General features: G+C 47.0%; 8 protein-coding genes and 1 long non-coding RNA gene across 14 annotated transcripts in view; 4 read left to right on the plus strand and 5 right to left on the minus strand.

Moving 5' to 3' along the window:
- Positions 1 to 1,882: 1,882 nt before the first annotated feature.
- Positions 1,883 to 7,214, plus strand: LOC309337364. Its single transcript, XR_014154211.1, has 4 exons — positions 1,883 to 2,016; positions 2,747 to 2,878; positions 5,081 to 5,398; positions 7,089 to 7,214. It is a non-coding gene; the product is annotated as an uncharacterized lncRNA (long non-coding RNA).
- Positions 7,215 to 9,783: 2,569 nt separating this feature from the next.
- LOC309337157 (uncharacterized protein) lies at positions 9,784 to 20,734 on the minus strand (the record flags this gene model as incomplete). The annotated part of the gene is made up of 6 exons (XM_081853881.1): positions 20,614 to 20,734; positions 17,190 to 17,579; positions 14,290 to 14,379; positions 14,042 to 14,107; positions 11,366 to 11,490; positions 9,784 to 9,963 (listed from the first exon to the last, which is right to left on the minus strand). The coding sequence occupies exons 1-6, from the start codon at positions 20,645 to 20,647 to the stop codon at positions 9,784 to 9,786; spliced, it is 885 nt and encodes a 294-aa protein (XP_081710007.1). The 5' UTR covers positions 20,648 to 20,734.
- Positions 20,735 to 24,160: 3,426 nt separating this feature from the next.
- Positions 24,161 to 34,692, minus strand: LOC309336820 (zinc-binding protein A33-like). The gene is made up of 7 exons (XM_081853192.1): positions 34,560 to 34,692; positions 32,767 to 33,413; positions 31,042 to 31,137; positions 27,816 to 28,049; positions 26,750 to 26,772; positions 25,618 to 25,973; positions 24,161 to 24,698 (listed from the first exon to the last, which is right to left on the minus strand). The coding sequence occupies exons 2-7, from the start codon at positions 33,190 to 33,192 to the stop codon at positions 24,175 to 24,177; spliced, it is 1,659 nt and encodes a 552-aa protein (XP_081709318.1). The 5' UTR covers positions 33,193 to 33,413; positions 34,560 to 34,692; the 3' UTR covers positions 24,161 to 24,174.
- A 2,952-nt stretch (positions 34,693 to 37,644) lies between these two features.
- On the plus strand, positions 37,645 to 53,026 carry LOC309336728 (uncharacterized protein). Of its 2 annotated transcripts, none has more exons than XM_081852970.1 (6): positions 37,645 to 37,792; positions 40,945 to 41,425; positions 45,700 to 45,795; positions 46,260 to 46,493; positions 49,255 to 49,277; positions 49,565 to 53,026. In XM_081852970.1, exons 2-6 carry the CDS (start codon positions 40,997 to 40,999, stop codon positions 50,673 to 50,675), a joined length of 1,893 nt encoding a protein of 630 aa, XP_081709096.1. In that variant the 5' UTR covers positions 37,645 to 37,792; positions 40,945 to 40,996; the 3' UTR covers positions 50,676 to 53,026. The 2 variants fall into 2 exon arrangements, with proteins under 2 accessions (XP_081709096.1, XP_081709097.1); XM_081852971.1 differs by having other exon boundaries at positions 37,645 to 37,788.
- A 3,753-nt stretch (positions 53,027 to 56,779) lies between these two features.
- DDR1 (discoidin domain receptor tyrosine kinase 1) lies at positions 56,780 to 154,995 on the minus strand. Of its 2 annotated transcripts, XM_081852475.1 has the most exons (18): positions 154,732 to 154,995; positions 87,882 to 88,007; positions 84,300 to 84,402; positions 82,785 to 83,013; positions 79,870 to 80,017; positions 79,336 to 79,438; positions 76,819 to 77,005; positions 75,268 to 75,514; positions 74,921 to 75,073; positions 74,613 to 74,776; positions 72,988 to 73,186; positions 68,298 to 68,408; positions 67,580 to 67,818; positions 66,758 to 66,885; positions 65,233 to 65,433; positions 64,004 to 64,238; positions 61,187 to 61,336; positions 56,780 to 60,325 (listed from the first exon to the last, which is right to left on the minus strand). In XM_081852475.1, the coding sequence occupies exons 2-18, from the start codon at positions 87,958 to 87,960 to the stop codon at positions 60,185 to 60,187; spliced, it is 2,817 nt and encodes a 938-aa protein (XP_081708601.1). In that variant the 5' UTR covers positions 87,961 to 88,007; positions 154,732 to 154,995; the 3' UTR covers positions 56,780 to 60,184. The 2 variants fall into 2 exon arrangements, with proteins under 2 accessions (XP_081708601.1, XP_081708602.1); XM_081852476.1 differs by lacking the exons at positions 68,298 to 68,408; positions 154,732 to 154,995.
- A 21,431-nt stretch (positions 154,996 to 176,426) lies between these two features.
- LOC309336951 (nuclear factor 7, brain-like) lies at positions 176,427 to 188,104 on the plus strand. Its single transcript, XM_081853481.1, has 7 exons — positions 176,427 to 176,804; positions 177,150 to 178,074; positions 179,381 to 179,476; positions 181,071 to 181,304; positions 184,991 to 185,013; positions 185,102 to 185,241; positions 186,935 to 188,104. Exons 2-7 carry the CDS (start codon positions 177,661 to 177,663, stop codon positions 187,459 to 187,461), a joined length of 1,434 nt encoding a protein of 477 aa, XP_081709607.1. The 5' UTR covers positions 176,427 to 176,804; positions 177,150 to 177,660; the 3' UTR covers positions 187,462 to 188,104.
- Positions 188,105 to 189,448: 1,344 nt separating this feature from the next.
- MDC1 (mediator of DNA damage checkpoint 1) lies at positions 189,449 to 212,855 on the minus strand. 2 transcript variants are annotated; one of them, XM_081852317.1, is made up of 15 exons: positions 212,653 to 212,855; positions 212,182 to 212,321; positions 209,182 to 209,655; positions 207,593 to 207,686; positions 204,128 to 205,608; positions 203,060 to 203,155; positions 200,343 to 200,429; positions 197,982 to 198,449; positions 196,155 to 196,222; positions 195,508 to 196,059; positions 194,915 to 195,049; positions 193,844 to 194,026; positions 192,926 to 193,054; positions 190,592 to 190,702; positions 189,449 to 189,808 (listed from the first exon to the last, which is right to left on the minus strand). In XM_081852317.1, the coding sequence occupies exons 1-15, from the start codon at positions 212,697 to 212,699 to the stop codon at positions 189,554 to 189,556; spliced, it is 4,320 nt and encodes a 1,439-aa protein (XP_081708443.1). In that variant the 5' UTR covers positions 212,700 to 212,855; the 3' UTR covers positions 189,449 to 189,553. The 2 variants fall into 2 exon arrangements, with proteins under 2 accessions (XP_081708443.1, XP_081708444.1); XM_081852318.1 differs by having other exon boundaries at positions 212,583 to 212,854.
- A 12,220-nt stretch (positions 212,856 to 225,075) lies between these two features.
- TUBB (tubulin beta class I) lies at positions 225,076 to 244,704 on the plus strand. 2 transcript variants are annotated; one of them, XR_014154088.1, is made up of 5 exons: positions 225,076 to 225,320; positions 238,336 to 238,444; positions 239,740 to 239,850; positions 241,635 to 243,627; positions 244,059 to 244,704. XR_014154088.1 is itself a non-coding variant. In XM_081853574.1 (4 exons), the coding sequence occupies exons 1-4, from the start codon at positions 225,264 to 225,266 to the stop codon at positions 242,690 to 242,692; spliced, it is 1,335 nt and encodes a 444-aa protein (XP_081709700.1). In that variant the 5' UTR covers positions 225,076 to 225,263; the 3' UTR covers positions 242,693 to 244,704. The 2 variants fall into 2 exon arrangements, 1 of the variants encoding a protein (XP_081709700.1); XM_081853574.1 differs by having other exon boundaries at positions 241,635 to 244,704.
- An 8,491-nt stretch (positions 244,705 to 253,195) lies between these two features.
- Positions 253,196 to 256,065, minus strand: part of FLOT1 (flotillin 1) — a 26,060-nt gene continuing 23,190 nt past the window's right edge. Inside the window, exons 12-13 of one of the 2 annotated variants that reach the window (XM_081853611.1) lie at positions 255,655 to 255,819; positions 253,196 to 255,051 (exon numbers count right to left, since the gene is read on the minus strand). In XM_081853611.1, the coding sequence (XP_081709737.1) occupies positions 255,016 to 255,051; positions 255,655 to 255,819 (201 nt within the window). In that variant the 3' untranslated portion in view covers positions 253,196 to 255,015. The remainder of the gene's footprint in view (positions 255,052 to 255,654; positions 255,820 to 256,065) is intronic. The other variant, XM_081853610.1, reaches the window with a different exon arrangement.

Here is a 256,065-nt window from a genome sequence, read left to right on the forward strand (position 1 = left end):
TTCAGGATCTGTCCTTCCAGTGAGCACTCAGGGCTGATCTCCTTAAGAATGGAGAGGTTTGATCTTCTTGCAGTCCATGGGACTCTCAAGAGACTCCTCCAGCACCATAATTCAAAAGCATCAATTATTTGGCAGTCAGCCTTCTTTATGGTCCAGCTCTCACTTCCATATATCACTACTGGGAAGTAGATAGATAGATAGATAGATAGATAATACCCCGCCCATCTGGCTGGGTGTCCCCAGCCACTCTGTGCGGCTCCCAACAGAATATTAAAAACACTATAAAACATCAAACATTTAAAACGTCCCTAAACAGGGCCGCCTTCAGATGTCTTTGAAAAGTCAGAAAGTTGTTTATTTCCTTGACATCTGATGGGAGGGTATTCCACAGGGCGGGCGCCACTACCAAGAAGGCCCTCTGCCTGCTTCCTTGTAACCTCACTTCTTGCAGGGAGGGAACCACCAGAAGGCCCTCAAAGCTGGATGATGGCGATAGAGATGCTCCTTCAGGCATACTGGGCCAAGGCCGTTTAGGGCTTTTAAGGTCAGCACCAACACTTTGAATTGTGCTCGGAAACGTACTGGGAGCCAATGTAGGTCTTTCAGGACTGGTGTTTAAAGGGAAGTTTTCCTTCTGCACATATGCTTTCCCTCTGCACATAACTGTTGCATTATGGGGAAGCATTGCTTCTTTTCTCTTGCATTCTGGGAACTCTCGCTTATAATCTTTTCTCTGTTTCTGCACACACTGTACGAACCTGTTCCAAACACCAAGACATTCTCTCATCGCTCAGTTTACTTTAAGTTCATGATGACTTGTACTCCATGCATAGCTGACCACATCTATAGCTATGTTAATCTTTAGTTATTATTAATTAGGAGGTTTCATGCCTGTCTAGTCCCAACCTCGTTTCCCAGCCTTTAATCTACCGGTGATTAATGTTCACATGTAATTCCCACCCCTCACATGTAATTCCCGCCTTGTATGTATGTTAACCAATCAGCATTAAGTTTCTTTGTGTTTGTATCAACCAATCAGCCACAAGCACACCTGTGGCAATGTTTGTAATATTCAATAAAAGAGAGTTCCCGGGACTTTCCCGGCAGACGCCTCTCGTGACACCCACTGCTCGTCTCCCGTGATTTTCATTCCTACAGGTGTTATATGGTCTTGGTGGCCGTTCCCAGTCACCAGTCTAGCTGCCACATTCTGGATTAGTTGTAGTTTCCAAACCACCTTCAAAGGTAGCTTATTGATGGTCAGGCCATGATGGAGGTCAATGAACATGGCCAAGGCCATAGACTAGTTTCTACCAACTCTCATTCACCCCTCTTGTGTTCTTCATCCAGGCAAGGAAGTGTTCCAGCCATGCAAATCCACTCTAGGAAGTTGCGAGGGAGCCCTTTGGCAAGGGATCTGGAGCCAACCCATTATCATAGACTCATAGATTTGTAGGGATCCCAACGGTCATCTAGCCCAACCCCTGCAATGCAGGACTCTCAGCTAAAGCATCAGTGGCAGGTGGCCATTGATTTCATCTCACTGGGGAAGAAATGATCAAATTGAAAAATTAAGGTGAGATAGTAATTAATACTCTGGCAGGAAGACATGTCTTCACGTGCTTTAGAAGAATCCTGTAGCTGTGATAGCAAGTGTCCTGGGAGACAGGGTTTTTCAATGATGCTTGCTTTGTTGTGGTGACTTTTGTGGTTTCCTGTATCTGTGATAGCGCAAATTGCTGAAGTGGTGGTTTTCAGTAGCAGGTATGCTGTGTCACGCAAGCCTTGCTGCGCCGTCTTAGAGATTTGCAGGCAACAGCTCTTGCATGTTTTCATCTGTTGAGCAATGTAGTTGGTTTTCCTGTGGGCTATTTTTGTGCATGAATAAAACGCAGCGCTGGCCCTCTGAGTCTACAGTTTGAGAGCTGGTTCTTCTCTCGCAGGATCTCAGAGAAGTGGGAAGGTTTTGTCGGAGAGTCTCAGAAGTTTCGTGTGTGCCTATATTTCAGAAGGCAGGTGAGGAGATAACTGGCGGGAGGGAAAGGATTTGTAGATCTTTTGCTTTGCTGATTCAAATTATAATGGGAAATTGAATTATTCAGTAAGCATATGTTACTAAAAATGTCCTGGGCAGAGCTTAGAATCAAGTCATATTCTGCCAAATTTCTTGACAAGGTGCGGGGAGCGAAAACAGGTTGGTGGTGGTACCTTTATTTTGCTGGGTTTCCAGTTTCTATCTCTGTTACTTCTCCATGTACTGGAGAAGATTTTGAGCATCTTGCTGGATCGCCCTAAGCAAAACTGAAGCTTCTGTACTTGCTAGGAAAGAAATGAAAGATAACTGGTTCTCAATTCTATTTTGGCAGTAAGAAACAAAAGAGAACATTTTCTTTCAATTATTAACAGCTATGCCTTTTTTTTTAAAAAAAAAAGGAATTTCCCAGAAAGCGAGTATTATGGGGGTGCTTCTTAAAAGATATCTTTGTAAGACACCAATTTTGCTGGCATTAATACATTCCAAACCACTGGCAATTCTCTGTCATCTATTTAAGTACCACCCAGATCTAGCCAGGATGGAAGTATAGAGACTCACTCTCTCTCTCTCTCTCTCTCTCTCTCTCTCTCTCATTCTCTCTCTCTCTCTCTCTCTCTCTCTCACACACACACACACACACACACACCACAAGCCGCTCTTGGTTCTCAATGTGTATTACAATAATCTTGTTTATGGTCTGAATTGTTCCAGATATTCTGATGGCTCCTGCATCACTGAAAAATCATGCCATGCTGCTCAGCAGGAGATATTCCTGTGGCTTTTCACTCACCTTGCTTGCTGCCCATTTCCTCTACTCAAATGCCTGTGGATATGAGCCAATGAGTGAGTATGAATATGAAATTAGAGTTTCAGAAACCAACAACAAAAGTCCTTTCCTAAAAACATAAGGTAAAGGTACCCCTGCCCGTACGGGCCAGTCGTGTCCGACTCTAGGGTTGTGTGCCCATCTCACTTAAGAGGCCGGGGGCCAGCGCTGTCTGGAGACACTTCCAGGTCACATGGCCAGCGTGATGAAGCTGCTCTGGCGAGCCAGCACCAGCGCAGCATATGGAAACGCCGTTTACCTTCCCGCTACAAAGCGGTACCTATTTATCTACTTGCACTTAAGGGTGCTTTTGAACTGCTAGGTGGGCAGGAACTGGGACCGAAAGACGGGAGCTCACCCCGCCGCGGGGATTCAAACCGCCGACCATATGATTGGCAAGTCCTAGGCGCTGAGGTTTTACCCACAGCGCCACCCGCGTCCCTTCCTAAAAACATAGGGAGCTGCTTTTTACAATGTCAGACTAGCGTTTTCTCAGGTTCTCTTGCAACAGAAATCAACCCCAAAGAAGCTGGTTGTTTCACTCTCCCTTTGCATGTGGGTTTTTGCAAACTGCCCTATGATCCTTGGATGAAGGGTGGTATAGAAATTTAAATAATAATAATAATTGCCTTCGGTCTTGCAACAGAGATGGACAAATCTGTCATTTTTGGTTTCTCGGTTTCTCATCATTCCAATCTTCAGTTCTCTCGTTCCAGATCAGTGTGCAATTTTGTTAAGTCCTCATGAAAATTCATCAGGTTTTGTGTTTGTATGCAAGTATACACATTTCCCCTGATATACAGATTTTTGCAAGACCATTTAGCCAAAGAGTGCATTTTTGTAAACTATATTGGTGAATATGTGCAGCTTTATTCCAGCTATACTCTTTTGTACACACTGCTTGGCTAGAGAGCTGCCTTGCAAATTTTAGAGAAGTGAGGTTTTTGAAGGAAGGCTGTGTTTCCATTCTCATATCGTTTTGGGAAATGTGAATGAGGTTGATTCGCCTTTCAGTGTCAACTGAGTCAAATTTATTGTCCATCTCTGTCTAGCAATACTCTGAATTCTAACTGAAAGTAGTTCTCCAGGTTGTCAGGTGGCAGTGGAGCAGAGAGTCTCTCCCATCTCTTCCTACCTGTTTCTTTTGAGATCTCAGAGATGGAACCTGTGTGTCTTCTGCATTTAACACAGATGATCTACAACTAAGCTTCTTGAGAATTCTAGAAATAAGCATGACGACTCTTGGTGCAATCATGTCCCAGGGACAGCTGTGTTGCCACATCTAGGCTTTGGACCACCTTGCACACAACAAGGAGATTTATTTGGCTACCCTCTAAGGCTGCGCTGAATTTTTCTCCCACTTTGTGTTCTCCGGAGTGTGCTTTCGGCGCTCATGCTTGCAGGAAAGCCGTGCCAATGGGCTTGTGTTTTTGAGGAAGTATAGAGCAGAAAGGCAGCAGGCCACAAAGAGATGCTTCTACAGTGGAAGGGAACAGTCACACAAGCATAACCTGCAGCCACCTTGTAAGGAAAGCAGCTCTGCTAAAATGGAAGTATACAGTGGTACCTCGTGTTACAGATGCTTCAGGTTACAGACTCTGCTAACCCAAAAATAGTACCTCAGGTTAAGAACTTTGCTTCAGCATGAGAACAGAAATTGTGTGGCGGCGGCAGTGGGAGGCCCCATTAGCTAAAGTGGTATCTCAGGTTAAGAACAGTTTCCGGTTAACAACGGACCTCCAGAACGAACTAACCAGAGGTACCACTGTAAAAGGATTTTTTGAAATGGGAAAAGCCTTCTAAATCAGGCCCAAGGGCCATCCTGTTCTGTTAGTGGGCAACCAGTTGCCTCGCAGAATGTGAGTGCAATAGCATTCTGCTCACTTGCAGTTACCAAAATCTGAATTTTAATACTGTTCTCAGGATTTGGGGCAGGGCAGGGCTGGGGGGAGGCAGTGCTTGTTAGCACATTTCAAAGTGTTGGCACTGACCGTTAAAGCCCTAAATGGCCTCGGCCCAGTATACCTGAAGGAGGATCTCCACCCCCATCGTTCAGCCCAGACACTGAGGCTTTCTAGCCCTCATTGCAAGAAGCAAAGCTACAGGGAACCAGGCAGAGGGAAAATACCTGGGTACACTAGCTCAAACTGGAAGGAATATATGATACTGCTGGAGATAGTATTTGAAACTAAACTTCTTTCTGGTTCCATCCCTGACAGGTGGTGAGAATTGCCTTAATCGTACTTCAAAATCTGTGCAAAAAGGGGAGACAATAACAGTGAAATTTGCTAATGATTCAGTACCTCCAGAACCTTATTTCGACACCTGCATTTGGAACAACACAGCTTCCAAGTGGGACATTCTGTGCCAGTTTAGTGACGGAGTCTGCAAGCCATACCATACTTACTTCAAAGAGAATGTTTCCGTGACAACGGGAACTTTCCATATATACAACGTAAGCAAAGATGCTGGCAGGATCTATAAGCTTCTCACCATTTCTGGAAAATGTGTGGCCTGGATCAATGTCACCGTGTCAGGTAAGTTTTTACGTGCCGCACCTTTGCTATAAGAGGAGTCTGTGTAGACTCTGCGGTGCTATAATTGTTTAAAAACAGTTGGAAGTCAAAAGCACTTGCTCATTTGTTGTAGATCCACAATCATTATATGGGGCAGGTGGGGCTGGATTAACCATTAAGCAAAATAAACAACGCTTAGGGGGAAAAGGAAAGGGGGCACCACATAAATTTTCCATTGCCAGATTTGCCATGGACCATATGGTACAGATGAACCAGGTTTGACCAAAAAAAGGCTCCCACAATAAATGAAAAAGGAGACGAAGACGAAGAAAAAAAATAGAGATTAATGTTTTACATTTTTATGGTTTATTGTTATTTATATTTTGAATTAGATATCTACTATAGGGGCACCAAAAACTTTTAAGTACAGTGGTACCTCGGGTTACATACGCTTCAGGTTACAGACGCTTCAGGTTACAGACTCCGCTAACCCAGAAATAGTACCTCGGGTTAAGAACTTTGCTTCAGGATGAGAACAGAAATCGTGCTCTGGCGGCGCGGCGGCAGCAGGAGGCCCCATTAGCTAAAGTGGTGCTTCAGGTTAAGAACAGTTTCAGGTTAAGAACGGACCTCCGAAACGAATTAAGTACTTAACCCGAGGTACACTGGCCTTGATGTCTGATGGGAGCTGGAGTCCGACAACGTCTTGAGGGCACTGTGCAGGCTACAATGGGTGTAGCCAAGGGGGGCAGGGATCTAGGGGGCCCTAGATCAAGTAAAACAATAGAAATACTTAACTGACCAATCACATCGGTTCTGCCCTGCTCCCCCTAACCAAGACCTACCCCCTCTAACAAAAATCCTGGCTATGGCTATGCTGGCTACCCCTGATCTAAGGCATGCCCCAAACAGCCCATTGTTTCTAAGATGGAGCTCTAAACCTGGATGTTTGCACGTTTGTTTTCAACTTTCCAGCATTGCAACTGTTTGGACCCAGACACTCACTGTTTAATTTCATCACTTCCTTTCTCTAGAGAGAAAGGGCAAGGGCTGCGTTCAGCTGGCTCTGCTTTTACCCACAAAAGAGGGAATTTGGGGCACGGAAATGTAAAAAAAGGAAACAAAAGCTGCCTAGAAGTGAGGTGGAAAGGAGAAATATGCCAGTGAAATATTGTGGATTTCATGCTCTTTATTCAGCTCATAGTGGTGAGGAGGAATGAAAGTCCCCCCAAAGTATCTGCTTTATATACATTATTTACACAATGGGCGGCACGTGATTGGCTAATTCCGGGATTCTCCTGTAGGCGAATCAGGTTGTGGATTCACTTCCACCTGGAGCTGGATTGGGTGGCTCCTGCGGACCAATCATACTGCTGCATTGTTCTAGGACCAATCAGACTGCTGCATTCTGAATCCTATTGTTCTAGAACCAATCAGACTGCTGCATTTTGGATCCTATTGTTCTAGGACCAATCAGACTGCTGCATTTTGGATCCTATTCAACTCAGTACATAACAGCTAGGGAAAGCAAAAGCGAAGGGGAAACACATAGGCAAACCTTGGTGCTTCTCCAGCCTTCTGATAAACACCTCCTTATTTATGGATGCTGCTTTTGGTTAATATGGAGCCACACCCGGATAATGAGTTCACTATTAATATATGTAGGAGAAATAACCTACTGAACCCCACTTTTCTTTTTCTTTCCCTGCAGGTGGTGTGTCCTGGACATACTCCCACATTGTAATTACAGTGTTAGCAGTCATATTATTACTATTATTTTAAATGTTGTTGAATTTTTCTCGTCTTATCTTACTTTATAATAAAATTGCAAAATGTCGACACTCTGTTTTCATTGGGGGCTTTTCGTAGATATAGAAAGAAAGATAGATAGATAGATAGATAGATAGATAGATAGATAGATAGAGATAGATAGAGATATAGATAGAGATATAGATATAGATATAGATATAGATTTTGCAATGCCAGACATCATCATCATTTATTATTTCTACCCCACCCATCTGGCTGGGTTTCCCCAACCACTCTGGGAGGCTTCCAACCGAATATTAAAAATGCGATAAAAAAATCAAACATTAAAAACTTTCCTAAACAGGACTGCCTTCTGATGTCTTCTAAAAGTCAGGTAGTTGTTTATTTCCTTGACATCTGATGGGAGGGCGTTCCACAGAGCGGGTGCCACTACCAAGAAGGCCCTCTGCCTGGTCGATTTAGAGTAGCTTGTGCTAGTGCACATTTGGAGAAAAGGCTTTGCAAAAACTAAAAAGCCATCATGAGATGCAGAGCTCAAAGCTATGGGAGCATCTTGCTCCATTGCAAGCAACACTGCCACCGGCTGCTCCTGTGTTAGGAATTTTGGGTTGCCTATGAATGCATAAGAATATGGCTCTTTCCTTCAATGGTAGGTTTCCTTAGACATTTTCGATCTAACATATACAGTAACCACAGAAATGCATGCAGCTGAGAAAATAAGATCTTGTGGCCAACAAGGCATCAAAATTGAAGAAGTTGGGGTGTATGGGGTGTTAGAGGAGGGTTGATTCTTCTGGTGAGGGACACCTTGGGCTCCTTCTGAGGTGATTTGTCCACCTTTGATCCCACCCTGCACCCAGCTCTCTAAAAGAGAGGTGGGTGGTGCTGTGGTCTAAACCTCTGAGCCTCTTGGGCTTGCCGATCAGAAGTTCAGTGGTTTGAATCCCCGTGACAGGGTGAGCTCCTGTTGCTCTGTCCCAGCTCCTGCCAACCTAGCAGGTTGAAGCATGCCAGAGCAAGTAGATAAATAGGTACCGCAGCAGCGGGAAGGTAAACGGCATTTCCATGCGCTCTGGTTTCTGTCAAGGTGTTCCATTGCACCAGAAGCGGTTTAGTCATGCTGGTCACATGACCCGGAAAGCTGTCTGCGGACAAACACCAGCTCCCTTGGCGTAATGAGCGCCACAACCCCACAGTCCCCTTTTACTGGACTTTACCATCCAGGGGTCCTTTTTTGTTTTACTCAGCTCTCTCCTTCCAGCAACTCCTACAGCCAAGCTGGTGCCAAATGTCTTGCTCTGCTTTCCTTTGGACCATATCAGTGAGGTTAAGAGTGGGGGTCTTGTCGTCTTGGCAGCCCAGGACCTCCATACACGCTGCCCAGGCTTGCACAGCATGGAAGGTTTCTCTGGTGCTGCTAATGCAGCCATTTGACTTCACCCCTGGAGGCATGCTCCATTGTCTCTCAAGACAGACAGATGCCAGCAACACAGTTCTCAACAGTGTAGTAAACTGTGGCTGAAAAATCACATTGCTGGTTTACACCCAGCTCAAGCTAGCCACAGGCCTTGGTACAGAAGTACTGTGTAAGATTCCTGGTTGCAACAATACTGCACAGATCAAACTTTTCCCATCTGGCTGCTAAACAGCAGAGGCAACTGACAATCTAACATCTTTCTCTCTGCTTGACGGCTTTTCGGAACAGCTGGTGCATATCAGGGATGATGGGATTTCCAGTCCAACAACATCTGGAGGGCATCAAGTTGGGGAAGGCTGCTTTAACATTGCTGGCTGTTGGGCAAAACATCTCCTAAGGACATTTCCTGATGACGAGACTGTCAGAACTTGCGTTCGACCGAGCTACTCCTCTGGTAAAGTCCTCCGACGGTGATTCATGACCTGAGCCTTTGATGAGGCTCCAGGCATGTTCCCCCATTACGCAGAGTATCCAAGCAGCAGAAGGACGAGAAATATGAGCTACATTGCTAAGTGTTTTATTTCTAATTACGCAGAAAAGAATATACATCCTCTCTCTGTGAAAGCAGAGAGGCAACTGGTACAAAGAAACAGGAAACCAGTAATATCAACACCCGTCTCCCGTGAGACTTCCAACAGTCTGGAATGTAAACAGAGTCTTGTGACTCCAAGCACTGCACAGTGGCACAAACAGAAACCTAACAGAGACACCTGCAGGCTGATCCTATAAATATTTACCCAGAAATACAACAGCCCATTTTGTATTTGTACTTCTATTATTTTTATTGTATTGATTTGCTTGACTTCAATTACTCCTACATAAGCTCGCACTGGGTTACCGACTGCAGGGTCAAAAGTGCTCTCAGTGCCGCTGCATATTTGAGCCACGTGCAATTGTTGTTAATGCATAAGATTATTCTGACGTATTCTAGCCACGCTGCAATTGCTCGCAGTCCAGAAAAGGGGAGCTCCACAGTCACGGCACATCCTTTGTGTGCCTACTCAGAAGGAAGCCCCACTAAGTTCAGTAGCACGTGCTCACCTGAGTATAGGATCGCAGCCTTAGCCTCTCATATATAAACCCAACTATAATCACATAAGCGCTTCAGTAGATGAAAAGGCAACAGAAATCTCATTCTGTAAAGAAGGACTGAAGATGATCAGGGAACAATGGCATAATATGGCTCTCTCAGATTATCTGAACTTGGCATCTCCAGCAGCAGGGAGATGTTGCCTGGCGTGGAAGGAAAGGGGTACTCCATCCTCTCTCGATACAGTTTGGCTTCACTTCCATCCCTGGTTGCTGAGTGTCTCTCGCTGTAGGACGTGAAGGAAACATGCTGTGGAAAGAAAGAGAAGCTTCTGACTTGGCTGGCCACTAGATGGTTTGAAGGCACACTCTTGGAGCACTGCCTTGTGTTTGTGCATGTGTGGTTAGGTAGGCATATACAGCGGTACCTCAGGTTACATACGCTTCAGGTTACAGACTCCGCTAACCGAGAAATAGTGCTTCAGGTTAAGAACTTTGCTTTAGGATGAGAACAGAAATCGTGCTCTGGTGGCACGGCAGCAGCAGGAGGCCCCATTAGCTAAAGTGGTGCTTTAGGTTAAGAACAGTTTCAGGTTAAGTATGGACCTCCGGAACGAATTAAGTACTTAACCTGAGGTACCACTGTATTCACATTTATTTAATTCAAAGCTGTAAGTTTGACGGGAGGTTGGCAAGATAGCTCTGAAAGAATCCATTTGGAATTAGCAGTGCTCATAACCAGTTGCCTGTGTGGATCTGCTGTGTAGCTAATTAAGCACGGCCTGGAAGCCTAATAACGCCTGCTCATTGTACATTTTCATATACAATGGTACCTCGGGTTACAGACACTTCAGGTTACAGATGCTTCAGGGTACAGACTCTGCTAACCCAGAAATAATACCTCAGGTTAAGAACTTTACCTCAGGATGAGAACAGAAATCGTGTGGCGGCAGCGGGAGGCCCCATTAGCTAAAGTGGTACCTCAGGTTAAGAACAGTTTCAGGTTAAGAACGGACCTCCAGAACGCATTAAGTTCTTAACCCGAGGTACCACTGTATGTCTTTTGAACACTACAGACCCTGGATGCTTCCAGCATTTTCTGTCCCCTCAGAAACAGTTTCTAAAGATTGCCTTAAACTGCTCTCATTCCCGGCTTGATTTGTTTCGCAGGAGGGTCAGCCGTTCCCCCAATTGACGTGCCGGGCGTCCCTGGTTCCCCCTCGGCAGTGGCAGTCTCAGCAGCTCGTAGCCAGACTGGTAGCACAGTGGGCTCTGGCTGGCTTCAGGAGCTGCTGCTGCCGTGGCACCCACCATTTTGCCTCGCCGGAAGTCCCCATATGATGTGCCTTGTGCCGTTGAACCAATCATGCAACTTTCATTCCCTGCTAATAAATCTACAACACTTAAAATATAAATCTGGGGACATTAAATGAAATCCGGGGACACATTTTTTCCGGGGGCAGATTTGTAAATCCGGGGACTGTCCCTGGGAAAAAGGGACATCTGGTAACCATAGTTTAGTCCTGCTGGCCACATGACCCGGAAAGCTGTCTGTGGACTAAGGCCAGCTCCCTCAGCCTGAAAGCGAGATGAGCGCTGCAACCGTCCAGGGGTCCCTTACCTTTCTGTTACCTGTGGTCCCTTACAAATCTATGATTCTGTGAAACAGTATATGAATGCCTTGGGTAGAAACGCAGGGGAAAGACACTTACCTCTGCTATGATCAGGCCAAGGAGACAGACAATCAAGGCTGCTAAGCTCAAATGAATGATGTTGGAGACGGTAGAGTCGCTGTCACTTGCTGCCTTCGTGAAAGAGACAGAAGCGCCCACATTCACTGCAGGAGAGAGACAGACACCGTTCATCTCTAATGTTTTGCTTAGAGCTCAGATGCATTGGAATAGTAGTCAAAGGAAGTGTGGGGACATTTTGAGGTGCAAGTACTACTGCCATGGAAACAAAGATACCTGCCCAACAGTGCTTGGGGAAAGATCCTGGGAACCTTGCAATGATCCCTCCCAGAAGTGCTCTCTCCAAGAATCTGAGTGGAAACCCCTCACGTCGCAGCTAGATGGCAGCTGCCTGGTCCTGGTCTCCCTGCCACTGGCCTAGCCACTGTGATCCACGTGACAGTCACCTCCAGACTGGATTATTGTAACTCGCTCTATGTGGGGCCGCCCTTGAGACTGACCCAGAAACTCCAGCGGGTGCAGAATGCCATGGCGAGACGCCTTATGGGGTCCTCGCTGCGAGATCACATTCACCCAGTGCTATACCAGCTGCACTGGCTCCCAGTGGACTACAGGGTCAGGTTTAAGGTGCTGATTTTAACCTTTAGAGCCCTATACAGCCTAGGACCCTCGTACCTATGGGACCACCTGTCCTGGTATGTCCCACGGAGGACCTTACGGTCTTCAAACAAAAACATCTTGGAGGTCCTGGGCCACAGGGAGGTTAGGCTGGCCTCGACCAGAGCCAGGGCTTTTTCGGCCATGGCCCCGATCTGGTGGAACGCTCTGTCACAAGAGACCAGGGCCCTGTGGGACTTGACATCTTTCCGCAGATCCTGCAAGACAGAGCTGTTCCACCAGGCCTTTGGACCAGGCACAGTCTGACCCCCTCCTTTGGTAATCCTCACAGAACTCTAGCCCAATGGTTGCCATTAATTTGATTTTGAATTGATTTTAGAATGAATTGAGTTTAGAATGCTGTGTTACTTTTATTGTTGTTAGCCGCTCTGAGCCCGGCTTCGGCTAGGGAGGGCGGGATATAAATAAAATTTTATTATTATTAGAAGAGCAGGCAAGTGAGTTCTTATTTCGCCAAGCATGCCAGTGGGAAGGACAAGAGGAAAAGGATGTACAGTAATCCTGAGTTGCTTCCGCACAACACTCTCTCTGGAACAAGCATCGGTTATTTCCTCAGCTACGGCAGAGAGTCCAAGTGGCAGTGCTATTGCTGAGTTTTCTGCACTGCGCTCCCATCTTTTTAAAGACCTGCACTTTCAGGGTTCTAAATTGTGGGGAGAGGATTCCATGGGTACAAAGGAGGGTCTCCACTGTGGACCTTTGCCCTCCAAAAACCAGATTGAGCTGTAACTGTTGGCCAATCACTGTCGTGCTTTGAGAAGAGCCCAACAAAACTACAGTACAGAAACAAAGGGAATGCTTAAATGAATATTTACACAAGCAGGGCTCAAATACGAAAGTTTGGTTGTGCTTAGACTAACCTTGTGAAGAATATAGAGAACACAAAGATTTGATGGAGTATGAAAGAACTCAAGGAAAGGAAGTGACTGAAGAACAGATGTAAAGCTGAACTAGAAACTAAGGGATGTGTGGTGAGTGCGGTGGAAGTCTTTTAGAATATTTTAACCAGGATTTATATATTGTAATGTTTGAAGTATAAATTTGGGATTATTGGTTATGAAAAGAATTTTCTTTTTCTTTTTCTTTTTCTTTTTCCTTTCCTTTCCTTTTTTTCTTTTCTTTTATCTTTCGTCTCTTTTCTGGTCTGCATGTTGGAAAATACGTTGACAAATGTGTTTACAGTTGTTATATATTGATTTTTGTTTCTATTTCTTTTTTCTTTTTATTTTCTTGTAATATTTAATAAAAACTAATCAAAAATTATTAAATAAAAAAAGAGAAGAGCAGCAGCTTGCTGGTGGACACAAGAGCTAAACCAATTTTCACTGTGCAAAAGCAACTGCTTCTCAAACCAAGATGCACCATTAGCCACCTGTAGCCCTTACTCAGAGTAGACCCATTCAAACTAATGGGCTGAAGTTAGTTATGTTCCTTCATTCCAATGAGACCACTCCGAGTAGGATATGATGCACAGAGGATGTTTCCAGATGATCTGCTTATTGAGCCTTCATTCTGATTTATTTATGGGGAGGTGAGATAGGAAACATTGGATTAAGCAAGTGCTATGGACACGGGTGGTGCTGTGGGTTAAACCACGGAGCCTAGGACTTGCCAATCAAAAGGTCGGCGGTTCGAATCCCCATGACGGGGTGAGCTCCCGCTGCTCGGTCCCTGCTCCTGCCAACCTAGCAGTTCGAAAGCACGTCAAAGTGCAAGTAGATAAATAGGTACCGCTCCGGCGGAAAGGAAAACGGCGTTTCCGTGCACTGCTCTGGTTCGCCAGAAGCAGCTTAGTCATGTTGGCTACATGACCTGGAAGCTATACACTAGCTCCCTCGGCCAATAAAGCGAGATGAGCGCCACAACCCCAGAGTCGGTCACAAGTGGACCTAATGGTCAGGGGTCCCTTTACCTTTATGCACAGCACACTTTCCAGGGCGTTTCTCTCTCACTTTACTTATTACAAAATGTCTGGTTTTGGGGTGGAGGAGGACCAGCCCCCAGCTAAAGAGAACTTACACGGGGGAGATGCCAGAACTGGCCTGTCAGACGAACTCTCAGCCTGGTCGGTTGAAGCGTTCATCCCTGGGTGAGCAGAAAAGAAAGAAGGAAAAGTTGAAGAGACCCTCAGTCCAGTGTGCATCATGGACATGCAAGCTTTCTCTTAGGGAGGAAAATAAATGCCTGCACACTCCCTCTGCTAGCATCGCATTTGTTTCCTTCCTGATTTCCCTTTCCCCATGCATACTCCGTCCCCTAGAACTTACCTGTCGCTCCTGTACTTTTGCTGATACGCATTCCACTTCTCTCCTCTTCTAGAAATCGTACGCCCTTGTATTTGGTGTTGTTTGTTTCTGCTAAAATGACAAGAAAGGGGCTTTACATTTTTTTTATGCCCAAGGGCTTTTGCTTTCTCTGGGGAGGAGAGAAGCAAGCTTTGACTCAACTGTCCGCTATATAAACTCTCTTATCAAGGATGGGAAGCCTATGGGAGTTATTTTGGACTCACAGCTGTCCATGGAGATGCAGGTTAATTCTGTGTCCAGGGCAGCTGTTTATCAGCTCCATTTGGTACGCAGGCTGATACCCTACCTGCCCGCGGATTGTCTCTCCAAAGTGGTGCATGCTCTGGTTATCTCCCGCTTGGACTACTGCATTGCGCTCTACATGGGGCTACCTTTGAAGGTGACTCGGAAACTACAACTAATCCAGAATGCGGCAGCTAGACTGGTGACTGAGAGTGGCCGCCGAGACCATATAACACCGGTCCTGAAAGATCTTCATTGGCTCCCAGTGTGTTTCCAAGCACAATTCAAAGTGTTGGTGCTGACCTTTAAAGCCCTAAACGGCCTCGGTCGTGTATACCTGAAGGAGCGTCTCCACCCCCATCATCCAGCCCGGACACTGAGGTCCAGCTCCAAGGGCCTTCTGGCGGTTCCCTCGCTGCGAGAAGTGAGGTTACAGGGAACCAGGAAGAGGGCCTTCTCAGCAGTGGCGCCTGCTCTTTGGAACGCCCTCCCATCAGATGTGAAGGCAATAAACAACTATTTTACTTTTAAAAGACAACTGAAGGCGGCCCTGTTTAGGGAAGTTTTTAATGTCTGATGCTATATTGGTTTTAATATTCGGTTGGAAACCGCCCAGAGCGGCTGGGGAAACCCAGCCAGATGGGCAGGTATAAATAATAAATTATTATTATTATTATTATTATTATTATTATTATTATTATTAGGACCTCCAAAGGTTGAGTTGCTGAGCTGCAACTCCCATCATCCCAGATGACAGGCCATGCTGGCTGAAGCTGATGTGAGTTGGAGTCCAGCAATCTCTGGAGAGCCACAGGTTCCCCATCGCTCCCTTGTGTGGGGCTGAGGGTGGTTGATGGCAACGGAAAAAGGTGTGGGCAGAATTAGGCTTTGCTGGTCAGTGGTGACAGACAGGCACATCGTGTATCCATAGCAATTGACCAGAGAAGGAATGACCGCTGGGAGGAGCACAGTGAGAAGAAACACCATGGTGCTTCTGAAGCAGCACAACCGGACGCCTTTATCTATCCCAGCTCCACAAAACATGTCTCTCCCGCATTGGTCTCTTTAGACACAGGAGGAACTGCAACCTTCCAATAGTTTTACTTCACTCCAAAGGGGCACTCCTTCTTTATCTACTAAGATGGACAGATGCCAGCAACAAACAGCGGCAAGACCATTAATTTACATGCCCTGCTATCACAAATAGCTGGCATTTTCCAGTCAGATTGCACAGAAGCAGAAAGTTAAAAAAAATAACACCCTCCTCCTTTCATTCTGCTCAGCTCTGCCCCACCCTTGCCTGTTATTTGTTTTGCAAAATTCACCCCAAATCCCAAAGTGCAAGATGAGCGTCACATCTGCTTTGGCTCTCAAAAGGATCTACCATATTTTTCGCTCTATAGGACACACTTTTTCCCCTCCAAAAATTAAGGGGAAATGTGTGTGCGTCCTATGGAGCGAATGCAGGCTCCTTGGCTTCAGCGATAGCAACGCGAAGCCTCCGAAGCACAGAGAGAGCGCTCCCTCCGCACTCCGGAGGCTATGCGTTGCTTTCGCTGAAGCCTGGAGAGTGAGAGGGGTCGGTGCGCACTGACCCCTCTCGCTCTCCAGGCTTCGGGGATAGCCGCCTGAAGCCTCCGGAGCGCAGCAGGAACTCATGCTGCACTCCGAAGGCTTCTGGTTCCTTTTGCTGAAGCCGGGAGAGCAAGACTCTCCTGGCTTCAGCAGAGAGGGAGAGCTGCGCAGCGCCCCTTCAGCCAAGCGGGAGGAGAAATGGAAGGGGCTCCGTTTCTCCTGCCGCTTCGCTGAAGGGGCACTGAGCAGAGAGGGGGAGATTTTTTTTTTCTTGTTCTCCCCCTCTAAAACAAGGTGCGTCCTATAGAGCGAAAAATACGGTATATGGCACCTGTATGTTTTCCTCTCTAGGGAAAACAGCAGCCCTAGGGAGGGGTTGATTTTAATCAGGAAACTATTGTATTGTGGGGTGCGGTGTGTGCGGAAGAGTTAGAGTTAAGGTTAGACCACATAGTTTTGTGGTTCCGATTTGACACTGGAGGCCTTCTGGCTGCTTTTAACTTATTAAAAACCACAGATCTAAATCAAGTTATCTCCCGCATTACATCTATAATGGCTGTTATTTTAATAACAAGAAATGACAGACAACCAAACCACAATGTGAGAAAGTGAGAAGGTCGGGTGAAGCATTGTCCCTCGGTCTGCTCCAGGCATATTATAAAGACGTATCATTTTGCCCAGGATTTCCCTGGGCCTAGCTATTAATAAAAACATAATCATTAAATAATCTCTTATAAACAGAATAATAATATTATACAGTGGTACCTCAGGTTACATACGCTTCAGGTTACATATGCTTCAGGTTACAGACTCCGCTAACCCAGAAATAGTGCTTCAGGTTAAGAACTTTGCTTCAGGATAAGAACAGAAATCATGCTCAGGCAGCGCAGTGGCGGCAGGAGGCCCCATTAGCTAAAGTTGTGCTTCAGGTTAAGAACAGTTTCAGGTTAAGAACAGACCTCCGGAACTAATTAAATACTTAACCCGAGGTACCACTGTAATTAAATTGTTTATTAAAAACAATAGGGTCACACTAGGGTGCAGACCGAACCTAACCCTCTTACCCTTGGTCACTGTTAGGCTGATGTTAGCCGACAGCATCATGTCCAATGCTAGCAAGGTGATGCAGTAAATCCCAGAATCCTCAACTCTCGCATCCTTGAGTAACAGAGAAGCATCCTCAGAGGACAATTCTGCACGATGTCTGTATTTGTCTGTTTTCCTAATGCTGAATTTGCAATAGTCCCTCCAGGACCGGGTACCATTCCCTGCCGAGCAGTTATCCGCCATGAGAATCAGCACCACCTGATGGCCCGTGACAAAACGCCATCGCACCTGGAAGTAGCCCGGCACCGAAGTCGGAAAAGTCAACGAGGCAGGGAGCAAGGCTGTATTACCTTCCGAGATGGAAATCAGAGGTTCAGGCACCGTCAACAAAAGGGCTGCAGCAGGGCCTGGGCAGAAGGGAGAACAGGGAAGGGGGTTTAAGTGGGCAGAAGCGGGCACTGACTTCTTGGGCTAGGACAATACAAGGGGCTTTCCCCCAAGCTGTTGGGAAATATACTGTCAGCCAACGAGATTTCTCTAGCGGGAGGAAGAGCAACACTGGTGTAGTGAAAGTGATATGTGTTTTTGTGTTTGTGGATTTAGAGAAGTTTAACGTCAAGGCCAGTATACAATGTATAGCAGCATCAATGGAAGATAGATAGATACAGTGGTGCCTCGCAAGACGAAATTAATTCGTTCCGCAAGTCTCTTCGTCTTGCGAGTTTTTCGTCTTGCGATGCACGGTTTTCCATAGGAATGCATTGAAAATCAATTAATGCGTTCCTATGGAAACCACCTTCCCCCGACCTCTTCTGGCGGGCGGCATTTTAAAATCGCCCGGGACAGCGGAGGACTTCTCCGCTGTCCGGGCGATTTAAAAGCCCCTGGGAAGGCAAGCAGGGGGGACAAAGACTTTTGCCCCCCGCCTGCCTTCAGAAGAGGTCCAGGACAGGCTTCGCGGACCTCTCCGCAAGCAGCGGGAGCGCTCCTTGCGGAGAGTTGCCAGCGCGCCCAGGCTTCGCGGCCCCGCCGCCCGGCTTCGGGACATCGTTCCGATGCCAGGCGGCGGGGGGAGGCTTTCTCGCCCCGCCGCCCGGCATCGGGACGATGCCCCGAAGCCGGGCGGCGGGGGGAGGCTTTCCCGCCCCGAAGCCGGGCGGCGGGGGGAGGCTTTCCCGCCCCGAAGCCGGGCGGCGGGGGGAGGCGTTCCCGCCCCGCCGCTCGGCTTCGGGACATCGTTCTGATGCCGGGCGGCGGGGGGAGACTTTCCCGCCCCGCCGCCCGGCTTCAGGACATCGTTCCGATGCCGGGCGGCGGGGGGAGGCGTTCCCGCCTCGCCGCCCGGCATCGGGGCATCCTTGCATTCTATGTAGAAATGAAACTTTTTTAAAAAAATAAATGAATAAATAAACTCAGTGTTTCAGGTGAGTTAGGAAAAGGAACCATCTCCCTTCAATTTTTTAGGATAGCTTTTAGAAATTGTGTATGTGATGCAATTCCTGAGAGCTCAGGCACGCTGAGGTCTACATGCCAAAGGCATCGTAACTTGTGCATTTATACTACCTACTTCCCACCCACCCAAAGCGGGGTGCCAGTGAGAGTTGGCGTACTAGTTTGAAAAGGAATGAAGCTGCACGTTTTTGCATATTTCAAAAAGCACTGAGGTTTTTATTTTGCCAGGGTACTTTGCAAAATAAACATACACACACACACACAAACAAACAAACAAACAAACAAACACACAGAAAATCCCCTCTATGGATTATCTCCATGCAAGCAAAATTTCCTGCACAAAGTAACTGAGCTGCATGTTCTTTGGTGGTAGACTGTCGATTGTGAGTGAAATGCACTGGGCATGTGCTGCAATACCAGTTGCAGAGCTGGAATAACAAAGAACCAAAAAAAACACAACATCTGTATGGCCCGCCTTTCTGTCCAAGTTTTTCAAGGGCACCTGCATGTTGTATTTACAGGAGAAATTCAAGTGCACACCAGATTTTAGGCTAGCACAATCAAGGTGGATTAAAGGGCTCTGTCACCCTTGTGCAGCAAATTATTTTTTTCATTTATTTATTTTTAAATACCAGACTTTCTGCAGTTTGGAAAGTGAACCGGAAAATGCATGGAAAAGTAAGGGGTGAACAAATGGACAAAATAGGTGTAAACACTCAGCAATCAAACCAGAACAAATGCTCAATAAAGACCAGGCAGAATTTAACCTCTGTGCAATTTTAATTCTGCAATTTAACCTTTGTGCAAGCAAATCAGGATGGATGCTGAATAAGCAGATTGTCTGGAAGAGCTGTAAGTAGGGGTTGCGTATTGAAAAGCAATCCCCGCAAACTCCCTTATCAAGATTCCCATCGGACAACCGAGCTGAGATGTGCCTGTCAAGTACATCTCAAGTGCATAGCTGTCAACTTTTCCCATTTTTAAAAAAAATAATATTTATTAGCAGTTTAAAGATTACAAAAGAAAAGAAAAAGAATTATACAAGACAAGACAATACAATACAAAAACAAAAACAAAAACACCACACAACCCAAACCCTAAAACACTGAATCAACCAAACAAAACAAAAACAATTTAAAAACACATCCAATAATTTCAATATTATAACTTTCGTTCACTTGTTTCAGCGACCTCCTCACACCTCCCTCTTTGTATTCCACTTCTGTTAATTGTTTCAGCAATTCCTTTCCATCTTCCTCTGTTTTCTGTCCTATAATTAATCTTAACATATTCTAACCTTGTTTTTTCCCTTTAATACATTTACAATCTGTCTGTATCTAATTCCTTATAACATTTCTGCTAAAGCCATATAACTTCATTCCATCATTTTTCTAACATTCATTAATTTTACAATATTTCTGTAAATAATCTTTAAACTTTTTCCAGTCTTCTTCCACCGACTCTTCTCCCTGGTCTCGGATTCTACCAGTCATTTCCGCCAGTTCCATATAGTCCATCAACTTCATCTGCCATTCTTCCCGGGTGGGTAAATCTTGTGTCTTCCAATACTTCGCGATGAGTATTCTTGCTGCTGTTGTTGCATACATAAAGAAAGTTCTGTCGTTCTTTGGCACCAATTGGCCGACCATGCCCAGGAGAAACGCCTCTGGTTTCTTAAGGAAGTTATATTTGAATACCTTTTTCATTTCATTATAAATCATCTCCCAGAATGTCTTAATCCTTGGGCATGTCCACCAAAGGTGAAAGAATGTACCCCTTTTTCAAGGGAAATTCCCTTATTCCTAATAGGATTCCTCGCAAGAAAAGGGAAAAGTTGACAGCTATGCTCAAGTGTAATCCACCCCCTGAAGTAATCTGCATCCTGAGAAAGCTTTGCAATTTGAGTTTTGTTGAATTCACAACCTTCCCCTCCCCACACACCATTTGCCTAGAGTAGCAGCATCTCCTAAAAGAGACCCTTTTACTCACCTATCAGCATCCCAAACAGCCACAGCTTTGCCATTGCAACCAGGATTCCTGCATTTACAGCCCCACGGTCTTTTGCTAAGTCAACCTCAGTGACCCTCTCTTCCCCCTATGTAGTCTGTTCAGGGCAAGACTGATGGGAGCCATGAACTTCCTGCTAGCTCACTGGTGAACCCAGTCATGCTCTGCAGTTTCTGCTTAAATGTGAAATTTAAGGTCAAACTGCCATGAACGAACAAGTATGTAGCTTGTTATGTAAATAGAAACCACAGAGACAGAAGTGAAGCTGCTGAAGAAAACATATACAGTGGTACCTCGGGTTACATACGCTTCAGCTTACATACGCTTCAGCTTACAGACTCCGCTAACCCAGAAATATTACCTCGGGTTAAGAGCTTTGCTTCAGGATGAGAACAGAAATCATGCTTAGGCAGCGTGGAAGCAGCGGGAGGCCCCATTAGCTAAAGTGGTGCTTCAGGTTAAGAACAGTTTCAGGTTAAGAACAGACCTCCAGAACGAATTAAGTTCTTAACCTGAGGTACCACTGTAGTATTCTGCTAGAATGGGAAACAAAAGATGAAGAGGTCAAATCAGTTATGATTTAATGGGCACAAGATATAGGACACAATCTACAGTTTGAGGACTGGGGAAAGCTGTGGAAGGTAGATCTGGAATTTACTGACTGTTCTCTGCTGAAAGAAAACTATAGGAAAATGATGTATAGATGGTATATCACACCAGTACAAATGTATAAAAATGTATAAAACCGGGTCAAACATATGTTGGAAATGTAAATAAAAAGAAGGTACTTTCTATCATATGTGGTGGAGATGTAGAGAAGTTAAAAAATTTTGGGAAATGATATATAATTAATTGAAAAAAATGTTCAAAATGACGTTTGTATAAAAAAAACTCAGAAGCATTTTTTTTAGGGATTGTAGGATAAGACCTGCCAAGAAAAATTTAAAAAAACTTATTTATGTATGCTAAAACAACGGCAAGAGTCTTGTTAGCACAAGGATGGAAGAATGAGGAAATTCCAACGAAAGAACAGTGGCAAGAAAAACTGATGAGCTATGTGAAACTGGTCAAGTTGACATATAAACACCAAAAATTGGGAAATGCTTGCGAGTGCTTCAATTGGAGAACAGCCTTTACCAAAGGTGTCCTGGGCTTTGAAGACACTCAGACTCAGGACACAAGGGAGAAACGTGCTAAGAGGAAGGCACTCTTGGCAAACCCTCACCGTGATCAACTCCCGCCCGGAAACCTAGGTCCCCACTGTGGAAGGACGTGTGGATCCAGAATTGGCCTCCACAGTCACTTACGGACTCATTATTAAAACCGTGTTTATGGAAGACAATCTTACTCGGCTATGAGTGATCGCCAAAAGCAGCAGCAGCAGAAGACTCAAGACAGTGTGAGACAGTGGTTAGAGCAGAAGTTTGGTTAACTCTTCCCCCACCCCACCCCTGCTTTGGCCTGAGGGCCATGTTAGCTGTTGGCCAACCCTGCGAGGGCCACCTGGCAATGTTGGGCGTGGCCAAAACAGAAGTGGGCATGGCTTCTCTTGCAGACAGAGAGATCCCCATGCCCCATACAGAATACAGAACACATACAACACACATAGGCCTACCACCACTACCCACCACCCCACATCATGTCAATCACCCCCTCCCCAGTAGAGTGTTGGACTAGGAACGGGGAGGCAGCCCTGCCTCCTGAAGCTCAATGAGTGATGGAGGTTGGAGCTGAACAACATACCCTCTCCAAATATTTATCTGATGAAAACAGGGACATTCTATTCAATAACAATTGAAGCTTTCAGGAAGCCGATTGTAGTAAATTTGAGGAGAGAAATGCCTGGGATTTCCAGCTACATACTATTTCTCAAAAGTACATTTCTGGCATTTCTACAGATTGACAGGAGATTCAGGATTTCCTATTGGGCTATGCAGCAGGGAAAATGCCTATTGATCTGACAGAAGCACTGGCGGTAATTGAAACTGCTGAATGTGCATCCAAATAGAAAAATGTCCCAGGAAACCTAAGAGCATCAAATTAAAGAGACTATAGGAAGCGGCAATTCCCCAGAGTAGCTCATGTTTATGACTATTGCTAAAGGTAACAGCTAAGTGGAGAAATGCATGAATAAGGAATGCAGCTACCACACAGTTAAAACAGTTTATTCAAAGTGTGCACAATTTGGAGAGGGGGAGAGGAAGCCACACAAATTAATATTACTTTTCATAAGGGTGACTAATATTTTTTGGCATAAATGAATGTAGATCCAGGTGTCAGACACAGGGGTGAAGCCAAACCGCTGTGTTATCAGCCCCGAAGCAAGCTCCCTGGGGCGCAAGCCTAGGCAGTATCTATGTAGGTCCTGGGCTGCTCAGATGACAAACCTTCTCTCTCGCCTTCACTGATGTGGTCCAAAGGAAAGAAGAGCAAGTCCTTGCAGTTATATGTGAATTTTATTTATATTTATTGTTGTCGTTATTATTCAGCATTACCTGACATTTTCATGAGGTAAAATTAAAATTCCTTGGTTTTCCAAAAGCAGTTCGTATGCTTCTTCATCAAACTTACAAGGCTAAATGTTGTCCGATCACAAAAAAAAAATAGCAGATTTGAATTCCTCACAGCCAAAAATGTATTATTAAGACCGTTTGCAAAATAAATTTGCAGAAATTAAGCTTTGCCCCTTAAAATGACATGCCCTAAACTATGTAATGTTGATTCATATTGATACGTTTGAGGAGAAATTAGACGGTTTCGCCTCACAGCATGTGTTACCTTGCTCTTTCCGGCGCAGTCGCTTTATTGCCAAAAGTCTGACCTTCTGGGGTTTGTTTCTCCTTTCTTTCTTTCTTTTTTTTTAAAAAAATTAATGCTTTTTATTGGTGCTTCATTTAATACAAATAAACAAAATACAGTAAAATTCAACAATCATTTACCCACATTCTTTCCCCACAAACTGCTGAGCATTGACTTCCTTTCCTCCCTTCAACAGATTTTCCTATGTCAGTTACTTTTCCACAGTTTCTTATCATATCCAATCCTATCTACATCGTAAGATTTATTCCAGTCCTGCCAGAGTCTTCAGATTTCTACAGTTATTATTTATGTACTCCATAAATTTACTCCAATCTTTTTGGAATGTTGCTTCCTCCTGATTTCGGATTCTCCAGGTCACTTTTGCTAGTTCCGCATAATCAACCATCTCCTCTATTGCTGGTAATTCTGGAACTTTCCATTTTGGGGCTCACGAAGTTCTGGCGGCAGTCGTAGCATACATAAATAACCTTTGAAGCGGGGTTTGTTTCTCGAGGGCTCCGGATCAGCGGCCTGAGTTTGGTGGTTCTGCGATGGGATCCCACCCATCTCTGGAAGCAGTGGCGTAGCGTGGGGGGGTGCAGGGGGGGCCGGCCGCACCGGGCGCAACATCTGGGGGTTAGGGTTAGGGGGCGCAAATCCACGGGTTAGGGGGCACAAATTACTTGCCTTGCCCCGGGTGCTGACAACCCACGCTACGCCACTGTCTGGAAGCTGTCCAGCAACTCAGAGCTCCAGGTCCCACACAGATAGCGGGTGGCTGCCTTGGGTGCTGAGGAAAGGAAGCAGTTCCTCGTGGAAGGACACTTGGAAGGTGTAGAGGTGGTTCATGCTGCTGCTGTTGTAGAAAGAGAGCTGGCCCCCTTCAAAGTCCAGGTAGACCCCCACCTTATCCATTCTCCCGCAGACCGAGAGCAGGGTCCGCGGCTCACTCAGGGCTCGGTACTCTCCGGCCCGCAACTCAATGGCCCACACACCTTCCTTGGGCCGGAAGTTCAGGCGCTTCTTGCGTTTCACCGACTTCTTGGCCGCCCCGATCACCCAGCCCGCGCTGTCCCCGACACGTACCTCCCAGTAGTACCGGCCCGTGGTGAAGCCCTTCCGGCCCACCACACAAGGGCTCGAGGTGAAGCGCTCGGGTTTCCGTCGCCAGAAGCGTCGCCCCGGGCTGAACTTGACCCCGGTGGCTTCCTCCACAAGGACCAGGCTGGGGTGAGCGGAATTGCAGTCCAAAGTGATGCAGGCAGGGACTAGGGGAGAAAAGGACAAGAGTGTGGAATTATTTTAATGTTTTTATTATGCAGTGGTACCTTCAGGTTACAGACTCCGCTTCAGGTTACAGAGGCTTCAGGTTACAGACTCCGCTAACCCAGAAATAGTGCTTCAGGTTAAGAACTTTGCTTCAGGATGAGAACAGAAATCGTGCTCTGGTGGCGCGGCGACAGCAAGAGGCCCTATTAGCTAAAGTGGTGCTTCAGGTTAAGGACAGTTTCAGGTTAAGTACGGACCTCCGGAACGAATTAAGTACTTAACCTGAGGTACCACTGTATAATTATTATAATTATAATTACAATAGTGATAGTGAAGTAACAGTAATTTATTTATATCCCCACCCATCTGGCTGGGTTTCCCCAGCCACTCTGGGCAGCTCCCAACAGAATATTAAAAACATCAAACATTAAAAACGTCCCTAAACAGGGCTGCCTTCAGATGTCTTCTATAATTCAGATAGTTTTTTATTTTTTTGACATCTGATTGGTGGGCGTTCCACAGGGCGGGTGCCACTACCGAGAAGGCCCTCTGCCTGCCTGGTTCCCTGTAACCTCACATCTCACAGTGAGGGAACTGCCAGAAGGCCCTCAAAGCTGGACTTCAGTGTTTGGGCTGAAAGATGGGGATGGAGACGCTCCTTCAGACATACTGGGCCGAGGCTAATTGTTGTTGTTGTTGTTCTTTGCAGGTCCCCAAATCATACATCGGGGGGTTGCTCGCATGAACAATCGAACACGTGGATTACCAAAACCTATTCCTGTTCACCGTATCCTGACTAACGAGCCAGAACTTCAAGATAACAGGAAGGCAGAGCATAATATAGCTGCCTCTTTGGGATTTTCAAATAGACTTGACCTGAAAGCCCCATTTCCCAGAATGCAGCAGGGAAAACTTCACCTGGATGCACGGCACCCAAGAGCTCTTTCCAGGCGTAGAACTGCAGAGGGCCCTTGAACTCGCCCAGGTTCAAGTCCACAGGAACCACTCCATCTTCATCTTCTTCCTCTGCAGCCATCTCTCGCACTCGCTCTTCTTCCTCCTCTTCCTCCTCCTCCTCTTCCTCCTCCTCCTCCTCTTCTTCCTCCTCCTCCTCCTCTTCCTCATCCACATCTCCCTCATCTCTTGCCAGCCCCTCATCGGTCTCATTGTCACACTCATCTGTGTCTTCACTGCTGGCTCCCAAAGCATCTTCCGCCGCCTCAGCTTCTATTTCCTCTTCCTCATCAACCTGGGCTCCTTGCTCTGTGCGGACCCTGTGGGTGGTAATAATAATAATAATAATAATAATAAATAAATAAATAAATAAATAAATAAAAACAACTTTTGGAAGGCCACCAGTTCTCCAGCCTTGATCTCTATACTGGCAAAAGCTTTGTGTGATTTCTGTAGCGGGAGTTGTTTAAAGAAGGTACACTAGTAGCCCAGGCTTCTGCTTTTGTGGTCACTTCTCTATAAATCAGCACATGCACATTTTATGGAGATTTATGTCTCTGGACCCATGCCCCATATCTTTTAAGTCCAGTGTCGGATTTACGTATAAGCTAAACAAGCTATAGCTTAGGGCCCGCCTCTCTTAGGGGCCCCTAAAAAAATTAAAGGGGAAAAAACTGGATGTACATTTCCAAAATATAAGATTAAAAAAACAAATAAAATAAAACCTACATACAGCAACAGTGTTTTGTGTTGTGTAGGCTCCTATGATGTAAGTAATGGGCCCTGCCTGCTAGCCTGCTTCCCAAAATATCACTGGTTTGCTCATTTCTATATATAGGGTGCCTACATTCTGCATGTGCAAATGGCTTTAGATACCTATTAGGCCCATAAGTTACCATATAGCATATATTCAACACAAAAAACAGCGACAATTTGCTGTTGACAAAGGACAACTGGACATATAAAGGGCCTCATTACCTTCAGTAGCTTGGGGGGCCCTCATCAAATCTAAATCCAGCCCTGTTTAAGTCCCTGGTAATACCCCCCAACTCTGAAATTGCTTATTATAAACAAGAAAGGGCATAGCATGACTCACCTCTCCAGCAACTCTTTTGCCTCCTAAGTAGGGGGGAAATTAGAAAGGAGTGAGGTGAAAGAAACATCTGAAAAGGACCTTTTCCTAAGGTGGTCCCTTTTTTAACTGGCAGGGACCCCTGTGATTTTAATAATATATAAATATATTTTTTTATTTATACCCTGCCCTCCCTGGCCAGGGCCGGGCTCAGGGCAGCTAACACTAAATATAAATTACAATAAAACGTAATAGAAAAAAACAAAAATAGTTAATTAAAATACGGCTTAAAATAGAGCTTAAAATGCAGCCTCATTGTAGTAGTAGCCCATAAATCAAGACCATAAAGGGAGGAAACATCAGATATTCACCCGAGTGAAAATGTATATGCCAAATCCCATATAAGGGGTCAGAGTGAGTCTAAGCCGAAGGCCAGAAGGAACAGCTCCGTCTTGCAGGCCCTGCAGAAAGATGTCAAATCCCGCAGGGCCCTGGTCTCTTATGACAGAGCATTCCACCAAGTTGGGGCCAGTACTGAAAAGGCCTTGGCCCTAGTTGAGACCAATCTAACCTCCTTGAGGCTCAGGACCTCCAAAGTGTTGTTATTTATGGACCTTAAGGTCCTCCGCGGGGCATAACAGGAGAAGCGGTCCAGTAGGTATGAGGGTCCTAGGCCGCATAGGGCTTTAAAAGTCAAAACCAGCACCTTAAAGCTGACCCTGTACTCCACTGGGTGCCAGTGCAGCTGGTAAAGCACTGGATGAATGTGATCCCACAGAAAGGACCCCGTAAGGAGTTTCTGGGTCAGCTTCAAGGGCAGCCCCGCATAGAGCAAATTACAGTAATCAAGCCTGGAGGTGACCATCGCATGGATCACTGTGGCCAGATCAGGGCGAGAAAGGTAAAGGATCAACTGCTTAATATGGGCTGCTTATGGGCTACATCAACTATGTTTTTTAATAGAAAAACTCAGTACACACACCCTGTGGGATAACCAGCCTCATATAACCAACATGCTTACATCTAATTAAGGCATGAAGAGGTTAAGATCATAGAGTTAGCTGTCCTGCCAGGCTTAGTTTACTCTCACCTTGAGGAAACTGATTTGGTCCTTGCATTCCAGTCCCGCCTGCACCCGGCAGAGGGTCTCCGACCAAGAGGCCACCTTCCAGTTCAGTTCCTTCAGCTTGGTTTCCATCTGGGCCAAGTTCTTCTCTCGCTGATTCTCCAGGGCCTCCTTTAAACCCAGCTCTCTGTCGCTCAGCAGCTGGTGCATCTTCACAAATTCCCCAGAGACGTGGTCAGACAAGGACTCAGAGCAGGTCTGGAAAGGGGAGAGGTGTGTCACTCACACCCGAAGGCTTCTGCTCGAATGGGATTGGTGAATGGGATTCTGCTCTTTTCCAATAACAGAACCTACCAATCCTCTAGAGCAGTGGTTCTCAACCTGTGGGTCCCCAGATGTTGTTGGACTACAACTCCCATCATCCCTGAGCTCTTGCCTTGCTAGCTAGGGGTGATGGGAGTTGTAGTTCAACAACATCTGGGGACCCACAGATTGAGAAAGGCTGCTCTAGAACAACAGGGGTGGACAACAAGGCCTCTACCCAAAGGCCACGTTCCCTTCTGGGAAACTTCCAGAATATAGTAGGATAGTTTCCTCAGAGATCCCTCTTTATCCTAAGAATAAAGAAGCAGGATCAGCGTTCAAGAGCATATTCCAGCCAGGCAGAAAGACCTATGGGGCAAAGAAGGGCTAGTGTGGCCTGGGGAAGAGTCCTGAGGGTGTGGGTGAAGTCACATATGTCCCCCCAGGCCTGAGGTTCCCCATAGCCCTTCTCTAGAATCCTCTTCTCCCTTAGACCTTCAACCTATTAATCAGATCTGCATACCCCTCTCTGATAAATCATTCATCCCAGCAATCAATTGTTAGCCTCATAAATCCATAATAATTGTCCCGCCAGGTCAAGATGGAGGGGTCCATCCTGGTTTCCAAGACTGGCCCATTTTCCCAAGAAGGACATGAAAACAAGCAGCGTTTTTCCTGCTGGAAGCATAACCAATAATAATAATAATTTATAATAATAATAATTTATTATTTATACCCTGTCCATGTGGCAGGGCCTCCCAAGCCACTCTGGGTGGCTCCCAACAGAATAATAATAATAATGCGACAAAACATCAAACATTAAAAACTTCCCTAAACAGGGCTGCCTTCAGATGTCTTCTAAAAGTCAGGTGGTTGTTTATTTCCTTGACATCGGATGGGAGGGCGTTCCACAGGGCGGGCACCACTACCAAGAAGGCCCTCTGCCTTGTTCCCTATAACCTCACTTTTCACAGGGAGGGAACCACCAGAAGGCCCTCAAAGCTGGACGATGGGTGTGGAGACACTCCTTCAGGTATACCGGGCCGAGGCCATTTAGAGCTTTTAAGGTCAGCACCAACACTTTGAATTGTGCTCGGAAATGTACTGGGAGCCAATGTAGGTCTTTCAGGACCGGTGTTATATGGTCTCAGTGGCTGTTCCCAGTCACCAGTCTAGCTACTGCATTCTGGATTAGTTGTAGTTTCCGAGTCACCTTCAAAGGTAGCCTATTGATGTTCAGGGCTGGAGGCCATGATGGAGGTCAATGAACATGGATTCCCACTGGACTTGTAATGCATAGAACCACTTAGGATGTGGTGGTTGATCATCACAATGCGAGCGGTCCACAACCCTTGCTCCACATTCCTGTGAGCTGCAGCATGGGTGGCGCCCCAGAGCCTAAAGTGTTTCTAAGCATTGCAGGCCAAGCTGAAATCATCCTCACTTGTGTGTATTGTAACCTATAAAGAGAGAAGCAAAGAGTCTTCATTTAGCTGAATAGACTCAGCTGGCTCTCCTGTGTTGTGTTTCACAAAGAACACGTGACCAGACAGTTGTCTTCCTCAGAGCAGTCTTACTATTCTCTGAGTGTGGAGCCTTCAGTAGTCTGAAGGTCATTGATCAAATACTGAATGTTTAAATATCAGGTGTCGGTTAACAGACGGTCATCACTAGCAACTAGCAACTGGGGCTGGAGGAGACTCTTGAGAGTCCCATGGACTGCAAGAAGATCAAACCTATCCACTCTGAAGGAAATCAGCCCTGAGTGCTCACTGGAAGGACAGATCCTGAAGCTGAGGCTCCAATACTTTGGCCACCTCATGAGAAGAGAAGACTCCCTGGAAAAGACCCTGATGTTGGGAAAGATGGAGGGCACAAGGAGAAGGGGACGACAGAGGACGAGATGGTTGGACAGTGTTCTTGAAGCCACCAGCATGAGTTGGTCAAACTGCGGGAGGCAGTGGAAGACAGGAGTGCCTGGCGTGCTCTGGTCCAGGGGGTCACGAAGAGTCAGACACAACTAAATGACCAAACAACAACAATACCTATCTCTATCTATTTATCTATATCTATCTATCTATCATCTATCTATCTATCTATCTATCTATCTCTCTCTCTCTATCTATCTATCTATCTATCTATCTATCTATCATCTATCTATCTATCATCTCTATCTATCTATCATCTATCTATCTATCATCTATCTATATCTATCTATCTATCTATCTATCTATCTATCTATCTATCTATCTATCTACTATCTATATATCTATATCTATCTATCATCTATCCACCTATCTATCTTTCTATCTATAGCATCTCTATCATCTATAGTTGTTAGGCAATTCGTCACAGAGTTACAGAGCCCAGCACCTTTACTAAACTATAGTTCCCAAGATTCTTTGGGGAAAGCCATGACTGTTAAAGTGGTTTAGGAGTGCTCTAAATGTTTGGTTCGATGTGACCCCTTTGCAGTTGACATTATTAACCGGGGGTTAGCACCTTCTGACAGTTCATTGTGCCCTAATCTTCCCTGCCACCAGATTGATGAATTTGGGTTGACTGTTCTGTAAAGAGGATTTGATGGTCTAGTTGGCTGAAGTTGTGCAAACTTGCTTTGGCAGGCAGTTCCAACCTTGTTTGTTTCTTTTTCCCTCCAGGGAGTCAAGGACAACAGAGGACGAGATGGTGGGACAGTGTTCTTGAAGCTACCAATATGAGTCTGACCAAACTGTGGGAGGCAGTGGAAGACAGAAGTGCCTGGCGTGCTCTGGTCCATGGGGTCACAAAGAGGCGGACACGACTAAACGACTAAACAACAACAACATCACTAGCAACTACAAAGGCAGACCAGAAGATGACCAGGAAACGGATAGGTTCAATTTGGCATTGCGTAGCCTGGAAAGCCCAACTGCCCCATCATAAAACCCAACAATGCTGCCTGCACCTTCAATTCTATAATGTTCTCCTGTTGGCGACACTGGCTCATCTTCAACCGCCTGAGACCTTCCTCCAGAGGCTCTAGAGATGCCTTCAGCTGGTCCTGGAGCAAAAGAGAAAACCCCCAATGCCATTTAAGATAGCATAGCATTCTTTCAAAGGGGACAGGGCTGAGTGGAGGAAATGCCAAACAGACACATCACCCCTCTGAAGGTCTCCCCATATGAAGATGGTTTGTAAGCAAATAATGCTTAGGCTTAGAGAAGGACTAAAGAAGTGGAACCCTTATGCATATTCACATATTTGGGAGCACCACAGTTAGCAGCCCTGGTTTTCTGAAAAGTGAGCTTCAAAAAATACCTACCATCTAGAAATAAAGATGCAAAACGTTTCACTATGTGCAATAGCATTAGGAAAAACATGTTGGGAAGGCGGCTCAGGAAGGCTGGACAACCCTAAGTCCATTTCTCTAGGACCTCTTTTAAATTTCTAAAATGACAGGAGCATCGTGATAGATGGGTACAATTATTCTGTCCAAGTTGTTTCTTATAAATCATTTCAGGACTGTTGTTATCTTGGGGTTGGATTTAATCACATACCGGCAAATTCAGTTTGCACAATTATAGCACCTTGGAAGGTCTTGCACAACAAGCCCACCTCCACACAAAATTGGACTTTTTGCAGTAAGGAAAGTGACAGGGAAAGACAGTGGAAAGTGTGGGGTAACACTTGCTGTGAAGCAATATTGTCTAATCTCCCTACAAACCAACTGTATGAATGCCTATTATAATTCAGGGGAGAGGGGACATTCAACTATTTTGGTTCAAGGGTGACTAATAATATCTCATCTTCCGGATGTTGCTGGAACTCTTACTCCCATCATCCCTTAGAATTTGCCAGGCTGCCTGGGGGAACTGGAGTCCAGCATGGGAACTGGAGTCCAGCAATATCTGGAGGACTTACTATAGATTAAGGCTCCACAGTGTGACTGAATGCAGGGGCAGAGGAAGGGGGTGCGGTGGGGGCAGGCCACCCTGGGTGTCACTACTGAGGGGGGTGACAAAATGCCGGGCGGCACTCACTGTGGGGCCTGTAGTGATCCTGAGCCATGTGTCTGCCCCAAACAGTCCACCCGCTGCCTCCCTCTCTGTAAGGCGGCTGAGGGGGAGGAGGCAGGCAGACTCCTCTGAGGCCCCGCAGAGCATCCTGCCCCGGCTTGCCCCACCCCACGGGTGGCTGGCCCCACCCCTTGGCGCAGGGCATGCACACTGCCCCAGGCACCCAATCGGCTTGCTCCACCGCTGACTGAATGTCCATCCTAAATGCCAATTAATTTTTTAAAATGGCACCTCCAGGAAAAGTCCTCTCGTTGAAAGCCCTCTGACTTAGAAGCTCTGGAAACAGATTCCTAATACAGTGGACGCTTGGGTTGCAAACATGATCTGCGAGGGATGCACGTTCGCAACCCGCAGCGTCCGCAATCCGCAATGGCACATCTGCGCACGCACGGGTTGCGATTCGGCATGTCTGCGCATGCGCAATCCATGATTTAGCGCTTCTGTACATGCGCGACCGCCAAAACCCGGAAGTAACCCGTTCCGGTACTTCCGCAAGCCAAAAAAACACAACCTGAAGCATCTGTAACCCGAGGTATGACTGTACGTGCATGGAGGCTGTTGTTGTTGTGACTTAGCCTCCAGTACATTGCTGAATAACAAACGGCCTCTCTCACCTGATAAGCCTGAACTGCGTTTTTGATGGGCAGGAAGTCGTGCCCACGATGCTGAGGCAAGTCGCGGCAGATCACGCAGACGGGCCCCTCGTCCTGGCTGCAGAAGAGTTTGAGCGGCTCCTCGTGCTCCTCGCAGAAGTACCAGCCTCCGGTCCCGCCGACCTGGGGACCTTCGTCCAGTTTGAGAAGGCGGGCCTTCTCGGCCAGGCTGCAGAGGGCTCGGTTGATGGCCATGCGGCGCAAAGCAAATGGCCGCCGGCACTCGGGGCAGAGCCCGCGCCTCTGACCCTTGGGGATGCAGGGCTCCAAGCACGGGGCGCAGAAGCTGTGGCCGCACTCCAGCATGTGTGGGTCTCGGAAGATGGAGAGGCAGATGGGGCACAGCAGGTCCTCAGTGAAGCTGGATACCTCTTTCACGGACGCCATGTTGAAAAGAGAGAGGCCGCCACAGCTACCACTTCTCCTTGGTATGGCTGGGCCTGTACCTATTGGCTTGGTGGACTTTGGTGGATTTTTCTCTCCAATGAGCCAAAATGTTTGTTTTTTCCTCTCACAAGGGATCACAAAGCTTCTTTTACTTTCAGGCTTTCAGTTGAGCTTTTTTGCTTTGTGATGTTTCTTTGAACAGAACTATCAACGACCTTTTCCTGTTTATTAATGATGGTGGTGGCGGCGATAATTTAAAATAAAAGAAGATGTAGAAAACTGGGTTACAATGTGTAGCTTCCCTGTATACAGCCAGATATCCCCATCTGTTCATTTGGAGGGGAAAGCTGCCTTAAAGCACTTCAGGACTGTTGCTATCTTGGGGTTGGATTTAACCACATACCAGCAAATTCAGTTTGCACACTGGAAAATCTTGCCCAACAAGCCCACCTCCCCACAAAATTGGACTTTTTGCGGTAAGGAAAGTGACAGGGAAATGCACTGGAAAGTGTGGAATAGCACATGCTGTGAAGCAACATCGTCTAATCTCCCTACAAACCAACTGTATGAATGCCTATTAAATAGCCAACATCATCTAATCTCCCTGCAACCAAACCCAGGACGAATGCTCAATAAACAGATTGTCTGGAAATGTTTATAGTGAGCTAGAAACTTACACAAGATTTGACCTACAGAGTTGCTCTTCTATAGTACCCCAGACCATAATAATCTCACAAGACCTAAAAGTCACACAGCTCAAAAAATCCTGATTGACGCCCGCTCTTTAGTTCACCTGCTACTAAGGGTTTTAAAAACCTTTTTTATTTTAGTAGCGTATATTAGAACAAACAGCCAATGATTAACAAATCATAACACACTCTTTGCTGATTCAAGGAACACACTTTTCTTCAGAGCTTACTATAAATATATGAAGTTTTATGTTTGGTTTTTCAAAATTCAAGAGCTCTTCCATCACAAAACGTCATACCTGGCCAGTGGTTTTCCTCTGTGAGTGTCACCTTTCAGGCTTCAAGTTTATTTTCAAAGCTTATCCTTAGCAAGTTTAGTCAGAGAAGCCCGCAGAACTTGCTTCCCAATGTCTTCAGGGCTGCATAAACACCATACTTTTTTTTTAAAAAAAAACACCCCAAGAATCCTGGGAACTGTGGTTTAACACACACCCCGAGCTACAATTCCCAGCACCCTCAAAAGCTACCATTCCCAGGATCTTGGAGAGTGTGTGCTTTAAATGAATGATGTGTACGCAGCCTAGGACTACATCGAAGTCTTCTCAGGAGCTTTCAGACTCTCCTCTTCCCCTACAAAGCAGACTGCCTGGTTGCAAGGAGCACAAAACTCTCTCTTACCCTTTTAGCTGAAATGTCCTCCCCTGCTGTTTCCCAGTCTTCTCCCGGGGCTATTTGCTACTGGAATAGGATCAGGTTAGGACCTCTCCTCTTGAATTAGCCTCGGTTTTCCCTTATCCTCTGCATGGGCTTGCCTTTGTCCTCCTTAACCCCTTCCCCCCTCCCCTTGCGTCCAAGTGCAGGGATGGGGAAGGGAGACTTCAGATCCTGCATATTGCAGCAAGGCTCACTTCTACGGAGATGCGATGATGTTGACGCAGCAATTCTGGCCTCTGCAAAGCTGCCAGCGCTCCAGCAAAACTGAGTCAGCACTTTCCCCTTGGAGGAGGAGGAGGAACCATCCTGCAGCAGCGCCCTTTACACAGCGCACAGAGAATTGGAGGGTGGGGGATATTGGGAGATGTCCCAAGCATATGAAGATGGAGTGGGATGCGGGAATAGAGAGAGGGTCCTTTTAGATGACAAGTGACACAGGAATGGGAGCAAGGATAGTTTAAGGGTTTGGCAGCAGCAGTGTGCGGAGGACGTAACAGAGTTAATCCTCAGTCGGAGATGTGGCTGGTGCCTTTGGGGACAGCTGCAGAACATCTGCTTTGCAGATTCATTCTCCAGCATTTCCGGGTAGGGTTGGAAGAGCACCTGGTCTGAAAACCCTGGAAAGTCAGTGTAGATAACGCTGGATGAGATGGAACAATGGTCTGGCTCTTCGATCCACTGGGAACCTTCAGTCACTAAAATATCTTTGCCAACCTTCTTCCTGTCAATACAGTGGTACCTCGGGTTACATACGCTTCAGGTTACAGACTCCACTAACCCAGAAATAGTGCTTCAGGTTAAGAACTTTGCTTCAGGATAAGAACAGAAATTGTGCTCCAGTAGTCTGGCGGCAGCAGGAGGCCCCATTAGCTAAAGTGGTGCTTCAGGTTAAGAACAGTTTCAGGTTAAAAACGGACCTCCGGAACAAATTAAGTACTTAACCCGAGGTACCACTGTAGTCCCTTTCTGTCTCCAGTGTGCACACCGGCCTTCTGCAGAAGAAGCAGGGGGTCTCTCGGTGTTTATTGTGCTTAAAATGCACACAAAAAACAACACCCCAATATAAAACAGAACGTGTCTCAAGATTCTGAAAAGTATTGTTTTGCTGTCAGCGTTGCCCTACGTTGCAGCAATTCTAACAGGCAGCAACATTCCGTGACATCAGAGCAACTCACCCAATCACAGGGAGAGGGGGGTGTGGTCTTCCATGTCCACAGCAGGTAACACAGAGCTGTCACTTATGATGTAATAAAGTGGGGGCATCATATAGGTCAGAAATGGGGCTAGACTTAGACCCTAGAAGGTTGAGAAGACCACAACATGAAAACAGGACTCAATTAAAATTGGCAGTAGAGGGCAGTAACATGAAGGTGGGGACTTTGTGAGAATAATTTCTTCCTCATCCTGTGCATCAGCCAATAAGTCTCTTCCAGAGACTTTAAGAACGTCCTCATTACAGCTATCTGATCTCAACAATATTCTTGGGAAGAGTTTGCTGCAGTGTGTACTGCTTGTGTCAAACTGTAGGTGGTGCTATTGCTTTAGCCAACCCAAAATACTTTAGTGAATTGTTAGTCTTACTCAGAATACACCCAATGAAATTAATTGGCATCACCTTAGCTCGAATTCCCACTCAGCCTAGTCGTTAACAGTCGTCTACAGGTTTACCACACCTATCAGCCAATCACCCATTCCCACCACCCTTCTGAGTAATACCCCTCTCCACCCTCTCACTATATATAAGGGCCTGGTGACTTCTGTTTCAGTGTATCTGAAGAAGTGTGCGTGCACATGAAAGCTCATACCAATAACAAACTTAGTTGGTCTCTAAGGTGCTCCCTAGACAAACCTAGACAGCATCTTAAAAAGCAGAGACATCACCTTGCCAACAAAGGTCCGTATAGTAAAAGCTATGGTTTTCCCAGTAGTGATGTATGGAAGTGAGAGCTGGACCATAAAGAAGGCTGATCGCTGAAGAATTGATGCTTTTGAATTATGGTGCTGGAGGAGACTCTTGAGAGTCCCATGGACTGCAAGAAGATCAAACCAATTCATTCTGAAGGAAATCAGCCCTGAGTGCTCACTGGAAGGACAGATCGTGAAGCTGAGGCTCCAATACTTTGGCCACCTCATGAGAAGAGAAGACTCCCTGGAAAAGACCCTGATGTTGGGAAAGATGGAGGGCACAAGGAGAAGGGGACGGCAGAGGACGAGATGGTTGGACAGTGTTCTCGAAGCTACCAATACGAGCCTGACCAAACTGCGGGAGGCAGTGGAAGACAGAAGTGCCTGGCGTGCTCTGGTCCATGGGGTCACGAAGAGTTGGATACGACTAAACGCCTAAACAACAACCAAAGGTCTACTGGAAGGAATTTTTTATTATTTTGTTTTGACTATGGCAGACCAACACGGCTACCTACCTGTAACTTGAAATAAACAGTTGCATTTGTAAATTGGTGTCATATCACTGTAGATCCTGTAGGTAGAGCTGTGGCGCTGTATTAGTGCTTGAGCTGTCATTGTGCAGGATCAGGTAGCTTTCGATTTATACAGATATATCAAAAAACGTGTGGATACGTTTCCGAAAGTGTTTAAAAGACTTAAGGAGAGCTACATTCTTATAAAAGATGCAAGTTGGTAGAAAGTACAAGTACATAAAGGCATGCATTATTCAAGCATAATAAAGAAGGAAGTGATTGACCGTTATTGATATGAATACATATTTTCTTATAACAAAGTTAAGGTGCTTATTTGTTGCACTTGTCGCTTTTTACAACCGAGGTGTTTCAAAGCGACTATAATAACATGGGAGGGGGGGTGTTCCCTGCATTGAGCAACAGACATTGAATTCGTCACATAAAGAAGAGTGCAAATAAAATCTCCAGGGAGGTTCCTGTCCCCTGGAGCATAAAAAAAAACCTGGGTGTCTGCGTGTGTTGCAAGCCGGCTTCCCGCCTGCTTCCTCCGGTCCCAAGTCCTGCCCCAGCCAATAAGCACGAGGAAGAGGGTGGTGCCTGGAGGCCTCCAACCCCTCCCGGTCACACTTGAGCTGACTTGAGACGGGCAGCACCTCCTTCCAATCCCAGGAGGTGACAGCTTCCCACAGCTGCTTTGGAGGCCTGGCCATTTGGGGCAGCTGTGCAGTGAGAGAAACTTGGCCTGTCGGCCTAGGTGCTCCAGAACTCTCCTCCGAGTAGGTACGTGCTGCTGCTGCTGCTGCTGCTGGCTAGCCTAGACTTTGCTTTTCTTGCTCGCCTTTTGGCGCTGCAAAACGCCTCCCTGCCAGCCCTTGGGGCACCTTTTCCTTTCCCACCTCCTGGGACTTGGCTGGAGGCAGCTCGGCTTTCTTCGCCCCCAACAGCCAGCACATAGCTGTCAACGTTTCCCCCTTTTTTAAGGAATGGGATTCCTCGCAAGAAAAGGGAAAAGTTGACAGCTATGAGCCAGCAATGCCCGCTTTCTAATGCTTGGGTTTGAGAGTCAAATTCCTGCAGTCATGTGAGCCCAGTCTCATGATCCTGGTTCCCCTTCTTGTTTCCTATCTAATCGTCCCACCGGAAGGGGGAAAATATTTCCTGCAGCTTTCCTGTAGTTGTTTATAGCAAGGGTTGGGGGTCCCCTCTTCAGCCCCTGCCCCATTCACTTTTGGGCAGGGTTCGGGAGCAGAGGAGCCATTGCCAAAGAGTCGTGTGGAGGAACCGCCAGAAATGCTGCCTTTCCACTTGTTGCTTCTTTGCCTGTAGAGTTTGTTACCAGGAAATTGGAAGAAAGTGTGAGAGACCTTCCCCAGCCCCCACCTGAGCCGTGCCTCTCCATACTATGAGGCAAAGACAAAGAACCTGCGCTGCACATTGCCAAATGTAGCAAAGCACTGATAAATGAATTGATCAATAAAGATCAGGCCTACTGGCAGGGATGGAGGAAGGGGGTACGGGAGGTGAGGGCAACCCTGGGTGTCACCACTGAGGGGGTGACAAAATACCGGGTGGCACTCACCGGGGGCCTGCAGTGTGCCCGAGCCACACAGTGGCTTAGATGCGGGCAGGCTCCACGCTGCCCAAATGGTCCACACGCTGCCTCCCCCCCCCCCAGCTGTAGGGCGGCTGAGTAGGAGGAGGCAGGCAGTCTCCGGAGGCCCCACTGTGCGCCCTGATCCTATGGGTGGCTCACCCTGCCCCTGGGCGCACCGCCCCATGCGCCTGAGCGGCTTCCAAGCACAATTCAAAGTGTTGGTGCTGACCTTTAAAGCCCTAAATGGCCTCGGTCCAGTACATCTGTTCTGCCCGGACACTGAGGTCCAGCTCCGAGGGTCTTCTGGCGGTTCCCTCACTGCGAGAAGCCAAGTTACAGGGAACCAGGCAGAGGGCCTTCTTGGTAGTGGCACCTGCCCTGTGGAACGCCCTCCCACCAGATGTCAAAGAGAACAACAACTACCAGGCTTTTAGAAGACATCTGAAGGCAGTTTAGGGAAGCTTTTAATGTTTGATGTAGTATGGTATTTTAATATTTTGTTGGAAGCCGCTCAGAGTGGCTGGGGAAGCCCAGACAGATGAGTGGGGTATAAATAATAAATTATTATTATATTATTCCTCCGCCACTGGCCACTGGCCACTGTTTTCCTTGTGATTTGCTTGCTGAAGTCTCTTGCTTGTGACCCCCAACTGGCTCAATGGGAAAACTTTCGAAATTCATATAAAGCCACTCCAGTGACGGATTGTCATCATTCCAACGTTGTTCTACTCGGAAGGAAAATGGCTAGCAGGGGAGGAGCTTGGGACATGGGACGGGGGAGCCGTAATCCCTGAAGGGTCCCCATTGCCTGGGTGATAATCGCTGGCATCCTGGTCAGGGGCGGAGGAAGGGGGTGCGGTGGGGGTGGGCCGCCCCAGGTGTCACCACTGAGGGGGGTGACAAAATGCTGGGTGGCACTCACCATGGGGCTTCCAGTGCACCCAAGCCACCCTTTCACTCCCAGGAGGCTCACTCACTCCTGCAGGCTCCACGCTGCCCCAAATGGTCTGCCCGTTGCCTCCCGCTCAGCTGTAGGGTGGCTGTGGGAGGAGGCAGGCAGACTCCTCAGACGCCCCACCGAGGGACCCGCCCTGGCTTGCCCCGGCTTGTGTGCTTAACCTGGTTGGGAAAACAGGAAAATGTAAATACTTCGTTTCACCTAATGATTGGAAGGTGAAGGTCATACGAGGGACAGGACAAGCCTGGTGCTCAGGTTTCTGCCAGAAGAGCCCTCCTAATTTATGACATAGTTATGACAAATGTATGATGTTTTACTAAGGGGGTTATGGGTAATTTGGGACATTTTTTTAAAAGGGCGGTTCTATCCTTTGTTCGGGGCTTCTCTCTGCTTCTTATATGTGGTAATGCGAAGTCTTGTTGCAACAATAAAGATCAGGCCTACTGGCCGCTGTTTTCTTCAATCTCCTGGCTGAAGTCTTTTATTTGTGACCCCCGACCTGAACCTACAGGAGCCAAGGTTAGGCAATTGTGGGGTGCTCCAATAATAATAATAATAATAATAATTTATTTTTATACCCCACCCACCTGGCTAGGTTTCCCCAGCCACTCTGGGCAGCTTCCGACAGAACACCAAAATACAATAACCTATTAAACATTAAAAAGCTTCCCCTTCAGATGTCTTCTAAAAGTCTGGTAGTTGTTTTTCTCTTTGACATCTGGCGTTCCACAGGGCAGGTGCCACTACCAAGAAGGCCCTCTGCCTGGTTCCCTTTAACTTCTTCATCATCATCATCATCATCATGCTGCCTTACCATAGTTAAAACAATGCTCAAGTCGGCTTACAACATGACAATATTTACATAATTACCAACATAACAAAAGTCATAAACAATAAATAAAACGCATCAAAAGGTACACAACCAAATGGAAAAGAACTCCCACATAAATCATAAAATCTAAAACTAAAAATACAACTTTAATATCAATAATAATTTGAAATGACATAGATAAAAAATAAAAACAATATTAAAAAAGTAGCCCTCTCTGATGTCTTCTAAAAGTCTGGTAGTTGTTTTTCTCTTTGACATCTGGTGGGAGGGCGTTCCACAGGGTGGGCGCCACCACCGAGAAGGCCCTCTGCCTGCTCCCCTGTAACCTCACTTCTCTCAGTTAAGGAGCCGCCAGAAGGCCCTCGGTGCTGGACCTCCGTGTCCGGGCAGAACGATGGGGGTGGATATACTGGACCAAGTCCATTTAGGGCTTTAAAGGTCAGCACCAACACTTTCAATTGTGCTCAGAAACGTAGTGACTCCCTTTTACAAGTTCACCCTGTGATTTCCCCTCTACGTTCCTTAAACCTGCATGTCCTCTCCCGTAGGAAGCTGATCCTTTCCCGCAAGTAGCAACCGATCCCCGGAACAGCTGCTGCCATGACCTCGGTCCGCGAAGTCTCCAGCATTGCCGAAGACCTGCTGTGCCCTGTCTGCCTCTCCATCTTCCAGGACCCCCGCATGCTGGTCTGCGGGCACAACTTCTGCCTCTCCTGCTTGGAGAGCTGCGTTGTCCCCAAGGGGCAGCACCAGGGAATGTGCCCCGAGTGCCGGGACCCCTTCGACCTGAAAGATGCCGCCCGCAACAGGGTCCTGGCCAACTTGTCCGAGAAGGCCCGGCTCCTCCGGCTGGAGCAGGGGCCCCCATCGGGTGGGACCGGGAGCTCGTACTTTTGCGAGGAGCACGAAGAGCCTCTCAAGCTCTTCTGCAGCCAGGATGAGGCCCCTGTCTGCGTGATCTGCCGGGACCTGCCTCAGCACCAGGGCCATAGCTTTTTGCCTATCAAGAATGCTGTCACAGGTTTTCAGGTAGGAGTCTGAGGATGCTTGAGTTTCTGTGGGATGATAGGTGGCCGCAAATCTTAGGCTGTTGGGATCCACTTTGCACTGTCCTAGAACGCCCAGGTTTCACCAGCTGGAACCAGGTACAGTGGTACCTCGGGTTAAGTACTTAGTTCGTTCCAGAGGTCCGTTCTTAACCTGAAACTGTTCTTAACCTGAAGCACCACTTTAGCTAATGGGGCCTCCTGCTGCTGCCACGCCGCTGGAGCACGATTTCTGTTCTCATCCTGAAGCAAAGTTCTTAACCTGAAGCACTATTTCTGAGTTAACAGAGTCTGTAACCTGAAGCGTATGTAACCTGAAGCATATGTAACCCGAGGTACCACTGTACAAAAGAGGGCCTGTGTTGTCTTTCTTTTCTTTTCAAAAATTTATTTATTTGGTTTTTCAGATTAAAATTTTACAGCCACGTGTCCAACATACAATGTAAAAACAAGATTCCGAGGGATCCCTTGGACTGCTCCTCCTCCCCTTTGTGGGTCCTGTTGTTAACCATTTCCTCCTGCATCTTTTATAATAATCCAAATCTTCTATCTCCCCATTGTATCCAGAATTCACCATTAAACTACAAGTGATATTCCAATCCTACTAAGGATTTTAACTAGTTTACAGTGGTCTTTTAAGATAAGTTATAAAAATTTCCCCATTCCTTGTTAAAATTTTGGTCTTCCTGATTTCTGATTCTTCCGGTCATTTTAGCCATTTCAGCATAATCCATCAACTTGATCTGTCATTCTTCTCTGGTAGGGACTTTATCTTCTTTCCATCCATGCTTTCTTGGTGGGTGGGCAACCTGCTCATAGAATTACAGAACTAAGCTCCTCTGAGCACATGCTCAGCTTGGGGATTTGTTTTCCCTTGGGGAAGGGTCGTCGCTCAGTGGTTAGAGCAGTGTTTCTCAGCCTTGGGTCCCCAGCTGCTGTTGGACTACAACTCCCATCATCCCTGACCACTGGTCCTGCTAGCTAGGTATGATGGGAGTTGTAGTCCCACAACAACTGGGGAGCCAAGGTTGAGAAACCCTGGGTTAGAGCATCCGCTTTGCCCACAGAAGGTCCCATGTTCAATCCCCAGAATCTCTAGGTAGGACTGGGAGAAACTCCTGCCTGAAGCCCCCAAGAGCTTCTGTCAGTCAGTGCCAGCAGTGCTGAGCTAGCTGAACCAATGGCGTGACTCGGGATAAGGTAGCTTCCTAACCGAACCCGTGGTCCTGTCACACATGAAACCTGCTATTCTGCAAAAGCAGCTTGCTGGGATGGGATAGGAGTCACAATAGGTGAGCTGGGAGGGAGAGGGTCAAGGCAGCCTTGGATGTCAGTGCAGTGCGAATGCACCAGCGGAGTCACTCTGTGCTCCAGTTTGCACTGCGCCAACTTCTCCACTGCCTCGCCTGTCCGTCCTGGTAAGCAGCAGCGACCCACCTTCCAGGAAGCTAGTGTAGCAGCTGTGCCCCACTTCTGCCCTTCTCAGGTATACAGACTATTCATGCCTTGCCCCTACCTAGCCATGGGGCAAATTGTATTTCAGAAGTAAGTGTGCCTGGGTACACAAATGAACTATCCTGGGAGATTCTGGTCTTCTGCTCTTAAACGTATTCAGGCCCCTCCTCTAATTTTTGTTAGGGTTTCATTTTCTTTGCTGTTGCTTGTTTTTATGACATTTTTATTCTAATCGGCCATTAGCCGCTTAGAGAAGGCAAAATATATAACATCATATTAATCATCATCCTCATCATTTATTATTTATACCCCGCCCATCTGGCTGAGTTTCCCCCAGCCACTCTGGGCGGCTTCCAACAAAATATTAAAATACAGTAATGCATCAAACATTAAAAGCGTCCCTAAACAGGGCTGCCTTCAGATGTCTTCCAAAAATCTGGTAGTTGTTGTTCTCTTTGACATCTGGTGGGATGGCGTTCCACAGGGTGGGTGCCACTACCGAGAAGGCCCTCTGCCTGGTTCCCCATAACCTCGCAGTGAGGGAACCGCCAGAAGACCCTCAGCGCTGGACCTGTGTCCGGGCAGAACGATGGGGGTGTAGACGCTCCTTCAGATATACTGGACCGAGGCTGAGGCCGATCAAAGAGGTGGCATCAGACAAAGCCCTCTGTAGTTAGCAGGGATTTGGCCATACAATCGTACCTTGGATCCCGAACGCCTTGATACTCGGACGTTTTGGCTCCCGAATGCCTCAAACCCGGAAGTGAGTGTTCCAGTTTGCGAACATTCTTTGGAACCTGAACGTCCAACGGGGCTTCTGATTGGCTGCAGGAGCTTCCTCCAGCCAATCAGAAGCAGCACTTTGGTTTCCAAACGTTTTGGAAGTCGAACGGACTTCCAGAACATATTCCGTTCGACTGTATTAAATTGTTCTACCGGAGGCTTGTTCACACATTACGGGTGTTTATGTGAGAGAGTGTACACATGGCGATTTATACAGCTGCATTGCTGCGTACACAGACCTTGCACAGGTAACTGTCAGCAAGTGTACAGTTCAACTATTTGTGCACACAAATTGTGCACTGATTGACTGTAACATGTGAACATTCATACTGACTTGAGCATTCTAGACCCCACTGCTTCGTATTTTGCCCAGCATATGAGCACCAAACTAGGCAAGGGATTTCCCACAGCTGCCACCGCAGCTAATAGATGGAGATGGGCAATTTTAATTGGGGACGCAGGTCGGAAGGAAAAGGTCAAATCTCCCGTCCTCTTGTGCTGCAGTCCCAGTAAAATCTGTGAGGTCCTGTTCCTGCCACCACTTACTACTACTACTAATACTAATAATTTTTATTTATTTATACCCTGCCCTCCCCAGCCAGGACTGGGCTCAGGGGGACTAACAACCAATAATAAAAACAAGTTGATTGAAATACAATTTAAAAGATTAAGATACAACATTAAAACATTAGGGTGCAATCTCTTCATAGGAGGAGAAAGGAAAAAGAAAGAGGGGGAGGGAATCAAACTGATTCCAAGCCAAAGGCCAGGTGGAACAACTCTGTCTTACAGGCCCTGCGGAAAGAAATCAGATCCTGCAGGGCCCTGGTCTCATGAGACAGAGTGTTCCACCAGGCCGGAGCCAGAGTTGAAAAGGCCCTGGCTCTGGTTGAAGCCAATCTAACTTCCTTAGGGCCCTGGACCACTAGGGTGTTGCTATTTATGGACCTGAAGGTCCTCCATGGGGCATACCATATTACTTAATGAATATTCTGGTGCAATCCTGTAACTGGAACTGCCAGGGGTCAACCTTGTGACTCATCGTGCCTGCACAACCTGTGTTCTTATCGGAGAGCGACACACCCTCCCTCTGGGATAGCCGTAAGTTTTATCTCTCTGGCAGCAGAATAATGCAGGGTGGATAAACAAATAGAACCAAGGCTTCGAAGTCTGAGTGCAGTCGTCCACGTATGCAAACACGAATAGATATTGCGTGTTGGTTTGCTGTATCCCAGCCGGATTTTAAGCTGCAGATCTTTAGCGCAGCCAAGTTTATGGTGCGGCGCAACATTCAAGCCCCAAAGTGGCTTTTCCGAACCCCTCTCTATTTTTTAATTTTTTTAAAAAAAATTTAATTAGTTTTGCATTTAATAATATATGTTCACATCGATATTGTCCACTTTACATCTCTGGCTCATTTCATGAAGGCGAGTGAGTGCACTGGCAAAGGAGCAAAAGAAGGTGCCTTATAGAGAGTCAGATAATAAGTCCATCTAACTCAGTATTGGCAGTGGCTGCCAGGGTTTCATAGAACCGTAGTGTTGAAAGGGACCCAATGGTCATCTAGTCCAACCCCCTCTCTCCCCTTTCCCCGCTCAAAACAGCTCCCATGCATTACCTGTTGTTTAACCCTGAACGTGTGTATGGACTCTAAAGATAAATATTTTCTGAGATTCAATCTGTGGCATTCAATCTGTGATGGTTCATTCATGCATGCAGGTCATGATTTGGTGTAGACATCAATGAATGGAAAGGCAGGCGCCAACCAGTCTTGTGAAAGGCAGGGGGCGTGATTCAAGCATGTTTCTGCTAAAATAAATCCCACTGAATCCAAGGTGCCAAGTCGTAAGGTTGCTTAGGGTTACAACCTTTGAATACTTCCCAGAAAGAGCATGTTAGAACAGGGAGGTGGGAAGGGGAAGAGACCAGTAACCTTTTGCTTGGGTCTATTCATTTTTCTCTCCAGATCTTTTGCATGGTTGTTTGTGTATTCCCAATTTTATTTGTGCATTTTTTCAGGATAAACTGAAAGCATCTCTGGAACCCCTGGAGCATGGGGTGAAGTGGGCCATAAATAATCAGTCTCAACAGCAGGAGGCCATGGAAGAACTGGAGGTAAATTTTAAAAGGAGTATGAGAGAGGAAATCACAGAACGTTGTGTGAGAGAGGAAATCATAGAATGTTGTAGCTTGAAGAAACAGGCTCCTAGGCAGGAAGAAAGCAGACTACAGAAAAGTCTCAGGTGTGGTTTATATGTGATGCGATGGCTTAGTAAACCATGGCTTAGTGTTATGTGTGAACTCTGCCCAGCAACATAATTATGGCTTGTTTACTGCCGGCAAACCACAATCTGAAGCCATGGGTTCTTGGCTTATAAATCTTGGCTTTTTTAAAACTATGGCTTGGTGTTACATGTGAACCCAGCTAGCACTCTTAACTATGGTTTGTTTAACTCGGCACTGAGGTTAGGACCTTTTCTGTGCCACAAACTGGGCAACTAGTTCAGACAGCTTGTTGTCTGTGAACGAAAGGCCTGTCAGCCATAAACGTAACTTCAGCTCTCTGTGATTCACTGTAGAATCTCAATCAACACCTGTGTGGCTGCATCTTCATCGCGTTTGAGGAACTGCGTGAAATCCTCAACGAGAGAGAGCAGAACATGATGGAAACGGTTAGGCAGATGAAGGAGGAGAACCAGGCAGAAATGGAGAGAAGACTGGAATATCTGAAAGCGTTCAGCTCAGCTCACACAGAGACCATATCCGGGATCGAAGCTGCCTTGGCGGAAACCAACGAATTCGCCTTCTTGAAGGTGAGTCTTGGTGCTTCCCAGTCCCTTTTCTTTTTAAAGATTGAGTAACAGATGTGCAGTTGCCAGTGTCTTGCCCCTGTTCCAGATGTTTTCATTTAAGGAAACTGTTTGCGTTTAGGGCTGGGGTAGGAAACTGGACCCAGCTACCTCCCCCACCCACCGCCAGGCCATTTTGACAGGGGTGGTGGCTGCCTTTTGATATGGATTAGCTACCAAACCAGGTTCAGAGTTATCATGTCAATTCGCAAATCCCTAAAAACAACATGGGGCTAGTATACCTTAAGGACCACCTGGTTCCTTACGCTCCACTTTGATCACTGAGATCTTCTGATGGGGCACTTTTGGTGGTCCCCCACTCCCACCAGGTAGTGTGGTTGCTGACCTTGAGCCAGACATCATGGAGAGTGAAGTCAAATGCTAATAACAAGGCCAGTGGAAGTGATGGTATTTAAAATTTTAAAAGATGATACTGTTAAAGTGCTACACTCAATATGCCAGCAAGTTTGGAAAACTCAGCAGTGGCCAGAGGATTAGAGAATATCAATCTACATCCCAATTCCAAAGAAGGGCAGTGCCAAAGAATGCTCCAACTACCGCACAATTGCACTCATTGCACATGCTAGCAAGGTTATGCTTTGAATTCTATAAGGCAGGCTTAAGCAGTATGTGGACCGAGAACTCCCAGAAGTGGAAGCTGGATTTCGAAGGGGCAGAGGAACCAGAGACCAAATTGCAAACATGCGCTGGATTATGGAGAAAGCTAGAGAGTTCCAGAAAAACATCTACTTCTGTTTCATTGACTACGCAAAAGCATTTGACTGTGTCGACCACAGCAAACTATGGCAAGTTCTTAAAGAAATGGGAGTGCCTAATCACCTCATCTGTCTCCTGAGAAATCTCTATGTGGGACAAAAAGCTACAGTTAGAGCTGGATATGGAATAACTGATTGGTTCAAAATTGGGAAAGGAGTACGACAAGGCTGTATATTGTCTCCCTGCTTATGTAACTTATATGCAGAATTCATCATGCGAAAGGCTGGGCTGGATGAATCCCAAACCAGAATTAGGATGCCGGAAGAAATATCAACAACCTCAGATATGCAGATGAAACAACCTTGATGGCAGAAAGTGAGGAGGAATTAAAGAGGTGAAAGAGGAGAGCGCAAAATATGATCCTGAAGCTCAACATCAACAAAACTAAGATCATGGCCACTGGGCCCATCACCTCCTGGCAAATAGAAGGGGAAGAAATGGAGGCAGTGAGAGATTTTACTTTCTTGGGTTCCATGATCACTGCAGATGACGACAGCAGTCATGAAATTAAAAGATGCCTGCGTCTTGGGAGAAAAGCAATGACAAACCTAGACAGCATCTTAAAAAGCAGAGACATCACCTTGCTGACAAAGGTCCATATAGTTAAAGCTATGGTTTTCCCAGTAGTGATGTGAGAGCTGGACCATAAAGAAGGCTGATCGCTGAAGAATTGATGCTTTTGAATTAGGTGCTGGAGGAGACTCTTGAGAGTCCCATGGACTGCAAGAAGATCAAACCAATTCATTCTGAAGGATATCAGCCCTGAGTGCTCACTGGAAGGACAGATTGTGAAGCTGAGGCTCCAATACTTTGGCCACCTCATGAGAAGAGAAGACTCCCTGGAAAAGACCCTGATGTTGGGAAAGATGGAGGGCACAAGGAGAAGGGGACGACAGAGGATGAGAATGGTTGGACAGTGTTCTTGAAGCTACCAACATGAGTTGGTCAAACTGCGGGAGGCAGTGCAAGACAGGAGTGCCTGGCGTGCTCTGGTCCAGGGGGTCTTGGCCAGCCTTTACCCAGGACAGAAGCTTCTGTGTGGAACTCCTTGCCTATAGAAGTCCGTCAGGATCCATCCCTGCTCTCTTTGAGACGTCGTTTAAAAATGATACTGTTCAGAAGGCCCTTTGGAACCCCAAATTTTCCGCAACCAGTTTTCTATTGACATAGATGTGTTGTGTTTTAACTGCTATATTTTCTATGAAAGTGTGGTTTATAAATATTTAAGTCTATCTATCTATCTATCATCTCGAAGCTACAAACATGAGCCTGACCAAACTGCGGGAGGCAGTGGAAGACAGGAGTGCCTGGCGTGCTCTGGTCCATGGGGTCACGAAGAGTCGGACACGACTAAACGACCAAACAACAACAACACCTATCTCTATCTATTTATCTATATCTATCTATCATCTATCTATCATCTATCTATATCTATCTATCTATCTATCTATCTATCTATCTATCTATCTATCATCTATCATCTCTATCTATCTATCATCTATCTATCTATCTATCTATCTATCTATCTATCTATCTATCTATCATCTATCTATATATCTATATCTATCTATCATCTATCCACCTATCTATCTTTCTATCTATAGCATCTCTATCATCTATAGTTGTTAGGCAATTCGTCACAGAGTTACAGAGCCCAGCACCTTTACTAAACTATAGTTTCCAAGATTCTTTGGGGAAAGCCATGACTGTTAAAGTGGTTTAGGAGTGCTCTAAATGTTTGGTTCGATGTGACCCCTTTGCAGTTGACATTATTAACCGGGGGTTAGCACCTTCTGACAGTTCATTGTGCCCTAATCTTCCCTGCCACCAGATTGATGAATTTGGGTTGACTGTTCTGTAAAGAGGGTTTGATGGTCTAGTTGGCTGAAGCTGTGCAAACTTGCTTTGGCAGGCAGTTCCAACCTTGTTTGTTTCTTTTTCCCTCCAGGGAGTCAAGGAACTGACAGGAAGGTGAGTATCAGCATTGCTCTGTATATAGACATTGGCTCTGATCCTATTTCCTCCATATGTGAGGACTTGAAGGGTTATCAAACACTCACCTAGAAGTTTTTAATGTTTGATGTTTTGTTGTTTTTTTAATATTCTGTTGGGAGCTGCCCAGAGTGGCTGGGGAAACCCAGCCAGATGGGCGGGGTAGAAATAATAAATTATTATTATTATTATTATTATTATTATTATTATTATTATTATTATTATTACATGCAAATATATGGAACTGTGGTCTCTTCTCTCTGCAGAGTCCAGGAACGACTTAAAGAACAGGTTGACGAAACAGCCAAAGAAGCCTGCGAGGGTGGAGAAGGGGAAGAGGAAATTAAGGAGGAAGGCAACCAAAATGAGGATGCTGGTGAAAATCTGGGCGAAGGCAAGACCAGTGGAGATGTCATTGATGAAGAAGAAACTTACGAAGGAGCCGAAGCCCAGGGCACAGAAGGAGAAGATGAGGAGTGGGCCATTGTGCCTGTAGATCCAGCTCTTGTAGAGCTGGAAGAGTTGCTGGATTTTGATTCCTGGAAGGAGATGCTGAGAAGCATCAGTATCAGGGAGACCTTTGTCCCAGACTCGCCTTGCCACTCTCCAACTCCAGAGAAAGACATGCCCCAGCTGGAAGACAGCGATTCCTTACCCAAAGAAGCACCTTGGCGAAGCACTGGTTCCACTGAGGCTCCCATCGTAGCTGAAGCCCCGTGTCAACCACCACGCAGCTCATACTTTCGCGGCTTCCAACAGATGCCCTTTTTGGGTTCCTTTCCGCCCTTTCCTTTCGGAGGCCAGTTTGGGCCTGCACAGGGGTGGATGTCTCATCCCAGGCTGGGCCGCGGCACGTTTCAAGGCAGGAGAGGGCCACGTAGTCATCCTTTCGGCCCCCGAAGGGGCCAAGGCAGAGGATATTATCCGAACACACAGACATCCCAATCCAGCGAAGGCAAAGCTTTGCCTCAACATCGCTGGATGCCCCCTAGGAATGAGCCACCCAAGGCCAGAGAAGCTCAAGTCCCGGGGCAGGGAGGGCAGGGCAAGCCGGAAAAAGCAGGTGGGGGGTCCTCAGTGACAGAGCTGCCCAAACCAAGGGAGGCTCATGGTTCTGGGCGAATAGGAAGAGGAGGTTGGTCCAATAAGCAGAAGACCCAATCCAGTGCAGATCAAAGCGGAGGTGGATCTGTCAAGAACGAGGCTCGTGCCTCAGGGCACACAGGGTCAGGGCAAGGGCAAGGATCTGGAATGAGGCCCCCAACCCCCAACAAAGGGGGCGAAGCCTCGGGAAACAAGGGCTCTCAGAATAAGCATCACGGAGGGCGAGGGCGTGGCAGGGGCCGGGGTTCAGCCAAGGGCCCCCAGAACAAATAGCTGTTTCCATCAGAGGTGGCTGTCGTTGGACGCCGAAAGAAGGACGTATTAAGAGAAGTGACCTTGTTTGGGGATGTGGTTTCATTCATTGCCCTTATCTCTCAGCCTCGGTCCATACCTCGGAGAGGCCGGTTGCTGGAGTTCATGCGCAGGAGAGTGCTTTTGCAAAAGCCGCTGTGGGAAGGAGGACACGGGAATCGAGGGAGGCCTTCGCTCTGGTCCTGTGGCCTGCTCTGGTGTGTCCAAGCCGCATATGTTTAGCTGGTCGATGTAGGTAAAACGATTTAAAAGCCTTTGGACTTTAGAATGTGCCTCTGATTAATTGAGCAGTAGTTTTCATTTGTTTTGTTTTTATTGCAATTATGTGCATTTCAAGTACTTGATGACAACAAAAGGCTGGTGCTTCGCTCCTTTCCAGAAGATTCATTTTTCCCTACTCTCTCTATTCGTGGAAAGAAATGCTTTTCCTAAAAATAGGAATCTTTTTTCAGCTCAGGGTCCGCAGCGTCTTTTGGGTGCAGCCTTCTGGGGGCCAGAGGCAGAAAAGTGGGCAGAGCAATGGCTACAACTCCTCTCTCTCTCTCTCTCTCTCTCTCTCTCTCTCTCTCTCCAGCAGGCTACATTCCAGCCACACAAAACTCAGGTTTCCCCTGTCCCTGCACTCGCATTCCATCTCCCCACCCTCCCATCAGGCAAGCAAGATGTGTTATTGCAGTTCAAGGAGGCATTCAAAGCTGACAAAACCAGAATAGACGTGACGCAAGGCAGGAGTGTGTCCTGAGAAAAGTCATAGGTTCATATAATTGAAGAGTTTGAAGGGACCCAAGGGACATCTAGTCCACCCCCTGCAATGCAGGAATCTCAGCTAAAGCATCCATGACAGATGGCCATTCAACCTCTGCTTAAAAACCTCCAAGTAAAGGGAGTCCACAACATCCAGAGGAAGTCTGTTCCACTGCCAAACAGCTCTTAACTGTCAGAAAGCTCTGCTTGGTATTTAGTCGCCATCTCCTTTCTTGTAATCTGAAGCCATTGGTTCAAGTCTGACCTTCCAGAGCAGGAGAAAACAAGCTTGTTCCCTCTTCCAGGTGACAGCCCTTGAGATATTTGAAGATGGCTATAGATCTCCTCTCAGTCTCCTCTTTTCCAGACTAAACATACCCAGCTCCTTCAACCATCCCTCATCACAGGCCAGATTCATGTTTTGGATTGTAGCCCCAGTGTGAAGTCCAAAAACCCTCTGTAGCACCCTAGGTTTGCGAAAAGGCGGTTTGTATGTGACAAACTTGAGTTGGTAGAGGGTCTGGCTCATTGGGAATGCTGTGTGTTTCCCGTTTTCCTTTCTTTGAAGTGGTGATTATCAGCCTGAGTACCTAAGGCAGATTATACAGTAGAGTTAACATACTTCCACCCACAAAATACTATATTCTTGTATTGGGAGTGTTGTAAACAAAATCTGCCCTTTTTCCCTTATGGGGTATCCAAGAGCCCATACAGAGTCCTTACGTGGGTTCCCTATTGGTAGGAGAAAATAACAGAGGCCAACCAGAGAATATTGAGAAGCAAAGCAGCTAGTAAGCCTGATCTTTATTGATCTGTTGCAACAGGGTGCTCCCCTCACACGCAGGAAAGGAGGAGGACCCAGAATAAACGTGTGCCTGCCCTTATATAGACATTTTAAATTCCCTGCCCTGGAGCTCAGGACCACCCCTCCATACATCATACATACATCACAGAAGGGGTGTAACCCAAGACCACCCCCCACAAACATCATACCTGCATCACAAAAAGGTGGTCTACAACAGAAATTTGAATGTTGTTGTTTTTCCTGTCTGCCAGGTTATCTGATAATGCCTTATCTGATTGCCTTTCCTGGAAGTCTTGTCACCCTTTGAAATGGTGATTACTAAATTCCTGTAACAAGGAAGGTTTTTTTTTTTCATCTCCTCCCTCCTTGCAGAGAAACACTTGGTCAGCTTGGGAGTCAAAATGGTTTCAGGACTGTCTTCCTGTGCTGCTCCAGACATGTGTTTTATATATTTATGTACATGTTTGCTCGGTACATTTATGAACATTTATTCTATATCTAAGACCTTAAAATTCTTATAACAGGACTTACAAACTTTAGAACTCACTTGCAATACACTTGATGGGAAAAGTTTAGCTGTGCAGAATTGGTCCCCGATTCAGACTTCTTGTAACCAGCACAAAGCTGCCTTGAGTTGCAACTCCGTGCCTGAAATTATATAGCTAAATTCAAATGGGTGTTAATGGCTCTTGTCTTCTGTGTTGAAATGTATTTTCCCCCTCCATGACTTAAATAAATGCTTTCCTTCTCAAAACAATAATAATTCCTGAGACTGATAGCGAAAGGTTCAGACTACCAGTTCAGCTTGTTCATAAAAAAGCATGGAAGTATATAGTTCAGGGCTGTTGATTAAGCATTTATGCTTCTTTGCTGCACAAAGTTATTATAGTCTTTATTGAGCATTTCTTCTGATACATTTATGTGGAGGCTGTTCGACAATGAGCACTCATCCCGATTTGCTTGTGGAGCATTTTTAAGTCTTCCCAGTAATCTAATCATTCCATGCTTTTCAATGCCTCCCCTCCCATCACTCTCTTGATGGCAAAACAACAACAACTTTTTAAAGTGGATCTGTTGTGCTAGGGGCAAAAGAGCTCTTAAATACCCTTTAATTGGGCCAACTTCCTGGTATCCTTCCCACAAAACAATGACCATCTGGAGCAGGGGTCAGCAAACTTTGCATGCCTGGGTAGGCAAACTAAGGTCCGGGGGCCGGATCTGGCCCAATTGCCTTCTAAATCTGGCCCGCGGATGGTCCAGGAATCAGAGTGTTTTTACATGAGTAGAATGTGTCCTTTTATTTAAAATGCATCTCTGGGTTATTTGTGGGACCTGCCTGGTTTTTTTTACATGAGTAGAATGTGTCCTTTTATTTAAAATGCATCTCTGGGTTATTTGTGGGGCATAGGAATTCGTTCTTAGCATCCATGCCACATGGAACACTGCTGTAGCAATGCCTCAAAGGAGTCCTGATTGGAGGAGGTGTTGCTGCTCCCTTCTCTGGCAAAACAGCACCAGAAACCATTGGCAATTTAAAAAGCGATTTAAAAAGATTGGGGGGCAGGGTCATGATTGCAAGGGAGAGGGATTCATATCCCATCGGGCTCCTGGTACCACGGGGAATGTGCCAAGGCACATTTGGAATCCAGAGAGAGCTTTCTCCAGATTAAGAAATAGCAGTTTCCCAAGCCCAATAAGGCCGATTTGGAGAAACTGTTCATTCATCTTTTAAGAGGACCATCTTCAATCGAGCACATGCGCCATTGAAGCTTAAAATGATGGGGACGGGACGTTTTGGGGTCTAAATAAAAGGAAAGGAGGGCCTAACCTTCACCTCCCTCCTGTGAGAGTTAACTAGGTATCTTTTCTTACATAGATCAATAAAGTTGTAGACGACAGGATGCCGGTGTTTTGCACCTGTTTCGCCCTGGCAGTCCCAAGTAATGGGGCCCTTTAACTGGGGCTTGCAAGTAGCAAGGCTAAGCAAATCAGTCTCTTAAACTTAAGCCAAGAAAGAATATTCTCTATAAGATTGAATATCAATATATGTATCAAGACTTTGAGATTAGACCACTGAAGAAGCCCGGTAAACTATCTTGGGAATGTGCTACTTGCAAGCCCCAGTTAAAGGGCCCCAGTAAAGACAACTTTATTGTCTACAACTTTATTACCATCTATCTACAACTCTACTAGCATCTCTCGGTATTATGAATAACACCAAACTTACCTGTTGTTGGTATCTTCATGAATTTATCTAAAAGACCGAGTTAAGCATTTGAAAAATCTATTGAAACCAGACATTATAAGACATTATTTTTGGCTGGGTAGTTCGCAAGTCTTTGTGGCTTTGTTTAATGTTTTATATTTTTCTCAGAAGGTTGATAAAGTATGTATAATAATTGTTCTGTGTATATTAATCGCCAACGTGTTGCATGAGTCGCAGTACTTCTATCAGCAGCACAGGTTGGATATTTCTAGCATGTGGTAAAGTAATGGCTAATAAGTGAGATGTTGACGTGGTTGGTCTACCAAATACTGCATTTCAATTCATTCATCATTTCGTCCTTCACCCCTGGCCTTGCTGCTGTGGCACTGGACATAATAATGGTGCCTTTGAGATGGCACTAGGATGCTGCCTTCCTTGACACTGACCAGCAGCTCTCCAGAGGTTCAGAATCATAGAATCATAGAGTTGGAAGAGACCACAAGGGCCATCGAGTCCAACCCCCTGCCAAGCAGGAAACACCATCAGAGCACTCCTGACATATGGTTGTCAAGCCTCTGCTTAAAGACCTCCAAAGGAGACTCCACCACACTCCTTGGCAGCAAATTCCACTGTCAAACAGCTCTTACTGTCAGGAAGTTCTTCCTAATGTTTAGGTGGAATCTTTTTTCTTGTAGTTTGGAACCATTGCTCCGTGTCCGCTTCTCTGGAGCAGCAGAAAACAACCTTACTCCCTCCTCTATGTGACATCCTTTTCTATATTTGAACATGGCTATCATATCACCCCTTAACCTCCTCTTCTCCAGGCTAAACATGCCCAGCTCCCTTAGCCGTTCCTCATAAGGCATCGTTTCCAGGCCTTTGACCATTTTGGTTGCCCTCCTCTGGACACGTTCCAGTTTGTCAGTGTCCTTCTTGAACTGTGGTGCCCAGAACTGGACACAGTACTCCAGGTGAGGTCTGACCAGAGCAGAATACAGTGGCACTATTACTTCCCTTGATCTAGATGCTATACTCCTATTGATGCAGCCCAGAATTGCATTGGCTTTTGTAGCTGCCGCGTCACACTGTTGGCTCATGTCAAGTTTGTGGTCAACCAAGACTCCTAGATCCTTTTCACATGTACTGCTCTCAAGCCAGGTGTCACCCATCTTGTATTGGTGCCTCTCATTTTTTTTGCCCAAGTGCAATACTTGACATTTCTCCCTATTAAAATTCATCTTGTTTCTTTTGGCCCAGTTCTCTAATCTGTCAAGGTCGTTTTGAAGTGTGATCCTGTCCTCTGGGGTGTTAGCCACCCCCCACCCCCCCAGTTTGGTGTCATCTGCAAATTTGATCAGGATGCCCTTGAGTCCATCATCCAAGTTGTTGATAAAGATGTTGAATAAGACCGGGCCCAAGACAGAACCCTGTGGCACCCCACTAGTCACTCTTCTCCAGGATGAAGAGGAACCATTGATGAGCACCCTTTGGGTTCGGTCAGTCAGCCAGTTACAAATCCACTGAGTGGTAGCATAGTCAAGACCGCATTTTACCAGCTTCTTTACAAGAATATCATGGGGCACCTTGTCAAATGCCTTGCTGAAATCAAGGTAGGCTACATCCACTGCGTTCCCTTCATCTACCAGGCTTGTAATTCTGTCAAAAAACGAGATCAGGTTAGTCTGACACGACTTATTTTTCAGAAATCCATGCTATTGGTGATCACAGTATTCCTTTCTAGGTGCTCACAGACTGTTTGCTTAATGATCTGCTCCAGAATCTTCCCTAGTATTGATGTCAGACTGACTGGGCGGTAATTATTTGGGTCCTCTCTTTTCCCGTTTTTGAAAATAGGGACAACATTTGCCCTCCTCCAGTCTGCCGGGACTTCGCCTGTTCTCCAGGAATTCTCAAAGATGAGTGCCAGTGGTTCTGAGATCACATCTGCCAGTTCTTTTAATACTCTTTTAATACTCTTTTAATACTCTTTTAATACTCTTGGATGCAGTTCATCTGGCCCTGGAGACTTGAATACATCTAAACTAGCCAAGTATTCTTGTACTATCTCCTTAGTTATTCTGGGCTGTGTTTCCTCTGCTGAATCATTTGCTCCAAATTCTTCAGGTCGGGCAAGAGCGCGGCCCTTTCCAGTTTTCTCCGGAACTGATAGGATTGAACCATGCAAGCTGGATGTTCTGAGTGATGGCCCATCATAAGTGAGAAGGCACAGTGGCCAAAGTACTGTCACTCTTCCCACCACATTCCCCTCCCTCAGCCCCACCCTGATTCAAAGCCAAAATCTGACAAAAGGACTGTACAAAATGCAAAGCGCTTTATTCACCACATAAATGGAAAGGACTAAAAAAAAAAAAAAAAAAAACCACCCCCAAACATCTATATATTAGTGTAAAAATTCTGTCTCTTTTCTCCTGCTTTTCAAATATATACACATCCTGATGCACAGTACAAACAAGACGCAAACAACTACAAGTATTCCCCAGGGAAACGCACACAAAAAAAGGCATCCGACAAGATTGCGTAGAGGCAACAAATCAGAGAAGTAACGCCGGGCATAACGCGCCCCTGAAATTCCTTGAAATAGAAATATACATCTAGTTATGATGAGTCGTTTCACACCATTGAAAATATGTAATTAAAAAAATTAGTTTGTCCTCGTTAAGCAGAAGCAAGTCATGACTAAGGCTGCAATCCTATGTGCGCTCACGTGAAAGAAAACCCCCTTCAACTTACTGGGACTTCCTTCCCGATTGAACGTTTTAGGATTGTGGTGTATATATCCCATTGAAAACAATGGGATGGGGCTTATGCTGCAAACCCCCTGCAAATGGACCTGGGCGTTTGCCCCAGTGAACTAAGTGGAACGTTGAGTGAGCAGACGTTGGCTTGCACTGCCCCGGCATCATTTCTGAAGGACGGTGCTTGGTAGATTTCATTGCCATCTTTGTATTCTCTTGGTTACTGCTTTGATAATCTGCCACCCCCTAACTTATAAATGCTCTCTGCAACTATCTATTCAAAAAGCTTTAAATTTTGAAAGACGCTTGATGAAATGGATCCGCTCTTAGTCGACGGGAAATGCTACTTTTAACTTTAATTAGGAAACCAAACAACACTGGGAGGAAGAAAAAAACATTATTTCCCTCTCCTTCCCACTAAACGGGCCATTGGCACTGGCAAAGCTTATTGCATGGGTTACTTGTTAAGAGGAACTTCCTGTGTAGAGACACCCCCTGATTTAGCACAGATCGAAGCACAGGCTTCTATGCGGACAGATCCCACTGCCGCTGAGCACGGCCGTGGTGCTGAGTTTCAGGCTACGTTCTCAGGGGAGTCTCCACAATGGAATCGCAGAGAGAAAGGGGGGGGGGAATTGATCGATTCCCCCAGCACCTCTGCTTGCTTTGGGAAAGTGCGTCCCTTCGCCACTGCTTCGTGCAGTACAGTATCTACAATCACGTCACCTCAAGTCTCCAGGAAAGGGAGGGGAAATGAATTCATGAGATAGGAGAGCCGGGCATGGCATGGATCTGTGGCACGTGGCTAAGGGAGAACAGAAAACCGGCCCTTTTGGAAACCCTGGGTCAATTCCCTTTTTGAGGTTGGGCCATGATTGTACCCAGCCCAAAGCCTCGCCAGATCTTGCCAGCCTGGTCTCCTGCCTCTTTGCCTCATCGAAGTGGGCAAGACCAAGAGGTATCCCCCCGCTCCCACCCCACTTACCCCTACAGAGCAGCTAGTACTGGTTTCTCCCAGTTACAATGGATTAGCGAAGTACCCTCAAAATCATTTCTTCCAGCCTCTCCAAACATCCAGTGCTCAGTTAATCCCAGTGTGCTCAGAACAAAGGGTCCTTATTGGTTCAGCCAGTGTCAGTCCAGTTGTGAATGAAACTCAAAGGCAGAAATGTAGCCCCCCAAGTGTGGAGTCGCCCACACCCAACTTTCTCAGGAAGGGATGGCAGGTAAGAAAGTCACACTCTCTGGGAAAAGAGTATGAATGGGCGGGAAAGAGAACAGAGACCAAGTTCTCAAAGGGTAAAATGCTGAGCCTCCATAATGCAAGTTTGTGGTGATGGGGGAAAACTTTTTGTTTCCCCCTCCAGGCTCCCCCTAACTAACACTAACCATTTGCACCCACAATAGCTGGAATATGCACAGTCAGAAGAGCATGAGACTCTAAATTTGAGGGTCGTGGGTTTGAGCCCCAAGTTGCACAAAAGATCCCCGTACTGCAGCAGAAAAGACTCATAATTCCACGATTCTAAGAGACCCTTGCATGCGGTTGTTCTGCCTACTGCTATGTGCAAATGTCTGAGGATGGGAGCATCCACCAAGCTTCTGCATCAAAAACGGGATTTTGGACATGGCTTCTCCAGCCCCTCCTGAAATCACACACACACACACACACACACACACACACACGGGAGAACGTATTAGAACATAGGCACATCTCTTCCTAATCCATCTGGCATGGTGGGCTGTATTGAGGGGCAGTCACCTACACCCAGAGACAGAGAGAGTCAATGAGGATCCACAGCTGGAGGTCTGTAAAGTCGCCTATATCCTAGCTGGTCAGGTGGAGGCGGCTACACCTGCCTGAGGCTCCTAAACCTCGCTCTGGGACCTTGGCCAGCGGGATCCTGGTGTCTCATGGTCCTCGGGGGAAGAGGTGCTGCTCCACCGAAAATCCTTGATAATCACAGCACTGTCACATTGGCCCAACAAAATGAAGTTCAGAATGGAATTCATTCTTAGTTTTGGGGGATGTTCAGAAGTGTCCTGCATAGCTTTATCTCAATAACGTTACAGGAACCCAGTAAAGTCGGGAGATGTCATTACACACACACACCCTCGATACTGCAGCTGAGGGGCCATAGCTGCAGGGTTAATTGAGGCCAGCTAGTGAATTTATGGCTGCGGTAAGATCTGAATCCAGGTCTTCCAAGTTCATACACTTAGCCATCTATCGTAGCTGCAGGGACACTGTACCTAGCATGGAACTGCCCAGATGGAAGCGAGTGGATGAGCATTCTGTCTCCTTGGACAATCAGAAGACTTCATGTAACCTGGCACAGCGTTGATAACATGAGGTTAGGGAGGGCCTTGTAGCAGACCCCAACAACAACAACCCGTGCTGCCTTAGTGGGAGGCTCATCTCACACTTTGAGAACCTGGATATACAAGGGAATAACAGAAAAGGTCTTCGGATGAAACGTATTCAGTGGAAACACAGTCAACATGTGGGTACTGGTGAAGTTTGTTCAGATTAAGGCAGATTGATTGAATCAAAGTAGAATTGCATCAGACAGGAAGAGGGGACCAGGACGGGAAGAGAATTGGGTACGCATGTGAATAGGTAGGCCAGAAAACAGAGAAGGGGAAATGTGTTGGAAATGTATGGCAGTGCTGAATCATGAGATGTTTGAGAGACTGATAAAGATTAGCAGAAGAGAGTGATGGAGCAATTGGGGTAGGGAGAGAGAGAGAGAGAGAGAGAATATCAAATTGAGGAGTGGATGGAGAGCAATGGGTGGACCAACCAAGGCTGAGTCAAGGATGGGCAGACAAGATGCCCCCCGCAGGCACCCCAGAGCCTGAGGCCCTCTTGAGTTACATCCTGCCTCCTCCCTCAGCAGTCTCTGTGGCGCAACCCGAGTCCTTAAACATAATCTCCGCTGGCTGGCACCAATCCGGTTCACACCATATTGAGGGCATCTTCAGCCAGGAAGCAGTGCAGATGTTGGAAAGAGGGGCGGTCCTTAGCCTCTCGTGCCCAGCACCTCAGCATCATCTCGTAGACAGCCAGCGGGCAGGCAGGAGGACGAGAGAGATAGACCTGGGGAGGGAGGGAGAAAAGGGAGGATTACAAGGCAAGTCATGTGACCAGGAGGAATGGGAGGAGCTCGGAGAACTGGAGGGGCAGGCTGGGGGGCAGGAAATTGGCCCATGGGAGGAGTCCAATTTGAGGGAGGGTCCAGGACAGGAGGAGCTCTGGATTAGAAGGGGAGGGCTAGTGACTGGGGGGGGGGGAGGTTTACAGCATCAAGGGACAGGAGCTTCTAAACACATACTCAGGAACATGTAAATAACAGGACCAGGGCTGTGCATGTGGCTAGCATGAAGAAATCCCCACATCCTGTCACACACAAAAAGAACATTGGTGGTTCTACCCCCAAGCGTTCTCTAATCTCAACCGCCTCATGCAGAAGGAAGTTCAGAAAGCTTTCACTGGTGTCGTTGTTGTTGCTATGGCTAAACAACCGGGAGTCAGAAGTCCTTGATGATCCATTGCAGGAGAAACCCCCCAACCCTTTTGGAGCTCAGGGGCTCATTTGAAAATCTAATAAACCGTTTCACTGAAAGAAAACTGGCGATGCTCAGAATGCACACTCTCAAAAAAAAAGGTAACACAAAAGAAAACAGAGACCCCAAAAGTGTTCATGTAACCTCCCAATCAAACAATGAAAACACCCAAACCGATCAAGTTAAAACAATAATAATAATGGAGGGGCAGGTGCCCAGAGTTGTGTGTCTGAGAGTGCTATTGTGCACATAGGTGCCATGTTGAGGAACCCAGATCCTTTTGCAGATCACCCAGAAATCTTCTCACAGCTCCTGATCTGCCTCCCACCCACCCCAGCGGCACAGATTCCTGGAGAAGTCATCGCCTCTGTCCAGGCTCCCCGATTGTTGTTACCTGCTTGCCCTGGTGCCGGAAGAACTCGCCGGCGTTCTCAATGACGGCTTCGTCGGTGAGCTGGCTGTAGGGCTGTTCCTGACACAGCATAAGCACCTCCCAAAGTGTGACGCCAAACGCCCAGACGTCGCTGGCTGTGGTGAACTTGCCCTGAGGGAAACAGAGCAGGAAGGTGAATAACAGAGGCCATATTTACTCCTTGGTGGTCCTGGCACTCCCTACCCTGTTCATCCCTCATTTTCTGCCTTCGTCCTCAAGCACTGGGCGCTGTGGTATAAACCACAGAGCCTTGGGCTTGCCGATCCGAAGGCTGGCGGTTCGAATCCCTGCAACGGGGGGAGCTCCCGTTGCTCGGTCCCTGCTCCTGCCCACCTAGCAGTTCGAAAGCACGTCAAAGTTGAAGTAGATAAATAGGTACCACTCCAGCGGGAAGGTAAACAGCGTTTCCATGTGCTGCTCTGGTTCGCCAGAAGCGGCTTAGTCATGCTGGCCACATGACCCGGAAGCTGTCTGCGGACAAACGCCGGCTCCCTCGGCCTATAGAGTGAGATGAGCACCGCAACCCCAGAGTCATTCACGACTGGACTTAATTGTCAGGGGTCCCTTTACCTCAAGCACTTAGAAGACCTAGGCCCCAGTCAAAGCAGTGTCGCGTCACTTTAAAACAGTGATGGCTCCCTGCAAAGGATCCTGGGAACTGTAGTTTGTTAAAGGTGCTGAGGGCTTGTTCCCCTTGCAGAGTTACAGTTCCCAGAGTTCCCTGGGAAGTGGCAATGGTTGTGAAACCACTGTCATGCTGGACTGCAGAGGAATGGTGACAGGAACCAGCTGGGGGAACCCCCAAGGAAAGAAGACTCAGAGCCCGGGGATTGGTGGTGGAACAACGATGAGTGGCCAGAGGGAGGAGAAAGTGGCGGAAGCTGAAGAGGGAACAGGGAATAGTGAGCTGGGAGGACTCAGAGTCCTTTTTGTTGGGCGTAATTCAGAGGGAAATTCCCAGGTGTCAAAAAAGACTATTTATGTATGCCACTACTGCGGCCTGTGTTTTGTTAGCCCAATGGAAAACGAGCGAGGTCCCAACCAAAGAATAATGGCAACTTAATGCTGCATTTAATGCTGTATTGTGTTTTTAATATTTGGCTGGGAGCCGCCAGCCAGGTGGGCAGGGTGTAAGAAAATAAAAATAATTATATAACTTGAACTGATGGAATATGTGCAGCTTGCAGATTTAACATACAGAATAAGAGAACAAGAAGAATGTACGTTTAAAGAAGACTGGAAAATGTTCACTGGATATACGGGTGAAAATCATAACTGTCAACTTTTCCCTTTTCTTGCGAGGAATCCTATTCAGAATAAGGGAATTTCCCTTTAAAAAGGGGGGAAAGTTGACAGCTATGGTGAAAACTGTGTTCATTTAAAAACGCTGGCAGCATCAAGATAAATTCAACATCGTAAATAAGTTTTGATGGATGTAACAATGGATTACTGAATGGTTTAGTTCATGTAAAATATGCAGGGATGTATGGTAAGCAAAATGAACCATGGAAAGAGAAGGGAAGTCATTGATTTAAGGTTGTTTAAATGGATATTTTGAAATGTAAATTAGAAAGCTTAATAAAAATTATATGAATGAATGAATGAATGAATGAATAAATAAATAAATAAATAAATAAATAGTGAGCTGGAAGATCCAGTGGCAGAATCACAGAGGCAGAAGCTGGAGCAGGAGGGTGGGTGGAGTGAGGGGAAGAGGAGTCAGACTTCCAACAGAATTAAGTGTTAACTCCAACTTGCACAGTGTAGTTTACTACCGGCTCACTCCTGACCACCACTCTGAGAATTGAAGTTCTTTGAGGGAAACAGGAGCCCCACCACAGCTCTCAGCACCCTTAACGAATGGCAGATCCCAGGGTACTTTGAGGGAAGCCGTGCCTTTTTAAAAAGGGGTGTGGTATCGCTTTAAATGCACAGTGCAGGCGAGACCGTCCATCTTTAACATATCAAACTCTCGGTCGTTTTTGCCGGCCACCGAAAGCGACTCCATTTTGAACAGGGAAACGGCAACTAACAGAGGCGAGGCAAACAAGAAGGGAAGAGGCAAAGCGTATGAGACGACCGTCAAAGCAGGCATGGGAAAAACCTTTGGCTCTCTCCGGATCTCGTTGGGGGAGTTGTAGCACAGCAACACCCAGCAGGCCACAGGCTTCCTACCCCTGCTTTATAAAAAAATTATTTTATTTTAATGTATTTTTAATCTTTGTTGAAAGCCGCCCAGAGTGGCTGAGGAGACCCAGACAGATGGGCGGGGTACAAATACAGTGGTACCTCAGGTTAAGTGCTTAATTCGTTCCGGAGGTCTGTTCTTAACCTGAAACTGTTCTTAACCTGTAGCACCACTTTAGCTCATGGGGCCTCCTGCTGCTGCTACGTCGCCGGAGCCCGATTTCTGTTCTTATCCTGAAGCACTATTTCTGGGTTAGCGGAGTCTGTAACCTGAAGCGTATGTAACCTGAAGGGTATGTAACCTGAGGTACCACTGTACAGGTTAAGTACTTAATTCGTTCTGGAGGTCCGTTCTTAACCTGAAACTGTTCTTAACCTGAGGTACCACTTTAGCTAATGGGGCCTCCTGCTGCCAGAGCACGATTTCTGTTCTCATCCTGAAGCAAAGTTCTTAACCTGAAGCACTATTTCTGGGTTAGCGGAGTCTGTAACCTGAAGTGTATGTAACCCGAGGTACCACTGTAATAAATTATTATTATTATTAGTAGTAGTAGTAGTAGTAGTAGTAGTAGTAGTAAGCGGTGCTCTCACCATAAGGATGCACTCCCAAGCCATCCAGCGAATCGGCAGCACTGCCCGGCCCTGGATGCGGTAATAGTCCCCAGCGTAGAGGTTCCGGCTCATGCCGAAGTCAGCGATCTTGATGGTGAAGCCTTCGCCCACCAGGCAGTTCCGCGTCGCCAGATCCCGGTGCACAAAGTTGAGGGAGGCAAGGAACGCCATTCCTGAGGCAATCTGGGCCCCCACGTGGACCAGGGTAGGATAGCTAAGTAGCAGAGAGAGAGAGAGAAAGAAAGGCACATCAGGAACACTCCCCTGAGACCGAAGAGATGCAAGTGATATTCCCATCAGACACTGGGGTAGCTCTGTAAAGTGCTGGCCTCCAGGGAACGCAACTAATCAAGTTGGGATGCAATTGAATGGGACGGAATTTTTCCTCAAGAGTTTAGTGAATTATGAATCCAGAGCATAGCTGTCAACAGTTCCCTTTTTTAAAAATGGGAAATTCCCTTATTCCGAATAGGATTCCTCGCAAGAAAAGGGAAAAGTTGACAGCTATGATCCAGAGGAACATCAAAGCTCACTCTTTGCTGGCTGGCCCAGGACTTTTACTTTGGTAGGTCTTAGCCGGGGAGAACACAGAGAGTTCGAAATTGAAATTCATCCTTTGAAATTAAAGTCTCAGGTAGCTGCTTTTAAAATGCTCAATTACAAAGCCTTGTTCACGAATCCTCAAGCTACACTGTTTAGGCACCGGCTTGCCAAACACAATACTTTTCTACCACTTTAAAACAGTAACGTTGTTGTTGTTGTAACAGATTGTTGTTGTTGTTGTTGCTGTATGTTGGGGTTTTTTTATGTTTTTTCTTGTTAGTTTTTTCCTTTCTTTTAAAAAAAAGAGCTTAATAAAAAGAGATTTTTTTTAAAAAAAACAGTAACGGCCCTCTTAAATGCAGCAGCAAGTGCTAGAAAAAAATTCTGAAAGGGTAGTCTCTGTTAACCCCTTGCCTCGGAAACGTCCGAAAAATAACTGCTGCACCTGAAATGCACACCTGACGACCGACGCCATCAGGGCAGGACTTCCAAGGCAAAACGGGTTGGATTCTGCTGCCATGGAATCACAGTTGGAAGGGACCACGAGGGTCATCTAGTCCAACCCCCAGCAGTGCAGGAATCTTTTTACCCGACGTGGGGCTCGAACCCACGACCTTGAGATCTCATGCTCTACTGACTGAGCTACCCCAGCTTGGAGTCGGTACCCGATTGTCGGCTTCCCGCTGGGGCTCCCGCCCAGCTTGTCTTCCATCTCATGTCCGCTGAGGAACTGGTTGAGGTCTCCGTTCTCCATATACTCCGTGATCATGCACAGGGGGTCATCTCTCACACAAACGCCCAGGAGCCGGACGATGTTGAGGTCCTTCAGGCGAGACATGATCTTCACCTCCTTCAGGAAATCGTTCCTTGACAGGCAAGAAGGAGATGTTACAAGGGATAAACAAATAAAAGGGTTCTGCAGATCGAAATATGAAGGCGCAAAGAAAAAAAAGGGTGGTTGGCGAAACCTGACAAAATAATAAAACAAAATAAAATAAAATTTTATTTTATATCCCGCCCTCCCCAGCCGAAGCCGGGCTCAGAGCGGCTAACAACAATAAAAGTAACACAGCATTCTAAAATCATTCATTATAAAATTAATTAAATTCAAGCCACTGGCCACCATTGGGCCAGAGCTCCGCGAAGATTGCCGAGGGAGGGAGTCAGGCTGTGCCCTGGCCAAAGGCCTGGTGGAACAGCTCTGTCTTGCAGGCCCTGCGGAAAGATGTCAAGTCCCGCAAGGCCCTAGTCTCTTGTGACAGAGCGTTCCACCAGATCGGGGCCACAGCCGAAAAAGCCCTGGTTCTGGTTGAGCCCACATCTGGCAACCGTGAAGCCCGAATTCTGCAAACTGGTACAAATTAGGCAACTGACAAAATCCCGATTGCCCAGAAACGTTTGGGAAGTGCTGCCTCAGCACTTGTGACAAGGTGCCCCACTCATAGCATCTCCCAGGCTGGTTTCAAGCAGAGGAGGTGAGATAGTGGTGGTCACAGGAATGGGGCTGACTCTAGCTGTTAGGTCCCTGCCTAACTCAGGGCCTGCAGCCCAGCCAGGGACAATCACACCCCTTAAATCACATCAGCCCCTGCTCAAAGGCAAGTCAGAACAAAACTGGAAGCAGGAGAATAAAGATATAGAGAATAGAGGGGAATACTCCAAGTGATAGGACCCGGGATTGCAGAGATCGCATTAGCAGATGTTTTGAACATGAGGTTAGATAAATCTCTTCCAGAAGAGGGCCTGTCATTCAGTTAAACCAGGCATAGGCAAACTCAGCCCTCCAGATGTTTTGGGACTACAATTCCCATCATCCCTGACCACTGTTAGCTAAGGATCATGGGAGTTGTAGTCCCGAAACATCTGGAGGGCCAAGTTTGCCTATGCCCAAGTTAAACTGTGGAATTCGCCCCCATAGGAGGCAGCTGGCGGCCACCAACTTGGATGATTTTATTATCACAATTTTGTATTGCGTTAGATTGTTATAAGATGTACATTTTTTGTTCCTTCAGCTTGTAAACCGCCTTGAGTACTGTAAGATAGAAAGGCGGAATACCAAATTAAAAATGATGGTGATGATGATGAGGCCTGGGCAAATTTTATGGAGGATCAGGCTACCAAACTAGAGAGAGAGAGAGAGAGAGAGAGAGAGAGAGAGAGAGAGAGAGGCAGAGAGGTTTGTGCACTTACCTGGCATTCTTAGTGGCGTCAGAGCGTAGAATCTTCACAGCCACCAGCAGAGGGCGCCCCTTGCGTACATTGAATGGGAACTCCAGGCTCGGAAGGTCCTGAGGGTTTTCCACTTCACACAAGTGGACCTTTTTAAGGGAAAAAACAAACCTGGTGACTCTGGGGGGAAGGAAGAAAATAAGAAACCAGCGTCTTCTCCCCTTGCCCCCTCCCTTTCCTCCATCACTTGGTCGCTCCATCACAAAGCAAACAGGGCCAGTTGTGACATTCCCACGCTTCACGTGAAAATGCACTTGAAGAAGAGTTTGGATTTGATATCCCGCCTTTCACTACCCTTTAAGGAGTCTCAAAGCGGCTAACATTCTCCTTTCCCTTCCTCCCCCACAACAAACACTCTGTGAGGTGAGTGGGGCTGAGAGACTTCAGAGAAGTGTGACTGGCCCAAGGTCACCCAGCAGCTGCATGTGGAGGAGCGGGGAAGCGAACTCGGTTCCCCAGATTACGAGTCCACCGCTCTTAAATAAATTCAATAAATAATAATAATATGGGGAGAGGTGGTCTTGTAGTTCACATGGGGATGACAGGAGCTGAAAATTCAACAGGATGTGGAGAGAACCACTTTGGCTGCCCCTAACAGAGGCAATGCAGAGTTGGTGCACCAGAGGTCTAACTCAGTGAAAGGTACATTTCCTGCGTCCCTTCCCCCTGTGCTCTACTGTTTTGTTTCTTTAAAAGTCCATCCCGCCTTCCCTCCGAAACAATCATCTAAAGCAGCCTTCATCACCTTAAAAAATATCCTTCTACACCTACAGATGGACTCACCTCTCCAAACTGGCCTTCGCCCAGCTTCTCCTTGAAGACGAGCCTCTCCCGGGGGAACTCGCCGAGCGCCATGTCCTTGCCAGCAAGGGCATCCACCGCGATAGCTGGGACCGCGTAGGTGTTCCCACCAGTCACCCCTTGCAGGTTGATGATGTCGGCTTCAGCGTAATGCGGAACGTTGTTCTGGAAGCCTGGCTGGCTTCCCGCGGTTTCCGGTTCCATGTAGTCAGCGCCACACGCTGTAGGAAGGAAAGACAGGGATAAGGAAACATGGAGCGAGTCCACTTCGCCCAGCTGACGCGGTTGAGATTATTTGCCCCGCCCTGAGGATGGCTGCTTTTTGAAGACCCAGCAGCCATGTCAAGAGCCAGTTGGATCTCAGCTCTGGGCAGAAGGGACCCTGCGCAAATGCAAATCCTCGCCCCCTCCAGCCACCCTGGAAACTGCTGCGTCGCAGAACCTGCAAAGCGGAAAGTTGCAATGTTGTTTGAGCCAGAGAGAGAGAGAGAGGTTAGCCATGCACAGGATAGACAAGAGGGAAATGAACTGGGGACAGACATATGGTGTGTGGGGAGGGTGGGTGGGAAGAGAGATGGAGACAGACAGCGCCCCCTGGCAGGAGAGGGGGAGAAATGGCAGTAGGCAGAAGGTTCTCTCAGCTTGGAATGTGGCCACCCAGGATTTTCCCCTGTCGCGCCCTCTTGGCCGCCCTCCTTACCATTGGTGTTGATTGGCTTAACCCGGTTGGGTGGCGGGAAAGCAGGCCTTCCCATTGGCTGGGCATAAGTGGCCAGGAAGAGGTGGTAAGCCGGGTTGCTGAGCAGCAGAGCTGTCGGGAGAACGGGGAGGGCGGGCGGAGAAAACAAACGGGACGGATGAGGAACGGACAGACGGATGGAAGGACGCACACGGAAGGGAAGGCGTGACACAGAGAAGAGGCAGCGCTTTAGGGATCCCTGTCCCTTGCCGGGGTGCTCTCGTCCCAAACACAACAGCCAGAGACACAGACACCAAATGACGTGTAATATAATAATGGGGACACGCCATCGTTAGCGCTTCAGAGAGACGGAAGGAGTCTTGTCCAGCCCTCCTGCACTAACTCACTCCAAGTCCTTCCAAGGAAGCCAGTAAAGCCTTTAATGCCCTATGCGGCCTAGGACCCATGTACCATAGCTGTCAACCGTCACCAGCCACACCCATAGCTGTCAACCGTCCCTTATTTGGCGGGAAAGTCCCTTATCCCAGCGCTGTGTCCCGCTGCTGTCCCTTATTGATGATGTCCCTTAAATTTCCCGGGTTTCAAAGGAAGCAGCTCCTCTCCCTCCCTCCCCGCTGGCCAGGGAGGAGGGAGGCTCCAACTGTGTTGCTTGGATGCGTTGCTCACCCAATAAGGAGTCTGAGAACGACTGGGGGGGTGGAGCTTGCATGCCTTGTGCTGATCAAATCGGCCGCGTTGCCTGGGGACTCGCCTTTGCTCAGTGCTTCCCTGCGGAGAGGTGACGGTGGTTTTCCTTGCTGCATCCCCTTTGCCAGGTTGCTGTGCTGTGGGAACCACCGCTTGAGGCTTTGTTTGGCTGCTGGCTGACTAAAATCCCCTATTTTGGTTGCTGATCCCTTATTTTCGAGGCTGCTGGTCCCTTATTTTCAAATCTGTAAGTTGACAGCTATGCCATGTACCTATGGGACCGCCTCTCCTGATATGCCCCGCAGAGGACCTTAAGGTCCACAAATAACAACACTTTGGAGGTCCCAAGCCTTAAGGAGGTTAGATTGGTTTTGGCCAGGGCCAGGGCCTTTTCAGCACTGGCCCCGACTTGGTGGAATGCTCTGTCAGAAGAGACTAGGGCCCTGCGGAACTTGACATCTTTCCGCAAGGCCTGCAAGACACAGCTGTTCTGCCTGGCCTTTGGTTTGGACTCAGTCTGACCCTTATGTTTCCCTCCCCTTATGGTCTTGATTTATCAGCTACTTTAAAATGAGGCTGCATTTTAAATTGCATTTTAACCTGTATTTTAAATTGTTGTTTTTTTCTCCCCCCCCCCCTCTTTTTCCCCTATTATGTTTTTATTGTGATTTTATTGGTGTTAGTTGCCCTGAGCCCAGCTCTGGCCAGGGAAGGTGGGGTATAATAATAATAATAATAATAATAATTATAATAATTATTATTATTATTATTATTATTATTATTATTATTTTAATTATTATTATTATTATTATTATTATTATTATTATTATTATTATTATATTCCTGTCATCTCCCGGTTGGGCTTGGAAATATCCCCTGTCTGATATGAAAGGTGGAAGAAACCAAACGTCAAGGAGAAGGGTTCTGGAGTAACCATCCTTCAGGGGTTTCATGTCACGCTCCGGGAGAGCACTTTCGCCAAGTGATGCTTCCCTCTGGCAATCTGAAGTGGTGTGGTCCAAGAAGAGCTTCACCAACTTGGCTCTTGTTTCTGTAAACTAGGCCTTGGGCTACAACTGTAACTAATCTCTGGGTAGTTGGCAGAAATGTGGGGTTCTATGCAGGGTGGAGTGTGTGTGTGTTGAACACACAGTAACTACAGGATAGGGGCACAGAACAAAATGCGGTAATGGTGGGAAGGGGCAGCCACAGTTGCAACGTGTGGTGTAGTGGTTAAGAGCGGTAGACTCGTAATCTGGTGAACTGGGTTCGCTTCCCCGCTCCTCCACGTGCAGCTGCTGGGTGACCTTGGGCCAGTCACACGTCTCTGAAGTCTCTCAGCCCCACTTACCTCACAGAGTGTTTGTTGTGGGGGAGGAAGGGAAAGGAGGATGTTAGCCGCTTTGAGACTCCTTTGGGTCTCAAAGCAGGATATCAAATCCAAACTCTTCAAATGAGTGGAGAACATACAGGATCCTCATCATATTTTTCATTTTTTTAGATGTTCTTTTTGCTTCCTTTCCCAGTTCTCCTCTCCATTTTTTCCTCTCTCAAGATAACGGAAAAGCACTGAGCAAAGCTAAACGCTCGTCAAAATGACATAGTCCTTCCTAGACCTAGACTTCCTAGATGTCAAAGAGAAGAACAACTACCAGACCTTTAGAAGACATCTGAAGGCAGCCCTGTTTAGGAAAGCTTTTAATGTTTGATGCATTACTGTATTTTAATATTTTGTTGGAAGCCGCCCAGAGTGGCTGGGGAAGCCCAGCCAGATGGGCGGGGCATAAATAATAAATTATTATATTATATTATTATTATAGACTGCACCACTCATAACCACAGACAATGTCACGTTATCAAATGCTCATCCGTGCAAAAGGTTCTTTCTTGCATGTAGACAACTAGCACATAAGGAGAGAAACCTAGCCTTCTTCTTTGTGTGCTAGTTTTCTACTTGCAAGGGGCTCCTTTTATGCAATGAAGCGTTATAAAAGCTAGCCCACCGTTCTGCCATATGAATCAGTATAGTCCAGGAAGGCTCTTGTGATGGTTTTTGCTGGACATATAGATTGGCCCATTGATTCTTATCTCCTTTTAAAAACACTCAGCTTCCTTCTTTCCTTCCTTGAATGTCACCCAGACATTCACAGCTTGCTATCAGTTCACAGCAAAAGCCCAGCAATATACAGCATATTGTATTGACACGTGCAAGCAAACCACCCCCAAGAAAACCCCTAAAAGTTTGTGGTGACGTTGGGCTCATCTACTTTGTTGTTACATCTCCTTCCCACAAGCCTTGGACACCCACACCTCTTTCTCCCTCTGCCTGGCCTTCTAGACATCCCAAGAACCCCACACAATTAGAGAGCTGTTCTATTATTATGAGAGTCAATCACAGGGGCTGCACAATCTGAGCCATTGCTTGCCGGAATTGCTGAACTGAACTCCCAAGAGACCCTTGCATAAGCTTAGCAGTGTGTTCCACCAGTAAAAGAGGTGCCTAAGTACATTGCAGAATTATAGTGGCTGGCAGTGCTACTATATTTCACAATAAAGCAGCACACTTCAGTTGGGAAACTAGTCAGTAAAGCTCTCCTTTAACGATGTGGTGAATTTTAATCCACGTTTAAAAGGCCTGCCTTGTCGCCGTTTATTAAAGGCATTTTGTCTCTGGTTTGTTACTCTAATGGGACATAAAAATAAAATATTAACGACCCCCTTTCCTTTTATCCACAAAGTGGTAGTTTTGGCTTGTTCCCAACATAAATATCTCTTCACAGTACCATAAAGCGTCTCCATCTTTATTAACTTTCAGGAGGAATTTGAAAACATTCCTGTTTCCCCAGGCATTAAGATTAAGATTGGCTTAAGATTACTGTTGCTGAAAAGCCCTGAAATCGCTGGGTGGAAGAATTTATTTTTTTGAATAATTAAAAAAAAACCAACAAAAAAAAACCTGCAAGTGGTTTCAAAAGGTTTTTAACGGTAACGGTAACGGTAACTGCTTTTCTATGTTTTTAACTGTAATTGTTTTAAGACTATTTTAGAACGTTTTCATTTTCAAATTGTGTATTTGTTTGCAATCCTGGGTAAGATATAAATTCAATAAATCAATATGCGAGCACCTAAAATGATAACTCGGAAAAACAGAAATACATTACAACGAGTAGAATGTGTCCTTTTATTTAAAATGCATCTCTGGGTTATTTGTGGGGCATAGGAATGCGTTCATTTCCCCCCAAAAAATATAGTCCAGCCCCCCACAAGGTCTGAAGGACAGTGGACCGGCCCCCTGCTGAAAAAGTTTGCTGACCCCTGTCTTAAACTGTGGGGCACGCACTCTGCCCTTCAGGTGCAGCCCTTCCCCTCCCCAATGAGACTTTGGTGCTTTGACGGAAGCTCAAGATTCTTCCTAAGCATCCGTGGTCCCTTTCAGCATGAAGCGAGGCGAGCAGCAGTCTCCCACACCTCCCAACGGCCGAGTCCGCTCTGAGCTTTCCGCAAACATACTGCAGAAGTGTGGAATTTGGTGCTGGGCTGAGAATTCAACACCCCAAGAACAAGAACGTTCACTTGAACAAGCGAAACGAGGCAGGGAAGAATCGCCCTATGATCTGGGCAAAGGGCCACAACGCAGGAGAAGGACACCTGCGCTGCATGCAGAAGGTCGCTTCTGCTCAATCCCTCCAGTAGGGACTGGGAGAAAAACGTTATCGGAAACCCCAGACAACCACTTCCGGTCAGGGTAGACAATGCTGGCCTAGATAGGCCAATGGTACGAAGATCCAGTGGAGGAGCTTAGGTTTTCTAGGTGCTCCCTAGCTCTGACCAGGTGTCCATGAGGCATTTGGGTTGCTCTGACCCTCAGACGTTCCCGTCTAACGCCACCCCTACAAAAGCCTCTCCCAACGGTTCTCCTCTCCTTCTCCTCTGCAAAACCACCACGTCCCCCCTGTTTTAGTTCAGCTCCTCCCTCCCCAAAATCCCACAACCGGCCCCTCACCGGAGTTCTCGGCGCTGTGGGGCAGATCCGGCAGTTTCATGCGGGCCCTGTTGGGCTCCTGGTACTCCGTCTCCCCCGAGTGGATGCGCTCGTAGCGGTTCGAGTGCCGGTGGGAGCCCATCGTGTTGTTGATGACGATGGTGTCGCTTGGCGCCGAGAGGTGGACAGTGAGGTCGTCGTCCGAGATGCGGCGTTGCGCCTAAGGGGCATAGAAGCGTCAGTCGCTCAAGAGGCCATGACAGAAGTGGATATACACAGCAAACCTCACATTGCTCAGGCCCTCGAGGCATTAATTCGCCCAATTCTACAGCCCTTTATTTATACCTTCCCTTCCTGTCATGGTGTTCACAAGGCACTGACCCAACCCAAACTTGTCAAGCTTCCTCAAGGTGCTGACTTTCTGTGTCTTCAGACCCTACCCTGGACTTTAACCCCACAGATTCTCCTGCCGCCCCCCCCCCAACTCAGATCATTCCGGAACTATTGGCTCTCTCTTCGCCTACCTAGTGGTGGATCCCAAGCTGGGTCCCTCAGAAATTTATCAGAGGTTAATTTATGAGGAGATTGGTAATGGCAGACAAGCTGCCCCAAAAGACATCCCCCACCCCCAGTCATACATTCAATAAATACAGTGGTACCTCAGGTTACAGACGCTTCAAGTTACAGACTCCGCTAACCCAGAAATAGTACCTCAGGTTAAGAACATTGCTTCAGGATGAGAACAGAAATTGTGGGGCAGCAGCGGGAGGCCCCATTAGCTAAAGTGGTACCTCAGGTTAAGAACAGTTTCAGGTTAAGAACAGACCTCCAGAACAAATTAAGTTCTTAACCCGAGGTACCACAGTAATGACAATCATGTTCATTTGCTCTCTGTGGCCAGTCGTCAGTGCCCTCCATGGCCAATGTTCATTTGCCCTCCATAACCAATCTTCCTCTGCATGTTGTAGGGGAGTTGCTGGTCCCATTCTGAAGCTGTTTCCCATTCAGGTAGGCTGTTAGCTGGGCCCAAGAGGCCTAGTGCCCCTTGTAGCCTTTTAAGGGTGCCCTACAAGTGCACCCCAGAATCCCAGCAGACCTAAGAAAGCCAGTGTCATTCCAGACAAGGCTCCAGCATACAAAGCCTCATGGCCATGAAGCTAATGGGCTGGTTTTGGGGCAGGCACTATCACTCAGCCCAACCTACTCTGCAGGGTTGTTGTGAGGATAAGGGGCTCTCCAGGGTCTCGGGCAGAGAAAATTCTAGCTGATATCCTTTGAACTGGAGGTGCCCTACTGCATCCAAAGCCACCTTTTCTCACTGAGTAAGAGGCCCTACCCTGATCAGTGAGTCATGCAGAGACGCAGCGGGTGGGCTCCTCAACAGGGGAGCGATCCTTAATTCTACATGCTTTAAAAACAAACCTTTATAGTAGTATATCTAAAAGTAAGATTCTATTTCCAGTCAATGCAATCAGGTGTGTCTTAGGCAGCAGAAGTTGGGCTGAGTTAACAAAGTCTTAAATGCACTTAAGCGGATGCAGATTTTTAAGTTGCCCACTCCGAAGCGGTAAGACCACCTTAATTTGGGGCCATCGAAACCATGGCCACCCATTGAATCATCCTTCCCGTGATGCAGCCCAGCTTACCTTCCCCAAGATCTTCTGCCAATATTGCCGCCAGAGGATGAGGAAGATGACAACCAATAGGAGAAGGATAATGGCCACCAGGCACCCAATCAGGATGGAGGTGTTGCTGTTGTCGTCCTTTGCAATGGGCTGCCCTGATTTTGGTTCCCCTTGACTTTCCAGATCTTAAAAAGAAACAGAGAAACATAATAATAAAGTCCATTCATGGCCTCCGAGCGCCGCCATTTTGAAACAGGTGGAATTTTGGGCTCAGGGTGGGCAAAATTATTCCTTAGGTAGCTTTGCTCTCAGGTTTGAGGGCTACTCACCTTGGAGCGTGAGGTTTGTGCCAATGTTGGCTTTTTCGCTCTGCGCAGAACCCAGAGCCGGTGAGAGGGGAACGTCGTGGCCCGAGGGGTGAGGCAGAGCGATCACTGGAGGGCGACGGCTTGAGGCAGAGAAGGAGGGGTCATCCACAACGTCTGGAAGGAAAAGGAAATGCGAAGGATAACCAAGTGACGAAAGGAGTGGATATGACAAATAAGTGTAACAACAATTGTAGAATAGCAATTTGAGCGCTGGGCCAGGAGCTGGGAGACCAGGGTTAAACTCTCGCTCAGCCTCTTCTGCTCTCCACCTGCATGGCTCTGCACCCAGCCAACCAACCCCAACTCACCAGAGAGAAAGCCAACTTCACTGAAAAGCATCCATTCGCCGGCAAAGTGGAAGTGGCACTGGACGAACTTGCCGAGCCGCCCTCCCAGGTCCACCGTGAGGGACCGGGCGCTGGGATCCCTCACGTCCACGGCGAGTTGTTGCGAGACAGGCGTGGGCTCCCAGGCCGTGGCCAGGCTGCGCTTGAAAAGGCAGTCCACCTGCCGGAAGACGCTCACCCCGTGTGTGTGCATGTTGTTGCAGTGGACCTGGGGTGGGGCAGCGGGGGGAAAAGAAGACGGTTGGAGGAGAGGCCATTTTGAAGCAAGCTTATTCCCCTGGCATCCCCATCATCGTCTATAGGTTGAACGCAACCGAACGCTCATTTTACTCACACGATTGCAAGCTTACACGGACCATGAATAAATAAATAGAAAGGGAGACCCTTAACTTTTCAGGCTTTGGGGGCTCTTGAGAGATTTTGTGGGGTGTCCCACAGGGTTTTCCCTGCACAAAAAAAACACTTCTAAGCCTTTCGCCTTGCTTACAGGGCTCTGGGTCATGCAAGGCCTCTGGGAGGCTCCCATGAGATCTCACAGGGTCATGAGTCTCAGAGGCCTTCCACAACCCTCCCCTAACCCTGTGAGCAGGTGGACCAACACTATGGGCCTGAGGCCTCTACAGCCACACACACACACACACACACACACACACACCCATGTTTGTTAGGATGGAGCTCAGGCCCTGCAATCTTGAGGGGACAGAGGAGGCCTGGTGGGAAGCCGCCTGAGCCGTGAAATGTGGGAAGACGCCATGCAGATCAGTGCGTGAATGTCGCATCAGAAGGAGGCCTGGTCAGCCTCTCCCGATGCGACAGTCATCATGCAAGCAGTGTGCAATGCCCATGATGACACGCATAATGTCACACACACATACAATGCACATCGCATGACGTCAGCCCCCCCCCAACACACACATTTTGGGCGCAACTCAGCACCTGTGCCTATAAGGAAGGAGCAGAGCTTTAACAGCTGCTTCTGCTACAGGTTTTCCTTATTTGTCACAAGAGGAAAGTGGGTTCTGATTACACAGTTCTCAAGCGTTAGAGGCCAGGTTAGAAAGCGCATCTATCTGAAAACTACAGAAGGAGGCTGGTGGGATGATGATGGGTGGTTAGATGGAGAAGAGGGAGCAGACTGGAAGGGGGAGGAGATGTCAGCAGCAGGAGAGGCGACAGGGTTTAGTGAACAGGAAGAGGCTGCGGCAGAGAGCAGTTCAGACTCCGACTCTGAGGCTGAAGCAGAGGCTGGAGGGGAGAGGAGCCAAGAAGCAAAGTGGAGACAGACTGATGGAGAATATAGGGTGTCCCCCGCTACTGCTGCAACCAGCTCCCCTCTCCTTAAGTCATGGCAACTGTTTCATCGGGGCAAGACCTCCTGGAAAGAGTTGCTGAGACCACTAGGCCTGAGCTGAGTTTTGCTTCCCTGAATCAAGAAATAACTGGACTGGTCTCAGGTAACTTCTTGTTTTTGTTGCTGACCCGCACCTGACTCCAACCGTGACACTCGCTTACCTTCATGTAAGTGAAGGCTCTGAGCTGGTCAAACTCAAACTCCATCTCGATGAAGCCCTTGGGGAAAGAGCTGTTCCTCCAGCCTACGTAGTCGTACCCTGGCCAGACGCGCAGCTCTTTGTTGTGGGTGAAATCGTCCAGGCCAACCACCCCATCAGTCAGCTGGCCAAGGCCCCCGAAATGCAAGCTGTGGTTGGAATGGAATAGAATAGAGTTGCAAGGGAGTCACTAAGGAAAAAAAGAATACACTGGGCACTTGGGTCGAACCAAGGCGCCCCTTAAACGTCGCACTAGTGTGAAGGAGAGTGCATTTCTATGTGTTCGTTCTACAATATTGACATAGAATTGAAAGACCTGCAACCGTATGGCCAATGCCATGATCAGCAACACAGGGATCTAGCAGGTAGAGATATAAGATACAAACAAGATTCAGCCTGTTTCCTGGGTGCAGGGAAGGAGCTGTCAGTGCTTAATTATCTGGAGCCCTACCTGGCTGGCTGGAAGACACAGCAGCCCTTCCACCATTCTCTGAGCCAACAGTGTGAGGCGGCAGCTAAAAAAGCCAATGCAATTCTGGGCTGCATCAATAGGAGTATTGCATCTAGATCAAGGGAAGTAATAGTGCCACTGTATTCTGCTCTGGTCAGACCTCACCAGGAGTACTGTGTCCAGCTCTGGGCACCACAGTTCAAGAAGGACACTGACAAACTGGAACGTGTCCAGAGGAGGGCAGCCAAAATGGTCAAAGGCCTGGAAACGATGCCTTATGAGGAACGGCTAAGGGAGCTGGGCATGTTTAGCCTGGAGAAGAGGAGGTTAAGGGGTGACATGATAGCCATGTTCAAATATATAAAAGGATATCACATAGAGGAGGGAGAAAGGTTGTTTTCTGCTGCTCCAGAGAAGCGGACACGGAGCAATGGTTCCAAACTACAAGAAAGAAGATTCCACCTAAACATTAGGAAGAACTTCCTGACAGTAAGAGCTGTTCAACAGTGGAATTTGCTGCCAAGGAGTGTGGTGGAGTCTCCTTCTTTGGAGGTCTTTAAGCAGAGGCTTGACAACCATATGTCAGGAGTGCTCTGATGGTGTTTCCTGCTTGGCAGGGGGTTGGACTCGATGGCCCTTCTGATCTCTTCCAACTCTATGATTCTATGATCAGAGTCCCCTGAGTGTCTCCAGCTTCCCAGCCTTGCAGAAGTCAAAGACTGCAAAATAAGCAAGGGCTCCTTTAACAGCCCAGTCGGTTCCTCCAGAGCTGAATGCACTCTGGGTCTTGGCAGCCTACATAAGGTTTTGGTTGGCTCTAGCTCCCTGCTGAGACAACATCTTCTGTGGCAGGCTCACAGGAAGGCAAGTCACAAAGGAGAAAGCAGATGAGAAAGGTACCTTGGACAGCTCCAAGGGGGACTCTGCTGGCCAAAGTATAATCCTAAGGCAGATACCAAGAGGAAGATGCTTCAGCCAGTATGGTGACCTGGAGCTGCCCAGGGTACTTATGTATGCTCTCGCTCTCCTCTGATGTGTTTTTGACTTGCTACCTGCTTTCCCTTTGAGACTCAAGCTCCTCCAGAACCGGACAGGTGAGGCTGGCTGTGCAGGAGAGAAAAGGCCCCATGCCATGGGAAAGACCCACAGTGTTGCGCCTTCCTCGCGGCTACAGGTCTTTCGATGCTACAGCTACACTACAAGATCAAGAACACAGAAAACTTGGCTGCCGCAGCATAACTATAGTGCTTAGAAGGTTCCTCAATATTTTCAAAATTTGGCTGGTGTGGCAGAAGGTGTAATAAGGCAGGTGGCCAATATGTAGCTAATAATTTTTAGACACCATTGTTTTCTTCTCTCACTCAGCCCCAATCGTCTCTTCTTTCCTTTTTCTCATGCAGTTATCTATCGCTATGGGTCACCCACCAAACCTGGGCCCTCCTGTTAATGTTCTTGTTGCTCATGTCTGCATTTTTTTCCAGCACAAATCCTGTCATAGTCCTATCTCACCTCCGTTTTATAAAAAAGCCAACCCAGGCTGAGAACGTGATTTGCCCCAGATGACACCCTGAGCTTCCGGCTGTTTTAACTCCACAACTATTACACAATGAGAAACTCTCTTTGGGTGGAGTCACACAATCAGCTTGCAGCCCCATTCACAAGGTGACCAAATAGAAGTTCCCTTCCTGTTTTCTCAGGAGATGAACAAAACGTCTGAACACATTTTGAACTGCAACTCCATAATCCCTGGCCATTGGCCATGCTAGTAAGGGCTGATGGGAGTTGTAGTCATAAACATCTGAAGACCACCAGGTTGAGGGAAAGCTGGTCGGTCTAACATAACCCAGTGAACTGACAGGTGATGAAATCTTCAGATGCATCATGTGATGTCTGCAGCTGTCATGTGACTAACCTGGTCATCTGAACCCACCCTTTGAAGCTGAAGTTTCAGGCTGGGATTGCCATGCTTTTAGGGCCACCCAAGCACAGAATTCAACAACAGGGGGGCAGGGATGTTCACTCACTCACTTGCTGACGCTGTGCCCATCGTAAGTGGAGTCATTCAGGTAGACTGGTTCTGGAACCAGAGGCATGACCTGGCCGAGAGGAGCCGTGTACGACTGAAGTCCATCTGGTGGAAGGAAACAAACACATTCAGAAGAAGACCTCAAGCTCCTGGTCCTCAGGAGGATCAAACTTCATGTGCAGCAAAGGCTTCTGGGTATGTGGAGCAAACCCCAAGCGCATGCGTACAGAGAGGGGGTGAGGAAAACAGGAACATATGAAGGAGCCTTCTGTTGAGTCAGGCGGTTGGTCTATCTAGCCTAATACCATCAAACCTGATGCTGTACAGGTATTTCCCTTGAACTACAACTCCCATCAAGCCTGATCAAAGGGTTGGGATGATGGGAGTTGTAGTCCAAAAACATCTAGGGGACTCAAGGTTGGGGAAGGTTGCTCTAACCACCACATCGCACCGGCTCTGCATATGCAGGTGAGTTCAGGAAAAGAACTGGACCGTGTTGTTGTGTCAAGGACAAAAATAATAACCAGCTGGCTCACCTTTCCAGACGCAGCCATAGAGCTCCACACGCAGGCAGACACTCATGACTCGGTCCGCACGTGGGTAGAAGCGGACATAACGGGCAATAACCGGGGGGCCCAGGTCCTTCAGCACCACTTCTTCTGTATTTTCATTACCCGAAATCACCTAAGGGGCAGGAAGTTAGTTTTCTGTCATTGCTCGGGAACGTGCACAGGTAATGGCAATTCTGAGCTTTGGCATTTGAATAAAGACATTGGTGGACGCGGGTGGCGCTGTGGGTTAAACCACAGAGCCTAGGACTTGCCGATCAGAAGGTCGGCGGTTTGAATCCCCATGACGGGGTGAGCTCCTGTTGCTCGGTCCCTGCTTCTGCCAACCTAGCAGTTCGAAAGCACATCAAAGTGCAAGTAGATAAATAGGTACCGCTCTGGCGGGAAGGTAAACGGTGTTTCCGTGTGTTGCTCTGGTTCGCCAGAAGTGGCTTAGTCCTACTGGCCACATGACCCGGAAGCTGTCTGTGGACAAACGCTGGCTCCCTCGGCCAATAAAGCGAGATGAGCGCCACAACCCCAGAGTCGGCCACAACTGGACTTAACACTCAGGGGTCCCTTTACCTTTGAAGACATTGGTGGAATTTTTAAAGTCAGAGATGGGCAACCTGTGGCCCTCGGGGTGCTGCTGAACTCAGACTTCCATCAGCCCAATCCATCAGGGATGACAAAAGCTATAAAGTCCAGAAACAACTGGAGGGAGTCACACTAGCCATCTCTGGTTTAGGCAGTGTATGGTGCAATGTCAGGATTATACCTGGGAAGTAGCGCATAAGCAAAGAGATCGGCCTGCCATGCTAGGAAAGGTCCTCTCTATTTATTAGACATAGAACCAGTCTTCAAAGAGATGTAAACCTGTTTCTGGGCTCTCCCACTTCAGAGAGCGAAAAACTCCATCCAAACAGAAAACTACAGGTCATCAAGAAGGGTTCCAACCCAGCCTTCTCCCTGACATGCTGTTTTCCCATGAGCAGGATTCCCCTTTTGCGGAGAGGCTGGCTGCAAAACCGGTTTCTGGTCCTGCCCCCCTCCGAAATGCAGGTGGAGTGGGGGTTCCCATGATGAAATACACCTTTCTCAGTAGCGGACAGCATAGGTGAGACGTTGCTGCTCAACTGACCTCCAGTCAGTTGCATCGCTTCTCCTTACCAGGAGGCAGAGAAGTAGGGGCAAGGCAGAGGTGAGGTTGGTGCAGTGCAAACACACCAGCAGGAGGGCCAGATTTAGCTCTGCAGGTGTGTTTGCACAGTGACGACTGTGCACCACTGTCTCACCTCACCCCCTCGACTTCCAGTGATGCAACTGATGGGGGGTGAAGTAAGCAGCTACACCACACCTGATGTTAGCAATTTCACTCCTCCTGGGGAAGGAAGAGAGTCTTATATCTTCCGCTGTGGGTACTATTACACTGTACTTTCGCTTTCTTTCTTTCTTTTTGTTCTCTCGGAGCTGGAGAGAACGGACGCCATTTTGCTTTTGTCTGTACATAGTGTGTCACTAAACAGTAGATTAGCTCTACAATGTCTCACTTTTCTTGCTGTGTTATGCCAGAAGATTAGGGTGCATATACCAGCTGGTATAAGGGATGCGGGTGGCGCTGTGGGTTAAACCACAGAGCCTAGGACTTGCCGATCAGAAGGTCGGCAGTTTGAATCCCCGTGATGGGGTGAGCTCCTGTTGCTCGGTCCCTGCTCCTGCCAACCTAGCAGTTCGAAAGCACGTCAAGTGCAAGTAGATAAATAGGTACTGCTGTGGCAGGAAGGTAAACGGCGTCAGAGGTCCCTTTACCTTACCAGCTGGTATATGTCACTAGGAAGCGCACTGGAAGAGAAGGGAGATGCCTTTTCCAGAGCTGCGCATACTGAAGGATGCTCAGAGTTTTGGGGGCTTGCAGCCCCCCCAACATTTTCCCAACACCTATGCCGTCTGCTACTGAGAAAAGGCACACTCTAATTGTAGTTTGAAGCAGGGCAGAACAGAAACAGGCTTTCCACCTGAGTAAGAAAAATACTTTGTTGGTGCTACAGATTTCCAATGGGCTCTGTAAGCCTTGAAAGCAAGCCCAGATAAAAAGCTTTCACACAACCTGCTCCATTCCCATCAAACACCTGGAACTTCCCTTCCCTTGGGAACTACTTTAAGTGCTTCTCTAAACGTTTCAAACTCTGCCCTAAAACAACGGTAAGTTGCCTGGCAATTAAGATTATTTTATGAAAATCCATCTAATTTTGATCATTGAAAAATGAAATCTTTACCTGCTAAAGATTTTTTTAAAAAATACAGAATAGGTAAACACCTGACCATTAGGTCCAGTCGTGGCCGACTCTGGGGTTGTGGCGCTCATTTTGCTTTACTGGCCGAGGGAGCCAGCGTGCAGTTTCCGGGTCATGTGGCCAGCATGACTAAGCTGCTTCTGGAGAACCAGAGAAGTGCAAGGAAACCAGAACAGTGCTGTTTACCTTCCCGCCGGAGCGGTACCTATTTATCTACTTGCACTTTGACGTGCTTTCAAACTGCTAGGTTGGCAAGAGCAGGGACCGAGCAACGGGAGCTCACCCCATCACGGGGATTCGAACCGCCGACCTTCTGATCAGTAAGTCCTAGGCTCTGTGGTTAGACCACAGCACCACCCACGTCCCTAATGAATAATAAAGCCTCTGCCATAATAAAGCCTCTGCAATTCACCAAATTTACCCCATATATGCGATTCCACATTTTGTAGCCGTCGACTAATATTTCTTTAAGCAATGACATCACAACTTAGCCTAACATTTGATCTCATGAGTGGAATCTGTGAATGCCACGCCTTCCGCTAGCCCCACCTCCCCGCCTCCCATTGGCTGCCTTCACCTGCGCTCACTTCAGCTCCTCCCCTCGCTTACCTCGTTGCCCCACCGGTCCCGCCAAGGCATCCAGCGGTGCCCGTCCCGGCTGTAGTGTAGCCGGTAGGAGCGGGCAAATTCTTTGCCATGACCACTCGCATGGCGACCCTGCGTGCCCACCAAGGTTAAGAAGTGCAGCCGCCGCAGGTCTATCTCCAAGTACTCCGCATCGTTAGGGTAGACGGGTCCTGCAGGGCACCAGGCTCCATCTCCCTCGCTCAACGCCAACCTGGAGAGCAAGAAAAGGGAGAAGACAGAAAGGTGGATATGTTAACGAACCTGTATTTGGGCAGGGGCACATTTCACAAATCACATTTAAGTCTCCCTAGCACCTCTTGCAAGGGACGCGGGTGGCGCTGTGGGTTAAACCACAGAGCCTAGGACTTGCCAATCAGAAGGTCAGAATCCCCGCGACAGGGTGAGCTCCTGTTGCTCGGTCCCTGCTCCTGCCAACCTAGCAGTTCGAAAGCACGTCAAAGTGCAAGTAGATAAATAGGTACCACTCCAGCGGGAAGGTAAACGGCATTTCCGTGCGCTGCTCTGGTTTGCCAGAAGCAGCTTAGTCATGCTGGCCACATGACCCAGAAGCTGTACGCCGGCTCCCTCGGCCAATAAAGCGAGATGAGCGCCGCAACCCCAGAATCAGCCACAACTGCACCTAATGGTCAGGGGTCCCTTTATCTTTACCTAGCACCTCTTGCATGCTATTTTTCTCGCACGCCAGGTTGAGCAGACCACCCCCATCCCTCCTTGGATGGATGTCCACAACGTTGAGCTGAAGGAATAAGAGGGCAACAGGAAGATTACGCCAAAGGGATTTGGGGCAGGAACATGGCCCTATTTCACACTGCTCTTTATAGGGAAGGCGTCCAAGAATGACAGTCGTACTGGACGGTGCCGCACATGTTCATGTGGAAGGACATGTGGGAGGCCTAAACGGCCTCAGCCCAGTATACCTGGAGGAGCGTCTCCACCCCCATCGTTCCGCCCAGACGCTGAGGTCCAGCTCCAAGGGCCTTCTGGTGGTTCCCTCACTGCGAGAAGTGAGCTTACAGGGAACGAGACAGCGGGCCTTCTTGGTAGTGGCGCCCGCCCTGTGGAACACCCTCCCATCAGATGTCAAAGAGATAAACAACTACCTGGCATTTAGAAGACATCTGAAGGCAGCCCTGTTCAGGGAAGTTTTTAATGTGTGACATTTTAACATATTTTTAATCTTTGTTGGAAGCCGCCCAGAGTGGCTGGGGAAACTCAGCCAGATGGGCAGGGTACAAATAATAAATTATTATTATTATTATTATTATTATTATTATTATTATTATTATTATTATATCGTGGAGCTTGGGGCGGGCATCCTATCTTACTGAACAGCGTGAACAGTCCTTTCCAGCTGACCTGGTCAAAAGACCTTCGTCAGGTCTACGAGGGCAGTGTACTGTGAACAACTGAAATGTATTGTACAACTGCAAGGGGGAAAAGCAAGTTACAACTTTACATTTCAAAGGCCATCGTCACCTGCTGTGTTTGGCGGCCGTCGAGTCAGACCACGAGCTGGAGGCTGAGAGGGCCTCATCCGGGATGGTGCGATCCTGCATGCCCAATGCATAGCGACACTTAGCTGCAAAGGGGGAAGGAAGCAAGAGAATGAAGAGCAAAGATGACCCCTTTGCATTATACACACCCCTCTGCAAAAATCATGAACTATTAATACTGGCCTGATCCGCATAACATCAATTATATAGTATGTCACATTGAAACCAATGGGTTGCAAGTTAACCTAGGATGGGATGCTTTTAATGAGACTTGAGAACATAAGAGGAACTCTGCCAGATCAGGACAAAGGGACCCATCTATACCAGAATCCTCCCCCCCCCCCAAATAGTGGACATGCACAATCATATTCCCTGCTTAACATGTCCCCTCTTATAACCAGGCCTGACACCACCAAAAGGCAGGCTTGGCTAGATACTGATGCCCAAAGGCACTGAAGAGCGCAGGCCTTGGGACTCCATTTTGAAAATGGGGGGGGGGGGGGAGATGGCCACCACCATAAAAACATGGCATCCACATTCTAGCACCATCCTGTGTTGAATTAGTTCTCTCAGTCTATATTCTCAGTTTATCCTCTGTATCATGGGAATATGCCCCACCGGGGGAAAAGTGAGACTTACATCTGAGTAGTAAACTGTCACAGGGTTGAGCCCTGCATATCAAAACTCATTTTGTCTGTCTGTTTGCTACCAGGCCTGTTTCAAGGTGCTTGTGTTAATCCACAAAGCCCTAAACAAATTGGACTCAAAGTACCTTAGGGACTGCCTGTCTCTGTTTGCTCCATCTCAGTCATTGAGAACCTCTGAGGTGTCAAGCCTCACTAGGGATCAAGCCTTTAGTGTGGCAGTCCCTGCACTGTGCAATTCCTTTTTGAAAAATCCAAGAATCAGACAAACATAAGGCTACTGTCCTACCTGGGACACAGGTGGCGCTGTGGTCTAAACCAGTGTTTCCCAACCTTGGGCCACCGGCTGTTTTCGAACTATAATTCCCATCATCCCTGACCACTGGTCTTGCTAGCTGAGGATTATGGGAGTTGTAGTCCAAAAACAGCTGGAGGCCCAAGGTTGGGAAATGCTGGTCTAAACCACTAAGCCTCTTGGGCTTGCCGATTGAAAGGTCGCGGTTTGAATCCCCACAATGGAGTGAGCTCCCATTACTCTGTCCCAACTTCCTGCCAACCTAACAGTTTGAAAGCACGCCAGTGAAAGTAGATAAATAGGTACTGCTGCGGCAGGAAGGTAAACGGCATTTCCGTGCGCTCTGGTTTCCATTACAGTGTCCCGTTGTGCCAGAAGTGGTTTCCGGCCACATGACCCGGAAAGCTGTCTATGGACAAACGCTGACTCCTTCGGCCTGAAAGTGAGATAAGCGCCGCACCCCCATAGTCCCCTTTGACTGGAATTAACCGTCCAGGGGTCCTTTACCTTTTTTACCATTTTTACTATCCTACCTACAAAAAGCAAAACACTTAGTACTGGATGTCAACGACTTCCACCAGAGGGTGCTCTAATTTCACACACAAGAGATGGACACTTTTTTAAAAAAAACCCAAGGATGTCCTTTTCTAGAGACACACTAAGTTTTAACATTCTGTTAATGTTCTGCAAGCTTTCAGCTCAATGTTCCGTTGTCTGGAACACTTTGTGATACTCTGGAATACAGCCAAAGGGGCAAATTCCATGCTAGGGGTGATTAGGGAAAACAGAGAGGATAAAACTGCCAGAATCCTAATGCTGCCCTTCATATATTATGTATGATGATGCAGTCCCATTTTGGAATCCTATATGCTGTGCTGACGCTCCATTTCAAACGGGAAATCACAGGGTTGGTGAAAGGGGCAGAAAAGGGTAAGCAAACCAAAATAATAAGGCTGGACTGAAGAACAGGCTGGCCAACTCCCAAGAGACTGCGATCTACGCACAGAGTCATAAACTGGCAGTGATCTACCCCCCTTTTTTTTGTCCAGGTCAAAGTCCAGGCCCAAAGTCTGGGGGGGTACAGGGGGCTGTTTTTTCAGGGGAGCCAAAGTTGTTTAGCTTCTTTGTGGGGAGCCAGTGATCTACCACAGACGTCTAGTGATCTACTGGTAGATCACGATCTACCTGTTGCACGTGCCTGGGCTAAAGCACTTGGGGATTTTTAGTTTACCAAAAAAAATATTAAAAAATATGATATGTTAGAAGTTGATAATATTAAGAAGGGTGTGGAGAAAACGGCTAGAGGTTCTTTTTTAATTTCTTAAATCTCCTCTGGTGATGCTAGAATTTTGGGGTACAGAATGAAACAGATAATTCAGAACAGACAATAACAGCAAGGAAAACTTCCTTGCATAATGTAGAATCCACTGCTGCAAGATGTGACGGTGAAGCTTATTTCATGGGCAGAGAGGATGAGGAATCTTTGGCCCTTTAGATGTCATTGGACTACAACTGCTGTCCATTTGCCAGGCTGGCTAGGGCCGATAGGAACTGGAGTTCAACAACATCTAGAAGGCCACAGGTTCCCCAGTCCTGATCTGCAGGAAACAGACAGACAGATACAGTGGTACCTCGCAAGACGAATGCCTCGTAAGACCAAAAACTCGCAAGACAAAAGAGTTTTTCATTTTTTGAGTTGCTTCGCAAGACGAATTTCCCTATGGGCTTGCTTTGCAAGACGAAAACGTCTTGCAAGTTTGTTTCCTTTTTCTTAAAACCGTTAATACCCAGGGTGCATTCAGGGGGTGCAGTTGCGACTTGACTTCGAGGAGCAACTCATAGCACACGGTGTGGTAGCCTTTTTGGAGGTTTTTGAAGACTTTGGTGATTTTTGAAGCTTTTCCAAAATCCGTGCTTCGCAAGACGAAAAATTCGCAAGACGAAAAAACTCGCAGAACGAATTAATTTCGTCTTGCGAGGTACCACTGCAGATAAATGATAGATAGATAGATGATAGATAGATAGATAGATAGATAGATAGATAGATAGATGATAGATAGATAGTATCCTTACGAGTGGAACCTGCAACAAAATGTTGCAGTGTGGAGTGTTCCTATTCACTGTTCCATTCGGTCAGCCATGCCCTTCTCCGAGATACTCCATTCCGTCTCCCCCCACCCCTCAACATTCCATGGCCACTGAGGGTGCTCATTCCCCATTAGGCTGCTTCCAGAGCTTTCTCCTCCCTCTTGTGTGCAAGATGGCGCCATTTTGGTTTCATGAGCAACCAACAGCTCTCACATCTGTGCATCGGAAATAAGATAGAGGCATCGGACAAAACTATGTTGGGGATTAACCAACGTAGAAGAAAGGCCCACCGGATGGCAGTTTGGCAACGGCCCCCTAAAAACCTTGCCCTGAGTTCCTTTTCCCTTGCTTTGCTCTCCATCTTATACTTGGCCTTGCCCTCTCGCCCGACCTTCATATCTCCATCACTTCTGCCAAATAAAATCCTGTAAGCTCAGTGCTCCTTCTGCACCACATTTCAGCACCTCACTAAGGAACCCTCCACTTTCCCGCTCCTCAACCAACAGGTCACAGCCTATCTCACCTGAATCCAACTCACCTGGATCAAAGTGCTCTTCCAACTCCGAGGTACCGAGGGACGCCGAGAGCAGCAAGCAAAGCGCTGCGAGTCCCACCATGCTCTCTGGGCTCTGCGATGATTACACCGACAGTTGAGTCTTCATGCCTTGTTTGCAAAAAAAAGTAGATAACAGCAGTTAACCACATGCGGGTCTCGCACAGATAGCAGAGTACAACAGCAAGGTGACTCAATATGAATGGGCAACCCTCCTCTTCCGAGGGTCAGGCACCTTCTCTGTGCTAGTGAATAGCACACATTCCATGATCAGGAGTCACCAGCATCCTGCCATTGTCCTGGCTTCCCTATTCAGGCCAGAAGTGGACTGGTGCTGCGCTGACACACTGACAGCAGCAAAACACGTGATTATTGCAGGCAGAAAGGCCAGATGCCAAATTTGTGGTTGAGCGAACTCGGTGCATTTGGGAGACCCCAAGGCTGATTTACAGGAACGAGTGTTTGACCAGACTAAAAAAAAAAGTAATTCACTTGGTGACTAGGTCAGCTATTGAGGAGATATGTTCCAGTGGGGTCAAACAATGCCACTATTTATTAGAACTGGGGCCGCTGGCTGACCATTGTTCATTGCGAATGAGCAGTACACTGCCCAGTCACTCTTGTTTCAATCTACAAGAGAAACAAACCGAGAAGCCACAATTAAGCTTGGCTTTGTGTGATGTCCGAATCCAGACTCATCGGGTGGTACTCAATTGAGTTTCCCTTAGAGGAGACCCACTGAAATCAATGAACCTAACTTGGCTGTAATCGTTAATTTTAATGAGCCCGCTCTAAGTAAAGGTAAAGGACCTCTGGACGGTTAAGTCCAGTCAAAGGCAACTACAGTGGTACCTCGGGTTACAGAGGCTTCAGGTTACAGACGCTTCAGTTTACAGATTCTGCTAACCCAGAAATAGTACCTCGGGTTAAGAACTTTGCTTCAGGATGAAAACAGAAATAGTGTGGCAGCGGCACGGCGGCAGCGGGAGGCTCCATTAGCTAAAGTGGTACCTCAGGTTAAGAACAGACCTCCAGAACAAATTAAGTTCTTAACCAAGGTACCAGTGTATGGGGTTGCAGCACTCATTGTGCTTTCAGGCCAAGGGAGCCGGTGTTTGCCCACAGACAGCTTTCCGGGTCAAGTGGCCAGCAAGACTAAACTGCTACTGGCGCAACGAGATACCGTGACGGAAACCAGTGCGCACATTAACGCTGTTTACCTTCCTGCTGGAGGTACCTATTTATCTACTTGCACTGGCGTGCTTTCAAACTGCTAGGTTGGCAGAAGCTGGGACAGAGCAACAAGAGTTCACCCCATCGTGGGATTCAACCCTCTGACCTTCTGATCGGCAAGCCCAAGAGGTTCAGTGGTTTAGACCACAGAGCAACCAGTGTAAAACTTAGCTGAATGTACCTAACAAGCCATGATTCGTAAGCCAATGACGAACCATGGTTTAAGACAGCGTTGGCTGGTGCCCATTGGGACAGGTATGATGGCTGGAGGACAGGCAGGAGCCAACTAATTCTAGGTGTGTCCCATCCTTGACCCTGTTGAGTTCTACAAATGCAACACTGAGACTACAGAGGAGGAATCTGACAGCTAGTACCACCCCCCGGGGGAGTTGTAAGTAAAAAGGCAAGCAAGTTGGGGACTGGCTGAGGTCAAAGTGATATTGTTTATTATCTTGGGAGCTTCCAGGGCAGACCAAGGAGACACGTTTTGAAAAAAGGTATAATTACAGAAATGAAACATGCAAAATAGCAGCTATAAAATGGCAAAGGGCCAAAGCAGGTATTGCAAGCAAATGAATAATTTTAAGACCCAATTTTTGCTTTATGAAAAGCAATTCTGGGGAGAAGGTGGCACTTAGCTCTGTCTCCATCTGCCATTTTCCCCACTCTGTATTTGGAAGGGTAAGTATATAACTAGAACCCAAGATGAGAGGAAGTGTTTCGTGAGGCAACTGGGTTTTTTCCTTTTCTTTAATTGCATTTATATACCGCCTTTCTCCCATTGCCCAAGTCAGCCTTGGGCTCCAAGGTGGATATTCACCCAGGTACTGGCTAGGCCCAGACCTACTTTGCTTCAGCAAGGCTTCCACACAATGTGTCTTTTTCAGACCACGCACAGGAAGAAGGAAATGTCTCTCGGGCCTCTCCCCAGCCAACACTCCCTTCTCCAGACCACAAACCCCACTGGCTCCCCACTCCCCATCCTCATCTCTGCTCTAAACGGGTCTTTCCCCCACCCGCAGTCAGCGACAAAGCTATTTTCCCCATAAACAAAGTTGTCATTGGGATTCAGAAACACACATTTTTGCTAGTAATATCTAGTTTTGTGCTAATAGTGCAGAGCAAGAGGAACCTGCGGAAAACTGGGGAGGAAAGAGCACCCCCCCATATGCTGTCAGATGCAATTAAGCAATGAAATTAAAACACTGAACCAGTATCTACCCGACAGCAGCCTCAGATTATTTGATAATAGTTGACCGTGGTCATTAAAGGACAGTCAATTGACAACATTTGATTCATCAACTGGTGGGCACCCCAACCCTATTGATTTACGTCATGAGCAGTTTAAAGGCTCTTGAGTAATACAACTGGACCTTTGCCAGAGGCCCTGATCAAGCCGTTTCAACGTCAAAGTGATGACAAGCAAAACAAAAGGAGGGCAAAGCGGGGAACTCCAGTTCAGGGTACCAGCCAGTCAGCTATGCCCCATTCCAGGATACTTCATGCCACTCCCATTCCACCAGATTATCCGTCTTTTTCTTCTTCTTCTCAATGACTTTCTGTGGGCACTTAGCATGCTCAGTCTTCAATGGTCTTTCTTCTGAGGGTCTCATCCTGAGGTAGCGTCTTTCTCCCTAAATACAGTGGACGCTCGGGTTGCAAACGTGATCCATGCAGGATGCATGTTCAAAACCCGCAGCGTTCGCAACCTGCGTCTGCGCATGCACGGGTTGCGATTCGGAGCTTCTGCGCATGCGCAACTGCTGAAACCCAGAAGTAATCCGTTCCGGTACTTCCGGGTTTCGGCAGTCTGCAACCCAAAAAAACGCAACCTGAAGTGGCTGTAACCCGAGGTATGATTGTATTTCTTGTACTTCTTGGGGTCTGTTTCTACACCTCCCCACCCCATCACTGCACTCTATAACCTATCTATCATCTATCTATCTATCTGAATCAAAATTCAAATATATCTGAGTAGGCATTTCTGGGCTCTGTGCACCTCAGCCCCCAGAGGGCAGTTCGAAACACTTGCTTCAGAACCAATATTTCTACACAATTTGTATGACATTTTCATCTGACTAGCCTAGTCACGCAGGCCAGGTGATTCCCGCAAAATGAGAACCTTCTTTCTCAGGAAAAGAATCACCTCTGGAGGGAGAAGGATCCAGACTGCGAAAGGTTTGAGGCAAAGAATTAACACACAGAGACACAGAGATTTTACCACCCTGGTCATTATTTTTTAAAGTAATCAGCCCCTCAATTTTAAGTCCTCAGCGATGTGGCATCCATTCAGGCCTGAGGCTGTCATTGTTTCGAATTACAGACTTGGCAGATTCAGGTTGTGCAATTATGGCTGACTGGGAGGTCTCACGCAACAAACCCACCCACCCAAAACTCAGACTTTTCGCAATAAGGGGAAGGGGAAAGGCAGCGAGGCACACGGCCCGTTGACACTTGCTTTGATGCAACATCATCTAACCTCCCCACAAAAAAATAAAGAATAAATCGGAACGAACATTCGTTGAATAGTGAACAGTAATCTCTTCCTGCAAATGAATCAGGAAGAATGCTCAATAAACAAACCATCCTGAAGCACCATCAGTACCTCTGTTTCTGGAAACGCATTCTCCCCAAAATGTGTGGGCAACTGGCTCAAAGGCAGAGGCCAGAACATTTCCAGTTAATGAGTGACTCAAATTGCTTAATAATCAAGAGTATGCACACTCTACAAGACACAGGGCATTTCAAAGAACGTTCCTTCATAAGACGTTCTCATATTGTGAGGGGGAAACGTTCCAAATAAACACTCCACTAACTTGGCGCAGCTTCCCTAAGAAACAGTCGCAGGAATCCAAATCTGTTTCCTAGGAACCCAGGCCACACTCCCCTCCTGCTGTTTCTTGACCAGTAGGTTGGGGGTGGTGGGTGAAGTGGGGGTGGGTGGGGGTGAAAGGGCTGTAGGCCAGCTGCTCCCACAATCCTTTGCTGGAATGTCCCAACAGCTGCCTTGATCTAAGGCTAGTAAACAGCAGCTGACAGGCCGTGGGGCAAGGGGGTGCCAAAGGGAAAGGGAAAAGGGGGATGAATCAAGGCATTGATCGGGGACACCCCCTTCGGATTCAACGAGGAGGAGGAATCCCATATCTAGCAGAAGAATCCGGAGAAACTGCCACACTCCAGGGCCGGGAAATTTTCAGACCTTCGACAACGACTGCTCTCTCTAAAAGATGGACCTATTATATAGTACACAGTAGGGCAGATGTTTGCATGCAGAAGGTCTCAGACCTGGGGGGGGGGGGCGGGAAGATCCTGCCCCAAACCCTGGAGAGCAAATAGCAGTCAATATAGTCAAATCTGGGTTAGTAAGGCAAATAGTTTGAACTGGTTGGACCAGATGAGCTTCAGGGATCCTTCCAACTCTACAATTCTATAATTCTATGGGACATCTCCCACGGGTATGGATCAGGAGGGGGTTGAGGGGCTATGGGAAATTTGGGGTGCCACCCCAACCAAGAAGTCAGCCACACCTTCTGTTTCCCTCGGGTTAAACTGACATCTGCCATTCTTGTTGTTTTTAACGCAGCCCTGTGTGTTTTTCAGTCGGATGCCGCCTTGCAATATTTTATGTGGAAATGTGGTTTATAAACATTAGTGTTCCCATTTTTGCAAAATTTCAAAAAATAATAATAAAGCTTTTGAGCAATTTTCAAGGAACTTCAGCAAAATCTAGATTTCTGACATGGGCTGCCATATGTCCGGATTTCCCCCAGACATTTCAGCAATTTCCGCCTGGACACTGCTTCCGACTGCCGTACTCCGACTATGTCCAGGAAATTCTGGGCATATGGCGACCCTAATAAGCAGGCAAACAAATAACAAATGATCCCGGGTATGCAATGGTATCAAGCAGTGATGGAGATGCACTCATCCCATGTACAAAAAATGCTTTCCTTTAGTGTTGTTTGGGTCTGTTTAAAGCAGGGGTGTATTGCTGGACTTCAACTTCCATCGTCCTTTACTATGTTGGCTGGAGCTGACATCTGGGAAAGCAAACATCTGGGAGCCACAGGTTCTCCATTCCAGATTTCAGAAGAAGTAGGAGGCAGAACACTGTCCTTAATGTGATTCTTCTCTGGAGAACCTATAACGCTGAAAACTGTAAGTCAGCAACCCCAACAAAGACCTTTAAAAATCCTGTGTCAGCTCTGAAGCTCATTGGTTGAAGTTTGGGCTACCAACTATCACTGTGCCCAACCTAATCTGCCTCACAGGGTTGTTGTGAGGATAAATTGCAAGGGTGAGGGAGAGAGAATCTGGAGCTATACGTATCCTAAATGAAAGGTAGGAAAGAAATGTTAATAATACAGTCGTACCTTGGTTTTCGAATTTAATCCGTTCCAGGAGTCTGTTCGACTCCCGGAACAGTTCAAAAACCAAGGTGCAGCTTCTGATTGGCTGCAGGAGCATCCTGCAGCCAATTGGAAGCTGCCCCAGATGTTCGGCTTCTGAAAATTGTTCGGAAACCGGAACAATCACTTCCGGGTTTTGATCACCCGGGAGCCGAAACGTCTGAGTTCAAAGGCGTTCGGCTTCCGAGGTTCCACTGTAGTAATAATAATAATGTTTTTTTTTTAAGTGTAAAAGCTGTGAATATGTCCAAGAGCAGGTTGGAGAAGAGGTAGAATACTGTTCTTCTTGTTGTTGTTGTTGTTGTTGTTGTTGATGATGATGATTCTATTATATCATCATCATTATTACTGTTAAGGAGGGGGAAATTGAACCGTGCAGAGAAACCACAAATATATACCCAAGAGCAGACCACTGAACTTTGCTATGAGCCTCCCACCAACCCACCACTGAAATCTACTTAAACCTGAAATGGTGGCCTTGGGCTGAACTCTAAGAATTAAAAACATGTTATGGGGCTAAACTCTGGCTCATATTAAAGCCTCAGCGGGATTAAAGGGTATTTTCTGCAGGGACGTCCGTCAGATAACAAATTGGGGTGCTGCTGTGGTCCCTTGCCCACCCCACTCCACCCCCAGCTCCTGTCAGCAGCTGAGGGTGTCCTCATGTTGCCCAGCTGGTTTTTAACCCCCTGCAACCCAGAGATCTACCAGGGCCTCCTGGAGAAAGAAAGGGAAAAAAACCGCAAAATGCGCTGAAGGGGTAAGGAAGGCAAGGAATCCCAGCTATGTAGGCAAGAATGCCCGGCAGCTGGGATCCCAGTGCCAGCCCAGCTTAACTGGCCTGCTGTGGAAAGCTGCAAAGCTCTGTGGATGCCCTACAGTCCTGACTCCCTGCCAGCAGAGAATTAACCATTATATTAAACAGGCTATAGAGCCGGACGTCATCGTGGGTCCCTGCTCAAGGGAAACGATCGGAGGCTGCGACGGAGGCCGAGGTCCTTCAATCTCTGGTTTTATTCATTAAATTTATGTCCCACTCTTCCCTCTTCCATGCTCTCCCAGACACCCCAAAAAGGCTGCCTGTCTCTTTCTTAGGGATGGGGGAGAGATTTGACTCAGCTTGCACGTCCTAAGTGTTCGTAGACCAAACACAAACAAAAAGGCCATGCAGTGATACCTCTGGTTACGAACTTAATTCTTTCCAGAGGTCCGTTCTTAACCTGAAACTGTTCTTAACCTGAGGTACCACTTTAGCTAATGGGGCCTCCTGCTGTCGCCAGGCCACCGGCACGCGATTTCTGTTCTCATCCTGAGGTAAAGTTCTTAACCCGAGGCACTACTTTCGGGTTAGTGGAGCCTGTAACCCGAAGAGTTTGTAACCTGAGGGGTTTGTAACCCAAGGTACCACTGTACTTTAAAATTGGCACTTCCCTGAATTACTCTGAATTATTATTATTCTTTTATTTACACCCCACCCATGTGGCTGCATTGCCCCACCAAGTACAGTCTCCAGCTGCATTAACATGTAGAAAAATGCATACACTCTACTATTTATTTGTACTGTACTATTTATTTATTTGTTCACTCGTTTTCAGAAGGCCTTTAAAGAAAGAATTTCGCAAACCAGTGTGGAATTTTCACAAGGCCTTAAAAAAATATATTGCAAACCGATGTGGAAGTGCGGTAAGCTAAACATTGGAAAAACGAGAAGCTGACAAGAACCAAAATTGACAGAACCACCAATCCCTCCTCCTCCTCCTCCTTACTCCAGAGCACCAACTTTCTAAATCGTCTCAGAGTCACACGTGCTAAGGGTGAGAGTGAGCAAAACTGTCTCTGGACCCCAGCTTGGGCAGAATTTGACTTGCATTCCAAGGAAGTTTTAAATGCAGACCAGCTGAATGGTCCATTAGGCAAGCCCTTATTGTTCCACATCCACAGCCAGGCTATTAAAAAGTATGGTTGGGGGGGCATCCTTTCATTTTGGACAATGGAGTGGTCGGCTGGGGGACAATCAGCTTTCCCTATCATTTTTTTCAGTCTGGACTGATTACAGTGGTACCTTGGTTCTCAAACTTAATTCGTTCCGGAAGTCGGTTCCAAAACCAAAGGCGCGCTTTCCCATAGAAAGTAATGCAAAACGGATTAATCCGTTCCAGACATTCAAAAACAACCCCTAAAACAGCAATTTAACATGAATTTCACTATCTAACCATTGATCCATAAAATGAAAGCAATAAAAAAATGTACTGCAGTCACACAATCAATCGGTCGGTAGCTGAACTGGGTTCCACACAGCCACAAAAACAAAACAAAAAAGAGCCACAAAAGCAAAAACGCAAAATAAACAGCAAAATCAGACAGACCTCAGCATAACACTCAAAACGGAAGTGTAACACTCAAAACGTTTGGCTTCTGAAAAAAGTTCGCAAACCAGAACATGTACTTCCGAGTTTGCAGGGTTTGGGTTCCACGTTGTTTGAGAACCAAGGCGTTTGAGAACCAAGGTACCACTGTATGTCCGTTCTGGACATGGTCCAAGAAAGAAGGCAGTTTCGCACTCCTCCAAACCCAACTCTTTGCATTTTACTTTTTTTTTGTAAAATGCCAAGTTCTTAGATATGCTGAACTTGCTGAGAGAATGAAAATGCTTGTCTCCTCTCCAATATTCACATACAAAAACCTCCACTTAACATAACTCACCACTCCCTTTCTAGACTTTTGCCCTTCAGCTTTCACACATACAGAGAGAAGCCAATCTCTAGCAACAGGCTTAACTGCATAAGCAAACAACATTCCCCAGAAGGAAAACAAGGATGGATGAAAGAATTAAGCAAGGCTATGAAAATACCCCTTATAGCAAAAAGGTCAGATCATTTTCTAGCTAAAATGAACCAGGAAGGGGTGCATTCAGAAGGACAGATGCAAGCCACAGATTTCAGAAGCTCGCAACTGCTGGAATGTCAAGTCACGTGCAATTCCCAGCTGCAAAGTTCAGATTCCATTGTGGGATTTCGCATTTCACCATGAAACACAAAGTCAGGTACTGTCAACAGCTCAAATTTCCATTTTTTAAAACCACAGATTTGCACCCAGAAACTTGAAGCACACAGGACTCACAACAATTCACCTACACTCAATTTTTAATTCACCCATTTATTTGAAGGCGGGAAAAGCTGTTCCTTTAAAATTTCAAAATTTGCTAGCTTTCATATCATCAGCAAATGCAACCAGGTTATGGCTTACAGATAACAAATGTGATGCTCTGCAGATGTTTCCAGACTCCAGCCATCAGCCCCAGACAACATAGCTCATGTTCAGAAATTATGAGAGTTGTGGTCCAACCCCAGCAGAGGATACCATGTCTGTTATCCCCAATTTCACCATTTATAAACATGTGAAAAAGCATGAGTTCCAATATAGATGCTTGGAGGACACCCTCCCTCCCCCATAATTCTATTGTGAAACTGATAATAATGATAAATAATAATATGAATAATATACAGTTACAGATAGGTAGCCGTGTTGGTCTGCCATAGTCAAAACAAAAAAAATTCCTTCCAGTAGCACCTTAAAGACCAACTAAGTCAGTTCTTGGTATGAGCTTTCGTGTGCATGCACACTTCTTCAGATAATATGCAGGTTAGTGTTCAAGCCACAGGGGACAGGCCTGTACGAAAGTTGTCAATCTTAACTGCTATATGGTACTTCAAGACTGTCGCCATCTTCCAGTGAGATTCAGCCACATCCTGGCAAATTCAGGTTGCAAAATTATAATTGATTGGGACGTCTCGCACAACAAACCCGCTTCCCCAAAAGGGAAAGGACTTTTTGCAATAAGGAAAGTGGCGGGGGAAAGTGTGAGCTAACACCTGCTTTGATGCAACATCATCTAACCTCCCTGCAAGCAAATCAGAATAAAGGTTCAGTGCTCTTCGATACTAACACCACCACCACCCCCGAAGCCTGTCCCAGGACACTTTTTGGTAGTCTCCTTCTGTTCCTTGCAGTGCAGCAAGGTCAACCAGGATTCAGCAAGTGAATACTTAAAAAAAAAAAACTGAGCTGGAAGTGAATTGGAAATTATGACATGATATCTCATGATCCGGCCTCATGAAAGCATCCGCCAATCAGCATTTAGATGCTCATATGTATCATCTGTTTAATTAGATCGCCCTTTCCATCCAACTCTTTCATCTTCTCTTCATTTGGTTTGATAAATGCTCCTAAGATCTTGGCTCGCGGCACAAATTGTAAAACCCAGAGGAGAAGCAATCCATTTCATTCCAATATATGGGGTCTGAGCCAGCTACACTTGAGCAGTACAAATTATACTGCAATGCAGTAAGTTTTAACATAAAAATGTATTTGTGTTGGTGGCTCTTTCTGCTTTATTAGCAGGGACGTGGGTGGTGCTGTGGTCTAAACCACTGAGCCCCTTGGGCTTGCCGATCAGCAGGTTGGCAGTTCGAATCCCCACGACGGAGTGAGCTCCTGTTGCTCAGTCCGAGCTCCTGCCAACCTAGCAGTTTGAAAGCATGCCAGTGCAAGTAGATAAATAGGTACTGCGGCGGTGGGAAGGTAAATGGCATTTCCATGCGCTCTGGCTTCCGTCACAGTGTCTCGTTGTGCCAGAAGCGATTTAGTCATGTGGCCCACATGACCCAGAAAGCTGTCTGTGGACAAATGCCACTTCCCTTGGCCTGAAAGCGAGATGAGCGCCCCAAGCCCATAGTTGCCTTTGACTGGACTTAACCGGCCTGGGGTCCTTTTTTTATCTTTATCTTAGTTGCCCTGCAATGCTTGCCCAATGCTATCATACTATTGCTGTCTGGAGAAGCCAAATCACAATAAAAGCAGGACAACTAAAATAAAAACCCACAGCATTTGCGGTATGAATAGTGGCAGGATTTCAGCAGGAAGCACTGATTGGAAATGAAGCCGTGAGACCACACCAACTTTTAACACCTGCTGAAAACTTTTCTATTCCATCAGTCTTGTACAGGCAGTTAAGAACACAACCACCGTAGCTATGATTTTTACTTACTGATATGGTTTTGTATCGTACGGTTTCGTGTACAGTTGTCGTGAACTGCTTTGACAGCTTCTTTGTGAATTAGCGGTGTGTAAATGTTTTTTGTTTTTTTTTTAATAAATAAAACATTTGCAGACGCAAATAATACTGAAAGAGGGGTCATGTATAACCACTCCGACAGCATCGAGTGCACAAATCGTAATAAAAAGGAGGAGCTCATATCTAGAATACTGGGTTGAAGGGGCCAATAATCTAACTCTGTATCAGATTGTTCCCCTGTGGTCAGTTTCCATTCGATATCCTATGCCTTTTGAATGGTGGTTAGTAACAGTAGCACATCATGCACATAAGCAGGGAGGAAGGCCGCCTCTTTCCGCCTGGCTTGTAGCTGCTTTTAAATTGTTTTTACATTTTTCTCTGTGTTGTTTTAAATGAGACCATCTCAGCTGTGATTCCTGGAAGACCTGCACCCTGCCTTGCTGGCCCTTTCCCATCTGGCCTGGGAGAGTGGAGTGCTGACTGACTCCAGCTACAAAAGCTGAGGCTGTTGAACAGATTCTTCGGCTGGAGTATTGTTTTTGGGAGAGGCTGTTGGTGTTATTGATATTATTGTTGTATTTTTAGTTTTAGATCTTATGATGTGCGTGGAACTTGTTTCCATTTGGTTGTGTGCTTTTTTGGTGTGTTTTATTTATTGTTTATGACTTCTGTTATGTTTGTAATTATGTACAGTGGTACCTCGGGTTGCAAACACCTCGGGTTACAAACACTTTAGGTTATAGACTCCGCTAACACGGAAGTAGTACCTCGAGTTAAGAACTTTGCTTCAAGATGAGAACAGAAATTGCGCGGCGGCAGCAGGAGGTCCCATTAGCTAAAGTGGTACCTCAGGTTAAGAACAGTTTCAGGTTAAGAAAGGACCTCCAGAACGAATTAAGTTCGTAACCAGAGGTACCACTATAAATCTTGTCATGTTTCAACTATGGAAAGACGGCATACAAATAAAATGATGATGATGATGATGATGATGAGAAGCTAAGAGCCCTGCAGGATCAGGCGAGGGACTCATCTTGTCCAGCATTCTGTTCTCACAGTGGCCAACCAGATGCCTGTGGGAAACCAGCAAGCAGGATTCGAACACAAGACCATTCTCCCCTCCTGTGGTTTCCAGCAACTGGTATTCAGAAGTATCACTGCCTCCAACTGTGGGCGCAGAGTGCAGCCATTATGACTGGTAGCCATCGACAGTCCTCTCCTCCATTAATTTGTCTAATCCTCTTTAAATAAGATTTTATTAAGGCTTCCCATAATCCACTTTTTAAATCATCTAGGTTGGCAGCTCTCACTGCATCCCGTAGCAATGAGTTCCATAGTTCAACTAGGTAAAGGTAAAGGTAAAGGTAAAGGGACCCCTGACCATTAGGTCCAGTTGTGACCGACTTTGGGGTTGCGGCGCTCATCTCGCTTTACTGGCTGAGGGAGCCGGCGTACAGCTTCCGGGTCATGTGGCCAGCATGACTAAGCCGCTTCTGGTGAAACAGAGCAGCGCACGGAAACGCTGTTTACCTTCCCGCCGGAGTGGTACCTATTTATCTACTTGCACTTTGACGTGCTTTCGAACTGCTAGGTTGGCAGGAGCAGGAACCGAGCAACGGGAGCTCACCCCGTTGCGGGGATTCAAACCGCCGACCATCTGATCGGCAAGCCCTAGGCTCTGTGGTTTAACCCACAGCGACACCTGCGCCCCTTATAGTTCAACTACGTGCTGCATAAAGAAGTCCTGTATTTTTCCATGTATAAGACGCCCCCGTGTATAAGACTCCAATTTTGGGGACTCCAAATTAAGGAAAGTTGTTGAGCTTTTTATGCTGAAAATCGCTGCCACTAGCATGCGTGCCAAAAGCCACCTATGGTCCGTCCCCGCGCCGGGAGAAGACGCCAATCACCCGCCCTGTTGCCATAGCGACACCCAATCAACACCAGCCCTTGCCTCAGCCAACAAGAACACGCCAAATTGCACCCCATGCACTATCGGTGTATAAGATGACCCCCCAATTTTAAACATGATTTTTTAATTTAAAAAACCACGTCTTATACAGGGAAAATTAAGGTTCTTTCTGTGTTTCGGTAAGGGTGCTGAGAGTTGTTAGGAGACTGTCGTCCTGCTTTGGTTTTCAGAATGGCTGAACAACCATCTTCACAGGGAACTCTGGGCCTCATAACAACTCTCTTAGTAAACTACAGCTCCCAGAATTCTTAGGGGGGAATGTCATGACTCTTTCAAGTGCTTTAAATGTGTTGATGTGAATACGGCCTGAATTTCTGGAGCGACACATCCATAAATAATTTTGTGTTCTTGAAACGTGACATTGGTAGCATCATTTGCGTCTCATGTAAACAGCAACACAGAGTGCTGCATCCAACAAAGTTCCACTAAGAGAAACACACCCTCCAATATCCCGCGGATCAAAATCAGGACGCCTCGGGCAAGAGCACGAAACCCCCCAAAAAACCTGAGGGCCTTTTGTTCTGGCGCACCAGCCAGCTGAATGGCACCAGAGTGCCAGACCAAAAAACGGGACATGATTGGTTAGACGCAGGGTGGGTAAAAATCAATGTTTTTTTAAAAAATATATATCAAAAAAATCAGATTTTTAAAATTTAAATTGGAATATTTGGATTTAAATTAGATTACAAAGGTAAAGGGACCCCTGACTGTTAAGTCCAGTCATGGACAACTCTGGGGTTGCGGCGCTCATCTCACTTTACTGGCTGTGGGAGCCGGCATTTGTCTGTAGACAGTTTTTCCGGGTCATGTGGCCAGCAGGACTAAGACACTTCTGGCGAACCAGAGCAGCGTATGGAAACGGCGTTTACCTTCCCGCAGGAGTGGTACCTATTTATCTACTTGCACTTCGACGTGCTTTCCAACTGCTGGGTTGGCAGGAGCAGGGACCGGGCAACGGGAGTTCAGCCCGTCGCAGGGATTCAAACTGCCGACCTTCCGATCAGCAAGCGCTAGGCTCAGTGGTTTAGACCACAGCGCCACCCGCATCCCATTTAAATTAGATTATTTTGATTTAAATTGGATTTTTAAAAGAAAATGCTTCTGGAGGAAAAAATATTCTAAAGATAGTTTTCTGTTTAAGTTACATTATAGTCCAAAGGCTATTCTTCAGGAAATAAGGATTGGTTTTAAGTTTTTCATGTGTGCGAAAACTCAGTCTAAGTTGTTTTGGTTTTTTTAAGTTTAACCACATCAGTTAACAAACATGGATAAATATGCTATAATGTTATTGCTTTAATTAAATAAATTGCTATGAAAGAAATGATTGTTTTTCTCCTTCCAATAAAGTACAGCAGAAAAGTTGTCCAAATATAAACAGTTAACTTATTAAACCTCACAATCATTTCATAATTATCTGTCTATGTATTTCAAATAGTATAACCAAATCAGTAATTTTTGATATAACTGTAAAAACTACTCTGAAAAATTATTATTCCAAAAATGAAACCTTCATCTGGTTGTAAATATTAAGATTATACAGTGGTACCTCTGGTTAAGAACTTAATTCGTTTCGGAGGTCCGTTCTTAACCTGAAAGTGTTCTTAACCTGAAGCACCACTTTAGCTAATGGGGCCTCCTGCTGCCACCGCAGCGCAATTTCTATTCTCATCCTGAAGCAAAGTTCTTAACCCGAGTACTATTTCTGGGTTAGCAGAGTCTGTAACCTGAAGCGTCTGTAACCAGAGGTACAACTGTACCAGCAAGAATGAGCTTTTCTGTAAAAAAAAAGAAAAGAAAAAAGATTTAAATCAAGTCTTACTGACTAGTGAATTAAATCGTGATTTAAATTGTGATTTAAACTGATTTGATTTAAATCAAATCCACCCTGGTTGGACCCAGTGCAATTAATGGGCCTAAATTAGTTGTGTTCATGCAATTAATGGGCCTAAGTTAGTTGTCAATGGGTCGACTCTTGAGTATGACTAACACCACTGCTGCTCCCTGGAGATCAGTTTTAGAAAAGAAAAGCAATTCGGAATAAGGGGCTCCATGTGGGATTACGTGACTTCTGCGTCACCGCCAAGCAATGCTCCCTTCTAATTATAGGGTGCCTTTGCTGCCCTATAGCGAAGGTAGCCCCAGCATCCTGTTTATTAGTAACTCCATTTCTGGACTGCCTAGAATTTCACACCGTGACGCTGTCTAGCTTCAAATAGGGGAAGGGGTCGGATTAGGGGCCTAGATGTGGAGTCACGCCATCAATAAAGCTTCAGAGATAAAGCCCACAGGAAACAATTCCTTCCCCCCAACGATCTCTCCACCTGTTCGCCCTGACATATCCCTGTCGAGAATTTGAAACGTAATTCATGCAACAACAGAAAGCAAAAGCCCCCACTAGCCCGGCACAAAATACCCACATTTTGCAGCTGAATGTTAACAGCGAGTGGGGATAATAGTACAGTGGTGCTTCAGGTTACATACGCTTCAGGTTACAGACTCCGTTAACCCAGAAATATTACCTCGGGTTAATAAATTTATCTCAGGATGAGAACTGTAATTGTGTGGCAGCAGCGGGAGGCCCCATTAGCTAAAGTGGTGCTTCAGGTTAAGAACAGTTTCAGGTTAAGAACGGACCTCCGGAACGTATTATGTACTTAACCCGAGGTACCACTGTACAATTATTTAGGATTGCTCAAAGCACTTCACATATCTCAGGGCTCGGCTAGACACAATGGCGGGAACCCTATTTGCTTGTTCACTTGACAGCCCTGCTCATGTTTTCAAAGCAGGTGGGGGTGTCTAATTTTAGCATCTATAAGGGCACGCAAGCGAGGGAACTAAACCCTTCCCTGCCTCGCTTTACCTCACCAAAATCCTCTGCCTGAACTCTTTTCCCTCCTGCTTTTTTTGCCAGTCTGCCTCTCCTACTGGAAGTGAGCTGAGAAGGGAAGTTAAGGCTGCGGAAGGGAAGTTTAGCTCCCCTTTTACCAGTTCATCCCTTTCAATGCTAAAATCTGACCCTCGCAACTCTGCCTTTTACGTATGAAAGGAGCAGGCAAGCAAATGGCAACTGCCATCCTGTCTGGTGGCCTTCTCTAAGCCCTGCAACAGCCACTGTGGGGTAGTGGTTAGAGCAGGGGTCAGCAAACTTTTTCAGCAGAGGGCCGGTCCACTGTCCCTCAGATCTTGTGGGGGGCCAGACTAGATTTTGAAAAGGGGGAAAAAATGAACGAATTCCTATGACCCACAAATAATAGTCTTGTTTATTTATAAAAATAATAATTTGCACACCGCAATTTCATTTAAAAAAAACCAAAGCAGTCAACAACAATTGACTGTAAAAGCCACATGAAAATTAAAAGAGATTACTGGTTGATTATTACACAACACCCAGATCACACTCTAGCAGTTTAGATGGGGGGGGGGAGTGGTTGTCAAGGAAATCGGAAGGGTAGAGCAAGGGTTAAGCACCCATATACCTTCTCCCTTGCAAATGCCAGCACAGGATTCGGGCATCTAATAAAGAGAATATTTTAAAATTGCAGATGTTTACATAGATTACGAATCCTCAATATTTCAAACACATACTTCAGGAGGGGGAGTTACTGCATTGTGCTGACCCATACAAATTCTTGATGTTATTGCCAGATACATACTGGCTGCTTTCAGATGCAAAATTAAATCATATGTCAACATTATGCGCAGAGGGCAGCCATAAGCCCTGGGCTTATGTACTGCTTCCTTGCCTTCCTTCATCTGTAAGGGGAAATCAGAAGCTTTTACGGTCGTACCTTGGTTCTCAAATGGAATCCATTCCGGAAGTCGGTTTGACTTCCGAAAACATTCGAATACCAAGGCGCAGCTTCTGATTGGCTGCAGGAGCTTCCTGCAGCCAATCGGAAGCCGCGGAACCCGCGTCAGACATTCAGGTTCCAAAGAACGTTTGCAAACCAAAACACTCACTTCTGGCTTTACGACGTTCAGGAGCCAAAATATTCAAGTCACAAGGCGTTTGAGAACCAAGGTACGACTGTAATTGCATTTGACCGCTAGTCAGAGCTCGCCATTGTGCCTGAACCCAGCAAACTGTGGTTTGCACTCAAACAGCAAACTGATCTCAATTGGAAGCTTCTAATTTCCTCTCCCCACGAGTGAAGGAAGGAGAGGAGGGAGAGCAAAGATTCTTGGCAGCTCATCCCCATGACAATAAACTCTGGTTTAGCATTCTTTCTGAATGCAGTCACAGCATTTGAATGGTTCAGCACTGCTGTGCTACAGGTAGTGTTGGCTGTTTCTCATCAGAGACCAGTGTTTGCGTTTTGAGATATTGGGTAGGACACGTTAAAATGGCAACTTTGCTTTCTATTTTCCGCAAAACATTGCAATGCGCAGGGTAGAGTCTGCGATATAAATGGACCTTATGTTAATTCTTGCACGGTTATATTTAGGCAATTGTCAATTACATCACCCTTTCTTTTTTAGTGTTTTTGGTGTTTGCATATTCTCCACTGCACCTTTTTGGCAAACCTCCAGCTCTCTTGCTAGGATGAGGCCCCTCGTGCCAAGACCCGAACTCAAGCCCCCCTCCTCCTCCCATCATGCACGGCTCCAGCCAGTGCGTCTACATGATTCATAAATTTGGAAAGCGGCCGGAGGGATTATCTGCACCAACCTCCTCCGAAAGCAGGATTCCCTAAACTTAAGCCATAACCACTTAGAGGTCCCCCTCCAAACATGCTTTTTATTAGCTCGTTTCCTTTTAATGGCTTTAATACTTTCTTTCTCGTGTGCTAGGCATTGGTTAGATTTCTGGGTTTTTGTTGTGTTTTTTTTAAAGGATGCATATGCTGTCCCTTCAGTGGAGCGTAGAATTGGAAGGGACCCAAGGGTCATCTAGTCCAACCCCCTGCAATGCAGGAATCACAACTAAAGAATCCCTGGGGGGGAAATGGCTACCCAACCTCTACTTAAAAACCTCCAATGAATAAGAGTCTGCCACCTTCTGAGGGAGTCTGTTCCACTGACAAATTGCTTTTAATGTCAGAAAGTCCTTCCTAATGTTGAGTCGGAATCTCCTTCCTTGTAATTTGAACGGTTTGGGTCCTACCCTTCAGAGCAGGAGAAAACAAGCTTGCTCCAGACTTCCAGGTGACAGCCCTTCAGATGATTTGAAGATGGTGGTCATTTCACCTCTCGATCTTCTCTTCTCCAACTCCCTCAACTGTTCCTCCGTAAGGCTATGTTTCCAGAACCCTGATAATCTTGGTTGCCTTCCTCTGCACATGTTCCAGCTTGCCAATATCCTTCTTAAATGCTGGCACTAGAACGGGACACAGTATTCCAGGTGTGGTCTGACCAAGGCAGAACAGAGCAGGACTATTGTTTGATCTGGACACTATACTCCTGTTCACGTAGCCTAGAATAGCATTAGCTTCTTTTGCTGGTGCATCACACTGTTGACTCACGTTAAGTTTGTGGTCTACAGTGCTACCTTGGGTTACATACACTTCAGGTTACAGACGCTTCAGGCTACAGACTCCGCTAACCAAGAAATAGTACAGTGGTGCCTCGCAAGACGAAATTAATCCGTTCCGTGAGTCTCTTCGTATAGTGGTTTTTTCGTCTTGCGAAGCAAGCCCATTGACAGCTTAGCGGATTAGCGCTATTAGCAGTTTAGTGGCTTTTAGCGGATCAGCTGATAAGCGGCTTAGGGCTTAGGAAAAGGGGGGGGGAGGGAAAAAAACCCGCAAGAACTCGCAAGACATTTTCGTCTTGCGAAGCAAGCCCATAGGGAAATTTGTTTTGCGAACCACCTCCAAAACGGAAAACCCTTTCATCTAGCAGGTTTTCCGTCTTGCGAGGCGTTCGTCTTGCGGGGCACCACTGTACCTTGGGTTAAGAACTTTGCTTCAGGATGAGAACAGAAATCGTGCTCCGGCAGCACAGCAGCAGCAGGAGGCCCCATTAGCTAAAGTGGTGCTTCAGGTTAAGAACAGTTTCAGGTTAAGAACGGACCTCCAGAACAAATTAAGTACTTAACCCGAGGTACCACTGTAGTTTCAAAGGAGGGGGGGAGGAATCTACCTCTGGCTCAAAGGATAGGTGCTGGGGAACTCAGGCCCCCAAACTACAGTGCTGCCCATACTTCACCTGGAAGCAAATCCTGAAAACTGGTTTTTAAGCAAATAGAGTGAAAAGGGCTGGGAGGGACGTGAACACTGAAAAATCACCAAGTGGCGTTTTCATGTTTCTTATGTTTAACATTGTTTCTTGACTATACGGTAACTGGAAGTTTTGGGGCCAGGCATGCTAAACAAATCAACTACAGTGGTACCTCGGGTTACATACGCTTCAGGTTACATATGCTTCAGGTTACAGACTCCGCTAACCCAGAAATAGTACCTCAGGTTAAGAACTTTGCTTCAAGATGAGAACAGAAATCGTGCTCCGGCGGCGCAGTGGCAGCACGAGGCCCCATTAGCTAAAGTGGTGCTTCAGGTTAAGAACATTTCCAAGTTAAGAACGGAGCTCCAGGATGAATTAAGTTCTTAACCAGAGATACCACTGTACTTGCTTGTTGCCCCCATGACTATCATTTTTCTACAGCGCCTCTCCACAGCATTTTTACTAAGCAAAAATACTTACTAAATTTTACTCCCACCAGGTAAGATTGTGAAACAAGACAAAATGTGAGTAAGGTGGCCTTTTTCTGCAGGCATCAGGCCAACATTCAACAGGTGCAGTAGTTCCTCACACGAGCATCGCAGCAGTGGGGGAAGCTGCACCTGAATTCCTGCCCGCTACACAGTCCTTAAGGGCACAGGACCCCGGCCAAAGAGTGGACAGAGAAAAGGATGGTATATTCCCATGACATTGCCTCCAACTACTCAGGGAAGACTCACTGAAACTAAGGAAGATACCGTATTTTTCGCTCTATAAGACGCACCAGACCACAAGACACACCTAGTTTTTGGAGGAGGAAAACAAGAAGGAGAAAAAATCTGAATCTCAGAAGCCAGAACAGCAAGAGGGATCACTGCGCAGTGAAAGCAGTGATCCCTCTTGCTGTTCTGGCTTCTGTGATAGCTGAGCAGCCTGCATTCACTCCATAAGACGCACAGACATTTCTCCTTACTTTTTAGGAGGGAAAAAGTGATTCTTATAGAGCAAAAAATACGGTATTTTAGGCATATCTAGTAACTTCAGTAGGTCTACTCTGAGTAGGACTAGCATGGAATACAACCCTTTATGCCAAAATAAACATCCTCTGATAATAAAAATGAGATGGGGTGGGTGGAAGAAGAAAGAATTCTGGGCCTTTCACTGAAAATCAAGCGTTGCTTGGAGAGAGGATGAGATTCATCAAGCCCTTTTCTGTTGTGAAGTCTCCTTTGGCATATTCAGAGGTAGATTGACTCTGAAACTGCGAGGTTCTATCTGGCCATCAGTTGACCGATGTCTTTCCTTATCCAGATCCAGACACAGTCTACCTCTCCGAATACGCCGAAGGAGACAAACGGCAGAACTGGAGGCAACCCGTGATTTCCCAAGACGCCAAACAAGTCCCATCTCTTTCTTAAAAATGGCCAAAAAAACAACAACCCAGCAACATCCCTTGCAGACCAAGCCCACAGCATGTGACGAAACCCAACCCACGCACAGCACAACAGCTGTAGTAATGAAAAGAATGCCACATGGCGTGAGGAGTTGCAAAGGAGGGCACAGCAGCCCCTGGGTATTTAACTGCATCGCAGAGGAAAGAATCTCAGCAAGCGAAGGTGGTCATGCAGGGGTTATGAGAAAAGGAGGGGGAAACTGCCTTTACTCTTTACTCTTCAGGGCACAGCAACCCGCCCAGCTGATAACCTGGTGCCACAACTGGTCAGGGATGATGGGAGTCGTGTTTGGCAACAACACCCAAAGGGCTGCAAATTCATAGCTGTCAACCTTCCCTTTTTTGCGGGAAATTCCCTTATTCCAGCGCCATTTCCTACTGCTTCCCACTGCTATCCCGGATTGTTAGATATTCCGTAGACTGTCCCCGGGATAGGTGAAGCTGCTGATCCCTTATTTTCAAGGCTGCTGATCCCTTATTTTCAAATCTGAAAGTTGACAGCTATGTACAGATCCCCCAGACCAGCACAGAACTATGAACGGTCTTAGGAAATCTAAGAAAAGACCGATAACAGGCAAGCACACCGATCAAAGCAGCAACGCTATCCAGGAAGCTACTTTTGCCTGGCACTGTCCGCTCTGACTGGCAGCTGCTCTCCAAGGGTCTCTGGCAGAGAAAGGTGTTTCCCATCACCTGCTAGCCTAAGATGTGAGGCTTTGAGCCTACGACTTTCCATATGTACAGTGGTACCTCGGGTTACAGACGCTTCAGGTTATAGACACTTCAGGTTACAGACTCCGCTAACCCAGAAATAGTTCCTTGGGTTAAGAACTTTGCTTCAGGATGAGAACAGAAATCGTGCTCCAGCAGCACGGCGGCAGCGGAAGGCCCCATTAGCTAAAGTGGTACCTCAGGTTAAGAACAGTTTCAGGTTAAGAACGGACCTCCAGAACGAATTAAGTTCTTAACCTGAGTTACCACCGTATTTTGCAGATGGCCTGAGCTTTATTGGGGCAGGGAGTGACTGTGTTCAGCTGATGATTGTGTCCAGAGTAATATAATAACCAGCATGCTGTCCTCAGGCCAAAGGCCTCTCAAAATACACTGAGCCTCAGTTTCCTCCCCAGAACATGAGGATTGCCGTGCTAGGTCAAGCCAAGAGTCCACTAATCTCAAATGTTTTATCAGCTGACAGTGGCCAGCCAGATGGGGAGGTCACACGCAGGGCACTATGAGGATATCCTTCCCATTCCTTAAAAAACAAAATCCTTAACATCTGGTGGCCAGAGGTAGACCATCTCAGAACATGGAGGATGGATTTTTGTGATCCTTCACAGGTGCATTCTTTAAAAGCTATTTAGACTGCAACCCTATTCTCATTTAGCTCAGAGTAATTCCCACTGAACTGAAATAGTTCACAGAGCGGCAACCCGAAAATGGGCATTTTCCACCATCACCCTTTGGCCATATGAGAAGCAACATCCATCAGTTGTTTCCAAACATCTTGTACAGACATCTTGTTCTGCCCAGGCTTTTGCTGACTATTACTGAATGTTTTTTTAAAAAAATCTCTTTTTTAGGATGCTGCTTTGCTCCTTTTACGTTTGTTATCTCTTGTTTTTATTATACAGTGGTGCCTCGCAAGACAAAAAGAATCCGTTCCGCGAGTCTCTTCGTCTTGCGGTTTTTTCGTCTTGCGAAGCAAGCCCATTGACGGATTAGCGGATTAGCACTATTAGAGGCTTTTAGCGGCTTATCGGCTTAGCGGATAAGCGGCTTAGAAAAAGGGGGGAGGGGAAAAAACCCGCAGGAACTCGCAAGACATTTTCGTCTTGCGAAGCAAGCCCATAGGAAATTCATCTTGCGAAGCACCTCCAAAACGGAAAACTCTTTCGTCTAGCGAGTTTTCCGTCTTGCGAGGCATTCGTCTTGCGGGGCACCACTGTACTGATTTATTGGGTGGTTTCCAAGTAGCACATTCCATTAGCACAAGGACTTCTGCCTTTGCAACAGAGCTCCCCACCCGTCTCCCCAAATCTGTTCTGGGGCTCACCCACCCTCTGGAGCAGATTTGGGGGGGCATGGGATGTACACAGGGAGAAGAGTGGGGTGGGAGTTCCATTACACAAGTGAAAATCCTTGTGTTGATGGGACGACAAGTTAGCTAGATGCCACCCATTGCATTTATGTTGGGTTTCTCTGTGCCGCTTAGAGATCTTTTAAATACTAAGTGGTTTAGAAATGTTAATAAGCAAACAAATACAGTCGTACCTTGGAAGTCAATCCGTTCCGGAAGTCCGTTCAATGTCCAAAATGTTCGAAAACCAAAGCGTGGCTTCTGATTGTCTGCAGGAAGCTCCTGCAGCCAATCGGAAGCCGCAGAAGCCCTATAGGGTGTTCCGCTTCCAAAAGAACGTTCGAAACCTGGAACAGTCACTTCCAGGTTTCGATCGTTCGGGAGCCAAAACATTCGAGAACTAGGCTGTTCAACTTCCAAGGTACAGTGGTACCTCAGGTTAAGTACTTAATTTGTTCTGGAGGTCCGTTCTTAACCTGAAACTGTTCTTAACCTGAAGCACCTCTTTAGCTAATGGGGCTTCCTGCTGCCGCCGTGCCCCGGAGCACGATTTCTGTTCTTATCCTGAAGCAAAGTTCTTAACCTGAAGCACTATTTCTGGGTTAGTGGAGTCTGTAACCTGAAGCATATGTAACCTGAAGCGTATGTAACCCGAGGTACCACTGTACAACTGTAGTTCTGCATCGAGATGTATAGGACTCCAGAGTTAATGGGGTAACTGCCACCATTTGTGGGAAGTGACTATAGGGGCATTCTGGTACCCTACAAATGTACAGATTTCTTTCTTTTCTTTTAAAAGGCTTGCTCCTTGCTCTTTTATATTGCAAAGATTCTTGATTAGGCCAACCTACGCTCACTTATCTAGAAACATAAATCTATTGACCACAAAAACACAGGATCAAGTTGCTTATTTTGCTCTTCCAGATCATGGAGAGGCGCATACCGTAGCCTTCCTACTGCCTGCCTTCCCTCTGGGCCCCACTCCCAAGCTTGTCTTCTTAACCGTGTTAAGGACTAGAAACTTGCATGGCAAGCCACTGAAAGAGTCTCAGTTCTGCAGCAGAAAAACTGCAGCAGCACAGAACTGCTTGTGTTCAAACCTGAATCTTTCCTGAAGCAACCACACACCGACGGGGGATAAGCTTGCGCTAAGGGTCGATTAATGTGCCCCAACGGACATGAGAATATTGGGTTGTCAGAGAACGTTCTTAATGTCCTTTTGCTGTGTTCATCATTTTACACTGCCCCAGACAACTTCACCTTAGCTCCCTACAGGTTTCTATCTAAGAGACTGCTGATTCAGCCACAGAATCCCGCAAGGAGTGATTATTGGCAGAGGCGCCTGAACGTGTGGAGTGAGTGCTCCATCAGTGATATGTTGCCTTTATTAACATGTCAGCTTAGTTAACTATTGCATATTACAGTTACAGAGAGAGATACGCCGTAACGGTGCAGCAGGGAGCAAACCGCCCAGGAATGCTAGAAATCTTGTTGCCTTGTCCTCTACCTTTCTTCTTGGGCAATTTCCCCCTCCTTTCATGTTCCCAATCTCCGCATAGTCCAGATGCAGATTGTAAACTCCTTGGGGCAGGGGTCTTTTCACTTTGATTAAATAACAAACAATAACAATACTGACAGTGAATCAAAAAGGAACAAAGGCTGCTGCAAAGGGAGATACGGAAAGCGGTGGCTGTTCCACTGTTTTTGCTGAGAGACAAGCGCCAACATCTCCTCCGCTCCAGCAGATCAATTATAATTACAGTAGTACCTCGGGTTAAGTACTTAATTCGTTCTGGAGGTCCGTTCTTAACCTGAAACTGTTCTTAACCTGAAGCACCACTTTCGCTAATGGGGCCTCCTGCTGCTGCTGTGCTGCCGCTACACGATTTCTGTTCTCATCCTGAAGCAAAGTTCTTAACCCGAGGTACTATTTCTTCGTTAGCGGAGTCTGTAACCTGAAGCGTCTGTAACCTGAAGTGTCTGTAACCCGAGGTACCACTGTACTCGCTCAACTGGTGGTTGTGTTTGCTTGTTTTCCTTTTCCCTCCCCATCCCCATTTCCTTTTGTGTCGTGCCTTTTAGATTCCGAGGGCATAGACTGTCTTCTTTGTTACTCTGGGAGCCTTTTTTGACTGAAGGGGGGGGGGAATGCCTAAAAGAAAGAAATATGAAGTCCCTTCAAGCATTGTCATTTTAAAGATGTGCTCATAAAATGTTTTATGTCTATATATGAGAATGTAATGCGTGGGTAGACTAAAAAAATGTTTGCAAATGAGTATTCACAGGTGCAATTGTCAGGGAACTGGGATCGGCCGAATCTCTCTACTAATGAGTGTGCATGTGAGAGTCAGGCGGTCAGAGAGCATTGCTAATGCCATTCCGCCTTGTTCGTTTACACATGTAGTGTGCGGCCTTTGACAAATTGCAGCCTCAGCTACTTATCTGCAAAATCTCCCTAAACAGAAACCAGAACTGAAGGCTCCACCGCTGGTGCGATCACGAAATGAGAGCCGGGAGGATTATCGCTAATAGCGAGCTCACTCTCCAAGCGCTGGTCCTTATGTAGCCAAAAACAGCTCCATCCTAGGCACAAAAGAAAGATATCCGCAAGCTTGCAGAAGCCCCTAGACTTGCAAAAGTACACAGAAATCTACAGGAAGTTGGGGGGAGAAGGAATAAAAGGCAAGGAGGCCCCCAAAGCAACCTGATGCAAACTGAGAATGCTCAGTGGACACAGAAGGCTGAGTGGCTGCTGGCCAAGGTCCAGGAAATGGAGATAAATGGAGCATCCTGGAAATGGGCACTTGTGGTTAGCTGAAACCCTGAACAGGAGCACACTACACTGCAACATTTTCTTCCACGTCCCGCTTATTTATTCCTAGCCTCCTCAAACCCAGAGTTATCTGGGAATTCTAATAAACAAAAAAAAAAAACAGTGTTCAGAAAGCTTCCGTCCGCCATCTTGATTCAAAATGGTGCCCAACCGTATCCAAGCACAGAAGCAAACCCACTCCTTGTTCTTAGGAGCCATTGTGCAAAACACAGTTAAGATGTTTTTAAAAGAGATGTCCCTACAAATAGCAAACAAGCAACTTTCCAAAATATATAGAAGATGGTGATTATGAATATTATTATATTCTGCCTTTCTTGGAAGGAGTTCAGGGCAAAACACAAGGTGCTTTGCTTCAACCACTTTTATCCTCCCAATAAGCCCGTGGGGTAGGCTATCTAGAGACAGACTGACTGACTCATGGCCTCTCAGTGAACCTCCTAGCTTTGTGGGAATTTGAGCCTGACGCCTTGTCTGCAGAATGATCTCCAAACTGAAGGGTGTCTTGCCCTAACTTTCGATTCTACTATTTATTGACTTATTTTGTTTGTTTGTCACTCTTCTTAGGAGGCAACTCAAAGCAACTTGCACCAAAATAAGTTAAAAAGCAACAACGAAACCTAAAAACACGATGATTCAAATAAAAGACTGAAAACAAAGTTAAGAAGAAGCAGAAGCAGAAGCAGAAGCAGAAGCAGAAGCAGAAGCAGAAGCAGAAGCAGAAGAAGCCAGGACTACAGATCCCATCCCATGAAAAGAAGCCAGAGTGCTACTCTCCAAATTATGGGCCGAAAGCTCAGAGGAAAAAGAAAATACACTAGGTTAAAAACACACCATTTCACAAACACACATACACATTTTCTACTTGTTTTTTAAGAAGCTGATGGGTTAAATTCATTTCTGGGATGTTGTTAATTATTTACCTCATGATAATTATTTTAAGCTTTCTGTTTTATGATATACAGTGGTACCTCTGGTTACGAACTTAATTCATTCCGGAGGTCTGTTCTTAACCTGAGGTACGACTTTAGCTAATGGGGCCTCCCGCTGTCGCGCAATATCTGTTCTCATCCTGAGGTAAAGTTCTTAACCCGAGGTACTACTTCCAGGTTAGCAGAGTCTGTCACCCGAAGTGTCTGTCACCCAAGGTGTTTGTAACTCCAGGTACCACTGTATTCCCCACCCAGAGTGGCTGGAAACCCAGCCAGATGAGTGGGGTATAATTAATAAAGTTTTATTTATTTCTTTTATTGATGATGATGATGATGATGATGATGGACTGCCTGGTGACCACCTCTGGGGAAGGGCAGTCCAGATATAGATATAGATACAGTGGTACCTCAGGTTACATACGCTTCAGGTTACAGACTCCGCTAACTCAGAAATAGTGCTTCAGGTTAAGAACTTTGCTTCAGGATGAGAACAGAAATCATGCTCTGGCAGCGCAGCGGCAGCAGGAGGCCCCATTAGCTAAAGTGGTACCTCAGATTAAGAACAGTTTCAGGTTAAGAACAGACCTCCAGAACGAATTAAGTACTTAACCCGAGGTACCACTGTATAGATATAGATATAGATATAGATATAGATATAGATATAGATATAGATATAGATATAGATATAGATATAGATATAGATATATAGATGGAAAACCACCACAAAACAATCAGCAGCATCTCACTTAGTATGCATTGGGTTGTTTCCACCCCCTTCCCCCCGTCAAAATAAAGATTTATTGTACTTCCACAAACCTCAGGGTTCCTCCAGGTCTCCAAATGACATCCCCTTTGTGCTTGGGTGGTGTTGTTTTGGCTGTGTAAGCCACGGCCCTCACTGGCTGGTGTCATTCAGACAGGTAAGGTGGGATCCTGGGAGCCCACACAGGATGTGCAGCTGCAGCCAATGGCAGGCCGAGCCAAGGAATCCTGGCTTTGCCCCAATCCTCCCCCCTGCCGAGGTCCAGAGGGAGGAAGAAGCTGGCAGGCAGTTTCATTCACCCCCTTGGATGTCTATCAAAAGGCAGCCAGGTGGACGCGGACTTAAAGAGGACTTGAGGTTGATGGGACAGTGACCCGTTTGCCCTCCTGGGAAAAGCCTCCACCAGCCTGAACACTGGATGCAGCTGGCCAGAGGGAACTTGCGCACGCAGAAAAGGCATTGCAACAAATTTCAGTTACTGGGAAGCAACACTTGTGGCAGTGCTGCTGCCACCTTGCCCTATGTTGCGTCCTTTCCCAAAGGCATCCAACCGTCCACTGCAAGAACAATTGGGGGACAGAGCCTGATACAGCAAGGAACGCACAAAGCTTTTATTGAGTCTGACCAGCTTAGTGTCGTCTACTCTGCCTGGCAGCAGAAGCTCCCCAGGCAGTGGCGTAGCGTGGGTTGTCAGCACCTGGGGCAAGGCAAGTAATTTGCGCCCCCTAACCCGTGGATTTTAGCACTCAAGTGCGAGCGCGCCCCCCCCAGATGTTGCACCTAGTGCCGCCGGCCCCCCCTGCACCCCCCACGCTACGCCACTGTCCCCAGGATCTCCCCAGTCCTACCAGAAGTGTTGGGAATTGAACCCACAACCTTGAGCCAAGAAAGTGCTCTGCGGTGGATCCACAACCCTTCTCTGAGATCCCTGTCCTTTGGCTAATTAAATATTGTTTGCAACATGCACATGTCCCCTTTTACCCCAAATCAATCCATCTCAAAGAATGACCGCCCTCTGCTTCTGCACACAACTAAGTTTTACCCTGAAATGAATGCACCCAAAGTTGCTCCTCACTATTCATGTTATTCATGTTACTGTACTTCCCTGCCAGTGTTAGAGCTTCAGATTTATGCTAATCGCCAAATGGCACCTTAAACCTAGGTTAGGGTCACCACCACAGAATGTCTACGCACCATCTTCTTTCCGAATGAAATTGCCAGTATTAGCATTCATTTTATTTCTATAGCGCTTTATGTTTTAAAGACAAAATCTCAAAGCAGTTTACAACACATTAAAAACATCAAATGAAGCCACCCAGAATAAAACAAATTCAAGCTCCCAAGGAAATATTTCAGATCCTTCTCTAAGTGACATTTTGCTTTCCCCATATTTATTTACCTGCTTAATTTATATAGTTGCCCATAGTGGAAGTACTCTAGGAAGCCAGTGTCGTGTAGTAGTTAGAGTGTCAAACTAGGACCTGGAAGGGTGACCTCAGACAGGTGAACTAATGCCAGTGTACTGGAAGAAGCAAAGATCACCAGTGTCGAAGCAATCATTCTTCAACATCAACTTTGTTGGACTGGTCATATTGTGCGGATGCCTGATTATCGTTTCCAAAGCAATTACAGTGGTACCTCGGATTACATACGCTTCAGGTTACAGACGCTTCATTCTGCTAACCCAGAAATAGTACCTCGGGTTAAGAACTTTGCTTCAGGATGAAAACAGAAATCACGCAGCGGTGGCGGCGCAGCGGCAGCAGGAGGCCCCATTAGCTAAAGTGGTGCTTCAGGTTAACAGTTTCAGGTTAAGAACGGACCTCCAGAACGAATTAAGTATGTAACCAGAGGTACCAAGGTACTCTATTCCGAACTTAAAAATGGAAAGTGTAATGCTGGTGGTCAACCAAAGAGGTTTAAAGACTGTCTCAAGGCACATTTTTAGAAATGTAGTATACAACAACTGGGAAACATTTGCCTGAGAGCACTCCAATTGGAGAACAGCCTTTACCAAAGGTGTCATGGGCTTTGAAGACGCTCAAACTCACAAGGCAAGGGAGAAAAGTGCTAAGAGGAAGGCATGCTTGGCAAATCCACACCGTGATCAACTCCCGCCCGGAAACCAATGTCCCCACTATGGAAGGACGTGTGGATCCAGAATTGGCCTCCACAGTCACTTACGGACTCATTGTTAAAACTGTGTTTATGGAAGACAATCTTACTCGACTACGAGTGATCACCAAAGAAAGAAGAAGAAGAGTGTCAAACTAGGACGTGGCAGGGTGACCTCAGTGGGTGACCTTGGTCCGATCACAGCCTCTTAACCTACCTCAAGGGGTCATTTTAGGGATTAACCAAGATTGGGAGTGGGGGGTTGAATCATGTATTCCTTGGAGAAAAAGGTGGGATATAAACTAAGCTACTCTGCTTGCCTGCTTAAGAAAACTGGAGGGGACAGCCAGATGGAGATGCCCGTTGCCAGCCTGGCATCCACAGATCTCCATGCAGTTGCAATTGGACCCGTGCCACTTGCAAAACGTGCCTGGCGAATTTCGAACACTGAGTATGACAAACGTTGGATACAAGCCAATATCCCCACTGGCGGTTTGAACCCCCTTTTGGACCATGTGGGGCTTCTGGCTACTGCTGCTGCCTCATTAAACATGGTGATTACAGGACAAGGTGGTTTAAAAACATCAGAAATCTGCCTTGTTGTAATGAACACCAACCCTGTTAATAAAAATAATAATGCTTGTCTGTATGCACAGTACTCAAGAGTGCTCTCCCTGAATAATCACCATAATAAATCTCTAGCATTGCAACCCTGGTGCATTATAATAATAGTCTTGATTTCTAAACTCAAGTCCACGGTTGCTGTATTAAAACACCAAGGAATTATTTGCCGCTGTTAGAATCCTGGCATTTCTCGGATGCCCAAACCTAAAGGGAGCCACTTCTTTTCCCCTGCTTGGAACCAGAGAGAAAGGTTAAGAGCTGTTCATCCATCAGCAAGCAGCAGGAAAGCTCAAAACCCACCTGCCTTTCGAAAAGCAGCTGGCGTCACGGCTGAAAAATGGGAAATGAAGGGCAACTTTGCACATGCTGGAGTTTCAGGCCCCTGGCCGTAAAGCCTCTTGGTCAGAAAAGCCAGATGAAAGGGGTGGAGAAGAGGGAAATCAATCAAAGGGTGGAATCTGATCTCGTTTTTTACAAGATGCACATTGTGGGAAACACAGATCAGAAATGACACCCCGTCTCAGATAAAAGGTACTGGGCAGGGGGTGTTTGGAAACCTGTTTTCCCCTAATCCCAGAAAACCGGGGGGGGGCAGGGGGAAGAGAACCTAGCTGGGGTTGCCTTGGGATGTTTCACAGGTAATGAAATAATAATAATAATAATAATAATAATAATAATCCCTTCCCTACAGAAAGCACTCACATCCACAAACTAGCGTGCAATCTCTGAATCATCTGTGGTTAGATGTAAATATATATCTGTACACTAATGCCAGCAGCGATTTCAGTATGTATTACTACATTTCTCTCCCACCTTTTCTTCAAGGCTGTGAACATGGTTCTCCTCGCTCCATGTCATCCGTACAACAACCCTGTGAGGTGGGTGGACTCAAACCCTGGTTCCCCAAGTCCAAGACCAACACTCTAACCACTCCAACACACCGGCTCTCTTTGTGCAAATCCCAACGACATGAACAGGTGCAGCCCAGAGCCTAGTCCCACACTCTAACCACTACACCACACTGCCGACCCTCTTCCGAAAGAGCTCAAGAGCAGCGTACAATTGAGAGCAGGGAAAATTTAAGCAAAAAAAAAAAAAAGGAACTGGAAAACGAACGCATATTATACATGTGCGAGTCACTGCGCATTCAGTAGTGCACACAATTGTGGGTAGGACGAGTTGGGTTGCATGCTAATTGCCACACAAAAGCGCAGCCCATTCGCGATGTCTGCCGCAGCCCTTAACGGTGAGGGAAAGGCACTCTGCCCATGATCAGGGACACTCTCTTCTTCGCACGTTCCAAGAGTTAAACCTGACGCGGAGGAGCTTCTGTTGCTAAGCGATGGGGAGCCCCAACGCAGCCTAAGCTCAAGACTCCAGAGGACACCCCGCTACGCCCCAAATCCACTTCTCCTGACACTTATGTATACATACAAAGCAAGCAGGCGGCAGGTGAGAATGGCTTGAAGCCAAGCCCAAACCAGGAACTGGGAAGGAGCCCCAATTTGTTTTCATTGCTTTATCGACTCCTCCTGCCTCGCCCGGGTTCGTCTCACTTCCAACGCTGGCTCAAGGTTACAATAGGAAGGAAAAGGCGCACGGGAGTGGAGAGGTCGGGGGGGGGGGTTACCTTTTCGGGATTCTCCTCTTCAAACTCAAACAGCGCTTAAATCCACTCAGTTACAGAACCGGGTAAAATGCGGCGGAAAGAAAAGAGAGAATTAACTCCGCCAAGACAGAGAGAGAGAAATTCCAGCTCCGGAGCCCACTTGGTAAGAGTGCCGGGAAGCAGGGCGCAGAGAGAAGGCGCGTCTGCCGTGCGCAAAAGCGCGAGCCGGAGCCGAGCCGCCTTGCAACTGGCGAGGGAAAAGAGTCCTGCTCCGAAGTTGCACAGCCAGTTGCTCCCGGCTGATCTCATCCAGCCCGATTTGCATAGCTCGCTCTCTCTCTCTCTCTTCCCCTCCCCGCCTTGGCCGTCCTTGGCGGGGCGGGGACTCGGCTGCTGCTCGCGGCCGGCTGGCGCAGGAGGCGTTGCAACGCGCGCGCTTCCCTCCCTCCTTCCCTCCCTCCTCTTTCCTTTCCTTTCCTTTCCTTTCTTTTACACCCACCTCTCCAGCCCGGCCCCCTCTCGCTTCGCATCGCCACCGCGCCAGCCTCTCTGAAATTAACTCACGCCTTTTTTGCTCAGCTGTTGGCCAGTTTCTTTCTCTCTCTCTCTTTCTCTCCCAAGAGAGGCCCCCCTCGCCTAGTTTGGTGGCGCTTGGATTGCGCTTGCAAGAGAGGAGAGGGGGAGAGAGAAGGGGGGCGTGGAGGCAACGGCGGCTCCTTCTGGGCTGCTGTACCCCAAGGCGAAGCTGAGCTCCGAAAGTCGCCGGGCAAAGGTCTCTCCTCCCTCCGGCTTTTTGTCTGGACAGAAAAGGGCAACCTGGGAAGGATCTCTCTGTGTTTTCTTTGTGAGAGATAAGATAAAGCCAAGTGTTCTTAAAGCGCCACTTCTCCAGCCTGTTCAGGAGGGAGAGGAAAGTTTCTCTGCAGCAATCAGTGTTCCAGATCTTTTTCTTTTATTGTAACTGTTTGCTATGCCATGGCATGCGTGGCGCTGTAAAAAAAAATACAATAGGCTGGAGGTGCTTTTATAGAATCATAGAATTGTAAGGTCGGAAGGGATCCCCCGGGTCCTGTAGCCCAACCCTCTATTATGCAGGAATAAATCTAGAAGTTGAGACGGTGGGAAAAGGAGGAAGAAAATGAAAACACTGCCAGAGATAAACAGTGGGAGAATACATGTATGTGTGTGGTTGTTTAAACTACAGGTGATTTGTTGTGGGGTCATTATTATTTAGTAATGTGTAATGAACTTTGTGAAGACAGGAGTGCCTGGCGTGCTCTGGTCCATGGGGTCACGAAGAGTCGGACACGACTAAACGACTAAACAACAACAATGAACTTTGTATGATAGAATGATAGTTACGGTATTTCCTTTTAGTAAACAACGCTGTCCTTCCCCCAAGGAGCTCAGGCTACCCTGTCCCCAATTTTATCCTCACAACAATCTTTTGAGGCAGGCTAGGCTGAGGGAGGGGACGTGGGTGGCACTGTGGGTTAAACCACAGAGCCTAGGGCTTGCCGATCAGAAGGTCGGCGGTTCAAATCCCCATGATGGGGTGAGCACCCGTTGCTCAGTCCCTGCTCCTGCCAACCTAGCAGTTTGAAAGCACGTCAAAGTGCAAGTAGATAAATAGGTACCGCTGCAGCAGGAAGGTAAACGGCGTTTCCTTGCGCTGCTCTGGTTTCGCCAGAAGCGGCTTAGCCATGCTGGCCACATGACCCGGAAAAACTGTCTGTGGACAAACGCCAGCTCCCTCGGCCTATAGAGCGAGATGAGCGCGGAACCCCAGAGTCGTCTGCGACTGGACCTAATGGTCAGGGGTACTTTTACCTTTACCTTTTTAGGCTGAGGGAGAGTGGCAGCTCAAGGTCACTCATCAAGATCCTGAAGAACTGTGATACCATGGCGCTGACAGTGTGGGGTAAGTTTAAAGAGGGAGGGGGCACAGCGGGTATCAGCAGCGAACCTTGCTGGTGGGTCAGGAGGAGAACCCACAAGTTCCCACAGGTGCCCCATCCTTGCACAGCTGGCTTGCAACCTAATGTAAGGTAAGTTGCAATAGTAACTTTGATGTTGTTCAGTCGTTTAGTCGTGCCCGACTCTTCGTGACCCCCTGGACCAGAGCACGCCAGGCACTCCTGTCTTCCACTGCCTCCCGCAGTTTGGTCAGACTCATGTTTGTAGCTTTGAGAACACTGTCCAACCATCTCCTCCTCTGTTGTCCCCTTCTTCTTGTGCCCTCAATCTTTCCCAACATCAGGGTCTTTTCCAGGGAGTCTTCTCTTCTCACGAGGTGGCCAAAGTATTGGAGCCTCAGCTTCACAATCTGCCCTTCCAGTGAGCACTCAGGGCTGATTTCCTTCAGAATGGATAGGTTTGATCTTCTTGCAGTCCATGGGACTCTCAATAGTCTCCTCCAGCACCAATAGTAACTTTATCACTGTGCAAATATACGGACGATGAGGAGGTAGAAGACGAAGAAGGTCCCCAAATGGTTCACGGTTGGTTAGATCTGAAAAGGTGAAGATTACTGAGCAGGGAAGAGTGAGAAGAGTTCTAAATATCACACCACCGGCATTTGTTTTGAGAAAGATATGTGACACTACAGAGGCCAACCAAGGTATTTGATAGTGTCCACAACTTTCCTGGACCTTGCAGCGTTGTGTGTGTGTGTTTGTGAATCATGCCATTATCAAACCCAGGATTTCCTGGCTTCAGGAATGACTTAGATCCTGCTTCTGTGCTGCCTGTTGGCTTTCCACAACGCATCTCCTCTCTCCGGACTGGAAATTACAGAATTGCTGAGAGTGAAAGCTAAGCTGGCACAAGGGCAGAGCGTGACAATAGAAAAGCATTTCCCAGCAGCAAAGGTTTCCCCTTTGATTATGGACGAGCCAGAATGAGAAACTGATTAATACATGTGGACGTGACTTATTTCATTTTATGTAGCGGGGGGAGGGGGCGGGGACATTTTGCAGAACTTAGGAGCCAGCCAGGTTTTCAAAGGAAAACCTGCGGAGGAGACCCAAATGCCAGGGCATGGAAGGTTCCTGCTGTTAATTGGTGGGTGCTGATCTCCTCCCCCTCTTCACCTCCATATTCTCACAGCCGCTCTTATTACGACCAGAAGGGTAGCTGCGTTCATCTGTTACAACAAAACACACACACACGAGAGAGGGAGAAAGGGCTGTGGCGTCTTAAAAACGAACAGATTTATTGTGACATATGCTTTCGCACATCAGATGATGTGGGATCTAGTCTACAAACGTTTATGCCCTAATAAATCTGTAAGTCTATAAGGTGCCACAGAACTTTCTCCCGTGTGCACAGTTGCAATTAAGTCACATCTTTTAGAGCTGTGCCCTAGCACTGAGAGAGGTTCTACAGATGTGGCCCAAGAAGCCCTGGTTCAAATTAGGGAAGAAGGTTTAAAATGGGTGCTACCATGGGTGCTTATTGAGCATTCATCCTGATTAGTTGGCAGAGAAGTTGGCTGCAGCAGGCAATGCATTTATTGCAGGCAGGAACTGCTGCCTCTGCAGATCCTGCTGCCCGAGGCAGTTGCCTGACCTTGCCTCATGGGTGGGCTGGCCCTGAAGACCGGTATACATTGGGAGAATAGAACCCTTTGGCTCACGATTTGGATAGCCATAATAGGAGAGAGAGATCCTCATAATGCAGTGGGAGGGGAGAGATACCCAAATGCCCTTGACTGCACTACTGCTATCTGACCTTGACATAAGAACATGAGAAGAGCTTTCTGAATCAGGCCAGAGACCCATCTAGTTCAGCATCCTGTGAGAAGCCAACAAGCTGGGCCCGAGCACAAGAGCCGTCTTCCCCTCTGGCATTCAGAAACTAGGACTGCCATATGTCCAGATTTCCCTGGACATTACTGGGATTTCAAAGGTGCAATTTACCTCCGGGGGTAATTTCTGAAAGGCGGTGCTTTGTCTTGGATCTTAGAGGCAAGTCAATTGATAAAACACAGATGGGGGGGGGGCATTTTTGTAAAAACAACTTTCAGGGTGTCCCCGTTTTTACTTTTTGATACAGTGGTACCTCGGGTTAAGAACTTAATTCGTTCTGGAGGTCCGTTCTTAACCTGAAACTGTTCTTAACCTGAGGTACCACTTTAGCTAATGCGGCCTCCCACTGCCGCTGAACCGCCACCGCACGATTTCTGTTCTCATCCTGAAGCAAAGTTCTTAACCTGAGGTACTATTTCTGGGTTAGTGGAGTCTGTAACCTGAAGCGTCTGTAAGCCGAGGTACCACTCTATTTGGGAATCCTACAAAAGCTCACTGCCTCTAGTGTAACCATCATGGCTGTTAGTCATCGATAGCCTTTGCCTCCATGATGTTGTCTAATCTTCTTTTAAGAACTTATGAAGAGCCTGACATACAGATGATCTCAGTAAGAGGGACCAACAGAATGACTTACTATGGCACAAGGCCTCCCTCATGGGAATTGAGGTAGTCTTATTTTTGCTTTCCTGCTGCTTGCTGGATGCTTTTACTGCTTTTTTTTTATACCGCTGACTATTTATTGCATTTCATGACGACTTGAGATGTATGAGCTATTGATTATTTTTACGATCCTGTTTGCATGGTTTTATGCTGCCAGTTGCTTTGAGAGCTCTTAAGGGGTGGAAAGGGAGGTTTCTGCCAGGATGCTCCAGGAATTTCTAGCAGGGCAGGGGTCCCCAAACTAAGGCCTGAGGGACTCGTTTATCCAGCCCGCAGCGACCCCACCCACCCACTGCCGTCACCTGCTCTTACCGTCATGGCGCTGCGTGGCTGCCCACTTCCGGGTCGGAGGAGCACCGGAAATAGCTTGCGCGCATGCGCAAGTGTTATTTGTGCATGCGCAAGCGTTATTTCTGGTGCATATCCAGGTTAGAGGAGGCCCGTGCACATGAGCACAAGCTATTTCCGGTGCTCCTCCAACCCGGAAGTGCGCTGGAAATAGCGTGTGCGTACGCATATGGGCACACGCTCCCCCGCCCTCTGGCCCGCTGTGTGATCGGCACTGGAGACACCGGCCTGAGGCGCGGTAAGTTTGCTGACCCCTGTAGTAGGGAACGCTAGTACCACATAAAGGAAGGAAGCAGTTTGTGTCTCCGAATAACTGTTTGCTGTCCACTTCAAAGCCTGCCCCAATGTGCGCAGGGTTCAGAGCACTCGGGACACATCCATAGAACCAGTTTATCTGAGGATTCACCCTGATCTCTTTGCGCAAAGTTTGCAGGAGGTTAGACAGCACTGGCTATTTACTGCACATTTGCTGTGACAGTTTTGCAGGGAGGTTATAGGATATTGTGTTGAGGTTATAGGATGTTGAGCAATTGCTGTCCCATGCTTTCTAGTAATAATAATCATGGAATCATAGGACTGTAGAGCTGGAAAGGACCCTGGGGGTCGTCTAGTCCAACTGCCTGCAATCCAGGAATATGCAGCTGTCCCATATGGGGATCGAACCTGCAATCTTGGCGTTATCAGCACCAATTCTAACTAACTGAGCTATCCAGCCCGTCTGACTGGGTTGCCCCAGCCATTCTGCACAGCTTCCAACAGAATTTACAAAAACACACCAGAACATCAAATATTAAAAACCTCTGGTGCGTTTTGCCATTACTTTCTCTATTGCAAAAAGTTCAGGGGGGGGGGGGCAGAACGGGTTTGTTGTGCAAGGCAGAGCACCCAAAATCCACTTTAATTGCACTGCCTGAAGTTGCATCTGGTTGGCTACTGTGCAAACAGGATGCTGGTCTAGCTGGGGCCTGATTCAGCCGGCTCTCCTTATGTGCTTTTGCTGGTATGCTTGGGTAAATTCCTCAAGATTTGGGTAAGACGAAGTGAGCAGTTAGCGTTTCAGCAAGGTCTGTGCTTTTCTCTGCCGCTCAGCTACTCTTAAATTAAAGAGCAGGCGAGAGACAGAGGTCCTGTCTGCACAGATCTCCTGTGTCATGTCTAATTTGGCCCTTAAAAAACCGGAAAAGATTTGGAGGAGAGCAGCATAGATGATTGCTGGTTTGGAATGCATGATTAACGCCAGAGGAAAAAGCTAAAGGAACGGGGCAGGTGTAGCCCCGCGTGAAGGAGGATTAAGGAGAACATGGGCAGTGATTTTCCAAGAATCAGAAAGACTGTTGTAAACAAGAAGAAGGCCACAACCTTGAGGAATGGGTCAAGAAGCAAGGCAAGGGTTTTCTGTGCAGACGGGCAGGTTCAGGTTGGGCAACATCAAGTATCACAAGGACACAGAAAAAGGGCCCTTCCAGACTAGGGGTTCTCTTCATGGCTGCATTTTGCCACATTTCATCATCATCATCATCAATTTATTTACACCCTGCCCATCTGGCTGGGCCTCCCCAGCCACTTTGGGCGGCTCCCAACAGGATATTAAAAACACGATAAAAGATCAAACATTAAAAACTTCCCTAAACAGGGCTGCCTTCAGATGTCTTCTAAAAGTCAGATAGTTGTTTGTTTCCTTGACATCTGCTGGGAGGGCCTTCCACAGGGCGGGTGCCACTACCGAGAAGGCCCTCTGCCTGGTTCCCTGTAACCTCACTTCTCGCAATGAGGGGAGCTGGATCTCAGTGATGCAATAACAGTGCATTAGGAGTTAGGCTGAAGCATATATGCTTTGTTCTGTTTTGTTCTGCAGTTCTTCTCTAGTGTTACCACATTATTGGTCGAAGGAAAGGGAGACTTTTTTGCATATTGTATGCTGCTAGAAACCAAAGGAAGGGAGAGTTGCTCTTCATTTCAGTCCCATATTAGGCAGCGTGATCTCAGCTTTCCCATTTAACTCAGTGCCATGCTGTAAGCCACCCAGAGTGGCTGGGGAAACCCAGTCAGATGGGTGGGATATTATTATTATTATTATTATTATTATTATTATTATTATTATTATTATTACAGCTGGTGCTGAGCACTCCTGCTAGTGTTCTGCAGTCTTCCTCCACCACCAAACAGCATTTAGGTGCTGGCAGCTCACCAGGGAAGCCCTTCATGGGCTGAATCAGGTCCACGGACCACTAATACAGTCCTTACCTCCTAGTGGTAGCAGCAAGAAAACACCTAGAATGTTTGCAAAGCTAAGCAGAGTCCGGTATGGTTCCAAATTGGATGGGAGACTGCGGGTTCAGATTCCTGCATTGCAACTGGTTGGACTACACTGGACTAGATGAACACCCATGGCTTCCCCCAAAGCATCATGGGAACTGTACTTTGTTAAGCAGAGGAAAGGGGGTGCAGGGGGTGTGGGCCGCCCCAGGTGTCACCACTGAGGGGGGATGACAAAATGCCAGCCAGCACTCACCATAGGGCCTGCAGCACGCCTGAGCCACGCATCTCTCCGCACTGCTCAAACGGTCCGCCTGCTGCCCCCCGCCCCAGTTCTAGGGTGGCGGAGTGGGAGGAGGCAGGCAGACTCTGGAGGCCCCATTGTGCACCCTGCCCTCACGCCGTCCCTGAGCGCACCACCCCAGGCGCCCAAGCGGCTTCCTCCTCCGCCATTGTTAAGGGTACTGAGAGTTGCTTGGAGACATTTATTCCCCTCACAGAGACACAATTACCAGAGTGTTTTATGGAATCACAGAATTGTAGAGTTGGAATGGACCACAAGAGTTCATCTCATCCAACCCCCTGCAATGCAGGAATCTTTTGCCCAACGTGGGGATCGAACCCACAACCCTGAGATCAAAAGTCTCACGCGCTACTGACTGGGCTATCCATCCCTCTTCCCAGGGAACTCTGGGAACTGTAGATCTCCTGACAATTCTCTGTGCCCTTAACAAACTATAGTTCCCAGGAAGCCACGACTGTTTAAAGTGGTATCATACCGCTTTAAACGTATAGTGCAGATGGAGCCAGAGTCTCATAGACACTACCATCTGCAGCTAAGACCAGTTGTGTGTTTGCGTTTGTCATAATTTAAATTGGAGAAAAGAGCTGGTTCAAAGGGTTAACTGAATTCTTCTTCCACGTTACAGCCCTGATCCAGCCTGCCCTCCCCACTGGGATGCTTTTAAACAAAGGCAAAACCTGTCCCGCGGTGATGCAATCCTGGATCTGCCATGTGACACATCTAGGTATGGCCTTCGAATAATAGGCTCTCAAGGAGAGATTTTGAGCTCCTCCAGGTCCTTTTCAGATTGCCTGCCTGCCTGCCTGCCACCCAGGCACTGGCTGCTGCAGGCCCGGGCAGGTAAAACATCAACTCTAAACAGCTTGCTTAATAGCGGCAAAGGCTTGAGCAGGGCAGGTCTAGACGTCTCCTGCTGGATTAGCTGAAATGACTCAGAGAGCAGCTGGGAGGGGAGAGGGAGACACAAGGAAGCTGGAATTTCATGTGGGTTACGCAGCGGGTTGGGGGGGGGGAGAGGCAGGGAGGCGGAACCCCCCTGGGTTCCCAAGGGTGAAATCCTGCAAGTGGGAGAAGGCCAGGGTGACTCTCTTTCTGGGCCTGAATATTCAAGGAAGAGCGTGGGGTCAGCCATGGAAGGTAGCTGACGGGTTTTCTGAGAGGGGAGTTGAAGCCCAGCTGGGGCAACACAGCCCCTTGGGGCTGGGGAGAGGAAATAGAGCTGTCTGCCTGTCTACGCACATAGTTCAGGAAGGCAGCATGGGATTCTGGAAGCAGGATTCTCCCGTTCTCTGGGAGGCGGCGGCGAACAGAATGTGCCGGCCCTGTCACGAGGCAAGTGGAGGAGGCTGCCTCAAGCCACGTTTCTTAGGAAGGGCCGTAGCTCAGTGGCAGAGTGCTCACTTTGCAGACAGGGGGTTCAAAGTTCAGTTCTCAGTACCTCCAGGTTGGGCTGGGAGAGACACACACCCCTGGAATCCTGGAGAGCCTCTGAGCTACATGGACCAGCACTGAATCGGCATAATGTTCTGAGGCATTTCTCTGTGACATGCTAGTTTAAGGGAAGGGCTGTAGCTCAGTGACAAAGTGGGAATCTGGAGCAGTAATAAAGCACACAGCACCAGCGAACCTGTTTCTTCTAGGGAAGAAGGCCAACTCAGGAGGGCAGGCCTAGTGGGCACAGCAACTCGTCCTGGTAGAACTTGCCCCTATGAGGCAGTTGCAGGGACTGAAGGTCCAAAACTGCCTAAGGCTCCTCCTGTCCTGGCGCCTTCCCAAGCAATCTGAGACTATGCCGGTGCGTTTGTCTTTGCTCCAGCCTGCTTCACACCTCTACTGGTTCTGGGAGGCCAGTGGGGAGGGGAGCTGGTCACAGCAGGAGGGGGAGACTGCTTGGCTTCTTCAGCAGCCTGACTCAGCTCTGTCTCTTTGCCCCTCTCCTCTCCAGCTGCCACTTCTGGACTGCCCTCCGCCGCCACCTCTTCCTGCTCACTAAGCCTCTGTCAGCTTCTGACACCTTTTCCTCCCAGTCTTCTCCCTCTGATCGCTCGTCGTCCCCACCCCCAATCTCCTGGGCTCTGAGTCTTCTTCCCTTGGGGTTTCCCCAGCTGATGCCTTCCCCTGCTCCTCTGCCCCCAACCAGTCCATGACAAGAGGGTTTCCTGCCTGAAACCCCAGAGAACTGCTTCCAGTCAGCATAGAGAGAGCATTGGGGTTTATGGTCTAGTGTCCTGACTTGATAGAATGCAGCTTCCTATGTCGGATGCCATTAAGGACAGCAGAGCGTATTTCAAATATAGCTCCAGGCCACACAGAGCACAGGTCATCCTCTTGCACAGCAAGACACGCTGGAAAGGGCAGGAGCTGCACGAGAGCACATGGTGTGGGTGGCACTTTGTGAGTAGGAGGAGTGCAATTTGGGTTTCCTGCCCCAGGCCCTGATTAAAATACCCGTGCAGAAGTTCAGATATGTTTCTCAGGTTGAGAAACGTCAAGGCATGCCCTGAGGGTCGGATCAAAGCTGCCACTAAGTCCAGCCTCTGGTTTCTGAGAGCGGACAACTCAACGTTTGTGGCAAGCCCGTGTAACCAGAAAGGTGGATCCAAGTGCAGATTGTTGCTGGTTCAAAGCAGATTTGCAGGACCCAGCCTCTTCCAAGTGGGCCAGTTCAGGTGAACTGAGAAGCAGCCCTATCTGATTATTCAACAACTGTAAGTCTAATCCCCTTTGGGGAGAGACCATCGCTCGGGAGCTCAGTGGTTTTGTACATGTCCGAGGTTCTTATCTTGGCATCTCTTGTTAAAAGGTTTCAGGTAGCAGTTGATGGGAAATATCTCTGCCTGAGATGCTGGAGAGACAACGCACCCTTAGACAAACAAGCAGTCTGATAATGAAAGGTTCCCAAAGTCAGGAATCATATGGATTAAGCCCTGAATGGAGAAACTGTGGCCTTTTAGATGTTGTTGCACTGCCCAGCTGCCATCATCCCTGACCTCTGAGCATGCTGGCCGGGTCTGATGAGCAGGGCCGTCTTTACCCGGGGGTGCAAGGGGTGTGGGGCACCTGGGTGCCAAATTCTGGGGGGTGCCAGGCGCCCGCTGCTGAAGCCGCCTAAGCTCTTAACTATCTTGTTGTTGTTGTTTAGTCGTTTAGTCATGTCCGACTCTTCGTGACCCCATGGACCAGAGCACGCCAGGCACTCCTGTCTTCCACTGCCTCCCGCAGTTTGGTCGGACTCATGTTGGTAGCTTCAAGAACACTGTCCAACCATCTCCTCCTCTGTCGTCCCCTTCTCCTTCTGCCCTCCATCCTTCCCAACATCAGGGTCTTTTCCAGGGTGTCTTCTCTTCTCATGAGGTGGCCAAAGTATTGGAACTTCAGCTTCAGGATCTGTCCTTCCAGTGAGCACTCAGAGCTGGTTTCCTTAAGAATGGAGAGGTTTGATCTTCTTGCAGTCCATGGGACTCCTCCAGCACCATAATTGAAAAGCATCAATTCTTTGGCGATCAGCCTTCTTTATGGTCCAGCTCTCACTTCCATACATCACTACTGGGAAAACCATAGCTTTAACTATACGCTTAACTATCTACCTGTTATGAAATAATAAATAATTTTGATCAAGCTAGAGAAACAAAATACATATATACCTAGGTATTACCAAAATGTATACCTACTGTTCCACTAAAAGACTTTTGACTTTGTGTTACCAAAGACACATCACGGGCAGCTTCCGTGGGGCCGGAGCCCCTCTCCTCGCCCCCCTCCTGGTCCTGCTCCAAGGTGCCCAGACCCGCGAAGGTGAGAAGCTCCTCAAGGCGCCCCCCTCCCAGCCCAGGACCCTCCTTCTCTCACTCCCCCTACACCACACTCCAACGAGCAGGCTTAAGCACCGGTGGAGAGCCGCACCGGGGAAGAGGAAACATGCACTGCTGCCTGCCCTTCCTGGACTCTGAGACAGAGCGGGACAGGCTGTCTCTTGACCGGCTTCGGGGCTGGCGGGCTGAGGGTCACTTCTGTTCACCGGCATGGCAAAAAAAGGGGTTTTTTTCGCTTTGGCGAACTCCTCTGCCCCCTGCCCTATGGCGTAAGCGTGGTGTCTGACATAAGAATAAAAGTTAATTTGGGGGCTAAACTAAATTTGGGGGCGCTGGGTGGATCTTTGCACCCCAAAGGCGCATCTGCTAAAGACGGCCCTGCTGGTGAGAGTTGGGAGTCCAGCAGCGCATGGAGGACCACAGATTCCCTATCCCTGGACTACGGTCTGGGTTAAAATTAGGTGGCGGTGGTTGTGAGGAATGGTAGCTGTCCCAGCGCCCTGGTATTTCTGACTCATCCTTCCAAATGAACAAAACATTCTGAGCCTGCCTGGTTCAAGAGAGATTGCAGGAGAAAGGCGAGAGCAGTGATTTGCCGTATAAAATCCCCGATTGGACTTCCGATCTCTCTAGTTAAAGGATCTTGGGCAGATGTGCTCTTTCTGAAAATATCTTTGTCTGTGGTTTTAAGAGGGATGCTGCCTGCAAGTGGAGTCAAAAGATCAGCTGTCTTACAGCGAAAGAACAGCAACAAACTTCAGGAGGTTATGTACAGATAGGAATGGACAGAACAGCCAGGCTTGGCTCTCTCGGGTTCCTCCTTTTCCCCATCTTTAATCCGGTTCTAAATGTCTCTGCAACAATTTTCTATCTTTTTTTTAAAAAATGGAAATTCTCCAGTATTTTCATGCAAATTTCTCCTAATGAGCACGTGTCAGTATGCAATTTTGATTAAGGTACACCGTTTTTCATAATACAACGCATTTCCGTAGGTATGCTATTTTCGTTTTTTGCACTCACTTCCCTCAATATATGCATTTTTTTGTAAACTTTGGTTGGAGAACTGCATTGAAAAAATAATACAGTGGTACCTCTGGTTACGAACGCTTCTGGTTATGAACACTTCAGGTTACGAGCTCCACGAACCTGGAAGTAGCTGCTCCTGGTTGTGAACTTTGCCCCAGGATGCAAACGGAAATCGCGCACCAGAGGTGTGCGTGCAGTGGGAGGCCCCATTAGCAAAAGCGCACCTCAGGATAAGAACGGTTTCATCTTACGAACGGACCTCTGGAACGAATTAAGTTCATAACCAGAGGTACCACTGTAATCCAGAGAAGTGCGACTTTTGAAGGCTAGCTGTATTTCGGTTTGCACACCGGTTTGGAAAGCGTGAGCTGGGGAGCTTCTTGTTAAAATCCAAACAAAATTAAAGTCCTCCCCTTTCCCTTTTGTAGAGGCTGATCAGTCACTACGTTCCTAGCACGTCTCCATCTATGGCAGGACTTCCTCTGAGGGATATAAAGTTCAAAACTAGGAAGCTCTGGGAATGCGTTCCTTCTGTTTAGGAAAGTCTGGTTAACTGAATCAGTCTGATGCCAATTCTTACGTTTGCGAGAATACCACTGAAGCTAAGGGGAAAACACCTAAGAAACGTTGGCTAGGAAGAAAACAAAAGACAAAGGGCTAAGAGAAGGGGGGGGGGGAACTGTATCAACCTGCCTTGCTCAAATGGTGGGGCAAGACAGGTTGGTACATCTCCTCCTTCCCTGGCTCTTGAGTTTCCCTCTTTCCTCCTTTTCCATTTGTCCTGGGGTGAACTGGAAAGGTTCCTTGTGGTTTGGGATTATAGCTATGGAACTTTCCACACCCAAGTGCATTCTAGCTGTTGTGTATACCTTTAACAAACTACAGTTCCCAGAATTCTTTGGGCTGCTCTAAAACATGGTGGGTGGGTGTGTTTGTGTGCACACAGCCTTAGTTTTCTGCTTTGAAAGTGACCCGGAAACTACAACTAATCCTGAATGCGGCAGCTAGACTGGTGACTGGGAGCGGCCGCCGAGACCACATAACACCGGTCCTGAAAGACCTACATTGGCTCCCAGTACGTTTCCGAGCACAATTCAAAGTGTTGGTACTGACCTTTAAAGCCCTAAACGGCCTTGGCCCAGTATACCTGAAGGAGCGTCTCCACCCCCATCGTTCAGCCCGGACACTGAGGTCCAGCGCTGAGGGCCTTCTGGTGGTTCCCTCACTGTGAGAAGTGAGGTTACAGGGAACCAGGCAGAGGGCCTTCTCAGTGGTGGCACCCACCCTGTGGAACGCCCTCCCACCAGATGTCAAGGAAATAAAGAACTATCTGGCTTTTAGAAGACATCCGAAGGCATCCCTGTTTAGGGAAGTTTTTAATGTTTGATCTTTTATTGTGTTTTTAATATCCTGTTGGGAGCTGCCCAGAGTGGCTGGGGAGGCCCAGCCAGATGGGCGGGTATAAGTAATAAATTATTATTATTATTCTCTCATTATCTTCCACTTCTCCTAAAGGAAAAAGGAATGGACTTTGACTCCCCCTGTCCATGCACACAGCATAGCTGAGCTAGCCTTAGGAATCAATAGATTCCCATGGATAGTGCTTTAGAATAATCTGGGGGTGGGTGGGACTAGCCTGCCAGAAAGAATTAGTCTGCTAGCAAGAACACTGTGAAAAGCTGGGGGTGGGGGAATGGGAGGGGGCAGCTTGAGAGTCAGGATGTGCCCCCTTTGTGTTAAGACTTCAATGGGTCCAATCAAGCAACCACGGTCCAATGCCTCTGACAGCCAGCCAGCCATCTCCCAGCAGGGTCCTCGCCTTTCTCTAGAGTAATAATGGCTGTGAGAGGCATTAATTTGTGGAAGGAGCAGGAAGACAGCCATTGGATGATGGACTATATGGGCATTATCTTCTACACCACAAATGTGAGCTGCTTTAACAGCCATCATTAGAATGCAGGAAGCAGATATATACTATTGAAGTGCAGAGTGTTTGAGGACAAGGGCATTTGAAAGGGAAACCCAAATGCTTAATAATAATAATAATAATAAATTTTATTTATATCCCACCCTCCCCAGCCAAAGCCGGGCTCAGGGCAGCTAACAATAATAAAATAATACAACACTCTAAAATCATTTCATTAAAATTAATTCAACTCAAATTGATGGCAACCATTAGGCTAAAGTTCTGTGAAGGTTGCCAAAGGAGGGAGTCAGGCTGTGCCCTGACCAAAGCCCTGGTGGAACAGCTCTGTCGTGCAGGCCCTGCAGAAAGATGTCAAGTCCCACAGGGACTTGCTTAAAAAGCTATTGTAATACCAACCTTACTGTATGCTTGTGAAACATGGACTGCTTATAAATGCCATCTCTAACACCTCAAAAGTTTCCATCAGCAGCATCTCTGAAAATTTTTACACATTACCTGGGAAGACAGGCAATCCAATGTACTAGAAGAAGCAAAGATCACCAGTGTCAAAGCAATGATTCTTCAACATCAACTTCGTTGGACGGGTCATGTTGTGTAGATGCCTGATGATCGTCTTCCAAAGCAACTACTCTATTCCGAACTTTAAAATGGAAAGCGTAATGCCAGTGGTCAACAAAAGAGGTTTAAAGACTCATTCAAGGCAAATCTAAAAAAATGTATAAACATCAACAACTGGGAAACTCTTGCCTGAGAGCGCTCCAATTGGAGAACAGCCTTTATCAAAGGCGTAATGGGCTTTGAAGACCCTCGAACTCAGGACGCAAGGAAGAAACATGCTAAGAGGAAGGCACGCTTGGCAAATCCACACCGTGATCGACTCCCGCCCAGAAACCCATGTCCCCACTGTGGAAGGACGTGTGGGTCCAGAATTAGTCTCCACAGTCACTTACAGACTCATTGTTGAAACTGTGTTTATGGAAGACAATCTTACTCGCCTAAGAGTGATCACCAAAGAAAAAGACTGCTCTCAGCGGCATCTAGTTGGCTGCTGTGCGAACAGGATGCTGGACTAATTGGGCCACTGGCCTGATCCAGCAGTCTCTACTTATGTCTTTATGGTCCTAGTGATACAGGATCTAACACAGCAGTTTTCCACATTCACTGCTATAGAATCCTCTCTTTTTTTCTTTTTAAATGGAGATGCAGGACACTGAACCAGGCAGCTTTTGGACGCTGAGGATTGAATCGGGGTGTTACAGTCAGCATTTTGCGGGAGGGATTCAAGCACATGCCAGAACTTCAGGTTTGCACATTTGAAGTGGGTTTAGAGGGTTCCTTCGCCCCCTTGCACAACAAACACACTTTTTAAAAAACAGACTTCTTTTGATTTGGAAAGTGACTGAAAAATGCACTGATAGGTGTGGGGTGGACACATGACTAACGGGGAAACTTGCAAATGCCCCACAGGAAATCAGGGCAAATGGTTAGATCAGTGGTTCTCAAAAAAAAATTCTGCGGACCACACTTTCAAGTTAAAAATTTGCTCACAGCACACCAGATTTCTTGATAAGAAATACATTGGAAAACAATAAGAAACAACTCTCAACACTGCTTGATTTATAACACAGAACACAGCTCCTTTATAATACGATCATGGGACATCCAGAAAATGCAGCTACATAAGAACATGAATTATTCCCAAAATATATTATTGATTGTCCTTGAATCTTACCGTCCTCTCCTGCCGTACCAGCCCTTGAGAACCATGTGGTTAGATGCGTTCGCGTTTTGCAAAACCTTAAATAGGCTCCACGGCACACAGCTGTTGGTAATGATTTTCTCCTAAACAATGGGGACTAGAAACTTTTTAAAGCTGCGGTTCACAGGATTCCTCAGCCAGCCGTCCGGGGCAAAGAGCCAACTGGACATTTTAATGTGAAATGATTTAAACTTTGAAACTGTAGCTAGACAGGTTGCACACACTCTTTCTCTCTCTCTCCTTTTCATTTTGCAATTAGCGGTGCTTGCCTGTTGTGTATTTTCTCCCATGGGCTTGGATAGACAAGTATAAAAGGGTAAAGGCGAATTGAGTGGCTGTTATTGACTGGAACTCAGCTGCATAGCAGTGCAGCACCTGCAACCCCGCTGCTCTTATCTTCAGAAAGGCTCCTCCTCTTCTTCAAATCCCAGACACCAAAGATAAGAGCTGCCCTTCCAGTTGGCTTACTGCAAGCTGCAATGTCATTAATCAAAAAGAAACACCAATGTCTCACAAACTACTCTGTAGAAAACACAACCTGAAGAAAGAGGCAATGCATGTGATTTTGTAAACGAGGAAAATCTTTAATAAATGTTATTTTAAAAAAAACCAAAAAAAAACCCCGTTCTCTCCTGAAAGGGAAAGCTTGAAACCTCCTCAGAAAAAAGGTAAGACTCCCGGCGATTGGCATAACTTTTCTCTCGTGCCCTTTTGCCCCAAGCCACCAACTCTCATCTAAGAACTGGTGGCAACAATGGCCTTCGTTTCAACCACCAGTAGAAGATGTGAAGCTCAATAATAATAATAATTTATTATTTATACCCCGCCCATCTGGCTGGGTTTCCCCAGCCACTCTGGGCGGCTCCCAATCAAGTGTTAAAAACAATACAGGGGAAAGTGCTTCAGACCATGTGCAGAGTGCTTTTCCTTCCTGAACATCCCTCAGATTTATGAGGTGCTGCACAAGCCTGCCATTACAGTGGTACCTTGGTTTACGAACTTAATCCGTTCCGGAAGTCCGTTCTTAAACCAAAGCGTTATTAAACCAAGGCGTGCTTTCCCATAGCAGCGGGGGGCTCAATTTACAAATGGAACACATTCGACAGGAAGCGGAGTATGTTCTTATTCCAAGGCAGAGTTCACAAACCAAAACACCTACTTCCAGGTTTGCAGCGTTCTTAATCCAAGTTGTTCATAAACTAAGCCAAGGTACCACAGAGCAAATCCAGGGTTGTTGTTGGGTTTTTTGCATGCAGAGCATATGCTTTTCCACAATCATGGCCCCTCCCCCTCCTTGAACGACATGCCCTGGGTCAGAGTTGGTGCCCTACTAGTGATGGGGGCGGGATCTTATTCAGTTTCCATTTAAAGGCAAACCTACAGGAATCACACTTTCCATAACAAAGGAAAGCCAGCTTCAAAAACCCACACTTATCCAAATCTCACGATGCAATTCTCCAACTGACCAGCGTCTGCAGAAGTGCACTTACTAGGAAAAAGTGTGCAGACCAAAGGGATATATTTGTGAAAATAACGCACCAAAAAAAAAAAGCATTACATTAGGAGGAATTGCTTGCAAGCATATATGCATTAGTCAAAAATGCACGCCAACGTAGGTTTATTGGGAGAAAACTGCATTTGTGGGACATTTTCACGAGTCGCAACAACACAGAGATTCCGGCTGAAATGTGGAGAACCTGGATTTAAGATTGGGGGGAAATGAGAAACGGAGAGGTCCAAAAGGGACAGATCCAGTGATCCCCATGTTCTCCAGCACGCGGAGTGTTAACTTGAATGGCAATTGTCCCGTTTGCCTTAGGCCTGTGCCAGCCACTCCCTGACTGGCATTCCTTTGCCCGGCTGAAGCCACAGAAGGAGAGGGCAAAGCGCCAAGCTTCTAAGCCTGGCACGCCCCGTAGCGATCCATGGCGGGTGGGGGAGGATCCTGCAGAGGGCACTGCCAAGGGATGGCTGTGCAAGAAGCCTGCAAGAGGGAAGGGGAGGAGGGTGGAAGGGACAATGGGGGCCATTGTTGGCTTGGGTTTGGCTTGGGTGCGTGTGACTAATTCTGGGTTTGGGAAGGCAGGCGGAGAGAGGGCAGCACGACAATGGCACACAAGGGACGCTGTTCCCAGAGCAATGGATCAAAGTCAGGGCTGGCCCAAGACGTCTTGCTGCCTAAAGCAATGGACAAGATTGCTCTCTCTCCCACACACACACACAGACAAAAACCCACAACAATTTTATATACAGAAGCTGGCCAGAATGGCAGCTGAGTTTTAGGAAAGTGCTTATGCTGAGTCGGACCATTGGTCCCTCTTGCTCAGTATTGTCGACACCAGGGGTCAGCAAACTTTTTCCACTGTCCCTCAGACCTTGTGGGGGGCCGGACTTTGTGTGGGGGGGTTATGAATGAATTCCTATGCCCCACAAATAAACCAGAGATGCATTTTAAATCAAAGCACACATTCTACTCATGTAAAAACAAGCTGATTCCCAGACCGTCTGCGGGCCAGATTTAGAAGGCGATTGGGCCGGATCCAGCCCTCAGGCCTTAGTTTGCCACCCATAGTCTACACTTAGTTTGCCCACCCATAGTCTACACTGACTGTCCAGGTATCCCGCCCATCTGGCGGGAGGACCAGCTTGGGAACCCCCCATGGGAAGAAGGCTCAGAGCATCTTTCCTTCTCTCCTTCCTTGGAGGTTTTTAAGCAGAGGCTGGAGGGTCTTGGATGCTTTAGCTGAGATTCTTGCATCACGGGGTTGGACTAGAGGACCCTAAGGGTCTCTTCCGACTCTATGATTCTATGAGTGGTGGTGGGGCAGCAATGAGTGGTGAGAGGGAGAAGGCAGGGAGGAGGTGTTGGAAGCTGAAGCTGAAGAGGTAACAGGGCTTAGTGAGTGGGGGGAGTCTATGGCAGAGAGCAGACCAGAATCAGAGCTAGAAGCCACATCAGGAGAATGGGATGAGGGAGGCCAAGAGGCAGGGATGAGTCAGGCTGGTGAAGAGTCCCGGGTGACTCCCCTCCTTCTGTGACAAGCTCCCCTCCCCACTGGTCTCCCAGAAGCGTGAAGTGGAAGGAGCAAAGACAAGCAAAGTCTCCACCCCCATCGTTCTGCCCAGACACTGAGGTCCAGCGCCGAGGGCCTTTTGCTGGTTCCCTCACTGCAAGAAGCCAAGTTACAGGGAACCAGGCAGAGGGCCTTCTCGGTAGTGGCACCCGCCCTGTGGAACGCCCTCCAAGCAGATGTCAAGGAAATAAACAACTACCAGACTTTTAGAAGACATCTGAAGGCAGCCCTGTTTAGGGAAGCTTTTAATGTTTAATAGACTATTGTCTTTTAATATTCTGTTGGAATATTATGCCAGATGGGCGGGGTATAAATAATAAATTATTATTATCATAAAATATGCAGGGATTTATGATATGTAAAATGAAGCATGGAAAGAGAAAGGAAGTCATTGGTATCTTAAGGATGTAAAATTAGTATTTTAAATTGTAAAACAGAAAACTTAATAAAATTATATACAAAAAAAGAGAGACAGTAACTGGCCAAACTTAGCACCTGCAACTTGTGCCGCTACCAGTTGTCTAAATCTACCCAGTCCAGGAGTTGTCTAAATCTGTCCGATATTTGGGGTTCCAGTAGTTGCAAGCATAGTCGTGGCACAGATACTTGATACTGTGGGGCGCTGGAAACAGCCGGAGGCCTTGGGGAAAAGGAGGGCAGAACACGCACACCTCCGAGCCGCAGCGACAGCCATGCCTCGGAGCCCATTAGTTTCCCCGCTGGCGTCTCTGCCCGTCTCTCTAAGTGCATAAATGTGACAACGCGTGACCCTGCCCCTCCCAAACCGTCTGGGCTCTGGGTTGCCAGCCAGGAGAGGTTTTTCTTTTTTTCTGGCTGAAGAAGGAGATTCCGATTTCCCAGGGAGATTATCTCCTGAGAGAAGAGAGGGAGAAAGTACCCCAGGCAGAAGGGGCACTGCTACCCATCCTCCTACAGTTCTGCTGGAAGCCGTGGCCCCCTCCTCAGCCCCAGCCCACCCACCCACCCACTCCCCCTACTCTGTTCTGTCCCAGCCACTTAGCTGTCACTAACTGAACCTCTTGTTCAAGGTTTGGCAGGGATCAAAGCCCAGGCGCCTCTGGGAGAAGGACGGGCTTTGTCTACTGTGATTCCAGGAGGCTTCATGTGGTTAAATTTAGTTGCAGAGAGAGGGGGCGAGAGGGGAGGAAGAAGGGGAGTCAGACAAGCAAAGGGAAAAAACGGCAGAATAGAGGAAGGCAGATGGGACAACAATCTGATGGCTCTTGTATTCACACTGCATGCTAAAGAAATCAGAATTCTGCACCAAGGTACAGTGGTACCTTGGGTTAAGAACTTAATTTGTCCGGGAGGTCCGTACTTAACCTGAAACTGTTCTTAACCTGAAGCACCATTAATGGGGCCTCCAGCTGCTGCCACCACACAATTTCTGTTTTCATCCTGAAGCAAAATTCTTAACCCGATGTATTATTCCTGGGTTAGCGGAGTCTGTAACCTGAAGCGTCTGTAACCCGAGGTACCACTGTGTTTCAAATTCTGTGTGAAGAAGAAAAGCTGGATCAAATTAGCCAAATGAAGAATATCCGCATGTTTTCTATTTTGAATTATTTTTTTCTTACCATTTCTTTAAAATATATCTTTGCAAAATGTAGTCTGGTTTTGCTAAACCCACTGCTTTTTTAAAAATAATAATAATATACGTTTAGGGGTACTCTCATTTTGACTCAAGAAAATCACCGTTTTATAGTTCGAATCGGGGAAAATAAATACAATAAATAGTGACAAAGATTCACAAAATGTTTAGGGGTATGTGTACCCCCAGGAAAAAGCACTGGCTAAACCAAAGGAATTTTCCGGACATTGCCGGGATTCAGCCATCAAATTTCCTTAAAAACAGCTCAACAACTTTGGGCAAAACTTTAAAAAGCTCAACAGCTTTTGTGTCCCTTCTGTCAACCACTAGAAATGTGTGTCCTCATTTCACTAGAAATCATGCTTAGCCGGTCACTTGGCTTATGATATGTCAGCATGCACTGCTCCCCCCCCCCAACTATCACTCCTGTCAAATACTAACTGCTATTGCATGTCTCCTCTTGAGTTTCAAAACCCTATTGTCAGGTGTCAGATATGCAATTCAGGCAGAACTGGGCATCAAAGACATGCAAACCTAGCACAAGAGTTGATCGTTCAGAGTATGAGAATCAGCAACATTTGCAAATTAGAATTTTGAGGAGCAAATTAACTTCTATTCCGGCAGGCTGTTATCCAGCCTGATTGAAATCAGTGGAAGTGAAATTCACATTTTCATTTGCAAAAAGAATCGAAACCTTTCAGCCTGGAGATGGCGTGCTTTTCCTCGGAAGGAAATTTCACTGGTTTCCATGAAACTGGCTCCCATCCTTGCAATTGCATTGAAGATGCTGGTCAGATTAAGCTGCATTTGCTCCACCTACCTGGGAGTAAAACCCCATTGAATTCAGTGGGGCTTAGTCCTAGTTTAGTGGGTCTTCTGAGCAGATACATTGAAAGCACACCCCACCAAAGAAACCCGGGAACTGTAGTTTGCTGAGGGTGCTGAGAATTGTAGTTCTGTGAAGGAGGGCGATGTGCTTTAAAGGGGACTTGGATGTGTGATATGTATGCAGCCTGAGTTCTCAAAGCATTTCAAAACACTTTGTTGTTTCTCTTCTGTCTCTGGTTCTATTCCATTTTATCTGAGTCTCATGTTTCTTGTTTGTCCAGTTTTTCTGCTTGGGTATAGCTGAATGCTAGAGCTATTGCAGGCCCCAACAAACCCCCATGAATCATACACATTCAGCTTCTTGAGAAACACAGACAAGTCAGGTACATATAATGGTTTTCCAACAGACGGAAACAAAATTGCATGGTCTGTGCTGCTCAAAGCACTCCAGCAATGTGTGTGTGTTGTTTTGATTATATATTTTGTGGTTTTATATTCTGATTCTGTTCTGTGAAGCGCCCTGAGACCTCCAGGTATAGGGTGGTACAGTGGTACCTCGGGTTACATATGCTTCAGGTTACATACGCTTCAGGTTACAGACTCCGCTAATCCAGAAATAGTACCTCAGGTTAAGAACTTTGCTTCAGGATGAGAACAGAAATCGTGCTCCGGCGGCGCGGCAGCAGCGGGAGGCCCCATTAGCTAAAGTGGTGCTTCAGGTTAAGAACAGTTTCAGGTTAAGAATGGACCTCTGGAACGAATTAAGTACTTAACCCGAGGTACCACTGTATATAAATTCAAAAAATAATAATACAGTGGTACCTTGGTTGTCGAACGGCTTGGGTCCTGAACAAATTGGCCCTGAAACACCACAAACCCAGAAGTGAGTGTTCAGGTTTGCGAACGTTTTTTGGAAGCCGAACATCCGACGTGGCTTCTGATTGAGTGCAGGAAGCTTCTGCAGCCAATTGGAAGCCGTGCCTTGGTTTTTGAACAGTTTCAGGAGTCAACCAGATTCCCAGAATGAATTAGGTTTGACAACCAAGGTACCACTGTAATAATAATAGAAGAGAACGAGAGAGAGAGAATGTAGATTGGACTGTAAGCTTACCACAATGCTCCTAAGCGAGATTCAAAGTGCTGATTTAATAATACTAATACTAATAATACTAATGATAATAATATTTATTTATACCCCGCCCATCTGGCTGGGTTGCCCCAGCCACTCTGGGCGGCTTCCAACACATATGAAAACAAAATAAAACATCAAACAATAACAATAACAATCTGATCCAATATAAAAAGTCGCAATAACTTTAAAATAAACAACTTCATATCAAACAAAGCAACATTCAACAATCCATCAGAATCAGTGAACAGTAAAACTACAAATCAGAAAATAATAATTAAACAGTTTGCACTTATCAACCACAATAAAGAATTACTGTACTTTTCCGTGTATAAGACGAGGATTTTTTACGTGAAAGTAATTTTTAAAAATTGGGGCCGTCTTATACACGGGTAGTGCTGAGGGGGGACGGGTGATTGGTTGCTTCCGCGAGCCAGAGATTGTCAGCAGTGGTTAGTGCGTGTGATTGGTGGCTGCGGAAATGGCTTTTTTTTATTTGCTGTTGCAGCGGCAATTGGGTGGGCGATAGGCGGCTGCTGGTGGCCCGGGGGGCCGGATCCGGCCTAATCACCTTCCAAATCTGGCCTGCGGATGGTCCAGGAATCAATGTGTTTTTACATGAGTAGAATGTGTGCTTTTATTTAAAATGCATCTCTGGGTTATTTGTGGGGCATAGGAAATTTACGGCATGTAATGCCTTAAGAGAGAATATTATGAAAATGATATACAGGTGGTACATGACCCCAGTCAAACTTGCAAAAATTTACCACTTGCCCGATAATAAATGTTGGAAATGTAAAGAAACTGAAGGGACATTCTTTCACCTTTGGTGGGCGTGCCCAAGGATTAAGGCTTTCTGGGAGATGATATATAATGTACTGAAAAAGGTATTTAAGTATACCTTCTTGAAGAAACCAGAGGCCTTTCTTCTGGGTATGGTCGGCCAATTGGTGCCAAAGAAGGATAGAACTTTTTTTATGTACGCTACAGCAGCAGCAAGAGTACTCATCGCAAAGCATTGGAAGACGCAAGATCTACCCACCCTGGAAGAATGGCAGATGCAAGTAATAGATTATATGGAACTGGCTGAAATGACCGGCAGAATTCGAGATCAAGGAGAAGAGCAGGTGGAAGAGGACTGGAAGAAGTTTAAAGTTTACCTACAAAAATACTGTAAAACCTTTGAATGTTGAGGACTTTGAAAAGGAAAAGAAGGGGTTCTAGTGATTGAGTTAAATAAGAGCACAAAGGGAGGGACAAAGAATGAAAATGAATAAAGAATGATCTTGCTGAACCAATTATTACATAGAATACAAGATCGGGAGGCGGGTGGAAGTAAGGAAAATAAGGTTTTGAAGGTTACAATTGAAAAGTGAGCTTTTATTTTTATGCTAAAATTTCTTTTTTCTCTTCTTTTTTTTGTCTATGTTTTTCATGTTTTTCTTTCCTTTTTTTGTAATGTTTATGGAAATTTGCTTTTTTGTGTGTCATTTTGTGTAAAATGCAATAAAATATTATTAAAAAAAAGAAAAGGAATTCCTTCGGTTTTTTCCTTCAAAATATAGTCTGGCCCCCCACAAGGTCTGAGGGACAGTGGACCGGCCCCCTGCTGAAAAAGTTTGCTTACCCCTGGCTTAGTCAGACACAAACCTCTGAGAGGATCATACTGTGTCTCTCTTTGCTTGGGAACGAGCATTTCTCAGCTATAGCTGATTCTGGGTGAAGCAAGTCTTGATTTCGTTCCCGGGCTTAGGCAGGGTGTTGGGTGCAGGATTTGCGCAAGGGAGAAAGAAGGAGCGGCCTTGCTTTTCCTCCTTATTCCCCCTGATTCAGAGCCACCAGCGGCCTCATCTGCCTTTGTCTCCTGCTCTCTCCTTCTCTCCTCCCACGGGGCCGATGGCGTCCTCATTATCAGGGGCTTATTCATCCATTATTCACCACCGGGGTTGCAAAACGGCCCATCTGGCATGATTGCAGCACAGCTCGGCGTCCGGGGAGAGAAGCTGCTATTGAATTATTCAGAGATTGCTCAAATGCCCCCTGCCATATCCATACACAGAAGGGGGCAGCCAGGAGACACCAACGTATCACTGTCATGATCCCACTTTCTAATCCTATACAATCTGCGCGCACACACACACACACACACAAGCGGGTCTTATCAGGCTGCGTCACTCTGGGCCTTATCAGGCTTCAAACACAGAATCTAAGAATCTTGGCTCCTTTGATCGATCAATAATCTTTATCGATCGATAAATAGCAGTCCTTTGAGAGATTATTTTTCCAGAGGATTCTCAGAAAATATAACCTCTGCTGTGCTCTCTTCATCAGGTCTTTGCTGTTTTCTCCCCAGGTTAGGTCATCTCTCAACTCCATTCCCAGAAATCGAAGAACACAGAAATTAGGGTTGCCATATGTCCTGAAATTCCCGAACACGTCCTCTTTCAGGAGTCCTACATGCCCATCTGGGGGGAATTTTACATTTTAAAGCAGATGTTCTGGATTTGGGGTTTAAATTTTGTGTGTGTATGCATGGACAGCTCTGGTTCAGGCTCGGGCAGAGGGCCTAATGGGCGATTGCCCTAAAAAAGCTTGACAACTTTTTGTTTCCGGATTTTTACCTCTTGAAAATATGGCAACCCTAGGAAATCATCTCTTGCTCATTTCTTACACACACTAAACTTTTAAAGCACATTTGAGAAACATTTCCCCCGTCAAAGAATTCTAGGCACTGTAGTTTGTTAAGAGCTGCAGGGAACTGTAGCGCTGTGAGAGTCAAACTATACAGGACCCAGAAGCCTTTGATCCAAATAATGTGCTTTGTCCACAGACAGCTTTTCCGGGTCATGTGGCCAGCAGGACTAAACTGCTTCTGGCGTAACGGAACACTGTGACAGAAGCCAGAGCGCATGGAAATGCCATTTACCTTCCCATCGCAGTGGTACCTATTTATCTACTTGCGCTGGTATGCTTTTGAGCTGCTAGGTTGGCAGGAGCTGGGACAGAGCAATGGGAGATCACCCCATCATGGGGAATCGAACCGCCAGCCTTCCAATCGGCAAGCCCAAGAGGCTTGGGCCACAGCGCCACCCGCGTCCCTTTTGTCAATACTGTATTATCAGACGCCAGCCCCCACCCTTTCTCCATCCAGATGTTGCAGGGGTGGACAATACAATGTGCAAGGGGAGGAACCATAGAGACAATAGCAGCTGTTTGGGCAAGTACTGTAGAAAGGCAGAAGGGCTAAACACCGTCACACTTGGTGCCTGCTGATATTGACAATTCATTCCACCAACCCCCCTCTGTTTCACCATGAGGGACGGGGACCAGATATGAAGACAAGGGCAGTAGGGTGAACAAGTACAATAGAAAGGGCTGGAGGGCCTTTTCAGTAGTGGCTCCCCATCTGTGGAAGGCTGTTTGTGGTGAAGCCTTCTTGGCAATTTTGCTGATATCTTTTCAGCACCGGAATTACCTTTTTTGATAGCTGGTTTTGTGCTGCGCAATCATGCTGCCTGTGACCATTATGGTGTGTGCGTGCTTTTCTCTCTGTATGTATGCATGTTTGAATCATAGGTTCCTGTATGATAACTTCAATGTTTTATATGAATTTTAATGGTATGATATATTTAGGTTGTTAAATGTAAGTAGCTTGGACACCGTGAAGACTACAGAATCTAACTAACAGCATACTGTCCAACTTTTTCTGATCGGAAACCGGGCCTTCTGGGGCATGCTCCCAGGCGAATCACGTGACCCACGCCATGCTCTCAACCTCCCCTCCCCCCACCGTGCTTTTTTTGAGGCGCTGTCTCACATGGCATCCCAAAACACACCTTTGGGGGTGATGCATGAGATCGTGGCCCCAGAAAAAGCACTTCTGTGGGGACAACAGCACAGCACGAAAGAGTGCAAGAGAACGGTACCCAAAATGGCTTCCACAGCCTCAAACAAAAAACAACAACACAGGCTGTCCTGTTTTTTCCAGGGCAGTTTCACAATTATGAAACAGTAATAGTGTTCAAAGCTATCCCCCATCGCTTTTCCAAAAGGAAACAGTAGGGACAGCGATTTTCAAGGGTAGATACTAGAAAACAACAACCTTCCTTAGAGCCGGTTAAGTGGGTCCTAATCAGCCATGGCTCTCAACTCCTGGAGAGCCCTGGTGCCCTGCAAGGCCCTCAGAAACAGGATGAAAACGGACATGCAACTTGGGAGGAGGGATTGGGGAGAGTATGTACAAAGAACGAGACTGAAATATTTCACCCCCAGGTGTGAAATGTTGCAGTATCTCTCTCTTGCCCAAAACATGTAGCCGCTAATCAAATCGCACCGTTTTACGGATGGGCCTGTGGCCATGAGGGACTAAGGAAGGTGATGGGAGAAACCCTGACCTGAAACCCTTTGCATGCTGGGTAGTGATGGGCAGGCACAAAGGGATACTGTTTTCCGCTCCCTCAGGAAGAAGTGTGGTGCCCAGCTGATAAAAAGGTGCTGGGGCTACGAGCTTTGGTTAATCTGTTTTTTAAAAAAGAGCTGAAACCTTCCTCGCAAATCTCCTGGCTATGTTTTGTACCAGGTGGGGTAACCAGGGCATATGCAGTGCTATTTTTCTTTTTTTAAAAAAAAAAATGCTTAGGCGTACTCTCCTTTTACTCAAGAAAATCAACATTTTATAGTTCAAAATCGTGGACAATGAATACAGTAAATGGACAAAAGCTCAAATCTATGCTTCCAGGAGTCACAAGAAAGCTGCAGAGATAGAGCAGTATAGTGCGCACCCCGGAAATGGTCTCTTTCAATTTCTGCCTTCTGGAAGAAGGTACAGGGTTATAAAGACTAGGACTAGCCACCTAAGAAACAGTTTCTATCCAAATGTGATTTTGGTTTTAAACACAGTGTAAGGTAGTCTCTATGGGAGTATATTGTATATAATTATGGGGTATCAGAGTTTCTAGGGGGTTAACCAGGCTGGGATAGCTGGGATAGCAGGCTTGTTGGTTTCTGAATGTCTGGTGTAGATTTTTTCAATTTCGTTGTTCTGTATGGGACAATGACAATAAAGATTATTGTATCGTATCATATTCACAAATTGTTTAGGGGTATGTGTACCCCTACATCCCCTCAGGGAAAAAGCACTGATCATCTGTAAACTACAGACTGGAAGCAGTCAACAAACCATTCCCTGTCTCTGAAGAACCTGCAGCCCTGTCATGGGTTATCAGCAGCCTCGCCAGACTAGATTTCCCAGAATTCTTTAGGAGAAGCCATGACAGTTAAGCTAGCAATAGTTTCTTGGTGCTGTTACCTCCACATCAGAATCTCACCTCAGCATCTGCTGGAAGGAGGACCGAAACCACCTCTCAGAATGGCAAGTTTCAGTACATCTTAAATTAGTTGACAGTACAGTGGTACCTCGGGTTACATACGCTTCAGGTTACATACGCTTCAGGTTACAGACTCCGCTAACCCAGAAATAGTACCTCAGGTTAAGAACTTTGCTTCAGGATGAGAACAGAAATTGTGCAGTGGGGGCGCAGTGGCAGCAGGAGGCCCCATTAGCTAAAGTGGTGCTTCAGGTTAAGAACAGTTTCAGGTTAAGAACGGACCTCCAGAACAAATTAAGTATTTAACCCGAGGTACCACTGTACTCAACAAGGAAGGGTTGGGTGGTGAATCTGAGGCACTTCTTTGTCAATATTCTTGGTCTGTGATATCCCTAATTTCCCCACAGACCAACTGTGACAGGTGAGTGGGACCACTCACCTGTCAATAACCTTACATTATAATGATGAAAATAAAAAAATTCCTTCCAGTAGCACCTTAAAGACCAACTGAGTTAGTTCTAGGTATGAGCTTTCGTGTGCATGCACACTTCTTCAGAAGAAGTGTGCATGCACACGAAAGCTCATACCTAGAACTAACTCAGTTGGTCTTTAAGGTGCTACTGGAAGGAATTTTTTTATTTTGTTTTGACCATGGCAGACCAACACGGCTACCTATCTGTAACTGGAATTATAATGATGTTTGGTCATTCCCATCTGCTGATATCTAAAGGAGGTCACTGTAACTGTCAATCAGCTGATTGGCGGTTAAAGGGAGCCTCTTTGAAGTCCATCTGGAGGAAGCAGTTTAGATTCAAACGGCTTCCTCCAAGAGGAGCATTTTGCCCTCTGCATATGTCACAGTCCTTTAACATTGATTCGGGGAAAGCAGATAACAAATGAATCAAACTGGCACAGAGAACAACTTAAAAAACTAACAAATTATTCAGTTTTTCATCACACACAGATCAAGTGAACCCTAGTCCACAAAAGTTTATGCCATAATATACAGTGGTGCCCCGCAAGACGAACGCCTCGCAAGACGGAAAACCCGCTAGACGAAAGGGTTTTCCGTTTTGGAGGCGCTTCGCAAGACGAATTTCCCTATGGGCTTGCTTCGCAAGACGACAGCCCATAGGGAAATCTCCGGGACAGTGGGGAAGCGCAGCTCGTCTTCCCCGCTGTCCTCGGACCTCCTCCGAAGCCTGGCGGCGGGGCGGGGACACCTCCTCCCGCCGCCGGGCTTCGGAAGGATGCCCCGATGCCGGGCGGCGAGGCGGGAACGCCTCCCCCTGCCGCCCGGCATCGGAACGATGTCCCGAAGCCAAGCGGCGGGGCAGGAAAGTCTCCCCCCGCCGCCCGGCATCGGAACGATGTCCCGAAGCCGAGCGGCGGGGCGGGAAAGTCTCCCCCCGCCGCCCGGCATCGGAACGATGCCCCGATGCCGGGCGGCGGGGCGGGAAAGTCTCCCCCCGCCGCCCGGTATCGGAACGATGTCCCGAAGCCGAGCGGCGGGGCGGGAACGCCTCCCCCCGCCGCCCGGCTTCGGGGCATCGTCCCGATGCCGGGCGGCGGGGCGAGAAAGCCTCCCCCCGCCGCCTGGCATCGGAACGATGTCCCGAAGCCGGGCGGCGGGGCCGCGAAGCCTGGGCGCGCTGGCAACTCTCCGCAAGGAGCGCTCCCGCTGCTTGCGGAGAGGTCCGCGAAGCCTGTCCTGGACCTCTTCTGAAGGCAGGCGGGGGGAAAAGTCTTTGTCCCCCCTGCTTGCCTTCCCAGGGGCTTTTAAATCGCCCGGACAGCAGAGAAGTCCTCCGCTGTCCCGGGCGATTTTAAAATGCCGCCCGCCAGAAGAGGTCGGGGGAAGGCGGTTTCCATAGGAACGCATTAATTGATTTTCAATGCATTCCTATGGAAAACCGTGCATCGCAAGACGAAAAACTCGCAAGACGAAGAGACTTGCGGAACGAATTAATTTCGTCTTGCGAGGCACCACTGTACCTGAAGGAGCATTTTCACCCCCATCACTCAGCCCAGAAACTGAGGTCCAGCACTGAGGGCCATCTGGTGGTTCCCTCACTATGAGAAGAGAGATTACAGGGAACCAGGCAGAGGGCCTTCTCAGTGGTGGCGCCCGCCCTGTGGAATGCCCCTCCATCAGATGTCAAGGAAATAAACAACTATCTGACTTTTAGAAGACATCTGAAGGCAGCCCTCTTTAGGGAGGTTTTTAATGTTTGATGTTTTATCGTGCTTTTAATATTCTGTTGGGAGCCGCCCAGTGTGGCTGGGCTAACCCAGCCAGATGGGTGGGGTATAAATAATAAATGTATTATTATTATTATTATTATTATTATTATTATTATTATTATTAATTTAATGTGCCTTAAGGTTCTTTACTGCAAGATGTCCTTATTGCAACATATGTTACTAACATGGGAACATGGAAGTGAAATAACGAATACAGTGGTACCTCGGGTTACAGATGCTTCAGGTTACAGACGCTTCAGGTTACAGACTCCGCTAACCCAGAAATAGTACCTTGGGTTAAGAACTTTGCTTCAGGATGAGAACAGAAATTGTGCGGTGGCAGTGGGAGGCCCCATTAGCTAAAGTGGTACCTCAGGTTAAGAACAGTTTCAGGTTAAGAACGGACCTCTGGAACTAATTAAGTTCTTAACCCGAGGTACCACTGTACTGCATCTCCATGCATGAGAGAAAAAGGGTGGAAAATACGATGGCCGGTCCAGATCGTTGCTCATTCTCTTCTTTGGTTTCCTTCTCCCTTCCTTTCCATGGGATTTTCTACAGTCTCAACATTTTCTGTTCACGCTCCATTTGCCTTTGGCCTGATAAGCACACAAAGATTAAAGGAAGCTTGCCTCTGCGATGCAAGGCTACAGGGACTTATCTCTTGCTGGGAGAGAGAGAGAGGTCACTCTTGCAGATGACATGTTTACTGAACATTTCACCTTGATTCCCTGGAGCTTTTTCCTCCGCTTGCCCCCCCACCAGCAACAACCCAGGTCCTCTTTCAGAAGACTGCACTTCCCAAACCCTTCTCCTCCTAACATTTTGGGAGCTGCAGCAAGCCACAAAATGTCACACATACCCCGACCATAAGAAAAAAGGAACGAGTGAAGATCTACATCAGGAACAAGGGGGGGGAGAGAGAGATCTACACTTGCAACAAGGAGACAGTAAAAAGTTACACTGGGAATAGAATCATAGAATCATTGTAGAGTTCAAAGGGACCCCAAGGGTCATCTAGTCCAACCCCCTGCAATACAGGAGTCTCAACTAAAGCAGCCATGACAGCCATCCAACCTCTGCTTAAAAACCTCCAAGGAAGGAGAGGCCACAACCTCCGGAGTGAGTCCCTTCCACTGTGAAACATCTCTTAGTATCACAAAGTTTGATCAGAATCTCCTTTATTGTCATTTGAAGCCATTGGTTCAACTCCTACCCTCCATGTGACAGCCTTTTAGATATCTGAAGATGGCTATCGTATCTCCTCTCAGCTTCCTCTTTCCCAGGCTAGACAAACCCAATTCCCTCGACTGTTCCTCATAAGGCTTGGTTTGCAAACCCTGGTTCATCTTGGTCACCCTCCTCTGCACACATTCCAGCGTGTCAATAAACATCTTAAATTGTGGTGCCCAGAAGTGGACACAGGGAGGAATCGGAGGTGTTATGTACTGAGCTGAATCCTAGAACTATAGGATCCAGAATGCAGCAGTCTGATTGGTCCACAGGAGCCACCCAATCCAGCTCCAGGTGGAAGTGAATCAGCGACCTGATTGGCCTGCAAGAGCAGCCCGGAATTAGCCAATCATGCGGGGCCCATTGTGTAAATAATGTATATATAGCTAGATGTCCCCAGAGCAGTTTCCCACCCTGACCTGGCCACAGTGATCCATGCGACGGTCACCTCCAGGCTTGACTACTGTAATTCGCTCTACGTGGGGCTGCCCTTGAAGCTGTCCCAGAAACTCCAGCGGGTGCAGAATGCTGCAGCGAGGCTCCTCACGGGGTCTCTGCCTTGGGAGCATATTCACCTAGTGCTTTTCCAGCTGCACTGGCTCCCGGTGGAGTACAGGGTCAGATTTAAGGTGCTGGTTTTGACCTTTAAAGCCCTCCACGGCCTAGGACCCTCGTACTTATGGGACCGCCTCTCCCATAATGCCCCACAGAGGACCTTAAGGTCCATAAATAGCAACACCTTAGTGGTCCCGGGCCCCAAGGAAGTTAGATTAGCCTCAACCAGAGCCAGGGCCTTTTCAACACTGGCTCTGGCCTGGTGGAACGCTCTGCCTCATGAGACCAGGGCCCTGCAGGGTCTGATTTCTTTCCGCAGGGCCTGTAAGACAGAGTTGTTCCGCCTGGCCTTTGGCTTGGAGCCAATTTGATTCCCTCCCCCTCTTTCTTTTTCCTTCTCCTCCTGTGATGAGGCTGCATTTTAATATTTTAATGTTTCAATATTTTAATGTTGTATTTTAATCTTTTTTTTCAAGTTGTATTCATTCAATTTGTTTTTATTATTGCTTGTTAGCCGCCCTGAGCCCGGCCTTGGCTGGGGATGGCGGGGTATAAATAAAAATTATTATTATTATTATTATTATTATTATTATTATTATTATTATGTTTTGGGGAAAGTTTCATTCATTGCTACTATGAGCTGAATAAAAAGCATGAAATCCACACTCAACTCCAAGTATATTTCAGGATCAATCTTGCCAGATGTTGAAGTGGGAATCAAAGAGGGAAAGGGACCTGCTCTGAATCATGCTGAGTGCAGACCCCAAGAGACCCCAGAGCTCAGCCCGACACACTAATTCCTCTCTAAGAGTGGCAGGAGACCAGCAGCGCCTCCCATTCAGCAAAATGAGGCATGGAGACAGCAGATCTGGCCTCCAAGGAGCGTACCACAGTCATTGCTACAGCAGCAGCACTGGTGGACAACGCATTCCTTGGAGACTGGATCTGCCGCCCCTGTGAATCCTGTCGCCTGAGGCAGCCGCCTCACCTTGCCTCCTGGGTGGGCTGGCCCTGCCTAACCACCCAGGCACCGCTCTCCCTTCCCTAAGGAAGCCAACAGCCCTGACTACTAAGTCTCCACAGCCACCTATCAGGAATGGACTGTGGGGATTTGCGGGGGAGAAAGAGATGGCTGAGACATGACCTAATGTGTCTTTTCCAGCCATGACCTTCGCATCTTCAAATGCAAACAAGAAACCAGAGAGAGCTAATAATACGCAGCTAGGCTTGCCTGGAGTAAACAGTCCGCTGCCCTGGCTGGGGAAACAAGGAGCTCGGGTGACACCCGCCTGGAGCCAGTGTGCACAGCCAAGAATGCGCCGAGGACGGGGATAATGTTACCGGGCTGCTGCTGTCCTAAGCGAGTCGCCCATGTTCCTCCATCCCAACGCACTGAGCAGCAGCGGACAATTTGCAGCAAGAGAGAGGCGCTGGGGACGAAGTTTGCCCCCAAATGAGACTGTCCCTTTGGAGCAGGCATAGGCAAACTCGGCCCTCCAAATGTTTTTTGGGACTACAACTCCCATCAGCCCTAGCTAACAAAACCAATGATCAGGGATGATGGGAGTTGTAGTCCCAAAACATCTGGAGGGCCAAGGTTGCCTATGCCTGCTTTGGAGGCTCTGTCCCTTAAAGAAAGGCTTTATAAGGGGGTTGGACAAAGCCCTAGAAGCCGCCTTGGCCAATGGCAAATGCTAAATGAAGACTCCCTGTTCAGCAGCAGAGACTGGTGTTCAGATCGCCACATTTCCAAATCAGTTTGCAACTTCCCGTTTCTAGGTCCTCACGAAAATTCACCGGCATTTTAATGCAGATCGCTCGACTCTGAGTATATTTCAATTGGTTTTTATGTCGCTACACCTCAAGCTACCCTGTTACTAGTCCCTGATAACCAAGTCTGTAGCTGGGGTGTCTCTGCTGTCCGAAGTTTCCTGACTGCCACTCAATGGATAATGTCCCAAAAATGGATGGACGCTCACAATCCAGCTGCTGTAGTGCCTTCCAAGAGGAAGTGGTGGACTTCAGAATATGTGCAAAATATATTACCGCCACCTCCAAGGTTGCATACATGCCATGCATTTAAAGAACAAGACTTTCCTCCAGGAATCCTGGGAACTTTACCTCTCGCAAAGCTATAATCCCCAGGGCTCTTAGCAAACTACAGTTCCCAGGATTCTTTGGGGGGGGGTCATGTGCCTTAAATACACGGTGTGTACGCTGCCTAATTTAACTGTGTTTTGTGTGTTGCCCTTCTTGTTAAAACTGTTAGCTCTACATCAGACTGATTCTGCAAGATCAAAGCTGAATTCTGCAGCTTGCTTATGTTATGCAAATTCAGCAGGCAAAGACAACATGATTTATCCCACTTCTGGAAATTACAGGGAGAGACAAAAGTGCTGTAAAGGACTGAAACGAAACAGAAATCTCTGACCAAGGGAAAACCTTGGCGCACACAACGGAGGGAGACTCTCAAATTATCTAAGAAACAGACAAAACAAACTACTGGATATAACGAGACAAAAAACCTAAGGTACAAATCACATATTTAAGAGCACAGAGATGTAGTTTACAGATCTTTAAATAGCCACAAGACAATAAGTGATGCAATATAATTCAAAAGTGTACTGTGCTGCCCAGGTATCAGCATCTGGAGAAATCTTAAGTGCTTTAACATTTTCAGGACACTCCAGTTGTGAGATAACGTGGAGCAGCCTTTCAGCCAAAGATCTATATGAGAAAGGTCTTGTCCTTGTGCATCTCACAACAAGCATCTCACGACAAGTGTTTTGTTTCCATTGTTCCGGAAGAATGACTAAAAGGCTCCAAAAATGTAAAACATGCACCAACACACAGTAGAGGGGGAGGCAGTTATCTCAGACAGAAATCTTACAAGTGGGCCCTGACACAAAATGTTGCCCTTTGAAAGCCGTTCCAGATTCCAGACTCTGCAGTCAGTCAACATGTCAGCGGCTGTTGAACACACACACACCCTTGTTGCTCCCAGGCAGGGACTTAATATTGCAAGTGACTGCTAGAAACAGGCTTATTCTAAGATCAGATTTTCTGCAGGAAGGGTAAATTTGTGTTGATTGGGGGAGGTGGATACAAGTGAACATTTTGGTGCCATAACATCAGGTGGAGGCTGAGAGAAAACTTATGTTTCACGGGCTGGGAGTTGCAGTTTTGTTTCAGATTTTTTAATTAAGTTGCTTCTAATTTTCTTATTGCATTATTCTTTATCCTAATGCTGCCTTATTTTATTTCTTGGTTCAGGAGATGCCCAGAGAGCTTCTGTTAAGGGCTGTGTGAATCTAGGATGTAGTTTGCCCTCCCCGCTCCACATTAGCTCTTAGAAATCCCTGTTTCCCAGCAAAACTCTGCTGCCAGGCCTGTAAGCAAATAATGCGGCACTTTTACCTATTCTTTACTAGTTACCCTTGACTACAGTAGTTGCCTCCTCCTTTTCTTCTTTTTCTGAGGTCCCCGTTTCCGTCTTTGGATAAGAGGCCCTTTTTTTTTTTTAAGGGGCAGACTTGTACATTAAAGTGCAGCCCAAATATATTTACAGGAGTCTCCCGTAAGCGTGAAATCACATATATCATCTCAAAAGCCTGTAAACACTCTCTAAACTTCTGGAAGCCCTAGAAAAACCCTTAAAAAAAAACGAACCAAAAGCACTTACCAGACCAGCATGAACTATGGCAATGGTGGCTCTCCGTTTTCCTCTGCCAAAAATCCACAAAAATCCGCCCAACTCCACCACAATTGCTCCCACCAAACTTCTTTTCTCAAACTCCCAACTCTCCACAGGCCTCAGAGGTCGGTGCAAAGGCTCCTGGGATTGCTAGCTGCTTTTCTGCTCTTGTACCATTTTTTGTGCTTTTCATGCCTTTCCCCAGTTGAAATCGATTTCTTAAATTATTTCCCGGTGCCGCTCGCCCGCCTTCTGCATGTACCGAAGAGGAGTTTTAATCCAGACCTACCGCAAAGGCTCCCTCGACTCGGCGAGCCCTGATTCACAGATACTGTGGGTGACAACTGTTTTCACAGCTCCTAGAAAGAGACAACTGTGTGTCCCGGACAGTTGTGAGGTGTGGGCTTTGCCTGCGTGTGGCAACTGCTGCCGAAGGGGAAACAGGTGGGGGACACTGTGGAGAGGGGGAGAGAGGGCAAATCTCTCCTCCACAAGCCGACCTGCACAGAAAATCCAAACTTCCACCTTTTCGTGCTAGAATTCCTTTTCCCTCTGTCCCTTTTCTGTTAGCGAGTCCCCTTTCATGCCCCACGGTAGTTCGCTGTCGCTTCTGATTTACACTTCGTGAGAGTCCCATAGACTGCAAGAAGATCAAACCTCTCCATTCTGAAGGAAATCAGCCCTGAGTGCTCACTGGAAGGACAGATCCTGAAGCTGAGGCTCCAATACTTTGGCCACCTCATGAGAAGAGAAGACTCCCTGGAAAAGAACCTGATGTTGGGAAAGATGGAGGACAAGATGGTTGGATAGTGTTCTCGAAGCTACCAGCATGAGTTTGACCAAACTGCAGGAGGCCGTGGAAGATAGGAGTGCCTGGTGTGCTCTGGTCCATGGGGTCATGAGGAGTCGGCCACGACTAAACGACTAAACAACAACAAGGCCACCATTTCATACTACATGGCTCAGGGGCAAAACTGTTTGCACAATCGGCATGAGAGCCTTTTTGGAGCGGGAGTAGCAGTACATTTGACCTTAGCAATCCCACCCTAAACCAATTGTTATAGTTTGTTTGGAGGGAGAGAACCCCGCTACTAAACCCTAGGGGAAAGTGAGACAATCCGGGATCAAATCAGAAACAGGGACAGCTTCTGTGAATCTAGGACTGTTCCTGGAAAACAGGGACACTTGGAGAGTTTGTGGAGCAGGAATGCTCCATTCACGTTCTAGTCCATTTCTATGGGTTTCCAGACTTCTCCCAGAATAGGAAGCAGGAAGGAGACTAGAACACAGAAGTGTCTACTGCTGTGAGTAGCTCAGTTGCCCAGCATAGCAGCAACCTGGTGGCCCAGGAAACGACAACAGATGTCTGACTGCAGGTGGTGAGAGTTAAGAGGAGCAGGGATGCCACAACATCCTCATGGCACTCCCTACGGCCTGAAATAGGGTTGGGTTGCAGCGGTAGGGGAGTTCCTCGCTGGGCAAAGAGGGGGAATCCATTTATGGCTCTCTCTGTACAGCTGCCAAGTTGATAATGCCTCAAGTGGCCTTGCTTCCATTTCTCTCCTCTCTTCTCCACAAGCTCCTTCTTCCCGTTTCAGAACATCTGCCCAGGCAGCTTGCCCTCCCCCCTTCAGCCAGCCGTAGGGCAGCACTTTGCTTTTTAAAAAATAAATATTTATTTATTGAATTTTACAAAAAAAGAAAAAACAATACATAACACTGTAAATACATTTATATACATGTTTTCCTAAATGCAAACTAAAAAGGACAATACTTTTCATAACCAATAATATTACCAAATTCATGCTTCAAACATTACAATATATAAATCTTACTTAAAATATTATAAAAGACTTCCACCGCATTCATCGCACATCTCTTAGTTATCTTGCTCGCCTTTACATCTGTTCTTCAATCAGTTCCCTTCCTTAGATTCTTTCATAATCAGTCAAATCTTTATGTTCTCTATATTCTTCACAAGGTTAGTCTAGGCACAACCAAACTTTCGTATTTGAGCCCTGCTTGTATAAATATTTGTTTAAGCATTCCCATTGTTTCTGAATTGAAATTTTTGATTTATGCCTTATTAAATCCGTCAGTTTTGCTATCTCCAGGTACTCACAAAGTGTACTCAGCCATTCCCCCTTTGCTTTTTGATGGTGGTCTGGTGATCTGCAAAGGAAGGACGTTGTACTGGGCTGCGGGTGGCCAGGTTGCTGTAGCAGAAGATGTTTGCACATTGAGCTGTTTTCTTTGTCCTAAACAGTAGGATAGGCAGCAGCAGCAGGTGGAAGAAAGCAGAAGGAGGGGAGAGAAAGAAAGGATAGAAATGTGTGAAAAGGTAAAGAGAAAGGAGAAGAAGATCTTAGCAGGGAGGAAATGGGAACAGGCGGACAGCTGGCACCTGAGGACTGAGAAAGAAGGTGAGTTATGGGGCAGGATGGAAACAGAAAGGATTGAGAAATGCTTCCTGCAGAGCTGCTGTTGGTCAGTGTTGACAATACAGTGGTACCTCAGGTTAAGTACTTAATTCGTTCCGGAGGTCCGTTCTTAACCTGAAACTGTTCTTAACCTGAGGTACTAATGGGGCCTCCCACTGCTGCCACACCGCCACTGCGCGATTTCTGTTCTCATCCTGAAGCAAAGGTCTTAACCCAAGGTATTATTTCTGGGTTAGTGGAATCTGTAACCTGAAGCATCTGTAACCTGAAGCGTATGTAACCTGAGGTACCACAGTACTGAGCTAGATGAACCTATGTTTCCCCCCCCCTATGCTCCTAAGCAGCATTGGACAACAGTATTTTTGTTGGGGAAATGGCACAGGGGGAAGGGAGAAGGGTTTCAGCCCTGACGGAACAGCTGCTATTTTTAAAGCAACATCCAGACATTCTGCAATCGCACATTTCCATGTAGCATCAAGGAGGGTGCCCCCAGATTTATTCACACAAACCAGCCGGGACCAAGAGGGAGGCAGTCGGGCGTCCGTGGATTCCGCGTTGACGTTAATGAGATCTTAAACAACGCCGTTTGCTTGCAAGGTCAGCCGGGTGAATGTAAAAGTCACACCAGCAGCAGCATTCGCCAGGCTCCCAGGGGACAGATAACACCATGTCTGCTCGTCCTGCATCTAACAATGTACCATCCATCACCCGTGTCTCTGGGTCTGCTCAAAACTGCTTGCTAGAATCTTTCGTAAGGTGGATGTAGTCAGCGAACCCAGGAGTCCTGTGCCTCCGCCCCCCTTGTTCCGAAACCTGCACCATTTCCTCCTATTTTAAGTTCTCAGTTTTCCAGACAATTGAAAGGGATCTGTTCACTTTCACCTGTTTCAAGACAGACATTGTAGGTTTTTGTGTTGTTCCAAAAACCTGTAGAACCCCATTTGAACAGAAGTGTGGGGGGGGGGTGGGAAACAATGTGTATGAGTACCCTATTGGAAGCAAAGCTTTTTAAAACCACTTTTCAGTGCATATCAGTCTCCTGCCTGGAGTGTGTGTGTATCATGCAAAAACAGAATAATAGATTCAAAGAACTGTAGAGTTGGAAGGGACTCTGAGAATCCTCTAGCCCAACCCTCTGCAATGCAGGAATATGCAGCTGTCCTATACGGGGATTGAACCTGAAACCTTGGCTTTATCACCACCACGTTCTAGTCAACCTAGCTATCCAGACAACTGACACTGATACAATAATACCACATTAGTAGTGGATTTATACTGGGACATCCACATATCATTCCACTTTATTCCTTGTTCTGTGATGCTTCCCCAATTTTTTATCACATTACTACTACAGTGGTACCTCGGGGTTATGAACTTAATTCATTCCGCGGGTCTGTTCTTAACCTGAAACTGTTCTTAACCTGAGGTACCACTTTAGCTAATGGGGCCTCCCACTGCCGCCGTGCGGTTTCTGTTCTCATCCTGAAGCAAAATTCTTAACCCGAGATACTATTTCTGGGTTAATGGAGTCTGTAACCTGAAGCGTCTATAACCCGAGGTACCACTGTGTTTCAAATTCTGTGTGAAGAAGAAAAGCTGGATCAAATTAGCCAGATGAAGAATATCTGCATATCTGCATGTTTTCTATTTTGTGGTACCTCGGGTTAAGTACTTAATTCGTTCATTTGCTTACATTGTTTTCATACTAGCGAAGCGTGTCAAAGATGGCCTTTCCTTATAACCACGAGGGGTGGCTCTTTCTTACTACATCCAAAGTATCAAAGAAAGGGCTCAAGACGGTTTGAAAGCAGATTAACTTGTGTCTGTATTGTGATTGGATTTGTTATCAACTTGGATATTTTTAACTGAAAATTAATAAAAATTATTTACAGTGGTACCTCAAGTTAAGTACTTAATTCGTTCCGGAGGTCCGTTCTTCACCTTAAACTGTTCTTAACCTGAAGCACCACTTTAGCTAATGGGGCCTCCTGCTGCCGCCGCACCACCAGAGCATGATTTCTGTTCTCATCCTGAAGCAAAGTTCTTAACCTGAGGTAATATTTCTGGGTTAGCAGAGTCTGTAACCTGAAGCGTATGTAACCTGAAGCGTCTGTAACCCGAGGTACCACTGTATTTGGAGGGGCGCTCTTGTACTACAGCACAACTAAAACAGGGCAAAAACAAAACAAAACCCCAAACTGGAAAATGTGAGTTATTAAAATTATAGGATTTCAGCAGGAAGTTTTGGGATTGGGACTGGAAATGAAGCAGGACATCTGCCCTTGAAACTATTGCAGGTGTAAACAGTATTGAACAGTACTGATCGCGTATGACAGCCCTGAGCACAAATCATCATGAATGCACAATAAGGACAAGCGCTCAGGCATCTTGGTGTCCTGGAAGGGGAGCCAGGAGTGTCATTAGCAGGAGGAAGATCTACAATTCATTATCCTTGTATTCTCCGGGAGGGTAATATGAGGTGGAGGGCAGCGTCCAGATCTCAGCTGCTGTGAGCCACATGCTGTCCTGCTGTGTGGCTTGACCCCTACCAACAAATGCTGATTGATGGGACATCAAGGTCTCATCTAGGACTGCAGGTCATGCGTTCATGGCCATCAGGGTGGGGGCGAAGGAGACCAGTTTTGCAAGGAAGGGTGGGCGGGTGGAGGCAGAAGGGGGAAATACAGTGGTACCTCAGGTTACAAACTTAATTAGTTCCGGAGGTCCGTATTTAAACTGAGGCGCGCTTTCGCTAATGGGGCCTCCCACTGCCACCACGTCACGATTTCTCTTCTCTGGTCATTTATCCTTGCTAGATTCAATGTGCTGCCATCTGTCTTATTGCAGGGCAGATTCGAGGGTAAACCATATGTGGAACGAGTCTGCCCCTGCGGCTCGATGGAGGTAGAAACTGTCTCTCATGTTTTGTTATGCTGCCGTTTCTACGGGGATATACACTCGGTATTTATCACTCCTGCTATACAAAAATCTCCAAATGAGTCCGGAACTTCAATGTCTAAAACTCCTGGTAGAGGACAAGGATCTAGAGATCACGCTAAGGGTGGCCAAATTCTGTGCGACTGCCGTAAAACTTAGGGAACAAGCTGTACTACTAAAATGATTTAAGGTTTTAAATGACAATTTTAGGTTATATTTTAGTGATCAAGATTTAATATATATTTTTAACTGCCGCTATATCTGAATTGTCTCTGTTATACCCAATTGCGATTCAATGTATTCCTGTTGTGTTTTATGATTTTCCTGATATTGTAAGTGAGCCAGAACTGGTCTGTGACCACAATAATAAAATTCAATTCTGTTCTCATCCTGGGGCAAAGTTCGCAACCCGGAGCAACTACTTCCAGGTTAGCGGAGTTTGTAACCCGAAGCGTTTGTAACCCGAGGTATCACTGTAAACTGATGTGGCTGCAACCAGTGAAAAAGAAGCAAGTGTCCAGTTTTTGGAGGGGGCAGCAAGATATGCAGTAAAATATGCTGTCGGTATCATGCAGAGATGTGCAACCTCAGCTCTGGGGGGTCCAAGCATGGCTCCCAGGCCTCTTTATCTGGCCCTTGGCACTGTTTGAAGGCCACCCCCTCCCCCCAGGCTACACCCTCACTGGCCTTGCTTCACATCCTCCTTGAGTGCATTTGCTTGGCTGCAAAGCATCCTTGAACTCTGTCAGAGTCGCTCTTCCTCTCCAGAACCCGGAAGCTGCCACAGCCGCTGCTCCTCATTTTTCCGGCAATGGGTGCACTCGCAGCGCACCCCCTTGGACTTTGCCAACTGAGGCAGCTGCCTCAGTTTGCCTCATGAGCAGGCTAGGCTTGATGATGGCTAAAAGCCAAGGGTGGATAGGCTTTTTGTGGATGTCTTCTGCAAACATGTTCCTCAGGCATTAATAATGCAATAAGGGTGTGTTATTATACATGATTCATTTTGCCTGGACTACTGCAATGCGCTGTACGTGGGGCTACCTTTGAAGGTGACTCGGAAACTGCAACTAATCCAGAATGCGGCAGCTAGACTGGTGACTGGGGGTGGCCGCCGAGACCATATAACACCGGTCTTGAAAGACCTACATTGGCTCCCAGTACGTTTCCGAGCACAATTCAAAGTGTTGGTGCTGACCTTTAAAGCCCTAAATGGCCTCGGTCCAGTATACCGGAAGGAGCGTCTCCACCCCTATCGTCCAGCCCGGACACTGAGGTCCAGTGCCGAGGGCCTTCTGGTGGTTCCCTCGCTGTGAGAAGTGAGGTTACAGGGAACCAGGCAGAGGGCCTTCTCGGTAGTGGCACCTGCCCTGTGGAACGCCCTCCCAGCAGATGTCAAGGCAATAAGCAACTATTTTACTTTTAAAAGACAGCTGAAGGCGGCCCTGTTTAGGGAAGTTTTTAATGTCTGATGCTGTATTGTTTTTAATATTCAGTTGGAAGCCACCCAGAGTGGCTGGGGAAACCCAGCCAGATGGGCGGGGTATAAATAATAAATTATTGTTATTATTATTATTGCGATGCTTTCCTGATGCTACCGCGTTATCGCTGTCCAGATGGTCTACAGAGCAACCAAAGCAGGCCACAGAAGGGGGGGGGGAACCCTCTGGAACATTAGTGGTTATGAAAGTTTCGGGATTTCAGCAGGAAGTTACAGGATAAGCAATGACTGGAAATGAAGCAGCGTGGATAACCCCCCAGGTGCTTAAAAAGGCAAAGTGCCATCCCAGAATCTGAACTCAGAGGCTCCTGAATGAACCAGTGCTGTGTAAACTTAACTGGCATCAAATGAAAAAGCTTTTAAGAACTTTTAATAGATCTTAATTTTAAAAAGAAAAAAAGAAATGCTCTCAAAGCAGCCTGCAATTATGAATAAAGCTGTTTTAAGTACACATCAAAGTCTACCTTACAGAACATTACCCTGCACGGGGCATGAGGGCCTCTTTTAAGATTATTTTTGAGTTTTGCCTGGGTTCCCAATTTTAATCCACTCAGACCCATTTGCCATCGTCCCAAGAAAAGTCATCCCAGCCCTGCTGCTGCTTCAAGAACACAGAAGGTCAGAAGGGGCGGGTGTCAAGTCATGGGACAGAAATTCCTGAGAAGCATGAATTAGCATTTGCTGTCTGGGCAAAGGAGGGAGCTGTAAAAAGACTTAAGAAAGGGCCCCGAGAGGCCAAAGATACGCTCATGGGATGGAGGAAGAAGTGGGAGGGGGGAAACCCGGCCGGCACCACCACCACCCTGCGCCCAAAGCCATGGCAGGGATCCAAGGAGAGAGAACAAGTTAATAGTTTAACGAAGGCGCAAGCTTTGATGGGGGGAAATATGCTGCTGAATGGACGGTTGCTATGGAGGCCTGTCTGGAGGTCATTGGGATCACAGATTTCGTACAAGGCTGGTTGGCGTTATTGGATTAAATCCATCAGGCAAAATGTTAACTGATATGTCGGGGCAAATTGGGGCAGGTGGATGCTGGCTGGGACCATAAGGCTGCCATTTTTAAAAATATTTTTTTTAAAAAAAATGCCAGCTCCTGCTCTTCTGCCTCTGTCACGCTAAGAAACGGTTCACCAGCCACATATCCACACGGCAGGCTGGTGTAAACGGCAATGGAGCAGAACCAGGTCTGTTTTTCTTTTAAAGCGGCAACCCCAACAGAAGGAAGGATCGTCATGCATGCGTGTGAGCTGCAGGGGAAATGTTGCCACGTGGAATCCAAGTTTCTGTGCCCTTTCCCCGAATACTCCATTTAATGTTCCCTTTCCTCTCCCCTGCCTTTTCCACTTTCCCCTCCCCACATTCTGTGCCCTGCTCAGTCCTCATTGGGCATTCTGTGCCCTGCTCAGTCCTCATTTTTGAAGGGGTGGAGTTTCTGTAAGTCTAGGCCAGTATTGTGTATTCTGATTGGCAGCAGGGTCTTAGGCAGAGGCTACCTGTTCCCCACCCCACCCAACTCTAGTGATGGCCATGATGGCACCTTGGGCCTTCTGCATATAAGGCATAGGTTCTGCAAGTGTGCAACGCCCCCTGCCCGTTGCATTTTGGCACACATCAGATTGCTGGTGAAAAGTGGCGATTGTGTCAAGCAGAGGCAAGCGAACAAGCTTTTTCGTACTTGCCAGTTCTCAGGTAGTTCAGGGATGGGCAACCTGTGGCAACTCCCTAACCATTCAATTGAGGTTTTTAAGCACTGGAGGTTTTCAAGCAGAGGTTGGACAGCCATCTGTTATGGATGCTTTAATTGAGATTCCTGCATTGCAGGGGGTTGGACTAGATGACCCTCGAGGTCCCTTCCAGTTCTACAATCCTATGATCCTATGACTGGTTATTCTGGTTGGACTGATGGGGGTTAAACAGTGTATAGAGGGTCATTAATATTAGTAGTAGTAGTACCCCAGACCCTCTAGACAGCTTCCAGCATATACAAAAACATAATAAAACATTGATTAAACATTAAAAACATCCACCTACAGGGCTCTACAAGCTTCCCATCTCTGGTGTTAACGGGTATGATACTGGGTTTGGAGTCGGGCCAAGACTGAAAAAAGAACAGTTCAGCAGTGAAGCTGGCTGGGTGACCTTGCGTAGTTAACTCTCTCGAAATTTCACCTTCATCACAGAGCTGACACAAAGATTAAATGGAGGGAGGAGGGACCATGCCTGCCAACATGCGCACTTCGGATTAAAAGGCTGCTGAACATGAGGATGATACCAGGCGACTGCATTGCAAGGGGTTAGACCAGATCAGGGGTCAGCAAACATTATCAGCATGGGGCCGGTCCACTGTCCCTCAGACCTTGTGGGAGGGGCCAGACTATACTTTGAAAAAAAAAAAATGAACAAATTCCTATGACCCACAAATAACCCAGAGATGCATTTTCAATAAAAGGGAACATTCTACTCATGTAAAAACACAAGGCAGCCAAACAAACAAACAAAAAAAAAAACCCAAGAGATGCATTTTTAATAAAAGGACACATTCATGTAAAAGCACAGATTCCTGGACCATCCAGGGGCCGGATTTAGAAGGCGATTGGGCCGGATCCGGCCCCTGGGCCTTAGTTTGCCTACCCATGGACTAGATGGCCCTTGGGGGTCCCTTCCAACTCTAATAATAATAATAATAATAATAATAATTTATTTATACCCCACCCATCTGGCCGGGTTTCCCCAGTCACTCTGGGTGGCTCCCAACAGAATATTAAAAACACGATAAAACATCAGTGTTTCTATGAAAAGAGAACAAGGCTCCCAAACCTTGACTAGCTAATTTGTATGCCTTTCCCTTTTGCTAGATCGTGACTTAACATAAGCATTCACATTTATGCTATCTATAATTATTTAAAGCATTTGTAGTCCATGCTTCGGGTATTAAAAAAAAAAGCAGCAGCAGCAGCAGCAGCTCCCAGAGCCACTTACAAATGTCGTTGATGAGACAGTTGCTGCTCCCAGGCTTAAAACCTAAAGGGCACAACAAAAAAAGGAAAGGGTTTGGAGAGAGGACAAGTGGAAAAAATAAAGCTGGGCACTGTTGTTGTTTTCAGTACAGTCATACCTCGGGTTACAGATGCACCGCGCTGAACCCGGAAGTACCGGAACAGGTTACTTCTGGGTTTCGGCACTTGCGCATGCACAGAAGCACTAATCGCGCTTTGCACATGCGCAGAAGCGCCAAATTGCGACCTGTGCACACGCAGACGCGGCACTGTGGATTGCGAATGCTGCGGGTTGCGAACGTGCTTCCCGCACGGATCACGTTCGCAACCCAAGCGTCCACTGTACAATATTCTTGCAGCAACCTGTTGGAATTGAAAAATGTCCAGGAGAGGAGCCCCCAAAGTTGCTGTTCTTTCAGCAGGCCCCCACACTATGCTTCCCCCTCCCTCTCCTATAGCTGGATGCCAGGGCTACTCCTAAGAGGGGAGGTAGGAGCAAGTTTTACAGCAGAGCAGATGGAGGGGCCCTCTCTCCTTCTCCTGCCGCCTGATGCAGGTTAGGCTCATCCATCTTTGGCTTTGTTCTCGACTCAGCCAGGCGAGGAAGGCGAGCCTGAACGATGCAACCCATCTCTGGTGGATAAGGAGCTAGGAAAATTTTGCTGTAACCGCGTGTTTCCCCCCCTCCGCCCCACAGACTTACCATGGAGAAACATAAACATGTTCGGGACAGGTTGTTAAAAGGAAAGATATTATATACCAGGGAGCCCTGGCAGAGCGAATCCTTTCTTTCGGGAAGCCAGAAACCACAGCTGAACTTTTCGCTCGAAAACATGTGACAGCATGCTCTCGGCTGCGAGGGTTCTGCTCCAGTCAGCCTCCCTGCATCGGATCGCAGCCCACCTCAGACTCTCCAAGACATTTAGAGCACTATGGTAACACTTTAAACAGTCATGGCAGAACTCAAAGAATTCTGGGAACTGTAGTGTCAAGGGTGCTGAGAGGAATTTGGAGACCTCGCAATTTGCCGCGCCGACTACAATTCCTGAGGTGATTTAACAACCCACCATTTTTTGCCGGGCGCTCTGGGAATTTTGTAGCTCAGTTAGGCGTCTCCTAACAACTCTCAGCACCCATAAAAACTACAGACATACCTCATGTTACGTTTGCTTCAGGTGGCACATTTTCAAATTGCATCCCGCGGCGACCCGGAAGTACCGGAAAGGGTTACTTCTGGGTTTCGCAGCTCGTGCATATGCAGACGGGCAAAATGACGTCACGCGCATGCGCAGAAGCAGCGAATCACGACCCTTGCACGCGCTGACATGGGTTGCGTTTTGCTCATGTTGCGAACAGGCCTCCGGAACGGATTCCGTTCGCAACCAGAGGTACCACTGTATAGCTCCCATAATTCTTTCATTATTATTATTTTTTTAAAAGAGGGAGAAACATTGCCTTCTTCCCTCACTATCCATAATTCTATAAACATGCGGGCATTGCACTAGTGGTGCTAAGCCCATTTCGACCAAAACAAGTCAATTAGTTCAAGTCCAAAAATGCTAACAGAATAAGACAGGAGGGGCTGTTGCACAAACATCCCCTTTCTCCGAGAAGAGGAAATGGGGGCTTAGCGGACGGCCTTGAGAGCGTGCACTGAGGGTGCCCACCTGTTCCACAGCACTGCAGAGAATGCCTCCCACTCTTTTCCCATTCTGCCAGTTCCCACCAGTCCAGGCCCCATGACCAAAGAACCATCCTGGCTGGGACAATGCGCTCTTGGCGTCAGGATTGACTTGACCGGGTCAGCCATGAACAGATACTTTGCCAATGAGCTTGTGGCATCAGCTGGGGAGTGAAATCAGAATTGGTTTCAGTAAGGCTGCAACTGCAGGCTAATCCGGCCTTCCCGGTTCATCCTGGGGACTAGTAGGACAGAGAGGTTCTGGGTGTTATAATAATAACAATAACAACTCATTATTCAGGGACTAAAACCATCTTGAGCAGTGCTGGCTAACGTTATGACCTGCAGGTGTCTTGAACTACAACCCCCATCAGTCCCCAGCGGCTCTCACAGGAAGAACTCGAACTTGGATTACGGTTTCTACCCAAACCTTAATACAGTGGTACCTCGGGCTACAAATGCTTCGGGTTACAAACGCTTCAGGTTACAGACTCCGCTAGCCCAGAAATAGTACCTCGGGTTAAGAACTTTGCTTCAGGATGAGAACAGAAATCGTGCGCTGGCAGCGTGGCGGCACCTGGAGGCCCCATTAGCTAAAGTGGTGCTTCAGGTTAAGAACAGTTTCAGGTTAAGAACAGACCTCCGGAATGAATTAAGTTCTTAACCAGAGGTACCATTGTAATAATAAAACAATAACAATTTATACCCCGTCCATCTGGCTGGGTTTCCCCAGCCACTCTGGATGGTTCCCAACAGAATATTCAAAACATGATAAAACATCAGACATTAAAAAACCCTATACAAGGCTGCCTTCAGATGTCTTCTAAATGTCAAATAATTGTTTATTTCTTTGACATCTGGTGGGAGGGCGTTCCACAGGGCGGGCGCCACCACCGAGAAGGCCCTCTGCCTGGTTCCCTGTAACCTCCCTTCTCACAGTGAGGGAACCACCAGAAGGCCCTCGGAGCTGGACCTCAGTGTCCGGGCTGAACTATGGGGGTGGAGACAAGGAACTGTTCCCTTCCAGATTCCTTATTGTTTTAGAGGGGCCTTTCGGCATGTTGTGGAAGCAGGTCGGATAAAAAAAAACCAGTTCGATGAGGCTGGTGGCTCCGATCTGCAAGCAGGACAAAGAAATAGTTTGTGAGGGCAATACCAGGGACATGATGGCTCGCAAGACCGCCTCAACTTCTGTGTTGAATTTCAAGGGACTATCAAGGGAAATTTACCGTATTTAAGCGAATCTAATGCACCATGGAATCTAATGCGCACTTCAATTTTCAAAACCTTGAAGCCAAAAAAGTATTTGCTGGCGAATGTAGATGTGCCGTCAAATCTAATGCACACCCTAATTTTCATGATGTAATTTGGCCATAAAAGGTGTGCATTACATTTGAGTAAATACACTAGAAGGGGCTTCCCTCTTATGGAATTTTCGGAAGAGACACCCGAAATAAAAAGGCCTTAGGTTGACACCAAGTGGCTAATATATGTTACAACATCAAATTAATGTGTTTCCTCCATGCGTGCAAAAGTAATTTACGTTCTCCCTGTTATCCATTCTCTTTCCTTCTTCCCCCCCAAAAAGTCTTGGTCCACTTCTAAATGACCTGCTTATTGAACATTCATCCTGGTTTATTTGTTGGCTATTTACATGAGCATTCATCGTGATAAGTTTGTGGGAAGGTTAGATAAGGAAAGTTCTTCTCGCACATTTTCCACTGGGGCATCTCTGGTGCTTTCCTTACCGCAAAAGAATAAAATTAAGAATTCCAACCACCCGGGAAAGTGGATTTGTTGTGCAAGACCTCCCAATCAACTATAATTCCACAAGCTGAATCTGCTGGGTACGGGATCCCACTCAAGCACCTAATAGAAGCAGAAGACATCAAGAAGAGGTGGCAAGAATACACAGAGGAATTATACCAGAAAGATATGGATGTCTCGTACACCCCAGGTAGTGTGGTTGCTGACCTTGAGCCAGACATCCTGGAGAATGAAGTCAAATGGGCCTTAGAAAGCACTGCTAATAACAAGGCCAGTGGAAGTGATGATATTCCAGCTGAACTATTCAAAATTTTAAACGATGATGCTGTCAAGGTGCTACACTCAATATGCCAGCAAATTTGGAAAACTCAGCAGTGGCCAGAGGATTGGAGAAGATCAGTCTACATCCCAATCCCAAAGAAAGGCAGTGCCAAAGAATGCTCCAACTACCGCACAATTGCACTCATTTCATACGCTAGCAAGGTTATGCTTAAAATTCTACAAGGCAGGCTTAAGCAGTATGTGGACCGAGAACTCCCAGAAGTGCAAGCTGGATTTAGAAGAGGCAGAGGAACCAAAGACCAAATTGCAAACATTCGCTGGATTATGGAGAAAGCTAGAGAGTTCCAGAAAGACATCTACTTCTGCTTCACTGACTATGCAAAAGCCTTTGACTGTGTCGACCACAGCAAACTATGGCAAGTTCTTAAAGAAATAGGAGTGCACAGGGTGGCATATTCAGGGACAAGGAGACAGCTGCACAAGTGCCTAGGATCTCAACACATTTCGAGAATGTCCCTTTATTAAACTTCTCAGGGGAGTTGAAAGAGGTCATCCCAGACAGTTTGAAGTGGAAGGAAAGCCCCTTGACAAGGAAAATTTCGCAAAATGCATTGTGAACACACACTCGCGCAGCTGTCTTATTATTGCTTCTTTGTTTCTGGCCTGAAAAGCTGTTTCCCAATTCTAGAATTCTGCATTTAAATCTGGGCTAGACAATGCGGGGGCCTCCAGATGTCTTGGGATACAATTCCTATCAGCTTCGTTATAAAGTCTGCGCCCCCCCCCCCAAATCCTGGCTACACCCATGTTCCTGATTTACATACCTATATCAATTAGCTGTATCTATTAGTTGTCTATATCCAAAATGGTGGCTCTGACCTTCAACATCCTATGTGGCTTAGGACCAAAATACCTCAAGGAGTGTTGACTTCCATGGAAACTGCCCAGACTCTGAGATCATTTTCTGAGTCCCTTATTCAGGTCTGGCCAGCATCTGAAATAAGGCATTATTTCTTTGGAATTCTCTACCTAGGGAGCTTGTGATGTTCCTATGTTGCTGTTTTGTTGCAAAAATTGTATGTACTTTTATTTTTAATGTTGGCTTCAATTGTTAGCTGCTTTGGGAATCCACTTAGGGTTGAAGAATGGAATACAAGTATCTGCAAATAAAACAAACATCTAGAACAGGGGCAGGCAACCTAAGGCCATGGGCCGGATGCAGCCCAATCACCTTCTCAATCCGGCCCGCGGACAGTCTGGGAATCAGCGTGTTTTTACATGAGTAGAATGTGTGCTTTTATTTAAAATGCATCTCTGGGTTATTTATGGGGCATAGGAATTTGTTCAATTTTTTTTTCCAAAATATAGTCCGGCCCACCACATGGTCTGAGGGACGGCTGAAAAAGGTTGCTGACCCCTGATTAGAAAGAGAGAGAAGACTGATGGCATTTGGACTTAAATGCAGCACCATAAGTTAACAATTGAGTCCTTGAAGCAGGAGCACATCACTGAACGCAATCACACTGTGAGTTTAGGAAGATAAGAAAGCTAATGTCATTAGTTGCTAGTGCTAACCAACTTAAAGGCAGAGATACAAAGAGCCATGTCTGCTCTTCTTAGCAGGAGAGACGCAGGAAAAAGGGAGGAAATTAGGTCCACAATCAGTTTAGAGTACAGGTTAAAGGACAGCCTAGGAAATTTGGGAGTCCCCCCCCCCTCCTCTTTCCCATGCAAACCTATCAGCCTCCAGACAAGCAGAATTGCTGCAACACTTTCAGCAAAGACTGTGGATTTCAACAACAAGGAGAGGTTTCAATGCCAAGGCTGTGAGGACACAACTGTTCTTCTTCAGAGGGGAGAAACGTGGGGAAGAGGTTCAGACCAGGACTTTTAGCAATTTGAGTATGTACAATAAAAGCCCATGCCCAGATGAGCCTCATTTCTTTTCTTTTCTTTCTTTCTTTCTTTTTTTTTTTTTTGTTAAGAATCTCCCTGAAGCAATGTTAAAGCAATATCAAAATTCAGAGTGGGTGCAGCTGCCCTTGCCCAGATCTGGGACAAAGGAAATGAAGGCTCAAGAGAAACTGAGTTATTCAAGTAATGAAAGAATAACAGGGGGACAGGGGGGAGAGCCTTACAAAGAAAAAGCAGCAAAAAATGCAGAGGGGATGGAACAGTTGGTTGCTAAGCGAAGCAGCCAATCAGGGAGTCTCATTTCAAAGCCCCCTGGCTTTGTGTATTTATGTGGTGGAATTTAAGAGAACCCCTTCCCATTTTAGCCAAGGAGCTGACGAGGCTTCAGACGCCTTGAGGACTGAACTTTGCAAGTCAAACTGGAGGCAACAACATTAGCCATCAATGGGCCAGTCCTAAATCCATCTAATTATTATTATTGGGACGCAGGTGGCACTGTGGGTTAAACCACAGAGCCTAGGACTTGCCGATCAGAAGGTTGGTGGTTCGAATCCCTGCGATGATGGGGTGAGCTCCCGTTGCTCGGTCACTGCTCCTGCCAACCTAGCAGTTCGAAAGCATGTCAAAGTGCAAGAAGATAAATAGGTACCGCTCCAGCCGGAAGGTAAATGGCGTTTCCGTGAGCTGCTCTGATTTGTCAGAAGCGGCTTAGTCATGCTGGCCACATGACCCGGAAGCTGTACACCGGCTCCCTCGGCCAATAAAGCGAGATGAACGCAGCAACCCCAGAGTCTTCCGCAACTGGACCTAATGGTTTGGGGTCCCTTTACCTTTATTTATTTATACCCTGCCCAACTGGCTGGGTTTCCCCAGCTGCTCTGATACAGTGCAGATATTATTAAATATATATATTTATTGATAAAATAAACAAATGGATTACTACATCAGTGTGGCATAGTGGTTAGAGTGCTGTAGCTCACTCCAGGAACTTGGGCCAGTGAGGTAGTCACAGGGTTGTTGTGGGAATAAAATTGGGGTTGGGGGAAAATATTATTATTATTATTGCAGGCTAGCGAGTGTACTGAATCAGATGATTCAGATATACAGGATACACGCGTGGCTGGGTGAATTATAAACGATGGGGTCAGAGGTAAAAGAAATTCAGGAAGTGGCCATTAATAGCATTAAAGGCAATTAATAGCGCCTATTCCGCAAGGCTCAGAGGTTTTTGCTGCAACAGACCTGCCACGGTTGGTCCAGTTCAAACACGGATCCAACTGACAAAAGCGATTCCGACTAAACATCAGGAAAAACACAGTGAAACCGATTTCCTGGAAGGGCGACAGCCTCTCCTTCCTCGGAGGTTTTCAAGCAGAGCTTGGGTGGCCACGTGTCGTGCGTCATCTCCTTGAGATTCCTGCATTGCAGGGGGTCGGTCTAGATGACTCTCGGACCCCTGCACAGTTCTGCGCTTCTGCGGGGCGCACTCCTTCGCAGTGAACGCGCTTCGGGCACGCGCCCCTACTCCATTGCGGGGAAAGAAGCCATGCGGACGCAGCAGCTCCGCCCCACTCCCCCTCCCCACACCTCGATTCCGGGATCTGGCAGCCAATGAGAGCGGAGGCGATTCAATTTGGGCTTGCTAAGAGGATCCCCAGCATGCTTTGCAGCCCCAGCCATGGAAGAGGAGCCGGAGGCTCTGCTTTCGGCGCTTCGATCTCCGGCGGGCTTGGCCAGGTGTGTATGTTGGCAAAGGGGGGGATCCATCACCATCCTTGCGCGGGAGACTTGCCACGGATCGGGTGATGCGCCGGGCGGGCGGGCGCACAGCTGGGGATGCTGTGATCAGAGCCATATACGCTTTTTGCAAACGTGGTAGCCACAGAGCTTTGCACAATGGCGTGACAGTTTCATTTTTATTTTTTTATCCTTTTCCTTCTTACATTTCATGCAAGTTGGGCTAACTTTAAGCCCTCTTAATTTAGTGGATCGGGCAGGTAAGGTTCCCACCACCGGGATGGATCTGCGAGGTTCCTAGCCTGCTGGTTTTCCCGGTTGGGATCTGTTACCTTGGCATCTCGCCACCTCTTACTGTTTAGCAGCGCTCCTGCTCCTTTAGCAGTTATACGGAGAGAGAGAGAGAGAGAAAATGCCGTGTTAGTAGATGGAGGGATCGGAAAGTTTCATGAGGACTCGCTGCTTGGCTCTTTTTTAAACGCGCGCCTCCAGGGCTGGTTTTGGCTGCCGAGCGCCACGGCGCAAACCTGCCTAGGTAACCTGAGCCTTGCGGATGTGCGCTTGCCTCTTCCGCCCTGCCGAGCTCGGTGGGAAGAGCACGTGCTTTTTTTTTTAAGCACGCGGAAGGTCCCAGGTAAGGGCAGCTCTCCAGGTAAGGGCTAGGAAAGGTTCCTGTTCTGCAACCTTGGAGAGTTTCAGACAGTTAAGCGTAATATCAGCGTCCCCCAACATGGTGTCGGACTGGGAGGAGAGATGATAGCCAATCTTCAAATATCTAAAGGGCTGCCACATGGAAAATGGAGAAAGATTGTTTTCTTCTGCTCCGGAAGGAGTGGATTCAAATGACTTGACAGTAAGAGCTGCCTTTGCTTCTCTCACACAGAGAAGCTTCTAGAATTAATAAGAATAGGAAAGATCTTTACACATGAGATCAATCCTTCCTGCACTAAGAAATGCAAACTGACACAACCATGAGGCCAGGTGACCCATGTTTTCCTTTCTAGTGTGGGTTGAGATCAAGCCACACTGCAAAGGAAGTTCTTAACTGTCCCAAGTGGGGCTTGAAGTCACAGCTGTGTGCTCAGCTGATCTGCAGTGATTTCAGGCCCCACTTGGATCAGCTGGGCTGTGGGTTGCTGCATTGGGAGCTGGCATGTAGCTGGAACACCAGCAGGGCTTGAAATCAGTAGTTCCTTTACAGGTGCCTCCTGACCTGCCCCACACCTGATATCTTATATGGATGACATCAGGTGTGGGGCAAGTGGGTGTGGCTTTTGGGCAGAAATCTCATGGGCCAGAGGTTCCCTACTGGTGACTTAAAGCTTGGTTGGACACCCCCTCACATTGCGCCTGGAGGATGTGCTAATTTTCTGCGACCGACCTCTCTACCCAGTTATTTAGGGTGTTTAAGAACATGGTGCGAAGTCACAGCAGTTCAGCCAGTGCTGGTGAGAGGGTGGGCACCTCCTGACAGGGGACAATTACATTTTCAGCTGCTTGATGACTTGAGAATTTGTGTGTGTGTGTGTGTGTGTGTGTGTGTGCGAACCCTCCCACAAAGGCGTGCCTGTACTCTCCTGTGTGTTGGCACGTAAGAACTGGAGGCAGATTAATTGGGATGGAGGCTTAATTTGTACCGGGCTGGCTACCACTCTGGGCTGTTCCTGGATCCTCTGTTCCTACAGTTTTCTGTGCTGCATGCCAAGTATTTGAATTCTGTCGTGCATTTTGTTTCGGTCATTTAAAGCAATGTTTCCCAACTGTGGGCCTCCAGCTGTTTTTGGACTACAACTCCCATCATCCCTATCTAGCAAGACCAGTGGTCAGGGATGATGGGAATTGTAGTCTGAAAACAGCTGGAGACCCAAGGTTGGTTTAAGGCAGGCACCGCCAAACTCAGCCCTCCAGGTGTTTGGGGACTACAATTCCCATCATCCCTGAACACAGTTCCTGTTAGCTATGGATGATGGGAGTTGTAGTCCCAAAACATCTGGAGGGCCAAGTTTGGGGGTGCCTGGTTTAAGGTGTTCCTAGCCTGCCTTTTGACTTTTTTTAAAAAAAGAAAAGAGCCTTCTATGTTGGGACTGGCTGCCATGATATGCGGTCTCTCTCCATTTACAGAATTTTATTTTCCCAGGATTTTTATCTTCTACACCCTGCACATGGTGACTTCCAGATGTTTTGGACATTTGTTGGAGAAGGTTGCTCTCTGTTGTTTTCTATATTGAATTAGTTGATTTTATTATTATTATTTTAAAAAGGGCAGGATATTAAATAAGCAAAGGTTCTTGTTTGTACTGCTATGGAAGTTGTAGCAAAACAGGACGGTGAGGGTTATAGTAAAAATGAAATGTGCTCTCTACCTGGCCCTTGGAGCTTCCCCCAGGCCACTCTTCTCACTTGCCTTGCCCTATAACCAGAGTGTTTGCCTAGCTGGAATATGTCCTTGAGCTCTGCAACTGCCTCTTGCATTTCTGCATGGAGGATAGAGCTTATGAGCTTAAGGTACAAAGGTAATATTTACACTGGTTGCTGCACACGCTTTTGCCTCCCCCACCACTCAGGCAAAGTGGAAGAGGGAATGTGGCGCTCAGGCTAAGAAATGTTCATCACACCTGGAGATAAGGGGTAGCTCTCCTGTTTGCAAGAGTTTGGTGTGCATGTAGCTCTTTTATTTCCTATATAACGAATGAATGACACTTGTCCCCTGCTTTGTCCATAGGTGCTGGTGGTGTCAGCAGACCGGGAACTGGCAAAAATGACGTGTTGCAAGAAATTTCAAGTTGGAGGAATGCAGATCCCAGAAAATGTGCAGAATCATACATGTTCCACTTGCGCTGCTGTCTTGCAAGATCCGCTTTCAACAACCACCATCCCACACTATGGGGTTTGCACTCACACATTAGCATTACCTTCTACAGGGTGGATTTGATTTAAATCAAATCAGTTTAAATGATTAATCGTGGTTTAAATCACTAGACAGTAAGATCTTTTCTTTTCTTTTTAATATTTACATCCAGATGAAGGTTTCATTTTTGGAATGAAAAATTTTCAGAGTAGTTTTTTACAGTTATACCAAAAATTACTGATTTGGTTATACTGTTAGAAATACATAGACAGATAACTTATTAAACCCCACAATAATTTCATAATTAACTGTTTGTATTTGGACAACTTTTCTGCTGTACTTTATTGGAAGGAGAAAAATAATCATTTACTTAATAACAATTTACTTAACTAAAACAATAACATTATAGCATATGTATCCATGTTTGTTAACTGATGCGATTAAACATTTAAAAAAACAAAACATCGAGTTTTAGCACACATGAAAAACTTAAAACAAATCCTTATTTCCTGATGAATAGCCTTCGGACTATAATGTAACTTATATAGAAAAATATCTTTAGAAAGCTTTTTCCTCCAAAGGCGTATTATTTTAAATATATAATTTAAATTTTAAAAATCATTAATTTTTATCCACCCTGCCTTCCCAATTAAAAGTGTATTTTTGAACATGTTTTTCTCTCAACATAAGCACATTTCTCAACATATTTTCTCCAGATATGCAGTCTGATAACATTTCTTTCAGTTGAGAATGACATCAAAATCCAGTGGATAGCTAAAGTCCAATCCGGTCATGAGTCAAGGAGGTGTGGAACAGGTCAGTGCATATCAGAATCCCTCCTCTGCTGCATCATTTGGGGGAAGACTTCTGGAAAGCTGTATTTGGTGCATTCATCTATGTACCTTTGCAGACAATCCTCAATAAAGTTGCTTTGTTCATCTAGCAATACTGTACATAATTGTGTTTCTATTGAGGGTTTCTACCAATCTCTTCTCCTTTAGCCCTTTCCATGGATAAACCAATAAATAGCTGAAGCTGTTTGTAGGAAACCAATAATTTTTGAAAACTATGAGAGTGTTACTGAATTTTGAAGGCGACCCGGCATATTGGCTTTTACTGGATTTAAGCCAGTTTATATATCTAGAGCATTTTTATTCTGCTTTACAACCAGAAAGCTACCAGAGTGACAGTCAATTGAGACGGTCCCTTTCTACAGGCACACAGACCGAAAGACACAACACACAAGGAAAAGGGGATGGGGAGGGAGGAGGAAACACAATCTTCCGACACCCAAGCCTCCAATATCTCAGAAGGATTGCAGTATCTATTACAATGCACACCCTTCCTCCATTTGCACTTCATACCATTCGCACTTACATACGCTTCAGGTTACATACGCTTCAGGTTACAGACTCCGCTAACTCAGAAATAGTGCTTGAGGTTAAGAACTTTGCTTTAGGATAAGAACAGAAATTGTGCTGTGGCGGCAGCAGGAGGCCCCATTAGCTAAAGTGGTGCTTCAGGTTAAGAACGGACTACCAGAATGAATTAAGTACTTAACCCGAGGTACCACTGTAAAGGGCAATATGGTTTTGCATCCTTACTGTCATCAAGGACATTTCAACTCCTGAAGTACATATCGCTCCTTCCTTGTGTACAAAATAACAACTGACAACAGGGGCAAAGCAACTGCTTATATACATTTCTGAAGTCCTAGGCCACTCCCACTCCCAACATGATTGGCTGTCTAAACTTTCAAGCTGCGAATCATGACTCAGAGTTTAAAAGCCAATGGCAGAGGCTGAAATCCTGAAATGTTCTGTGATTGGATATCATGTATTGAATCAGAACGGGGGGGGGGGGGGGCTGAGAATCCTTAGTCCCGACTCAAGCTCAGGCAAACACAGACCACTGAATACAAAACACAAAATATCTCTTTTAAAAGCAATATTAAGAAGGTAAAGGGACCCCTGACCATTAGGTCCAGTCGTGACCGACTCGGGTTGTGGCGCTCATCTCGCTTTATTGGCCAAGGGAGCCAGCATACAGCTTCTGGGTCATGTGGCCATCAGAACTAAGCTGCTTCTGGCAAACCAGAGCAGCGCACCGAAAGGCCGTTTACCTTCCTGCCAGAGCGGTACCTATTTACCTACTTGAACCTTGACATGCTTTCAAACTGCTAGGTTGGCAGGAGCAGGGACCGAGCAACGGGAGCTCACCCGGTTGTGGGGATTCGAACCGCCGACCTTCTGATCAGCAAACCCTAGGCTCAGTGGTTTAACCCACAGCGCCACCTGATTTAGTAATTAATTCTGCCTCAAAGCTGGCACATGGCAGGGCTGTATCTGCAATGTAAAAACCCCATGTCCCCTTAGTTAATTTTATTAATTAACAGAGACAGGTGAATGCCAACAATCTCTGATCGGCTTGCAGACAACCGAAAGGCTACATTTTAATGATAAAAGCATGACACCATACAACAGTAAACCAATCCCAGAATAAAAATTCAACACCCACCCTCAAAAAAAGCAGCAGCAGACTCAAAACATAAGGCCATTAAAAGTACACAGATGACCTAAATTTCAGCTGATTTCAGAAGTTAACCATTTTAAACCCTGGGGGGTGGGAGAAGTGCCTCTTTGCTATTGCAAAAGACTCCAAAGTTCTCAAATTGCTACAGCAAAGGACCACTTTGCTCCACCTCTAAGGTGTGGTTCCTTGAAGCAACAAGAGAGAAGCAAAAGGAGGAACTAGAGAAAAAGAAAGCGAAACTGGACTCTGCAGTCTGTAGCAGCCACTTTCCTGTCAGCAGAGATGGCGGAGGGTTTTCAGCAAGATCTGACTTGTTCTGTCTGCCTCGACGTGTTTACTGAGCCGGTGCTGCTTCGATGTGGGCACTGCTTCTGCCAGAAATGCATCACCTCCTCCTGGGACAGCCAAGGGGGAGCTCCTAGCTGCCCTGACTGCCGGGCCCCCTGTCCTGACAGACATTTCACACCCAGCCACTTGCTGAGAAACTTGGCCCAAAAGGCAAGAGAGGATCAAGAGACGCCGACAGGCAGAAGCAGCCCAGATGCTGATCAGTGGTTGGTCTGCGCACAACACGGTCGCACTTTGCAGCTCTTCTGCCTCACCGATGAGGACCCCGTTTGTTTGTGCTGTGTGGATTCGCCTGCCCATGCCGGACACAAGTTCGGCTCCTTGAAAGAGGCTGCTGAGCCCTACAAGGTGAGACTGTGAAGGAGGGGGTGCTTTAAGTAAAGTGAGGCAATTGCCCTCCAACAGCTGATTCAGGCGGTGATGTGAAAGGGAAGGTAACTCCTCCTTATTTGTTGTTGTTAAAGATTTTCTTGGTTTACAAAAGTACAGTGGTACCTCGGGTTACATACGCTTCAGGTTACAGACTCCGCTAACCCAGAAATAGTGCTTCAGGTTAAGAACTTTGCTTCAGGATGAGAACAGAAATCGCACGGCGGCAGCGGGAGGCCCCATTAGCTAAAGTGGTATCTCAGGTTAAGAACAGTTTCAGGTTAAGAACGGACCTCCAGAACAAATTAAGCACTTAAGCCGAGGTACCACTGTATGTGGGGTTTTGTGTCAGCGTCACTTGTGCAGGTTCTGTGCTGTTCACTTGTGTTCTTTTGGTGGTGAGAGAGGTTGGGGTTGGCCTAGGGTGTGGTTGTTCATTTGTGGTGGGCTGTGGTGATCTTTGTTTTTGTGTCTGAGTGGGGTGGGTGGGTGTTTTGGATCAGGTTAGCCATATTGATTTGTAGGCGGTTGGTGGATTTTTGTCGTTGTCTTGTTGGGCTGTGTATGTGATAAAAGGGAGCCATACCAGGGTGAAGGCGTCTTCTTCTATTTGTCCCTGTGTCAGTTTCAGTTTATTGGTTAATTTTTCTAGTCAGGCTGTTTCCCATACTATTTGGTACCATTGGTCCATGCTTACTCCTGACAGGTCTGGCTATGATGCTTCTGGCTGCTGAAAGTAGGTGGGTTATGAGTTCTTTGTGGTGTAAATGGGCATCTTGTTATTTGTTATTAAATAATAACAAACCCTCCATGTGTCCCTATTTCCCAGGGACAGTCCCGGATTTGTGGAAGCCGTCCTGGTTTCTGATTTGATCCCGGAATGTCCCACTTTTCCTTAGAATGTCCCTATTTTCATGGGAGAAATGTTGGAGAGTATGGAGTTATATGACCCCCCCACCGAGCCAAGGAGATAAGTAGCTAGACAACCTTTAGAAGACATCTGAAGGCAGTCTTGCATAGGGAAGTTTCAGAAAAGGGCAATCAAAATGTTTAAGGGGATGGAGGAACTTCTCTGTGAGAAATGGTTACAACACTTAGGGCTATTTAGTTCAGAGAAGAAAAGTTAAGGAGGTGGCATTTTATTTATTTGCAGTATTTATAACCTGCTCTTCATTGAATATCTGCAATCCTGGAACGTAGAACAAAAATAATAAAACGAAACAGAGAAAAACAGCGCTGGGGGACCTGACCTGACTAATTTCACAAACTCTTCTTCCTCCCCTAGCGGAAGCTGGACAAGGTTCTGGGTTGCCTGGAAACCAGAATTAAACAACAAGAACAACAGGAAGGATGTCAAGAAGAAAACATACGTTCCTTGAGAGTAAGAGGAAATAATTCCTAGCTGCTGCTGCTGCTGCTGCTGCTGCTGCTGCTGCTGCTGCTGCTTCTTCTTATTATTATTAATTTATATTCTTTTATTCACTTTATCTTGCCCAAGGCAACCCAAAATGACTTAACAACCAAACTGAAAAGCCCACATAGATACATTAAAACCAAGGAAATAATTCATTAAAAACTCCCCACCCACTTCTAAAAGGCCACAGATAGTTAAAGGCCAAAGGCCTGGGTATAGACATTATTATTATTATCATTTTGCCTGGTGCCTAAAGGTATGCAATGAAGGAGTCAGGCAAGCCTCCCTGGGGAGAGCATTCCACAAAGGGAGAGACACTACAGAGAAGGCCTGTTCTTGTGTTTATAGGCAGGGACATTGCATTTTGGGGACTTAAGATGATGAGCAGCCACCATGGATGGGAGCTTACCATATTTTTCGCTCTATTGGACGCAGTTTTTCCCCTCCAAAAATTGAGGGGAAATGTGTGTGCGTCCTATGGAGCGAATGCAGGCTTGTGCCATAGCCGCGCGCAACCCCTCCAGCAGGGAGAGACTGCACAGGGCTATGGCTTCTTTAGCCCTGCGCAGTCTCCCGGCAAGGAGAGGCTGCAGGGGGCTAAAGGGGAAGCCAAAACAGCGAGTGGGATCCATCCCGCTCACTGCCTTGCCTTCTTCCATAGCTGCGTGCAACCCCTCCGGCAGGGAGAGGTTGTGTGCAGCCTGTACGTTGCTCTTTGGGGCTGGGGGGGGGAAATATTTTTTTACTTGATTTCCCCCCCTAAAAACTGGGCGCTCCCTATGGTCCGGTGCGCCCTATGTTGTGAAAAATATGGTAGTTTAGCTTCTTTTCAAAAGTGGCACTTTTGAAAAGGGACTAAACCAGGCTTCCTCACCTCAGCCCTCCAGATGTTTGGGGCCTACAACTCCCATGATCCCTAGCTAGCAGGACCAGTGGTCAGGGATGATGGGAATTGTAGTCCAAAACATCTGGAGGGTTGAGGAAGCCTGGACTAAACTAAGTTCCCATCCAGGCAAGGAGATTTAGTAGGTCTATAGCAGGCATCCCCAATCTGCGGCCCTCCAACAACAACCCCTCATTTTTACAAGGTACCGTATTTTTTGCTGTATAAGACACACTTTTCCCCTCCTAAAAAGTAAGGGGAAATGTGTGTGTGTCTTACGGAGCGAATGCAGGCTGCGCAGCTATCATTGAAGCCAGGAGAGCAAGAGGGATCGGTGCGCAGCAATGCTGCTTGCTGTCCTGGCTTCTGGCTTAGCCCCGCGCAGCCTCTTCCGGGCAGGGGGGGCCTTCATCCCGCTGCCCGGGAGAGGCTGCGCGCAGCTATCCTATAAGCCAGGACAGCAAGTGGCTATCCCAGAAGCCAGATCCCTCTTGCTGTTCTGGCTTCTGGGATTCAGAATATTTTTTTCTTGTTTTCCTCCTCCAAAAACTAGGTGCGTCTTATAGAGCAAAAAATACAGTATGTTTCGATTCATTTGCTTCTTCTCACTGAACGGCTAACTGGGTTCTCACTTCCACCACCACAAAAACCTCCCAGCGGAACTTCTTTCCCTTGCAGAACTCAGCTGAGTCCCTTCGCAAGACGATTGAAGACGAGTTCACTGAGTTGCAGCGATTCCTGAGCCAGAGGAAAGATGCAGTACTGGCCCAGCTAGATGAGGATGAAAATGCTGTTCGCATGAACATGATGGCACATCTCTGGGAGATTCGGGAGGGCCTGTCTGAAGCTAGAGAGATGATGAGCCAGGGAAAGGCCAAAATGGAACAGACGGATTTAGCTGCCTTCCTCCTGGTGAGGCCAAAACCTTGGCACCTCTTTAGTGTAACCATTGCTGAGGGTTTCCCAGAAAATTTTGGACTGGACAGGTGTTGGTTTCCAATTGAAATTTATTTTGATGCGTCAGCAAAGTGATCTAAATCGGTGCATTTACTTTGCTAAAAGCTTTTGACGCTGCTTTCGTTGTTAGTAATGAACTTTTGTTGTTATTGTTTAGTCGTTTAGTCGTGTCTGACTTCGTTATCCCATGGACCAGAGCATGCCAGGCACTCCTGTCTGTTGTCCCCTTCTCCTTGTGCCCTCCATCTTTCCCAACATCAGGGTCTTTTCCAAGGAGTCTTCTCTTCTCATGAGGTGGCCAAAGTATTGGCGCCTCAGCTTCAGGATCTGTCCTTCCAGTGAGCACTCAGGGCTGATTTCCTTCAGAATGGATAGGTTTGATCTTCTTGCAGCCCATGGGACTCTCAAGAGTCTCCTCCAGCACCATAATTCAAAAGTATCCATTCTTCGGCGATCAGCCTTCTTTATGGTCCAGCTCTCACTTCCATACGTCACTATTGGGAAAACCATAGCTTTAACTATACGGACCTTTGTTGGCAAGGTGATGTCTCTGCTTTTACAAAATGGCAAATTTTCCACAGAAAGATAACATGCTAGAAGGTGGGCTGCCCCACATCACTATCTATAACCAATCACACAGAATAGGTTAAGGATTCAGAATGGGGAGAGGGCCAAGACTCTTCGGAGCAAGGACTGGCATTTAGGTAGGTGGAGTCAACGCAGGAGGAGTGATGCCCCTTGTGGTCCCTTCCAACTATACAAGTCTATGATTCTAGGACCCCAAAAGCCAGTGTGGGAACAATTAACCCTATAAAACTTGCAGCCAAACTAGCTCCTCAGTCTGAGCAACTTGTGTGACTTGGTACCAGGCCAAAACCCAGTTTCCAGCCCTGTCTCCTTCATACATACTGCTAGTGCTGCAGGAGCTGCTTCTCTGGAGCAGCATGAGCTTGAGTTGCTTCTTCTTCTTTGGCGATCACTCGTAGCCAAGTAAGATTGTCTTCCATGAACATGGTTTTAACAATAAGTCCATAAGTGACTGTGGAGGCCAATTCTGGATCCACACATCCTTCCACAGTGGGGACATAGGTTTCCGGGCAGGAGTTGATCTCGGTGAGGGTTTGCCAAGCTTGCCTTAGCACGTTTCTCCCTTTTGCCCTGAGTTTGAGCGTCTTCAAAATCTACAACACCTTTTGTAAAGGCTGTTCTCCAATTGGAGCGCTTGCAGGCCAGTGTTTCCCAGTTGTTGGTGTTTATATTTGAGTTGCACCAGTATGCCGGGAGCCCTCCACCTAGGTGTTGGTCTACCCAGGTGAAATATTAATCACTAGGGACTTCCGGGTTAGCGCGAACGGCTAATGGCGGATTCCCTCCGAGCACCGGAGGGAATCGGCTCTGCTGAGGACGGGTCTTGCCGTGCCGGCGACACGGGGACCCCCAGAAACCGCAGGCGCGGAAGCCTGCGGACTTGGTGACTCGGTGGGCACCTTAAGCGCCCTCCCCGACCCACGAAGAGCCTTTTTAAAGGCTGCGGAGAGGGTACGGAGAGTGGCGTGGTGCTGAGAGTAGACCGCTACCTCAGTAGAGCGAAGCCGCAAGCCATGGCCGGAGAGCGCTGACTTTCTTCCCAAAATTTGGACTGGATAACAAAGGACCCGTGAGTAGTGGAATTTGGACTTTAAAAATTTTATCCTGTGAATTCGGCACGATCGGGGGATGTGTTAAAGGGAAGTCCGCACCCCCTCTACTTATAGACGTTTCAAAGCAAGGAACGGAGAATTAAGGCGGAATGAATACTGTTTTGAAGATTTAAAAGTTTCTCACAAATTTGATAGAACAAGATTTTTGTGCTGGAGAGAAAGGGAATTTGGAACTTTGTGTGTATCCCCCCCAAAAAACCCGGGAGTGTCCTATTTGGGTCCCGGAGGAAGAAGTGAAAGGAGTTTGACAGCTGTCAAAGAAGCTGTCAAACGGGCGGACAAAGTAAAGAATTTTGCTATTTAATAACTCTTGGAATTAAAGCTGATACATTTGGACTGAGGCGATTGGAAACAAAGTATTGATAATAACAAAGTAACAGATTATTGGAAAAGGACTACTAAATAACTGAAAGCCCCCTAGGGGGAATTAGTGACATTACAATGGCTGCAGAGGGAAAATTACTGGCGGAGATAGAAAAAATGTTTTTTCTCGTGGGAATCCTGCAGGAGCAGAGTGTGGCTCTGAGTAAAGTTTTTATGACCTTGAATCCTGAAACAAACAACTCTGCTGAATGCACAAAGGAGATGTATGATAAAAATTCTGCAGCTGAGCAGGAAGAGATGCCTTTGGAATTGACAGAGAAAAAAGAAGGAGTTCAGACACTACAAGTGGAAAATATCAACCAGGAATCTGCAGCGTTAGAGTATGAGCAAGAAGACCTTTGGATTACAGACCTGCGAAAGATGAGAAAGAAGAAGAGAGAAGCCCTTGGAGTACTTGGAATATTAAAACTAGAAAGAACAAAGCAATATGATTGGGACTTTTCTCTTGAGTATGGAAAACTAGATGGCCTTTCGCAGCAAACACTCTTCAACATTCTGAATGAAAGAAAATATGATCTGACTCTGACTGAACTCCTTCGGGGTCTTAGGACCATTAAAGAGGACTACCAATATAGCTGGCAGAGAGGGACTGACAGAGAATCAGACGCCTCGGACGTGAGGAATCCGGGCTAGAAATATTTTTTGTTTGTTTTCTGGACATTTGTCTAGGAAGGGACAGAAACCGGGGCGGGGGGGGAGAGAATAGAATTATAAAAGGTTATGTTTTGTTTTACTTGGTCAATGTGACCTATAATTAATATAATAAAGGGAAAATTTGTGAAGGGGAAGTTAGATCGACCTTAAAAAAAAAGAAATTAATGATTATAAGAGAATTGGATAGTTGAATATAGATAAACAAAAGAATTTAATTTTTAAAAGCAATGTGAATATCTTTAAGAGGTTAGGTAAGAACTTGCTGAATTAATTTTGGAATTGGGATGTAAGAGGAGGGGGTGGGGGGAAGTCAATGAAAGTGGGTAAAGAAACTTAGGGTATGTAATTGTATTTGTGTGTTTGTTTGTCTTTGTCTTTGTGTGTGTGTCTGTTGTTATAAAATGTAAAAACCCAATAAAAATTATTTAAAAAAAAAAAAAAAGAAATATTAATCACTAGATGAGGAAATCTTACCATTGGCTCTACCCTCATCATTCTTGTCCATGGGATTCCGCAACATCCTATGATTGTGTGTGAAGCTGACTTGGAGAAAATCTGTTTCCGTGTCAATCTAGTCTCCTGTATGAGGTCATCTCTCTGTCTTATCAAATCAGGTGGGAATATTGGAGAGTGTCTTCTGTCTTTGGGAAGGCAAGGGGGTATGGTTGGTTAGGGTTGTGGGCTGAAAGGAGCCCCACACTCCCAGGCCCCCTAGGAAAGAAGAATTAGCAAACAGGATAGCCAGCACTCCATGATTCAATGGGAGGACAGAGGGACCTAATGGCTTTGAGGAAGGCAATATTAGGGTGGATGATGGGGTACATCAGGATTCTGTTATTTTCCAGGATACGAAAGGAGAGATTCAAGCTTCCTAACCATCTCACCTTCTTTCTCCCTCCCCAGGGTGTCCAGGAGCTCCTGAAGAAGTGAGTATGGTGTCCTTCCGCTAGTTTCATATGTGAGAGAGCGGATGGCCACTTGCTGTAACTAGTATTCTGCTCCTCTTCCCACTAGGCTCCCTGCTGAAAAGGATGCTGAGGGCGTAGGAAACCAGGCTGACCACTCTGCTGTTTGCAGGGAACTCTGCCTGGGCAAGTTCAAGGGTCCACTGCAATACCTAGCATGGAACGAGATGAGATCCATCGTCAGAACAGGTAACTGAAAGGAAGTTCAGGAATGATTGAGAGTAATGTCAGATCAGATGAAAGAAAACCATTCTTTGTACCACACGTGATTAACACATGGAATTCTATGGCTGAAGATGTGGCAATGGTTGCTTGCAAAGAGAATTAGACAGATTTGTGGTACATCTGTTGACTTGCCATGGCAAGAGGAACAAAATGTTGTATTGTGGTGTGCTGCTGTTCAGAGTCCCAGACACTCGGTTCCAGGCAGAGGGCCTTCTTGGAAGTGGCACCCGCCCTATGGAACACCCCCTCCCATCAGATGTCCGGAATACAGTGGTGCCTCGCAAGACGAAATTAATCCGTTCCGCGAGTCTCTTCGTCTAGCGGTTTTTTCGTCTTGCGAAGCAAGCCCATCCCATTGACAGCTTAGCGGATTAGTGCTATTAGCGGCTTTTAGCGGCTTTTAGCAGCTTATCGGCTTAGCGGATAAGCAGATTAGCGGCTTAGAAAAGGGGGGGGGGAGAAAAAAAACCTGCAGGAACTCGCAAGACATTTTCGTCTTGCGAAGCAAGCCCATAGGAAATTTGTTTTGCGAAGCGCCTCCAAAATGGAAAACCCCTTCGTCTAGCGGGTTTTCCATCTTGCCAGGCGTTCGTCTTGCGGGGCACCACTGTATTAGCCTTAGGCTATGCTATAAAATTCACTGTCCTGTGATATCATATATGAGTTCATACTACTGATTAAGCCCAGAATGGCGAAACAAGGCTAATATTCCGGAAATCCTTGTCTTAGACTCTGTGAAAGGATTCTGTGGAACTGCGACAACCTTTTGTGTGGATTGTTGGACTCTCTGAACAGACAAGTGGAATAGATACTTGCACAGATATGGACCTTATGCATTAACTGATTAGATATTGAACTGATCCACTGGGTCTTCTACTTTTTTCGTTGAACTTTATGAGCTACTTCTGTTGAAATCTACAATTCAGTACAATGAATAGTATATATTATTTTTTCAAAAGTACAGCCAGTTACCTCTTGTGTGTTTATTGAATATGTTTCACATAACCAGAGGTTTGTTGCTGTTTTGCTTACGTGCATGGAGGCAGAGCTTGCATTCTGCAAGGGTTCAGCAGAGGGATGACATTGTAATGTACAGCTGTGTTTACAAGCGGCAACCATTCATGTATAATGTGGGGAAAGGCGCTTTGACACTGAGAAGCACCATCCCTAGAGGGCCAAGGCTGTTCCTACCAGCACATCTCCACTCTGGCTTCTGTTTCTTGATTATGTTTATTTGTGTTTGGAACTGGCTTCTATATAGGAAGAGACGATACTTTGCCATTTCTTGAAAAGCTTCCGTCTAAGCAGGGATCACACACTTTGCTTCACTGTATTTCCAGACTATTCACCAACATGAGGGCTAGGAGCTTGCATTTTAACATGTTAAACACCAGATTTCATTTCATTTCACTTTTAATTTGTATTTCTATAGTACGATACGCAAGGCGGCTTACGAGCTGAAGAAAACAACAAAGACCGCACACCTTATAACAATCTGATCCAATACAATGGCTCTCATCTTACGTTTTTAATGTAAGATGAGAGCCAGAGAAAGTCCCCCACGTCCACTTGTTTCTTTCCCTTTTGGTAACCTAGGATGGAGCTAAGGTAGGATGCCCCAAATTTATTTAACTCGTTCTTTTCCTTTGCTTATCAGAAGTAGAACCAATCACCCTGGACTGCGGCACTGCTCATCCCAAATACACTTTCTTATTGCAAAACTACCGTGTGGCGTTTGGACTGCTTAAGAATCCCTTTAACTATCCAGCGATATTTCAGGACTCTCCCGTTGTGCTGGGGAAAGAGGGGTTCCATTCAGGAAGACACTACTGGGAGGTTGAGGTGCAAAACAAGGGAGACTGGTTGATTGGCGTGGCCTTGGAGTCCATCCCAAGGCAAAAAGGCAAGGATCCTACTTCTCTGACGGACAAGATCTGGTGTCTGGAGCCAACAGAGGAGGATAGCGAGCCTCAAAATGGATCGTCACGGTGGAAGGTCGGCGTGTACCTGGACTATGAGGGAGGCCAAGTTTCTTTCTACGATGTAGCAGCCGGGTGTCACCTCTGCACACACACAGCCCGTTTCAGCGAAAAAGTCTACCCTTTCTTCCAACCTACATCAGCTGCTTTCAGGCAAAAACGCACCATAAGCTTGAAAACTTGTCACAGTTTGCCCATTAGATAAAAGTCCAAAGTTCATACTAAGGCGGTGCTTTTATCAGGCCAGCCAAGATGCAAACTCCATGACTTCATCATCAGCCAACTTCCCTCCCACCTCGCCTTATTTGCTATCAAACCTGAAGAAGAGCTCTGAGTAACTTGAAGGCTTGCTCACTGTTTCATGACGTTTTAGCTGACCTATAAAAGGCATTGCCCTAATGTGGATTTTGGAATGTTCTTAAGTGCGCCACAATTCTCCAAGCATTGAGAAGTGTGTGCCCCTGGGAAAGAGATTGTTGGTGAATTCAGGTCTTTTGTGATATGTACAGTGGTACCTTGGTTTCCAAACTTTATCCATTCCGGAAGTCCATTCCCAAACCAAAGTGTCCTAAAACCAAGGCACGCTCTCCCATAGAAAGTAATGCAGAATGGATTACTCTGTTTCAGTCTTTTAAAAACAACCCCTAAAACAGCAATTTAACATGAATTTTACTATCTAATGAGACCATTGATCCACAAAATGAAAGCAATAATCAATGTACAGTACTATAAAATAAATACTGGCCATTAGATAAATTGACCCTTGGCCAATAAAGCGAGATGAGCGCTGCAACCCCAGTCAGTCATGACTGGACCTAATGGTCAGGGGTCCCTTTACCTTTAGATTTTTTTTAAAAAAATCAAGTAGCGATAAGGAGATATATATGTGTGCAAATGCAGGCTGGGGTCCTGGGAGGAAGGTAAATAAGGCCAAATGTCATTTGCACTGAAAGAAAAGGTTTCCACTGGGTGCAATGGGGAACTCTAGCTTTTCTTCCAGAGCAACAAAAAGCAGGCATGTAGGCACCGATCCAGAATGAAGCAAAGGAGCAAAAAGCCCTTCTAATTCCCACAACCACCAGGGATCTATGATCTGGGTTAGGGCCTGCTATTTACTTTTTTTAAAAAAGCCCTTCATACCATTCGTAACTGTTTGAAGCAGGCGAAGCCGACACAGCATATTTGCCAGACTACAACTCCCATCATCCCTGACCACGCTAGCTAGCTGGGGTTGATGGGAGCTGGGAGTCTAACAATCTCTGGAGGGCACAAGGGCAAAACTAGTTCTTGTATGGTCTGCCCTTTGGACACATTTGCTTACATTGTTTTCGTACTAGCGAAGCGTGTCAAAGATGGCCTTTCCTTATAACCATGTGTGGTGGCTCTCTCTTACTACATCCAAAAAGTATCAAAGAAAGGGCTCAAGACGGTTTGAAAGCAGATTAACTTGTGTTTGTATTCTGATTGGATTAGTTATCAATTGGGATGTTCTTAACTGAAAATTAATAAAAATTATTTACAGTGGTACCTCGGGTTAAGTACTTAATTCGTTCCGGAGGTCCGTTCTTAACCTGAAACTGTTCTTAACCTGAAGCACCACTTTAGCTAATGGGGCCTCCTGCTGCCGCCGCTGCGCCACTGGAGCACGATTTCTGTTCTCATCCTGAAGCAAAGTTCTTTTCTTTAAAGTTTTTTTATTCAAAATTAAAACAAGACATATTATCCAAAAACATATCATCCTTGTTTCCCCCCCATTTTGCCTGCCTCCCCCCCCCCTGGCAAAACCCAACCACCCCCACCCCCCAACTTCCCTCAGTTCGTCTTTGGTTTCTCTGAGACTGCTGTTTTCTGCATGTTACAAAGTTGTATAGATCCTCAAACTATTTAGCTGATTATTATCAATAAAAAGTTCTTAAGCAAAGTTCTTAACCCGAGGTACTATTTCTGGGTTAGTGGAGTCTGTAACCTGAAGCGGATGTAACCTGAGGTACCACTGTATAATAAAAAACCTGAACCTGCTGAGGCAGAACTGCAGAAAGCCCTGCATGAAAACAGTTTGGCTTCCATATGCAGTTTGGTATAAATAATAAATTCATATTATTATTACTCCATATATTCCCCCCCTTGGCACAGCCACAGGAAATATATACACCCTCCCTTTCCCGCAGGTACACAATTCCAAAAGAACCAGGTTGCTTTTTATACCCATTTTATTGACAGTGGTAAAAAAACAAAACACAAAAGAGTTATTTACAAGTTTAAGGCAACGTCGCCATGTAACAGGCTGCGCTTTGCTCTCAACGCCGCCTCTTGGCTGTGCTGGGCAAGGCTGGGGTTGCTAGCGCTGCAGCCGCCCTCTTCCTCCTCGTCCTGGTCGGGGGAGTGGCAACGGAGGGGGCGCTCATCCCGTTCAGCCGGTGGGCGTCCACATCCAGCTTCTGCTGCAATATACCTGTCAGGATGAACTCTGCGTTGGCAATGGGGAGCTTGGCGTCCTGAGCTGCTTTGCAGCGGGGCAGGTCTTCGGGACAGGAAATCACAACGCACTTGTCCTTAAGCAAATAAATAAAAAAGGTTGAGAGTCAAGTCTTGCTCTCAGATAACGAAGGAACATTTTATCATATGTGGTGGGAATGTAAGAAAATAAAAAACTTTTGGGAAATGATATATGATGAGTTGAAAAAGATGTTGAAATATACATTAAAAAAAACAAAAAAACCAGAAGCATTTCTACATGGTATTATAGGTCAGGATATTAATAGGCAAGTTGTTAAATTGTTTTTATATGCAACAACAGCGGCAAGAGTATTGTTAGCCCAGAAATGGAAGCAAGAAGAATCTCCGACGAAAGAACAATGGCAGACGAAAATAATGGACTATGCAGAATTGGACAGTGACAGGATGGATTTGAAACTTGCGGGAACAGAGATTTACAGAAGACTGGAAGAAGTATACAAACTATTTGAAGAGCAATTGTAATCAACAAAATACGTTAGTAGGACTACAAGAAGTTTTGTAGGGGGAAATATATGAAGTGCTACAAAGTAGATAAAGAATAGAGATATTTAGTTATGAGTTTTAAATGTAACAGGGAAAATAAGAAATGTATAATAAGAGATTAGATTGGAAAATTTTCAGACTGGACTGACAGAAGTCAAAATATTGAATAAGATGTAAAAATATCTTTAATTACTGTTGAAAATGATATGTTAAAAAAAAAGACTAACAAAAATTTATATAAAAAAGAGAGAGTCAAGTCTCGCTCTCAGGTATTCCTTTTGCCTCAGCATTTCTGCCTACACCCCACAGGATGCCATTTAACACGCATGGTTCACCTTGTAGGCTCGGGGCATTCTGGGTAAGAACTTCCCGCCACCACACTGCACAATGTTCCTCATGTCCTCCAGCTCCAGGTTGACGTTAGGCGTCACGTGGATCTCGTAGCCCTGGAAGGGAAAGAGACAGGTCTGTGGTGTGTCAAAGGGGCACGGGAATCCAAATCTTAGCGAGGAATAGTTGAACCAGAATTGGATTGTGCCTGCGACTCAATATGAAAGCTTACACCATAGAAATCATATATAATGAATTGAAAAAGTTGTTTTAAATAACATTTGTAAAAATAAAACCCCAGAAGCTTTTCTTTTGGGAATTATAGGGACAGAACTACCTAAATTGTATAGAACTTTATTCACATTTGTAAAAATAAAACAACCCCAGAAGCTTTTCTTTTGGGAATTATAGGGACAGAACTACCTAAATTGTATAGAAATTTATTCATGTATGCTACTACAGCAGCAAGAATGTTACTTGCCCCAAAATTGGAAAGAAGCAGAAGTCCCAGAAAAGGAAGAATGGGTACAAAAACTCATGGAATATGCAGAGATGGTGAAACTGACTGGAAGAATAAGAAATCAAGATAACAAACTTTTTATAAAAGAATGGAAATGGTTTATTGAATATTGACAGAATTGCAAACAGATAAAAACATTGGCAGGATTAATGTAATAACTTGCAGTTTTATAAGAGTATATATCTACAGTAGATAAGGGAATGAGTAAGTTAAATGAATTTGGATATGCAGAAGATAGGAAAAAATGAATTTAAGGAACCGCAGAACAAGGGGGAAGGAAGTCAAATTTTGAAATGTCAAACTGATTGTAAAACTAATGAAATGTATAAATTTGAAAATATAAAGAAAAAAGAAAGAAAGCTGACACCATAATGAAATGTGTTAGTCTTTAAAAGGATTAGCAAAGCTCTAGGTTGTTTCTCCTGCAACAGACGGATACAGCTGCTCCTCTGAAAGTTGAAAGACATTTTCTGAGCCTTTGTGCTACATCTTGCCTCCCACGGTTACCTCAAGGGTGGTTTAGCATTACATCTCCTCATCCTAATACTATAACACTCCTCTGTGGGGAGGAAATTCCACCACTCAGGGCCTGCTGCACAGAATGCCCTCTCCCAAAACTTTTCAAGGGAAGTGGAACTACTAAAGGGGACCCTTCTGCCGATCTTGCCCCCCAAACCTCCCAAGGAACTGTAGGGAAGCAGTGTCACGGTGCCAACTCGCTGTGGCCTTACAGCCCGCAAGAAGTGGGCGGGCTATCATTTTCCTCTTATTTTTTTGTATATACAGTGGTACCTCGGGTTAAGAACTTAATTCGTGCTGGAGGTCCATTCTTAACCTGAAACTGTTCTTAACCTGAGGTACGACTTTAGCTAATGGGGCCTCCTGCTGCCACCGCGCCGCTGCCGTGCAATTGCTGTTCTCATCCTGAATCAAAGTTCTTAACCCGAGGTACTACTTCCAAGTTAGCAGAGTCTGTAACCTGAAGCGTCTATAACCTGAAGCATCTGTAACCCGAGGTACCACTGTAATTTTCAGTAAAATTTTCTGTTTTACACTTTAAAGTACTCATTTTTACATCCTTAAGATATCAATGACTTGCCCTCTTCTCCTTCCATGGTTCATTTTACATATCATAAATCCCCACATATTTTGCAGAAACTATACCATTCAGTATTTCCGTTATAACATCCATCATAACTTACTTACACTGTTGAATTTATCTTAATGCTGCCAGCATTTTCAGTTGTATAGTGGCACCTCTGGATGCGAACGGGATCCGTTCCGGAGCCCCGTTCGCATCCTGAAGCAAACGCAACCCCCGTCTGTGCGTGCCACGATTTGCCGCTTCTGCGCATGCGCGTGACATCATTTTGAGTGTCTGCGCGAGTGGCGAAACCCAGAAGTAACGCGTTCTGTTACTTCCAGGTTGCTGTGGAGCGCAACACAAAAATGCTCAAACTGAAGCAACTTCAACCCGAGATATGACTGTACACAGTTATTTCCCATATAGTCAAAAAAGTTTTCCAATCTTCTCTAAACGTATGTTCTTCTTCTTCTCTCATTCTATATGTTAAGTCTGCAAGCCGCACATATTCTGTCAGCTTAAGTTGCCACTCTTCTTTGGTTGGGACCTTAAACTTACAGGTTATCAGTTTCTTCCCTGATGGGGTTCCTGCTGCGCATCTCAGAGAAAAATTCAAACCCCATTCCAACAGCTCCGGGGGTTGGGGAAAATCCTTTGCCCACTTTGCTGTGCATACCTGGGCTAGGTAGTTCTGTGGGCGTGGCCCAAGGCAAAGGCTGCTAACTGTGACCTCACCTGGAGCACACCTCCCTCTTGCCGGGCCTTCTGCAGCGACGCGGAGAGCTTGAACCGGAAGTATTCCTCCTTCTCAGGGTCAGAAACGAGGAAGCTGTTTGGGGCCAGGAAGAAGGAGTTCTGCCGGCTCTGCGAGGAGAGGAAACGTGGGAAGGAGGTTGCAGAATAGGCAGGGGAAACTGCTGAAGGACCACCCCCTTCCCCTTAAAGGAGGCCGCCGCACACTGCCAACTGCTTGAAAGGTATAAGGCTCTATCATGATACCACCTTCTCGTTGCTTCACCAAAACAAGGAGAGCTCTGCTGGATCAAGCCAATGGCCCTTCTAAACGGTCTCGGCCCTGGATACCTGAAGGAGCACCTCCACCCCCATCGTTCAGCCTGATATATAAAAACGTAATAAAACATTAAACACGTCCCTATACAGGGCTGCCTTCAGATGTCTTCTAAAAGTCAGGTAGCTGTTTATCTCCTTGACATCTGAAGGGAGGGCGTTCCACAGGGAGGGCGCCACCACCGAGAAGGCTCTCTGCCTGGTTCCCTGCAACTTCACTTCTAGCAGTGAGGAAACTGCCAGAAGGCCCTCAGTGTCTGGGCTGAACGACAGGGATGGAGACACTCCTTCAGATCACTGCTATGGAGTCTGATCAGTCATCAAAGGCAGCAATACACAGTATTCTCTCCCAGACTACTCCCTGGAGAATGAAATGTCACTGCCCGCCCCCCCCCGCCCCCCCGGAGTGCAGGAGTGGTACATTCCTGCTGTAGAACAGAAGTAGCCAGTGGCTATGGATATGCTTGGCCTACAGCTTCCATCATCTCTGACCGCTGGGGCTGATGGGAGTTGGAGTCCACTGGTACTGGAAAGGCTAACCCTGCCCCAGAGAATTCTGGGAGGGAGGCAAGTGAAGCAGCTCACCTTCTCCAGCCAGTTGAGGGTCACGATGGGGATGCCCCGCGCCATCGCACACAGGAACTTGACCGTACGCCGGATGCGGTCCGTCACCAGGTGGGTGCAGTCGAAGACGGACTTTGCCAAGGAGCCGCCCAGCTCCGTCACAATGTGCTCCCCTTCTTCACCCGTCCCCGCCATGAACAGCACCTGGGAGGGGCAGCAAGGGAAGGAATGGGAAGTCACTGGGGCTGGAGGGAGGGGGGGAAATATAACCCCAACCCTCAGAATGCAACCACCGGCAAGCCATTCAAATCCACACTTCTCAAACCCTATAGAACAGCCCTTTTTCAACCCTGAGTCCCCCAAATACTGCCGGACTACAGTGACTACAGTGAGGGACGATGGGAGTTGTAGTCCCACAACATCTTGGGGAAAGGCTACTGCAAAACTTGGGCCACGACCTATGAATTCCGTTTGTGTGTCTTTGCTCAACACAAATACGTGAACATTGTGAAATTAAAAGCGCTGAACTCTGGGCTAGATTGTGCCCACACGTTTATTGTGCTGCATGCAAGAAAACTGCTCTCACAGTAACAATGCAAAACTTCATATCGCATTTTGCATGTTTCTGTACAAATACGAAATGGTCTGGACATTTCAAAGTCTTGATGTACTGTCTGTGTTATCTCTGCAAATGTCATCTTGGATTAAAACCAACTAGTCATTATCAGAGGTAATGCCTTTGAGCTCAGTACTGTTGGCTTGTCTATAAACTGTGCAATGGGTCTTCATTACTGTTTGACTGTAACAAAAACCATTCCTGTTCCTTATCTTTTTTAAAATATTTCTATGAAAGTAGTTAAGAACTTACTGGTTTTACTAAATATTGATAGCTTTCCCCTGTTTACATTCCAGTTGAGTTCAGAAGGTGGATGCTTGGATTAAAAAGTCATATGTGAAAAAAATAAAATTTAAAAAATATGCACAAGCTACTGCTTCCATGCTGAGGGTGCCAGACGCTAAGATCCCGGAGCTCACCCTCTCAAGGTGTTCTCCCTCCAATCCCTTCCTCCACCCAAAATGTGTGTGCAGTACCTTTGGGACAGGACTGCCCAAGACCCCCGAGTCCTGGGTTCGCCTCCAGGGCTGGCTTCTTGTTCCCGCTGGCTTGCTCTCTGTGCTCTGCTTCCGGGACCTCCTTCCCGAGGATGGAGTGGACTGCGTTGACTCCTGTGGAGAAGGGGGGCAAGCAAAAAAATGAGGAGAGGGTCACACCGAGGCGGAAAAGTTCGCAGTCTTAGCCAATCCTTTGGCTCGCAAGCCCCTCCCCACCACCGGACATCCCACCTCCTGGTTGTCAAGGCCCAACTCTCCCTGCCTACAGGTTACCAAGGACTATCACACCGGAGCCAGGAGGATTCACACAGGAGGCAAGGCTAAGCCGGGTTTACTGCAGCCCGGCATGAGAGCTCAGCAAAGGAGCATTTTCCCTACAGGAAAGGTGCAGGAAGGGTTCTGAAATCCACCCACCACTTGTGCATCTGGCTTCGTTTTCAGAACAGGCTGCCCAACAGGATTCTGAAAAGGCCAAATCCAATTTAACCAGTCATCTTTAAGACCAGGCATGAGACTGCCTCATCCAATAGTGTCACAAATGACCTTCTTCCTCCTGCTGCTCCCTTACCCACCTGCCCAGGTTTGGCTTCTTTCCCAGAATCCTTTGGGCTGGGCACACTCACTGAAGAGCAGCTCGACCGCCTGCTGGCCGCTCGAGTCCTTGGACGCGGGGCCTCCTGTTCTTCTGCAGTCTCGACCGCTGTCCCCTGTTTCCCTCGCCTTGTCTGCTTCCTGGGGCCAGGGCTGTCTATGGCTGTTGGTGCCCCTTCCTGAAGCCTGCTGGCGGCCCCCGTTTTCCTCTGTGAGCCCCTGGCTCGGCCTTGACGCGGGGTGGCTGCCGGTTCCCTGTTCTTGGTCTTCTTGCCGGGGCTCGGTCCTTCTTCTTCCGAATGCTCCAGCTCCTCTTCCGGCTCTCCCATAAGTCGGGTCGGCTTCCTCCGCCGCCGCAGCCCCTGGCGCCTGACGACAGGGGCCGCCGGTTCCCTGGACTCGCCCACATCAGGAGATCCCACACGGCCACGGGTCGGTCGCCCTGGAACGGGAGCTGGGGAAACAGTACTGCTGGCAGACCGCAGACTACGCCTTCGCGAGACAACAACAGAGGCCGCCGGCTCCTGTTGCACCTGTAATATGAAGGGCGATTAAGACCTACAGGAGCTATGCGGAGAAATTCAGGGAGGGAGGAATGAAGGGCTGTAGCAGCGAAGTCCAAGCCCACCTGCTCAGAATTCCTTGCTTCTCCTGCCGGAGCTGAGCTCCTGCCTTCCGACTCCACGTCAACAGGAGCTAGGGAAGAAGCAGAGCGAAAAGCCTTAAGCCGAATGGCACAACTTCCTGTTAGGATTCTTGCTCCGTGTTTGCAGTCATGAGATTGTTATCTACCACATGATGGTGTATGTTTTCATTCCACAGAGTGACGGAGACAGGATGTTTGGGTATTACTGTGTTCCGGAAAGTGGAACAATTGTTCTTTGTTCTTTCTCTCTCTGCTGTCTGATGAGAAAGAGTAAGGAGCTAAAGCAGAATGCTCCGAGTGTATTATATGTAAATAAAGTAGATTAGCCAAAATGCTGAGCTACGGAGTTCTGTTACGCAAACTGCAAATACTCTGCAAGATCCCTAAGTGTGCTGACGCCTCTTGGTATCAGTCGCTGTGAAGATCGGGCTGGAGAAAGCTTTTGAAGCTCCCGAGCGACTGACCAGGAGGGAGAGAGCATGCCAGTCGGGCACATGTCTCTACCAGGGTCCTACACAAGAGTAGGACGATCCTAACACTTCCACTCCAGCCACCAGGAGGCAGCACCGACCAGAGGAACCACCACTCCTTTCCTGGAAGGAGATCTCTGGTTCCAAAACATGAACCCCACTAAACCCCGGCTCGACCCTCCCAGAGGATTCACATAGAGTTGAGCCTCCCAGGCTCGTCAGCTATTCCTAATTTGCAGGAACGCAAATGGAAACCCACCATGATTTGGCCTCTGTCACCGCCAGTTTCCCTGCTAAGCCCCACTGGGCCTGCTCTTTGGAGACTGGGCCAGCTCCCACATGACAGACCCTTAAGAAATCCTCCAAGGAACAACCCCATGAATGGTTGATGCCCAAGAGGAAATGGATGGAGTCAGAGAGAAGGCCGGGCAGCCTTGCACAGCGCTCTTTCCCTGCAATAGCCACATGCTACTGCACCCCTTCCCTGACATCCACCCAACTCTCATATATACAACAAACCCCTCTTTACTGGGACTTTTGATGTATATTTTTAAGGACCAACCCAATTCTGGAGATTGTATGTATTTACCCTGGTTTGGGCGTTGTTGTTTTTGATTGTCAAAGCCTGCCCTGGGACCTAAGGGCTTTTGCTGCTGGTGGTTATTTAATATACACAGAGAGGGAAAGACACACAATTCACATGCAAGGAAGCAGTTCCAAGAGGAAACACTGTATTTCTTGCTCCGTAAGACGCACCTATTTTCTAGAGGTGGAATGCAAGAAAAAAAATACACTTTAAAGGGAGCGCTGAGCAGAGCCTGTATGGATCCCAGGTTCTGCTCAGCTCTCCCTTTCACCAGTCGCGAGGAGCGTTTGTGCGGCGCTTGCAGGCTTTTCCCCAAGGAGGGAGAAGGGCAGCCCATCATTGACGGGCTGCCCTTATCCCTCCTCGGGGGAAAGCCCCCAAGAGCCGCACACACGCTCCACGTGGCTTTTTAAAGGGAGCGCTGCTCTTGGGGGCTTTTCCAGGAGGTGGGTGAAGGGACTGAGGGGCTAAGCCAGAAGCTATGGTATCTAGAGAGCAGGGGGCGGTCTGCTGTCATGGAAAGCCAGGCAACAATGAGCAGTGTCTCAACACACTTGCAATAGCCATATCTGCAATTGGAGCTGTTACTCTCAGGGTTCGGGGTTCGAGCCCCACGTTGGGCAAAAGATTCCCACACTGCAGGGGGCTGGACTAGAGGACCCTCGTGGTCCCTTCCAACACGACAATTCTATGATTTTATTATTAGACCTTTTTTGGATGACCAAACACTCCCCAGCCATCCCTACCGCTCACCTGCCTCGCTCTGTGCCTCTAACTTCACATCAGTGCTTCCACCTTCGAGGGCTGTCACACCCTCCTGTTTTGTGCTCCCAGAGACCTCGTTGGCCAAAGTCGAGGGTTGACTGCTGTCAACAGAGGGCATCTGCCCTGCATGGATCAGCTGGGCTTCCTCTTCCTTCTTGAGCTCCTGGGCAGCAGCGCCTCCCACTGGCTGCGATGCAGGCTGAGAATGGGGCAGTTGTGGAGTGCTGGTCCCTAGGAGGCTGGCCGCCTGTTGCCCCCTAGAGGCCGACCCTGAAACTACCATCTGCGTCGCCTGCTCGGACGAACGCGGCAAGATTAGTTCTGTATCTTCCTCCTCTTTGCCAAGAAAGTCCTGAGTGGGGTCTTCCAAGAGCCGCCCGGGGTCCTGGCAGAATGGCTGAGTGGCTTCCATCGTGTAAGCATCCGAGTCGTCATCATTCAGAAAGGAGCTGCTCTCTATGCAGAAAGAAAGAAGAGAGGCGATCCCAACACAGTGTTCATTCTCCCCTGACTCTAATCTAGTTATCTCTCGCTTGGACTACCGGAATGCGCTCTACGTGGGGCTACCTTTGAAGGTGACCCGGAAACTACAACTAATCCAGAATGCAGCAGTTAGACTACTGACTGGGAGCGGCCGCCAAGACCACATAACACCAGTCCTGAAAGACCTACACTGGTTCCCAGTACATTTCTGAGCACAATTCAAAGTGTTGGTGCTAACCTTTAAAGCCCAAAACAGCCTTGGTCCAGTATACCTGAGGGAGCGTCTCCACCCCCATCGTTCTGCCCCAAAACTGAGGTCCAGTGCCGAGGGCCTTCTGGCGGTTCCCTCGCTGCAAGAAGCCATGTTACAGGGAACCAGGCAGAGGGCCTTCTCGGTAGTGGCACCCGCCCTGTGGAACGCCCTCCCGTCAGATGTCAAAGAGAAAAACAACTGCCATACTTTTAGAAGACACCTGAAGGCAGCCCTGTTTAGGGAATCTTTTAATGTTTAATAGACTATTGTATTTTAATATTCTGTTGAAAGTCACCCAGAGTGGCTGGGGAAACCCAGCCAGATGGGCGGGGTATAAATAAATAAATAATTTATTATTATTATTATTATTATTATTATTATTATTATTATTATTGGATGGGGGATCTTTGGCCTGCAAAATGTTACTGGACTACAACTTCCAACAGCTTCAACCGCTGGCCATGCTTGTTGGGATTGATGGGAGATGTAGTTTGGCCACATCTAATTCTCAGCCCTTAAATCCTCTCATCACGGCCTTATAGAAATAAATCGGAGGTGCTTTTTAAAGCGGCCCTTTGACTAGAGTGATGACAGGGTGGGGTGGGAAAATCGACCAAGAGTCTTGCAGCAACTGAAAAGACCCAACAAATGGATAAAGAAGATAATGAACTATGCGGAAATGTCAAGGCCGACTGGGAAGATCAGGCACCAAGAATATGTAGATAAATTCAACAAAGAAAAGCATAACTTTATAGAATATATTAAAGAACACTGTAAACACTTAAAAACGTTAGCAGGATTGGTATAGCACTTGTAATTTAAAACAACAAAGGATAAAATTGAAGGGCTTTCATTAAGATAAATATAATTAGATGCAGAAAAAAGGGAAGATAAATTTTGGAAGCCATGGGAGGGGTGGGGGGAAGCCCGGGGGTTCAGGGAACCCCATAAATGTATTGATATGGACTATGGTTTAATGCAAACAATTGTGTGTGAGAAAGAAAGAAAGAAAGAAAGAAAGAAAGAAAGAAAGAAAGAAAGAAAGAAAGAAAGACCCAACAAATTTTATTACGATCTTTTACGGGCTAATTCCCAGTTCATCTGTGCAAATCTCTTTACATGCATTTATACAAATATATTTTCCTGGTGGTAAGAAAACTGGGCCTTGTAAGTGAAGCCAGAAGGAAATGAAATGAATATATATATAGTTATGCAGATAGGGACAATTCAAAGAGAGCTGATGAAGAGGAGAAGCTGACAAGAGTTTATGCCATGAGATTTTCAGCAAGAACTACTGCTCCCTCACACGCCGCCCCTTCTCGCTGCCCCTCAGGCCTGCCCCTCAGGCCTGAAACCACTTTGCTGCCCCTCAGGCCTTTGCTGCCCCTCAGGCCTGAAACCACCCCTCCAAAGTTTGGATTCCTTATACCCATCAGTCCCAGCCAGCAGAGCCAATCAGGGCAGGCCCAGACATTCGGTACTGAACCCCATTGGACCAAATGGTGGGTCATGTAGCCTATAAGGATTGAGGCAAGTGGCGCAGTCTGGAAGAGTCCATCTGGACAACTGTGGGGAAGAGGCTGCCTTGTGGACATGGGTCAAGATGGACTCACCTTTCGCAGCCCGGAGTCTGCATGGCCCAGAGGGGGACTGAAAGACAAATGCCGCTGCAGCCGCCTCTTCGAGAGCACAATTGGCACCTGGGTGGAAGGTGGAAAACACAGGAAAGGTGTTCAACATTTTGAGAGGATCCATTATATATATATATATATATATATATATATATATATATATATATACACACACACACACACACACACACACACACACACACACCCCGTATTTTTCGCTCTATAACACGCACCTGACCATAACACGCACGTAGTTTTTAGAGGAGGAAAACAAGAAAAAAATATTCTAAACGAAACAGTGCATATATTTTTGTGGTTCATGCTGTGGCCACAGACATGTGATCTGACGGTGAGTTTGGGGTAGCCCAATGCAAAAATCCTGAGGATCCATGTGGATCCATGCTTTGTAACCACGTTTTTGCGCCATTGCGGCCCCATGAAACAGTGGGTGCGTGTGTTTTTTGGTGCAGGCTGTAGCCATGGATATGCTATGTGATCTGATGGTGAATTTGGGGTGACCTAGTGCAAAAATCCTGAGGATCCATGTGGATCCGTGCTTTGTAACCACGTTTTAAGTGGGGAGGGAAGGAAAGGAACTCAAGGGGCAAGGAGCACGCGTGGGGGGTGTGGAGAAGGATGCTGCTGATAATGCAGGAGAGGCTCCTCTCCGGCTTTGCTCCTTTAGAACAAGCAGGCTCTGCGTCTCTCCCTCCTCCCCGGCAAGGAAACCATGATAGTAACCACTCTGAGACAAATCAAGAAAAATTGCGACCAACACTCTCCCCCAACAAGCGCAGTGAGGTCAAAACACACACACACGCAGAAAGGGAACTGGCCCTAAAGTCGCAGGGCGCTGGGGGAGTGAACGGGAAGCAAGAGAAGGAGAAGGAGCCCTCACACAGAGAGAGACACACAGAGTGTCAATTCTAAAGTCGGAGGGATAGCGCAGGGAGAGTGAACGGGAAGCAGGAGGAGGAGAAGGAGCCCTCTCTCACACACAGACACACAGAGTGTCAATTCTAAAGTCGGAGGGAGAGCGCAGGGGCGCAGGGAGAGCGAAGGGGAAGCAGGAGGAGGAGAACGATAGCTCAAGGACACACACACACAGCCCCTACAGTGGCTAATCCAAAATCGGACAGCAAAAAACTGCAGGCAGGGACAGAGAGTACGGGGTTGTTTTAAAGCAGCCAACCCCGCTCTGCTTCTCTCCCTCCTCCCGGCTAGGCTGGCTGAAAAGCTTCACTGCTACTTAGCAGATCAGTGGGGAAGAGAGAGGAACATAGAGGACGGGGTTGTTTTAAAGCAGCCAAGCCCGCTCTGCTTCTCCCTCCTCCCCAGCTCGGCTCGCTGACAGGAGCCGCTTACACCTGCTTTGCTGTTTCAAAGCAAGCCACGGACTGCTCACAACTGCAGCAGATTCCCCCGCCATCTGTAGGCATTCGCTCCATAACACGCACAGACATTTCCCCTTACTTTCTAGGAGGAAAAATCTGCGTGTTATGGAGCGAAATTTACGGTATATATATATATATATGTGGCCGAGCTGTAAAAGGGTAAAAGAGTATTGGGAAATAATTTATAATGAACTGAAAAAAAATGTTTAAAAGCACTTTTACAAAAAAACAACAACCAGAGTCCTTTTTGTTGGGGGTAATTCAGAGAGAAATTCTCAGGTGTCAAAAAAGGTTATTTATATATGCCACTACGGTGGCCTGTGTTTTGTTAGTCCAAAAATGGGAAACGAGCGAGGTCCCAGCTAAAGAAGAATGGCAACTTAAGCTGATGGAATATGCGCAGCTTGCAGACTTATACGTTTAGAGAAGATTAGAAAATGTTTATTGAATATATGAGGGGAAATTGTGTACACTTTAAAACGTTGGCAGCACTAAGATAAATTAAATTCAACAGCGTAAATAAGTTTTGATGGAAGCTATAATGGTTTAGTTATATAAAATATGCAGGGATTTATGTAATGCAAAATGAACCATGGAAAGAGAAGAAGGGGTGTCACTGATATTTTAAGGTTGTTTAAATGAATATTCTAAATTGTAAAACAGAAAATATAGTAAGAATTAGAGAGAGGGAGAGGGCCCCCCTTCTTTAAATCTTCAAACCTCCCCCACCACGAGTCCCCCCCTTTTTAGGCTCTGCACTCCTCCTCTCCCAACACAACAGCAATACCTCCCCCCCCCCAATCTTCATCCAAAAATTGACACAATTAAATCTAATGTGACATAGGGAACCTGCTTTGTAGTGAATCGGATCATTGGTTTCCCTAGCTCAGTGCTGCCAGCACTGGCTGGCAGTGGCTCTCAGGCATCTCAGTCTCTTCCAGCCCCCCCCCCCCCCGGATGGAAACTGGGGCAAGTGTCCTGCCACTGAGTTTCAGGCCTTCCCTATGTAACACAAACCAACGCAATGAAACGAAGATAAAAATATCTTAAGAGAAAATGCTTGACTAAATAACAAGGCTTTAACTTGGGACTACTGAGTGCCGGGTGTACCTTCCTCTGGCGGGTGGGGGGTAGGGCATCCATACTGCAGTGCTTAGAAACGACAGTGTTGGTGCTTGTAAGCCAAGGCCCAAATAGCAGCCACACGCGGTCTCACATGCTTTCCTCAGAGAAGCCAGATTTCTCAACCACTCCCCCTGTGACAGCTGCCACGGGCTTCCCTCAGGATCCTGCAAAACCCCTTACCTGCTGTGGAGGGATCTCTCGCCTTTGCAGCCATGGGAGAGGAGGTCTCGACAGGCAGGAAACACTGAGTGTCCTGGAAAGCCAGGTCGGGCTCCTCTGCGGGATGAGAGGGGAAGGGGAGAAGAAGGAACCTGGTATTTTTATTGTTAACAAATTATTATTATTATTATTATTATTATTATTATTATTATTATTATTAAAGAGTTGCAGCTGCCAAGCCCCTTTCCCTTGGCTCCAAGCAGGCATGGGGAACTTTTGGCCCACCACAGCTTGTTCAACAACCCTCAGCAGCCGAGGGTAAAATGGCCAACGGCCAGGGATGCAGGAAGCTGTAGTTTGGAAACACCTGGAAGGCCAAAGGTTCCCCAAGCCTGGCTCAGAGCTGCTGAGGGGAAAGCAAGGATTTGAGGAAAAAGATACTGCCTGAATGATCTTGGTACCTATGGACACCTCTCTGGGCCCATAAGGCAGGACAGAAGTAGTCTAAATAAAATGCTCTGGTACCTTGGTACTCAAACAACTTGGAACCCGAATACTGCAAACCCGGAAGTAAGTGTTCTGGTTTGCGAACTATTTCCGGAAGTCAAATGTGCTCCGTTTTGAGTGTTACGCTTCTGATTTGAGTGTTAGGCTGAGGTCTGTCTGTTTTTGCTTATTTATTTTGCGTTTTTGTGGCTCTTTTTTACTTTGACTTTTGTGACTGTGTGGAACCCAGTTCAGCTACTGATTGATTGATTGTGTGACTGCAGTACATTGATTATTCCTTTCATTTTATGGATCAATGGTCTCGTTAGATAGTAAAATTCATGTTAAATTGCTGTTTTAAGGGTTGTTTTTAAAAGCCTGGAATGGATTGAAAAGTGTGCCTTGGTTTTGGAACGTTTTGGTTTTGGAACGGATTAAGTTTGAGAACCAAGGTACCATTGTAAAATGAATCTAAAGGGCACCTGACTTGTGGAAGGCCCTGCTCAGGACAACTCCACAAGCGCAAACCTGGGACCGCATCTCAGGTGTATTCCAAGTCGAACGAGAGACCCAGTTTTTCGTCTCGCTTTACTTCATACCCACCATCAGTGTTGCTGTCGTCTCCTGGCTGGGGCTCCTCTCCTTCTGTATCTGTATCTTCATCCTCTTTGCAAGGTTCACGGCCGACGCTTGCTTCCACCGTGGAGCCAGTCGACTTCTTCCCATTCGGACAGGATTTCACGGGGACCAGCTGCTTCCTGGGCAACGGTTCAGCCTCTCCCTCCACGTCCGTGTCGCTGTCTTCAGCCACAGATTCCTTGTGGGATGGAGATGTCGCTTCCGCATCTGTGTCGGCGTCCTCCCCTTCAACAGTTCTGGAGATCTCCTGAGGACCAGAAACATCTGGTTTCTCAAGAGGGATACATCCTCCACTGAGCCCGGTGGCTGCGTGGTCCTTGTTTGAGCCCACATCTGGATTTCCAGCATCCTCCTCCTCTTCCACATCTGTATCACTGTCAACAGAGAGACCAGCCAAGTGTTGACTCTCAGGTTTCCCCAAGAGCTCCTTCCCACCTAAACCGCTGGACTGTCCACTGGCAGCTTCACAACCCCTCTGGGGTTCAGCATCAGGCTCCTTTCTCTCCCCTACAGCATCAGGACCATCCCTTACACCGTTGCCCGGGTGACTGTTGCCCGGCAGCGCAGCCTCCTCAATGGAGATCTCTCCCCCGTTTGTCCCGACAGGCTTGCAGCTTGATGGACGGAGGCTGTGAGCAACGTCTGAATTCTCCAGCGCCAAGTCGGCCATTTCCACATCTGTATCGCCACCGCTGTCCCCCGCAGCCTCGTGGGTCTTCGGAATCCCAGCTGGATCCTCCACGTCGAGGGACGGGTCTTCCACATCTGTGTCGCTGTCCTCCTCGAAAGCAGGCTTTTGGGTCCTCCTTCCATGCACATCTGGGTTAGCTCCTGCCTCTTCCCCATCTCTGTCACCGCTCCCTTTCTCATTGGGCTGGCAGCAGCCCCCAGGATGCGCGACACCTTTGGCCCCTTTGCAGACAACCCCCTCCTTTACGGGACACGGATGAAGGCCTCCGGGAGATGCAGCAATTGGATTCTCCAGTCCTTCCTCTGCATCGGTGTCGCTGTCTCCATTTTCAACCGGTCGGTGTGCCTGCAAGCCTGCAACCCCAGGGCTCTCTGCTTGTTCCACATCTGTGGCACTGTCCACCGTTTGGTGGCTCTTCCGACAGCCGGCGTCTGGAGTCCCCACCGTCGGCTCCTCCTCATCGGTGTCGCTGCCCACCTCTACGTCCCAGCCCCCTTCCCTCAGGCCCCCAGACTTTGGCGTTTCAGGGGTGCTGCCCACTCTCAGCTCATCCTCCACGCCTGTATCGCTGTCCTGGTGGGAATTGACGAGGTTCGGCTTTGATGGGGGTGCCGAGTCTCCTGACTTCACTCCTGTAATTCTTGGCTGGACAGGATGCCCCTCTTGGCTTGGGGTACCATCCTGGCTCTCAAGAAACAAGCGCAGGGATGGACAAGGCGGTTCACTGCCAGAGGGTTCCTCGTTCTCTTCATCACTGCAGGGTACGAATAACAAGCAGGGGAGTGGTTTAAAGCTCACAGCAAGTCGTCAGATTCCCTCTACTGTAGAACCTGGGGCTCTGACCCATTTAGAGATATCTTAGTCCAGGGGTCAGCAAACGTTTTCAGCAGGGGGCCGGGTCCACTGTCCCTCAGACCTTGTGGGGGGCCAGACTATTGGGGGGGGGATGAACGAATTCCTTTGCCCCACAAATAACCCAGAGATGCATTTTAAATACAGTGGTGCCCCGCAAGATGAACGCCTCGCAAGACGGAAAACCCGCTAGACGAAAGGGTTTTCCGTTTTGGAGGCGCTTCGCAAAACGAATTTCCCTATGGGCTTGCGTCGCAAGACGAAAATGTCTTGTGAGTTCCTGAGGGGGTTTTTTCCCTCCCCCCCTTTTTCTAAGCCGCTAAGCCGCTTATCAGCTGATCCGCTAAGCCGCTAAGCCGCTAATAGCGCTAAGCCGCTAAGCCGTCAATGGGCTTGCTTCGCAAGACGAAAAAACCGCTAAATGAAGAGACTCGCGGAACGGATTAATTTCGTCTTGCGAGGCACCACTGTAAAAGGACACATTCTACTCATGTAAAAACATGCTCATTCTACTCATGTAAAAACACGCTGATTCCCGGACCGTCCATGGCCGGATTGAGAAGGCGATTGGGCTGGATGGGGCCCCCGGGCCTTAGGTTGCCTACCCATGTCTTAGTCAATGAATCTAACAGATTTATGTGGTGGATAAAGCTTTTGGTGGGAGCGGCCGCCGAGACCGTATAACACCGATCCTGAAAGACCTGCATTGGCTCCCAGTACATTTCCGAGCACAATTCAAAGTGTTGGTGCTAACCCATTTCGGTACTTCCGGGTTTGGTGCAGTCCGTAACCCGAAAATGCACAACCCGCAGCGTTCGCAAGCCGAGGTATGACTGTATGTAACTGGAATGTGCTTTAGCACTGTCAGGGGTTCAGGGAGAGAGGCGCAGATGAGGGAGGAGACAGAGAGTGAGGGGGAAGGATTCCAGAGTGACGAGGAAGAGGATGACAATGACCCAAGATTGTCCATGAGTCCGTCCAGTGAATCGGAGGACTCCCAAAAGGGAGCCCCTCTGGTCAAGCCAAGGGGAGCTAGAGGGGGAAGCAGTCAGGAGCAGGGAAACGAAGGGGGAACCCCCAGTGGGAGTTGGAGATCGGGACCGGCTGCTCCGCTGGAACGGAGTGAGGGGGGAGGAGTGACCAGTGTGTCAGAAGGAGCAGAACAGGAAGCAGAGAGGGGAAGGAGATCAGGGCAAAACGTCCTGCCGGAAGGGGAGGAAAGTAGTATCGAGGGCAGTGTAACTGTTGAAGGGAAGGTCAGGAGCAACGTACGCGCGCCAAGTTCAAAATGGGAGGCGCGCGGAAATGAACAGAGTCCTGGGGAGGAGCCTGGTCCCAAAGCCCGAAGGAGGGGGGAGGAGGCGGCAGAGGATTCAGCCTCTGGAGAGTCCCGAAGGGAGAGAACACAGGGGGGCAGAAAGACCCTGCGGAAAAGGAAAGAGAGAAAGAGGTGGACCAGTACAAGCCTCTTAAACTGGTGTAGAGGGGGGACCGACTCAGAGGGGACTTCAGCGGTCTAAGGGTAACAGACGTAGAGTCACGGAGCTCGGATGTGAAGCTAATAATGTTCTTCAATAAAAGCTTTTGTACATAAGCTGGAGTGGACTTTGGTCTCTTGCGAGCTGGGACCACGGGTGACTCTGACAAGCACTAATTAAAAAATTAACACCACCCTCTGTTGACGCCTCCAAAGGCCTGCTAATTGAAGATATACCATCACTGGACATGGAGGCTCCATTTCTACCGATTGTCGCTATGAACCACAGTACAGTCCACGGGTATGTTTAATCCTTCCCACAATGCTTACGCACCCTATTTCTTCCACAGGGACTGCCATATACCAGGCCTGCTTCCCTTGAGAAAAGGCAGCTAGAAAAAGGCATTACCTTTCAGGCACGACAGTAGCAGAGGGAGAGAAGAACACAGAGGAACCCAAAGCGGAGCATCTTCCAGCACCATCTTTGATAAAGGAATCTGACCCTAGTGGGGAAGACAGGAAATTTAAAGAATCAGGAACAGCAGGGATGGGGAACTCCAGATTAAATAAACCTAAACAAATTGTTTGCAATCAATACAACATATATACAGTGGTACCTCGGGTTAAGTACTTAATTCGTTCTGGAGGTCCGTTCTTAACCTGAAACTGTTCTTAACCTGAAGTACCACTTTAGCTAACGGGGCCTCCTGCTGCCGCTGCACCACCGGAGCACGATTTCTGTTCTCATCCTGAAGCAAAGTTCTTAACCCGAGGTGCAATTTCTGGGTTAGCGGAGTCTGTAACCTGAAGCGTATGTAACCCGAGGTACCACTGTATATACAGTGGTACCTCTGGTTGCAGACATGATCCATTCCGGGGTACCGTTCACAACCCAAAAAGTCCGTAACCAGAGCGTCGCTTCTGCGCATGTGTGAAAGAGCACTTCTGCGCATGCGAGAACCGCACAGAACGCTTCGGCGCGTGTGCGCATGGCGAAACCCAGAAGTAAACATTTATGGGTTTGCCGCGTTCTTAACCCGAAAAAACACAACACGAAGCATTCGCAAGAAGAGGTATGACTGTATGCATACATATGTATGTGTGTGTGTGTGTGTGTGTGTATACAAGTTATACATTTCACTAATTTTCCAGTCACTTTGACATTTCAAAGCTTGACTTCCTTCCCCCCTCTTTCTGTGGTTCCTTAATTTTATTTTTAATATCTTCTCCGTATCCAAATTAACTTAATCTGCTCATTTATTCTTCTTCTTTAAATATATATACTCCTACGAAACTGCAAGTTAATTGTTTATATTTGGACAACTTTCCTGCTGTATTTTATCAGAAGGAGGAAAAAAAATCATTTCCTTAATAACAATTTAAAGAATTTATTTAACTAAAGCAGTAACATTATAGCATATGTATCCATGTTTGTTAACTGATGTGGTTAAACAAAAACAAAAAAAGACTTGAGTTTTAGCACACATGAAAAACTTTAAACAAATACAGTGGTACCTCAGGTTAAGAACTTAATTCATTCTGAAGGTCCGTTCTTAACCTGAAACTGTTCTTAACCTGAGGTACCACTTTAGCTAACGGGGCCTCCTGCTGCCGCTGCTGCACGATTTCTGTTCTCATCCTGAAGCAAAGTTCTTAACCCGAGGTGCAATTTCTGGGTTAACGGAGTCTGTAACATGAAGCATATGTAACCTGATGCGTACGTAACCCGAGGTACCACTGTACTTATTTCCCGATGAATAGCCTTCGGACTATAATGTAACTATAATGTAACTATAATGTAATGTAACTAAATACAGAAAACTATATTTAGAAAGATTTTTCCTTCAAAAGCATTTTATTTTAAAAGTCTGATTTAATTTTTTAAAAAATCTGATTTTTTACTTTTATTTTAAAAAAAAATCATTGATTTTTATCCACCCTGCCAGGTGGGCAGTATGGCAGATTCCCACCCCCACCACTTTCCCAACACCCACTTACCATCACTTGCTGGGAGATGTCGGCTCCTGCCTGCCCCATTCACTAATTCCTCCCCATCTTCCTCTTTGTCGGAATCTTGCACCAGGACTCCTCCAAAGCCCATCCGCTTTCCTGGTGCAGGTGTCTCCTCAATGGCCAAAGCACCGACATCCACAATCTTCTGCGTGGGTGGCACCTCCACAGACTCATCGAGCGATTCATCGGCGCCATCCGGGACCAGCACAAAGTACTGGCAACCCACGTCCCCAAAGAGCAGAGCGTCTCCATCCTCAAGGCTGTATCGGACATGTGGGATCAACACCATGCGCTGCCGGCGTGTGCGGTTCAGGCTTCCCAGGTCATACAACAGGTGGGGTCCCTTGTGGGAAGGAACCTCGATCACAGCGTGAGTTTTGGAAACCGAAGCAGCGGGCAAGCAGACCTGACAGCTTTCCAGACGGCCAATGACGTTCTCCCCAGGGTAGATCCAGAAATCTAGAAGAATTAATTGATTAATCAATGGAAAATATTTACATCCTGCCCTCCATCCAAAGAACTCAGGGCAGGGAGTAAAGGTAAAGGGACCCCTGACCATTAGGTCCAGACGTGGATGACTCTGGGGTTGCGGCGCTCATCTCTCTTTACTGGCCAAGGGAGCCGACGTACAGCTTCCGGGTCATGTGGCCAGCATGACGAAGCCGCTTCTGGCGAACCAGAGCAGCGCACGGAAACACCGTTTACCTTCCCGCCGGAGCAGTACCTATTTATCTACTTGCACTTTGACGTGCTTTCGAACTGCTAGGTGGGCAGGAGCAGGGACTGAGCAATGGGAGCTCACCCCGTCGTGGGGATTCAAACCACCGACCTTCTGATTGGCAAGTCCTAGGCTCTGTGGTTTAACCCACAGCGCCACCTGCGTCCCTGGCAGGGAGTAATACTACCCTAGGCCAATAAAATAAAAATACATATAAACTCCGGTGTTATCAAAGATAGCTCATCTGGGCATAATTTCCAGAAGCTATGTTTTCGTCACCAGACACCAAAATGGTATCAGCACCGATCCCAACCAGATTTTCAAAGGGTGTGTAGTTTCGGATGACCTAGTCACACAACCTCCACACTGAAGCTCCATATGAAAACCAGGAAGCAGCCCTTAGGTAGTAGGAATCCCGAGACGGAAACAAGTTCTCTGAAATATTAACACACCCTCCCTTATTCTCTTCCGTACAAGGAAAGCCTTGCCTTTTATGAGTAGTATATATTCTCCATAAGTACTTCCAATAAGTTGCACACTCATCCTAGTGAATCGCAAAAGTGCTTATATAATTATGCTTGAAGTCAGCCCTCAACCAACTTCCAAGTCCGTCCTTTGATATGATCAGCGCTAGACACTGCATGGAAGGAACCACAGATCTCCACAATCCAGGAGATCCACTTTGCCCACTCCATTCCTGTTTTCCACCAAACTCTGTTATTTAGGCAGTTCTTTTTATTTGATTGGTGTTAGTTCTTAATATAGTTTTTAGCTCCCTCTTGGTTTGTTTCAATTTCTTACAGCTGCTGTTCTGTGCATTTACCTCAATATTTTGATTATATGCTTAAGCAGGTTATGTTGGACTATGCCGAAATGGCAAAACTGACTGGAAAGCTTGGGAATCAGGAATATCAAAACTTTAATAAGGAATGGGGGGGATATAATTTATATTGGAGACCCCTGTAAGCAGTTGAAAACATTAGCAGGATTGCTACAACACTTGTAATGTAATGAGAACTACGGACATAAAGGAGATAAAAAACATGATTATTGAAAAAAAAATGCAGTAGAAAAGGCTTAACAACAGAAACTCATGGAGAGGAAGGTGGGAAGTCCAGAGATTCGGAGGAATCTTCTAATTGTGGATGTGTTGTGATATTATTGTAATTTTTAAAATTTGGAAAAGCAAATAAAAAATATTTTCAAAAAAGTGCTTAAGCAGGTTAAGGCACCCTGACCACTTTTCTGAGCAAAAAGGCAGGCTAAAACTCCACCAACAAACCCACAAGTCCCTGACTTTCAAACCTCCACCTGTGTTCATCCATCTGTTCAGAGGTAAGCCTATTTATATGAACCATTAATCAGGTATAACCACACCTGATTTGTTTACATAACCCAGGGTAAATCAGACCATGATCAATGGGATTTAGCAACTCTGGCACACCCTAAAAATCACAGCCTCTCTGGTGGATGAAGGAAGGTGTAGAAATTTCTATAAAGAAACGCAAAAAGAGACAAGTGAGCAAAGCCATCAACAAAGGGTTAACCCATTCAGAAACTGATGCAGCTGGGATTCAGACAGCAGGTTACTGCCAGGTTAATCAAACTCAGGTTTACAACCTTAAGCATTTGACCCTTATGTATTGCGAACTGCTATTACTCGCTTTTTAGTCAAGGTGAGCTGTGAAAGTAGTTTACAATGACAAATCCACAGGAAGGCAACATCAGATGAGGGATGAGCGTGGAGCAGTGTGTTTTAGCCCCAGGAAATTGGTGGCAAAGCTCAGGTTAGAGGCTACTGCCTCTGGGAGGAGCAGAAGAAGAATTCATAGGTAGGTTGGGATGGGCAGATGGCAAAGATGCCAACCTATGGAAGCAGCCCCTCTGTTGTTCAAACTGGCCTTCCTCGCTAAGCCCCACTGCCAAGGAGTAACTTTATATTATTCACGAACCAACTTTAAAATCAACCCACACTAACAGTAATCAGCAAAACCCCTTTTCTCCTGGCAGGATACAAGAAGACAAGGGCTGGTTTTATCCCAGGATACAAGAAGACAAGGGCTGGTTTTAATTTGCATTCCTTCTCTTTCTCTCTTCACACAGATCTTAAGATAGAAATGGCTCCTCGTACAGATCAGAGATGCAGAACCCTTCATACCCAGCCTTGGGAATACAGCAATCTATCCAATCAAACGCAGCAGAAAAGGCTTGATCGCTTCTTAGTAAAATTGCAACCGGAGGTCAGGATTAAGAGGCACCGTCCTTACCTTTCTCGGGGCCATACTTGCCGCTCAGGAGGCGCAAGCGCCCCACGGGCTTGGGGGGCTTCCCGGAGTCGCCAGCCCCATCGGAGGAATCGTCAGGATCCCCTTCTTCATCCCAGACCAAACGCTGCGTTAGATCCATTCTGCAAGAGACAAAAGGAGCCATAACCTCGCATCGTGGCAGAGACACACACAGAGACACACACGCCCCCTTCCCCAGATCTCACTTGCACTGATCCTGACCCTGCAGAAACCCCCCTCCCGACCCATTTCCTGGCGCCCCCTGCCCTCGATTTTCCACCCTGCCCGCAAACCCATTTCCCCAACTTTTTTTTTTTTTTGCACATTTCTATCCGCCCCCCCCCCAAATAAACCGCACTGCAAGCAGCTTCAAGGGAACCAACCCCTAAAACAGAACGCGGGACAAAAGTCTCTGCAAGCGGCAGCCCCAGGAGTTGGAGCTCCAGCGCTCACTTCTCTGCATGAGGGTCCCGCCTCTCTCGGAAGCGACTGCTTTCCATTGGTCAGCCGCGCCGCCACTTCAAAGCTCTCCTCCTCTCCATTGGTCTGTTCACCAGGGGGAGGGAGAACGGAGAGGGTTAAACGGTTCCCCGCCTGCCCGGGAGGCAAGAAGAGAATGACCACAGAGAGGAGAAACGCCGGGCTAGAGGGCCACACAGGCACGACAACCATAGAGTTACAAAGATTTCAGCTTCCGGTTACACTGCGGGAGCCGTGTGTGTGTGTGCGCGCGCACCCGCGCCCGGATACGGAAGTGAATGTTGCACATTCAAAAATAAAGGATAAATGTTATGTTTTATCACTTCCTGGTAGGCTAAAATCTGCCCTTTTCCCCTTATAGGGTATCCAAAAGCCCGTATAGAATCCTTGCATAGGTTCCCTATTGGTAGGAGAAAATAACAGAAGCCAACCACAGAATATTGAGAAGCAAAGCAGCTAGTAAGCCTGATCTTTATTGATCTGTTGCAACAGGGTCTCAACCCCCTGCCCCACGCAGGAGGGAGGAGGAACCCAGAACAATAGCGCGCAAGGCCTTATATAGACATTTTAAATTCCCTGCCCTGGAGCTCAAGACCACCCTTCCATACATCACATATACATCACAGAAGGGGTGTAATCCAAGACCACCCCCCACAAACATCACAGAAAAGGTGGCCTACAACAGAAATTTGAATGTTATTGTTTTTGCTGTCTGCCAGGTTATCTGATAATGCCTTATCGGATTGCCTTTCCTGGTAGTCTATCACCAGGTGTGATATACATATACAATACAGTGGTACCTCAGGTCACAGAAGCTTCAGGTTGCAGACTCCACTAACCCAGAAATAGTACCTCAGGTTAAGAACTTTCCTTCAGGATAAGAACAGAAATTGTGCGGCGGCGGCGCAGTGGCAGCAGGAGGCCCCATTAGCTAAAGTGGTACTTCAGGTTAAGAACGGACCTGTGTAACGAATTAAGTTTGTAACTTGAGGTACCACTGTACCTGAAAGTTGAGTACACTGAGCCTGTATCAACAGAATTCACCAGTAGGTCTGTTCACAGCAGAAAAAGATCCAGACTCTGAAACTAAGGTACTAGCAGTTTCCAACGATTCTCAAGCCCCAAAGGATGAGGCCACAGAGGCCAAGGTAATTTTTGTGCCAGCAGTGGACTTTGGACAGCGGCACAGTTTTGAAACCACAGGAGAAAATGGGAGTCTGAAGAAAAGGAGTGTCGTGGAGAGGTAGAGAAAGAAGGTTTGCAGGTAAAGAGTTTTGTTTCTGGGCGGGGATATTTATTTATTTATTTATTAGTTAGCATGCAGCTTGCTAAAACAGTACAGAGTTCAATAAGCTGTCACCGATAATGAAGTAAAAGCCTCTCTTGTGGAATGTTTTAACAGAACTTTAAAAGCAAAAACGTCGAAAACACAGAGGAAGCCGAAGTGAAGGATTCTCCAGCACCAGCTTTGATAGAAGAATCAGATCCTAGTAGGAAATGTAGACAAAATAGACAAATGTGCTCTGGGGCATCAGGAGAACACCCAGAACACGGGGTGGGGGTGGGGGTAGGGGAGCAGTACATATAGCGCTATATCAAAATCCACAAAGGACAGAGGCACACACACAGAGAGATCTCAGATCCCTTCTGCAGATCTCAGCGGCACTGATCCTGACCCTGCATTGCACCAGGTTCCAGAAACACACACCCCCAACCCATTTTCTTTTCTTTTTTAAAATATATTTATTTGCTTTTACAGAAAAAGAGAAATATCACAACCACAAAAATAAAGAAAAACGAAAACAATCACAAATACACACATACATCAAAAAGAAAAAAATTAAAAATTAAAACTCCAATTTTTAAATTCATGTTTACATAGCTTCCTTTCTCGACTTCCTCACGCCTCCCTTTTTTGTGTTCCTCTTTAACCAATCAGATACAGCAATTCCTTACCCTCTTTAGAAACTCATTTCTAATTATTAAAATCAATTCTATTATGTCTTCGATCTTTCCTCCTTATGTTTAAACACCTTTAACATATTATTTACTTTTGACATAATATAACTTTAGTCTTACACCCTTTTTCTATTACATTTTTGCATACTTCTTAACACTGTATCGCTAATGCCATATATATATATATATATATATATATATATATATATATTATATCCAACATCATTTTAGCATTCATAAACTTTGCAGTGTTTCTGCAGAGAGTCCTTAAACTTCTTCCAGTCCTCTTCCACCACTTTTTCTCCCAGGTCTCGGATTCTGCCAGTCATTTCTGCCATCTCCATGTAGTCTATTACTTGCATCTGCCATGCTTCCAAGGTGGGCAAATCTTACCCCCAACCCATTTTCTGATGCCCCCTCCGTTTTCCACCCCACCAGCCCCATTTTCCGGGCTAACTTTCTTTTTAGGGGTGTGCAACTTACACTCCTAGAGCCGCCACCTCCCCCCCCACTTGCCTTTCATTACCACAACAAAAAAGGAAAACACCGTTCTGCAAGCTGCTGCCAGAGACCCATTTCTAACACTGAGCGCGAGGCCAAGTGGCTGCAAGTTGCAGCTTTTCGAACTTCGCTCTCTGCCTGCCTCCCACCTCTCTTGCAAACGCTGCTTTCCATTGGTCAATCCTGCTGCCACTTTAAACACTTCTCCTTTTCCATTGGTCTGTATGGGTGAACGGAGGGAGTGGAACGGTCCCGCCTCCCCAGAGCCCTCTAGGAATTCGGAGAATGGTCACAGAGAAGGGAAAGGTCGGGTTGTGCGAGAACTATAGAGTTTATAATACGGCAATTACTGGATAGATTTACACAGAGCTTTCAGCTTCCGGGTTCACTTTCGAAGCCTTTTTTATTTTGGTCTCCCTTGTTGGCGGAAGTTAATGTTGCTCATGCAAAAAGATAGGAAATGAAAAAGGAGGGATGTTAGATTTTATCCAAGCTGCATTTGAGTAGCAAGACACACCACACGCCACACCAGGAAGCAGCAAGAACGTGTCCTCTATGTCCAATTCTTAAAATATAAAATAGAGCACGTCAAGGGGAAAGGCTAACTGGCGTAGACAAGCTGAACAGGGTATAAATATATAATATAATAAAAATTAAAAGATGAGGTTTTTGTTTTGAAATATTTGCTTTCCTCTCTGTACTTCATTCCATGGACATAGCAACTTTGCTTCTCGCAGCGAGGGAACCGCCAGAAGGCCCTCGGCGCTGGATCTCAGTGTCCGGGCAGAACAATGGAGGTGGAGACGCTCCTTCAGATATACTGGACCGAGGCCGTTTAGGGCTTTAAAGGTCAGCACCAACACTTTGAATTGTGCTCGGAAACGTACTGGGAGCCAATGTAGGTCTTTCAAGACCGGTGTTATATGGTCTCGGTCTCGGCCGCTGCTCCCAGTCACCAATCTAGCTGCCGCATTCTGGATTAGTTGTAGTTTCTGGGTCACCTTCAAAGGTAGCCCCACATAGAGTGCATTGCCGTAGTCCAAGAGAGAGATAACCAGAGCATGCACCACTCTGGCGAGACAGTCTGCAGACAGGTAGGGTCTCAGCTGATAAACAACTGCCCTGGACACAGAATTGACCTGCGCCTCCATGGACAGTTGTGAGTCCAGAATGACTCCCAGGCTGCACACGTGGTCCTTCAGGTGCACAGTTACCCCATTCAGGACCAGGGAGCCCCCCACACCTGCCCGCCTCCTCTCCCCCCAAAAACAGTACTTCTGTCTTGTCAGGATTCAACCCCAATCTGTTAGCCGCCATCCATCCTCCAACCACCTCCAGACACTCACACAGGACCTTCACCGTTAAAATTTTCTTCTGTTATATTCACAAAATGTTTAGGGGTATGCGTACCCCTGCGTCCCCCCAGGAAAAAAGCACTGGAAATATCTTGAAAAAGGGGGTAGCAGTGTGGTGGTGTTAAATTTCTATACCACCCTTCAACTGAGGATCACAGGGCAGTTTAGAATATTAAACTGATATAAAATAGATAAGAACAGCTACTAAACCTGGCTGCATACAAAGCATAGATGGCGAATCAGTGATCCTGCAGCAGAGCTTTCCAAACTGTGCTGTGGACACGTTAAATGTGTCGGCTGCAGTGTGTATGTGTGTTGCGCAAATGTTCCCCACGCTTTCCCCAGGGCTGGACCCATGGCCAATGGTCAGGGAATATGCAAATTGTAGTTCGACAGCATCCAGAAGACCACAGTTCCCCCACCCCTGATGCAAAGCCATCTTCCTTGGAATTGGACCATTTGTCCCTTTAGCCAGACAAGTTTCTCTCCTATTGTCTGCTTCCTGATCTTTTTTCAGAGTGTGGTTCGAGATGCCAAGGCTTGACATGGCAAACAGAGCTCCATAAGTCCTCTCCTTCCAGGTGCTGGGATAGCTTAGTCAGTAGAGCATGAGGCTCTTCATCTTAAGGTTGTGGGTTCGAGACCCGCGTTGGGCAAAAAGATTCCTGCATTGCAGAGGGTTGGGCTAGATGACTCTCACAGTCCTGTCCAACTCTACAATTCAGACCTCACCTGGAGTATTGTGTCCAGTTCTGGGCACCACAGTTCAAGAAGGACACTGACAAACTGGAACGTGTCCAGAGGAGGGCAACCAAAATGGTCAAAGGCCTGGAAACGATGCCTTATGAGGAACGGCTAAGGGAGCTGGGCATGTTTAGCCTGGAGAAGAGGAGGTTAAGGGGTGATATGATAGCCATGTTCAAATATATAAAAGGATGTCACATAGAGGAGGGAGAAAGGTTGTTTTCTGCTGCTCCAGAGAAGCGGACACGGAGCAATGGATCCAAACTACAAGAAAGAAGATTGCACCTAAACATTAGGAAGAACTTCCTGACAGTAAGAGCTGTTCGACAGTGGAATTTGCTGCCAAGGAGTGTGGTGGAGTCTCCTTCTTTGGAGGTCTTTAAGCAGAGGCTTGACAACCATATGTCAGGAGTGCTCTGATGGTGTTTCCTGCTTGGCAGGGGGTTGGACTCGATGGCCCTTGTGGTCTCTTCCAACTCTATGATTCTATGAATTCTATGATTCTACTATGCCAAGGGCTGACCCTAAAAGTCAGCAGAGGAAAATGAATACCTCAAACGTCTCCCCTTCCCAGTGACCTGAGGACGTTTAAAGAATGTCTTCCCTCCTCCTTAAGGGTGCTTATTTTTTTAGGCTTGCCATACGTCTGGAACTCCCCAGACATATCTGGAATACAGTGGTACCTCGGGTTACAGACGCTTCAGGTTACAGATGCTTCAGCTTACAGACTCCGCTAACCCAGAAATTGTACCTCGGGTTAAGAATTTTGCTTCAGGATGAGAACAGAAATCGCATGGCGGCAGCGGGAGGACCCATTAGCTAAAGTAGTACCTCAGGTTAAGAACAGTTTCAGGTTAAGAACGGACCTCCAGAACGAATTAAGTTCTTAACCCGAGGTACCACTATACTGCGGTTGGCAGCAGTGTCCGGACGGAAACTGTATGTGTGTCAAATGTCCAGAAATATCCGGACGTATGGCAGCCCATGTTGGCAGTGCCATTTTTGTCGATTTCCCATAGAAATAGCTCAAAAACGGATCTTCACTGTTTGAAATATGGGAACCTTAATTTATTGAGCGTTGCTTTCTTAATAGCAGTATAAAAGCTGGCATGCAAAATAAATCCAGTTACGATTCAGACGGTATTAAAAGCAAGCTGAGTAAATAGCAAATACCGGAAGCAGCGATAGAGAATGCAGTCCCAGCTGATGAATCCTAATGGCTGTTAAAAGCCCATATAGGATGGACATAGCCTTGTGCCTAAATTATTCAGACGCAAGTGCCAGGGATGTTAATGCAATTTGCTATTAGGCAAGGTGAGGTGGCCATCTGAGGAAGCAGATGATGTGGAGCTGGGTGTGGCAGGGAAGTGCTAGAGCACAAAGCCAGGTAGAGATTCTTGGAGGACCACATCTGGCCTCTGGCCCTGTGGTTCCCCATTACTGGGCTAAATGATCCAGATACCTGATGTACCATAAACCAGCTTCATCCATGAGCGTAGCCAGGCATTTGTTAGGGGCGGGACAGAACCTCAGTTTGGTATGTACCGTATTTTTCGCCCTATAGGGCACACTTTTTCCCCTCCAAAAATGAAGGGGAAATGTGTGTGCGTCCTATGGGGCGAATGCAGGCTTTTGCTGAAGCCTCAAGAGCGAGAGGGGCCGGTGCACACCGATCCCTCTAGCTCTCCAGGCTGCAGGAAGCTATCCGCAAGCCTGCGGAGCCCGGCGGGAACTCCCGCGGGCTCCGAAGGCTTGTGGATAGCTGCCTGCAGCCCAAAGCCCGGGGAGCATGGCACTGAGTTCCTGCCGGGCGCCGCAGGCTTGCGGACAGCTGCCCGAAATCTGGGGTGCGCAGCGGGCTACAGTACTGCTCTCCTCGAGCTTCGGATAGCAGCAAGCTCTGGGAGCGATGGCGAGGTTGAGCGCAACCTCGCCTTCGATCCCATACCCCAGCCCCGACGCTAAAAACGAAGCCAAGACAGCTAGCGGGATCCATCCCGCTTGTTGTCATGGCTTCTTTGCTCTTTGGGGCTCAGGGGGAAAAATTTTTCTTTCTTTATTCCCCCCCCCAGTGGCGTAGCGTGGGTTGTCAGCACCCGTGACAAGGCAAGTAATTTGTGCCCCCTAACCCGTGGATTCGCGCCCCCTAACCCCCAGATGTTGCGGCCGGTACGGCCGGCCCCCCTGCACCCCCATGCTATGCCACTGCCCCCCAAAATAAGTGCGCCCTATGGGCCAGTGCACCCTATAGGGCGAAAAATACGGTATTTTATTGATTTTCATTTATTGGGGGGCAGCTGCCCCTTCCTGCCCCCCCTTGGCTACACCCATGGCTTCATCTGTTCCACCTTCAGTGAACCAATTCAACATTTGGGATGTAGAGGAAGCCAGCTATTCCCATGTGAATAATGAGAACAGCAATGGAGGGGCAGGGAAGATGGAGCTAGTTGTGTGTCTCAAGGAAAGCTTCTGCAAAGGACATACATGGGAAGGAGGAGAACAGCATGGGTGGATTAAGGCACAGCCTGATGAAAAGTCCCATGGAGAAGGAAACAAAGGGAAACTAGAGCAGAGAGGAAGGGATGGATAAGGTCATAAGGAGAAATAAGGGAGAAAATAATTTGGGAAGAAACTTGAGTCTGGAGTTAGCCTGCCACACAGCAGGGAGAAGTGACTTTCTCCATGCAATACCACAAGAAGGGGGTATGAGAAGTTGCAGCCTGCAAGCCATATCTGGCCCACTAGCCCTCTCAAAGCAGAGACAGCACCTTGCCAACAAAGGTCCGTATAGTCAAAGCCTTGGTTTCCCAGTAGTGATGTCTGGAAGTGAGAGCTGGACCATCAAGAAGGCTGATCGCCAAAGAATTGATGCTTTTGAATTATGGTGTTGGAGGAGACTCTTGAGAGTCCCATGGACTTCAAGAAGATGAAACCTCTCCATTCTGAAGGAAATCAGCCCTGAGTGCTCACTGGAAGGACAGATCCTGAAACTGAGGCTCCAGTACTTTGGCCACCTCATGAGAAGAGAAGACTCCCTGGGAAAGACCCTGATGTTGGGAAAGATGGAGGGCACAAGGAGAAGGGGACGACAGAGGACGAGATGGTGGGACAGTGTTCTCGAAGCTACCAGCATGAGTTTGACCAAACTGCAGGAGGCAGTGGAAGACAGGAGTGCCTGGCGTGCTCTGGTCCATGGGGACACGAAGAGTCGGACATGACTAAACGACTAAACAGCAACAAGCCGTCTCAAGCTGGCCCACCAGACTCTCCCCTTCCCACAGGCCATGACTCTCCTGTGTAGTCCTGCTCCACTAACTTTCCCCACAGCCAGTACAGAAGCCAGGCTATGGAAGCACAGTTCCCGTGCCCCTTCTTTGCCAGCCAGAGCAAGATGAAAGTAAGACTTGGTGTCTGAATGGTGCAGTGAGACTCTAGGCAGGGTGGTCCCAAAACATTTTGGCACCTGAGGCAGACCCCGAAATGGCCCTCCCCTCCCTGCCAGGGAGGAAAGGGTGAAGGATGATCTACAACAGAAGAAAGACAGGGAGAGATTGGCATCAGGATACTGGAAAATAAAACTCCAAGGTGGCTCTCACCTCTGGAGGCTAAGGCCCTAAAAAGACCCAATATGGAGGCCAAATGGCCAAAATATTGGGAAATATTAGAAAAAGATGGAGACAATTGGAAATTGCAGAGTTTGGAGAAAATGAAGGATAAGGTGCGAGACTGGTTACATTATGCTCAGATTAAAGAAGTTTTTAAAAATGATAAAAAGTTAGGGTTCCAGGTGGAGAAATCGAAGTTAGAAACTGAATTGTTAGAACCAAAGACTAAGGTTCTATCTAGAATGTATAACTTGCTGTTAAAATGGAATACACAAGACGAAATGGTTAAATCGGCTATGATAAAATGGGCACAGGACATTGGGCATAACATTATGTTTGAGGACTGGGAAAGGTTGTGGACCACTGGGCTGAACTTCACTGCATGTAATGCTCTGAAGGAAAATGTTATGAAAATGATATATAGATGGTACATGACCCCAGTTAAACTTGCTAAAATATACCATTCGTCTGATAATAAATGTTGGAAATGTAAAGAAAATGAAGGAACATTCTTTCACCTCTGGTGGACATGCCCTAAGGTGAAGGTCTTCTGGGAAATGATATATAATGAACTGAAAAAGGTATTTAGGTATACCTTCACAAAGAAACCAGAGGCCTTCCTCCTGGGTATTGTCGGCCAGAAGGTGTTAAAGAAGGATCGAACATTTTTCATGTATGCAACAACGGCAGCAAGGATTCTTATCGCAAAAAACTGGAAAACTCAAGATCTACCCACACTGGAAGAGTGGCAGATGCAGCTGATGGACTATATGCAACTGGCCGAGATGACCGGCAGAATCCGTGATCTGGGAGAAGAGAAGATGGAGGAAGACTGGGAGAAATTCAAAATGTATTTACAAAAACATTGTAATTTGGTTGAATCTTAAGAAGGATGCTGGATTATAAAAAACTGCTCACCACTAAATTAGATCTAAATTTGATGATAAGTGAGACTAAAGAAAATATAAATTTTTTTGGGAAGAAGTGCTAGATTATATTTGAATGAATGGACATGAGATTGAAAACAAGTTGATAATTTGTGTGGAAAAATTTTTAACAATGCAAATGGGAGCGGGAGACGTGAGGGAGTCCAAAGAAGTGATGAAATTGTTATGACAGAAATAAGATTGTTTATTATGTGTGCATTTATATTTTAAAATCTTAATAAATATTTATATATAAAAAAAAAGAGATTGGCATCAGGAACCACTGCTGCCCCAGTGGATCCTGCCGCCTGAGGCAGTCGCCTCACCTTGTCTCGTGGGTGGGCCGGCCCTGAATAAAGATTGGCATTGGAATCAGCTGCCCCTGTGAATTTTGCCGCCTGAGGCAGTCGCCTCACCTTGTCTCATGAATGGGCCAACCCTGCCTCTAGCACAGGGCAAATGGCGCTGGTCTTTCAAGTCCATTTCAGGCTAGCACTGAGGGAAGTGCTTTTGAAAATGAGCTTGAGAGCCTTGACGTTGATGCAAACCATAAAAGAGAGCTAAAGGCCGAACAAGGAAGCTGATGTGGCTGTAGTGGCAGAAGATAGAGATGAGCTTAGCAGGGACACTTTTCACTTGTGTTCATAAATGCTGTTCCGTGCACCCAGTCACATAATATTTGCAGATGCTTTTTTACATGTGTAAATGCAAATTCAGGAATCATAACTATCATTTGAATGGAATTGCATCCCATCACGGTGGGGCCAAGACTGTGATCTGTCGACCTGAGTGGTGCCCAAGGCTAGTGAGACAGGTAGGCTTCCTAGTTGGGGCCTGTGTGGCCAAGGCACCCCAGACAAGTCTCCAGCACCCACATTTGCAGCATCTAAGTTGGGAGGATGAACGGCTGCTCATCATGGCTTGCCAGAGAGCAGAGTTCATGGAAGTGCTGAAGACTACTAAAAGGCAAAGGGGCCCCTGACCATTAGGTCCAGTCGTGGCCGACTCTGGGGTTGCAGCGCTCATCTTGCTTTATTAGCCGAGGGAGCTGGTGTACAGCTTCCGGGTCATGTGGCCAGCATGACTAAGCCGCTCCTGGCGAACCAGAGCAGGGCACGGAAAGGCTGTTCACCCTCCTGCCAGAGTGGTACCTATTTATCTACTTCACTTTGACATGCTTTCAAACTGCTAGGTGGGCAGGAGCAGGGACCGAGCAATGGGAGCTCACCCCGTCGCGGGGATTCGAACCGCCGACCTTCTGATCCGCCAACCTTCTGATCGGCAAGCAGTGGCGTAGCGTGGGGGGTGTAGGGGGGCCGGCCGCACTGGGCGCAACATATAGGGGGGCGCGCTCGCACTCGCAGCTCTCTGCCCCTACTAAAATCCACGGGTTAGGGGACGCAAATTACTTGCCTTGCCCCAGGTGCTGACAACCCACGCTACACCACTGTCAGCAAGCCCTTCAAACCGCTGACCTTCTGATCGGCAAGCCCTAGGCTCTGTGGTTTAACCCACAGCACCACCCGTGTCCCGCTGAAGCCTACTAATGTGCTTCAAAAGCCAGGAAGGCTGGACAAGTGATGCAGCAGTCCTCAGTACTCTTACATGGAAAGGAAGTCCTACCAAAACCAATCCCATATAGACATCAGCCAGTGCTCAAATTATGGGTTCTTCTTTTAAAAAGCTCAACAACTTTTGGGGTGTCCTGGTTTTTACTTTCTGAAATATGGCAACCCTAGTAGAGGGAGGCTAGCCCCCTAAAGGTTTTATAGGGTTCCTGGGGGGTGGCAGGGAGGAGTCAGGGGTGGGGTTTGAATATTTTATTAAGGGGTCCTCATAATTATTATTGTATTATTCCTCTTAATTTTGTCAAAATAGGCTTCTTAGTGGTTTACAGGTATCATAAGCAATGACACAACACTGAAATAGAAACACCCATAATTAAAATGTGGAATAAAAGAACCCTGTTAAAACAATTCAGCGATTCAAACAACATTGAAACATTATTGGTATGCTACTTTCGCACAGCAAGCCACGCCTCACAAAGGGAAAAAATGCAAAAGATATAGCAACATTATCTTATTAATTCAATCAAAGCACACTGGTAACATTTTAATGAAACATAGCACCAAATTTGCAATCTGTCCATCTAAATATTTATCATATGGCACAAAGACTGAACAATCTGCTAATAATAAACACCATAACCTGCCAATAAACGTTACTGCTTTATAAAAATGCCAATTTTCAACATTTCGGTCATAGTTTGTTACACCTCTACATGCCCTTCAGAATGCACTCCCAATGAACCAGTGGCGTAGCGTGGGGGGTACGGGGGGGCCGGCCGCACCGGGCGCAACATCGGGGGGGGCACTCACATTCGCAGCTCTCTGCCCCTACCTGGCTCACTCAGGGTTAGGGGGCACAAATTAGTTGCCTTGCCCCGGGTGCTGACAACCCACGCCACGCCACTGCAATGAACCACCAGTCCTGGCATTCAGTTGCCTGCTTAAAACTCCTTTGTTCTCCCAGGCTTTCTCTGCAGGGTGATCCAATTATATTAAGCTGATCTACAGACTTGTGATATTTTTCAAACTCGTTGCATGAATGTAATCTTATTTTACACATATATTGTGGATTTATCCTCTTCTCTGTCATGGTGAATACACACACACACACACACATTCTGGTACCACATTATTATTTTTTAATTTTCAAATAAATAGACCAGGACAAAGCTACCCAGGAATAGAGAAAACTTGATTCTCAAGGCTCTGACAGTGAGTAATTTATCACTCACAGTGGTGCAACAGAGGAATGGGGAGCTGAGTGGTCCTCCGGACAGCTCTAACCACTGGTCCTGCCGGCTGCGGCTGACGCAGCGCAACAACATCTGCAGGGCCACAGGTTCCCTGCATGCTTTTAAGTATACTGCATATCAATGCTTGCCCTTCATTCCTGGGGGAGACTGCATGAAATTGGGTGGCCAATTTTGCACACCATCAGTGCCTGCGGTATTACATCACAGACATGCTCCGGCATTCTGCATCAATACTATATGTGCACCACCCGCCATCATGCCAAGCCCCCTCGACAGCGGCCCCCTTACTCCCCATTTTGTCACAACAAAAGGAAAATCGCAACTCCCAACATCCCCCTGCGCCTCTATCAGCCGCCACACCCAGCTCGGCCTTCCCCCTCGATCCACCACGTGTCTCTTGTCGCCGCCATCCAATCAGTTCGGCGCCCCTGAGCCGTTTCGGCCAATCAGAGCGCGGGCCGCCCGCTACTTTATAAAAGCTTTGTCTGGCTTTCGCCAGCCTCCCTCGCCAACCTCTTTGGAACGTTCAGCTTCCGCCGCCGCGTTCGGAGAAGAGAACCTTGAGCTCCCCAACGTTCTGTGTTTTTATAAAAAAAAATCAAACCGCGGCGTTTTAAGCGTACAAACTAAAAGTGTGGGGAAGTGATTTAAAAAAAAATAAAATCCAAGCAAAATGAGGGAAATCGTCCACATTCAAGCTGGGCAATGTGGTAACCAGATCGGTGCTAAGGTGAGAATGCCATAAATATATTTCTCGCGTGAATGCAAGAGATCCTATTTTGGGGGAGGGGTGCAGCGGTGCAATTCGGTAAAACGGGTTAAGGTACTTGCCACGGTGGCATAATATTTCGCTTTGCACGTCGACGCGCTTAATTTTAAAATAAGGACAGTAGCAGGAGTCTCTGGCCTTTTTTTTTTTTGCTTTCAGCGTGTGGTCGTTGCTAAATATAATCCGATTTTTCTAACGCCGTGCGGCGTTCTTTCGGTTCTCTAGAAAGTGCATTGGCTGCCTGTGTAGGCGAAGCCATTGTCCGGGTGAAAAGGATTTGGGTGGGAGGGTATCTGTGTCTGCCTTTGGGCTTGCTTTATAAAGCAATGTTTACTGGTGTGTGGGTTAAAAAAAATAAAAATAAAGACCTTCCTCTAAAATAAGGAAGAGGAGGAGTGCCGTCTTCCCGTAATAAATGCCGCGATTTAAAATTAACGGGATTAGACTCTTCGGCGGATGAGTCAACCAGAAAAGCTGTATTCTCTCCTCCCTCCCCATTCCCGCTCGCTCGGCGTGGTGGGGTTGGGCAAGCGAGCGAGCGCGCGCGCCAGTTGATCTATCGGTCTAACGTTGCGTGTAGATTTAAGCGCCAAATCGGCTGCGGTACGAAGGTGCGATTTGAATTTTTTGGGAGGGGAAAGAGGAGGCGGGGAGCAAAAGCCCGGGCTGCTCCATCGCGACCGTGTTTTCCTGTTCTCAACCTGGGGTGGCAATTGGCCCGAATAAAATGCACAGATATATGCATGCATTGATCATTTAACCTAAAGGGATAGCGGGTGGGATAGGGAGATTTTTTTTTTTTTCGGAGGTAAAAAAAGGCAGAGTAGGGGGCAACGGTCTCGAATGATCGGTAGGCGTGGGGAGACAAAAACGTGCACGACACAGCTGGAGAAAGGGGGGGGTATCTCCAGCAAAAGGGCTTGACTCCCCCCCCCCCAAAAAGACCCCCCGCGGAATTGATCGAGGCTCAGCTCTGCCCGCTCCTTAAAGTGCAAGGCGCAGAATACGATTTCTCTTCCTTGCAACGGAATGGACCAGATGAGCGCGAACCACGCGGTTGTTCGCCACACCCCGGCTTCCTTCTGGCTTTGGGCGGATTCTGCTTTTTAAAAAATATATATATATATATATTAGGGTTTGGTTTGCTTAACAAAAAGCCCCTCCGATGCTCTCCCAAGAAAATGGCTTTAAAAAACAAAACAAAAAACCGACACTGTTATTGATATAAAAGCAGAGGGGCCGAAACTCGATCATGGGTGTATTTTGAAAAAGCTGCTATTTAGTAGCAAAGTAGGTTGGCGGCCGCAAAGCCGGGACACCCCCCCCCCCGGTCAATTGCAACAGCTTCGTTGTAATCTTAGATTTGGGAGGTTGCTTTTCCCACCCCCCGATTCAAAGGGGTGGGGGGCTGCAGTGTTTGTGCTGTAATGCCCCACTACGTTTCTGCCTCTCCCACCCTCGTGGAAACGTGGGAGCTGATCCTTCCCCTCCCCCACCCGGCGCACTCAGAGTATCCTTTTGTTTGCCAAAAAAAAAAGGGAGAAAGGAACCGCGCGGTCTGTGTTGTGATTTTGTTGCAATAGTGGCCCGTCGAATGTTGCTGAGAACGATTTGGATTCTTGGTATCTTATTTCATTGAAATAAAACGCCTCGTGACTTTTTTTAAAAAAAAGAAACTAGGTTTTTTTTTTTTTTTTCGCCTTTCCCCTCCCCCGCGCGCCCTTTCCCGTTTTCTGCTGAGCAAATGCCATTTCTGGCGCCGAATGGCACGCCCACCATCTTCCACCTTCTTTGTCTGCGAGGCAGGAGCACATGGCTGGAAGGCTGGCGCATTTGCTCTGCTCTCCTCCCCCCCCCCACACTTTAAATTTCTGGGTGCTCTTTGATCCTTCCTTCCCCAGCTTCTTTCCCTCCCGTGTCGAGGCTCCCGGGCTACTTCTCTTCCTTCCCATTATTGCAAATTGCCTTGGAATGATGACACTGTCTCGTAGCCACATCACCACTCTCCTCCGTCCTTTGTGCCTGTAATGGCTGCTGTCTGGTTTGGGTGGGTCTCTCTCTCTCTCTAGCAAAGGGAGGGAGGAGGGGTTGTAGCACTCTCTCTAGCCCTACTTGCTGCAGAAACCAAGATTGAGCCTGTGTGTGTGACCTAAAAAACGTAGCAATCTTGTGGTTTCTCCCATCTGTCGGGAGCATCAAGATAAATCTCTCTCCATTTGCTGGCTTGAATAGTAAGAGCATCTTCCAAGCAAAAAAAATAAAGGAGCCCGGTCAACTTGAGCTGGGCTTCAAGCCATACTAACAAAAAAAGAGAAGTCTGTAGTACTGCGTCCGCAGATTGGAGGAGATAGCGGTCTTATTTGTATGCTAGGCAAGACCTGCAAGGAGTGACAGCTCTTAAGGTGTGTCCCTTACAGTAGAGCTGGGAACAATGGAAGGGCTCGCCTGCTAGCCCTTCCCCACAATGCAAATGAAGTAAAATAAAGGGGAATTTTGGATTTTCACTTCTCTGCAAACCAGGACCCTACATTCCTTGTGCTTCTTAACTGGAAATAGTAAATATTTTCCAATGCTAGCTTTCTGTCTGGTGTAAATTACAATCAAAATGGTGCAGAGCTATTGTGAAGTACATCTTTAAATGAAGGAGTAATCTTTTTTTTAAAAAAAAAAAATTGGGTAGCTGATATGCTTCCCTAGTACAATAGGGGTAAAAGAAATAAAGGACATCTTGTCAAGAGTTTGGTAGTTGTAAAAGAACTGTGCAAGCTTTGGTTTTTCACATGACACTTCTTCACTTGGGCAAAAATAAATAAATATCTGCTGCGGTCCAAAGCTTGCATATTACTATGTCAATCTACATTGCACCAAGGAATGATTTCCTTCCACATTTTATCACCTTAAATGAGGGGTGCAGTCGTAATCCTAAAGGCAATATTTTTAGAGCTTTGCCTACTTAATTATCTTCCATGAAACCGTAGAATTGGAAGGGGTCAGATCAGTGTGGGTGGATTTTACACAGGTCAGATGCTCCATTTTGTGCGAGACTGGATGTGTGTGCATGGCTTTTAACAGGGACCCTTAGGGGAGATCACAGAGGCGTCTATACACATTGTGATGGGCAGAAGGCAGGTTTTGCCACCATTGCAAAATGAGTGACAGTTACACATTAATATGGGGTGTGTGAAGAAGAGCCACCAAACCCAGATGTATTAAAGGATGGCATTAAGGTTTAAACCTGACCTGCAAACCACGCTTGCTCTTATTAGAATGTGGTGGAATGTCAGTAAAGTTGTAGCTTGGGGAGGTTACAATCTGACTTGTGTCTGGTTAAAAAGAATGATTTATTTCAAACACACACAGATTGAGGTTGAGGGCATAAGGTTGCAATTGCAGGCAAGAGTCATCCAGTTTGGTGCACTGCCCTGTAGATCTTTTATTGGGGGAGAGAGAGAAAGAGAATCTGATTTAGCCAGCCTTCTTCCTGTTGCACTGGGCTTAGAAAATACTATGGAAATCTTTCATACTAAGGGATTGTGGTCCCACTACCTGAATACTGAGCTGATGAGTAAAATGCTACCTATTTTATGATGATGCTTGAAGATGCCACCTAAGCCAGGCAACCCCAATGCCTGCAATTTCCCAGGTGCCCCACCCAGCTCACCTCTGGGTGACCTACATTGCGGCACATTCTTTCGTAGGCAGGAGGGCGTGTTTGCGCATCTCTGCTGGCACCTGATGAATTAAAAAAAGAGGAGAGAGCGTATTCCATTCCGAAGAACTCTCCTCGGGTGCATTGTTGCCATATCTTTCTACAAAACAAGCATCAATTTTGGAACGTGCCCCCCCATTTCCTTTGAGCAAAAACTTCCTACCAGAGCTACATAATCTGGAACCTCTTAGAGCTGCCAATTCTAGTAGGTGCTTAGTTTGGTTTTTTTTTTTTTAAATAAAAAATGCAGTTTCTTGCCAGCTTGGATCTGCAGCGGGGTGAGGCCAGACCAAGTGAGTCTGCCCCCCCCCCCGCCCCTGGTGTATTTAAAAATTCATGGCTCTGCAGTGCCTTGGGTGTGTTTGGCCAGCAAATGGCACACACAGGCACCCAGAGTTGCTTTGGCACAGCCATCAAGACAAAAACTAAGCCAGAGCCCTCAAGTGGGACAAATTGTAAGGCGACATAAGCTGTCAGATCTTTTGAACAGATCTTTTTTTAACGTTCTCCATTTATTGTAAAACAAAAAGAGAGATTATTGTAAAACAAAAAGTAGCTTAGTTTCAAGTTAGCGCTTTGTGGGTTTTAAAAAAATGTTTTGCAAGGGGGTTAGTTTCAATTTGGTGTGACTTGCACTTACCTTTAAAGCACACTGGCCCTCAAAGAATTCTGGGCTCTGTAGTTAACTCCACACAGTGACAATTCCAATCAACCCTGAAAAAACTACAGTGCCCAGAATTCTTTGAGGGGAAGAATTCGCTTTAAAGGTAAAGTGTAAATGCAGCCTTGGTAACTTCAATAGGGCATTTGAAGAAGGGAGCTGTAGGGTCACAGAGTTTTTTTTGTTGCCTCGTTTTCTAACTTAACCAATGTTGGCCACTCAACTCTGGCTCTGAATTCAGCTTAGAGATTATTGTATACCACTTAGATTTCTCTTCCATGCTACGTTTTAGATGTACGTCTAAAAATCAAAATGTATGAAGCGATTGTGAGTCTCCACTATCTTGGGGAGAGAATTCTCTAAAGAAAATAGCGGATGTTTTCAAATTGAAGTACAACCTCCTTCAGCAGTGGTAGTAGAAACAGCAATACTTTTCTGACTCTGGTCTTCATGATGGAATGAGTTAAGAAAAGATTAGCATGCATTTTAACCTTCCCACTGCCAGACCTGGGGTTTCCCTCTCTTGCTTTGAGAACATTTTTGGTCACAACAAAATTCATTTTCTATGTACTGTCCCTCTCTTCCCTGACACACCCACTCCACTCAACGATAAGACAATATTAAGTTTGGAGTTGGGCAAGTATAGATGGTCTGTTGATTCATGGTTAACTTCTCTGTTCTTCACTCCTCTTTCCCTACAGGATATACCTGTCCCTGAATGGTGTTTGGGGGGGACGCGACTAGGCCGCAGCCTGTCATGTCCACACTGTTCCAGCTAAACCTCAGGGCAGCTTTTACTTGCTTTTGTGTCCTCCAGTTGTGCTGTTGGGCTGCAGGTCACATCAGCCCCAGCCATCTGGGACTTAAGGCTGCGTCCATACTAGGGATTCGAAACACTTGAGAAGATGAGAGGCTGGTTGGGGAAGATGCTAACTGGATTCTGAGGACCATAAAACACAATTCCCATGGGAACACAGGAAGCTGCCTTCTACTGAATGGGAGCATTGCCTCATCTAGCTCAGGATCCTCTGCATGGATGGGAGAAGCTCTCCAGGATTTAAGAGAGGGGATCTTTTCCTAGCCCTCCTTGGATATTCCATGGGATTGAACCAACTACAGCTGTGCTCCATGATTCTTTGAAGCAAGCCATGGCAGTGTAAGCCATATAAAACCCAATAATGGCTTTGGTAGTGCAAGCATTCCCCAACACACCATAAATTCCCTTCTACAATTTTTGTTCCGTTTCAGCTATTAAAGGAATGAGGAATGCAGGTCCCTTGTAGGATATATAAATCTGCTAATGCTCTGAGCATGCCCAGAGTAGGGTTAATGCCTTTTTTGGGGAAGGAATGACACAGAGCCGTGGATATTTTCACAGTGCATCATCTGAGGTGCTCTGGAAAATAGGTTCCTGATAATTATTTCTTTGCAGTATGAGAATATAGCCTGCCTTGCTCCTAAACTGCCACAGTTTGCTCTTGTTCATAACGGTGGAGCCTGAAATATTTAAAATATCCTTTTTGACGTAGATCCCTGTGAGATGCCTGCGAGCATTACACAGTGGCCTTGTCACTTGATCACATGAGGACTCTATGATAACTTTAATCGCCCAATAGCAGTAGCTGATACACATAGCAGGTGCTTACATAACCGTAGGTCTTAATCTACCTACCAGGACAAAAATTCAGTTAATGTTAAATATTAACCTATATGGGAGTGATCTCAAAACATGGGCATATAATGCTGCTTTAAAAGATTAGAACAACCACGTTTATGAGATAGTGCTGCATGATCACATAGCACTTTACATAAATTATCTCAGCGTCCATTAATTGTCCTCAAAGCTAGGTAGATTGGTACTCTAATCCTCCCCCCTTTTTGAGGCAGGAGCTAGAGAGGCAGAAAAAATTGCCTTTACACATCTGCAGTTGCCATGATTCTACTTTACATTAATCTGGAATAGCTACAATCCCTTGTTCCACACAAGTTAGGGGGGGGGGAATCATTTTATAAGCCTGGGAAACGTAGCAAAAGTTACTTCAGCCACTTTGATTGTGAATGACAGAATGACTTAAGTGGTAAGTAAGTCGCCTTAAAGTAATTGTGAGACCGTGCTATGGCGTTGGGAAGTGGCCATGCCAATTCCTTGCTCTAGAACAGGCTTCCTCAACCTCGACCCTCCAGATGTTTTTGGCCTACAACTCCCATGATCCCTAGCTAGCAGGACCAGTGGTCAGGGATGATGGGAATTGTAGTCTCAAAACATCTGGAGGGCCGAGGTTGAGGAAGCCTGCCCTAGATTCATAACACTTCAAGGAGTCAGATGGGATTATCCCAACCTCATACTTGGTGCAGGATCTTTCACCAACAGCTTCCCTGGTTCCTATTCCTCCAGCAAAGGAGAGCCCACCATCCCTCCTAAGGCGGTCTGCTCCACTGTCTCGGCACCTCTTACCTTAAGGACGTTTCTCCTAGAGTTTACCTGAAATCTTTCATTGCAACCTCCACCCATTGTTCTTGCCATCTGTTGCAACAGAAAATGAAGTGTGCCCTGTTTTCTTCATGGGAGCCTTTCGGATAATTGAGGATGTCTGGGAAGGATGTCTTTAACTGGACAAGCATTGGAGGATTTAACTTGGCCCTTGGGCTCTCTCCCATGCAGTCAAACTGGGCAATTCTCTCTTGACCTCCTTCTTCCCATTGTGAGCAGCAAGAGAGTCTCCTCTAGAAGGTTCCTCCCTCTCTCTTATAATCTGCTTCACAGGCAAACCAGATTGCAGCTGAGGTGCATAAGGAGAGAGAACTTTTGACACGGGAGAAAGTAGAAGAACCCGTGGACATGCGATGAAGCTGAATGGTGAAGGATTCAGGACAGAGCAGGTGCTTCACACAGCAGATCATTAAACTATGAAACCAACCGGATGGTTTCAAAAGGGCTTAGGCAAATTTGTGAAGGTTAAAGGCTATCATTGGCTATTGACCATGGTGGCTGCTCTCCCTCTGTAGTTGTACGCTCCGTTAGAACAGGCTCTTAGTTGGCCAAAGATGGCTTGTGCTGAGATCCTGGCTGCCTTCTCTTGAGTAGAAACAGGCAGCAATCTTGTAAATGTCCCTCCAGAATTTAAAAGTGAGAAAAACCCAGAATATGTCTCCCTTCATCAACGTTGGGTAACTAGATTTCACACAGGGTGAAAATCCCTTGAACTTCGGTAGCGCTGTTTTAATTTTTCCAGGGCGGAGTTAAGGTCTGCTGTGTCCGCCTTCTCAGTTATCCTTTCCTTCCGAGCAGCTGTCTTGGTAAGAGTGTCCCTTGGGGGGCATGGGTGGGTGTGTAAGGGTGGTTTGGCCAGTCCGTGTCCCTCCAGTCAACCATTACCCTGGCGCTGAAAAATGTGTGGAATGTTTTGTCCAACCACCCACAGCTGTGGCCTAAAGGGAGGTGATGGGGAGGGGGGGGGGGCATCCTCAGAAATGGAAAATGGAGTTCTGTTTTCCCCAGACCATGAGATGGATTCCTGTGGCAGCTTAAGGGGCCTCCCTCCCCATTCATCACAGGGGATGGACAGATGGGGCTGTATAGTAACCCTTTCCCTGCTGGATTTGATTTCTATAGAAGTGAAGGGCCTCCATGAGAGATGTGGGCTGTGTGTGTGTCACACACACACACACACACACACACGGATTTGCACATAATTTTCATAGTTTTTGTCTCCCAACTCCTCAATGGACTCTGCTCGCTTCTCCAACATAGCAAGCTTTTTTTCTAGATATAAATAAAAATTTATTATTATTATTATCAATCTTAGGGGTGCAGGCAAGATGGGTCATGATGCCATCACCTGTCATGATCACAGACTAACATCTCAGTGGTTCTGTAGGGCTCCAACTCCAGAATCAGGCTTCTGTTCCAAGATTAGAGGAAACCTTGTTCGGGATAGACAGCTGAGTCTATCCAGTGCCTTCCTGCATCGCCCTATAGCTTCTGCTCTTATGTGGACTAGGGGGAAGGCACCAGGCAGTGCGGGATATTAATTTATCACTGCCAAATTTCCTCCTGTACCTGTCAGATTCCAAACCTTATCTCAGGATAAAGTAACCCCAAGTGCATATATCTCTTGCATTTATGTACTACCCAGACAACCTAGTTCTGTGGGCATTTTACAGACCCATTAAAAAAAACAGCAGCAAGCTGAGATGCAAAAAGCACTGTGTAGTTTTCATGAACAGCAGTGGGGGCTCCGCTTTTGTATCTCAGCTGCCTAGTCTTGAATGTTTGAGTAGCTGACGGAAACCTGTGTTGCTTGCAATAAGTAGAGGTCCAGAGCCCATGGCATGTCCTAATGTTTGGCCTTTGCTCCCTATCTTAATTCACAAGATATCTTTGTTTTTCTCTCTCCTGGTCTTAACCTGTGTCCTGCCCCCACCAGTGGAAACAGTCTTTTATTTCATTCACGCTGGCCTTTGGGTATGCCTGTTTTCCTTCCCTGCGTCTAATTGGGCTCTCTCAACTAATTCTTCTCTCCTGTTTGGGACTTCCAGCTTCCAGAAGGAGCTCTAATCCTCCCCCCCCCCCCCCGCAACTGGGGAATTGATCCGCAAAGGCCGGATACAAGCAGCTTAACCTCAGCCATCTGTCCAGTCCATGCAGTTGAAAGCTTATTGGCATGTGTGAGAGACCTTGCTCATGTTCGAAGCAGCTGGCCTGAAGACCCTGGGGCTGGGGGAAGGTGGCGGAAGAGGCATCTGAAAGGGGGGGGGGTGTTGTCTGTCCCGGCTAGGTTAATGGGAATGGAGGTGTGTGGTGTGTAGTCATGTTGGCAGATGCAACACCCATAAGTGTGTGTCTCAGACACATGCACCTTGTTAGAACCTCGGCAGCAGCAGGTGGCTTGCACTCTTGATGGGGTTATATTTAATGCCTGCATGCCAAGGATCTTAAGATTTAAATCGGGAGCTAGGCTGGTGGCTCAACAGGCCCGCAAAGTATTTCCTGATTGCCAGCTTGGCTGTGGGGATGGGGGCAGGTACGCAGCAATGGTGTTTTGGAGCAGCGTGTTGCAAAAACTTGCCATGGTCTGTGGCAACACAAACTAAGGAGAACTTTTCTCTTGTTCTTCTTCTGTAAAACCCTTAACTATCCCAATCAAGGCTTTCTGCCATTTTGGAAATTTCCAATACAGTGGTACCTGGGGGTTACATATGCTTCAGGTTACAGACTCCGCTAACCCTGGAATAGTGCTTCTGATTAAGAACTTTGCTTCAGGATGAGAACAGAAATTGTGCTGTGGCGGCAGCGAAAGGCCCCATTAGCTAAAGCGGTGCTTCAGGTTAAGAACAGTTTCAGGTTAAGTACGGACCTCCAGAATGAATTAAGTACTTAACCCGAGGTACCACTGTAATAATAATAAAAATAAATAAAATAAATAAATAAATAAAATATAATACTTATACATACATACCCATCTGGCTGGGTTTCCCCAGTCACTCTGGGGAATTTAAAAGCACAATAAAACGTCAAACATTAAAACTTCCCTAAACAGGGCTGCCTTCAGATGTCTTTTAAAAATAAGATAGCTGCTTATTTCCTTCACATCTGAAGGGAGGGCGTTCCACAGGGCGGGTGCCACTACCGAGAAGGCCCTCTGCCTGGTTCCCTGTAACCTCACTCCTCTTTTCTGATATTAATACAATAGTGATCCATTTCCCTCCTGCTCTTTATTGCGTCTCTCTTACCCTCCTGTTAGAGGACCCAAATGCATTATCTGTTAGATAAATCTCTTAATTTTATTACTGCGATTGCTTGCTACAAATTCTGGAGAGCGGGAGAGAGACTATCCAAAGTGTTTCAAGTTTATTTTCTTCAAATGCAATCAATCAAAACTCTTTCAAGACCAGGAGGTCGGGTTGAGGGGAGAGAGACTAATGGCAGGGGTTTTCAAGCTGTGCTTTGAGGAAGTTTTGTGTGCGGTTTTTCCCAAAGTACAGAGTAATGGTTGGATCAAGCTTCCCTAAAAAGATGAGTTGTCCACCCACACCAAGGTTTCTCTGCAATTTGAAACCGCAGGGGTGTGTTGGGTATGTCAGCGGCTTTCGAAACGCCTGTAAACCACTTGGAAATTGCTAGGCAAGATGTCATGTGAGGTAATTTAATAATAATTTTTAACAATCACCCTGCCCAGCGCTAGCATAACTTGCACTGCATGGCAGGCCATGAATGTGGTTCTAGGGATGGCTGCTGAGAAGAGACATTTTTTTTGGGGGGGGGAATGAAGTAGATTAGTCCAGCATCATGTTTATCCATTTAAAATACTTCAATACTGTTGGTGAGTTGGGGTGGGCTGGATGCTCTGAAGTTGGTGTGCAGTTACAATACAGTACGACGACAAAATTGATAAATAAAGTGAAAATAAGCAACAAACATTCAGCCAAAAATACAAGAAAAACCATCAGTTGGACCACAGCTCAAGAAAAAGCAGACATAAAGGCTCTTCTGAAGTACTGGGGCCTGTCAGATCACAGCTGGTAGTGTTGGGGAGATGTAGGGCCACTGCAGAAAAGGCCCCCCCCCATCCCTTGTTAAATATGACCTCTGATCGGAATTGCCTCTGTTACTGAGGGTGGGCGATGGCTCAAGTGCAGGGCAAGATGGAGGTAGCCTCAGCTGTTGGAAACCGCTTGTTCTTGAGACAACAATGCACTTTAGTAGGCTGGACCGGTAGTTTGAAGAAACACTGCCCTCTTCAATGTGAAACTATCGGCCTGATGGATTTCACAAGGCAGGAGTTTGTAATTGTGGTTTGGAGCAACGTTATTCCCTGGGTCCTTATGTGGTGTTGGACTACAATTCTCATCAGCCCTTAACCACCGACTTAAGCTTGAGTGGGGCTGGTGGGAGTTGTAGTCCAATGACATCTAGGGCCCCATTGTTGAAGGAAGTTTGCTTTAAAACAAAATGGCGTCCCTCTGATTCCTAGCAATGGAGCAAGGCCTTCTGGGAGTGAGAACACAACTTCACTTAGAAGTGAGCTGTAACTGAATAAAATAGAAGGATGTATTGGGGTGCTGCTTTCAGGGTATGTGTGTGTGAGAGAGGCTCTGATTATGAAATTTGCGCCCCCTTAGTTTCTCTTGAGAAGGGTGTTTACTTTTTCTAGATCAGGGGAAAGCCAATGGACACTACTGAGCTGCAGCTCAAAGCTATTCCCCATCCATGGCTCGCCTTCCAGGAGAACAAGGCAGGGCTTGTGTTGGCTGCTGCAGCTGCTGAGTCAGCCCATCTGCCTCCGACACGAACAGTCTCTCCTTTAAGATGACTGGATGGGGGAGAGGAGCGGAGATGTTCCTTTTAAGGTAGTGTGGAAGGAGTCTAGCATTTTTTTCTCTCTCTCGCTCTCCCACTCGTATTCCTGCTTTCCCCAAATCTGTATTCCAGGTCTTGATTTCAGCTGACATAGGGCCACAGAACTAGATTTCAGTGTTCAGGTTCGACCTGGAACAGCCAGAGGTGGTGCAGGAGTAGCTCTTGAGCATGTGCAAAGTCCACTTCTCTCGCCACTGAGCAGTAGAGCACTGCTGCTAGATGAAGAGTGCTGCGTTCCTGTCAATTAGGACTACAGTGGTACCTCGCAAGACGAATGCCTCGTAAGACGAAAAACTCGCAAGACGAAAGAGTTTTTCGTTTTTTGAGTTGCTTCGCAAGACGAATTTCCCTATGGGCTTGCTTCGCAAGACGAAAACGTCTTGCAAGTTTGTTTCCTTTTTCTTAAAACCGTTAATACCCACGGTGCATTCAGGGGGTGCAGTTGCGACTTGACTTCGAGGAGCAACTCATAGCACGCAGTGTGGTAGCCTTTTTTGAGGTTTTTGAAGACTTTGGTGATTTTTGAAGCTTTTCCAAAATCCGTGCTTCGCAAGACGAAAAAATTCGCAAGACGAAAAAACTCGCAGAACGAATTAATTTCGTCTTGCGAGGCACCACTGTACAACCTTTTGTCTTTAAAGTTTTGTTTTTGCTTTTAGAAGAATGGGGTTGCTAACCATTTTGGGTCTGTGGGCGCATTTGCAACGTGGAGAAACTCTTGTGGGTGCCGCACACGTACAGCAATCAGTTTACAAACAGGTGAAAAGCAACCACGGAAGGCCAGTCACGCTGCGCAATGCAGTCTTCCATGATATTGGTGCAGGAACTAAAAAGGCCCTGCCTCTTGCGATTGTCATTGTCCTCAACTGTGTCTCCAATCTTAACGGAAGGCCCTCTCCTCCTGATCTTGGAGAGTGGGCTGGGTAGCATGGGAGGAGATCCCACTGGTATCCTGGGCCCAATCCATTTTGATAAATCACCTCTTTGAATTGTGTCGGGGAGCGAAATGGTGACCAGCAGCCCTATGGCAGGATGGTCCTGCTAAATATTCTAGCTGGTGCATTCTGGATGCTTTCTGCTTCTGAAGGGTAGAGCACATTGCATTAACCCAGTCTTGATGTGGCTTCAAGCATGTGTTGCCTTAGCCAGAATTGATTTCCTGATGTGTTGTGGCCACGTCCTGCTGCTTCCATGACTGTGGTGTGTCCACGGCCATTAACTTGAATCTTTCTTTTCTTCTCTGCAGTTTTGGGAGGTGATTAGTGATGAACATGGGATCGACCCCACTGGAACCTACCATGGCGATAGTGACCTACAGCTTGACCGCATCAGTGTTTACTACAATGAAGCCACAGGTGAGTATTCATCTCTTTCCCCACCCCCAAGGTGTTCTGGAACATTTTGATTCACAAAGTTACTTTTGCAAATAGCGTGCATAACTCGGTATCTGAATAACCTGCCTTTTTTCTGGCTCCCTTACCATGTCTTCTCATTATTGTGCCTTTTGTCCTAGGTATAAGTAGGAAAAGGGAATATGGAAAGTTTCCCAAGTGTGAAGGCATGTATACTGGATCTGTGCATTTCAGGGTCATACTGCCAGAGCTTGCTTTGTGCCACCTTTTCAGTCTTTAGAGAATTTCATCTTTCATTGTGTTAGCTTTAAAAAATAATATATTGGTACCTCGAGTTACAAATGCCTCAGTTTACAAACCCCTCCGGTTACAAATGCTTCAGGTTACAAACTCTGCTAACCTGGAAGAGTTACCTCTAGTTGAGAACTTTGCCCCAGGATGAGAACGGAAATCGTGTGCCGGCGGCAGCAAGAGGCCCCATTAGAGAAAGCATTCCTCTAGTTAAGAACAGTTTCAGGTTAAGAACGGACCTCTGGAACGAAGTTTCAGGTTAAGAACAGTTAAGACCTCTGGAACAGGTTAAGAATGGACCTCTGGAACAGTTTCAGGTTAAGAACGGACCTCTGGAACTTCGTAACTAGAGGTACCACTGTAATTTAAATGCAAGCTCCTAGCTCTTACCTGCTGAGGGCGGGGAAGGCAAGCCTCAAAATGGAGCTTGGAAAGGTGTTGCTGGGCCAGAATAACCCAACCAGCAGAATTTTAGGGACCACAAGGGAGGCTTCCACCAGAACGAGCAGGGGAAATGACTCAAAAGCTCCCTAGGCTTCCCAGTGCCATTTTGCCGCTTGCCTCTCTCTCGTATTTGGTGCTGCACTCTTCATCTACTCCCTTCCTCTTGCTATGTAGGGATAAGCTTCAAATTGTTTTTCATCCCTTGATACTTTGCCTACCAGGGATCTATATAGGAGGCTATCCCCACGTGCAGGCAGTAAAATAATAGATGAAGCATCCTTGAGCTCAAATGAGCCTTCAAGCCGTGTCATCAGTCCCAGCACACATTTGTTCACTGTCCAAAGTGTCTCTTGCAAACATCTTGTATTCTAATGTACTTTTCTTCTCAAAACTCCTTGGTGACTTACAATTCTATTCTACTGATAAACCAGAAGGTCATTAAAAAGCTTGCATTTAATTTGAATGGATATGAAGCTAGCAACATGGTTTCTGTTATGGAAGGGGCCATGGATGGGGAACCGCAGTCCTCTTTCTCAGGTATCCTTTGCCCTTCTTTCTCCCAGGTGGCAAATATGTCCCTCGTGCCATCTTGGTTGACCTGGAACCAGGAACTATGGACTCCGTGAGGTCTGGACCTTTCGGTCAGATCTTCAGACCAGACAACTTCGTGTTTGGTAAGATGCAATCTCAATCTTTGCTGTTTCTATCTGTAGTTGGGAGGGAAGGGGGTAGGACCGTGATGGGAAGTTCTGCTTCTGCACATGACTCTTGGCAAACTGTTCTAAGTTGAGACATTCCTTCATCACACTAGAATGTTCAGTTCACACTGAGTTCATGTAAACATTACATCTTGACCTGTTCTTAGTGCTTAGTTGACCACATCCACGGATGAATGATACATATTAATTATTAGTAATTGTTTAAGTCTTGCATTATCAATCACTAGTTATAGTTTAATAAGGAGGCTTTCACGCCTGTCCAATTCTGTGTTCCCTTTCCCAGCCTTTGGTCTATTGATGATTGATGCTTATATACAACCTTTGCTTTGTATTTGTGTTAACCAATCAGCAACGAGCACATATGTGGCAATGCTGTAATATTCAATAAAAGGGACTCCCCGAGACATGCTCGGTAGATGCCTCCCATATGACACTTGCCATTCGTCTGTCGTTTATTTCAACCCAACAGGACCGCAAACATGCCTCCTGTAAACTAGTTGGATTGGCCTCTTTTATCGTGGAAAGGAGAAGAGAATAGGTTGCTCCTATGGAGAAGGTGTGGGTGTGCACTTTCGGTCAGTTTCAGGGAGAGTGGAAACGCCACAATTCCTCTTTCTGCTTCTGTTACCCCCCCCCCCCCCCGTTGTGCATAAGAGACACCAGGCTTTGAGAGTAACAGGGAGTGATGTCCAGGAGCCATTTCTCACCACATGTTCTCTCCCCCTGTAATCAGCCTGGCAAAGGAAGCGCTGCTGCGTACACAAATTTTGTAGGCAATTGGCCATTTGTGAGCTGCCCAAAAGCACGGTGCCGAAACCAGGATTTTAAATGACGTTAAGCCTTGCCTCTAAAAGACTTCCCAATGGCCTGAGCAGCGCATCTAGGGCAGGGCTGGGGGAACTTGCGGTCCTCCCACTCCCAACTCTCCATCAGCCTCGATAAGCATGGGCAGCAGTCTGAGATGGTGGGATTTGCATTCCAGCAAAATCTGGAGGGCACCAAGATCCCCCCCCCACTGCTGTAGAGGGGTAAGGCCCCCCCAAGGTAGCATATAAATAATAATTATTATTATTATTATTATTATTATTATTATTATTATTATTATTATTACATTGTTCCTTGTGGATATAGCCCCTTTGAGCTGCATCTCTGATCACTTCCTAGCATTGGGTGGATTGGTTTGTCCTTCCAGCATTTGCAAAGTCCAAACAGTCCATAATTAGCGTCTTTCCCCGTTTCGGGCCATATTCATGTAGCAAACTTCTTGGCCTTATCCAAGCAGAAGATGCATATGAGCTGCACTGGGTTGGTTTTCTTAAAACAGGTTGCGCCAAGAGAGTTGTTCTTTGCTACTGGGGGGCTAAAGGATTTACAGTTGTACCTTGGAAGTCAAATGGAGTCCGTTCGACTTCTAAAACATTCAGAAACCAAAGAGCGGCTTCTGATTGGCTGCAGGAAGCTCCTGCAGCCAATCCAAAGGCCATCCGGACATTCGGCTTCCGAAAATAGTTTGCAAACTGGAGCAGTCACTTCCGGGTTTGCAGCGTCCGGGAGCCAAAATGTTTGAGAACTAAGCTGTACGAAAACCAAGGTATGACTGTATCTAGTTTTAAGTTCAGGGAGACACACCGAATGTGTGAATGATGTGGGCTTGGGAAGCCACGGGAGGTGTGATTGTGAGAATGAGCCAGCTTGGCCCAAGCGTCATGGTTTCTCCCCCCTTCTCCTGCCTCCTACAGGCCAGAGCGGAGCTGGGAACAACTGGGCGAAAGGCCACTACACAGAAGGTGCTGAGCTGGTGGATTCTGTCCTGGACGTGGTCCGGAAGGAAGCCGAGAGCTGCGACTGCCTCCAGGGTTTCCAGCTGACACACTCCTTGGGCGGCGGCACTGGTTCCGGCATGGGCACGCTCCTGATCAGCAAGATCCGCGAGGAGTACCCCGACCGCATTATGAACACCTTCAGCGTGGTGCCATCTCCCAAGGTGTCTGACACCGTGGTGGAGCCGTATAACGCCACCCTTTCCGTGCACCAGCTGGTGGAGAACACAGACGAGACCTACTGCATCGACAACGAGGCTCTGTACGACATCTGCTTCCGCACCCTCAAGCTCACCACGCCCACCTATGGCGACCTCAACCACCTGGTCTCGGCCACCATGAGCGGCGTCACCACCTGCCTCCGCTTCCCCGGGCAGCTGAACGCCGACCTCCGCAAGCTGGCGGTCAACATGGTGCCATTCCCTCGCCTTCACTTCTTCATGCCCGGCTTCGCCCCCCTGACCAGCCGGGGCAGCCAGCAGTACCGCGCCCTGACAGTGCCCGAGCTGACGCAGCAGGTCTTCGATGCCAAGAACATGATGGCGGCCTGCGACCCTCGCCACGGGCGCTACCTAACTGTCGCAGCCGTCTTCCGCGGCCGCATGTCCATGAAGGAGGTGGACGAGCAGATGCTGAACGTGCAGAACAAGAACAGCAGCTACTTCGTGGAGTGGATCCCCAACAACGTCAAGACGGCCGTCTGCGACATCCCTCCCCGAGGCCTCAAGATGGCCGTCACCTTCATTGGCAACAGCACGGCCATCCAGGAGCTCTTCAAGCGCATCTCCGAGCAGTTCACAGCCATGTTCCGGCGCAAGGCCTTCCTCCACTGGTACACGGGCGAGGGCATGGATGAGATGGAGTTCACGGAGGCCGAGAGCAACATGAACGACCTGGTTTCCGAGTACCAGCAGTACCAAGACGCCACGGCGGAGGAAGAGGAGGATTTCGGCGAAGAGGCCGAGGAGGAAGCTTGAGGCGAGTCTGCTAGCAGTTCGGAAAACAAAACAGAAAAGTCAATAAATCCGCACAAAAATAAAAATTGAAAACAAAAACCCTGCATCTCCACGTTCTGTTTCTTTTTCCTTCCTCTCCAGCCTGTCAACCCCTTCCTGCGTCTCTTAATGGGCCAGTCTCTCCATTTTAACCCTCTCTGCATTTCTTCTCAGTGGTGGGAACAGCCTGTGGCTGATTTAACAATGAAACGGCTGCTCAGAGTCCCTTGAGAGTGGCAGAAAAAGACAGAAGAGGTTCTGTCTATCCATGATTATATTTGGTCACTAGTGATGTTTGGTTTCCTACCCTGATCTGCCATAATTAATCAAGTGAGCTGTTAAGAAGCAACAAGGCCAAGAGCCTTTTTAATTGCAAAAGGGTGTGAGGATGTTGGATCAGTTCTGACACGGGGACCCATTCCAGATAAAAGTAGAAAGGTAGCTGACTTTAAAATGGAAGCATGTTCCTGAAAGGCAAGGTTCGTTCTTTCTGTCCAATCTGGCTTTAGTAGAAAATCATAATTTGACTTCTGCTAATCTGAGCCACAGGCCAATGGTTTCAAAGTGCATTTGCTAATAGGAAGTTGGGGTTTAGTTTTGGGGTAGCCTGCAGAATGGGTGTTTAAATGTTTGAAGTCTGTTGGATTCCTACCCCAGTAGGTCACTCTCTAAAGACTGCTTGGTCTTCCCTGTATGTTAGTTTCTGAAAAAATCTGTCAGTGGATCATCTTGCCCCTGGAACACCTTAAAGCAACCAACTAACGTAGAAGGCATTTGTTGACCAAGAGAACAAAATGCAAGTTCTCTTTGCAGGAACCCCCGGGTTATATGTCTTTACCTACATGGTATGCCTGCAATATAAAAACACTTGGCATGCCAGGCACCTGCCTCTTCATTTAATGCTCATTGCCTCCAGGGTCTGTGCCTCTGAATGTTTGTGTCCTATTCTTGTTTGTGAAGTCAGCCAAAAGTGGTGTGAAAGCCAAAAAGGGTTCTTTCCCTCTCCCTGATTTTGCCAAATATGATGTCCAAAAGCCTGGCCTTCAAACTATTTCAATTAGAACTTTTCTCCTTGCCTTGGCTTCTCAAAAGCCCTGGAGCCATACGAGAAAAGAGCAAAGCACTCCCTTTTTTTGTCCTGAATAACATTTTGAGACTTGGACCCCTACCAAAGGTTGAGGCAGAGATTGAGACATTGCTGATTTGTCTGGGCCCAAAGTGCTGGGTGCACTCTTAGTCGGAATAAACACAAGCAGCAGTAGATAGCGAGGGAGTCATGCCTTGCAACTCAAAAAGGCAAGCTGCTGTTCGAAGAAATAATTACCATTAAAAATACTTTGTCTGAAAGGTAGCTACAAATCCAAAGTACCCATGGCTTAGTTTGCTTTTGCTCACAGTTGTAAAAGTTGGAGGTAAGGCTAAAGATCAGTGAGGAGTGATGGAGGTTAGCACTTAAAAGGGCAGCAAAGACCTGCACACACAGAGCAGATGGGAGAAAGGTTTGTCCGAAAAGGGACTGGGAGATGCCATGTTTGAATATTTTGGGTGGTTGTGGAAAGAGGAACTGCATTAGGAAAGAGGAACTGAATTAGGTTTTCTTTCAGTGAGCTCTTTATCCATGAGAATACTCAAATGTCTGATTTTTTTTTTTAAGCCTCTTTTTTGTTGTTGATGTGGATAGTCTTCTATTGTAGTATCCAACCTGTAGGAAGTAGCTAAGGAAGGCATATTGTTCCAAGGGATCGCTGAGCCAGTGGAAAGGGACATCTAGTTCTGAATCTGCCTAAACAGAGTTCTACATCTGAAAGGTCACACTGCCACCACAAAGCCTGGCTTTTTCAATCTCCTGCTTGTTGCCTCAGCATCTTTTCTCTTTCGTTCCTTACTCATTTCTTCCCTGCCTCATCTTACTCTTTTTTAAAGGAAAAAAAATCCCTGCTTTTTCATATTGAAAAGTTGTCTTGTAAACAAATAAAAGGGTTTCTTATGTTTTCCTTTTTGTGTTGAGTCTCCTCACTGTCCCTCTGCAGACCCTCATCCTTGCACAGTAAAATGACGGGGGGGAAAGGCATCTCCATGACATGAAAAACAACTATTTTTGCTGGTTTATCATGAAATGAGGCTGAGAGAAAACCCATTCATAAAGCAGGAGTGTGGAAGCTGCAACTGTAAATGATCGTGTTTCGTGTGCTGCTTCGTTTTCGTGTGCTGGCTCGCCAGAGCAGCTTCGTCATGCTGGCCACGTGACCCGGAAGTGTCTCCGGACAGCGCTGGCCCCCGGCCTCTTAAGTGAGATGGGCGCACAACCCTAGAGTCGGACGCGACTGGCCCGTACGGGCAGGGGTACCCTTACCTTTATTTTTGCTGGTTTATCATGAAATGAGGCTGAGAGAAAACCCATTCATAAAGCAGGAGTGTAAATGATTGTGTGTGCTAATTCTTATTTTCCCCCAACCATGGGCCATACTTGCAGGGGTGATGGGAGTTTAAAGTGCAACACTTGGGTTGCCCCCACAGGTTTGCTACCTCTCGATATAAAGGAAGCTTAACACATCGCAAGTGGATTTAGCAAAGTGCATTTTAGAAGTGGTGTACGTGAAAGGGTTGAAAATAGTACCAAGTTCAAAAACTAGTCTGAGAACTAGATTGTGTGTGTGCATAAGAGTTTATAACCTTTATTCCTTGTGCTGGAGGAGGAAGGAATATGAGTTGCAAGAGTGGTTGATTGACAGCTGCAGAGCAGCAGGTGTGATGATGAGTGGCCGTTCTGAAATGAATTTTGCTTGGGGGCTGGTGGTCCCTGCAAAGTGTGTTGATTTGAGCTACAAAGGCAGCTAAAATTAGCCAGATGTACAGCAGTGAATGTGCATGTTGAGTTTAACAGTAATTTCCCTTGTTTCTGGGCCCATCTGGATACAGCCATACCTCGGGTTGAATGTGCTTCAGGTTGAACACTTTTCGGGTTGTGCACTGCGGCAACCCGGAATTAATGGAGTGCGTTACTTGCGGGTTTTGCCGCATGCGCAGACGCTCAAAACGATGTCATACGGATGCGCAGAAGCAGCAAAACGTGACGCGCAGTCGCGTCTTACAGTCTATTCAGGATGCGAACAGGGCTCCAAAATGGATCCCGTTCGCATCCCGAGGTACCACTGTACTTGAAAGTATTTTTCGAACTTGTCTGTTCAGAGCAAAGTAGAGTGAATGCAGTCGTGCTGGTTAATATTCACCCGGCCCGAATGTCCTCACGGGAGATTATAAAAAAGGCCTTGCTCATTGGGATTTGTGCTGGGCACAGAAAACGCCCTCTGGTTAACAAAGCCATTAAATAATGAATGTAAAATACTCTGAAAAGCAGTAGTGTCACTAATATCAGTTTAGCACCAGATGAGATAAAAACATTTAAGCGTTTTTCTTCAGTTCATAAAGCAATAAACTGACAAAGTTAAAAATCTCCATGATAAGATTGATGTGGGAGCTAGATGGACCAATGGCCTAACTTGGTATAAGCAAACTTCCTGTTGCTCCTGGGCATGTGAAGAGTGCCTTCATTCTCTCAACACACAATGGACTGCTTCGCGTAACTTCCTCATGTAGTGGTTGCTGCTGGGTGAATGGGTGACTTGGCTGAGTGGCTGGGCCAGAACATACTAATGGAACAGAAACTGTCTGTGGCTGAAATCGGGACCCACAACTACCAGATTCAAAAGGGTTTGAGTGGAAGGAGTAAAGTGCGCAATCATACACACAAGTGCCTCATTTACCCACTAGGAAGGACTGCAGCCTGTCCCTGACCCTTTCATTTAAAGTAAATGAATGCCAGTGTGGTGTAGTGGTTAGAGCAGGGGTCGAGAGCCCATGGTCTTCCCTGACTATTAAGCCACACTGCCTGTGATTGATGGAGTCCCAACAACATGTGGAGAGTCTGGATTTTAAAAAAGTGTTGGGACTAGGATTTGGGAGGTCCAGGTTCAAATCCCCCAGCCAGTAAGTTTACTGGGTGAGGTTGGGCCAGCAACTACCTCTGCTGGTAAGGATAAAATTCATGAAAGGTTTGAGAGCTCCTTGCAGGAAAGATGAAACCACTAAATGAGCAGTTAAACAAAAAGCACTGGCACTTTGATTTACTCCCAGCAGTATTTGCCTTCCCTTCCTTCACACGTTGTCTCAGCTTTAACCCGTTTTGGAATACCCTCACCCCATGGTTGGATGATGATGATAATACGTGTATTAAAAAAAATGGTAACTAATAAAGCTCAAGGCAACTGCACTCTGCACATGCTCAGGGGCAGGCGTGAAGGCCTCAAGTTTCAGAGGAAACCATTTTCCCCAGTTCTCCCGCCTATCTCTTGCCTCAACTGAGGCTGCAACGGGCAGCACGGGCAGCCGCCGAAGAAGAGGAGCAAAAGCGGGCAAGGAGGAAGCGAGGGGCGGCCGGACGGGGCGCTGCGAGGGGGGCGGCGCGGGAAAAGGGGCGGGCCGCGCCAGGTGGAGCGCGCGGGGGCGTCCTGGGCTGTACTACTTCGGGCTGCAGGGAGGGGTTGGGTGGGAAATCATCTTTTTAAAACAAGCGAGCAAGCAACACTGCCCGCTCCTCCATGTAGTAAACCGGCGCGTCACGGAGAAATGTTTCTCCAAAGGGCAGCTTTTATTACACGCTGGGAGACTGTCTGTGATGATGTTAATAAGCCCGCGCTGAAATGGTACAGCCCAGACTCCTGCCGCTTTAGTCCCGCCTGCTGCAAAGGGAACGTGTAATAAAAATAATAATTTCTTATTTATACCCATCTGGCTGGGTTTCCCCAGCCAGTCTGCGCGGCAATAGTAATAATAGTAGTAGTAGTAGTAGTAGTAGTAGTAATAATAATAATAATAATAATAATAATAATAATAATAATAGCAAGGCTTGGCCGCCTGATTATTTACGTTTGTTGAAACCTCCGCAGTACAGCAACTAGCGACGCTTTTCTTTTCGTTTTCATTGTTTGCAAATGGGAAAGAAAGAGAAACGCCAATGATCTCTTGGTTTGGGGTTTTTTTGAAGCCCCGCCCCGTCACAAAGCATTGTGCGCTGACCTAAGCAATAAGGATACCCCGCTAGACTTGCTATCGTTTGTTCAAACTCCCTCCGCCCACAAAGAATGAGAGCTGATGCATTTTCCGGCTGCTGCGCGGCAGGTAGAAATCCAACAGGTGTGGCTTCCCTAAGACCTCGCCTCACTCTGGCCGAAGCAAAACAGCCACGCCTGCTGGTTCGCTGGCTGCTTAAGGGAGCGGGAGTCTGGCAGTGGGAGAGAGAGTGGGGACTCTGGGAGGCAAGGTTCTTTAGTGGCAATCCTAATCGGATCAGGCTATTCTAGGGGACACGGAAAGTCCTGTCCTGTCTTTCTCCAAGGTTTTCCGCCTCTCCTCTCTTCCCGCGTCTCCTCCGCAGATTCAGCGCACACAATCCAAATCCATTTCTGATGAAATTCATTCTCCTTTGTCCACCCCAGCTCCTTGGAGGAAAGATGAGGTGTAAATGTAATAAATACATACGACGGATTGTTTTGGCTTGGTATATTTTCGTTCCAAAAGCTTTTTTTCAAGTGTCTATGTTTTTCAGATTTCCATAAGATCTTTGAAGTATCCGGTTTTAATGTCACTTTTTTCTGATTTAGTTAAACTCATTATAGATATAAATACAGAATAAATACAGAATAGATATAGATACAAACGATTAAGATAGCCATTCTTAACATATTTGTTAATACCTTAATAACACATGCCACTGGCACAAATTACTGATTTCTGAATTTTTTTAATTCAGAAAAAAAGCCAATGCAATTCTGGGGCTGCATCAATAGGAGTATAGCATCTAGATCAAGGGAAGTAATAGTGCCACTGTATTCTGCTCTGGTCAGACCTCACCTGGAGTACTGTGTCCAGTTCTGGGCACCACAGTTCAAGAAGGACACTGACAAACTGGAACGTGTCCAGAGGAGGGCAACCAAAATGGTCAAAGGCCTGGAAACGATGCCTTATGAGGAACGGCTAAGGGAGCATGTTTAGCCTGGAGAAGAGGAGGTTAAGGGGTGATATGATAGCCATGTTCAAATATATAAAAGGATGTCACATAGAGGAGGGAGAAAGGTTGTTTTCTGCTGCTCCAGAGAAGCGGACACGGAGCAATGGATCCAAACTACAAGAAAGAAGATTCCACCTAAACATTAGGAAGAACTTCCTGACAGTAAGAGCTGTTCGACAGTGGAATTTGCTGCCAAGGAGTGTGGTGGAGTCTCCTTCTTTGGAGGTCTTTAAGCAGAGGCTTGACAACCATATGTCAGGAGTGCTCTGATGGTGTTTCCTGCTTGGCAGGGGGTTGGACTCGATGGCCCTTGTGGTCTCTTCCAACTCTATGATTCTATAAATTATTCATTAAATTTGTAAAATGTCCTTTATCAAAAGATCACAGGCTTGTTCACTACAGAAAAATACAAAATGATAATTTGTTGTTGTTGCTTAGTCATTTAGTCATGTCTGACTCTTCGTATATCCTATGTCCGTGTCCTTTTCCACACTGGGGATTTTAGGTTCCCAAGGGCCTTTTCTCCATCTGGGAAAACAAGGCAGCGGATGGGTGGACCCAATCCCAGAGCATTTAGTGCCTTGCACAGAAGGCACGCATTCCCCTTGATTTCCCTCCTAACAGGCGGGAACTGAGTTTGCTGCAGAGTCACAGAAGCTAAAGGAATTAGCGAACATCTGCAGCCACAATTATTCCTTGCAGAATTCCTGAATTGCGTTTTAAACACAAGGATTTGGGTAGCCATATGGATAAGGTCAGCGAGTGTTTTGTGACAGACAGAAGGGAGCCAGCCAGGGCTGGAAGAAAGCGATGTGCCAAGGAAGCTGCAAATGTTGGTGTTTGGGTTTTAGGTGGTTTTTCCATTGGAAAATGCAAGCTTTAGCTCCTTTTTTTTCCTGGCAGGCTCCTGTTTCTTGGTTCTACAGGAGCAGCTTTCTTTCCTGGTACGTCCCTGGGGCAAGGAAAGCTTTATTATTGAGTCTCTGCCTGCCACGTTACAAGGGGATCCGCTAGACAGAAGGTTCCAGATAACGGCCTCGGCCCAATATACCTGAAGGAGCGTCTCCACCTCCATATTTCTACCTGGACACTGAGGTCCAGCTCCGAGGGCCTTCTGGCGGTTCCCTCACTGCGAGAAGCCAAGTTACAGGGAACCAGGCAGAGGGTTTTCTTGGTAGTGGCACCCGCCCTGTGGAACGCCCTCCCACCAGATGTCAAAGAGAAAAACAACTACCAGACTTTTAGAAGACATCTGAAGGCAGCCCTGTTTAGGGAAGCTTCTAATGTTTAATAGACTATTGCATTTTAATATTCTGTTGGAAGAGTGGCTGGGGAAAGCCAGCCAGATGGGCGGGGTATAAATAATAAATTATTATTATTATTATTACCCCTCCTGGGACACATTATATATACAGTAGTACCTCGGTTTAAGAACAGTCCGGTTTAAGAATGAACAAACTCCACAAAACCAGAAATAGTGTCCGGGTTTGAGTACCTGACCTTGGTCTAAGAACGGAATCTGAACGGTGGAAGGGCACCGGTGGTGGGAGGCCTCATTAGGGAAAGTGCGCCTCGGTTTAAGAACGGTTTTGGTGTAAGAACGGACTGCCAGAACGGATTAAGTTTGTAAACCGAGGTACCACTGCATAAGGGACGTAAATAGGTATTTCGCTGAGATAGGAAAAGGGGGTAGGCCGTAATTTGTTTCTGTTAAAGGAAAGAACCGAAGGGTCAAGCTGACTTGGAAAAATATTTATTCTCCAAAAAGAGTATAAATCTCCAGGGCATGTCTTTGAGGGAGAAGCCCAGGTCCCCCCTCAGAAGAATGAGCAGCGGGGTCCCAAACACAGCAGGCTACCACATTTTGAAATGGTGCGAGGCAAACAGCATTATTTAAACACACCCACACAAAGTCTTATTAGTCATAGGTTACCTAACTCCAGTCACTTCCAGATGACTGCTGGTTTATTCCTCTCGATTTGGTTTCTTTTAACTAACTTTTTAAATTGAACTGGTATGCATTCACATTGTTGTCTTTGATGGCAAGTCCACGAATGATGGGTTTTAAAAGCATTGTTTTAGTGTTTTCTTTACATTGGGATAAATATAAGTTATGGGAACAGTAATGTAAGTTAACGTATCTTGCGGGAAGTATCACAGTGAGGTAAATGATGTGGGATATGGCAGAAACTGAGCTGCAGTGGAAGGGAAACAGCGGTCATTGTGATGAACACAGAGTCAGGATGGAATTCGCTTCCTTTTCTCATCCCAAGTGGCAACAAAGTGCCTGGTGGGGTCAGCAGGAGCAGCTGGGTGCTACTTCTGCTGCCCGAGGCAATTGCCCCATCTGCCTAATGGCAGGGCCCATGCACACTGGTTGTGGCTCGGAGTCCAAAAGCGAAGGAGCCACTTTGTTCTCCGCTATTCTTGACCGAAGCCACGCTTGCCATGTTCCTCCCAACAGGGCTCCTGTGAAACCAGCAGCTCCTTCCAGCTGGCGTCTAAATCACTGGACTGTAGTCATACAGTCGCACGCTCAGCTGCGGCCAGACTATTGCATCATCCCGCTGAGAGGAGCACAGCTCCACCCAGTAAGATCAGCGTGGCTGGAGGCCAGACGTGGCTGGCGCTGACCTTTGCAGCTGCTGCTGCTGGATCCAGGAAGACAATGGACAATAGACACACTCAGGGTTAGCGGTGGAAGGAAAAGCAGGATTAAAAGGCAGCTGGACAAAAAGAGTCTTGCACTGAGGCCTGCCTGTATTTCTCACCCCAGTCAACATGGCTGGGGTGAGCAGATCAGGGTCTGCTGGTAGGGTGATCTGTATCTAAACAGCATGGGTGGCTTTTTGTGTGCAAAAACTTGAGATTAATTAATGGGTTTACTTATTGACACCATTCGTAACTGTTTTAGTATGGTTTTTTTTAATTGGCATAGCAGTTGTACATTTGGCATGTTGAGAGCTCCTTTGGGGCAGTTTTTTCTTTGAAGCGTAGCATACAAATAGATGAATCAAATTGAATTAAATTAATAATAATGGCGGTGGCAGCAGCAGCAACAGCAAAATGACTTTTTGTTAGGCTGCACAAATGAAGAAAGCTAACCAGGAGTGCGACTTTTTGTGTTAAGGGACAAAACCGAGCTTTGTGTATTTATCGTTTCATTTACAGTGGTACCTCGGGTTAAGTTCCAGAGGTCTGTTCATTCCAAAGGTCTGTTCTTAACCTGAAACTGTTCTTAACCTGAAGCACCACTTTAGCTAATGGGGCCTCCTACTGCCGCCACGCCGCCGGAGCACGATTTCTGTTCTTATCCTGAAGCCAAGTTCTTAACCCAAGGTACTATTTCTGGGTTAGCGGAGTCTGTAACCTGAAGCGTTTGTAACCCAAGGTACCACTGTATAGCCCACCTTTCTTCCCAGGAGCTCAAGGTCCTTTCCCTCATCTTTTATCTTTGTGGGGTAGGCTACACTGAGAGGCAGTGACTGGCCCAAGGTCACCACTGAGCTTCGTGGCCAAGTGAAGATTTGATCTCCCAGGTCCTAGTCTTGACACTCTAACCACCACAACACAGCAGTTGTCCCTGCAGGCTTGCTGGGAAAACACCTGCACTTCCAAGCCTTTTCAAAATTTAGTTACGAGTTCAGTGTTACTAATTGCGCTGATCTTAAACCAGAATTTCAATGCAGGCAAGTCTACCAGGCCACCTTTTCCAGAGCTAGCAGTCCTGGCATAGCAGCTAATGTACCCCCTGCCTCTGCCTGGGGCAATTAATTGTCCACTTGCCTCACTGAAGTGCCAATCTGCAGCTAATTGAGCCAGAAGGACTGCAGCTATTTCCTGGAAGTCAGTGGCAAAGTTGCCAGGGGGACGTCTTCTCTTCAGTTAATTAGTGATAAATGGCACAAGGTTCTTATGAGATAGTTGGAGATGACTCATCTTTTGTCCCCCCCCACCCTCCCTCCAGCCAGAGGGAGGGAGAAAAGAAAGAAAAACAATCAAAAGCATTTGGGGAGGCAGACTAAGAGTTATTCAGTAAGATTGGCTGGGAAAGAGAGACTGCTGGACACGTTTTGAGGTGCTATTGACACTGGTGGAGGAAGGGGGTGCGGTGGGTACTGTCCGCACCAGGTGTCAACCTTGAGGGGGGTGACATCGCCGCCACCCCCGGGACGCTCGCTGCGGGCGGCACCCACCTAGGACACTAGCCCTGCCCCCGCAGGCAGCTAGCCCCGCCCCCACATGCACAGCAGCTAACTCCGCCTCTGGCTCTGGACGCTTTTTGAGGTGCTCAAAACATTTTTAGTTTTGGAAGGCAGGGAGGAAGAAAAAGCCCAGCCAGGGTGGGCTAAACACACACCCCCACCCCCACCCCCCACAGAGAGAGACAGAGAGAGAGAGAGAGAGCGCGCGCCACAGGCAGTAATCTTGGCTTTTATTATAAGCGGAGGATCTTGGTAGCAGAAAGGACGATGGGGGCAACTCTTTCTCCTTGGCAAAGAGTTAGACAAGGCACCGTGCTGAGGCCTTACTACACAGCAAGCAGGGCAAGAGGTGGGATAGGCACAAACAAGCGGCTTCTCCGTTAGGTACAGGGTCAGGTGTGCTCCACCTACAATCAAGCGTGCTTCATCTTGGGAGTGAGTGGCAGGCAAGGGAACATGATTTGCGGCACGAGGGAAGAGGGCAAAGGCGACACAGCGGAGTCTGGCTACTCGCAGCTCACTCTGGGAAGCTCAGACATGGCTCAAAACAGCTGAAATGTAAGGACAAGGCCAGAGTCTGGCAGCAGAAAAGTGGGTGGGCGGGGAAGCTCTTTAAATGGTCCTTTATTGGGGTTACCCATCCTGAATGAAGCAAGAGCCGATTGTGTCTGTTTTGGCAGCCATCCTCAGAGCCATCCTCATGCCAAGGCAGATCTGAACGCAACAGGCGAACCATGTGGCGCAATCTCCATGTCCCACTGCATTGGAATGCTCTCCTTCAGGAAAGCTCCCTGCATGCAGAAAACTAGCATGTCAAGGGGAAAGGCTAGGCCAAAGCCACAGCCAGGTTTCTGCAAGTACCATATAACCCTCTTGGCCCAGAATCCAAACTTGTAAAAGGACAGCAGCACCTGTCATCTTGATTGTGTATCCCACAAGCCTCCTATTCCAGCCACGGGACTGGTGGCAACGTAGGATTGTTCCAGAAGCTAACATAGATATAAGGCACAATCAGATGTTGATTTTAAAAGGGGGGGGGGAATAAATATGCATTCATTACACATCTTGTCTCTGTTAATACGCACCTACCAGAACAGTGTTTGGCCACCTGACCACTGTGCCAAATGCAGTGTAGAACATGCTTTTGGCTTCGTATACTTGTGGCTTAGTGCAGAGCGGCCGTAAACACACGCCCCTTGAAAAAGCGAGATAGTACGTGTGTGTTTAAAAAAAGTATAAAAGCAACAACAAAAGGGAGCAAGATTATTTGAATTTTGCCAAGTGAGGGGGCATCTCAGCCATGCCCAAGAACTATGGCACAAAGGGAGAAGGGGCTGAATTAGCAAGGGCATACATACACAGAAAAATATAAGTGGTTTTAGGTCTATGGAGCTCGCAAGAACTGTGTCCATGCCCGTTCTTTCAGCATCGGCCGGTAGTGTAGGACTGGCCCTCTAAAACGTCTCCACTCGCAGAAGGCAGTTCCTTAGAACATCCACTGGACCCACCTTACATAAACTCAAAACTCTTACAAGTCCTTGTTGGCAAAGCACCCAGGAACCAACCAACCTCTAAAGGGCAGGCCTTGGATTCCCCTTCCTCCCAGATTTCTCCTTGCTGCCTCCCCAGTAATTCCAGCAGCAGATCCTTCCTTAAATTCTCCAAGAGAGGTCACTTGCAGGAGGCACATGGTGACCCAACGAGCTCAGGCAACAAAGCACAGAAGTGGCGTCAACGGTGCAGTTGGTGGGGGAACGAGCGCAACAGTAGCGTGGCGTGACAAGCGGTAATGGGTGACAGGGTGCTGACAAGGTACACGTTGGGGTTGACACTGGGAGACAGCAAGGGTGACAGACCTCAGCAGTTTCAAGGATTGTTGGCCAACATGCAACAGTCGAGTCCATTAAAGGTTTGGCGATTACAGGAGGGCTCAGGATGGGGAAGAACTCTATATGTGGGCACATACAAGATGACGAGGGTCACGCTCAGGAAGGATGTCCCCCTCTCCCTCCCCCTCCGCAAGTCTTCTGCATTCAGTTCATCCGCCTTGGCTTCTGCTGATTCATCTGCTGGTAAGATGGAAAAGACAAAGTGCGACGGGTTAAGCCCACGCCGTAGGAAAAGGGGAGGTAAGCAGAAGCACCCGAGGTTCCTCAAATCCCACTCTCTCCTTGGATAATAGAGGAGCTGTGATTCAAAAACTCCCAACCCCATGATCTTTCCTCCTTCCGCAGAATATGGCTCCCAGGTTCCCCTTGCTGGTGTTGGGGTTCCCCTTGCTGGCTCCCCTTGCTGGTGCTTCAAAACACCTTCCCGCTGCAAAATTGCCAGTGACCAAAGCACCAGATAAGTCTTCTCTCCCCCTTGCCCTCATCTAAGAATCAGTGGTCTGTTAGGGCAAATGGGGCACTGCCTCACTCAGCCACCTGCCTGCCTCCCCACTTAAAACTGCCCAAGATGTGTTTTGCTGTCTCCTTCCTCCTCCTCAGCATTGCCTAGGTAGAATTCAGCAGGGAGGGAGGAAGATGGGGAACAAAACCAGAAGGAGTTGGCTCCGCCCACTGTTGACTCTGGCTCCGCCCACTCTCTGCCACCCTGCCATCTACCCTCCTGGGGGGGGGAGAGGGGGAACCAGCCCCCCCGTTAAGGACCTAGCAGCTCTGGCTTGGTACCTGAGAGATGCTAACGCCAGTGAGTTTCTCCACGGTGTCAGGCAGCCTGCTCATGATTTCCAGCACCTCCCCAGTTATCTTGGCAGCCCCCATGTCCCCGGGTCCGCTCGATACCATGGTGATCTTCTTCACCGAAGTCAGGGGCTTGCTGATCTCGTCGGCCATCTATCGGCAGAAGGAAACAGTAGAATACAGTCGTAGCTTGGATCCCGAACGCTCTGGAACTCGGGACGTTTTGGCTCCCGAACGCCGCAAACCCAGAAGTGATTGTTCCGGTTTGCAAACGTTCTTTTGGAACCTGAATGTCCCATTGGGCTTCCGCGGCTTCTGATTGGCTGCAGGAGCTTCCTGTAGCCAATCAGGAGCCACAATTTGGTTTTGGAAGTCGAATGGACTTCTGGAACGGATTCT

The sequence above is a fragment of the Podarcis erhardii genome, assembly GCF_964252035.2.
Source record: "Podarcis erhardii genome assembly, chromosome: 2".
NCBI classification, from domain to species: Eukaryota; Metazoa; Chordata; class Lepidosauria; order Squamata; family Lacertidae; genus Podarcis; species Podarcis erhardii.

Bases quoted from the DNA above. Each gene is read 5' to 3' on its own strand.
- LOC309336820 (XM_081853192.1), bottom strand. From the start codon at position 33,192: ATGGCGTCCGTGAAAGAGGTATCCAGCTTCACTGAGGACCTGCTGTGC. The intron at 28,050-31,041 runs GTGCAGGCAGCA...TCCCCTTTCCAG, and splicing joins AGAACATTATAGAATTGAAG to ACCTGCTCTGAGTCCTTGTC. The intron at 25,974-26,749 runs GTGAGTCATGCT...TACCACCCACAG, and splicing joins GCAAAAGAGTTGCTGGAGAG to GGTCCGCACAGAGCAAGGAG.
- MDC1 (XM_081852317.1), bottom strand. From the start codon at position 212,699: ATGGAAAGCAGTCGCTTCCGAGAGAGGCGGGACCCTCATGCAGAGAA. The intron at 200,430-203,059 runs GTAAGGGGTTTT...CCTTCCACCCAG, and splicing joins GAGAGATCCCTCCACAGCAG to GTGCCAATTGTGCTCTCGAA. The intron at 194,027-194,914 runs GTACTGCACACA...TGCCCCTCCCAG, and splicing joins TGGGCAGTCCTGTCCCAAAG to GTGCTGTTCATGGCGGGGAC.
- TUBB (XM_081853574.1), top strand. From the start codon at position 225,264: ATGAGGGAAATCGTCCACATTCAAGCTGGGCAATGTGGTAACCAGATC. The intron at 225,321-238,335 runs GTGAGAATGCCA...TCTTCTCTGCAG, and splicing joins GTAACCAGATCGGTGCTAAG to TTTTGGGAGGTGATTAGTGA. The intron at 239,851-241,634 runs GTAAGATGCAAT...TGCCTCCTACAG, and splicing joins ACCAGACAACTTCGTGTTTG to GCCAGAGCGGAGCTGGGAAC.
- LOC309336728 (XM_081852970.1), top strand. From the start codon at position 40,997: ATGACCTCGGTCCGCGAAGTCTCCAGCATTGCCGAAGACCTGCTGTGC. The intron at 41,426-45,699 runs GTAGGAGTCTGA...GCATTTTTTCAG, and splicing joins ATGCTGTCACAGGTTTTCAG to GATAAACTGAAAGCATCTCT. The intron at 45,796-46,259 runs GTAAATTTTAAA...GATTCACTGTAG, and splicing joins AGGCCATGGAAGAACTGGAG to AATCTCAATCAACACCTGTG.
- LOC309336951 (XM_081853481.1), top strand. From the start codon at position 177,661: ATGGCGGAGGGTTTTCAGCAAGATCTGACTTGTTCTGTCTGCCTCGAC. The intron at 181,305-184,990 runs GTGAGGCCAAAA...CTCCCTCCCCAG, and splicing joins ATTTAGCTGCCTTCCTCCTG to GGTGTCCAGGAGCTCCTGAA. The intron at 185,014-185,101 runs GTGAGTATGGTG...TCTTCCCACTAG, and splicing joins GTCCAGGAGCTCCTGAAGAA to GCTCCCTGCTGAAAAGGATG.
- DDR1 (XM_081852475.1), bottom strand. From the start codon at position 87,960: ATGGTGGGACTCGCAGCGCTTTGCTTGCTGCTCTCGGCGTCCCTCGGT. The intron at 83,014-84,299 runs GTGACGATGGCC...CTTGCTCTCCAG, and splicing joins ACGGCCGCCAAACACAGCAG to GTTGGCGTTGAGCGAGGGAG. The intron at 61,337-64,003 runs GTGAGAGCACCG...TGTTTCCCTCAG, and splicing joins CTTGGGAGTGCATCCTTATG to GGCAAGTTCACCACAGCCAG.